The sequence below is a fragment of the Aethalodelphis obliquidens genome, unplaced genomic scaffold, assembly GCF_003676395.1.
Source record: "Aethalodelphis obliquidens isolate GAN/ISIS:26980383/991018 unplaced genomic scaffold, ASM367639v1 scaffold42, whole genome shotgun sequence".
Classification (NCBI taxonomy): domain Eukaryota; kingdom Metazoa; phylum Chordata; class Mammalia; order Artiodactyla; family Delphinidae; genus Aethalodelphis; species Aethalodelphis obliquidens.
In genome coordinates this window covers 11,887,843-12,146,498 of record NW_020837986.1, presented here as the reverse complement: position 1 = coordinate 12,146,498, position 258,656 = coordinate 11,887,843, and the positions used below count along the sequence as shown (strand labels likewise).

The 258,656-nt window shown below is 43.6% G+C and overlaps 6 protein-coding genes and 2 pseudogenes across 10 annotated transcripts in view; 5 read left to right on the top strand and 3 right to left on the bottom strand.

Moving 5' to 3' along the window:
* Positions 1-30,303: 30,303 nt before the first annotated feature.
* On the top strand, positions 30,304-201,120 carry CBFA2T2 (CBFA2/RUNX1 partner transcriptional co-repressor 2). 2 transcript variants are annotated; one of them, XM_027078590.1, is made up of 11 exons: positions 30,304-30,465; positions 152,602-152,745; positions 156,217-156,458; positions 176,468-176,557; positions 180,477-180,658; positions 181,560-181,813; positions 184,713-184,798; positions 185,719-185,914; positions 188,775-188,843; positions 191,730-191,917; positions 196,438-201,120. In XM_027078590.1, the coding sequence occupies exons 1-11, from the start codon at positions 30,432-30,434 to the stop codon at positions 196,735-196,737; spliced, it is 1,785 nt and encodes a 594-aa protein (XP_026934391.1). In that variant the 5' UTR covers positions 30,304-30,431; the 3' UTR covers positions 196,738-201,120. The 2 variants fall into 2 exon arrangements, with proteins under 2 accessions (XP_026934391.1, XP_026934390.1); XM_027078589.1 differs by having other exon boundaries at positions 30,305-30,465; positions 191,727-191,917.
* On the top strand, positions 172,975-173,415 carry LOC113605318 (beta-2-microglobulin pseudogene; annotated as a pseudogene).
* A 2,005-nt stretch (positions 201,121-203,125) lies between the features above and the next one.
* On the top strand, positions 203,126-204,065 carry LOC113605319 (ATP synthase subunit O, mitochondrial-like; annotated as a pseudogene).
* Positions 204,066-208,768: 4,703 nt separating this feature from the next.
* NECAB3 (N-terminal EF-hand calcium binding protein 3) lies at positions 208,769-225,262 on the bottom strand. 2 transcript variants are annotated; one of them, XM_027078587.1, is made up of 13 exons: positions 225,083-225,262; positions 223,016-223,040; positions 221,357-221,465; positions 220,353-220,378; positions 220,060-220,157; positions 211,955-212,091; positions 211,553-211,671; positions 211,347-211,426; positions 211,189-211,242; positions 210,547-210,659; positions 210,301-210,378; positions 209,694-209,785; positions 208,769-209,597 (listed from the first exon to the last, which is right to left on the bottom strand). In XM_027078587.1, exons 1-13 carry the CDS (start codon positions 225,197-225,199, stop codon positions 209,569-209,571), a joined length of 1,077 nt encoding a protein of 358 aa, XP_026934388.1. In that variant the 5' UTR covers positions 225,200-225,262; the 3' UTR covers positions 208,769-209,568. The 2 variants fall into 2 exon arrangements, with proteins under 2 accessions (XP_026934388.1, XP_026934389.1); XM_027078588.1 differs by lacking the exon at positions 210,301-210,378 and having other exon boundaries at positions 209,116-209,597.
* CUNH20orf144 (chromosome unknown C20orf144 homolog) lies at positions 213,353-215,022 on the top strand. The gene is given in 2 exon segments (XM_027078032.1): positions 213,353-213,888; positions 214,591-215,022. Coding segments are annotated over 2 exon segments (681 nt in total). The 5' UTR covers positions 213,353-213,639.
* ACTL10 (actin like 10) lies at positions 216,288-220,149 on the top strand. Its single transcript, XM_027078031.1, has 2 exons — positions 216,288-216,302; positions 217,666-220,149. Exons 1-2 carry the CDS (start codon positions 216,288-216,290, stop codon positions 218,863-218,865), a joined length of 1,215 nt encoding a protein of 404 aa, XP_026933832.1. The 3' UTR covers positions 218,866-220,149.
* A 1,441-nt stretch (positions 225,263-226,703) lies between the features above and the next one.
* E2F1 (E2F transcription factor 1) lies at positions 226,704-236,074 on the bottom strand. 2 transcript variants are annotated; one of them, XM_027078585.1, is made up of 7 exons: positions 235,667-236,074; positions 230,867-230,957; positions 230,288-230,507; positions 229,292-229,444; positions 228,463-228,577; positions 228,143-228,368; positions 226,704-228,014 (listed from the first exon to the last, which is right to left on the bottom strand). In XM_027078585.1, exons 1-7 carry the CDS (start codon positions 235,925-235,927, stop codon positions 227,767-227,769), a joined length of 1,314 nt encoding a protein of 437 aa, XP_026934386.1. In that variant the 5' UTR covers positions 235,928-236,074; the 3' UTR covers positions 226,704-227,766. The 2 variants fall into 2 exon arrangements, with proteins under 2 accessions (XP_026934386.1, XP_026934387.1); XM_027078586.1 differs by lacking the exon at positions 228,143-228,368 and having other exon boundaries at positions 226,705-228,014; positions 235,667-236,067.
* Positions 236,075-248,517: 12,443 nt separating this feature from the next.
* The window catches only part of PXMP4 (peroxisomal membrane protein 4), a 13,260-nt gene continuing 3,121 nt past the window's right edge, over positions 248,518-258,656 (bottom strand). Inside the window, exons 2-4 of one of the 2 annotated variants that reach the window (XM_027078583.1) lie at positions 257,630-257,692; positions 253,387-253,585; positions 248,518-249,840 (exon numbers count right to left, since the gene is read on the bottom strand). In XM_027078583.1, the coding sequence (XP_026934384.1) occupies positions 249,577-249,840; positions 253,387-253,585; positions 257,630-257,692 (526 nt within the window). In that variant the 3' untranslated portion in view covers positions 248,518-249,576. The remainder of the gene's footprint in view (positions 249,841-253,386; positions 253,586-257,629; positions 257,693-258,656) is intronic. The other variant, XM_027078584.1, reaches the window with a different exon arrangement.

Genomic DNA, 258,656 nt, shown 5'->3' with positions numbered 1-258,656 from the left:
TCTACTATTTGGAAGTTGTATTCTCTAATCATACTAACTCCAATCTATGATCTTCAGTTACTCTCTCCCAAATTATTTGCTGTGTTCGTCTAGTATTTTCGTGCTCATTTTTCCTTAATCTCACAAATTAGATATCATGGTTGCTTTATAATGTCAATGTCGATTCAGAGGTACCTACGTGTTCACTGTCTTCTTTGCTCTTCACTCTCTTGCATCTTAGAATGTTCTTCTGGGATTATTTTCCTATTCTCTGAATTACATCCTTGAGAATTTCCCTTAGCGAGAGAGGGTATGCTAATGGTAAACTATTTGTTTTGCTTTATCTGAAAATGTTTTTATTTTATGCTTTTTTTGAAAAAGAGTCTCATTGAGTAGAAATTCTAGGTTGGCAGGTTTTTTCCTCAGCAGTTTGCAGATATTCTATCTCTGTCTCCTGGCCTCCACTGAAGCTATTGAGAAGTCTGCTGTCAGTCAAATACTTCCCTTTGTAGATAATCTGTCTTTTGGGCTTCCTTCCGAAAACCAGGAACCCAAGTCTAATCGTGAGAAAAACATCAGACAAATCTCTATAGAGAGACATTCTACAAAATAGCTGACCAGTTCTCAAAGCTGTCAAGGTCACCAAAAATACGGAAAGTCTGAGAAACTTTCACAGCTAAGAGGAGCCTAAGGAGACATGACAACTAAAGGAAATGTGGCATCCTGGATGGGATACTGGAACAGAAAAAGAACATTAGGAAAAACTAAGGAAATCTGATTAAAGTATGAATTTTAGGTAATAATAATATATCTACATGGGTTCATTAATTGTGACACATGTACCATAATAATATAAGACATTAATAATAAGGGAAACTTGGTGTGGGATGTATAGGAACTCTCTGTACTATCTTCACAATTTTTTGGTAAATCTAAAACTTTTAAAATTAAAAGTTTATTTCATCAAAATTGATAGTAATCTTTTTTTTTTTTTTTTTTTTTTTTTGCGGTACGCGGGCCTCTCACTCTTGTGGCCTCTCCTGTTGCGGAGCACAGGCCATGGCTCACGGGCCCAACCGCTCCACGGCATGTGGGATCTTCCCGGACCGTGGCACGAACCCATGTCCTCTGCATCGGCAGGCAGACTCTCAACCACTGCGCCACCAGGGAAGCCCGATAGTAATCTTTTGATACATCATCTTCATATATATCAGTTCAATCAACATACCACTACAGCACTCATTTAAAGAAAAATTGAAGAATATTTTACAAGACATGGTTGAAGTAAAACTCTAAAAAGAGGCTTTGTGTGTCTTCAATAATAAAAGAAAAGGAGAGATAAAAATAACCTCTAGCCTATGTCAACATCAAACAAAACAGTCAATTTATCCAATAAATATGTGTTAAGGTCTACTCTTATGGTCTAAGGAACTGCACCCTCAGATCACCAGAGAGAAAAATGCAAAACTTATATTTAAAAAAATTAAAAGTTTGTTTGAAAAAATAAACAATTCCAGTTTTATAGTTAGGCAATTCCTCAAGTGTTATAAAATATAGAGTTATCATAAGATCCAGCAGGTCTACTCTTAGGTATATGCCTGAGAGAAATGAAAACATTTGCCCATGCAAAAACTCGTACATAATGTTCATAGTATTTTATTATTATTATTGTTACCAAAAGATGGAAATAACCCAAATGTCCATCAACTGATGAAATGGATACTCAAAATGTGATATATTCATACAATAGATTGTTATTAAGCAATAAAAAAGAAGAATGAGGTACTGATACAGGCTACAACATGAAAGAACCTCAGAAACATTGTGCTAAGTGAAAGAAGCCAGTCACAAAAGACCACATATTGAATGATTCCATTTATATGAAAGGAATAAGCAAAGCTATATCAATAGACAAATTTTTAGAGACTGAAAATAGATGGGTGGTTGTCCAGAGTGGGAGGCAGGGTGGGAAGATGAAGAGTGTCTATCAAAGGGTAAAGGGTTTCTTTTGGGGGTGATAAATGTAATGAAAATGTAAAATGAAAATCCAATTAGATTATGGTGATGGTCACACAACTCTGTAAATATACTAAAAACCATTGAATTGTATACAAGTGAACTTTGTGATATATAACTTGTATTTCAGTAAAACTGAGTATTTATATAATTCCAGTTTTATTACAATTAAAGATTTACAATTTTCAGAACCAAAGATTCCACTGTCATACGTGACTCATGTCCTCCAATATGATAGAAAAGGTCTAAAGTGGATGATACAATTACTCTTGTCCAATCATGTTTGAGATTTACATGTAGGAAGACTTCATGAATTGATAATCTCCTTTATTTTCATAAGCTGTATGACTCAGATGTTGCAGAAATACTCGTGTATCAAAATAGGTTTTGCTATGGACTTCCCTGGTGGCGCAGTGGTTGAGAATCTGCCTGCCAGTGCAGGGGACACGGGTTCGAGTCCTGGCCCGGGAAGATCCCACATGCTGCAGAGCAACTAAGCCCGTGTGCCACAACTACTGAGCCTGCACTCTAGAGCCCACAAGCCACAACTACTGAAGCCCGTATGCCTAGAGCCCGTGATCCACAACAAGAGAAGCCACCACAGTGAGAAGCCTGCACACCGCAAGTATGAGTATTCCCCGCTGGCCGCAATTAGACAAAGCTGTGCACAGCAATGAAGACCCAACGCAGCCAAAAAGAAAAGAAATAGGTTTTGCTATATCCCTTTCATTCTTAGCAGCTCAGTAGTGTATTTTTATATTTTACCTAGCACTTTTAGATTTTTTTGAGCAAAAGAGGTGTTCAGAAAAAAAAAAGTTGTTCAGAGTTATCTAATCCACTAAACTGTTGACTAATATGTTTTTAAAGGAACCTTCTGGCCACCAGATAGGATATGGACAATGTGCAGTGGGGGGTGAATTGGAAGCAAGGAGAGTATTTCACGAGGGAGGCCCTAGAGAGCCTCACTAGCCCTGTCTCCCCAACCCAGTATTGGTCACTCACAAAGAACCTGTCAGTGAGCTGATGCTGGGGCCATATGGATTTCACATCCTCGTGCCACATCTGACAGATGCCAGCAGAGGGCAGCAGAAAGCCAGGGCTGTAGTGTCCTGGGCAGGTTGGCCATCCAGCTCTGGTAGAAGAAAGATTGGAACCCACTGGGCTGCCTAAAAGGTTCATTCGTTTTTCCCATAAGATGGCTCTAGTAGCACTTAGCTGTCTTTAACTTCATTGGAAACAATTGTGTTAGATTGTATTGTGACAGCTGTCATATCAGCGTACATTAAAAAGAAAAAACATAAAAATTTGGTGAATTTTTGTGTAGCCATTTTAATACTGGAGATGGAAGAAGAAAAGCAACATTTTCGACATATTATGCTTTATTATTTCAAGAAAGGTAAAAACACAAGTGAAACGCAAGAAAAGATTTGTGCAGTGTATGGAGAAGGTGCTGTGACTGATCAAAGTGTCAAAAGCGGTTTGCGAAGTTTCGTGCTAGAGATTCCTCGCTGGATGATGCTCCACGGTCGGATACACCTGTTGAAGTTGATAGCAATCAAATTGAGACATGGGGCTTCCCTGGTGGCGCAGTGGTTGAGAGTCCGCAGGCCGATGCAGGGGACACGGGTTTGTGCCCCGGTCCGGGAGGATCCCACATGCCGCAGAGCGGCTGGGCCCGTGAGCCATGGCCGCTGAGCCTGCGCGTCCGGAGCCTGTGCTCCGCAACGGGAGAGGCCACAAGAGTGAGAGACCCGCGTACCGCAAAAAAAAAAAAAAAAATCGAGACATGAATTGAGAACAATCAACGAACGTTTTACCATGAGGGAAATAGCAGACATACTCAAAATATTCAAATCAAGCGTTGAAAATCATTTACACCAGCTTAGTTATGTTAATCACTTTGATGTTTGGGTTCCACATAAATTAAGCAGAAAAAAACCTTCTTGACCATATTTCTGCATGAGATTCTTTACTGAAACGTAATGAAAACTTTCCGGTTTTAAAACAAATTGTGACAGGCAAAGAAAAGTGGATACTGTTCAATAATGTGGAACGAAAGAGATCATGGGGCAAGCGAAATGAACCGCCACCAACCACACCAAAGGCCGGTCTTCATCCAAAGAAGGTGACGGTGTGTATATGGTGGGATTGGAAGGGGAGGACTCTATTATGAACTCCCTCTCGAAAACCAAATGATTAATTCCAACAAGTACTCCTCCCAATTAGACCAACTGAAAGCATAACTCGACGAAAAGCATCCGGAATTAGTCAGCAAAAAATGCATAACCTTCCATCAGGATAACACAAGACCCACATGTTTATTTGATGACCAGGCAAAAACTGTTACAGCTTGGCTGGGAAGTTCTGATTCATCCGCCGTATTCACCGGACATTGCACTTTCGGATTTCCATTTATCTCAGTCTTTACAAAATTCTCTTAATGGAAAAATTTTCAATTCCTTGGAAGACTGTAAAAGACATCTGGAACAGTTCTTTGCTCAAAAAGATAAAAAGTTTTGTGAATATGGAATTATGAAGTTGCCTGAAAAATGGCAGAAGGTAGTGGAACAAAAGGGTGAATACGTTGTTCAATAAAGTTCTTGATGAAACTGAAAAACGTGTCTTTTATTTTTACTTAAAAACCGAAGGAATCTTTTGGCCAACCAAATAGAATGGGGTGAGAATAGGGCATCCTTGAGATTGCCACTTCTGAAGCACTTCCTTCCCTTCCTCATGTCAGGATTACACATCCACTTTACAGATGATGATAATAATAATAATTATTGTTACCATATTATACCAGTCGCCATTTATTGAACCCACCCTACCTGCACACTCCTAACCTCCAGTCACAGATCCCACCAGTGGAAAGAGAACCAGTTTGGAGGTCAGGCAGACTGGGCTTCAACCCTGGCTCTTCCATTAATATCATGCTTCCTCTTTGAGTCTACTTTCCTCATCTATAAAACACAGATAATAAAACAAAAGGAAGGACCCTCTGAGAGAATTAAATGTGCCCTGTATAAGGTGCCCGGCACGTGGGAGAGACTCCATAAATTTTAATTCCTTCTTCTGGTTTCTGTAGATTGTTTTATTTAGACAAATGTTATTAATGTCACTTAATGGACATTCACTCTGTGCATACTCTGTGCCTGAATCTATCCTAGGTGCTTGAGGACACAAAGGTGGACATCCCAGATTGGCAGAAGCCAGGAAGGCACCCCTGTGTTAGAGTGGGTCCCTACCAAGTCCATCTGGATTAAGAGCAAGAGTTCCAAATTCCTGCTGCCTTGCATTAAATTTGTGTTGCACCACTCAGTTTATGACCTTGGGCAGGTGACCCTGTCTCTTTGAGCCTCGATTGCATCATCTGTAAAATGGGGGATAGTTACAGTACCTAGAGGATCAAAGTGACATTTAAATGTGACAATGTACAGCAAATGTACACAGTAAGTGCTCAGTATATTTAAAAACAGAATAGTGTCTAGAATTCCCTGGCAGTCCAGTGGTTAGGACTCGGCATTTTCACTGCTGGGGGCCCAGGTTCGATCCCTGCTCCGGGAACTAAGATCCTGCCCAGAAGAAAAAACAAAAACAAAACACAGTGTTAGACTGCCTTAAAATTACTCCTCCCCTGAGCAATCCTTACTGCTCACTTTGGTCACCAACCACCTCCTCAGATTTACCAAAGCAGGCCGGTATCAGAGAGGAAGCAAAAACCCAGCACCTGAAGACTGGTTCCACCACCTACCCACCATGTGACCTTGGGCATTCATACGGCCTCTCTGTTCTTCAGTTTCCTTTCCAAAGAGTTGGGATTATAATAGTACCTACCTATTAGGGGTTTTGTGAGGGTTAAATGAAGATGATACTTAGAAACACAGTGTCAGACAGAGTATGTGCACAATACATGTTCAGTTACTGTTGCTGCTGCTGCTGCTGTTATTATTACTATGACTCCTACTACCATGCTGTCTTCCACATCCACTCTGGCATCGATTCCTATGGATTCAACCTCCTCAAAGCCTCTCACAGCAGTCTCCACCCTCCATTCCTAGGTCTGGCTCTGCCTATCATTTCAGGCCTCTAATAGGGGTTTGTTAAAACACAGATTGCTGGGACTTCCCTGGTAGTCCAGTGGTTAAGAATCTGCCTTCCAATTCAGGGGACGCGGGTTCGATCTCTGGCCGGGGAACTAAGATCTCACGTGCAGTGGGGCAACTAAGCTCGTGCGCCACAACTACTGAGCCTGCTCGCCACAGTTAGAGAGAAGCCCGAGCACCGCAACAGAGATCCCACGTGCCACAACTAAGACCCAACGCAGCCAAATAAATAAACAAATATTTTTTAAAAACACATTGATTGCTGGGCCCCATTCAGCCATTAATAAATCCAGGGTTGATGAGGTGGGTCAGCAATAGCCTAATTTGCATTATTAGCAAGTTCCCAGGTGATGATGATGCTGTGGTCCAAGAATTACCCTTTGACAACCTTTGCTCCTGAGCTCTTCTCAGTCTCTCTGGTTCAGGAGTCCCCCACCTAACCCTTCTCCCAGCAGGTGGCCTCAGAAATGGGGTGACTTGGGGTAGAGATCATTCAATGAGGGTCAGAGGCTACAGGTTGGGGTATGAAAAGGGGATTGACCTCTGGTTCCAGGGTTTGTTCTTCACCCAGGAATCTGCTAGGGTAATATGAGGGCCTGAAAATCCCACCCCCCAGTTCCTCTCCCACCCCCCTCCCCAACACAGACACACACAGAGCTTTCCCCTTGCTCCTCTGAATTATTCACTCCAGGAAGAGTCCCAGGCTGTGGAGGGGGGCCACCTGGGCTCAGAGCTCACCCACCCTCATGCTGTATCCAGAATAACCCTTCCTTCCTTTCCTCACAGATGTTTCATTCACCCTCCTCTCTGGTCTGAAATTCCCTCAAAAGCGTTCACTAGTAATTTTTCCAAATCACAGTAATTACCTCATTACTTTGATATTAATAGACTTCATTGGCATCAAGGAGCCAGTTGAAACATGCCCAGACCCTGTGTGGGGAGATGGATTCCAGAAGGCAGCCCCGCAGGAGGGCTGGCCTGGCTGCAGCCCTGTGGCTCAGCTCTGCTCACCTCCCTCCCCGCCACCTTCCCCCCATCCTGCTCTTACCCACATCAGAGAGTATCCTGGAACCACAGATTCATGAGAAACAGCAGAGGCCAAAACATCCATTCCCCAGAGGCCTAGAGTCACCCAGCAAAATAGAGGCAGCACCCAGGAGGAAACCCAGGGCTCTTGACCACCCAGAGCACACTTACTCCTTTCCTCCCCTCAGCTATGCTCCAAGACAGATCTGACTTGGGGACCCTCTGAAGCCCAGCCTGGATGAGGAGTCAGGGGTGACTCCTTACCTCCCCCAAATAATTAATACTTATTGAGTATAGCTCATAAACTCTCCAGGCAATAGCTTACTTAATCCTCACAGCCTTCTAGGAGGTAGCTGCTGTCATCTAACCCATTTTACAGATAAGAAAACTGAGTCGTGGCCCAGAAAAAGGATACACAGTTGGGCTTCCCTGGTGGCGCAGTGGTTGAGAGTCCGCCTGCCGATGCAGGGGACACGGGTTTGTGCCCCGGTCCAGGGAGATCCCACATGCCACGGAGCGTCTGGGCCCGTGAGCCATGGCCGCTGAGCCTGCGCGTCTGGAGCCTGTGCTCTGCAATGAGAGAGGCCACAACAGTGAGAGGCCCGCGTATCACAAAAAAAAAAAAAAAAAAAAAAAGGATACAGAGTTGTAATTGGGGGAGTCTTTGGGGAGGACTCTGGGCATGAATCAATCACCTTCAGATGCCCTAGGGTCCTCCTGCCCCCACCCTGAGGCTTTCTTGTCTCTAGCAGCACCTGCAACCTCTTTCTAGATTCCAGGACAATAATGAGGTTTAGCTCAAATGTATTGAGGGCTAACTCTGTACCAGATGCTTTGCTTGTACTATCTTCCCTCTCCCTCAGGGCTGTTCTCTATGATAAAGATTTAATTAGCCCCATTTCAGATGAGGAATGAGAGCTTAGGTGATCTGCCCAAGGACCCACTCTCAGTAACAGATCTGGGATTAATTCAGGTAGACTCCCAAGCCTATTCTCCTAACCAGGAGACTCTTCAGCAAGCACCCTCCCCTATAGGCTTCGGTTTCCCCATCTGTAGTAATCAGAGGGACCATCGGTTGAGGGTTCCCTGAGTGCCAGGCACTAGTTTGCCACAATGCCTACAGGGTCCATTGCACTTGATCTTATTAGTGCATTTGAATCTGTGACCTGTTATAACCACAGAGCAATACCTGCCTCGGTCATATCTGCCCACCCTCAGGTGGATGCTAAGTGGGTTTCCAAGTTCAAGGCTCTCCAGGAACATTGCTTGGGAAATTTCCTCAACAAATAGCATGGGGGAAGGGACAGTTTCGGCAGAAAGGCTACCCCGGGCAAGGCAGGCCAAGGCTGAGAGTGACTGGGCAGCCAGAGACTAGACTCGCCAAGCTGGTCAGGGCGGGGGTGTAGTATAGAGGATCCTTTGTCAGGCCAGAAGCTGCAAGGCTGCCCCATCCCCACCATCTGGCTCCAGCTCCAACCCAGTGATGCATGATGGGGAAAATGGGGGTGGGGTGCTGAGGGCTACCCACCTGCTCTGCCTCCTGGGATAAACCAACCCAAGACACCCCAGGCCCATCTGGCCAACATATCCCTGAGCCCTGACTGCCCCTGGGGACTCCTTTTCGACAGGCTGAAATTGGCCGGGAGTGCGGCCAGTCTGTCAGGGTCACAGGTCACTGTTAATCTGCCAGAACAAGGGAGGGCGGGCAGGTGGGCAGGCAGCCAGTGTGGGCAAAGCCCTGGCAGTTCCTGTCTTCTGCTCTGGTGGCCTTGGAGGGAGATTTTCCTCTTTTGGAGTCAGGGAGATGGGCTAGAAAGAATACAGACTCTAGGAAAATTGCAAACGCTCATATCTCGCTACCTAGCAATTCCTCCTCTAGGTGCGCACTCCAGAGAAACTCTCACCCGTATGCTTAAGATGTCATTGCAGCACTGTGTGTAATAGCTGAACATTGTCAATAACCTAAATGCCCATCAGTAGGGGACTGGATAAATATAAGAACCTAGACCATCTTCCTCACTGTTACTCAACTACTGAGTCTGAGAACTGAGACTCCCGTATGTCAATATGACTTGTTCCAGGAAATTCTTGCCTGGAAAGATAAGAATGTAAACTGGTAAATAACTGCTATTTGCCTCAGGAAATTCTTGCAAACCAATTTGTTTGGGCAAACAGTTTGCTCATCTTGGCAAATACCTCTCTTATCAGACGACAGCTCTCTTCTCAAAGTTTCCAGAGCCTCTTAGGTGTCCACCAACTCTAAACTGTTGTGCCACAAACTTTGCCCAATTTCAATTTGGTTTCCACCTTAAAAGATTCACACTTGAGGGGACTTCCCTGGCGGTCTAGTCGTTAAGACTCCGTGCTTCCACTGCAGGGGGCGCAGGTTTGATCCCTGGTTGGAGAAATGAGATCCCGCATGCCTCCGGGCCAAAAAACAAGATTCATACTTGAGCCCAGACAACCCCCCAACCCTATAAATATTCTTCCCTGATCACCCCCCTAAGATTTCCTGAAGATAATATTCCCCCTTGCTAGAGCAGATTTCATAAACTCAGCTTTGCTTAATCAACAGTTTTTCCTGGTGGCCTTTCTGGATGAGTTGACAATAGACAAATAAAATGTGGTCTCCATAGGACAGAAAACTGTACAGCAGGTAAAGGGAATGAACTAGAAATGGATGGATCTTGAAAACATAAGGCTAAGTGAAAATTCAAATTGCAGGAAGAAGCGGGGGAAAAATATAATGGATTATGTACATTTTAAAACCCCACAAATAGGGAATTCCCTGGCGGTTCCCTGGTTAGAATTCTGAGCTTTCACTGCTGAGGGCCTGCGTTCCATTCCTGATCAGGGAACTAAGATCCTACAAGCCCGTGGCATGGCCAAAAAAACCAAAAACCCCCACAAATAATATTGTGTATGATTTTAGGACAGACTCATATAAAAACAAGTACAAGTATAAAAACATGCCCGGTGTTTATGGAAAACCAAAATTCAAGGCGTTTATGAAAACCAAACTTCCCTTTGAGGAGGCAAGAAGGGTAGTGAGATAGAGGAGTAAACAGAGGGTTTAAATGTAAACTATAATATTTTATCACTTCTGTCAAAAAGGAAAACAAAGATTTAAAGAAACATGATTAAAATGGTAGTATTTGATTAGTTGGGGAAATAGGTAATCCGGTGATTTTTCCTAAAATTGCTTAAAAAATTTTTTTTGTCTATTGGCCAGAAGCTTATTCTTTTTTTTTTTTTTTTTTTTTTGGCTGCACGGCACAGCATACGCGATCTTAGTTCCCTGACCAGGGATTGAGCCCGTGTCCCCTGCAGTGGAAGCACAGAGTCTTAACCACTGGACTGTCAGGAAAGTCCCTTTTTTTTTTCCACAAGCTTATTCTTTTTAACAAAATTCTAGTATAATATACATAATATGAAATTTACCAATTTAACCATTTTCAAGTGTGCAGATCTGTGGCTTTAAGTTCATCCACATTGTTATGCAACATTGCCACCATCTATCTCCAGAACTTTTTCATCTTTCCAAACTGAAACCCCACCTATTAAATAATAACTCTCCACTGATTGTCCCCTCCCCCCAGTCCCTGGCAACCACCATTCTACTTTCTGCCTCTGTGAATTTGACTATTTTGTGTACCTTATATAAGTGATATACCATATTTGTCTTTTTGTGACTGGTTTTATTTCATTCAGCATAATGTCTTCAAGATTCATCCATGTTGTAGCATGTGCCAGAATTTCCTTCCTTTTTAAGGCTGAATAATATTCTGTTGTATGTATAGATCACATTTTGTTTATCCATTCATCCATCAGTGGACACTTAGCTTGCTTCCACCTTTTCACTATACTGAACAATGCTGCTATGAATGTGGGTGTACAAATATCTGTTTGAGATCATGCTTTTAGTTCCTTTGAGTATATACCCAGAAGTGAAATTGCTGTATCGTTGGTAATTTTATGTTTAACTTTTCAAGAAATTATCATGCCATTTTCCATAACAGCTGCATCATTTTCCATTCCCACCAGCAGTGAGTGCACAAAGGTTTCAATTCCATGTCCTCACCAGCCCTTGTTATTCTCTGTTTTTTGATAACAGCCATCCTAATGGTGTGTGAAGTGGGATTTTCTTTTTTTTTTGGCCGCCCCGCATGACGTGCAGAATCCTAGTTCCCTGACCAGGGATGGAACCTGCAACCCCTGCAGTGGAAGCACAGATTCTTAACCATTGGACGCCAAGGAAGTCCCTGGGCTTTTTTTTTTTTTTTTTTCAATGCAAATAATCTTGTATGCTATTCTGTATGAAAAGAAAGAAAGAAAGAAAGAGAAAGAGAGAGAGAAAGGAAGGGAGAAAGGAAGAAAGAAAGGGAGAGAGGGAAAGAAAGGGAGGGAGGAAGGACGGGAGGGAGGGAGGGAAGGAGAGAGGAAGGAAGAGAGAAAGAAAACATTTCCAGGAATTCCCTGGCGGTCCAGTGGTTAGGACTCTGTGCTCTCACTGCCAGGGACCAGGTTCAATCCCTGGTCAGGGAACTAAGATCCTGCAAGCCCCACAGAGCAGCTAAAAAAAAAAAAAAATTCCAAATTTAAAGGAAGGAGGGCAGGTCAGTGCGGCATTGAACAAATCACTTCACCTCTCTGAGACCCAATTCTGTCATCCAGGAAAATGGTGGAGTAGTAACCCCATTTCCAGAATTAAGGAAGTAACAGTTGTGCAGATGCTCGTGCAAAGAAAGGAATTTGGCCAGAAAGTCAGTATGTCACCCTGAAAAAGTCAGGGAACAGAATCTGTGTGAAGGAAATGGAGACTCAGTAGCCCTCTACTGAGGGCCAGGCACTTTCAAACTTTAAAGTCCTCCCCATTGTACAGAAAAGGAAGTGGAGGCGCAGAGGGTCCAGGGACTTGCTGATAGTCACACATGGCAGAGCTGGGATCTGACCCCAGAGCTGAAACTCTCAGCCCCTGCAGTTCACTGCCTTGCATGTGACTTTATCCTAATCCCAAGAGTTCAGTGAAATAGGGCCCTGTAGATCAGAAAGTCTGAGTACCTCCATGATAACAGTAACTAATATATATATATATATATATATATATTTTGCGGTATGCAGGCCTCTCACTGTTGTGGCCTCTTCCGTTGTGGAGCACAGGCTCCAGACGCGCAGGCTCAGCAACCATGGCTCACGGGCCCAGCCGCTCCGCGGCACGTGGGATCTTCCCGGACCGGGGCACGAACCCGTGTCCCCTGCATCGGCAGGCGGACTCCCAACCACTGAGCCACCAGGGAAGCCCCAGTAACTAATATTTAATGAGCACTAGCCATGTGCCAGGCACCACACTAAACTCTGAATCCTCACAACCCCCATGAGTTGGTATACTTCCTGCTCACTGATTCGGAAAAGGAGTCTCAGGTAAGTCAGGGGATTTGCCTGAAGTCACATAGCTAATAATAGTGTCTGGTCTATATGGCTGTAAAGTCTCAACTGCCCCATCTAAGTGGAAGACTCAGGATTCAAACCCAGAACATCAAGGACTCTAGCCATCAGGCTAGAACCCAGAACCCAGAACCCAGAACATCAGGACTCTAAGCCAGTGCACATTCTTGGCACCCTCTGTCTCCCAGGGAATGAAGGGCTCCTCAGACCATCTTTCCTGCTGTCCCCTCTTGTGGCCCTTCCTTCCTCCCAGCCCTGGGAGAATGCAGGGAGGGGCTTCGACTTGGAGGCTGGACCTGCCGAAGGTGCTCGGGCATGTGGGGGACCCACAGGGCCATGATTTCTAGGCCATCTCTGAGCCTCGGTGGCACGTTTCCAGGTTACAGATGCTTCTGCAGCTGTGTGACCTTCATCTTGGTCTTCTTGACCCCCAAAGCCTCCTCCCAGGCCCAGCCAGCCCCAAGCCAGGTAGGCTCTTGCTCAGGACCAGGAGCCCAAAGGTGGCCCAGAAAGAGCCAAGTCTGCCCCCACCCCCCACCATGCACACACACCAAGAGGTGGCCCTGGGACATCCCCACCTCCAGGCTCCCAGCTTCTGCTCCTGTCCCCTGCCTCTTTATCACCTCCTCCTTCTGTAATCAGCTCACACTCCAGAGAGGAATGAAGGCCAGTTTATGTCTTAGAACCAGGCTTTAGGCCACGAACTATTCTTTAAAAGCAGGGGAAAGAGCCCTGGGCTGGAATAATTATGAATAATTATTATTATAGTTTAAATAATTAAAATAAGGAGAGAACAACAATAATAGCTGACCTTGAGAAGTTATCAGTGTGCTAAGCACACATTGTCTTATTTAATCATTTAATTCTCTCAAGAATGCTGTGAGGTAAGACTGATCTGTTTCTGCTTTGAAAAAGTGAAAACCAAGCTCAGAGAGGTAGGGAACTTGCCGAAGGTCACATAGCTGCCAGGTGGTGAAGTCTAGAGGAAAGAGAACTGGTGACCTAAACCTTACCCTGCCTGATCCTTCCTTGGGAAAGTTAAACCCTCTCAGAGCCTCATTTTGCCCAAATGCAGAAGGGAAGAAAAGACAGAGAGGAGAACAGGACCAAAGAAGCATGGAGCCACACAGTTTGGGAGTTTGCTGTAGAGGGAAGCAGTATGCTAAGGACTGTAAGTGGAATCTAATTAAGCCTAGAGGTAGCAACTCTTCTTCGTCCCATTTCACAGATGAGGACTTAGAGGCATAGAGAGGTTAAATAAATGCCCAATGCCACATAACCACATAGCTAATGGACATAGACTTCCATCGGGATCTGTCAGACTCCAAAGCCCTCACTCTGTGACTGTTACACCAGAGGTCAGTCAGCAAGTTCCTGACCCCACACTGAAGGCCTTGAACTCTGTGTGAGGTTTGGATTTCTTCTCTCTAGATCTGCACTCTCCAACACAGTAACAATTAGCTACATGTAGTTATGCATAATGAAATAAAATTAACAATTCAGTTCCTCTGTCGCATTAGCCACATTTCAAGTGCTCCATAGCCACATGTGGCTACTGTGCATATCTAGACCATCCCATCATCCCAGAGACTTCTATTTTCTAGCGCTGATCTAATTGTTGGGGAGGGAAGCCAGCGAAGGGTAGAGCAGCGGGAATGTCACCAGGGCAGGTCTTTGTGCTGCCATCACTCAGGATTCAGGGAGGGAAAGAGGTGGGTACCCAGCAGGTTGAAGTGAACAGGTTATGGTGAAGATGTTGAACCCAGACAGCAGTGGGGGCAGAGAGGTGGAGCCAGTGAGGGAGCAGGGAGGTATTCCCAAGAGTTTGGCTTTCCTGGAATCCCCTCCCCACCACTTGCTGTGTGGCTTTAGGCAGTGTGTGCATGCCACTTCTCTGAGCCACAGTTCTTCAACTATAAAATGGAAATAATAAAAGTACCAGCTGGGAATTCCTTGGTAGCCCAGTGGTTAGGGCTCCGAGCTTCCACTGCAGGGGGCACGGGTTCGACCCCTGGTCGGGGAGCTAAGATCCCCGCAAGCTGTATGGCACAGCCAAGAAAAAAAAAAAAATGTACCAGGTGCACAAGTGTGAGTTTTAAAGGGATAATGTGGGCACAGCAGAGCTTCTCCTGTCTGTGATAAGGGACCAGTTTACTGTTTCCAATCCATCCATCAACTGACATTAGGTAAAATACAATGAAAATGAATTATTCGAAAAATAAACACGTTTGGATGTCATAGCAATGTCGAATTGCCGTGTAATTTTCTAGACATTCTGGGACTTCCCTGGTAGCACAGTGGTTAAGAACCGGCCTCCCGGTGTTCCCTGGTGGCGCAGTGGTTGGAAGTCCGCCTGCCAATGCAGGGGACATGGGTTCGTGCCCCAGTCCAGGAAGATCCCACATGCCACGGAGCGGCTGGGCCCGTGAGCCATGGCCGCTGAGCCTGCGCGTCCGGAGCCTGTGCTCTGCAATGGGAGAGGCCACAACAGTGAGAGAGGCCCGCGTACCGCAAGAAAAAAAAAGTTTCTAGACATTCTTCATTTCTTACTTATTTTGCTGTAACTAACAGTTTAGAGACTAACACTACCCACACTTTGAGTAACAGTGATTATAGGTCACTTGGTTTCATGCCTGGCCCGGTCAGTGGCTACTGCTATTATTAATAATAATATTGGATGGAGCAATGAATAATAAATGTGGGGGGTGCAGAGAAGAAGGAGTCTTGATACCGTATTGTGGCTAATACTCACAAGGGGAAGAGGCAGGACCAAAGCCAGATACAGTCACTCCAGAGTCCTCTCATTCAATGCAGTAGGGAGAAGGCTACAGGCTACAGGATTGACTGGAGGTAGACCTGGAATTGGGGCCTGGCTCAGCCCAGGTGTACTTCTGGGCTTGTAATTTTTAACCAGCCTCTCTGCTGATGAAACTGGTGTTATGACTCAAAGGTGGAGAAATGGATCCTTTTGCAATAGATTGGCTTACCAATTGAATGGCTGGGTGAGGGGCAGATTCCAGATCCCAACCTCTCCACTTTCCTGCCACAGGACACTTGTACATGCTACGTGTCCCGCTCTCCTGGGCATTCTTCCTCCCTTCACCTGGTTAACTCCCATTAATCACTAAGATTTTTGCCACTCCCCCTCCCCAGCTGCTTTTGCAGGAAAGTTTCCCAACTGATTAGAATTTCACGGCTTCAGAGTTCTATTAGTTAGAATTTCACGACCAGAGAATTCTATTGATTAGAATTTTATGGCACCAGAGAAGTACTGATTAGCATTCCATGGCCCCAGACTTCTATTACTTAGAATTTCATGACTTGAGAATGCCACTGATTCAAATTTCATGCTTAGTGTTCCAGTAATGAATATTTCCCCCAGATACCAATACAGACTGCTCAGCCCTTTGCTCAAACTGTCACCTGCTCAGGGGGAGCCTTCCTTCACCTCCTTATTTCAAATTGTCTGTCCGCCACCTGCTCCTGTTTTGTTTTTCTCCATGGCGGTGATCACGACTTAACAAATCAAATACATTACTTACTGCCCCCTGTAATAGAATGTAAGAAGATCCACGAAGGTGGGGATTTTTATCTGTCTGGTTCACTGTAGCATCCCCAGGGCCTAGAACAGTGCCTGACACACAGTAGATGCTCAATAAATATTTGTTGAATATTTATACATGAATCAACTGCAGAATTAATAAATTGTTTCAATTATTACACCAAGTTATCATATAATAATTTTTAAAAGAGTGACTGCCCATTTATCCATCTACCTCTTCCAGCATGTTGCCTCTCACTCAATGCTTCAACTCACAAAAAGAAGAGTGCTTCTCCTTTCTCTAACTGTGTCTTTCTCCCTATGACAGGGGTCTCAACTGAGTCAAGATCCAGGGTCCTAGGAGAGGGAAAGGAATTGAAATGAAGGGGAGACAGGGATGAGCTTAAAAGGGGATATCCTAACATCTGGAATCTATCAATACTAATTTTCAGCCTCAGGTGTTACTGTCACCTCCTCCAGGAAGCTCCCCCTGAAGGCCAGATTAACTTGGCTCACCTGTCAAATGCTCTTCAACTTTCATGCACCCTGTCCACAGCACTCCGTACTATTTGTATTTAGAGACGAGCTGGGTGATTGACGTCTGCAGATAAGGACCACATCTGCTTTGTACCTCATGCCAGGACAAGTGCCTGGCACACAGTAGGTGCTCCAGACTTACTTGTGAAATGAATGTATGAACACCATATCACACTCCTGCTGGCAGAAGTGTGGGTCAAGGGGGTGCCAGAGGGATAAAGACCCTCAGGAGACTGGAGTTCAGGTACCCAGCCTCCCTCTGGAGTCATCTCCAGGGTTAAGAGTAGGATGGGGTGGGCAAATTTCTTGTATAAGTGGATAGATAGTAAAACATAGCTTGCCTGCTGTTGTAGCAGCTGTAAACAATATGTTAACAATAAGCACGGATGTGTTTCCAAAAACCTTAGGGATGCTAGAATTTATAAACTTAATATGTCTCAGGTGTCACAGCAACAGTCTTTGGCCTTTTCAACAGTTAAAAGATGTAAACACTTCATAAACAGTACAAAACAGCAAGCGGTTAAGGGCTATAATATGCAGAACTCCAAAATAAAGTTTTAAGTAGAAAGTAAGGGTGAGAGATGGAAGTGAAGAATGGACGTCTTTTGGTTAAATCTGTGAGGTTGGGCAAGTCACTTAACCACTCTGAGCCTCCCTCTCCTCCTTTGGAAAAGGGCAATAATGAAAGTCCTTGGTTCCCAAGGCAGACTTGAGGATTAACTGAGATAATGCCTTCAACTCCAGCCAGGAGGGCTCAGCGTGAGCCAGTGGGTTGCTATTGTTAATAATAATCATTAGTATTACTACCAAGGGGACTTTGGGAGGAGCAAATGGAAGGACGTATGCTAATCCCACAGCATAAAGTCTGGCACCCAGGAGACCCCCATAGAAGCTCCTAACCTTCCCTGTCCTCCACCCCGCCTCCACCCACCCTAGGTCACTGGAGATAGACCTCCCCAGCATCCTCCACCGGCCTCCCAGGCTCTCCTGCTCCCCACAGGCCTCTTCTGAGACAGAAAATGTGCCCACTGGCAGCTGGTGGGGAGCGGGGAGGACGGTTCTGACCAGGCCCCCTGCCCATTGTCTGAGCATGCCGGCCCGCCAGCCAGCTGATGTCCTGTGTCCCGACACCAGCTGGCCCACCCCACCCCCACCCAACACTCCCTCCTCCCAGGTCCCTCCTTGTCACTCATCCTCCCCACACCCCCACCCGCAGCCTAGAAAGAATCAGGATGTGACCAGAGAGTCTGAGCTTTTGTGCCCCAAATCGTAGGCTGATTTGCATTCCTTTAGCAATTTGCACACCCCATTCATTTGCAGAGGCTAGACGGCTGCAAGGCCAGCAGGGTTCTCGGGTTTATTTCGTTTGCGAGGGGTTTTGAAAGGTGACTTTGGGTGTTCCCTTTTAGCCTTCAGCACTTCCTCATTCTGGGACTTTGGCCACTCAGATCCTTAGTTTCCACATCTGTAAAATGGGTACAATAACCTCTTTCCTACTGAGTGGTTTCGGGGAGTGAATAAGGGCACGCATGCTGTGTACCTGGCACACAGTATGTGCTCAACAGATGACAGCTTCTTATTACTTAAACAGAGTAGCATCCTCATGTCCTCCAGAGCCAACTGTTAAACCTGTGCTGTCCCATAAGGTAGCCACTAGTCGTGCGTGGCTATTTAAAATTAATTATAATTAAATTAAATTGGAACTTTAGTTCCTCAGTCTCACTAGCCACATGTCCTGGTGGCTGTTGTCCTGAGCAGCACAGATATCAAACATCCCCGTTAGTGATGGAAGTTGTATTAGACTGTGCTGATTCAAATCCTCTAATTCGCCTGAGCTTTTCTCCCTTTCCCGGGTAGGGCTCTCCCTTCTGCAGCCCTTCTCCCCTCCCCATCAAGGTAATGACCTTGGTGAATGGGTGTTCTTTTGTTCTCTGCACCTGGGCTAGAGGGTGGAGAACAGGTGTGGTGCTGTGCCCTGGAGCACCGAGAGGGTGGGCACAAATTGTCTGTGTGGTAAAGCAAACAGCTGCACCCAGCTCTGTCCCAGCCACCAGCAGGAGCGTTCATGGGCCCGGATGTGAATGAGGGAGGGGAGGCACAGGGAGTTTCTGTCCTCACCATCTCCCAGAGGCAGTTTAAGGTCACACAATACATCTGAGCCTCGGATGTGCAGTTTCCAGCACAGCTGACACCTGGGGAAGGTGCGACAGATGGGAGGCCCGGAGTGCGGGGGGAGGGGAAGATTAGCAACTTCTCAATGCCAAGGCTCAGCTGTATCAGAGACTGAATGGCATAAATAGGTCACTTTCAGACTATTTCAAACTAGGTATATCCGCTGTGGTCCCATGTCACCCCTGGAGTTTAACTAACAACCATAGTAAGAAATGTATATCTCCATGTAACTGTCTATTGGCATCCCCAAATTAACATCCCTAAACCAGAACTCACTTTTGTCTCCAGGATGTGTCTGTTCATCCCACAGCTGTCTCCATCTTAGGGGATGGCTGCCCCATTCTTCCAGCTCTCCAACCCCCAAAGCTTCAAATCAACCTTGACCCTTTTCTTTCCTGTGCCCTACAAAGGAGCTGTCAGCAAATCCTGTTGGCTCTACCTTCAAAATATACCTTGAATCCAACCCCTTCTCACCATCCCCACCGCTTGGCAGCACCCTGGTCTGAGCCACCGCTGTCTCCCTGTGGCGGCTTCTACCTTTGCTTTCCCCAGTATACCCATCACCCCAGAGGCATGAAGATCAAATCATTTGTCTGTACAAAACCGTCTAGTGGCTCTGAAATTCACTCAAAACAAAGTCTAATTCCTTACTGTGGCCTACTGGGGGCCCATTTGTCTGGCCCTAGTCCGCTTGCCCAGCCGTATACTAATGTCTCTTCTGTGCCATGCACACTCCTCCCTCAGGGCCTTTGCTCCTGCTACCCTCCACCAGGAGCTTCTGGCAGCTCTCTTACCTTCTCAGGTCTCAGGAATATAAATGAATATAAATACCCTATTTGAAGAACACTTTCTTTGTTACCTTCTATATAACAGCACTCACACTACCACACACCTCCCCCCCCACTCTGCCTTTGACTTCTTTTCTTCTTCTTAGAGTACCTATCATGGTAATTATTTATTTACTTGCTCACTGTCCAGCCATTGTCAGCATCCCCTCATAAGAATGGCAGCTTCATGGGGCAGGAATTTTGTCTGTCTTCTTCACTGCTGTATCCCCAGTGCTCAGGACAGTGCTTGGCACATAGTAGGTGTTCAGTGAAGGAAAGAAGGGAGCAAAGGCTCTGTGCTAGGAACCATGCTAAGCACCTATAATATGGTTACCTCATCTAAGAGCCATAGCCCTTAAGGTAGATACTGTTAGCTCTGACTTTGCAGATGGGAAAATGAGGCTCAGAGGGAATGACTTGCCCCAAATCAGTAACAGTCTAAAAGTGTGTCTCTTGCACCACTCCCCAACCTACAATCAGAATTGACAGGGAGCTGTAAGAGATCAAGTTTGTTTGTTTTTTTTTCCTGAACAATAGTTGAGGGAGGGACTTCCCTTGTGGTGCAATGGTTAAGAATCCGCCTGCCAATGCAGGGGACACAGGTTAGAGCCCTGGTCTGGAAAAATCCCACATGCCTCGGAGCAGCTAAGCCCAAGCGTCACAACTACTGAGCCTGCGCTCTAAAGCCCGCGAGCCACAATTACTGAAGCCCACGCGCCTAGAGCCCATGCTCCGCAACAAGAGAGGCCACCACAATGAGAAGCCCGCACACCACAACGAAGAGTAGCCCCTGCTCGCCGCAATGAGAGAAAGCCCGTGTGCAGCAGCGAAGATCCAACACAACCAAAAAAAAAGTTGAGGGGGTTTGCCTGGTGGTCTAGTGTTTAGGATTCCAGGCTTTCACTGCCATGGCCCAGGTTCAATCCCTGGTCGGGGAACTGAGATCCTGCAAGCCATGCAGAGAGGCCAAAAAAATAAGAATAGTTGATTTACAATATTGTGTTAGTTTCAGGTATACAGCAAAGTGATTTGGTTATACATATATATGTATATATCTATATCCTTTTTTCCAATTCTTTTCCATTGCATTTTATTACAAGGTATTGAATATAGTTCCCAGTGCTATACAGTAAATCCTTTTTGTTTATCTATTTTATATGTGGTAGTGTGTATCTGTTAATCCCAAACTCCCAATTTATCTCTCCCTACCTCCTCGGACAGGATACTAAATTCTGAGTGCCCCAGGGGATTCCGTTGCCTAGGCAGGATGTCTGAGATCCTCTGCTCTGTGAGTGGGCAGCTTTCAATAGACAAATCTTTTACACATTCTCAGAGGAGGCTCTAAATCTCTAGATTTCTCTTCACTTTTAGTATGGCTAGTAGCCAATTGTTTAAAGGGGAAAAAAAAGCAAATCAGAGCCCTCTAGGGCATACTTGAAACATTTTATTTGAGTTCCCTTGCCTCAGGCTGGACATCCCTTCCCAGGGTCTCCAAGCAGCAGGCCAGCCCTCCCAACTCAGGTCACTCACCCCACCCCCAACCAGCTGAAAGAGAAGAGAAGCAGTGAGAGGGAGGGGGCCACATGATATAGGACTTTACAGGTCTGGTTGGAAGTTTGAATTTTATTTTAAGCACATCGATGAGTCTTGGAGATGTTTGTTTTAATTTTTTTTTTTTTTTTTTTTGGCCACACTGCATGCGGCATGTGGGATCTTAGTTCCCTGACTAGACCAAGGATTGAACTCATGCCCCCTGCAGTGGAAGCGCAGTCTTAACCACTGGACCACCAGAGAAGTGTTTGTTTTTAATTTTTGTTTTTAATTTTTAATTGAGGAAGAACATATAGAGAACAAATAAATCATAAAGGTGAATTTTCTCAAGCTGAGCACACCCACGTGACTGTGAGCACCCAGATTGAGAATCAGAATATCACCACCCCCAGAAGCCCACCTGGAGTGCCAGCCCAGTCACTGCCCTTCCCCCACCCCACAGGTCACCACTCTCCTGACTTCTAACAGCATAGGTAAGTTTTACTTATTCTTGGGATTTTATGTATAAATGGAATCACACAGTATATACTCTTTTGTGTCTGGCTTCTTTCACTCCACATTTTTTTTTTTTTTTTTTTTTGGCTGAGTTGGGTCTTCGTTGTGCTCGGGCTTCCTCTAGTTGCTGCGAGTGGGGACTACTCTTCATTGCGGTGCACGGGCTCCTCATTGCAGAGCACGGGCTCTAGGCATGTGGGTTTCAGTAGTTGTGGCACGCAGGCTCAGTAGTTGTGGCTTGCGGGCTCTAGAGCACAGGCTCAGTAGTTGTGGCACTCAGGCTTAGTCGCTCTGTGGCATGTAGGATCTTCGCGGACCAGGGCTCGAACCCGTGTCTCCTGCATTGTCAGGTGGATTCTTAACCACTGCGCCACCAGGGAAGTCCCTTTCACTTAACATTAAGTGAGATTCATCTGTGTTGTCTTTATAGCAATATTTTATTCATTGTCCTTGCTATGTAGTATTCCATTGTGTGAACATATCACAACTTATCCTTCTGTTGACAGACACTTGAGAACTTACTGGTTTGGGCTTTTGTAATAATGCTCCTATAAACAACTGTGTACATGGCTTTTCATGCATGCACGTAAGCATTCCTCTCCAGCATCTACCTAGGTGTGGAAATGCTGGGTCATTGAACAGGCATACGCTTAGCTTTAGCAGGTACTATTTTCCTGAGTGGTTGTACCACTTAGACTTCCACCACTAGAATTCATGAGGGTTTTAGGTAGGCAGTGGCACAATCTGTATCCTAGTCCACCATCTATGCTATCAAATGTTTGTCACACTACTAAGTGAGCAAGTAGACCAGCACATGCCGAAAAGAAGGATGGCTCTGTCTGGGCCTGGCTGAACTCTCCTGAGAGGCATTTTCTTATCACACACTCTCCTGGGACCAAAGACCAGCCATAAACAAGAAAAGATCCCTGTCCCTAAAGAACTCACAGCCTGTATGGAGGTTTTAAAACTGTGCTCCAGGGGATCTTATGGGGTCTGTATTCAGTACACAGACCTGTATTGTCTGGAGGGACCAGGGTACCTGGAGAAATGGAAGTAGAGAAACATGACAACAGTTAGACAGGACTTTGAGGCTTATTCATCTCTAGGCCTAAAGAAGTCCCAGGGATCAATCTGGCCAAAAGCCTGGAGGACAGAGTGTTGTCTGGAGAAGACCAAGTGTGGCGACCTGAGATAAAAACAGGGGTTCTGGAATCAGTGACTCCCAGGCTGTGTACAGGAACAAATCACTCAACCCTGTTGAACCTCAGTGTTCTCATCTGTTAAAAGGGATAATGTGATAGCATTCAACCTATCAGGACTGTTAGCTATGCTTTTTAAAATAATATTTATTTATTTATTTGGTTGTACTGGGTCTTAGTTGTGGCAGGCAGGCTCCTTAGTTGCAGCATGTGGGCTCCTTAGTTGGGGCATGAGAACTCTTAGTTGCGGCACGCATGTGGGATCTAGTTCCCCGAACTGGGATGGAACCAGGGCCCCCTGCATTGGGAGCATGGAGTCTTATTCACTGCACCACCAGGGAAGTCCCTGGTAGTTATGCTTTGAGCTTTGCACTAGTACCTGGTACATAGGAAGCACTCAAGGCAGATCTTATAAAGTATTTCTGTGTGGCTGGAGGGGAAGGCATGGCAGGCAAGTTTAGAATGCGCACAGTGTTGAATACCATGATGAGTTTGAATAGTTTCTGTAAGGCAGTGAGGAACCAGTGAGGATATGAAGGATGCTGGAGAGTGGGCAGGGAAACTAAATAAGAGGTAACCTGTGGTCAGATCTTCTGACTCAAAGGACAGCTAGTGAAGGGAGAACTTAGAGGCAGGGAAGCTAATTAGGAGAACGTAGCAATATGCACTGTGCATTTTTGCACTTATGACATATTTCATAATAAAATGTCTAAGAAGAAACCAAAATAAATAAAGAGGTGATGAGAACCTCACCTTGGACAGGGAAGTGAGTATGAGGAGGAAGGCGTGGACTCAGGGGTATTTACTAGTGAAGTCAATGGGACAGTGGTTGGTTGCGGGAGTTGAGAGCAGCAAGCCTCCGTCTCATTGCCTGCAGGGCATGAAGTGCACTGCTTTGGGGTGGCATTCACTTCTCCTGTTGGGCACTTCTGAGTCTCGTAAATTTACTTACCCATCAGGGAGGGATATTGGCCATTAGCAATCTACCGTGTTTTCATCTACAAATTTGGAAATATAAAATAATTGTAATACCCATCGTTAGGAGATGAGCATGCTCAACCACTACTGGTGGAAAAAATGATTTGGTAAAACTGAAAATGTTGCTATTATTTGATCCAATAAATCCACTCTGAAAAACCTTCTTTAAGAATCAGAGGGGCTTCCCTGGTGGCGCAGTGGTTGAGAGTCTGCCTGCCGATGCAGGGGACACGGGTTCGTGCCCCGGTCTGGGAAGATCCCACGTGCCGTGGAGTGGCTGGGCCTGTGAGCCATGGCCGTTGAGCCTGCGCGTCCAGAGCCTGTGCTCCGCAACGGGAGAAGCCACAACAGTGAGAGGCTCGCGTACTGCAAACAAACAAACAAACAAAAAAGAATCAGAAAAGAGGAAAGACTAATGCACAGTGGTGTTCAGTAAGGCATAATTTGTAATAGAAAAAGTAAAAAGAAAGAAGCAGCCCTAATGACAATTCACATTAGATTCTACCAAAAGTATAATGACACCATTAAAGTGATGTTTATGAATAATTTTTAGTGACATGAAAAAATACTGATAGAAAAAATAATAGTGAAAAAAGGCTGGATACAGAAATGTATTAACAGTATGGTCTCAATTATGTAAATATACCCATGAATAGAAAAAAGTTGAGAAGGATATGCAGTGAAATGGTGAGAACAATTTATTTCTCAGTGTTAAGAACTGAGTGGTGGGACCTCCCTGGTGGCACAGTGGTTAAGAATCCGCCTGCCAATGCAGGGGACACAGGTTCGAGCCCCGGTCTGGAAAGATCCCACATGCCGCAGAGCAACTAAGCCTGTGCGCGACAACTACTGAGCCTGCGCTCTAGAGCCCGTGAGCCACAACTACTGGGCCTGTGTGCCACAACTACTGAAGCCCGTGTGCCTAGAGCCCGCGTTCCACAACAAGAGAAGACACCGCAATGAGAAGCCCGTGCACCGAAACGAAGAGTAACCCCCGCTCACTATAACTAGAGAAAGCCCGTGCGCAGCCAAAAATATAAATTAATAAATAATTTTTTTTACATCTTTATTGGGGTATAATTGCTTTACAATGGTGTGTTAGTTTCTGCTTTATAACAAAGTGAATCAGTTATACATATACATATGTTCCCATATCTCTTCCCTCTTGCGTCTCCCTCCCTCCCACCCTCCCTATCCCACCTCTCCAGGCGGTCACAAAGCACCAAGCTGATCTCCCTGTGCTATGCGGCTGCTTCCCACTAGCTATCTACCTCACGTTTGGTAGTGTATATATGTCCATGCCTCTCTCGCGCTTTGTCACAGCTCACCCTTCCCCTTCCCCATATCCTTAAGTCCATTCTCTAGTAGGTCTGTGTCTTTATTCCTGTCTTACCCCTAGGTCTTTATGACATTTTTTTTTTCTTAAATTCCATATATATGTGTTAGCATACGGTATTTGTCTCTCTCTTTCTGACTTACTTCACTCTGTGTGACAGACTCTAGGTCTATCAGTAAATAAATTTAAAGAAAAAAAAAAAAGGAACTGAGTGGTTTTCCTTTTCTTCCTGATCTTGTTATGTAGTATACAAATTCCTCACCATGAGTTTCCTCACAATCCTCTCAATCATAAACAGTAATGAATTTTAAATAATATAACTCGACTTGTTCATCTCTCCTTCTGGGAGCTCTTGGGCTCTTCAGCCTCCTATGGAGAAAAAGCCTTGCTTATTAGAAAAGTCCCAGCCGTGCCAAATATTTCTCTGGTGCACAGACAGGCTTTCTAAAGTGCCATGACCATTTCAGGCTCCTGTTTACCCAACAAGGATCATATACCTTTAAACTGCTTCCCCTCACTGACTGTCATCTGGCCAGGCCTTGTGTTTATCCTACATTAGAGGAAGGGCATGGCCAGGGCAGATGGCAGGCATCGAGCACTTCTCCCTGCCACCCATCTTCATCCTCCTTGTCACTAGTTAAAGAAAAACAATCCGCTTGGTTTGGACAAGAAACAGCCAGGGCCCCCAGCAATTGCCTTAGGTCTACTGCGTCTATGAATCCTTTAGAAAGTTGTGATAAGAACATCAGAATTCAATTCAGTCACTTGAAACTAAGTTTCTGACTCAGGCAAACATTATGGTAAGTCTCTTAACCTCTCTGAGCCTCAGTTCTCTTGGCTGGAAAATGGAGCTGCTGCAAACTGAGCTCAAATTCAGTGTCTAAGTCACCTGGCCCTGTCTCTGCCTCTTAAATGTTAGTGTCCTTGACCCTGTAGGCCTTAGGTAACTGAAGGATGCTGATGCTTGGTGGCTCTGATCTTTTCCGAGAGGGCCTCTCTTCCCCACCTCAACACACATACACACTCCACCATGAACTAAGCAAGAATGATAAAGAAATAGAAAACGTGGTGAACTTTTGGAGACTGATTTACTATCTTTATATCTGAAAACCCAACAAACTTAAGAAATCTATATGTTTGAAGCCAGACCTGCCCAGGTCTTCAGTAAGAAAGTTTTGTTTTCGAAAACAGTAGAATGTAGTATATCTCAAACAATGGAATGCCTGGCAATAAAAAGGAAGGCAAACTACTAATAGATGCAACATAGATGAATCTTGAAATCATAATGCTGAGTGAAAGAAGCCAGGCAGGAGAGTACATACTGCATGAGTCCATTGACATGCAATTCTAGAAAATGTAAACTAATGCATGATGACAGAAAGCAGACCAACAGTTCCCTGGACCCAGGTGCAGATGGAAAGATGGATTGCAAAGGAACAGGAGGAATCATAGAGGGGTGATAAAAGAAATTGATGTGGTTCATTGTACATATAGTACGACTCAGAAAGTTGATTTTTTTTTTTTTTTTTTTTTTTTTTTGGCTGTGCTGTGTGGCATGCGGGATCTTAGTTTCCCGACCAGGGATTAAACCTGTGCCCCCTGCAATGGAAGCACAGAGTCCTAACCACTGGATTGCCAGGGAATTCCCAGAAAGTTGATTTTTAAAAGAGTAATCATGAGCGCTGGAGAGTGCAGGATGGAGAGTGACTGCTATTAAGTATGGGGGGTTTTCTTTGGGATTATGAAAATGTTCTAAAGTCAGGTTCTGGTGATGGTTGCACAACTCTGTGAATATACTAAAACTACTGAACTGTACACTTTATTTTGAATATTTGAATTTTATTTAATTTATTATTTTATACAGCAGGTTCTTATTAGTTATCTATTTTATACATATTAGTGTATATATGTCAATCCCAATCGCCCAATTCATCCCATCCCCCACCCCCCGCCACTTTCCCTCCTTGGCGTCCATACGTTTTGAACTGTACACTTTAAAGGGGTGAATGTATGGTATATGAATCATACCTCAATAAAGTTGTTAAACAAAAAACAATTATATAGCTATAGTGATAGAAGTCAGAATAGTGGTGACCTCTGGGTGGAGTATTAATTGAAAAGGGACACTACAGAGCCTTCTAGGGTGGTAGAAAATTGGCTTTATCTTGATACGAGTGGTAGTTACAGGGTGTTAAGCCTGAAACAAGTCATCAAGCTATATGCTTGAGATTTGTGCATTTTGCTATATATGTACCTTACGCTTCAATTTTTTCACTTAAATTCACTTTTAAAAATTACATAAAATAACTTTCATTTTTTTAAATGTACAGTTCTGTGAGTTTTGACAAATGCATACAATCATGTAACTATCATGACAATGAAGATGTAAAAGTTTCATCAACTCTAGAATTTCCCCTTGCTCTTTTAAATTCATCCTTTACCCCACCATAAGATCTGGCAACCACTGATCTGTTTTCTGTTCCTGTAATTTGCATTAAAAAAATATTCTATAAAGAAGATAATAGAATATGTAGCCTTTTGGGTCTGGCTTCTTTGAAAATCATTTGCTTTGTTATGCCTGTCAGAAATGTGTCCCCTTTTATTGCTGAATAATGTTTGTATGATGAATGTACCACAGTTTGTTTATCCATTCACTAGATGAGGGACATTTAGATTATTTCCAGTTTTTGGTAATTTTTTTTTTTTTTTTTTTTGCGGTACGCGGGCCTCTCACCGCTGGGGACCCTCCTGCCGCGGAGCACAGGCTCCGGAAGCGCAGGCTCAGCGGCCATGGCCCACGGGCCCAGCGGCATTGCGATATGTGGGATCCTCCTGGACCGGGGCACGAAGCCGTGTCCCCTGCATATCGGCAGGCGGACTCTCAACCACTGAGCCACCAGGGAAGCCCCAGTTTTTGGTAATTTTGAATAAAGTTGCTATAAACAGCCATGTACAGGTTTTTGTGTGAATATAAGTTTTTTTTTTTAATTAATAAAATTAGTTAATTTAGATGTTCATATATTAGGCTTTAAAAGAAATCCCCCCCACCACCCCCAAAGAAAAGGGGACTTCCCTGTCAGTCCAGTGGATAAGACTCCATCCTTCCCCTGCAGGGGGCACGGGTTTGATCCCTGGTCAGGGAACTAAGATCCTGTAGGCCATGGCCTAATTAAGGAAGTACTTAAACATAAGGGTTTTTTTTGGCTGCGTTGGGTCTTCGTTGCTTCGCCCAGGCTTTCTCTAGTTGCAGTGAGCCGGGGTTACTCTTCGTTGCGGTGCGCGGGCTTCTCATTGCGGTGGCTTCTCTTGTTGTGGAGCACAGGCTCTAGACGCGAGGGCTTCAGTAGTTGCGGCACGCAGGCTCAGTAGTTGTGGCGCACGGGCTTAGTTGCGGCATGTGGGATCTTCCCGGACCAGTGATCGAACCCGTGTCCCCTGAATTGGCAGGTGGATTCTCAACCACTGCGCCAGCAGGGAAGCCCCTGAGCATCTTTTAAAAATGTTTATTAGCTATTCAGATTTTCTGTGTATTGTCTATTCATTCTCTTTGTCTGTTTTTCTATTAAATTATCTTATTTTTCTTACTGGTTTTACAGAGTTCTTCATTTATTTTGAATACTGATTTTTTGTTAAATATGTTGCAACTATTTTATCCCAGTCTTTTGCTTAGAAAAGACAAATAAAGTTGAAAAAAAAACTTTGCGGGCTTCCCTGATGGCGCAGTGGTTGAGAGTCCGCCTGCCGATGCAGGGGACACGGGTTCGTGCCCAGGTCCGGGAAGATCCCACATGCCGCGGAGCGGCTAGGCCCGTGAGCCATGGCCGCTGAGCCTGCGCGTCCGGAGCCTGTGCTCCGCAACGGGAGAAGCCACAACAGTGAGAGGCCCGCGTACCGCAAAAACAAAAACAAAAACAAAAACAAAAACAAAAAAAAACTTTGGGACTTCACTGGTGGCGCAGTGGTTAAGAATCTGCCTGCCAATGCAGGGGACATGGGTTCAAGCCCTGGTTCCTGGTCCGGGAAGATCCCACATGCCGCGGAGCAACTAAGCCCCTGAGCCACAACTACTGAGTCTGTGCTCTAGAGCCCACAAGCTACAACTACTGAGCTCGCATGCCACAACTATTGAAGCCCACGCACCTAGAGCCCATGCTCCGCAACAAGAGAAGCCACCACAACTGGAAGCCCGCGCACCGCAATGAAGAGTAGACCCCGCTCAATACAACTAGAGAAAGCCCCCGTGCAGCAACGAAAACCCAACGCAGCCAAAATTAATTAATTAATATATTTAAAAAACCCTACAGCTAGTGTCAATCTTATTAAAAAAACTTTATGGTATCTTTGTATATAGAAGAGTTTAGAAATTTTAAGTTCTTGTTTTAATTTTCATGCCTGTTTTTGAGACTTTGGGAGGCAGGATAGTTCAGAGTAGCTCAAAGTACTGGGTCTGAAGTCAGAAGTTCCTAGCTTCCAATCCCATCTCTGCTATTTGCTAACAGTAACCAGTGGGCAATGTGGTTGGTGGGAAAGCCCTTTCCGCATGTGTAGAAAAGGGAGAATATTTCTCACCCTCATTGTGAGGATTAACTGGATGGAGTGTATAAAATTAGCTCAATAATATTAATAGCTAACAGCTATTAATATTATGAGCATGACATTTTAGACATTTGGAAAACTGTAGGCCAGAAAGGGGAAGTGACTTGCCCAAAGACACGCGCAAAGGCGACCAGATCTTAACCTGGACGACTCCGGTAGAGCATTGTGCCCTGCCCGCTAGGCCCCGCCCCCTAGGACCTCTGGGCCCAGGCAGCTGCCCTGGCCACAGTTGGAATCCCTGTGTATGAAGAGTGGGCCGTGCACGTGATGGGTGCGCGTGACGCAGAGGAGCAGGACTGAGAAGCAGGATGCGCCGGGATAGGGTAGTAGGTTCGCGCGGAAGGGGCGGGGCAGGTCAGGGGGCGGGGTTTAGTAGGAACCGATCTTGGGGCCGAGCTTCCGCGTGCGTTTGTCTGGAGGGCGAGAGCGCGCGGCGGGGGCGTGCCCAGCGGGGGGGGCGGGGCCAACGGGGGGCGGGGCGGCGCGCGGCCTAACGGCGGCGGTGGTGACGGCGGCAGCAGCGGCGGCGTTGGGGTCGGCGAGCTTGGCTGCTACAGGTTCCCGCAGCGGCGCCCGCGAGGGACCCGGGCCGCGGGTGGAGGAGGAGGTGCGGGGCGGCGGCGCTTGGCGATGGTGGGCGTCCCCGGAGCGGCCGCCTTCCAGCGTAAGCGGGGCGGGAAGGCGGGCGGCTGAGGGGGGCGTGTAAAGGCCTGCGGCTCCACAGGCGCGAGCTCCCGAGAGGCACCCGGCACGAGGCCAGGGTGGTAAACTGAGGCCCCAAGAAGGGCGGCGGATCCAAGGTCACGCGGCGGGCCGGGCCTTCCCGGGCTCCTGCGGCCGCCAGAGCTCTTCCTGCAGCGCTCGAGGGCTCGGAGCTCATGGCGTGCGCGAGTCTGTCGGGACCGCGGCCTCGGAGCCCCGGCCGGGCCGGTGTCCATCTAACTTGCCCGCGGACAAGAATTGTTTTGTTCTCCCTGTGCCGGGGCCACTAAGTCCGGCCCTGGAGAAATATTCCACACGCCCAATTTCGACGGATGTGTGGCGGATGGTGGAGGAGGCGAGGATGGCCCCTTTGAGGGGCCTTTTGAGTGCAGGCTCAGGGGTCTGACTGCCTTGGTTCACAGTCCGGCTCTTCTACTTACAGGCTGTGACCTTGGGTCTCTCCGAGCCTCAGTTACCTCTTCTGCAAAATGAGGGTGTGAAGAGCATCTCCAACCCCTCCCCACCCTGGTTCTGGGTTTTGTGAGGCCCGTTAGGAGGCTTGACACGGACTCTGGCACATACACAAGCGTGAAAACTGTCATTATTGTAGTCGCTGATAAACCTTAACCAGGGTGAACCTCACTCGAAAAAACTCGAAATTGGGCTCTGGTTGTGTGTGTGTTCGAGATTTTAATTTTGTCTTAGATTAGTCCTGCTTTATGATCCAATTGTTTTTCTTACCCACATTTCTCCTTTTCAGCATTTATCTACTGTTCCGCCTAGAATTGTGAGATCCTTGGAAGAGGGGTGGGTCTCTTAATAATAACAATAAAATTTTAATTGTTTTTTGTTACAATAGTCATAATAGCCAATATTTTTTGAGCAGCAGGCATTTTGCATTCTATTCATTTAATATTTATTAAATCATCTATTAAGTAAAAAGTACCATTTTGGCCCTGGGAATATAGCATCAAACTAGATAGACCAAACTCAAGCTTTGAGTTTAGTTGGGGGGAGGGGAGAGAGACCTTAAATGAGGAAACAGATAAAACCATTTTGCATGTTTTCTCTCATTTAACTCTGGTAATGTAATTAAGAGTTAAGTATTTGCGTATGCCCATTTTGCAGAGGATGAAACTGAGGAACAGGAGCTTCCACACATAAAGGGGAGGCTTTACACAGCCTCTCTTCTTTGTTTGATGGCCCTTAAATATTGGATTGAAGAAATGCAAAGTAGGTGCACCCAGCTAATGCTTCTTCATGGTCAAGTTTGCAGTTGCTGTTTTTAATGGTTTGATCCATTCCTCTTGGAGCTTATAACTAAAGAGAGGCAGACAGAGGTGACCCTTAGGTCTGACAAAGGTACACTATCTCTGTATACTGAAAGGACCTTTTATCTGAAGTTAAATTTTTTATGCCCAAATCTCTTTTATGCAGTTTTCAGTTTAAAATAAACCCTAAAGTCCAATTTTTTGGTTCTGTTATGTAACTAAGGTTTGTTTATTCGTTTATTTATAGTGTTCCTAAGAGAATTCTTTATTATATTCCTAAGCAATGTACTCAGTATGCTTTTTCTTTTAATTTGGAAGTAATAGTAAGTTGCATTAAAATGTTGAGAGCATTTTTAAAAATGACGTTCTCATGATACAGTTAGATTCAGCATTGACCATCTGCTAAGCACCAGGCCCTGTGCTGATGTAGGGATTCCATAGATGAGTAAGAGCAGACTCTTGCCTCTGGAAGCTTACCTATAGTCTTGATTGGCTGATGTTTTTAACTGAAACTAGGTAGAGAGAATGCAGGAGCTCAGAGTCCCTTGGGGAAATAGTCTAGAGTAGGGCCTCAGATGTTTTTAGTGTTCTTTATATCAGTAAATATGGTTGAGTATGCACACATTTATGTGAATGTTTGTTTTAAATTACAGTGTAGGCTGTATTATGTATATTTTATAATGTGCAAAAATAGACATTTTACAAAAGGATGAGCTAAAACATATATAAGTAGAAGTTACAGTATTGTCTTTCTACACCCAAGTGTGTGAATGGTAACAATGCCCCCTATGGTGGAGACCGTTGATCTTGTAGTCGGACCTTCCCCTCAACCCATGATGTCTGTTGAAATTCAGTTCTGGAGTTGTGCCTAGGTTGAAATCTTGGGGTCCAATCCTTACTAGCTTTGAGACCTTCAGCACTGCCTATCCTTTCTGTGCACTTTATTTTCCTCATCTGTAAAATCGAAATGATGAGAGTTCCTATCATCTCATTTGCAGTTTTATTGTGAAGATTGATAATATGTACATATTGGTATAATGTATATCTTAATATATGTAAAGTACTTACACTGGGCTTGACACACTAGTTTGGGTGCTGTTAGTGGCTGAGGATACAAAGACGACTTGGAATCTCACAATTTAGTAGGGGTCCTGCACAAGTACATGGGTAATGATAAAGTGCTTTAAGTTTTCAAAGGCTTTTGGGAATGTAGAGTAGGCACAACTAAGTGTTCTTCAAGGGTCCAAGTAAGGTTCAGGTAAGGAGGTGACATTTGAACCAGGCCTAAGAAGGAGAAGGGATTTTTCCAGAAGGATGAGGCTTGAACCTTATTGGCTGAGGGTATAGAGTGGAAACTGGGAGGCTCTTGAGGGCTTGGTGAGTAGTTCTCCAGATCTGGACCTGCAGGGAACCTGACTGAAGCTTGTATACCTTGTTAATAGATAAGTGATTTCGGGCTGGAGTTGTTCCTAGCGGTTGTGACGGCAAGGAAGCCTGTTCTAGAACTTTTCATTTTCAAAGCACAACAGCTCTTTCGTCTCTGGTGGCACTCATTCTGCCTTCTTAAGTTATCTAAGAATGTAAACCCCTAAATATAAGCTCCTTGAGGGTTATAATAGTATCTACATTTTTGTGGTTTTATTTTGCCTAGCAAGGTAAGTGCGAAGTCCATAAATGTGGAGAAAGGTATGTAAATCCTTGAACCTACAAAGAATTCTGAACAGTTACAAGTGGAATGATAAGTGACCATACTCATTAATGAAAAGCTCACAAATATTTTACGGTAGATAAGCATCACTATTCAAAAGGGGTGAGAACTGTCATGTTCAGTAACTCTCTCTTTATCTGGCACTTACCCATTAGAATGAAAGAAGAGATGAGAAAGTGCACCAGAAAGACTTCTCTGAGGTTGAATTAGATGCCTTCTATTTGTTCCTCTAGGTCTACTCTCCGTCCTTTCCCACCCTGGGAAGCTGACTTACTTAGACTACATCAACTAGTTTCCTTCCCACCTGAGGTTATGGAATTGAATTACCCTGCTCCCTTCCTATGGATGTTGTCTCTGACTAGCTGTGTCCCTTGATTGAAGATTGCTGTTCTAAAGGTGGTTCTCTCTACGTGCATGATTGCTCCTTCTAGGTTTGGAAAGTGTGTCTTTACTTTGTTCCTCAGGCTTAGAGGTACTGTCACTAGTCTCAGGGTACTTAACCGAGCCCAACTCATAGCAGATTTAAAGCAACAAATGCACTTGGAGAGGAGAGAGGCTACCCCAGGTAAGGATACTACCCCCAATGAGAGGGTCTCATCCTTTCCTGTGGTCATTACCTGCTATGCCACATTGATGTATTCAGTCATTTTCCTCCCAAACTATTGGATATGAAAAAAAATGGAATAAGATTAAAAACACCCATAATCTGTGACCACACAATCAAGACTAGTTAAATTGGAGTTAGTAGCCTGTTTAAAAAGGCAGGGATGTACATGAGGTAGGTTGTTTGGCATAATGGAAAAAGCAGAATTTGGAGGCAGACTTTGAGTTTGAGGCCCCGTTCTACTGGGAAGTTATTCAACCTCTGAGACTCAGTTGTTTGTTTGTTTAATCTGTAAATGAGGATAACTCCTGCCTAATAATAATAGTAATAATAACTAATATTGAATGTTTATTTTGGGACAGATACCATGCCAAGCTTATACTCACCTTTTGCCTTTTAATCCTTTGCTCTTTTAGTTAGATTATATATCCTTATTTTACAAATTATATAGATTAGGAAATTGACTCAGATGTCATAGAGCTAATAAATGACCAAGCCCAGATTAAAATCTAGATCTTTTGTGACTGCAGAGCCAGAGTTATTAACATTAAGGTAGCTGCTGAAAGCTTTTAGACAGGAAGAGTGGTTTATTTATTTGTTTTTAATTATTAGGGTTTTCCTTTAAGGGACATTTATTAGTTTTTAGGATGGATTTTTATTTATTTATTTGGCTGCGTCAGGTCTTAGTTGCAGCGCACAGGATCTTTCGTTGCTGCGTGCGGGCTTCTCTCTAGTTGTGGTGCGCAGGCTCTATAGTGCATGGGCTCAGTAGTTGCGGCGCGTGGGCTTAGTTGCCCCGCTGCATGTGGGATATTAGTTCCCTAACCAGGGATTGAACCCATGTCCCCTGCATTGGATGGCAGATTCTTAACCACTGGACCACCAAGGAAGTCCCAGGAAGGGTGGTTTATATGATAGTATACTGAATGTAGCACTAGGATAAAGATGAATTAATTCACTAAGTTCATACTTCCTCCGGGGTAAGGAAAGCAGGAAGAAAGAGGTGGGGAAGTAAGATTTCTCACCTGCCAGTTTTAGCTTCAATCCTTAGGTTTTTTTAAATTATTTTATTAATTAAAAATTTTTTTTTTTTTTGGCTGCGTTGGGTCTTCGTTGCTGTGCACTCAGGCTTTCTCTGGTTGTGGCGAGTGGAGGCTACTCTTCGTTGTGGAGCACGGGCTCTAGGTGTGTGGGCTTCAGTAGTTGTGGCACGCAGGCTCAGTAGTTGTGGCTCACAGGCTCTAGAGCGCAGGCTCAGTAGTTGCGCCACAGGGGCTTAGTTGCTCCGCGGCATGTGGGATCTTCCCAGACCAGGGCTCAAACCTGTGTCCCCTGCATTGGCAGGCGGATTCTTAACCACTGCGCTACCAGGGAAGCCCAATCCTTAGTTTTAGAGTATTGTTTTGAACCTCATTATAGAAAATGATCACTCAATTGTAAAGATTTACTTAAAATCGCTGTAAGTTTGAAGGCTGAGAGAGAATCTCTGCCCTAGTTATAGTTTCTGCTTGAGTAGGATTAGGGCCTACTAGCACTGTATTGACTGGCCCCATGTGCAATATGAGCTAGTACAGCCTGTCTCTGGGTTTTATTATGGCTGGTTAAGTAGCTTTTGCTTCTGTCTCTGGTTTCTCTCTCTGGCCCCTCAAAGGCCTTGAGGCTATCTGAAATTATAGGAGCTGGGGTATCATAAATTAAACTTGTAAAATGAGTCTGTAGCAGATATGTCAACTGAATCTGACTTTAAGTCCAGTTTAATTCTTTAAAAAAAAGTTTTTGCTAGATTTTCTGCTGGGCACTTTTCATGTATGTTATCTCATGTAATTCTTAGAACATCCTTGAGAGGGAGTTAGTATCTCTGTTTTACAAACGAAGAAATAAGGCTCAGAGAAGTTAAATAAATTCCCCTAGGTCACACAGTTAATCAGCAGCAGATAACACTATTCCCACTTAGTTCAGTCCTGATATTGAATTCATTGAGATCTGAGTCCAAAACCCACTATTTTTTACTTTCTGTCACGTGGCTCCTTGTTTTTACCAGGTAAGCTAGAGGTTTTTAGACATGTGTTCCCGAGGATATCAGTGCTCCCTGAATATACTTGATTTCCCATCAGTTTTCTTCAACAACTTTCTTTCCCTAACATCTAAAATATTCTGTGGATGGATATGATTTAAAGATTGCTGTATTAGATCTTGGTGTTGTTTAGAGGTATCCTGAATTGGCCTTAGTGATGAATTAAAAACAAAAAACAAAAAGGCAGCAGAAACTCTCAGCATATTTTACCAATTCATTCCATATGTTTCCTGATTTTAGCAGTGAAGCAGATGATGGCAATGAACATCAAAAGCCCAAGAAATGTCCATGCTAATTTTACGTGGCCCTGTGAGGAGCTGTCAAATATGGATCATCAAATATAGTATATGGACTATGCAGTGAACCTTTACTTTGGAATGTGGCTCTTTAAAATATGATTCTACCCCTCTATTTTGTATTGCTGTAATTAAATGCAGAAATCAAAGTAAAATTCAGAGTAACTCAGAGCTAGGTAACCTTCTGTCTGAATTGATAGCTTTGGAGTTGGCTAGACCTTTCAATTAAATTAGCTGATGGCAACAAATATGTAATCTGACCTCTCGACCAACTCAAGTGAAATGTTAATACCAGGCATAGCACAGCTCCCTTGACACACTACTTTGACCTTTTCCTCTCCTACAGATGTTTCCCTTATTCCTTTGTTAACTTAGCCATCTTCATGCAGAGGTCCTGCCTGCTTTTAATTTTTCAAAGCCACATGAGAACAGACATTGAAATAGCACAGATTTATTCATTTTTACCTTATATCCCTAGAGCTACACTAATCAAAATCACCAATTCCTCTAATTCACATATAGTTTTTAGCTAGTTTACTGTCTGCTTACCACTATCCAACCTCTCCCCCTCCCCAACCCCCCATAAAAGCTAAAATACTAGTGATTTTTTTTTCTTTTTTGGCTGCCTTGGGTCTTTGTTGCTGCGCGCAGGCTTTCTCTAGTTGCGGCGAGCGGGGGCTACTCTTGGTTGCAGTGTGTGGGCTTCTCACTGCAGTGGCTTCTCCTGTTGCAGAGCATGGGCTCTAGGCATGTGAGCTTCAGTAGTTGCAGCACGTGGGCTCAGTAGTTGTGGCTCACAGGCTCCAGAGTACAAGGTCAGTTGTGGCGCATGGGCTTAGTTGCTCCGCGGCATGTGGGATCTTCCTGGACCAGGGATCGAACCCGTGTCCCCTGCATTGGCAGGCGGATTCTTAACCACTGTGCCACCAGGGAAGTCCACTAGTGGACTTTTATCCACCAAAAATATGGCAGGATTTTTTTGTCCTTAATATTGAGAAAGTGTGATTCATTTTGTTTCCCTCTTGAGACGTGGAGTCAGCTTCACAGGGAGGAGGCAGGCAGAAGCAAGTTCTCTTTATGGCCGAGATTAAAGGTAGAGGTGGCTTAGGAGAGGCAAGTTCTGAGTGGTGAAGGAGAGGTAGGGGACGAGGTGATGATGGTCTTAGCTCCCCTGGCATTCATCCAATAGCTGCCTGGAGCTGCTGGGAACTCAGGAGCTATAGTTTTCATAAGCTCCTCCTTAATTTTCCCTTGATGGGTTGGTCTGCCTCAGTGGTTTAAACTATACTGTCATCTCTTCTTAAATATATTACACCATACTGTGTTAGAAAAACACAAACATATTCAAGGGTGGTGATCACATTATTTCAAAAACCACTTTTTTTTTTTTTACTCCTTTTTCTTTTTTTTTCCAAACTTTGTATTTTGACATAATTTCAAACTTAGGAAAAAGTTGCAAGAATGTTATTAAAATTCCTGTATGCCATTCACCTTGATTCCCCAAATGTCAGCATTTTACTATATTTTCTATATTCTTTTTATACATGCATATTATTTTTTGGAACTGTATTTTAGAGTAAGTTACAAATGTGATACTTCTTTTTTTTTTTTTTGTGATACTTCTTTACCATAAATAAGGTAATGTATATTTCCAATAAACTAGGACATTCTCTTACGTAACCACAGCAATATACTTACCAAAATCAGGAAATACAGATTTGATACAATATTATTATCTAATATACGGACTTTATTCAAATTTTGCCATTTGTTCCAATAATGTTCTTTTTAAAAAATTTTATTTATGTATTTATATTTTATTTTTGGCTGTGTTGGGTCTTCGTTGTGGCGAGCGGGGTCTACTCTTTGTTGCAGTGTCTGGGCTTCTCACTGCAGTGGCTTCTCTTGTTGTGGAGAACGGGCTCTAGGCGCACAGGCTTCAGTAGTTGTGGCATGCAGGCTCAGGAGTTATGGCTCACGAGCTTAGTTGCTCCGCGGCATGTGGGATCTTCCCGGACCAAGGCTTGAACCTGTGTCCGCTGCATTGGCAGGAGAATTCTTAACCTCTTAACCACTGCGCCGCCAGGGAAGTCCCTTCATCAAACTTTTATCCATTGGTGGTAGCATTTATTGATGATGTTTGCCTGAGTCAGTTATTACTCTGATAGTTGTGCTGTGATTTTCTATGAGTTATTCTTTGCTTTTTAGTTAATATTCTACTGCAGAGCATTTTCTAACCCTTATTTGTATGTATTGGGTTGGCCAAAAATTGCCTTCGGTTTTTAAGTAAAAATAAAAGATACATTTTGCATTTTCACTAAGAACTTTATTTATTTATTTATTTTGTGGCACGCGGGCCTCTCACTGTTGTGGCCTCTCCCCTTGCGGAGCACAGGCTCCGGACACGCAGGCTTAGCGGCCGTGGCTCACGGGCCCAGACGCTCTGCGGCATGTGGGATCTTCCCGGACCGGGGCACGAACCCGTGTCCCCTGCATCGGCAGGCGGACTCTCAACCACTGCGCCACCAGGGAAGCCCCCATTAAGAGAATTTTGTAAAGATCAAAAGAAATGGAAATCTGATGGTGCAATGTCTGGTGAATACAGCGGATGAATCAGAACTTCCCAGCCAAGCTGTAACAGTTTTTGCCTGGCCATCAAAGAAACATGCAGTCTTGCATTATCTCGATGGAAGATTATGTGTTTTCTGTTGACTCATTCTGGACGCTTGTTGTTGAGTTACGCTTTCAGTTTTTCTAATTGGGAGCAGTACTTGTTGGAATTAATCATTTGGTTTTTGAGAAGGAGCTCGTAACGGAGAACTCCCTTCCAATCCCACTATATACACAACATCACCTTCTTTGGATGAAGACTGGCCTTTGGTGTAGTTGGTGGTGGTTCATTTTGCTTGCCCCACGGTCTCTTCCGTTCCACATTATTGTACTCTATCCACTTTTCATTGCCTGTCACAATTTTGTTTTAAAAACGGAACGTTTTCATTACGTTTCAGTAGAGAATCGCATGCAGAAATAAGGTCAAGGTTTTTTTCATTTAACTTATCTGGAACCCACACATCAAAGTGATGAACATAACCAAGCTGGTGGAAATGATTTTCAATGCTTGATATGGATATTTGGGTATGTCAGCTGTCTCCCGCGTCATATAACATTGATTGTTTTCAATTAATGTCTCAATTTGATCGCTATCAACTTCATCTGGCCTACCCGACCGTGGAGCATCCTCCAGCAAGAAATCTCCAGTACAAAACTTTGCAAACCACTTTTGACGCATTCGATCAGTCGCAGCACCTTCGCCATACATTGCACAAATCATTTTTTGCATTTCGGTTGCATTTTTACCTTTCTTGAAATAATACAGCATAATATGCCAAAAATGTTGCTTTTTTCTTCCACCTTCAATATTAAAATGGCTACACAAAAATTCACCAACTTTGATAAGTTTTTTTTAAATACATACTGATATGACAGCTGTCACATACAGTCTAACAAATTGTTTGGAATGAAGTTAAAGACAGCTAAGTGCTACTAGACCCATCTTACGGAAAAAACTGAATGAACCTTTTTGCCAACTCAATGTGGATTCTTATTTTATGTAGCAGGTTATAATCTGTTACCATCATTATTTATTGTGTTTTTCACATTGTCCCAGATTTGGCAGTGGGAACCCCTTCAAGCTAGCTTTTGACAAGTTCCCAACATTCTTGGACTACTTCCTTACTTTTTGGCGCAAAAGAGATATTCCAGGCTTATCTTCCTACCTGAGCATTGGAATCAGCCATTTCTCCAAGATATTTCTCTCCTAATTCCTGTTAGTGGAGAAAATTATTTAGAAATCAAGATGTGGTTGTTGTATGTGCTCATTGCTATGGGATGTTATTGCTTCCAGATCCTTTTAATGGACAGAGCTAAAAAATCTATGTATATGTGTACACATACATATATACACATGCATATATCTAAATTTCTATTTTTATCTACATGTAATAAAAACTGAAACTGAGCAAAGGGCTCCTGTGTCCATGGTGCAGAAAGCCAAACTCTGACAGTGGTAGTTTGCAGCAAAGTAAGGATTTATTACAGGGCGCCAAGCAAGGGAGTCGGATCCAAACCCACCTGGTCTTTGAGTTAGGGTTTTTTCTTTTAAAGGGGAAGAACAAAGAGGCTGGGACTAATGTTCGTTTTGTGACATTTCTGTGACATTTCTTTTTTATTTTTATTTTTTTGCGGTACGCGGGCTTCTCACTGTTGTGGCCTCTCCCGTTGCGGAGCACAGGCTCCGGACGCGCAGGCTCAGTGGCCATGGCTTACGGGCCCAGCTTCTCCATGGCATGTGGGATCTTCCCGGACCGGGGCACGAACCCGCGTCCCCTGCATTGGCAGGTGGACTCTAACCACTGCGCCACCAGGGAAGCCCTGTGACATTTCTTAATTGTAGTTTTGGGAGTCAGAACGTCTCTGGTTTACGATTCTCCAGGCAAAGTGATCCATGGCTCGGGGGTCTGTTAGCTCAACTTGTGCTGGAGGAACAACCTGAGTTTGTATGTTAATGATAATGTTTATAACAGCAGTTTTAGTTTGTTAATGCTTTTATCAACAATAGCAGTTTTACTCATCTGACTATGGTTGATTAGTGTTCAGTTAGCACAGGATTGAGGTCAGAGGGGACAAGAAAGGGAATAAAGTTTTGGATAGATTAATCATAATCTTGATAAGGGTACTTGGTTTCAGAACTGTGTGTTCAGACTAATACCTCCAATACCACAAACTTCGTTTAGCCTTTATCCTTTCCATATTTTTAAGTCCTTTCTCTTACCTAGGGATTGTAAGCCTGACTCACATAATCCACAATATATTTTACTTATTTGCCCAAACCTAGAATATAAATATAAATATATAGCTCCAAGATTGCTAACCCATGTTACCGTGAAGTTCAGTTTGTAAACCTCTTTGATTACAGGTTTTTTTGTTTGTTTTTAGTCTGAGGGTATATGGTCAATGTATTGTGTATAGAAGTTACTTTGGGGTATCTCCTCAATGATTTAAGATGTAATTCAGCCTACAGAAATTTGATGTATACTTTTTTTTTTAGGCCATTCGGTGCCTTGCGGTACTTTAGTTCTTTGACAAGGGATTGAACCTGGGCCACGGCAGTGAAAGCGCTGAGTCCTAACCACTGGACTGCCAGGGAATTCCCAATAAATCTCAGTATTTCTGTTCACCTTTTGGAAGCGCATTTGATTGACTCTCAGCCATGGAGTGTCTTCCTTACCCTGGGTGAATAGTTTTTAAATTTTACATGGTTGTAGTAATTTGCAGCTGTTGGTTTGCTGGTTTTGGCACATAGTGAAAATTTTCCTTTTTTTTTTTTTCTTGTGAAAAAGGCAGAGTGATTTGCTACTGAGTGGTTTGCCTTTCAAACTCCAGAGAAGGAATTTGAGTGTTGCTTATTTCTCATTTATTTGTAGGTGAGAACTATAGGTTTCCCTTTTGGGGGTTTTGGAACAGGGAGAACAGGAGGAATGAAGTAGGGGATGATGAATGAAAGTCAAATAATGGTGACTACCAGAGTGAGCACTGTCAAAATAATACTGATTCCTTAGAAAAGAGAAGTACCCCGTCTTTTGATGTTACCAATGAGCTTCTCCCAATACTGACTGAAAAAAAAGAATGGTTTCTTTGAAAACATGGCATCCCTGTAAGACCTCCACAGAGAGGTTTAACCTAGCAGTTGTTAGGTGGTTTAGATAAAATTTCTTAAGCGAATACTGAACCAAATTGAGCATAAATATTGTGATAATTAAGTATTCCTTTTTTTCCCCAGATGTGTAAATGGAGTAGTTTCTTTTTTCTTTCTCTTTCCCAAAAGATCCCTCGTGCTCCTTTCCCCTCATTTAGCAGCCCCTGGTGACTAGTATACTGGTTTTTGTCCCTCTGGTGGTTTCTCTCTCTCTCTCTCTCTCTCTCTCTGTTCCATGTCATGTAAATGACACCATACAATATATAGCCTTTGTATCTGATATCTTTCACTTACTCTAATTGTTTTGAGAATTGTTCATGTTGTATCTGTAGTAACCTTTTATTGCTGAGTAGCATTTCACTTTGTGGATGTACCATGATATTTTAAAAAAATTAATTAATTAAATTTATTTTATTTTGGCTGCGTTGGGTCTTCGTTGCGGTGCACGGGCTTCTTATTGTAGTAGCTTCTCTTGTTGCGGAGCACGGGCTGTAGGCACGCGGGCTTCAGTAGTTGTGGCACATGGGCTCTAGAGCGCAGGCTCGGTAGTTGTGACTCATGGGCTTAGTTGCTCCACGGCATACGGGATCTTCCTGGACCAGGGCTCGCACCCATGTCCCCTGCATTGGCAGGTGGATTCCTAACCACTGCACCACCAGGGAAGCTCTTTACCATGATTTTTTAAAAATCTGTCTACCAGTTAGTGGACATTTGGGTTGTTTCCTTTCCTGTTTTGATGATTTTGAATGAAACTCTATTTATGCACAGGTCTTTTGTGGACATATGTCTTTATTTCTCTTGGGTAAAGAGGAGTGGGATTGCTGGGTTCTATGGTAATTTCATGTTTAAGTTTTTAAGAAACCCTCAGAGTGTTTTTCAGAATGGCTGCACCCTACCATTTTGCATTTCTAAACAGTAATGTATGAGAGTTCCATTTGCTTGTTGGATGTTTCATTTTGTTTTGTTTTAGAATTAGGTGTTAAGGAAACAGTATATCTGGGTGAAATCAATTTTGGTTGTCTAGTTGCTACTTATGAAACACATATTCTCTGTTTTATAATGTAGAGTCTCACACAGTTTGTCTTCTATTAGAGTCAGCATGTTCATTTTTTTTTAAATTAATTTATTTTTGGCTGCATTTGGTCTTCGTTGCTGCGGGTGGGCTTTCTCTAGTTGGCGTGAGCAGGGGCTACTCTTTGTTGTGGTGCGCAGACATCTCATTGCAGTAGCTTCTCTTGTTGTGGAGCATGGGCTCTAGGTGCACGGGATCAGTAGTTGTGGCTCGTGGGCTCTAGAGCGCAGGCTCAGTAGTTGTGGCGCTTAGTTGTGGGCTTAGTTGCTCCGCAGCATGTGGGATCTTCCTGGACCAGGGCTCGAACCTGTGTCCCCTGCATTGGCAGGCAGATTCTTAACCACTGCACCACCAGGGAAGTCCTGGTCATTTCTTATTTATATATCATTAACAGAAATAATATCAACCAACCATATTTCAGAACAATTTTCACACATTATCTAATTTTTACAGCAATCAAGTGAGGTAGGTAGTAGTATTCTCATCCTCTTATTTCATATAAGGTTCAGAAGTCAGGTGGTTTGCTCACTGTCACACAGCTAGAATGCAGGGGTGTGGGTTTTTGAGAGTTGGATCTGTGAGGGGACATTCTGTTTCTCTTTAGTTAGAAGTGTAGCAAGTGAAGACATGGGTGCTTCCCAGTGTTTCCTTCTACCTTCAGCTCAGAAGCAGTGCAGCTTTGGACAATTCATATTTGGATTTTGAGTGTCTTATCATCTGTGAAATGGGGATAGCCATACCGTCTCTGTCTACCTGACAGGTAATCACCTGACAAGATGAGAATCAATTGAGGGACTGTAAAAGCATGTACTGGACACTATTTGTTATTACATGAGTGATTTTGTAATGCATGAATATATTTTAGAAACTTAAACAATACAGATAAAGTAAAAATCCCCTTCCTAGTCTCAGTGAAGCTGTTCATTTAACAACTGTATTGTGATGCTGTTAGGTACAGGGATGGTGCTAACTGCTGTGGGGCTGCCAAGGTGGTTTAGATTCAGTCCCAGTCCTCAGATATCTTCCAGCTTGTCTTTCCTTCTTTGTCCTAAAACTTTGTTGATTGCTCTTGTAATGAAAGCTTTGACAACTGGATTTTAATTAAGTTTGGACAATGATTGTCCATCTTTTCCCCTTGTAATTGATGCTGTTGGGGAGAGTTGTACTGGGAAATAGTGAAGCAAAGATTCTGGTTCAATCGATGGAGGCAGTGAATTTCTTGGGAAGGAGATGGTATGCCAAACATGCCTCACAGCCACTGAGCACATAGCTGTAGCTGTGGACATCAACACTTGGCTTGCTGTGAGCTTTCTATAGGTCTCTAAATAGTACATGCTGATTTTGTGGCTGTTGGATTCTGAGGAGTGATTTGGTAAATAAGGAGAGTTTCCATTAAAACCATAGTTTTTAAATAGTAATTTGAAATCCTAAAATCAGTTCCTGATTATTTTTACATGAATGTTCCTTTTTTTGGTGTATTGTTTTAGTTTACTTGCCATTTCCACTTGGGTCTCTTTGTTCTCTTTACTTTGGTAATTGAGTTCAATGAATCATTTTTTTGAGGGACCTAATATTTGTGTTCTACTGGAAAGAAGACAAACAGCTAATTATACTAGAAGGTGGACTATTAATGAATTATCATTACAGTGACTAAAAGTCATTGATTTTCTAAAATACTTTTGATTTCAAATACTCATTTACTTTTACAAATATTTATTGAGCCCTTAGTACTGGATTCTGGGGAATATAAAGAGAATTCTAAGGCACTGGAGAAATTTAAAAGTCGTTCAGTGGTGGAGGGAGGAGCAGATTGATGTTTGAGTACCGAATGGTAAGCAGTAATAATAGCATGATAAGAACCATCAAGAAAAAAAAAAAAAAAAAGAACCATCAAGGATAGGCATCTGACCTAATGCATGTGCATGTATGTATGTATGTATTTCAAAAAAGGCTTCATAAAGAAGATGATGCCTGTCTTGAACCAAGTCTGTTTTTTCTTTCCAACAACTTTTATTTATTTATTTATTTATGGCTGTGTTGGGTCTTCGTTTCTGTGCCAGGGCTTTCTCTCTAGTTGCGGCGAGCGGGGGCCCCTTTTCATCGCGGTGTGCGGGCCTCTCACTGTCGCGGCCTCTCTTGTCGCGGAGCACAGGCTCCAGACGCACAGGCTCAGTAGTTGTGGCTCACGAGCCCAGTTGCCCAGTTGAACAAAAGCTTGTTTCCAGTTTTTGGCTGTTAGGAATAATGCTTCAAAGAACATTCTTCTGTGTCTTTGGGTATACATACTTTTTGTTGGGTATATACCTAGGAGTGTAATTAGAAGGTCATTGAGTGTGTATACTGCCAAAAGATTTTCCAGAGATGTTGTACTATTTATACTTGTATCAGCAATCTGTGTGAATTTCATTTATTTTTACATCCTCACCAGTCTTAACATTTTGCTGAGTCCCTCTACTTTGTATAGGTATCAGGGATACAGTAGTGAACAAAAGGAAGTCTCCTCTCATAGAGTTTGAAATTTAATGTGATGAAAAATATATTTTATACACACATGTTTAATATATTCAGGTGGTGATAAAGTGTTAAGCAGGTATGTTGGACAGAGAGAGGAGGGTGGTAGGGAGTGCTGTTAGACGTAGTAGTTAAGAAAGACTTCTCTGATCAAGTGATATTTGAGCAAAGACCTGAAGAAGATAAGCTAGCCATGTGGATATCTGGGAGAGGAACAGTCCAGGCAAAGGGAATAGCAAGCGTCAGAGCCCTGAGGTGGGAACATGCTTGATATATTCATAAAACAGCAAGGAGGCTAGTAAAACTGAAGACATTGTGAGTAAGGGCAATAATGGTAGAATCTCAGAAGGTAAACAGGGCCAGAGCATGTGGGATTTTAAGAGTCAAGGAAAGGATTTTGGATTTTCTAAATGATGTGGGAGACCATTGGAGGGTTTTGAGCAGAGGGAGTGACGTTATCTCCTTTACCTTTCGTTTTGTTTTTTTATTTGGCTGCGCCAGGTCTTAGTTGTGGCACCTGGGATCTTTATTGTGGCATGCATGTGGGATCTAGTTCCCTGACCAGGGATCGAACCCGGGCCCCCTGCATTGGGGGGAAGTCCCTATCTCCTTTACTTTTTAAAGAGGTTACTCTGCTCTTGGAGAAAACACTGGTGGGGCAAGGGTGGAAGCAGGAATGTGAATTCAGAAACTATTATAAATAAAAGTAAGAAAAAAAAAGAAATTATTGGTGTGGGCCAAAGAGGGAGGTTGGTGGTTTGGATCAAATATTAATGGTGGAGGTAAGGAGGAATAGTTGGATTCAGGATGTTTTGAAGGTGCAGCAGATAGGATTTGCCCCAGTGGATTGGCTTTTGGCAGGGGGAAGTTTGTGTGTCAAGGAAGACTCCAAGATTATTGACTTAAATTGCTAATTTACTGATTTGAGAAAGACTGGGGAGAAGGTAGAAGTCACCAGGTAGGTTTGGGTTGGGATGGAGAACCAAGAATTTGATATGGGACATTTTGTATATGAGATATCTATTAAATATCCAACTAGAGTTGTTGAGTAGACAGTAGGATATATAAATAACATGGTGGGTGGGACATCCCTGGTGGTCTAATGGTTAAGAATCCGCCTTCCAATGCAGGGCATGCAGGTTCGATCCCTGGTTGGGGAACTAAGATCCCACATGCTGTGGGACTACTGAGCCTGCACGCCGCAACTACTGAGCCCACATGCAGCAACTACTGAGCCTGCGCGCTGTGGAGCCTGAACGCCACAACTAGAGAGAAGGCCGCATGCTGCAACTAAGACCCTATGCAGCCAAATAAATTTAAATAAATAAATAAATCAATAAATAAAATAGTGGGTGAATTCCCTGGCAGTCCAGTTGTTAGGACTCTGCGCTTTCACTGCCAGGGCCCAGGTTCAATCCCTGGTTGGTAAACTAAGATCCTGCAAGTCGCATGGCATGGCCAAAAAAGTAAAAAATAAATAACTTGGTGAATGAAAATAGAGGTTGGACCTAACATGGCCTTTGGAGTGATGTAGAGGGAACATATAAATTCTCTTTATCATATGAATACTTATAAAGCTCATTATTTGGAATTCAGATTATGCAGCCTTCTGTTTTTGTGAGAGCTATTTGATAAGGAAGTAAAATATTAGGAATTTAAAAAAGTTTTTTTTTTAAATTCATGTATTTATGTTTTGGCTATGCTGGGTCTTCGCTACTGCTCGCGGGCTTTCTCTAGTTGCGGTGAGTGGGGGCTACTCTTCATTGCTGTGCGCGGGCTTCTCATTGCGGTGGCTTCTCTTGTTGCGGAGCACCGGCTCTAGACAGGTGGACTTCAGTAGTTGTGGTTCACGGGCTCTAGCACGCAGGCTCAGTAGTTGTGGCTTGCGAGCTCTAGAGTGCAGGCTCAGTAGTTGTGGCGCACGGGCTTAGTTGCTCTGCGGCATGTGGGATCTTCCCGGACCAGGGCTCGAATCCGTGTCCCCTGCATTGGCAGGCGGATTCTTAACCACTGCGCCACCAGGGATGTCCCCAAATATTAGGAATTTATTGAGAAGTTTCTTGGGTACTTCTTTGAAAGATCTGTGACTGAAATTTAGTAGACTTTGTATAGACTTAATCTAGTCTACCATAGTTTCTATTGTCTGTTATTCTTGTGTAAAATGATCATTGCCATAGTGACCTTAGAAGCTCTATATGACTATTAAGTACATTGTGAATTATCTGAAGAAAGAAAGCTTTAACCACAGTGTTTCACATTATATTTTATAGCATATTTGTAATATGTACCTAATTTGAAAAATAATGGTTTACATGGGGATTTCACATAGATTATTTTATTCAGTGCTCACAATAGGCTATGAATTGTACTATTGCTATCTCCCATTTTACAGCTGAGGAAGCAGAGGCTGCATGGATAATGAATTGACACTCAGGGCATGTCTCTCTGGTTAGATAGTAGAAACAAGACCTGAACCCAAGTCCTAACTCCACAGAACCATACAGGCTAACTCTGTTAGCTACCATATTCCATTTCTCTGCTATGCTGAATCTATGATAGTTTATTGTATAGTATTCTGCTTCAACACTATAATTTTTGAAAGATATTTTACAAAAGTAATATAAGACATTCTCATAAAAAATTTATAGCAAACTACAGTAAAAAGTAAAAATTCCATTTCACCTCATCACTGAAAGTTTGTGTGTATTTCCAGACTTTTTGGAATACCTTTACAGACATCTGTAATACGCAAATGTATAATGTTTTTTATAAATGGAATCATAATATTTTGCAGAGGCTTTGTAATTTCCAGTCAGATGAGAAGTCCTCAAAACCATTCTGTCAGATCTTTGCTTTAAATAAGAGCAAAGACATTTATCTCTTCTGTTATTTTAAGTACCTTGGAACAGGTTTAATGAACGACTGCAACATTCAATATTGATTTGTTCAGTGTTAGTAGTGAGATGCCTTTAAAGGGATCACACATTTCATTTCAGAGAACTTTCCAAATGCTCTTTACAAAAGGCAGATATATGATCAACTGCTTCATGAGGTTGCCAGGAATCATTCAAATCCTTTACCTGTTCTCAGAAAGTGCAAGGTCGTCCATTTTGGAGCAATTGGCTTTTGCAGACGCACCTGTTACCTATAGTTGTAGGAGATGATGTCTCTCCATGTGTCTGATGGTAGAAAAAGGAATTAATGGACAAAAAAGAAAAAAAAAGAAAAAGGAATTGATGAACCTGTAACTAGACAGAACTGTGCTGGAAGTGAAAATAGGTCCTTTCCGCTATTGATGACATAGAGAAGAAAAGCTTCAGGTGGATCAAACTCCAGGCCTAGGTCATAGAAGTCTTGCCAGTTTTCAGCTCATTAATGCCATAAGGTATTTTGGTGATAATTTCCACCAGTGTAAACTATTACATAAGACAGATTATGCATTTTGCTTTTATTTATTTATTTATTGGTTTTTAAAAAAATTGAAGCATAGGTGATTTACAGTGTTAGTTTCTTGTGTACAGTAAAGCGATTCGGTTATATATATATTCTTTTTCATATTCTCTTCCATTATAGTTTATTACAAGATATTGAATATAGTTCCCTGTGCTAACAGTAGGACCTTGTTTTTTTATCTATTTTATGTATAGTAGTTTGTATCTGCCTATCCCAAACTCCTAATTTATCCTACTCCCACCCCCTTTCCCCTTTGGTAACCGTAAGTTTGTCTTCTATGTCTGTGAGTCTGTTTCTGTTTTGTAAATAAGCTCATTTGTATCATATTTTAGATTCCGCATATAAGTGGTATCATATATTTGTCTTTCTCTGTCTGACTTACTTCACTTAGTGTGATAATCTCTAGGTCCATCCATGTTGCTGCAGCATTTTGCTTTTAATATCTAACTTTTAATGATGTACTCACTAAATTCCCATTTTGTTAATATTTGCATAAGACCTCCTCTGGGCCAGTCAGTAGACTAGGTGGACATATTGGGGAGATAATGAAGTAGGCTCTTCCTGGAAACAGGACAAACCAAACAGGAAATGAATTTGTATGTATCTCAGAATTCCAGAGTAATGAAGGTGAATTAATACCAAATAACTGGTAAACATAGGCTTATTAAGATAATGATTAAGAAGGGAAAAATGACTATATGCCGTGTACACTTCGGTGTGCATCCAGAACATCTGGGAGGCTTGTTAAATGCAGCTTCTGGGACTTCACCTCCCAGAAACTTAAATTCTGGAGTTTGGGGTCGGGTCAGGCGTCTGCGTTTTCACCAAGCCTCCTAAGTAATTCTCTTTTAGGTGGTCTAAAGACTACTTTCAGAAACACTGCTTCCGAGTGTCTGAACCTGACAAAGATCGTCTAAATCTAAATGGAGAAAGCGTTACAGGGAGGAAAAATTATTTTGATATAGGACACTTTGTGGTAAAAGTGATAAATGATAATGTCTGAGAAAGTACTTAGGAGAGAGATTAGTTATTAATTGACTAAGGTAGGGAGGAGGAGGGACTGATGTTTGACTTTACTTTTTGCTCAAGGAATACATCTTTACTTTGATTGCCTTTTATTTTATATACCAGGTAATGCTATGTTGTCTTTGCGTAACCAAGCTCTCATATCTGTAGTTCGCTCTATTCCTGGGACATCCCCAATTTTCACTATTTCATACCATTTTGTCCATAAGTTATCAAAATATTCTAAAAAGTATAACTTGGAACATTCAAAGAAACTCAGGACTGTGACATAAAATCATTTATCACCTCATGAGTGTTTTTATTTATTTGTTCAGGAAATAATCACTGTTTTTAGTTTACCAATATCAGTGAATCTTCCTTAATGGGGAGAAAATTCCTTTGAGGATTTAAGTAGAGGTTAAGTTAATTTAAGGTCCTGTGGGAAAAATAAAAAAAAAATCTCTAAATTGTAAAGTTTCTTAAGCATAAAACTAGGAAGAAATTCTCATTTTTCACATGCTGTTTATTTGGCATTATCCATCATTCAGTACATTTACTATTATTGACACTACCATTCTTAATATAAAGCACTGATGACTGCTGGGAGATGATGAACTCATTTTACTAGGATTATCTTCCTATAAATGTTCTTTCTTAAAAATTATAAATAAATAAATAAATAAATAAAATTTTGGCTTTGTTGGGTCTTTGTTGCTGCACGCAGGCTTTCCCTAGTTGTGGTGACCAGGGGCTGCTCTTTGTTGCAGTGTGTGGGCTTGTCATTGCCGTGGCTTCTCTTGTTGCGGAGCACGGGCTCTAGGCGTGCAGGCTTCAGTAGTTGTGGCTCACGGGCTCAGTAGTGGTAGCGCAGTAGTGGTAGCGCATGGGCTCTAGAGCTCAAGCTCAGTAGTTGTGGAGCATGGGCTTAATTGCTCTGCGGCAAGTGGGATCTTCCCGGACCAGGGCTTGAACCCATGTCCCCTGCATTGGCAGGCAGATTCTTCACCACTGCGCCACCAGGGAAGTCCCTAAATGTTCTAAATTAAGTAGTTTGGGAAGTGGTTATTGATAACCAAATTTGTAATCTAGCTTTGTCACACTTTTTTTTTTTTTAGAAGATGTTGGGGTAGGAGTTTATTAATTAATTTTTGCTGTGTTGGGTCTTAGTTTTGGTGTGAGGGCTTTCTCTCGTTGTGGCAAGCGGGGACCACTCTTCATCGCGGTGCTCGGGCCTCTCACTGTCGCAGCCTCTCCTGTTGCGGAGCACAGGCTCCAGATGTGCAGGCTCAGTAGTTGTGGCTCACGGGCCTAGTTGCTCCACGGCACGTGGGATCCTCCCAGACCAGGGCTCGAACCTGTGTCCCCTGCATTAGCAGGCAGATTATCAACCACTGCGCCACCAGGGAAGCCCCTGTCACACTTTTTAACAGTTCTTTGGCATTATTATTGTAACTTCTTTAACATTGCTGTATTTGTGTTTTGGAGATGAAAGGCATATTTTAACATCCTATAGTTGAATGACAGTCTTAATTTGGGCAATTAGATGAAAATGCTGATCTGGGCTTGCCTGATCTGCAGCTAGGATTGTTCTAACCAGCTGCATGGAATAGATGTATAGAACCAGGTGTTTTACTTTAACTGCGGCTGTGCCATCTGTGGGAGCAGGTGGACAGATTCTGTGTCATCAGGGAAACACAGCTGGTGAGACTTTGGAGAAGAGCTAATTGATTGCTTTTCCTCAGCTACGGCTCTCTCCAGTCACGTACATTTAAGCACAGGTTTTACCTGTGCACAGGTGTTGCCTTTGGTCAGTACAACAGCATCAGCAAAAGTAAACAAAAGTGTACATTTGACTGCTTATATATTTTTTGGGTTGGCACTGAGAAAGATAATTTAAGGTTTTTTAAAATAAATTTATTTACTTATTTATTTATTTGGCTGCATTGGGTCTTCACTACTGTGCATGGGCCTTCTCCAGTTGCAGCGAGCGGGGGCTACTCTTCGTTGCGGTGTGTGGGCTTCTCACTGCGGTGGCTTCTCTTATTGCGGAAACACAGGCTCTAGGCACATGGGCCTCAGTAGTTGTGGCTCGCGGGCTCTAGAGTGCAGGCTCAGCAGTTGTGGTGCTTGGGCTTAGTTGCTCCATGGCATGTGGGATCTTCTCAGACCAGGGCTGAAACCCGTGTCCCCTGCATTGGCAGGCGGATTCTTAACCACTGCATCACCAGGGAAGCCCAACTTTATTTATTTATTTATTTATTTATTTATTTGTCTGTGTTGAGTCTGTTGCTGCGTGTGGGCTTTCTCTAGTTGTGGCGAGCTGGGGCTACTCTTCGTTGCAGTGCATGGACTTCTCATTGCAGTGGCTTCTCTTATTGCAGAGCAGGGGCTCTAGGTGCGTGGTCTTCAGTAGTTGTGGCACACGGGCTCTAGAGCTCAGGCTCAGTGTTTGTGGCACACGGGCTTAGTTGCTCCGCGGTATGTGGGATCTTCCCGGACCAGGACTTGAACACGAGTCTCCTGCATTGGCAGGCAGATTCTCAACCACTGCGACACTAGGGAAGCCCCTGTACAGGTATTTTTAACTTTTTTGATTCAGAGAATTATGTGTAATTCTGTGCCTGGCACATGGTTGGCATTTAATGAAAATTGGAATGTTTCCTAATAAACCTCAAGTAAGATCTTTTATTAAGAAAATCAAAACTGTCCTGCCATGAGTTATGTGGGCTGAATTCTTGGTTGGGTAGGAAAGAAGGATGTGGAACCTAGGTAGGCTAGGTAACCTTTAGATGACTTTTTAAAAGTTCCTTCTTTTGTTCCCTTTTTCATAATACTGTGACTTTTGGATCCTTGAAAGCTTGCTGGAATTCAGAATCAGGATTTGAACAGAGAGGTGGGTTCCTCACTCTGTTGATTACATAACCATCTACATGGGTTCGGCTTTGGAATCTAAAGGGTTTTCAGACTGGGTTTTTGAGTGATTGATAATATTTCTCTCCCTTTGTTGTTGTTGTTGTTTCTTCTGGAACTTGTTTAGATGGTTATGCTACAAACTTGCAAATGTTCTCATTTTCAAATTAAAAAATTTTGTTGCAAATTCATTTTAAGTGTTTTTTTTTCTTTTTCTTATCTAAGTGTTCCATTACACACTTAAAAAAATAAGGCTCTGTCTTAATAGGAGAGAATTGTGCACTTAGAGGAGGGCTGACTTTATGCTTGCTTTGCTAGAAGTGAACTGGTTAAGTTACACCCAGGTGATAGTATAAGGCACAATTTTTTTTGTATTAATTTGAAAAGAAAGTCAGAAGTATGATTGCTGTAAGTCAGAAACTAATGTAGAAAATAATGGGTTTTTTTTGTAAACAGCTTTATAATAGGTATAATTCAGAGATATAATTCACATACTATACTCTTTTAAAGTGTACAATTTAATGAATTTTAGTATACATACAGGGTTGTGCAACCAGTGCCACTGTATACCAGGACATTTTCATCATCCTCAGAAGAAACCCCATACCCATTAACAATCACTCTGCATTTTCCCCTTTCCCATCCCCTAATCTATTTTCTGTCACTGGATTTGCCTGTCTGGACATTTCATATAAAGTATTAGAAATATTCTTTATTTGGCTTTCATTATAACTCTTTTCTGAATTACTTGTCAGTATTTAAAATTGGGAAAAATACAATATTTTGTGACTTTGTAATAAGCCTTTTGCGACTTCTTTCACTTAGCACGATGTTTTTGAGGTTTATCCATGTTGTAGTATATATCAGCGCTTCATTCCTTTTTATGACTGAATAATATTCACTGTATGATACAGAGTCAGTCCTCATTATTCACAGATTTCTGTATGTGTGAAACTGCCTACTTGCTAAAATTTATGTATCCCCAAAACAATACGAGGTGATCTTTTGTGGACATGAGCAGAGTAGTGAAAATTTTGCGTTGCCCAGCACTCACATTCCCATCTGAAGTTGTACAAGGTAACTCTCTGCCTTCTTGCTTCAGCTGTCATACTGCAGACAGGTTCTTTTCGTGGTCTGTATAGTGCCACATTTTCATATTTTTCTGCTTTCTGCTTTTTGTTGGTGATTTTACTGTTTAAAATGGCCCCCAAGTATAGCACTGAAGCGCTGTCTAGTGTTCCTAAGATAAGAAGACTGTGATGTGCCTTAAGGAGAATATATGTATGTTAAATAAGCTTTGTTCAGGCATGAATTAATATTGCTCTTGGCAATGAGTTCAGTGTTAATGAGTCAGCAGTATATATTGAATAAGATGTCTTTAAACTGAAACACGTAAAGCAAGGCTATATATTGATCCATTGATGGAAATATGACCAGAGGCTTGAAGGAACCTAACCCTGTATTTATTTCCCCTAGTAGCAATGGTTTAATATTTGCTCATTCAGTGATTGCAGCAGCTTTATGGAACACAACTACCGAGAATAACAAGTATCTGGTATGCCACATTTTTACTTAAATATTTATCAGTTGGTGGATATTTGGCTTGTTTCAACTTTCTGGCTGTTAATAATGCTGCTATAAACATTGTGTATAAGTTTTTATATGGACATACATTTTCTGTTCTCTTGGGTATATACCTAGGAGTGAAATTGCTGCGTTATATGGTAATTATGTTTAACTTTTTGAGGAACTGCCAGATCACTTTGGAACAGTGGCTAACTATCTTACATTCCCATTAGCAGTAGATTTGGATTCCAGTTTCTCCACATCCTCCCCAATACTTGTTATTATCTTTTTTTTTTTATTATAGCCATCTAGTGGGTTGGAAGTGGTGTCACATTGTGGTTTGATTTGTATTTCCCTAATGACTAATGATGTTGAACATCCTTTCACGTGTTTATTTATTTACTTATTTTTTAAACTATTTATTTGGTTGCACTGGGTCTTAGTTGCGGCAGGCGGTCTCCTTAGTTGCATCACGCAGGCTAGTTGCAGCTCGAGGGCTTCTTAGTTGCGTCTTGCAACCTCTTAGTTGTGGCATGCGACCTCTTAGTTGCGGCATGCATGTGCGATCTAGTTCCCTGACCAGGGATCGAACCTGGGCTCCCTGCATTGTTGGGAGCACGGAGTCTTAACCACTGCATCACCAGGGAAGTCCCTCGTGTTTATTGTCCATTCGTATATATTCTTTGGAGAATTTCTAGTCATTGCCCCAAGGATAACTTTATATATATATATGTATACATATATTTTGGCTGTGCCACACAGCTTGCAGGATCTCAGTTCCCTGACCAGGGATTGAACCCAGGACATGGCAGTGACAGCGCCGAATCCTAACCACTAGGCCACCATGGAACTCCCAAAGATAGCTTTTAATGAAACCAAAACATCTATTTGATGAATAAATTTACTTTATGGCAAAGCTAAAAGTTTTAAATTGTCAACAAACCAAATTCAGAGTTATAAATTAGCTTCTTACAGGATATTGATAGATTATTGTGGATACTCCTGCCTTTTTTCTATAAGGTCAAATAAAAATTTCAAATTTAGTGTACTAAAGGAAGTATACATCTTAAAGCTATATTTCCATGTGAAGGAGGACTGTTCTCTAAATACAGTTTTGAGAAGAATTTAGCTCAGTCTGCTTCTTTGTGGTTGGAGGGCTTAGAAAGTTCTCCCATCTTACTCATCTAGCTTGCATTGCAATATTTAGGGTAAGAGTTGGGCCACAAAGCTACATACTCAGGTGAGTGCAGGTGTGCTTTTGAATGATGCACATCTCCACAATTGAATAAAGCAGATCTCCACACTTGTCATTATCTGAGTGTGTGATCATTCCAGTGTTTCCTAATTTTATAGGATCAGTTGACAGTAAGCTGCTTTTTTGTTCAAGTCCTCAGCTATATTACAAGACTTGTGGGATCATGTTGAGCTAGCTTGTATGTATATTTGGTAAAGTTTGCTAAATCCAGGAGCCTTACTAAAATTGTTCTCTTTTATCTTCTAGATACAATTATTATATATACCTCATGTAATTTGTACATGTTTTATTAGTGTGTGTTTTCTGGTCATTTCAATTTTATTCTTCTAAGTTTGGGATATTGTGATTTATCCAGATTTTAAAAACCAAACAAAATATATTTATATTTTTCATGAAAGGCAGAGAGCTAGGAGTTCTTCGGAAGACAAGTTTTTCATATCTTAAGAAGCTTGATACCTTTTGAGAGGTGTACGGCCTGTGCACTTAAGTAACTGAGACAGGTTAAGATGAAGACATATGAATGGAATAAAAGAGATGATCAGTAGAGGTTGAATGTGGAAAATGTCATCTGAATCAGGCCTTGAAGGATAGCTTTCAAAGAGCAGATTATGAGTGGAATCCAGACTTTTTTGATTGGCTTGATTTGTTCGGCTGGCTGCTTTTCCCTCTGCTTTGAATCAAAGGCTCCCAGATGAGGACTTTATTGTCAACCTTTGACTGAAGTGTAAGTTATATTTGTGCTCCCAATTCTTGTGTGTAGAATTAGGACCTTATGACTTATAAGTAGCTTCTTAAGCAACTCTTACACCTTTTTGCCAGGTTTGTGTATATAACTATGTTCAGTCTTCCTTAACATGTCCACTCTTGGGGAATTTGCCCAAGAACTAACTTAAGTCTGTTCCATCCAATACCAGGGTATATCCATACTTGGGCTCATGGTGCCACCAGTTGGCTGGTGGGCGGAAGTGTTTTAATCTTTTCTTTTTCCCACTGGAGTTTGCACTGCCTTCGGCCTAGTTATTTTCACATTATGACGTTTCTCTCACATTCATGTACTTTTTAGTAACCTTCCATTCCTCTTTCAACTCTAGTTTTATTACTGTAGGGCATCTTCCCATTTCTCCTGTTTACTTTGTTCTCTTTGTGAGTTAAGAAAAAGTAAAAGAAGAAAACTAGGCATAAGATTACTCCCAGTATCTTTGTATCAAGAAAGAAGAAAGCAATCATATTAAAAAAATTTTTTTTAATGAAAATAGAGAGTCACGTATGACCTAGGCCATAGTTCCTAGTATAGGGGAGAATGTTAGCAAAAGCTCAGAGGTGGGAAAGCGCAAGATATGCGTACAAAATGACAAATGCTCTAATTTAGGCCAAAATGTATCTCACATACTGCACATACTTTTATTGTATAACCTCCTGATCTTGTGTCTGGGGATTTTGAAAAATGCATTTTTGTTGGATTATTGCCCCACTAGGAAAAATTTCAGTCTGTTGCAGTTCCACATTGGAACTGTTTCATTCTGGATTCCTCATCTTTGGACCTTTCTAATAATTTCTGTGGTCACACTGGGTCTGTTCTGTTCCTGTGCTAAGTGAAAGCACACAATCACAAAACTGTGTAGGCATAAATGAGAGGCATATGCGAGTGGTGTACAAGGAACTCTAGGAGTCTTCATATGCCTGGGTGGGCAAGCTAAACTAATAGCTCCCAGCAGTTCTTCTGAATCAGACATCGTGGAGCCAAGAGTCTAGCATTTGGAATTCCACTGCCTGTGCAAAGTGTCTGTCTTTTATCCTCCAAACCACCATTTGTTAAATGGCTAATGACCCAGTGGACCTGTTGACAACAGAGGGGGGAAGCTGGCAAAGATCAAGTTTAAAGGGAAAAGGAAAGAAAAGTTCAAAGGTAGAAAAGTAAGAGCAAAAAGGGGGTTTGATCATATCTTCACCTACCCTTTATTATTATTTTTAACAATTTATTGTGCAGAATTTTGAACATACACAAAGTAGACAGAATAATATAGTAAACTTCCATTTATCTATCCCCTCAGCCCCAGTAAGCTGCAATTACCACACTTAATTAAGGGAAACCAGAAAGAACTCTGGTGAGCCTTGGGTTTGGTCTCCAGGCCTCTTTAGGTCTTGTCACCTTTGGCCTTATGCCATCAGACTTCTCTTTCCCCTGTTTTAGCACCTGCTGTGTATAGAACGCTGCTGAGTAGGACAGTACTTAACCTCTAATAGCTTAAGAAACTAAGTGCTGTTGTTCAAGTATAGTTGAGGGCAGAAAAGTATAATTAATTCTATCAAGGGAGTGCAGTGGAGAGGACTTAGGAGGGTTTTATTGAGAAGGTGGCATTTGAATTTACTACAGAAGGGTGGAGCATGGAGGTGTGGACTGGAGCCCTGATCCAGATAGCAATGTAAGCAGTCTATTAGTTCTTTTCACTGGGCTATTTAGATCATGACATTTTTGTTACATTTCTAACACGAGATATATTTTAGGTGAGCTTTTCCTCCTTGCTTTAAGCAGTTTAGAAATATAAGTCAATTTCAGATATTTTTTGCTAAACTCTGTGTCTCCTTGAATGCTTATTAAGATGAATTATACAAGGTGTGTTAGATTCTTTTCAGAAATACCATTCAAAGCAAGCTGAGCCAAGTTTGATTATCTGGACAGGACCTATGAGAGGATGTGGGCTTTGTCTGGGTCTCTTGTTTCAGTTGTATTTATCAGTGAAATAAGCCAGGAGAGCAGTCTGACTTTTGCATTTTGAAAAGCTGACAGGCCAAGGGGAATGCACCATAAATAGTGTGTTATAGATTAATGAGGTATTGAGGTAACCCAGCACCTTATTGTGCCTTGTGCTTTGTCTTCTGTTGTTTCTCAAGGAATGATTCCTCTTTGTGTTTCAGATCCATGTTTCTCACTGCCTACAGATGATGTTTGGCTTGTTTCACTGTCTTCTCATATCCAGCTTTTTCTAACTGCTTGGAATCATCTACTCACTCACTCCTGAACAAACAGTGCTTCTGCCTGACTCTTTCTTCTTAAACTTTTATCACTTTTTTCCTTACATATACCTTGTTTTGTTCTTTTACTTTTTAAGAAATTAAGGTATAATGGACACACAGTCAACTATACATATTTATTTTTATTTTTTATTATTTTTTTAAAGTTTTATTGCAATTTTTTTACTCCTTTTTTTATTCAAACAGAAAGTCACAAAAATTATAATCATCCTCATCAGTTCACTCAGTCCCATGTAATTAATTTTTTTTCATCTTGATCTTTTGTTAGCACTTTTATGAATTCATCAGTTTTCCATTAGAGTTCTGAAAATGCTTATTCATTCAGTTCAGCAGTATAGTCAGTTACCAGAAACCTGTGCTTGTCAGAGTCTTTTCCATGAATTCCTTGAAGATGAAACCCTTCTATAGGAACATTTTTGCAAAAGCATCAGAGTACACCCAGAACTGTCTGTAAATGACAAAAGACTTAAAAATGACCACGGTAAAGATTTGATGAAAGTTCATAATAATGCAATTGACAAGAAAATTTAGTTATTTCTAAGATATACCTTTTAAAGTAATAAATAGAATTATGACTTATAACATTATACCAGAACATATAAGATTTTTAGGAATTTCATGTAATGTCTGAAACATTTATATTAACATATTTCCATACAAATAACCCAAAGAAAGCTTAGTATTATTTAATTTTTAAATTTTATTTTATGTATTTTTTAATACAGCACGTTCTTAATTAGTCATCAATTTTACACACATCAGTGTATACATGTCAATCCCAATCACCCAATTCATCCCCCCCCCTGCAGCTTTCCCTCCTTGGTGTCCATATGTTTATTCTCTACATCTGTGTCTCAACTTCTGCCCTGCAAACCAGTTCATCTGTACCATTTTTCTAGGTTCCACATACATGCGTTAATATACGAAATTTGTTTTCCTCTTTCTGACTTACTTCACTCTGTATGACAGTCTCCAGATCCATCCACGTCTCAACAAATGGCCCAATTTCGTTCCTTTTTATGGCTGAGTAAATATTCATTTATATATGTACCACAACTTCTTTATCCATTCATCTGTCGATGGGCATTTAGGTTGCTTCCATGACCTGGCTATTGTAAATAGTGCTGCAATGAACATTGGGGTGCATGTGTCTTTTTGAATTATGGTTTTCTCGGGGTATATGCCCAGTAGTGGGATTACTGGGTCGAATGATAGTTCTATTTTTAGTTTTTTAAGGAACCTCCATACTGTTCTCCATAGTGGCTGTATCAATTTACATTCCCAGCAACAGTGCAAGAGGGTTCCCTTTTCTCCACACCCTCTCCAGCATTTGTTGTTTGTAGTTTGATTTGTTGTTTGATTTTCTGATGATGCCCATTCTAACTGGTGTGAGGTGATACCTCACTGTAGTTTTGATTTGCATTTCTCTACTAATTAGTGATGTTGAGCAGCTTTTCATGTGCTTCTTGGCCATCTGTATGTCTTCCTTGGAGAAATGTCTATTTAGGTCTTCTGCCCATTTTTGGATCGGGTTTTTTGTTTTTTTAATATTGACCTGCATGAGCTGTTTATATATTTTGGAGATTAATCCTTTGTCTGTTGATTCATTTGCAAATATTTCCTCCGATTCTGAGGGTTGTCTTTTCGTCTTGTTTATGGTTTCCTTTGCTTTGCAAAAGCTGTGAAGTTTCATTAGGTCCCATTTGTTTAATTTTGTTTTCATTTCCATTACTCTAGGAGGTGGATCAAAAAAGATCTTGCTGTGGTTTATGTCAAAGAGTGTTCTTCCTATGTTTTCCTCTAAGACTTTTATAGTGTCTGGTCTTACATTTAGGTCTCTAATCCATTTTGAGTTTATTTTTGTGTATGGTGTTAGGGAGTGTTCTAATTTCATTCTTTTACATGTAGTTGTCCAGTTTTCCCAGCACCACTTATTGAAGAGACTGTCTTTTCTCCATTGTATAGCCTTGCCTCCTTTGTCATAGATTGGTTGACCATAGGTGTGGGGGTTTATCTCTGGGCTTTCTATCTTGTTCCGTTGATCTATGTTTCTGCTTTTGTGCCAGTACCACATTGTCTTGATTACTGTAGCTTTATAGTATAGTCTGGAGTCAGGGAGTCTGATTCCTCCCTCTCCGTTTTTTTCCCTCAAGACTGCTTTGCCTATTTGGGGTCTTCTGTGTCTCCATACAAATTTTAAGATTTTTTGTTAGGTTCCCTAAAAAATGCCATTGGTAATTTGATAGGGATTGCATTAAATCTGTAGATTGCATTGGGTAGTATAGTCATTTTCACAATATTGATTCTTCGAATCCAAGAACATGGTATATCTCTCCATCTGTTGGTATCATCTTTAATTTCTTTCATAAGTGTCTTATAGTTTTCTGCATACAGGTCTTTTATCTCCCTAGGTAGGTTTATTCCTAGGTATTTTATTCTTTTTGTTGCAATGGTAAATGGGAGTGTTTCCTTAATTTCTGTTTCAGATTTTTCATCATTAGTGTATAGGAATGCAAGAGATTTCTGTGCATTAATTTTGTATCCTGCAACTTTACCAAATTCATTGATTAGCTGTAGTTGTTTTCTGGTGGCATTTTTAGGATTCTCTATGTATACTATCATGTCATCTGCAAACAGTGACAGTTTTACTTCTTCTTTTCCAATTTGTATTCCTTTTGTTTCTTTTTCTTCTCTGATTGCCGATGCTAGGACTTCCAAAACTATGTTGAATAATAGCGGTGAGAGTGACATCCTTGTCTTGTTCCTGATCTTAGAGGAAATGCTTTCAGTTTTTTACCATTGAGAATGATGTTTGCTGTGGGTTTGTCATACATGGCCTTTATTATGTTGAGGTAGATTCCCTCTTTACCCACTTTCTGGAGAGTTTTTTTTTTTTTTTTTTTTTGTGGTACACAGCCCTCTCACTGCTGTGACCTCTCCCGTTGTGGAGCACAGGCTCCGGACGCGCAGGCTTAGCGGCCACGGCTCACGGGCCCAGCCGCTCCGCGGCCTGTGGGATCTTCCCGGACCGGACACGAACACGCATCCCCTGCATTGGTAGGCGTACTCTCAACTACTGCGCCACCAGGGAAGCCAATGGAGAGTTTTTATCATAAATCGGTGTTGAATTTTGTCAAAAGCTTTTTCTGCATCTATTGAGATGATCATATGGTTTTTGTTCTTCAATTTGTTAATATGGTGTATCACATTGATTGATTTGCGTATATTGAAGAATCCTTGCATCCTTGGGATAATCCCACTTGATCATGGTATATGATCCTTTTAATGTGTTGTTGGATTCTGTTTGCTAGTATTTTGTTGAGGACTTTTGCATTTATATTCATCAGTGCTATTGGTCTGTAATTTTCTTTTTTCGTAGTATTATCTTTGTCTGGTTTTGGTATCAGGGTGATGGTGGCCTCATAGAATGAGTTTGGGAGTGTTCCTTCCATTGCAGTTTTTTGGAAGAGTTTGAGAAGGATGGGTGTTAGCTCTTCTCTAAATGTTTGATACAATGCACATGTGAAGCCATCTGGTGCTGGACTTTTGTTTGTTGGAAGATTTTTAATCACAGTTTCAATTTCATTACTTGTGATTAGTCTGTTCGTATTTTCTGTTTCTTCCTGGTTCAGTCTTGGAAGGTTATATCTTTCTAAGAATTTGTCCATTTCTTCCAGGTTGTCCATTTTATTGGCATAGAGTTGCTTGTAGTAGTCTCTTAGGATGCTTTGTATTTCTGCAGTATCTGCTGTAACTGCTCCTTTTTCATTTCTAATTTTATTGATTTCAGTCCTCTCCCTCTTTTTCTTGATGAGTCAGGCTAATGGTTTATCAATTTTTTCTTCTCAAAGAACCAGCTTTTAGTTTTATTGATCTTTGCTATTGTTTTCTTTGTTTCTATTTCATTTATTTCTGCTCTGATCTTTATGATTTCTTTACTTCTGCTAACTTTGGGTTTTGTTTGTTCTTCTTCCTCTAGTTCCTTTAGGTGTAAGGTTAGATTGTTTATTTGAGATTTTTCTTGTTTCTTGAGGTAGGCTTGTATAGTTATAAACTTCTCTCTTAGAACTGCTTTTGCTGCATCCCATAGGTTTTGGATCGTCGTGTTTTCATTGTCATTTGTCTCTAGGTATTTTTTGATTTCCTCTTTGATTTCTTCAGTGATCTCTTGGGTATTTAGTATCGTTTTGTTTAGACTCCGTGTGTTTGTGTTTTTTATGTTTTTTTCCCTGTAATTCATTTCTAATCTCAGAGTGTTGTGGTGAGAAAAGGTGCTGGATATGATTTCAATTTTCTTAAATTTACTGGGGCTATATTTGTGACCCAAGATGTGATCTATCCTGGAGAATGTTCCGTGCACACTTGAGAAGAAAGTGTAATCTTCTGTTTTTGGATGGAATGTCCTATAAATGTCAATTAAATCTGTCTGGTCTGTTGTATCATTTACAGCTTCTGTTCTTTATTTATTTTCATTTTGGATGATCTGTCCATTGGTGTAAGTGAGGTGTTAAAGTCCCCCACTATTACTGTGTTACTGTCGATTTCCTCTTTTATAGCTGTTGGCAGTTGCCTTATGTATTGAGGTGCTCCTATGTTGGGTGCATATATATTTATAATTGCTATATCTTCTTCTTCGATTGATCCCTTGATAAATATGTAGTGTCCTTCCTTGTCTCTTGTAACATTCTTTATTTTAAAGTCTATTTTATCTGATATGAGTATTGCTACTCCAGCTTTCTTTTGATTTCCATTTGCATGGAATATCTTTTTCCATCCCCTCACTTTCAGTGTGTTTGTGTCCCTAGGTCTGAAGTGGGTCTCTTATAGACAGCATATATATGGGTCTTGTTTTTGTATCCATTCAGGGAGCCTGTGTCTTTTGTTTGGAGCATTTAATCTATTCACGTTTAAGGTAATTATCGATATGTATGTTCCTATTACAGTTTTCTTAATTGTTTTGCGTTTGTTTTTGTAGGTCCTTTTCTTCTCTTGTGTTTCCCACTTAGGGAAGTTCCTTTAGCATTTGTTGTAGAGCTGGTTTGGTGGTGCTGAATCCTCTTAGCTTTTGCTTGTCTGTAGAGCTTTTGATTTCTCCATTGAATCTGAATGAGATCCTTGCTAGGTAGAGTACTCTTGGTTGTAGGTTCTTCCCTTTCATCACTTTTAAGTATATCATGGCACTCCCTTCTGGCTTGTAGAGTTTCTGCTGAGAAATCAACTGTTACCCTTATGGGAGTTTCCTTGTATGTTATTTGTTTTTTTTCCCTTGCTGCTTTCAGTAATTTCTCTTTGTCTTTAATTTTTGTCAATTTGATTACTTTGTGTCTCGGTGTGTTTCTCCTTGGGTTTATCCTGCGTGGTACTTACTCTCTGTGCTTCCTGGACTTGGGTGGCTATTTCCTTTCCCATGTTAAGGAAGTTTTCGACTATAATCTTTTCAAATATTTTCCCTGGTCCTTTCTCTCTCTCTTCTCCTTCTGGGACCCCTATAATGTGAATGTTGTTGCGTTTAATGTTGTCCCAGAGGTCTCTTAGGCTGTCTTCATTTCTTTTCATTCTGTTTTCTTTAGTCTGTTCCAGAGCAGTGAATTCTACCATTCTGTCATCCAGGTCACTTATCTGTTCTTCTGCCTCAGTTATTCTGCTATTGATTCCTTCTAGTGTAGTTTTCATTTCAGTTATTGTATTGTTCATCCCTGTTTGTTTGTTCTTTAATTCTTCTAGGTCTTTGTTAAACGTTTCTTGCATCCTCTTGATCTTTGCCTCCATTCTTTTTCGAGGTCCTGGATCATCTTCACTATCATTATTCTGAATTCTTTTTCTTGAAGGTTGCCTATCTCCGCTTCATTTAGTTGTTTTTCTGGGGTTTTATCTTGTTCCTTCATCTGGTACATAGCCCTCTACCTTTTCATCTTGTCTCTTTCTGTGAATGTGATTTTTGTTCCACAGGCTGCAGGATTGTAGTTCTTCTTGCTTCTGCTGTCTGCCCTCCTTATTGCAATTTTTTGACATTAAAAAATTTTATTTATTTTGTTGCTCTGGGTCTTTTTTTGTTTTTAATAAATTTATTTTATTTATTTATTTTTGGCTGTGTTGGGTCTTCCTTGCTGCACGTGGGCCTTCTCTTGTTGCAGCAAGCGGGGCTACTCTTTGTTGCGGTGCACGTGCTTCTCATCGTGGTGGCTTCTCTTGTTGCAGAGCATGGTCTCTAGGCGCGCGGGCTCCAGTAGTTGTGGCTCATGGGCTTTAAAGTGCAGGCTCAGTAGTTGTGGTGCCCGGGCTTAGTTGCTCTATGGTGTGTGGGATCTTCCTGGACCAGGGCTGAAACCCTTGTCCCCTGCATTGGCAGGTGGATTCTTAACCACTGTGCCACCAGGGAAGACCCTGCACCAGGTCTTAGTTGCAGCAGGTGGGCTCTTTTGTTGTGGCATGCGAACTCTTAGTTGTGGCATGCATGTGGGATCTAGTTCCCTGACCAGGGATTAAACCCTGGCGCCCTGCATTGGGAACACAGTCTTAACTATTGCGCCACCAGGGAAGTCCCCCAACTATACATATTTAAAGTGTACAGTTTGGTGAGTTTTGACATGGATATACCTGTGAAACCATCACCACAGTCAAGATAGTGAACATGTCAGTCACTCCCGAAAGTTTTCTTGTGCCCCTTTAGTACCTCCGTCCAAGCAAGTCTGCTTGTAGCAAATTTGCTTTTAGCAAATCTGCTTGTAGATTAGTTTGCATTTTCTAGGATTTTAAATATATATTTATATTTTATATAAATGAAATCATACTGAGTATATACCCTCCCTCCCTCCCTCCCTTTCTTTCTTCGTTTGTCAGGCTTCTTTCATTCAGCATAACGATTTTAAGATATTGTTGTATGTATCAGTAGTTTATTCCTTTTTATTGTTGTAGTATTCCCTTGCATGGCTATATCACATTTGTTTATTTATTCACCTCTTAATAGATGTTTGAGTTGTTTCCAGTTTTTTGCTATTATAAATAAGGCTACCTTTGTAAATATATAGGAGTGGCATGGCTGGATCAGATGATAGATGTATAACTATAAGAAATTGCCAAACTATTTTTCCAAAATATTTTCAAGAGTATTTGCCATCCACATTTCTTCTGTGGGGAAATGTCTGTTTAAATCTTTTACCCAATTAAGCAAATTGAGTTGTTTATTTTCTTATTATTGAGTTTTCAGAGTTCTTTATATTTCTGGGTGTAAGTCCTTTATCGGATATATGGTTTGCAGATATTTTCTCCCAGTATGTGGCTTGTCTTTTTATTCTGTTAGTGGTGTTTTTTGAAGAGTAGAAGCTTAAGAATTTTTTTGAAGTACAATTTATTAATTTATTTCTTTTATGGGCTGTGCTGTGCTTTTATTGTCATATCTAAGAAATATTGGCCTAACCCAAGGTTGCAAAGATTTCCTTTTATGCTTTCTCCTAGCAGTTGTGTAGTTTTTGTTTTTACATTTAGGTCTATTATCCATTTTTAGGTCATTTGTCATGTGGTGTGAGGTGTACATTCAAAGTTCAGTTTTTTTGCAATGAATATGTAGTTGTTCCTGCAGCAGTTTGTTAAAAGACTATTCTTTCTCCACTGGATTGCCCATATATTTTTGTCAAAAATCAGTTGTCCATATTTGTGTGGGTCTATTTCTGGACTCAGTATTCTATTGATATGCTTCTCTTTATGCCTCTTCCACATGATTTGATTTACCATAACTTAAAATCCGGTAGTGTTAGTCTTCCAACTGTACTTTTCTTTTTCAAAGTTGTTATGGCTATTCTAGGTCCTTTGCATTTCCAGATAAATTTTAGGTTTTTTGTTTTTGGCTGCACTGTGCAGTATGTGGGATCCTGGTTCCCCAACCAGGGATTGAACCCATGTCCCCTGCATTGGAAGGTGGAGTCTTAACCACTGGACCACCAGGGAGGTCCCCTCCAAATAAATTTTAGAACCAGTGTGTCAGTTTCTACAAAAAAAAGCAAGCTGGGATTTTGCTTGGGACTACATTGAATTGTTTTTGGGTGTGGGGGGAGAATTGACATCTTAACTATATTGAATCTTCCCATATGTGAACACAGTATATCTCTCTTAATTTAGGTCTTCGTTAGTTTTTCTTAGCAATATTTTGAAGTTTTGAAGTATAGGTCTTGTCAAATTTATCTCTTTTTTCACAATTTTTGAGAACATTGTAATTTTTTTTTAATTTCAACTTTGGATTGCTTATTGCTACTATGCAGAAATAATTGATTTTTGTATATTGATCTTGCATCCTACAACTTTGCTAAATAAATTCTTATCTTAATTGTAGATTTCATTGGATTGTCTACACCATCTGCAACTAAAGACAGTTTTACATCTTTCCAAGTATCACTTATTTTACTTCTTTACTTATTACCAACATTTTCTATGTTGTCACTATCTCAGAGTCTGTCCTGTTCTCTCTTGTTATCTTTTTCATTCTAGCCATTATCATATATCTTTTACTCTTTTTAAATCACTTGGACTTCCCTGGTGGCGCAGTGGTTAAGAATCTGCCTGCCAATGCAGGGGACACGGGTTCGAGCTTTGGTCCGGGAAGATCCCACATGCCGTGAAGCAACTCAGCTCATGCGCCACAAATACTGAGCCTGCGCTCTAGAGCCCACGGGCCACAACTACTGAGGCTGTGTGCCACAACTACTGAAGCCTGTGCGCCTAGAGCCCGTGCTCCACAGCAAGAGAAGCCACTGCGCACCACAATGAAGAGTAGCCCTCGCTCGCCACAACTAGAGGAACCCCGCGCGCAGCAACAAACACCTAACGCAGCAAAAATAAAATATAAAATAAATAAATAATCTTAAAAAGAAATCACTTAGTGGCAAGTTGCCCTAATACCAGACATTCTTCTCTCAACACCTATCTTGCTTGTGGCTGTGAAAACTTATCCTCAGAAAACACTGGTTTCATTCTGTTCAAGGCCATAGGTATCACTTACATGAAGTCCTAACTTACTTTATCCCTCCACACTGGGATCTTTCCCATACTGCTAATAATTGACATCTGTGTTCACCAGTCTGACTTATTCCAGTCCATTTCCCACCTAAAATGATAGATTGGGGGAGTGAGCATCAGAGCTGAGACTGAGAGATTTGGTTTGAATCCCTGCATTGCCACTTAATATCCGTGTAATCTTGTGCAGGGTCCTTATGTACTATGTGATTGTCTGTAGGAAGAGAATTAACACAAGGTCCTCATGGTATGTTCGAGGATTAAAAGAGCATAGTAATCCTAGCTGTGTGCCTGGAACACAATGTGGGTAGTCAGTAAATATTTAGCCTGGCACTAATGTGAGCACTGAGTGAATGACTTCTTGCTTGCTTGTTCTCTTTCTGTACTGTTGTTGATGTTGTTTTCCCATCTTGGGGTACCCTCATTGCTTTTCAGGTCCTCTGAATCCTTCCTCATGTTTCAGGGTCAGGGTCAGTTAAGTCTGATTTAGTTATTCATTTCCCTCTGTTCTTTTTTTTTTTTTTTTTTGCGGTACGCGGGCTTCTCACTGTTGTGGCCTCTCCCATTGTGGAGCACAGGCTCCGGACACGCAGGCTCAGCGGCCATGGCTCACGGGCCCAGCCGCTCCGCGGCATGTGGGATCTTCCCAGATCGGGGAACGAACCCGTGTCCCCTGCATCAGCAGGCGGACTCTCAACCACTGCGCCACCAGGGAAGCCCATGTTCTTTTTTTTTTTTTTTTCTTATTTATTTATTTGGCTGCACCAGGTCTTAGTTGCAGCACATGGGATCTTCGTTGTCACATGCAGGATCTTCATTGCGGCATGCGGGATCTAGTTCCCTGACCAGGGATTGAACCCAGGCCCCCTGCATTGGGAGCGTGGAGTCTTTTTTACATCCCTGTTGAGTTGACTTCTTACTAAACTTAAGGACTGGCACTCTTTTGAGCAGCTTTGTATTCCTCAAAATGCCTTGCACAGATGTATCATAGGTGCTAAAATAATTAGTTGATTATATGGTTAATTTAAGAGCAATGCAACAAAAATACTTTGTAAAGTTTATTGATTTTTTGGGGGGGCGGTATGTGGTTAAAGTTTCAGGGGGAAATAAATTGAATTTTATATGGTATAATGGAAATAGTAGAAATATTTTTATCTGATTAAAGGTAGCTTTAAAAGAAATAACTTTTTTCTTTTTAATTTTGATCATCAAACAGGGTCATTCATGCATCAGAATGGAAGTTTGGATAACTAAACCATTTTTCTCTTTGTGCCACTTCGTAAACATTTAAAAAAATCACATTGTTTCAGCTGAAGTAGACTGTTCCGTACTTCTTCAAGGATAACATATATGTGTATATAGATACAGGTTAAAAATGATAACTGATTAGTGTGCATGGAGAAACAGCCCCTATAACACATGCTATTTGAAAAACAGCTTAAGACTTTGCAGGTTCCATTAAGAAGTTCTGTGGTAAGATTATGCTTATCAGAAAAAGATTTCTTGGGCTATTGAACATTTTAATTTTAAAATAAGGGACTTCAAAACCAGAAGATGATACAGGTTACTTTTGTCATGTTAAATATCCACAGTAGTTATTCTAAGCCGTTAGACCTTTCCGTAGTGTTTCCTGTGTTAATAAACAAAATCTTGATATGCAGAATACCTGTTGAAACACCTAACTGGTATAAGGCTGACCAGTAACTCCTGATCACCATTCACATTGTATCCTAGAGTTGTGCTCTAGGGGGTGCTATTCACATAGAATATAATGTAAAAAGAAACCCCTAGAGTTGTGCAAGTAGGAGGTATTAGCTTAATGCCTTTGGCTCTAATAAGTGAATAAAGCAATTTGAACACTGCTGTGAGCTAGAGCTTAAGATGCACTGTGGGACACTGGAAAGAGTAATTTGTTGGCAGCCAGGAGATCTGGGTTCTGGAACTGGTCACCGGTTGACACCTAGCCTTCCCCATGGTACCACAAAGAACTTTGATTAGGTAGCTCTTTAGTGGCAAATATTTTGGATTTAGGTGATGGGTTGAAGTCAGGAATGAGGTCCAGCACTGAGGATACTAAAGGTGGCAGAGACGTGGTTGTTGAGAGGTCAAGGGATTAGAAACCGTTTAGGGCAAAGTTAGGCTCATGATTTTGGTGTGGAATGTGAATGGAAATCCAAACACCTGCTCCATCTCCGTTGGCTGGAGACTGACTGGTCGTCATCATTCTTATATTATACTGCAGGTACATGAAAAGGACTTCACTGATAGCTGAGCAAGGAAAGAAGAGAAGCAGGGCTCAGTTACCTTAGGTCTAGGCCTTCCTAAGGCTGAAGATGAGTTCCTGCTCCTGCCCATTGCTCAAGCAGTGGCTTGACCGTGGTAGACAGTATGGCCTATACGTTCCAGTCTAGGTTTATGCCCAACCACTTCGATATATTCACTGCATGAAACCCCTTTTTTTCAGCTTGTCTTATTAGTTCTTTCCATTTCCCTCAGTTATAGGTGCATTTCTCCCTACTCATCTGAACTTAGAACCCATCTATATTCTCCATGAAGCATTTCTTGTTCTTTGTTTAGTGGGAAGAGACTTTTCCTGTCATTTTTGATAATTTTTACATTATATCTCAGATTATTATATCTGGTGCTGTGTATATGTTTATTCCCTACTATATTGTCATATTGAAGGCAGGGACTTGGACTTAATTATCTTTGCATCTCTCAGTGCCATGATTTTCTCAAATTTAGTGTACAGAAGAATCATCTTGAGAACTTGTTAAAGTTTGGATTCCTGACCTCTTCCTTCCCATTCTGATTCATTGGATTTGGTATGGGCCTGGGAACATGCATATTAACAAGCTCCTTGGGAGAGTTTAGGCAGGTGGGCTAGGGGCCCATATGATTTACAGCATCTAGCCCAGTACGTTGTCTTGCTCTTCACAGAGCATAGTATGATCGGTTAATTAACTAAATCAGTGGTCAGTCAGAACCAGTACTCATTGGTATGTCTGCTAGAAGTGATCTTAAAACCTGTCAAGAACTAGATTTATTTTTTCCTGGCTACCTAATATTCTGTAGATTTTTGTGAGTTATATGAACTCTTTGTACCCTCAGTTTAAGCTGCCCTTTGACTTTATTTTTTAAACTTATGATTAGTCTCTCAATTATCCTATGTAAAAAACTAATTGTAGACATATATGCGTTTGAGTTTTGTCTTTAATCCTATATTTTTTTTTGTTTTTTTTTTTTGCGGTACGTGGGCCTCTCACTGTTGTGGCCTCTCCCGTTGCGGAGCGCAGGCTCGGTGGCCATGACTCACGGGCCTAGCCGCTCCGCGGCATGTGGGATCTTCCCGGACCGGGGCACGAACCCGTGTCCCCTGCATCGGCAGGCGGACTCTCAACCACTGCACCACCAGGGAAGCCCTCCTATATGTCTTTAAAAAATAAACTATCTATGGGACTTCCCTGGTGGTCCAGTGGTTAAGACTCCACGCCTCCACTGCAGGGGGTGTGGGTTTGATCCCTGGTTGGGGAGCTAAGATCCCACATGCCGTGAGGTGTGGCCAACACTAAATAAATAAATAAACTAACAATCTATAGCATGACTATCTTACAGAAAGCAATTCTTTCAGTCTTTGTAGGAACTAACAGAAGAAGTTTTTCTTACTAATTCTTAATTTGCCCCATTAAATCATTAATTTCTATGGATACATTGTTGTATTAGATATTGTATGGGAAAACAAGTATATTCTTAAGATTTTTTGGTGCAGTGTGGGTGCTTAAGGTAAACACATAAAATAGGTAAGAGAACACTTAAGGCAGTATGTGATGTAGGACCAAATGAATACTCTGTGTATAATAAAAGTAAGTGATAAAAAAAAAAAAAAAGTAAGTGATTACTGGAGTTCAGAGAAGAGGGAGAACCTGGGAAAGGACTAGAGAACCTAGGACGTCTCTAAGTAGAAGGTAACAGGGGCTGAACCTGAAGGTGTTTTGGAATTTGATCAGAGGAGTAGGGCACTCTTAGAGGGAAGAACATATGAAGGTTCATTTTATAGATGAAAAAAATGGAGGCTCAGAAAGGGAAGTGAGTTTCAGATGAGGTACTGGTTCCTTGGACCATGGTCTTTTTCTTTGTTCAGCACTGGGAGGTTTCCACTGTTACCAAGTAAAAGACAGCTGGTATTAAGGTAACCAAATGTCAAAGCACTGATAATTCCCAGTTTTAATTGTGAGAATCTGAAAGTTTAGAACCAAATTTTTTTTGTAGAAGAATTATGAATTTGACAGAGTTCGTCTTCCATTAGTACATATCTAGTTTGATGCATTTTCAACAGTATATTTTCAGAAGTAAAAGAGAATTTGAAATAATGATTAAATATAATATTTTGCATTGTATATTCCTTGAAAACATATTTATTGTGATGAGTACATGTCTGACTTTCCTAGGAGGTGAGGATATCCAGTAGTCAATTCTTAGTTCTCATCTTACTAGAGGAATTAACCCAATTGATCACTCTTCTTGAAACACTGTTCATTTGGTTTCTGGAGTACCACCGCACTCTGTTGTTTTCCTCCTATCTCACCGGGAGGCTGTTTCTTCTCAGTTTCCTTTGGTGGTTCTTTCTTTTTTTCCTGATCTCTTTGTGGGCTACCCAGTGCCCAGTGTTCAGACCTTGAATCTCTTGTCTTTATCTATACTTATTCCCTTCATGAACTCATGGCTTTAAATACTATGCTGACAACTCCCAGATTTATATCTCCAGCCCAGATCCCTTCCCAGAACTCTTGATTGGTTTGTCCACTTACCTACATGACATCTTCACTTGGATACCTAACAGATATCTCAAACTAAAAAATGTCTAAATCTGAACTTCTGATCTTCCTTCTCAAACCATGTCTTCCTTCAATCTTCCCTGGCCTTTAACCAAAAACTTTGGAGTTATTCCTGGCTTTTTGTGTGTGTGTATTAAAATACATTTAACATAAAATTTACCATCTTAACCAATTTTAAGTTCAGTGGTATTACATACATTCATATTGTTGTGCTGCGTTCACCACCATCCATCCACATAACTCTTTTCATCTTGTAAACCGAAACTCTATACCTTTTAAACAATAACCCCCAATTCTGTCTGCTCCCTAGCTCCTGGCAACCACAATTATACTTTCTGTCTCTATGATTTTAACTACTCTAAGTTCCTCATATAAATGGAAGCATATAGTATTTGTCCTTTTGTGAGTGGCTTATTTCGTTTAGCATAATGTCCTTAAGATTCTTCCATATAGCATATTGCATAATTTTCTTCCTTTTTAAGGCTGAATAGTATTCCATTGCATGTGTATACCACATTTTGTTTATCCATTCATCTGTCAGTGGACACTTGGGTTGCTTCCATGTTTTTTAGCTATTGTGAATAATGCTGCTATGAACATGGGATACACATATCTCTTCAAGACTCTGCTTTTAATTCTCTTGGGTATATAACCCCAAAGTAGAATTAATTGCTGGATCATATGGTAATTCTCTTTAATTTTTTAAGGAACCTTTACAGTTCTCCACAGTACCATTTTACATTCCTACCAATAGTGCACGAAAATTTTGTATATCCTCTTTGGAGAAACGTCAGTTCAAGTCCTTTGCCCTTTTTTGGATTGGGTGGTTTGTTTTGTTGTTGAGTGTTAGGAGTTCTATATATATATTCTGGATATTAATCCCGTATCACATATTTGCATTCTCCCATGCTGTGAGTTGCCTTTTTACTCTGTGGATAGTGTCTTATGATGTACAGAATCTTAAATTTTTATGAAGTCCAACTTGTCTATTTTTTCATATTGTTCCCTAGCCTTTCCTTTACTCAAAAACCTTGGAATTTTCCTTGACTTTTTTTTTTTTTAACATTGAATCAGTTAGGAGATAATGTTTACTTTACCTTGAGAATATATACAGAATCTAAATAACATCTTAACTTCACTCCTCCCATTCTGGTCCAAACCACCAGTACCTCTGACCTGGCTTATTGGAGTTACATGCTAGTTGTTTTCCCTGCTTCCATTCTTGCCCCTCCATCTGTTTTGAACATAGCAGCCAGAGTGATCCAATTTAGTCAGGTCTTGTAAATTCTCTGCTTAGAACCCTGTTAATGACTCCCATTTTACTCAAAATAAAACCAGAGATTTTAAAAAGACTTTCAAGCTTTCTGTGATCTACACCCCTACCTTACTACTCCCCCTTGACCTCTGAACTCATATCCTACTACTTTCCCAGCTCCAGCCACACAGATCTTCTTGCAGTTCCTTTTGTTTTTTAAAAACTGGGTGTGAGGCCCAGCAGTCTTTTTTTATTTTTAAATTTATTTAAATCTATTTTTATTTTTAAAAAAATATTTATTTAGGGCTTCCCTGGTGGCGCAGTGGTTGAGGGTTCGCTTGCCGATGCAGGGGACACGGGTTCATACCCTGGTCCGGGAAGATCCCACATGCCGCGGAGCAGCTGGGCCTGTGAGCCATGGCCGCTGAGCCTGCGCGCCCGGAGCCTGTGCTCCGCAACGGGAGAGGCCACAGCAGTGAGAGGCCCGCGTACCGCAAAAAAAAAAAAAAAAAAAAAAAAAAAATTAATTTATTTATTTGGCTGCGCTGGGTCTTAGTTGAAGCACGTGGGATCTTTGTTGCAGCCTGCTAGATCTTTAGTTGTGGCATGCAGAATCTTTAGTTGCAGCATGTGGGCTCTTAGTTGTGGCATGGGGGATCTAGTTCTCTGACCAGGGGTCGAACCTGGGCCCCCTGCATTGGGAGCACGGAGTCTAAACCACTGGACCACAGGGGAAGTCCCTTGCAGTTCCTTTTGAATACTCTAATCCCCATCTTATGTCAGGACCTTTACCTAGACTGCTTTTTGTTCACCTATGGTTCATTTCTTCCCTTCTCAATGAGGCTAATCAGGCAACCCTATTTAAAACTGCATCCCCTTCCCCATTTCCCATTGCCAGCTTATCACCTTCTAACATACTGTATGTTTTACTTATTTTATTTATTGTCTGTTTTCTCTTCCTAGAATGTAAGTTCCAGAGGGAACAGGGATTTTTGTCTCTTTTGTTTATCGATGTGTTTCCATTGCCTAGAACATTGTCAGGCACATGGTAGATGTTCAGTGAATATTTGTTGAATGAATGAATGAGTGAATGAATGAGTAAATGAATAGAATAGGAAGCAAAGTAGACATGTGGTCTCTGCTCTCATGCAGATTTCAGTTTATGGTTTGCTTTCTCCCAATGAAGTTATCCACAATTTCTATATTTTTTTTGTTCGGCTTAAATATTTGTAATTCAAAATCTTTGTGAAATTATAGACATTTAAGCTTTGAGAAGCAGTGTTTGTTACAAAGACTGATATCTTGAGTTATGTTTTGAATGAAATGAAAACTATAAAGCAAAAAGCCACGTGCCAGAAAAGGTGATGACATGATTAATTTTCGAAAAATACTGTTAAGTCACTTTGGATCTTAATTCATTGCTGTGGAACACTTAATTACATAATGTTCCATTTCCTTGCAGTAAAAACAAATTCTTTGGCTTATAAAGGGGACTCACAAACCAAATGATTTTTAGCTCTCATTAGGGTTATTTCTTTATCTTTTTGTAATCTACCATTAAAAATCCTAAATTTCATTTAAACCCAAAATCCTATGGTAGAAATTAAATATGCAAGACTTTTGAACAAATATCTAGTGTTGAAGCAAACGTAAATAGTAGATATCAAATTGATGCCAACTGAGGAAATATGATTAGACTTAGTCAATAAATAAATCTGTTAACATAGTCTGCCATGTGCCAATTTAAATAATGAAAGCGTTACTGTAGGAGGATGTTTTGTTAAACGTCCTACAAAGGTCTGTGTCTTCTGTGTAAGCCTACCATGTGGTAGACACTTAATAATAATTGGGAAATAATAAGACCAAATTTTCTGTCTCTTAAATTGTTTATCTGAGGGAAGAGGTATTTACTCGTACATAAAACTTTAATGGGGCGGCTAACATATTTTGTCTGTTAGTGACTTACACACTTTTTCTTTCCTTTGTGCTGAATATTTGCTGTGGTTTCATAATACAACAAGCATTTCTATTTTGACGGTTTTTATACTTAAAAAATTACAAGAAATAGTAAAGGTTATAAAACCTGGCCTTAGCAGCCATACCCTAAAAACTAAAGGAAAAGGAATTTTCGGTTGATATGAATTTTGAATTTCTGTTTGTTTACTCTGAAAAACTACTTTAGCTCACCACTACCTGTTTCAGTGTATTTTCTTTGCAATTAAAAGTTTACCACTTGTGGGCTTCTCTGGTGGCACAGTGGTTAAGAATCCGCCTGCCAATGCAGGGGACATGGGTTCGAGCCCTGGTCCTGGAAGATTCCACATGCCGTGGAGCAACAAAACCCGTGCGCCACAACTACTGGGCCTGCGCTCTAGAGCCCGCGAGCCACAACTACTGAGCCCGAGTGCCACAACTACTAAAGCCCAGGCACCTAGAGCCTGTGCTCTGCAACGAGAAGCCACACGATGAGAAGCCCGTGCACCGCAAGGAAGAGTAGCCCCTGCTCGCCACCCCTAGAGAAAAGCCCACATGCAGCCACAAACACCCAACACAGCCCAAAATAAATAAATTAATTAATGAAAAAAAAAATTTTACCACTTGTAATAGTAAAGGAAAATAAGGCTTACATTGTCTCTCTGTTTAGTTTCGTTTCAGAGCCAGAATTTGTTAAAAGTGTGAAATCCCAGACCTTATTAAGTGAGTTTTCAGGGAGTGTGATAAAAGTCAAATTTTATATGAAAATGTGGAAGAATAAATGGCATGAACTGAAGAATGTGTAGGGTTTTCCAGCAGGATGTATGAATTATATATTTATCTCTATATTCTATAGTTACTTTATAAAAGTAGAAACTATTATTAACCGTAATATTTTGTGTCTCCAACTGAGGTGTTGATTGTGTGCTTGAAATACTGAATGATTCAATTTTTCTTATGTGTCATGTTCCCTCAGCTGTCAAAAGACAGGAAATATAAAAGACTACTTGGCAGAAATTTAATTTAGGTGTATGTAAAAAGCTGTATGGTCACTCCCACATTTGAGTGAAGGAATTCCAACAAAACTAGTTGTAAAAAATTTCTTTGAAGTGAATATTTTCCCACTAACTTTTTTAAAATTAATTTATTTATTTTTGGCTGTGTTTGATCTTCGTTGCTGCAGATGGGCTTTCTCTAGTCACGGCGAGTGGGGGCTACTCTTCATTGCGGTGCGCAAGCTTCTCATTGCGGTGGCTTCTCTTGTTGCGGAGCACAGGCTCTAGGTGCGTGTGCTTCAGTAGTTGTGGCGCACGGGCTTAGTTGCTCCACGGCATGTGGGATCTTCCTGGACCAGGGCTTGAACCCGTGTTCCCTGCATTGGCAGGCAGATTCTTAACCACTGTGCCACCAGGGGAGTCCCCAGGGGAGTCCCCTCTCACTAACTTCTGATATAAAACCAGAAACACTTTCCTGAAGGGTAAAAAGAAGAAATAATCCCAATATATAAAGTGGGAAATTTATAAGGAATGTAACATCTCTGGATTATTCTGCTTGTTGTATAAGTGCTAGACTTATTGTGAGTTTTTTTTTTTTTTTTGCGGTACGCGGGCCTCTGTCTGTCGTGGCCTCTCCCGTTGCGGAGCACAGGCTCCGGACGCGCAGGCTCAGCGGCCATGGCTCACGGGCCCAGCCACTCCGTGGCATGTGGGATCTTCCCGGACCGGGGCACGAACCCATGTCCCCTGCATCGGCAGGCGGAGTCTCAACCACTGCGCCGCCAGGGAAGCCCCATGAGGTTTTTTTTTTTGGCCCCGCTGCACTGCACGTGGGATCTCAGTTCCCCAACCAGGGATCGAACCCGTGCCGCACCCTGCAGTGGACGTGCAGAGCCCTAACCACTGCACCGCCAGGGAATCCCAACCCCACTCTCACCCCTGTCGTGAGGTGTGTTTTTTTTGTTTCTTTTTTTTTCTTACCATTGTGAGTTTTAATCTTTACCTGTATGCTCGCTTTTACCTTGAGAACTGGGAGTTTAGATCTCTTTAAATACTTGTATGGTCTTTGGACTTTAATTTCCTGTAGGTAATAATAGACAGGCTTCAGCAATAGGTATACTTATCTTAATAAAACTCATATTTTAGGCTTTTCAACCTTAAATTTGAATACATGAAGAATATATGGATGTATTTTTTTTAAGTCTTTCTAAACATGACATCAAAATCAGGCAAACTTCTTTAAGAGCATAATCTTCTCAAAATAATCAAGAGAAATTACCATTAAAAAAAAAGAAACTTGTTTAGGGTAGAACTTCTGAATGATGGAGTAAGGAGCTTGGCAAATCCCTTCCCTCCAAATTTTTGCAGTTAAAACTGGGCAGAGGGACTTCCCTGGTGGCGCAGTGGTTAAGAATCCACCTGCCAATGCAGGTGGCATGGGTTCAAGCCCTGGTCTGGGAAGATCCCACATGCCATGGAGCAACTAAGCCCGTGTGCCACAACCACTGCGCCTGTGCTCTGGAGCCCACGTGCCACAACTACTGAGCCCGTGTGCCACAACTACTGAATCCCGAGCACCTAGAGCCTGTGCTCTGCAACAAAGAGAAGCCACTGCAATGAGAAGCCCGTGCACCGCAATGAAGAGTAGCCCCTACTCGCCGCAACTAGAGAAGGTCCGCGTGCAGCAATGTAGACCCAACACAGCCAAATAAGTAAATAAATAATTAAAAAAAAAACTGGGCAGAATTGTTTAAAACAACTGTTTTAAACTTGTACTTGTTCCCAGCAGCATTACTCAACCAAAAATTGGAAACAATCCAAATGTCCATCAGCTGGTAAATAAACAGAATGTGGTACATCCATCAATAGCAGTAAAAAGGAATGAATATTGATACATGGATAAACCTCAGAAGCATTGTACTTGAGTTACAACAGTCAGATACAAAAGACCATATTATGATTTCCATTTATGTGAAATGTCCAGGAATGGTTAATTTATAGGGACAGGAGGAGCAGATTAGTGGTTGCCTGGTACTGTGGGTGTTAAATGGGATTTCCTGTAAAGGGACAGAAGGGATCTTTGGGGAACAATTGAAATGTTCTAAAATGGGATTGTGGTGATGGTTGTACAACTGTATAAATTTACTACAAATCATTGAATTGTATGTTTAAAACAGGTGAATTTTATGGTATGTATACTATACCTCAATAAAACTCTTACTTTTAAATGTTGGCTTTTTCCCCCCATTCCAAAGAAGTGGCCCAAGTATAGCACATCTCTGCAGATGACATTTACTTAGATGGTTGCTTTCAGCTTATTTAATTCAGGTGTTCTGAGAGCTTGGGGCCAGCAGGAGATAGAGCACTGGCTTTGTTAGTTAGGGTTCATATTACGATCTTAGGCACATCAAAGCCACCACCTTTGTTTTTAAATTTGTAAAATGGAATTCAATAAATACCTGACTTAAAACCTGACAAGAATTTGGACATTCAGTTTTGTTATTCATGTAAGCCTGCTGCAAGATAGAGGTGCGGACCTAATAATTTGACAAGTGTAATGTTCCACCTTCTTGCAAATAGGTATATACCCCTAGGATGAATGATACCTTATTTAGGACAGGGCAAGGATAGCAAAAATGGTCAAAATGTTTGGGAAAACCAGGTCTAAGCTAGTAATTTTTAATAGTTATTAGCAAAGTAGTCTTGAAATTATAAAAAGTTCTTACCATTTCAAAACACAGTAGCTTTCCCATAAAAATTCTTGAAGAGAACATAATTTGATTTGACTACATTATATTTAATAGGAATTTAATCCAACTTTTCAGACTTTATCCTCCCTTTGTCCTATTTTAGTTAAATGAAGGGATTGGATTTTTTTTTTTTTTTTTTTTTTGGCCGCACCACACGGCTAACAGCATCTTAGTTGCCGGGATTGAACCGGGGCCCAAGGTGGTGAAAGCACCCAGTCCTAATTGCTGGACCGCCAGGGAACTCCCAAAAGGGTTGGATTACATTCTTTTTTTTTTTTTTTTTTGCGGTACGCCGGCCTCTCACTTTTGTGGCCTCTCCCGTTGCGGAGCAGAGGCTCCGGACGCACAGGTTCAGTGGCCATGGCTCACGGGCCTAGCCGCTCCGCGGCATGTGGGATCTTCCCAGACCAGGGCACAAACCCGTGTCCCCTGCATCGGCAGGTGGACTCTCAACCACTGCGCCACCAGGGAAGCCCGGATTACCTTCTTTTTAAAGTTAATACTCTGTGCTTCAATCCTGTTAAATTATTTTTGAAGCAAATAGCATATTTCAGTTCATCTAACAAATAAACATTATGTTGATCAAGACATACCCCTTGCCCTCAGAGAATGGTAATAGAGACTCGAGTCAACAAATCAGTGAAAATCTTAAGTACTAGTGTGGTATTAGGTACTGTCAAGCTACATAGACAGCACTATGAGGCATCCATTTTCAACTCTGCTTGCTGTGAGAATCATTTTTCCTAAAGGGAAAGCCCTTGAGATAAGTCTTCAAGGACGGATCCTTTTCTAGGTATGTAGTGAAGAGTTTATTTGAAGTGTTCTTAGTGAAGGAAATCGGTTGGTAGTCTGATTTGAGTAGAATACCTGGGTATCATCCCTCATGCCTTAAAATATAGGGTTATATGTTGGTTTATTCTAGCAAATGAAAATTCCTGCATCATTTATTTTCTGTTCCTCTGATCCATGAACTTTAAAAAATCTGCTATCACAATTAAATTGAATTCTTGATTTTAAATGATGATACACAGCTGCTGCAGTCTGACTTGTGTAGCATGAGGGCTGATGACTCAAACATCAAGAGAATTGTTTGTTTTGTTTTCAAGATCACTTGTGAATTTGAATGCTTCCCTGTTTTTTTTTAAGTTGACACAGAATTCTTCCAAGCTTTGTAATGGTAACTATGTAAAGCAAATAATCAGCAAATTATGGTCTATAATAACTAGTAAAACAGGAATCTATCTATACGTAGTCACTGTAAACTGGAAAGTTAGACTATCTTGTTTCTGGAGAGCTTCCAAACCTCTCATTTTCAGGTGATTTAACTTAATGATGTTACTAGACTACATGGAAGATCAGTTTAAATAAGAAATAGAGGGCTTCCCTGGTGGCGCAGTGGTTGAGAGTCCGCCTGCCAATGCAGGGGACACGGGTTCGTGCCCCGGTCTGGGAAGATCCCACATGCCGCGGAGCAGCTGGGCCCGTGAGCCATAGCGGCTGGGCCCGTGAGCCATGGCCACTGAGCCTGCGCGTCTGGAGCCTGATGGGAGAGGCCACAACAGTGAGAGGCCCGCATACCGCAAAAAAAAAAAAAAAAAAGAAATAGAAACAAAAAGAAGTTTAAATAAGAAACAAAGATATAAGGGACCTCATACACCTAGTCCCATCCTCTGATTTGACAGATGGAGAGGGTTAATGATTTAGATAATATACTTAGTAGCTGAATTGGAACAGTTACTCCAGGCTTTTTCTATAGTATTGTAAGAGAAAATTAGTATCTTTTAAAATGTTTGCTGTAAATGACCTAAAAAGGAGGACACTTCATAATCTGATCAGCTGTATATTTCAAACCTTAAACATTTGTTGTCGGAACTTCCCTGGTGGTCCAGTGGTAAAGAATCTGCCTTCCAATGCAGGTTTTTTTTTTTTTTAGATGATTTCATTTTTGTATGGTAGATGTTAAAGAGGTGATTTTTAAAAAGACTGGTGTTAAAATATTTTTTCATTCAAAATATAATCTTTAAGATTGTTATATTTTCTTATTATTTAATAGTATATGTTTTTACTTTCCCCAATTTAACAAGTACACTTGTACTTTTTTTGTTTTATAAATTTATTTTTTATTTTTGGCTGCATTGGGTCTTTGTTGCTGTGCGTGGGCTTTCTCTAGTTGCAGCTAGCGGGGGCTACTCTTCGTTGCGGTGAGCAGGCTTCTCATTGTGGTTGCTTCTTTTGTTGCAGAGCATGGGCTCTAGGGCACTGGGCTTCAGTAGTTGTGGCACACGGGCTCAGTAGTTGTGGCTTGCGGGCTCTTGAGTGCAGGCTCAGTAGTTGTGGCGCACGGGCTTAGTTGCTCCACGGCATGTGGTATCTTCCCGGACCAGGGCATGAACCCGTGTCACCTGCATTGGCAGGCAGATTCTTAACCACTGCGCCACCAGGGAAACCCTGTACTTTTAATTTTACATTTCTGTTTAAGTAAAACATTATTCTTTATGTTAATTTAAAAATAAAAATATTTGGGGACTTTCCTGGCAGTCCCGTGGTTAAGAGTCCACCCTTCCACTGCAGGGGGCATGGGTCCGATCCCTGGTCGGGGAACTAAGATCCCACATGCCACGCAGCCAAAAAATAAAATAAAATGAAATGAAATAAAATAGTTTCGGTTTTTGGGTAAATTGTAGACCGATATTTTATAATGTGTTAAATTTAAAAAGTGTAACCTGATGCTTGAAATGAAATATAATATTGTTTTTTTTTATTTTTAAAATTAATTTATTTTTATTTTTGGCTGCATTGGGTCTTCGTTTCTGTGCACGGGCTTTCTCTAGTTGTGGTGAGCGGGGGCTACTCTTCATTGCGGTGCCCAAGCTTCTCATTGCGGTGGCTTCTCTTGTTGTGGAGCACGGGCTGTAGGTGCGTGGGCTCAGTAGTTGTGGCTTGCAGGCTCTAGAGTGCAGGCTCAGTAGTTGTGGCGCATGGGCTTAGTTGCTCTGCAGCCTGTAGGGTCTTCCCAGACCAGGGCTTGAACCTGTGTCCCCTGAGTTGGCAGGTGGATTCTTAACCACTGTGCTACCAGGGAAGTCCCTGTTTTTGTTTTTAAATGAGAAGTTCAAGAAGATTTCAAATATGCAAGTAAAGACTATCCACGATGGGGAATTCCTTGGCTGTCCAGTGGTTAGGACACTGCGCTTTCACTGCTGATCCCTGGGCAGGGAACTAAAAATCCCCAAAACCTCACGGTGTGGTAAAAAAAAAAAGACTGTCCATGATGAAAAGCAAGTTGACTGTAAGCATCAATACTTATTAATTTTGTTATTTTTTTGACATCATCATTTGAAGGTCTAGAGTCATCTTTATGTGCTGGGTGAGAGATTTGATCTGATGAATCCAGCTCAGAGGTCTGGATCTCAAGTATATTTGTAGAATCATTTATATGCTTCTCAACTTTATATTATATATTTACTTTGTAGTTAGGTTTCTTATGCTTTGTCTTTTAGCAGTGGCCCATTGTAGGTATGAAATAAACATTATTACATGACTAAAAATAACAATTTAAAATAACTTAATGTCGGGACTTCCCTGGCGGTCCAATGGTAAAGAATCCTCCTTACAATGCGGAGGATATGAGTTTGAACCCTGGTCAGGGAACTGAGATCCCACATACCAAGGGGAACTAAGCTTGAGCACCTCAACTAGAAAGCCCGCGTGCCGCAAACTACAGAGACCACACGCGCTCTGGAACCCGAGCACCACAACTGCAGAGCCCACGTGCCCTGGAGCCTGCACGCCACAACTAGAGAAGAGAGAAAAACCCACATGCCACAAGTAGAGAGAAGCCCGTGCACCGCAATGAAAGATCCCGCGTGCCGCAACTAAGACTCAATGCAGCCAAAAATAGAAATTAAAAAAAATAAATAATCTTTTAAAAAAATAAGTAAAATAACTTAATGTTCAGCACCACCATGGCAGTAGTTGTGATCATCAGAGTAAGAAACCAAAAGAGAAACTGTCATGAGCATCTTCATTATAAGTCCACGGACTGCTATACATGTTCACCTAATACCCACAACAGAGTTTTCAAACTTTTTTGTTGTGAATAGGCACTTTTTTTCTTTTTGATAAGTGCTTATTTGATATAATAGAAAACTTAAAGTAAGTTGCAAGAATCATAAAAGGAACACTTGTTCACCAATTGTTTACATTTTGCCCCATTGTTTTATCATTGTGTGTGTATTATGTGCATATAATTTTTTTAAACCACTCTGAGAGTAAGTGGAAGAATGCCCCTTTTGCCCTTGAATACTTAAATGTATATTTCTGAAAAACATTCATTTTCTTACATAGCCACATTATCAAAATCAGGAAATTTAATATTGATGCAGTTCACAGACTATATTCAAATGTTACCAATTATCTCAGTAATGCCCTTTAAGCTCCTGTACCCCAATCCAATCCAGTCCAATCCAGGATCACACACTATAGTTGTCATGTCTTGTTAATCTTTTCTTATTCTGAAACAGTTCCTCAAGGCTGCTGCCTCCCCCTCCCCACTTTTTTTTAAACTTTCTCCCTTTTCTCACCTTCCCTCCCTCCCCCTCCCCACTTTTTTTTTTAAACTTTCTCCCTTTTCTCACCTTCCCTCCCTCCCCCTCTCTTTCTTTCTCTCTTTCCATCTTTTCAGTCTTTCTTGACCTTGGCAGTTTTTTTTTTTTTTTTTTTTTTTTTTTGCAGTACACGGGCCTCTCACTGTTGTGGCCTCTCCCATTGCGGAGCGCAGGCTCAGCGGCCACGGCTCATGGGCCCAGCCGCTCCGAGGCATGTGGGATCTTCCCGGACTGGGGCACGAACCCGCATCTCCTACATCGGCAGGCGGACTCGCAACCACTGCGCCACCAGGGAAGCCCGACCTTGGCAGTTTTGAAGAGTACAGAATGTCCCTTAGTGGTCTGATGTTTCCTTATGATTAGATTTGGATTATGAATTTGGAGCTGGGGAATGCTCTAGGAGTAAATAAATACTTCATTTAGGGAGGTGTATGTTGTCTGTCCTAATATTGGTGATTGATGTTAAATATTAACCTTGTTCATTTTGTTAGAGAGTGTCTGCCAGGTAGCTGCATTGTAAATTACTATTTCCTCTTTGTGATCAATAAGTAACTTGTAGGATATAACTTGAGACAATGTGTATATATCCTGTTTTTCATCAACTTTCTGTTCACTAGTCTACCATGGAGATTTTCTACTTCCATCATTCTTTCTGTATTTATAAGTTGGCATCTACTAGAAGGAATAGCTTTCTTCTTGATTGATTGATCTTTTAAATTCAATTTTTATTTCACATATTATGCTTTTTTTTAAAAAAAATATTTATTTATTTATTTTTGGCTGCATTGGGTCTTCGTTGCTGTGCACAGGCTTTCTCTAGTTGCAGTGAGCGGGCTTCTCATCGTGTGGCTTCTCATTGCAGAGCACAGGCTCTAGGTGCCTGGGCTTCAGTAGTTGTGGCACTCGGGCTCAATAGTTGTGGCTCGCGGGCTCTAGAGCGCAGGCTCAGTAGTTGTGGCGCACGGGCTTAGTTGCTCCGCGGCATGTGGGATCTTCCCGGACCAGGAATCGAACCCGTGTCGCCTGCATTGGCAGGCGGATTCTTAACCATTGTGCCACTAGGGAAGTCCCCACATACTATGCTTTAATCCATTATTCCCATTTATTTTGATGCTCAAATTGTCTCACAGTTGACCATGGTAGCTCCTTCTAACTGCCATCAATATCTTTTCGACATGTCCCCATCATTTCTTTTTTTTTTTTCTTTTGCGGTACGTGGGCCTCTCACTGTTGTGGCCTCTCCCGTTGCGGAGCACAGGCTCCGGACGCGCAGGCTCAGTGGCCATGGCTTACGAGCCCAGCTGCTCCGCGGCATGTGGGATCCTCCCGGACCGGGGCATGAACCCGTGTCCCCTGCATCGGCAGGCGGACTCTCAACCACTGCGCCACCAGGGAAGACCCGTCCCCATCATTTCTGAGTAGTCTTTTATTTTCTTGTACAAGGTGTTGCCTGCATATCTTGTATTTTCCCTGCCCTATCCATTTCTCCAAGGAGCCCTGGTTTTAGTAGAAAATGTGGTTTAGAAATCAGGATCTGGATATAAGATGTGGTCATTGCTTCTAGACCCTCTCAGCAAACAGCCAGGAAGAATACGTATGAATTTGTTTGTGTGTGTATTTCTATGTCTATATGTTTTTACTATAAAAATATATAATATAGTATAATAAAAGAAATATAATAACTATGGGTTCATATTGATACCTCCAATTCTAATCTAACACCCAGGGGCATATTCTAATTTTCCTATATAGGAGGACATTAAAATAAAATAAAATTTAAAAATCAACCCCTTTATAAATTTTGTTGTAAAGCAACCAGCTGAGCATCTGTGTTCACTATTCCTGATAGATTGCACTGTCATCCTTTATTTTTAAAAATTGATGGTGTATCAACTCATGATGTAGTCAGTGAGATAAATGAATATGTTGGTACCACATTAAACCTCGTGTCAGACTTTAATTTGTTTTGTCTGAGATACTTTAAAAAACTGTCCCAATCAGTCTGCCAACTTCACCCATAATTTGGCACAGTGTTTAAAGAAATCGCTCTTTTTTTTTTTCACTTTGTATCATGGAAAACGTAAAACAGACCTAAAAAATGGACCCTCATGTACGTAAACACCATGCTGCAATAATCACCAACTCAACTTCTCTTGAAGGAAATCCTAGACAGCATATAAACTTATCAATAACAATTTCTATGTATCTCTTAACAGATAAGGACTTTTCTTAAAAATATAAATATTACACTTTAAAAAGTTTAAAATAATTTCTTAATATAATTAAATATCTAGTGAGTCTTAAAGATTTCCCAGTTATTTCATAGGTTTTAAAAAATAAATTTATTTATTTATTTATTTATTTATGGCTGTGTTGGGTCTTTGGTGCTGTGCGCAGGCTTTCTCTAGTTGCAGCGAGTGGTGGCTACTCTTCATTGTGGTGTGCAGGCTTCTCATTGTTGTGGCTTCTCTTGTTGCGGAGCACGGGCTCTAGGCACGCAGGCTTCAGTAGTTGTGGCACGTGGGCTCAGTAGTTGTGGCATGCAGGCTCAGTAGTTGTGGCGCATGGGCTTAGTTGCTCTGCGGCATGTGGGATCTTCCCGGGCCAGGGCTCGAACCCATGTCCCTTGCATTGGCAGGCAGATTCTTAACCACTGTACCACCAGTGAAGCCCTCATAGGTTATTTTTTACAGTTGGTTTGTTCAAATCAAAATCCAAATAAAGTCCACATATGCATTTAAGTCTTTTATTTCTCTTTTATAGGTTCTCCTCCAACTCCCTTCCTCTGTCTCACCTTTTTTCCTATAAATCTGGGTTGTTTGCACTATAGATTTCTTCTCATTCTGGACTTTGCTAATTGCACTCTCATGCTGTCATTAACATGTTCCTGTGTCCCCTCAACGTCCGATAAATCGGTTGTTAGATCTAGAGGCTTAATCGCATTCAGATTTACTTTTTTTGTCATGAATACTTTGCAGGTGGTGGTATACTTCCATTGGGAGGCACATTAATATCCATATATATCTCATCTCATACTGGTGGCAATTGATTCATTACCTAGATTAATTTTTTTCATTAGGGATTTGCAAAATGAAGTACAAGCATACCTCATAGACAATTGCAGGTTCAGTTCCAGACCACTGCAATAAAGTGAATATCGCAATAGAGCGAGTCACACAAATTTTTTGGTTTCTCACTGCAGATAAATGTTAAATTTACACTATGCAGTAGTCTATTAAGTGTGCAGTAGCATTATGCCTAAAAAATAGTTTATTGCTAAATTTAAAATTTAAAAATAGTTTATTTAAAAATAGTTTATTGCTAAAAAATTTAAAAATAGTTTATTGCTAAAAAATTCTAATCATCGCCTGACAGTGCAGGATTGCCACAATCATTTAATTTGTAAAAAAAAAAAAAAAAGTATCTGCAAAGTGCAATAAAATGAGGTATGCTTGTATATATAAGTTTTTCATTTCAGTTGGATTATTTCAATAGGGATCAGTTTTCACCGAGTATTTGTTTACCTAGAGGTACAGCTCATAAGAAAGCAGGTAAAATGCTTAATACACTAATTTCAGAAAAATGAATTGGTTCCCTAGTGTCCTTTAAAAGGTGAACAGTTAGTTTTTTATAAGTACCATTATGAAGTCATGAATTTAAACATTATGCTGTGTTTCAGTCCATTGCAGTTATTATTTTTTACTGATGCTTAAATTATCCCATTGTAGTTAGTGCAGTCCTCTTCAAGTTGGCCCCTAAGTCCTTTGGATGCAACTCCAAAAGACTTAGATAGCTTAATTGATTTCTGATATGACAAGTTTTGTACATTTCCTGCCCTATACCTGGAGTCAGCTGTTTTTCTAAAGAGCCCTGCTTCCTTTTAGTGGGAAAAAGTATTTAGGACCCATAGTCTGGGTACTAGAAGTGAAAGAACCATCTGTTTTTCCTTTTTAAAATAATAATAAAATTTTATTCTCTCCTGTAGTTTGTATAGGTCAGAATTCCGAGGTAGTTTAGCTGGATGTTATGTGAACAAGTTGATGCTGGCATTGCCAAGAGATTTCAGTCCTTCACCATATGGACATCTTGGGGCTGCTTAAGTCTTTATGGCATGGTGACTGGCTTCTCCCAGAGCCAGTGATCCAGGACAGCCAGTAGCATCTTTTGATTCATTTTTCTACTAGACAATAGAATATAGTGCTCTGGCTGTGAACCCAGAGTATCTGGTGCTGGCACTCACTAGCTATGTCCATTAAGTAACCAAGTTATATAACTCTTTGTGCCTTACTTTCCTTAGCTATAACACTGAGATAATGATGATACTTAAAGGCTCTATAATATAGGGTCTTTGTGAAGATTCAGACAATTAGAACAGTCTCTGACACTTAGCACGCATGGTAAGCACTAAGCCTGCTGCTCTTGCTACTCATTAGCACTACCACTAGGATGAACTAAAGAACCGAAACCTAGTCAGTAAGTTGCCCTTGGCAGAAATAGTCTTTCTTCTTATTTGCCAAAAATTGCCATGACAGAAAAATTGTTTACAGATTCCAGATATCCCAAGTATGATAGAAGATTAAGGCTTAGAGAATTATAGCCACACCTATTTGATTATGTGCATGGAGGATCTTTCATTCCTAATTTGTGTTCATAGAGATTTTAATGCAGATATGTATCAATACAATGTGACCAGGAAGCAGCCAAACACTCCCCCTGCCCTTTAACTTTTTATGTTAAAATGTAGATTTTCAGGGAGTTGCCAAAAAAAAAAAAAAATGTAAAGGCGGTCCAGTGGAATTTTCACCTAACTTACCTCAGTGGTAATATCTTGTATAACTATACTACAGTGTATAACTATACTACAGTGTCAGTTTTCAATGATCAGTTTTCATTTAGCAGAAATTGACTGAGCAGCTATTATCTGCTAAGTATTTGGAGGGATAAGTGATTAAACTCTGACCTTGAACAGTTTAGTCCTTCTCTCTGGGTTCTCATTGTTATAGTTCTAAATATATATTTTGGCTCTTCATTGTTGAAACTTGAATTAGCAGCTCCTTTAATATTAAACATTATGTTATTTTTCACATTCATATTTGCCTTGTTTTAAAACAATTTTTTGGATTGTGTCTCCATCTTTCATTTATAATCTTTACAGCATCAGAACCATGTTGCCTGCATTGTCTTAAATTTTAATCACGTGCCAGTTTTGCAGTGCTACCAAGTCTGGATCTGAGAGGCAGCTTGTGTGAATCATTTACATATATTTCTGTTAATACTCCCCAAATTAATTTGCAACTTTATATTTTTCATCCAGTTACATGTTCATTTTTAATAATTCATTTTAAGAAGGAATTTTTCATATGCAGGATTTTAAAACTGGCTCAAAGAGCAGAAGCTATTAAACAATAGCAGAGAATATGTAGGACTTTAAATAGTAATTGTTAAACATTTGAATGTTCCCAAAAATATGAGTCCGTGTGTCAGTGTGTGTCTGTACATGTTATTCCACTAGGGACTTGCACAGATAGGTTTTGCACAATATTCTTGCTGTTATTGTCAGCCATAAACAAATTACACGTATTTAACAAGTTAATGTCAGATTGGCCAGGAGCCACTAGGAGGTGTGTACTTAGTGACATCAGCTGGCAAAGAGCCCTGGTAACAGAGAGGGTTGGAAGGGTAGTGGAGGGAGAGGAAGCAGGAGGGAGGGAGAAAAGGAGAGAGACAGAGAGACTGACTGTATCTGGGGATTCTGGCAAGGTGAAGAGCTGGTCTGTTTGGCAGGACCTTCCCATCTGGGATCCATCTGTGTTTCCCTGGAATGGGACAGGCAGCTCTAGTCAGTGAGAAATCGCAGATGTGAGAGAGCTGACACATGTCCAGCTAATGAAAGAAGGAAGAAGGCTGGTCTCAGATTGGGCTTTGAAGATTAGGAGGAGAAAAAGAGGAGCTCTTATATATCTGTTTCAAATAAATTTGGTATATTTTAAGAATCTGGATTGTTATAATCTGGGCATTTGGGGTAAGTACATTTTAATTTCGTTTTGGGGGCTAAAGTGGGCAAGCCTCTGGCTTTCAAAGCTTTTTATTTCAGATTATGATGATAAGAATGTTTTTTTGATATTTGATGAGAGTTCAGTCTTTAGCTACTCATTGTTATTTTGATGCTTCATTTTGTTCATATTTCTGTATCATTTTTCATTTGCCACCTTTATATTTGAATGCCATGCTTTTTTGAATGGAAAATTTAATCAGATGTAACATATGAATTCTATGGCTAGGAAAGTAGTCCCCCAAATATTTCTTTAAGATCTTCTACAGTAAGTCTTTCTGTGATGTTTTGAGGGAAATATTTTCTCCTTTAGTATGCATAATACAAGTAGTGTTTAAAAAGATGGCTCATAAAATACTCTTTCTTTTTGTCACATTTAATTTCAATGTATTCGGGCAAATTACAGCTAAAAGATATTACACCTAAAAGATAATTTTAATGTATTTAGCTCTTTTTTTTCTTTATTACATTTTACTGCTATCCTCTTCTCTTCTGTTTACTTCCTACATGCAAAATAAATAACATCAACAAACCTGACTTGTGAGTTTGGAGTAGTTGTGTGATGCAGTAGATTCATGTGCACATAGCTACTGTGTTCTATAGTCCTTGTTAGTTTGTGATGCATAATTTAGACTTCTGCTATTTCTGTATGTTGCATTCATGTTTTCCAGAATTCCAAATCCAGACAGCTATGGGAAGAGCACGGGTTTGGGAATTATACATACTATACAGCCATTATTTGCTAGTTCTCTAATCTCAAGCAAGCTTATGTTATTATTGGCGAAGTTCGTCTGTCACATAGAAGGCATACAAGTTAGTTTCAGAACTTTCTAGATGTTCATTATTTTGCTGTGATTGGCTCCTAAACCTGCATTTTTAACCTCAAACTCTTAGGCTAAGAATGGGTCTTATCTATATAGTTTTCAGGATACTTTCCTCTCACTGTACGTACCTCCTAGATCATTTATATCTGTTATAAATGTTATATGCTCTCTTTATTAAGTCTCACTATGATTATAAATGATTTAGAAACAGTTCTAAGTATTGTAATGCAAATGAGCCTGTCTTATTATAACAGAACAGAACTTTGTTTAAATTGTATTTTTTTCCTTTACAATTCAAATAGGAACTTTAAAAAGTACTTTTACTCCTTAAAATTCTTCAGTCTTCACTTAATGTCAGTTGGGTAATTATTTTAAGAGGACAGTACAATACTATTAATTTTCTTCCTTCAGTTTTGCAGTCAGGTTTCTTGAGATGGGGGGAGACTTTTTTTTGTGTGTGTGTGTGTGTGGTACGTGGGCCTCTCACTGTTGTGGCCTCTGCTGTTGCGGAGCACAGGCTCCAGACAGGCAGGCCCAGCGGCCATGGCTCACGGGCCTAGCCGCTCCGCAGCATGTGGGTTCTTCCCAGACCGGGGCATGAACCCATGTCCCCTGCATCGGCAGGTGGACTCTCAACCACTGCGCCACCAGGGAAGCCTGGGGGGAGACTTTTTAAATGAGTATTTTCTTATACCCAATTGACTAAATGATTTAGTAACAATTTCGAGTTTCTTTTTTGATAGGTGCAGTGTTCAGAATCTTTGGAGACTTGTCTGAATATTTGAGAGGATATAGGATTTATATTGAATTTACATGATACTCTTTCAATGAGCAAGCACTTTTCATTGTACTCTAGGAGACATGCTCCTGGGTTGAGTGGGGAGAAGAAGACTTAATGCTGAAGTGTCAGGTATACTGTGAAGGGATTTGCATACTGCTGCATGTCCTTACTAGGAATACTTTGCTAGAGTTTCAAGAAGCATAAGGAATGATAAATAATATGCATTTTAATATGTGGAGTTACCCTGACTGCAAATAAAGGTGGTTTATTAGAAGTCCTACTAGGACCACACAGTTCAGGAGAATAGTTGCTTATTACTAAGGCAATAATCAATATTTTTGACTTGAATACTGGAGATAATCGTAGTACTTTCTGAAGACCATTAAAGCCTTCAAGAAGCTTTCCTACTGTGGGGACTTCCCTGGCGGTGCAGTGGTTAAGACTCTGTGCTTTCAGTGCAGGGGGCATGGGTTTGATCCCTGGTTTGGGAACTAAGATCCCAAATGCCAAGTGGCATAGCCAAAAATAAAAAAGCTTTCCTACTATGAAAAGAGGAAACCTCCTAAATTGGCTTCCAGGCGTGACCCAACCATGGGTTTTTCATAGCAAGGGGCCATGTTGGATTGAAGGTATATAATACAGTAATGTCAGTAGGCTAGAGATGAAGATAATGACATTTAAATTGCATCTTTGAAACATAAAGAAAGAGTGCTTGTAAGCCCCCAGTGATAACCTATTGAAAATGTTAGGATTGAAAAGGATCTTAAGGATAATCCAGTCAATTGCATTGTTTTATAGATAAGCAAAGTTGAGGGAAGGGTAGTAGAGTGGTAAAAAGTCTGCCTGGCCCAGAGTTTATTAACCTTAGTTGGTAGCTGAGCTTGGACTGAAATTGTATCCTGAGTTTCCAGGACGTTGATTTTACAATTTTTCATTGCCCGTTATGTGTGATAAGATGGTAAGGGATAAAAAGTCTTCTACAGGAGGTAAAATGTACACGAATGCATGAATTGGATAAGTCCTGGGAATTACTGCCACTCAAGAGAACCTTCAAGAAGAGAAGACTTTAGGACAGGAAGGATTTAGACACCTTGTTTTTTGGAAGAAGCACAGTGGGTAGATGGAAAAGTTCACTTTCCATTAGATCCCAGTCCCTTAAATCAGACTTTGTCAGATGCATAGCTACACGGTGTTAATTTCTACTATGTTTTCAATTATGCCTAGCTGTTGTTGCTGCCTTTTCAAATCCAAGAGTAATTGTTTGCTTCTGAGAGAATTATTTAGATACATAATACTCCCCTACTCCTTTTTTAAACTTATGATTTATACCAGGAACTCTAATTTAAAAGGTTTCTACTAAGATGGCCTGTGTGGGGTTTAATTTTCCCTCCAAGTTCAAGTCAATAAATACAGGAATTAGTGGTGGCTGTGTCTTGCAGAAAAACAACCCACTATAACTGGTTTTTATATTCTCACTGGTTGATGGGGTTTCCGAACAGTGTTTAACTTTTAAGACCTATGTGGCGTCATATTTATGCTGGGAAACGTAAAATGCATATGGATTTACTTTTCTAAAGCATGCCAAAACCTGCAAAAGCAACTCTTTGTGCTTTGTTTAAAGCAAAAGCTAGTAGAAATCCTGTTGTCATTCAATACTGAGCAGCTTGTTAGGGATGCCTGGCAAGGTGGACTGCAGTTCTGCATAGAATATATATATATGTGTGTGTGTGTGTATATATATATATATATCTGCAGTTGCTTCTCATGGCTGGAGTTCTGAAGTAAATAGAATATGTATTTTCATGTGGTTATGGTAGTTAGGACAGGTGGAGGAAAGGCAGTGAAAAGATTATGTGTAGGCTTTGGCATTAGGCTGTGTAATCATGAGCTAATTTAACCTTCACTACTAATCCCCAGTTTTCTCACCTGTAAAATGGGAGTAAAAATAGCAGTTATTGTGGGTTCTAAGAATTAAGTTAGAAAGTAACAAGCATGATACTCGCTGCATAAATACTCAGTAAGATTTATCGTTCCATGTGATTTTTTCAGTCCCCCTAACATCAAAGTCACAGTAACTAAAGATTTAGTTAAAATGTGACTCTTGCATTTTCAATAAGCCCCTCTTCAAACTGACAGGGAACCAACCCTGCTTCCTTAACTAATTCTTAGTCATGGGAGAAGGGTGCGTGTAGAGAATGCAGCAGCCTTAAAAACTCAAACCTGTTGCTGTGTGGCAAGCTGTTAATGTTTAGGGACCTTGTGTTACTTACCCTGCTGGAAGAGCTGGGGGATGGGCCGCTTTGAAGGGTGACAGATGTGCCCTCTGCTGCCGGCCGGCGCGTGCCGGCTCTGTCCCTCTGCTCCCAGCACCAGGTGCAGCCATTGTTCTGGCTGGTCTCTCTTCATCTGGCCTCGTCTGTTACTCTGCTCTTTCTAGCTCATTGTTTCTGTAGGAAATTAGCATTAAAAACCCATCTGAAACCTCCGTGTCCCTCAACTGCAGGTGACTGTTACTGGCCCCAGCTGCCACCCTTGCGCTTGATTACTTCCATATGGGTCTGTGCAAAGAAGTAGTAGCCATTTATTGATTTCCACCACAGCCCCCACCTCTGTTACTCAAAGTGTGATACCCTGAAATCTATTAGACCCCCAGTTGGTACTGCAACTGTGATGAACGTTTTACAAGCAAAACTAATTATACCCTCTTTCTCCGCCTTTACCACCTCCTACCTAAATATTAAGTGTAAAAAACCAGAGTGTCATAAATGGAATAGTACATTTTTTAAATGTCTAGAGATAAATCTCTTTTTGAGTAGTAAAGCTTTTAGACTTTGGATGGGCTTTTATGGAAAATTTTAGTCATTGCTTTAAATATTTCCTACCACACCCATAACATTCAAGCAAACCATGGCCCAGTAGGCCCCTAGGGTGGGGGTGGGGGTGGGGACACAAACGTTCTGGTCATCTGCTGTTTGGTTTATTAAATTTAATCAGGGCAGGCATTATGTTAGTAAAGGGGCCTAGTTTTAAGTGATTATATGTTTTGTGGGAAAACTGCATGCATTTAGAATTAGTTAAGTCCTCTGGTTTTGCATTATTTTGTTGTTTGCCCCTCTGTGTTTGCACAAATGGTTGTTCCAGTTTATGTACTCCAGTAAATACCACAGTGGGGGAGGTTGGTGTCCTAGACTTTTCTTCCTTCATCAGTAAACAAATTAAGTGTTCTATTTTGGTTATTGGACTAAATCAAGATTAAATCTCAAACAGGTTACCAGATATAAAACACTAAATCAAAACTGTTACCTTGACAAAGTCACTACCCCTATCAGTAAACAGAATCTGGTTCTGGTAGCCTTTACAAGTAAATAGCTCAGAAAAATCAAGGGGGAGGTAATTGACTAAGATATTGACTGTTGAGTATCTAGCTGTGCCAACCCAGTCTTAAAGTAAAATCTTGAATTTACAATATTTCAAATTAAGTTATTTAATAATTCTGATATATAAAGTAACAATTTCAGTACTTCAAATTTAGCTTTGTGGTGCTTATGTCATAAATAATTCCAGAACGTAAGGCCATTTCTGTTGGAGAAATGTCCTTTTGCCTTTCTTCCTTTTCCTTTCTCTTTTGGAATTTGGAGTTTTAAAAGTTCCTAGAGCCCCTGGCAGCCAACATTTTACCTGACAGCTCCTTTGGAGGCAAGCCTCCAGGTAAAGCTGTGTGATTACATTTAGAACGGTTTAGGATTTGTCATTTTTGAAGAGTCTTTGGAGAGCTTTTAAGTTTGTCCCTCATTTAAGCAGTGGAGAAATGGAAGATTAGAGACCTCAGGAAAGGAGAGTTGAGATTTGAAACTAAGTCTTCTGACTGCAAATTGTGGTGCTAGTAAAAGTTAGGACTGATTGTAAGCATGATATTGCTGCAGATATTATTGTCTTGAAGTGCGTGCATGTATTCTTAGTTTTTCTTCTTGGCATTCATGAAGAACAGGGTTTTCCTTCAGTGGCCTGTCTGAAGAGAAATATGATTCTTCTTTTACTCTATCATAGGAAAAGGAATTTGCAATCTAGTGTGAGACAAATTTTCTCTTCATCCCTTTTAATGATATAAGTTGTGCTATGCCATTCCCAACACCAGTACCATGATAAAGCTGACAGTAGCTTTGTTTTTGAATGAGAGCTGTGATTTCAAAAGCAGTGTTCTTTGGTTGCCCCAAGTAGAGAAGCATCATGGCAAATGGCCATGTGTGCTTTTATTGCCCAAATCACATTTATGGTAGAGATTCTTTACAGGGCTCGGACTGGGGCGAGGCAGCTGAGATACCTAGGTGAAAAATTTGAGGCACTCACTCCTAGGGTTGGCCCTGCACTTAAATTTTGGGAACTGGCACCTCACTTTCTTTACTCCTGTCCTGGCCCTGCTCTTCAGTAATGTCTAAAGTAGGAAGAGGATGGCAGACTTGGTGCAATTGATCTGTTTATTTTGCAAACTGAATAGAATTAAAGTGTTTCCCTGTCTTTCCAGCCAAGGGAACAATCTCTAAAACTTAATTTTTTGAAAGTATGTCTAGGGGCTTCCGTGGTGGCACAGTGGTTGAGAATCCTCCTGCCAATGCTGGGGACATGGCTTCGATCCCTGGTCCGGGAAGATCCCACATGCTGCGGAGCAACCAAGCCCATGCGCCACAACTACTGAGCCTGCACTCCAGAGCCCGTGAGCCACAACTCCTGAAGCCCCCGCACCTAGAGCCCGTGCTCTGCAATAAGGGAAGCCACTGAAATGAGAAGCCCGCACATCACAACAGTAGCCCCACTCACCACAACTAGAGAAAGCCCTCGCACAGCAACGAAGACCCAACGCAGTCAAAAATTTTAAAAAAGTATGTCTGGAAGAGGGGCAGGAGAAGCTGTGATTTGTCTTGGGAATTTTGGTTTGGGAAGTCAGTTTTAATTACTTAAGTACACATTTCTGAAGGTCCTTTTAATGTACCATTTTGTTTCTTTTTAATGTACCATTTTATTCTGTTTTCTTACATTTTGCAAAGACAATATATATACTTAATTGGATAAATGAAAATAGTGGGCGAGTGTGAGGATAGACGTTAGAGGATATTCCACACTCCATATTTTCTGCTCTTTTGAGGGTGATTGCTTAATATCCTTTAACTGCATTCTGCAATCTCATCTTCCGGTGGCTTTACTCATATCTATCTATATGCTGTTGACTCCCAAATTTATATCTTTAAATCATATTTGTCTTTTGAACTCCAGAATCATCTCATCTCACTGCCTAATGAACATTTCCACATATGTTAAACTTGTTGATTGTGTTGCTCAAGTATGCTCTAGCTATAGTAATTTTCCAATTTTATTACTTTTTAGGAAAGATGTGTTAAAACTTTCCACTATGATTGTGTGTTTTCCATTTCTCTTTGTAATTCTGTCAGATTTTGTCTCTGAACCTGTGTTGTTGGGTACATACTTTGTCCAGGATTATTATATTTTCCTAATGAACCATCCTTTATCATTTAGATAAGGACTTTTTGGTCCTCAATAGTGCTTTTTGAATTAAAGCCTATTTTCTCTATTATGAATATTGCTAACTCATTTGCCCTTTTCATCGTTTTTTCTTAACCATTCAGTATTTTTATGGTTTTTAAAATTCTTTTTTCAATATTTAAATATTTATTTATTTGGCTGCGCTGGGTCTTGGTTGCAGCACGCAGGATCTTCGTTGTGGCGTGTGGGATCTTAAGTTGCAGCCTTGTGGGATCATTTTAGTTGCGGCATGCAGGATCTAGGTCCCTGACCAGGGGTCGAACCTGGGCCCCCTGCATTGTTAGCATGGAGTCTTAACCACTGGACCACCAGCGAAGTCCCAGTATTGTTATGGTTTTAACGTGAGTCTAGTGAATATCAAATACGCAGAGTTTTGTTCGAACTCAATCTAAAAATATTCTTTTACTTGGTAACTTTGATCTGTTTATATTCAATGGGTTACTATCATATTTGGACTTATTAGTATAATTTTAGGGTTTTTTATTTTCCTTTTAGTTCTGTTCTTTCCTCTTTTCCTTGGAGACTGAAAAATGTGTTCTGTACTTTTGTTTGGATGTTACATTTCCATTATTTTGATGGTTATTCTTAAAATTTTAATATGTATACTTAAAGTCTAAAACATAATTCACAAACCCTTTTCTTCTTTTTAAACAGAGATCTTAGAACACTTCAAATTCAATAACTTCTCTTCTTAGTATACTACAACTGTCTAGGATTTTATTTCCACTTTGTGTTTTATACTCACCCCTAATCAAAAGAAAATTACTGTTATTATTCTTATAGCTAATATTAATTTAGGTTTGCCAACATATTTATCAAATTATTTGCTCATATTTCATCATTATTATAATTTTTCCTTCTAGGTTAATTTTCCTTCCTGCCAAAGTACCTCTGTTAATAGTTCTTAGAGAAACAGTCTATTAGTGGTAAACTCTTTCGTTGGTCTGAAAATATTTTTCTTTCACCTTTACTTGAATGATGGTTAACTGAGTTTTAAATGGTAAAGGCTAATAGTTATTTTCCATCAGCACTTGGGAATGGTGATTTCTGTTTTTCTGGAGATGTGAAGTCTGCTTCCAGTCAAGTTGGTTTCTGTTCCTTTGTTGGTTCTATTTTTTTTCTCTCTGTTTGCTTTTAAGATTTTCTTCTTGGGCTTTGGTATTCTGCAGTTATACTATGGTGAGGTAAGTTGTGGATTTATTTGGTGCTCAGGACTTAGCGTACTCCTTTAATCTGAGGATACAGGTCTTCAGTTCTGGAAAATTCTTGTCTATGATCTCTTTGAATAGTGTCTCCTTTCACCAGTCTCATTTGCTCTTTTATCTCTTTCTAGATTTGTCCTAGATATGTGTAGGACCCTCTTACACTATTCTGCATGTTTGCTATCCTTTCTTTTCTGTTTGTGTTTTTTTAATTTTTGGCTGCGTTGGGTCTTTGTTGCTGTGCCTGGGCTTTCTCTGGTTGTGGTGAGCGGGGGCTACTCTTTGTTGTGGTGTGTGGGCTTCTCATTGCAGTGGCTTGCGGAGCACGGGCTCTAGGCGCGTGGGCTTCAGTAGTTGTGGCATGCGAGCTGTAGAGTGCAGGCTCAGTAGCTGTGGCACACGGGCTTAGTTGCTCCTTGGCATGTGGGATCTTCCCGGGCCAGGGATCGAGCCTGTGTCCCCTGCATTGGCAGGCGGATTCTTAACCACTGCGTCACCAAGGAAGCCCCTCTTTTCTGTTTTTTACTTTATGTCTTTGTACTGCATTCTAGGTGATTTCCTTAGCTCTATCTCCTAGTACTCCTTTTTTTTTTTTTTTTGAGCCACACCACGTGGCATGCAGAACTTCCCTGACCGGGGATTGAACCCGTGCCCCTGCAGTGGAAGCGTGGAGTCTTAACTACTGGGAAGTCCATCCTTCATTTTAAAATTCTGTCTGATATGCTCTTCAAAATATGCACTGGGCATTTCCCTTCTAGAAATTTTATTTAATTCTTTTACAGATATGCTTTTAAAAAGAACCTGGGTACTATTCTCTCATCATTTTCTTTTACCTCCTTAACCACCTTTTAAATATTAGATTAATTGAGGTATAATTTATGTACAGTAAAATTCACCCTTTTCGTTGTACAGTTTTATGAATTCTGACAAACAGTCATGTAGCCACCACCACAGTCAAGGTATAGAACATTTTCATTACCCCTCTAAAGTTACCTTGTGCTCCTTTATAGTCAATCCACCTTACCCTACCCCCCTCATCCCAGCCCCTGGTAAACAGTTATCTGTTTTCTCTCCCTATAGTTTTGCCTTTTCCATAGTGTCATATAAATGGAATCATACAGTATGTAGCCTTTCTGTCTGACTTCTTTCACTTAGCATAATACATTTGAGATTCATCCATGTTGTTGCATGTGTCAGTAGTTTGTTTTTATGGCTGGGTAGTATTCCATTATGTAATAAAGTGACTAACCTCTCCAGTTCGTCTTGGTCCTAGAAGACCCCTCAGTTTTGCTATTCTGTATAAGTTTTAGAATAAGGTCTATAGTTTATATAGTGGTATTGTGTTAATGTTAATTATTTTGGCAATTGTACTGTGGTTATAGAAGTGAATATCCTAGCTCTTAGCAATTACACACTGAAATATTTAAGGGAAAGGGGATATGGTGTCTTTAGCTTACTCTCAAATGGTTTAGACAAAAAAGTAGGTGGGTAGGTAGGTTGAGTGAGTGGTTGGGTAGGTAGATAGATAATGATAAAAATTAGTGAATCTGGGTGGTGGGTATCAAGGGAGTTCTTGCAAGTTGTGATTATATTTTAAGAAATGTTGTTAAGTTGGGATAAAAGAAATGGAGTACTGGGAAATTGATAACAAACCAAAAAAAAGAGGGTATGGTAATGAATGGTCAGTTTAGGGCTGTCTGAAGAAGTAAACTGAGCCATTGTCTGAATTACAGTAAACAAGTAGCCTACTAGATATCAGATGGAAGAATATTTCAGACAGAGAAGAGCCTTGCAAAGAAGGTCTTATGGTGGGAATACTCTTGATATGTTCAAAGAATAGAAAAATGGCAGGCATAGTTATTGACGTCATAGATGATGAGAAGAGGATAAAGAGGAAGTTAAAGAGTAGGAGACAGCTCCTGTAGAGCTTTGTAAGCCAGGGTGAGGAATTTGGATTTCATTCTTAAGAGTGAAAGCGTTATCGATGGGGTCATAATGTGATCTGATTTATATTTTATTTATTTATTTGTTTGTTTGTTTGTTTATGGCTGCGTTGGGTCTTCGTTGCTGTGCACAGGCTTTCTCTAGTTGCGGTGAGTGGGGGCTACTCTTCGTTGCGGTGTGCAGGCTCCTACTTGTGGTGTCTTCTCTTGTTGCGGAGCACAGGCTCTAAGCACGTGGGCTTCAGTAATTATGGCACGTGGGCTCAGAAGTTGTGGCTCTAGAGCACAGGCTCAGTAGTTGTGGCACAAGGGCTTAGTTGCTCCGCGGCATGTGAGATCTTCCCAGACCAGGGCTTGAACCCGTGTCCCCTGCATTGGCAGGTGGATTCTTAACCGCTGATCCACCAGGGAAGCCCTGATTTATATTTTATAATGATCACTATTCCTATAGTCGAGAGAAGGAGTTATATGGCGGGTGACTGAAAGCAACAAAACAAGAAGTAAAAAATAAGTTTGGATTATGTTCATGGCATCAGAGATAGAGAGGAGATGATTTTGTTATGATTTGGAGGTAGGTTGAGTTTTCCAAATTTGTTGATGGATTGTATGTTGCAGGAGGAAAAGGAGTACTTTCAAATAGTCACATTTGTCCTCATTGTTATTCATCCATTCACTTAAATATTTATTAAGTGCCCATTGGGTGCCCAAGCTCTCTTCTAGGCACTGAAGTTACATCTTTGAATAAAACAAAGACCCTTCCCTCAGGGAGATTAAATTCTACTGGGAGAAACAGATAGTAAAGATGTTTAATAAGTAATATATATGTAGTCTAAAATAAATGTGTTTAATATATTTAAAATGTTTCATATATATGTTACAAAAATGAGAAGTGCTGAGGAAAAAGGGAAAGACTTTAAGAAGATCCAGGTTAAGTTGAGGCAGGTATATAAAAGGATAGTTAAGGAGGGTCCTTACTGAAAAGGTGATGATTTTGAGAATGCAAGAATGTAATGAATATAGAAGGTTCAGCACTTTTATGTCGCACATTGTGCCTCTCACCTTTTGAGTACTTATTATGAAGACTGAGGTTGATAGTTCTTTACAGGGTATAGTCTTGACTCTACCTGTGATATTGTGTTCATTATTTGAGCATAACCAAGAAATCACCAAATGAGAGGCTAAAGTATTTGGAGTAAGGCTTTCAGAACTATGGGTCTTGGTGCATGTGGAACATTCATAAATAGTAGGAGAGTAATTTAATAACAAAAATACACTCTTCCTCTAAAAACAATTTGCAAGGTCCTTTTGCTTTGACATTCATCTGTATCCAAATGGGACTTGAGGTGGCATACAATGAAAGACATTAAAAAGAAGGAGGATCAAGAGCCAAGGAATTTGGAGAAGGATCCTAAGTGGAACCAAGTTAGTTGTTGCCACTTAGCCCTGCACTAAACTTTTAGCTAAAAAAAAAAGGAAAACCCCTGGGTTTTTACCTTGTTCTCATCATCTGATTAGAGAACCCATACATAGGAGGAGAGCCTTTTATCCTGGCATAGTGAATCAGGAAAGGTGTGCCACGAAGAGATGATACTCAGATCAGTTCTTCATGCATGAATAAAAGTTAGCCTGGAAAAAGTGAAGAGAAGAGTCCCAGTAAACTATGAGGTCAAAAGTGGAGTATAATAAGACTGGAGAGGTAGTCAATGTCTAGATTATACAACATACCCTATGCTGTAGAAAATAGGATTAAGGTTCTTAAAAAAAATTTTTTTTTTTAAAGCAGGAAAGTGTGACTTGTTTGGCATTTTTGATGATGGAGGCTTCTGGGCAAAAGGTGAATTTCAAGAGGGCAGTCTTAGAGTCAAGAAGACCATTTTGATATTTACTGTAGTCTAGGCAAGAGATGGTGAAGGTCTGAATATTGCTTGTTGTAGGTGGAGTAGAGAGGGCCAGAGAATTTGAACTTGGCAGGGAGTGGGAGGATGATGCAAAGTAATGATTGGTTTTCATGCTAACATTTTTAAAAAAAATAAATTTATTTATTTATGGCTGAGTTGGGTCTTCATTGCTGCGCACGGGCTTTCTCTAGTTGCGGTGAGCAGGGGCTACTCTTCGTTGCGGTGTGTGGGCTTCTCATTGTGGTGGCTACTCTTGTTGTGGAGCATGGGCTCTAGGTGCGTGAGCTTCAGTAGTTGTGGCTCGTGGGCTCTAGAGCACAGGCTCAGTAGTGTGGCACACGGGCTTAGTTGCTCCGTGGCATGTGGGATCTTCCCAGACCAGGGATCCAACTCGTGTCCCCTGCATTGACAGGCAGATTCTTAACCACTGCGCCACCAGGGAAGTCCCCTAATGATTGGTTTTAAAATACAAATGAAAAGACTGAGCTGATCAGTTGTTTTTAATGTTGCCTATAAAGGGTTTTGTGCTTTCAAAGGGAGGTTTAAAAGGGTGAATAAGCTTGGGTACTGTATGTATTTTGTTAGATATTTAGGGGTGGTAAAATAATTTCTAAAATATTTCTAGCAACTTTATTTTCATTTTTATCTGCAGGATGAAAAAGTAAATTCTAGGGTTCTTTTTGATTAAATTAGCACACCATATGGTGTTTACACAGACTGACTGCTATCCGAGGTGGCTGTGTTATTTTTCTCTTTCAGGATATAATCCTTTACCTGATGCCAATGTGCTGAAACATTTATTTTCTAGTGAACAGTATGTGAAGCAATTATTCTAGTCATTGTATTTTTTCTTGATGCCTCAATTGATGTTACCGTTTGTGAAGTGTTTAACCCTACTGGTCTATTAGTTTAATATTTTTAAAAGTGAAATCTTTTATACAGGTTTATATAGTGCTTTCTAACCTTTTCACATCATAGCACACAGAGAAATTGATAAATTCTGATTGGCCATCCCAGGCTGAGTAAATCAATATCTCATTACACTCATAATCATTCATACCTCTCCAGTGTTTCTTGTCACCACACAGCTTGGGAAGTTCTGCCTTAGTAGAAAAGGTATAGGAACCTTTCTGTACTGCCTTTTTGTTTTGCTGCTGTGTGTGGCTTATGAGATCTCAGTTCCCCAACCAGGGTTTGAACCCGGGCCACGGCAGTAAAAGCCCAGAATCCTAACCACTAGGCCACCAGGGAACTCCCCTATATTGCATTTTAGTAAACGGAAATTAGCAAAGAGTTACAGTCTATAGTGTGTATCAGATGTGCTAGGTAGGTGCTGTGGTTATGACAATGAAGAGCTCAAGGGATGGGCTAGTGGAGAGAGACAGGCACAGAAAAAAATTACGGGTGGTACGGTATGACAAATGACATCTTATAAGGGACGGTATTTATAAGGGGCCATGAGAGTGCAGATACGAGAGAGTTTAATTCTGTCAAGGTGCAGTTGAGGAGTGTCTGTGAGGGCTAATGAAGAGGTGAGGTTTGAGTTGGACCTTAAAGTAGGAGTTTCCAAAGTACCTGAGACAGGGAAGGCAGAGCAGTTTAGGGAGAGGGGGCAGCCTGTTTTATAGGTTTTATGCCTGTTTAATTTCTATCAGAGATATCTCTCCTCTTAATGTATAAGAAGTAGATATTGGAACTTAGAAGTTTGCTCTAATGGCAGGCATGGCTATCTGCCCTGCCAAAATGCCCATCTATTTTCCATTTATGTTGGTTGGATTCAGCCCCACTATAATACAGACTTATATTTGCATTGTCCTTTTAATTTTCAAAGCTTTTTATCCCTATAACAGCCCCCCAGGTGTAGGAAATAAAAAATAAGTGGTAGTATTTTTATTTTTATGGAGGAGAAAACTGAGACATCATCATCATATCAGCGTTTTTGTTTTCCAGGCGCGTGGTCATTAAGAAGCAAGAATGTAGACTCTTTTTTTTTTTTTTTTTTTGCGGTATGCGGGCCTCTCACTGTTGTGGCCTCTCCCGTTGCGGAGCACAGGCTCTGGACGCGCAGGCTCAGCAGCCATGGCTCATGGGCCCAGCCGCTCCGCGGCATGTGGGATCTTCCCAGACCGGGGCACGAACCCGTGTCCCCTGCATCGGCAGGCGGACTCTTAACCACTGCGTCATCAGGGAAGCCCAAGAATGTAGACTCTTGAAGAGAAATTCCTCTATGATGCCTGTCAGTTCCCAGATATGGTCTTTTTTCTTTGCTTAATTACAGAGGGTACTGTCTAAGAGGAAGAACCTCTCTCAGGCCTCTGGGCACAGCTATAGTGCTGACTGCTAAGGCACTGGCCAGGAGGGAGCCAGCAAGGCAGACAGCATGGTTGCTGATCGCAGAGCTAACAGCCCGACATCTGCAAGCTGCAGTTGTAGCCTTCTGCCACAGCATATTCATATACCTGTTTACACTTGGTGAAGAATCACCGAGTTTGGAGGAAAAATGTGACTTAAACCATTCCAAACTTATAGTTTGGCAATGAATTGCATATGAAATGCATATGATAGACACAATGTAAATATCTTTATTATACAAAGAACTGCTACAAATTAATAATTGGGGGAGGAAAGCAATAGAATGATGGACAAATATATGACAAAACGATTCAGAAAAATGAAAATCCCAAAGAGATGTATGTATAAAGATGATTTTTGCAGTGACTAAAAGCTGGAAGCAACTTGAATCATTGGGGAATGGTCTGCTATTAAACATATAACTACTTAAAAAAAAATGAAACAGTGAGTTAAAGCTAGGTGTTTTGAACTGGAAGAATGTTCACATTATACTATTAAATGACAAAAGCAATTAGAATAATGTGCTTTGGGTGATTTCAATTTTGTTTATAAAATCTCAACTCTATAAACTCAAAGATTTATGTATTATATATATGTGTATGTGTGTGTTTGTTTATATTAGTGCAGAAGATTGCAAACTAGGCTGCTATCAGGAATTACTTGTCACTGTGGTAGGAGAAGAAGGAGGTCAGTGATTAGAAGGAGAAAGCAACATGAGAATAATTTTACTGCATGCATATTTTGTTTCACTTACTACAATGATCTTTTATTTATTTCTAAATATACATATATTAAAGAAAAATGAAGTGAATGCCCTTATTTTAGAAGAGTTTGATTAGTGAATTGCAGATAAACTGAGTACACAATTAAGATAAATTGGAGGACTTTTTTCAGGAAAATACGCAGCTATAAAAAATGAATTATCTACACAGATGAACTAGTGAAAGCAAAGTGGAAAACCAGGGGCTTCCCTGGTGGCGCAGTGGTTGAGAGTCCGCCTGCCGATGCAGGGGACACGGGTGCGTGCCTCGGTCCGGGAAGATCCCACATGCCGCGGAGCGGCTGGGCCCGTGAGCCATGGCCACTGAGCCTGCACGTCCGGAGCCTGTGCTCCGCAGCAGGAGAGGCCACAACAGTGAGAGGCCCGTGTACCACAAAATTAAAAAAAAAAGTGGAAAACCAAATTTACAGTTTGGATATATAAGAATATATAAAACTTATAAGAATATTGCTCTAGGACTTATATTCTGTATTGGGTGGAAGCTGTCCATGAGATTCCATAGTTGGTAGTTGTCCCAGTTCATTTATTGCCATGTTTATTCCATCTTCCCTGTACCAAATTTAGTTTAATGCCAAAATAAGATTGAGCTGTCTTAACAGATGAATTGAGTAGGTGCTGATTGCGTCACTGAAATGTTTGCCAAAGAGATTTTATTTTCTAGTTGGTTTTCATCTGTTCTGTCCTTCATCCTCTCTTGGAAAACACAGTAGAATACCTGGTTATGTTTTTAGGGTATCATTGTGAAAACAGTCATTTCAATGAGCAGTGATGGCTGTTGACCCTTTATATTTGTGCCTATACAATGTAGTTGTCCATTTTTCTAGAGGTACCTGAATTTTTGGAAAATAGTGAAGGAAAGAACTTATTGGATTGTTAACTTTGAGGAGCTGTATTGGGAGGAAAAAGATGATCTTGCTGTGGAGCCAACAGTTTCAAAATCATGAAAAGTCCATTCTTTTGACAGAGTGAGCCTGCTTCATCAGAAGTCTCTTGATTGTCAGTTGAGAACATAAGTGGGTTCCTACATAGTAGCTTTTACTTTTCAGTCTTCTAACTTCCCCAGGATCCACTTCTGCTGTAGATTCTCTACAATTACCTTCATATATTTGTGAAGAAAGCAAGAACTGTAGAAGAAAATGAAGTCTTTGTGCTATCATCAATGTTCATTTCTTTTATCTTATTAAATTCTTTGTCGCAGTGTGCAAACCTCATTGAGTCTTTTAATAATTCATTCTTTCAGCATCATTCAATTTAGATTTCTTTTTGCTATAGTTATGGGCTCTGGAGTCCAGCAGAGCTGTCACTTATTCTTTTTTGTGATGGGCGGGGGGCGGGGGACCTCGCCACGTGGCTTACAGGACCTTAGTTCCCTGCCCAAGGATTGAACCCAGGTCATGGCAGTGAAAGCCCGGAATCCTAACCACTAGGCTACCAGGGAACTCCTGAGTGGTTACTTCTTAACTATATGGCATTGGGCATAATGTAACTTCCTTACAGCCTTAGTTTCTGGTTGAGAAAAGTGGTAATCATGATGGTATTTCCTATCGTTTTGGTGTTGTGTAAATAAAATATTTATAGAGGTGTTTAGCACCATTCTTTGCACATGTTATCATTTACAAATGAATAAATGAAAAGAGAGGGTAATGGGAGATATTGTTATTGTAGTTGCTTCCTGACTTGTATTATCCTTCCTGGCAAGAAAGTCTTGCTGAACTCAAATATTGGGGAAATTGTAAACCTGATTCCTTACCAGTATGGATTTAGAAAAGTGTTTAGTGTTCATGGGCATCTGAAGAAAGGCTTTTAAGTTGGTTTTCCTTTGTTATCAATTGGTCACTTTTTAGTCATTGCTAAAGTAGATGGCTGCATGATACAAATAACATGAAAATTTCACAAGTTAATATAAGAATAATACAAGCAGTTGCAGAAACAGCAACATAAGACCAAAAGTAAATGGCCTCTCCCCCGCCCCACTTTTTTACTTTATAGCTGACTATTTAGGTGTTTGTACATCTAATTCAAAATTTTCCACATCTCTAAAATTTTGTTATGTTTTCAAGGCAATTTATGTGATTGAATTTACTTAGAGTATTAGTTTCCTTGGAAGTATTAGTTCTTTAAAAATAGATCCCAGGGGCTTCCCTGGTGACGCAGTGGTTGGGAGTCTGCCTGCCGATGCAGGGGACATTGGTTCGTGCCCCGGTCTGGAAGGATCCCATATGCCTGGGAGGATCCCATATGCCGCGGAGCGGCTGGGCCCATGAGCCATGGCCGCTGGGCCTGCGTGTCCAGAGCCTGTGCTCTGCGATGGGAGAGGCCACAGCGGTGAGGGGCCTGCATACTGCAAAAAAAAAAAGAAAAAAGAAAATAGATCACAGGGACTTCCCTGGTGGTCCAGTGGTAAAGAATCCCCCTTCCAATGCAGGGGATGTGGGTTTGACCCCTGATTGGGGAACTAAGATCCCACATGCCGTGGGGCAGCTAAGCCCACACTCCACAACTACTGAGCTCACATGCGTCAGCTAGAGAGCCTGCGTGCCACAAACTACAGAGCCCACATGCCCTGGAGCACATGTGCAGCAACGAAGAGCCCGAGCGCCACAGCGGAAGATCCTGCATGCCCCAACAAAGATCCCACGTGCTGCAACTGAGACCAAACGTAGCCAAAGAAATAAAGAGAAATAAATAAAATTTTAAATAAATAAATAAATAAGAATAGGTCCCAGAAAAGTGGTAAAGAATTGAGAAGTCAGGTCTAAGAATAGAGAACTGGGGCCTAAGTTGAATATGGAAACAAGATAAACAACTCTTACTTTTATTTATTTGTTTGTTTGTTTTTGGCTGCATTGGGTCTTCGTTGCTGTGTACGTGCTTTTCTCTAGTTGCAGCGAGTGGGGGCTGCTCCTCATTGCGTTGCACGTGCTTCTCATTGCAGTGGCTTCTCTTGTTGCGGAGCATGGGCTGTAAGCGCACGAGTTTCAGTAGTTGTGGCATGCAGTCTCTGTAGTTGTGGCTCACGGGCTCTAGAGCGCAGACTCAGTAGTTGTGGCGCTCAGGCTTAGTTGCTCTGCGGCATGTGAGATCTTCCCGGACCAGGGCTCGAACCCGTGTCCCCTGCCTTGGCAGGCGCATTCTTAACCACTGCACCACCAGGGAAGCCCAAACAACTCTTATTTATTTGTAAAAAGAACCATAATCAGTGGGATTTTATTAAATGGACTTCTGTGCACCCATTTGCACTTCCTTCCCTTCGAGCTTTCAGCATTCTCTCCATATTGCAAGGTTGTCGAGTTGCTGTTCTCTGTAGCATCCCAAAAGGCTGGCACAGCAACTCTCTGCTTGTATTGCCTACAGCTGTCATCCAGAGGGGCCAAACACATGGCACTGTAGTGTATTTACAGATGTCATTCGCTCTGTTTGGATGACTTGAAGCTTAAAGAAGGGTATTTGCTCTTGAATAGGAGAAAAATTGTTACTTTGGCATAAGGCCCACCTTGGCACCATTCCCACATCTGTTATTGATTAGAAGTGAATGTTGGTCAGTCAGAATGCAAGAGTGCTGGTCTGATTATCAAGCTCACTCTTCAGGGTGAAATACTGCAGGAAATCTCAAGGATGGCATAAACTGACTGAGCAGAAGATCTGAAAGACGACCCTTTTATAGCTGTTGTACAGAGACTTGATGTACAGAGATACCGTGGGTGATTTCCACATGCCAAGAGGATATCATAACATCTGCATGCAGAAACTGTCCTTAGAGGGGGCAGTGGAATAGGGAGTGGAATCCTTTCTTGCTGATTCTTTTAAAAAATATAATTAATGTAAAATAAAACGTGCAGATACCGTGTTCAGTCCATTGAGATTTTTAAAAAATTAATTATTTTTGGCTGCGTTGGGTCTTCTTTGCTGCATGTGGGCTTTCTCTAGTTGCAGCGAGCAGGGACTACTCTTCTTTGCGGTGCACGGGTTTCTCACTGCGGTGGTTTCACTTGTTGTGGAGCATGGCTTGCATGCTCCACATGCAAGCATGGCTTGCATGCTCAGTAGCTGTGGTTCATGGGCTCTAGAGCGCAGGCTCAGTAGTTGTGCCGCACGGGCTTAGTTGCTCCGTGGCATGTGAGATCTTCCTGGACCAGGGATCAAACCCATGTCCCCTGCATTGGCAGGTGGATCCTTAACCACTGGGCGACCAGGGAAGTCCCTTTTTAAAAGAAATTTTATTTATTTTATTTATTATTTTTGGCTGCGTTGGGTCTTCATTGCTGCATGCGCACTTTCTCTAGTTGTGGTGAGCGGAGGCTGCTCTTCATCGCGGTGCGCGGGCTTCTCATTGCAGTGGCTTCTCTTGTTGCAGAGCACGAGCTCTAGATGCGTGGGCTTCAGTAGTTGCAGCACTCAGGCTCAGTAGTTTTGGCTCACGGGCTTAGTTGCTCCGCGGCATGTGGGATCTTCCCAGACCGGGGCACGAACCCGTGTCCCCTGCATCGGCAGGCGGACTCTCAACCACTGCGCCACCAGGGAAGCCCAGGGGGCTACTCTTAATTGCGGTGCGTGGGCTTCTCATTGCTGTGGCTTGTCTTGTTGCAGAACGCGGGCTCAAAGCGTGTGGGCTTCAGTAGTTGTGGCACATGGGCTCTAGAGCGCAGGCTCAGTAGTTGTGGCCCACGGGCTTTGTTGCTCCGCGGCATGTGGGATCTTCCCTGACCAGGGCTTGAACCCGTGTCCCCTGCATCAGCAGGCGGATTCTTAACGACTGTGCCACCAGGGAAGCCCCTCCATTGAGTTTTTAATAGCTGTCTACTCTTGTGTAAATGTAGTCTTAAAGTTTACAACATTTTAATTTACTGGAAAATTACTACTTATCTCCTGTAACCAATATCTCATTTCTCCTTCTGTATTACCATTTCATGTAAATGGAGTCATACAGTGTGTATTCTTCTGTGTTTGGTTTTTCTGGTTTTGAGTTTCATACATGTATCAATAATTGCATGAGTCAATGGATCATTCGTTTTTAATGTTGCAGTGTTCCATTGTTTGGATGTACCTCAGTTTATACAGTCACCTGTTGATGGACATTTGGGTTGTTTCCAGTCTTTGGCTGCTATAAGCATTCATGTAATTTTTGTGAATATATGTTTTAATTCCTCTTGGGAGGAATTAAAAATTCCACCCTCTTGGGGTGGAATTTTTCAGTCATTGAGTAGATGTATGTTTAACTTCATAGGAAACTGCTAAATAGTTCCCCAGTGGTCCAAAGTAGTTGTACCATTTACACTCCTACCAGCAATTTATGAGTTTCGTGTGCTCCATATCCTTAACATTTAACCTTTTTTATTTTAACGATTTTAGTGAGTTTGTGTTGGTACCTCACTGTGATTTTTAAAAAAATTATTTATTTATTTTTGGCTGTGTTTGGTCTTCGTTGCTGTCCGCGGGCTTTCTCTAGTTGCGGCAAGTAGGGGCTGTTTCATTGCAGTGTCCAGGCTTCTCATTGCGGTGGCTTCTCTTGTTGCAGAGCACTGGCTCTAGGCACGCAGGTTTCAGTAGTTGTGGTACATGGGCTCAGTAGTTGTGGCTCATGGGCTCCAGAGCACAGGCTTAGTAGTTGTGGCTCATGGTCTTAGTTGCTCTGCGGCATGTGGGATCTTCCTGGACCAGGGCTCGGACCTGTGTCCCCTGCATTGGCAGGCCGATTCTTAACCACTGCGCCCCCAGGGAAGGCCGCTCATTGTGATTTTAATGTGCCTTTCCTTGATGATTAATGATGTTGGGCACATGTTTGTATTGGACATTGCAGTGTCTCCCTTTGTGAAGGTATGTTAATCTATTCCTTTTGCACAATATGTGTTCAAATCTCATTGTCAAAAGGTAGGTTATTTGTGTTTTTATTGTTGATTTGTCAGTATTCTACGTTCATTCTAGATGTGAGTCCCTTGTTAGATACATGAGCATTGAATAATTTTTCTTATGTGTGGCCCGTCTATTATCTTAATGGTGTCTTTTGATGAACAGAAAACCTTGATTTCATAAAGTCTAATTTATCAATTTAAAATTTTTTTCTACTTTTTTTGTGACCTGCCCAAGGATTCTTTGCTTACCATAAAGATATGAAGTTATTCTCCCGTTCATTTTCTAGGAACTTTGTGATCCTGGGTGTTAGTCCATGATCCGTTTTGAGCTCATGGTTTTTGATGGACTGACATAGGATTGAGATTGGTTTTTTTCTACTCAGGTATCAAGTTCCAGTGATATTTCTTAAAACGGTTTTTCTTTCCCCACTGAATTGATTTGGCACCTTTACTAACAACCACTTGCCTTTGAGTAGTTTGTCCTTTAACCTCGTTCTTTTTTGAGGTGGTTTTGACTATTCTGTATCCTTAACATATCATGTAAATAACTTCTTAGTGACGGTCCCTTTTGTCTTTTTGTTTTTTTTAATGCAGAGATATTCTTGAATTTCTAAAACTTTTACAAAATTGAGAATATACTTTTTATGTAGTTGCAACAAAAAGTTGCAGAGTAATGAATGCTATTGCACAGTGTAATCTCTTCTGTGTTTAAAATATAAAGACATGGAACAAATTATTTTAAAATAGAAGAGTGCTTTGGGTTATCTCCCATTAACAAGCAAAGCTAACATTTACTTTGTTTTTATTTGGATTTATTTATTGTTTTTAGTTTTTTTAACATCTTTATTGGAGTATAATTGCTTTACAATGGTGTGTTAGTTTCTGCTTTATAACAAAGTGAATCAGCTATACATATACATATGTTCCCATATCTCTTCCTTCTCCTTATCCCACCCCTCTAGGTGGTCACAAAGCACTGAGCTGATCTCCCTGTGCTATGCGGCGGCTTCCCACTAGCTATCTATCTTACATTTGGTAGTTTTATTTGGATTTAAATCAGAGTTGAAAAGTTCTGGTTCTAATTTCCCATCCAGATTGTTTTTTAACTTAATAGTCGCATTATTAGGAAAATTCGATCATTCTGTATAACCCACTAAGAAATGCCTAAGAGTTGACTTAAACAAATTTTAAAAAATTAAATAAGAAGCAAGTGTGTACTGGACTTGGCACTGAGAATATAGCAGTTATTGAGACAGTCACGGGCCCCAACTTTCAAGGGGCTTACTGTACAAGAGGCAGAGGCTGGCCTCTTCTGAAAAAATAAACAAATTATGCATTTGGGGCCTTGTGATGTGAACACAACAAAAGTTTTGTTGATGTTCTTTATTATGCAGCAGCTGATAGAAGCATCAAAAATATCACCCAAGGAAGTGATATTTTTTGCCATTTGGGTAGAACTTATCTCCAGCGTACACATAACATTGCAGTTTTGGGGGTTTATTTATTCATTAATAAAGTTATTTATTTTATTTTATTTTCTTATTTTTGGCTGCGTTGGGTCTTCATTGCTGCACGCGGGCTTTTCTCTGGTTGCGGTGAGCGGGGGCTACTCTTTGTTGTGGTGCGCAGGCTTCTCGTTGCAGCGGCCCCTCTTGTTGGGAGCATGGGCTCTAGGTGCGTGGGCTTCAGTAGTTGTGGCACACGGGCTCAGTAGTTGTGGCACACGGGCTCAGTAGTTGTGGTTCGTGGGCTCTAGAGCACAGGCTCAGTAGTTGTGGCGCAGGGCTTAGTTGCTCCGCAGCATGTGGGATCTTCCCGGACCAGGAACCGGGGCTTGAACCCATGTCCCTTGCATTGACAGGTGGATTCTTAACCACTGCGCCACCAGGGAAGCCCTGCTTTTATTTTTTAATGAAAATATGTCCTGAAGCAAGGTATACAGCATGAACATTGGAATGAGTGGGTATCTGTCTATGGTTTTCTTTGTCCATTATGTAGTTTCTTAGTATTATTCACCTTCAAAATTCTTTTTTACAAAGACTTGTTTTATACTATGATTGGTATTGTATCTTAGGTTCTTTGTTTTTTTAATTTTGGTTTTTGTTTTGTTTTAATCCAGAGGAACCAGAGGTGTTAGCCTATGTTTTAAAACTCACATTTGGTAGTGGTACAAACAGCTGTCACACTGAGTAATTGTCAAGTCACTATGAGGGTTTCTTTTGCTTACTAATCTGTAGGTATAAATCTGGGTTTTAACCACATGTGATTGGTAAAAATTAGTTCTTGGGAGAGTTTATGCTGTGTGAGCCATCTGTTCCCTGTTCTCAAACACAGAAGGAAAAGTTAGCCTTTAAATTTTCAAGCCATTGAACTACGATGTATGTTAGGCAGGTAGGCTGAATGAAGTCTCTAGAGGAGACACTTATAATTTGTGATCTGTGTGGACATCCCTGGATTTGGTTGCAGAAGCATTAGTGTATGTGGATATACTCTTCATTTGGTGGACAGGAGTCTTCATTTTTAGCTGATTGTCAGTGGTAACTGTGAGCCAAAACAGGATCTTAAGCTGATAGTACAATATGATTTGATTGTTTTTATAAGATTCAGCTAAATCTTCAGTTTTGTGTGTGTCCCCATGGCGTCTCTACTTGAGGTTCCCTCCTTTAACTCTCATCACCCAGCTACACCATGGACTCCTTGAGGGTTAGAATTGCAGCTTTATTTATTTTTTTTAATATCTTTATTGGAGTGTAATTGCTTTACAATGTGTTATTTCTGCTGTATAACAAAGTGAATCAGCTATATGTGTACATATATCCCCATAACCCCTCCCTCTTGAACCTCCCTCCCATCCTCCCTATCGCACCCCTCTAGGTTGTCACAAAGCACCGAGCTGATCTCCCTATGCTATGCAGCACCTTCCCACTAGCTATCCATTTTACATTTGGTAGTGTATATATGTCAGTGCTGCTCTCTCACTTCGTCCCAGCTTACCCTTCCCCCTCCCCATGTCCTCAAGTCCATTCTCCACGTCTGTGTCTTTATTCCTGCCCCGCCACTAGACAGCTTTATTTTTGTATTCCAAGCACTTAGTCCAGTGCTTGGGTCATGCTAGCCTTTTAGCGATGATTGGTAAGATGAATCATCACGGTAACTTCTTGCTTTACGAATGGCAGCACTACCTTTTACTAAAAACAACTTCGGTTTTTTCCACATTTTCTTCCAGTTTTTGCCTACAATTGTGTATACTTTTTAAAAACTTTAATTTATTTATTTTTGGCTGTGTTGGGGCTGTGTTGGGTCTTCGTTGCTGGGCGTGAGCTTTCTCTAGTTGCGGCGAGCAGGGGCTACTCTTCATTGAGGTGCTCAGGCTTCTCATTGCAGTGGCTTCTGTTGTTGAGGAGAACGGGCTCTAGACGCACGGGCTTCAGTAGTTGTGGCACGTGGGCTTCAGTAGTTGTGGCTCACGGGCTTAGTTGCTCTGTGGCATGTGGGATCTTCCCGGACCAGGGCTCGAACCCATGTCCCCTGCATTCACAGGCGGATTCTTAACCACTTCGCCACCAGGGAAGCCCCTGTGTATACTTTTTGTTTGTTTGTTTGTTTGTTTGTTTGTTTGCGGTACGCGGGCCTCTCACTGTTGGGGCCTCTCCCGTTGCGGAGCACAGGCTCCGGATGCGCAGGCTCAGCGGCCACGGCTCACGGGCCTAGCCGCTCCGCAGTATGTGGGATATTCCTGGACCGGGGCACGAACCCGTGTCCCCTGCATTGGCAGGCGGACTCTCAACCACTGCGCTACCAGGGAAGCCCTGGGTATACTTTTTTTTTTTTTTTTTAACATCTTTATTGGGGTATAATTGCTTTACAATGGTGTGTTAGTTTCTGCTTTACAACAAAGTGAATCAGTCATACATAAACATATGTTCCCATATGTCTTCCCTGTTGCGTCTCCCTCCCTCCCACCCTCCCCTGGGTATACTTTTTATATATTACTTCCATGAATGTATATCCTGCTCTTTTCCTTTACATTATATCAAGGCCTTTTCTGTGTTGTCATTATTTCAATAGAGAAGTATACTCAGAATGTGTATTGTTTTCATCACATATCAATATTTCCATTAAATTGTGTTGCCATTTACCAGTCCTTTATACAAGAACACTATTGTACTAATTTGAGAAATCAGTTGTTTCAGTTTAGTTACTACGGTAAAGCTGTTGTAGCCACATGGTATTGGGCTTTTCCCAGGGCTGGAGCCCAAGTCCCACAGTCTTGTCTGGGTCTCATTTTCTTTGGACAGACTGCCTATATGGCTTTTCTAGTTTAAGTTCTTTAGCTAATTTTGTAAACCTTATTTGGGGAGAGGTAACTATTTTTATGAACCAATATTTTGAATGTAATATTTGGTTTTAGGAGGTTTTAGGGTGTTTCTTCTTTCTTTTTGAGTTGAGTATGATGCCTTCGTATTTTATATTTAGTAAATCATAGTAAATTTTAAAAAATCACCTTGTTTCTTTTTTTTATTTTCGGCTGTGCTGGGTCTTCATTGCGGCGCACAGGTTCTTCTTTGTTGCGGCGTGCAGGCTTCTCTAGTTGTGGCATGCTTCTCCAGAGCTTGCGGGCTCAGATCCCTGCGGCATGTGGGATCTTATTTCCCTGACCAGGGATTGAACCCACATCCCCTTCATTGGACCCTGGACCACCGTGGAAGTCCCACCTTGTTTCTAAAAAGGATAAAATTATATACAGTTGAGAATGAATTATTTGTTGAATTTAAATAATAAGTCATAGAGTGATGTTGGTTGGATATATTTAAGCCCTAAGTTACCTTGTTGGGATTTAGGTGGTGACCAAGTCTCTATCAGCAATGCATTTTGAAACCATTTCATCAGATGTATTCTTTCTGCAGGGAGTTCTAGTGTAGCATGCATTCATTTCCACCCCCAGAGGACAACTGTCTCAAAATGCTGTAAACACTTTCCTGTACCCCCTCTTATCCCAACTGTACCATGCATTTAGTTATGGACTCGCTCTCTATTTTCTCTTCTTGATTGTATACTCTAGTCTTTGTCATTGTTTTTTTTTGGTGGGGGAGGTCGGCATCACTGGGGTTTAAGTGTTGTTTTTGCATTAGAAGATTTCTCCCCAGCCCATTAGGTAAACTGTAGCCAGCTTCTTCAGCTGGCTTCTTGGTAGGAGTAGTAGCGTTAGTAACAATAGTGGATGATATTGATGATGATGATGTTGGTATGTTTTGTAAAATGGTTTGTAGTTTAGCACAGGATTATTAACTTCATTTCCTGATGACAGAACAGGTTGGAAAGAGGGGCAGACTTAATTGCCTATTTTACATAGACAGTGAACCACTGTTTTATGTGTGTTTATTTGTTTAAGCATTTACTGTATACCAAAAAATGATATCCTGTAAACTCACAATGCGGTTTTGACAGGTTAACTGACATGCTTTTGGTCATACAACCAAATTACTGGAATTATAACCTAGGGCAGTCAGTCTAAATTAAGAACTTTTTTTTTTTTTTCTGTAGCCGCAACCCTCGGCATGCAGAATCTTAGTTCCCCGACCAGGGATCGAATCCCCGCCCCCTGCAGTGGAAACATGGAGTCTTAACCACTGGATCGCCAGGGAAGTCCCTAAGAACATATTTTTACCCATCTATGCTGCTCAGGTGTAGAAGGACTGGGATCTAGGGCTTCTGACTTTCCAGTCTTGGTTTTTCTGTCATGCTATTTCAAATAATCTGTCCCATTGTTCCCTGACCCTATTTGTCAAAATTTTGGTTTCAAAAATGAGGTCACTGTAACTAGATCATACTGCTTGTGTGTAAAGGAAGACTTAACATGTTAGGAATGCTTGGCAGCCCAGTGGGTGTCTTATAATTCTTCTGTAGAAAAGAAGATCTAGTGAGAGAGCAAATGAAAATATTTTATAAGCAATGTTCCAAAAGAATTCAAGGAAATTGGCATTTACCTGCTAGCTCCACCATATCTTCTGTTTCATTTTTATGTTCCTTTACATACTGTGACCATGTGTATCAATTTTTTTAATAAATAATTGTAATCATACTGCATATATAATTTTTGTAGGAGGCTCTCCCCTCCCAACAGTTTTGTATTGTATGCGTTTCCCAAGTGTTGAATGATCTTCATAATTATAGTTTTTAATGCCTTCACAGTTCACATTGACATGCAGTTCCACCATTTAATTAACCATTCCTCTGTGGCATAAATTTCTTTTTCCCTTGAGTTGTTTTCTTAAGAACAAATTCCCAGGAGTGAGGTCACACAGTCAAACGGTATAACGTTTTTCTGGCAGAGAAATCATTTTTTAACCCCACTAACTGAATGTTGGTACTTTGAAATATGTTTATTTCTGTACTTTTTCTTCCCAGTACATTAATAATCAGATACTGGAACTAATGGAAGGTAACAAGCATACAGATAGTCCAGATAGCCTTACAGTTTGAACTGGAAATGCATCAGTATTTTCTCCCAAAATTCACTATCCCATTTTATTATGCTTTTGTCAGAGTGATGGGGGACTGGCTGAGGAAATGTGGAGAAATTGATATTAAAACCTTGGCTGTGGCAAATTGAAAGTTAACTTTAGAAGAAAAGCTTAACAGTAGAAGAAAAGCCTGATTACTCTTCATGGTTAATTATTGAAATATAGATTTAATTCTTTTGTCCTTCTTTGCATATCAGTCTCTATTGGATTATTTGCCCCACTTCCCTAAAAAGGTAGCTACTGATTAATGGGATGGCACTTTACATTGTACAACAGGGCTGCCAGTATATGCTCATGTAATCCTATCAATATTGCAATTAATTATTATTATTTTTATCCCTTATTTTAAAGATGAGTAAACTAAGGTTCCTAATGATGTTGGTTCTTTGCCAAGTAATGAAACCTACTCATTATATCTTTCTCTGAAGGTTTTAAGAAGAGACTGGATTCATGAAAGTCATTCATATCTTATAGCAGATTCTTACATTGGGCATGAATTCAAAATAGATAAAATCTTAAGATCCTTCATGGTCAAGAGTTTCTAAAATCAAAAGTACTTTGACATAGGGACTCACATAGAGAGGGAAAAATAGAAAAGCAGCTCTGAATCAGGAAAGAGTCCTGTCCCCACAGGTATGTATTTTGACTCTTAATTTTTCTTTTCCTTAGAAGGTTCATAATTAGGACACAGAAATTCAGGATTATCTTAGTTTGGAAGCTATGTACTTGATTGCTAGCTTCCTAAAAGTATATAGTAGACTCTCCTAGAATTGTCTGTACCTAAATCTAAACTTCACTAGTAAACTGTAATTAATACTCCTTGCCTTTGTTGATTGAAATTAGTTTTAATTACATTCTCTTAAGTGGACCTGTATAGAAAACATCTTACATGTTTCCAAGACCAAAAGTTGAATTATTTTACATGTATTTCATTTTAACTTGTCATGTCTTGGCTGTTTTGGCATTTAAAGCCATTAATCTTAAGTCAACATTTCTGTCCCAAGGCAAATGAGAGGCAGATGCTCACATCTGGACTATTTGTTCCAAACATTGTTTCATTCACATAGTTTAAATTACATTAGAAATTTTGATAGTGATGAAGTTAGGAATTTAGAGTGAATGATTCAGTCTTCCCATTGAAAGGGAAGATTGAAACTTATAATTCAGTGTAGACATATAGACACAACTCTTGTTGGTATTTTAATGTAAAATATGCATTTTTGGTCTGTGTTTTAGCTTTGCCTATGTTAATTAAAATGATGAAGTTATAGAAGAGAAAATGAACATTTTGAAGTATTGTCAGTAATTTCAATGGAAATTTAGTTGTGAATAAACAAATATACATATATTTTTAAAAATTACCATTGCCATTCAGTTCGTATTTCTTTCTTGCTCCTTTATTTCTGGCCTCTTTGAAGGACTTATAGTGCATTATCTTTTTCTTTATTCCTTGGTTTATTATAAAGAATAAAACTGTATTTAAGAGTAATACAGTACACCCTAATCAAGCAAGTGATTCCATAATGCAGGTATGGTTCAACATTAAGGCACTTAAAGGAGGAAAAAAAACCCCATTTCTATAAATAGGTCCCTTCCCCTCATAAAAAAGTGTTTGATTAAACTGAAGGCCTATTTCTAATAAAAACAAATAAGAGGGCTTCCCTGGTGATGCAATGGTGGAGAGTCCACCTGCCGATGCAGGGGACACGGGTTCGTGCCCCGGTCTGGGAAGATCCCATATGCCGCGGAGCGGCTGGGCCCGTGAGCCATGGCCACTGAGCCTGCGCGTCTGGAGCCTGTGCTCCGCAACGGGAGAGGCCACAACAGTGAGAGGCCCGCATACCGCGGAAAAAAAAAACACACAAAAAAACAAATAAGAAGCAAGTTTGTGGTTGATAAAAACTTCAAGAGTGTAAATACTAAATGTATGGCTTTAATTAGAGCTGAAAACTTAAAGATAGCGAAGAAGAACAGAGGACAGTTTGGGGCTGTGAGAGATGCACAAATGAATGAATCTAATATAGAGCCAGGGTTAGAATCGAATGCCCAGGCACAAAGAGCACAAGGAGGCTGAAGAAACACCTCATTTAGTCTTTATCTGTTGTGAGGCTATTAGTCTGATACCATTTCTGCTAAATGCATCATAATGAAGCATCTTGTTTACATATGCATCTTATTACAGTTTTCAAAGATGTAAGCCCGGAAAATGATCACTTACATGAATTCTCTTTATTTTGAACTTACCTTCTGAAAGGGAACAATAAACCAAAACCATCCTACCATTGTTTTTTTTGTGTGTGGCTGCACCACTGCATGGCATGTGAGATCCTAGTCCCCACACCAGGGATCAAACCAGGGAATTCCCAACACTGTCCTACCCTTAATTGGTCAGCCGAAACACTGTGAGGTCATTGTTGTCCAGATTTCTCTTGAAATAAATTTGTCTCTGTGGCATGGGGTTTATGCTAGATTTTTCTTTTTTTTTCTTTTTGTTTTTAGTTACTTCTGAGATATACATTTTAAAGTGATAACTAGAATTATGACTTATAACATTATACCAGAACATATAAGATTTTTAGAAATTTCATGTAATGTCTGAAACATTTATATTAACATATTTCAATACAAATAACCCAAAGAAAGTTTATCAATAGTTCTTTTTGTTTGTTTGTTTTTTTATACTGCAGGTTATTAGTCATCAGTTTTATACACATCAGTGTATACATGTCAATCCTAGTCGCCCAATTCAGCACACCACCATCCCCACCCCACGATGGTTATCCCCGCTTGGTGCCCATATGTTTGTTCTCTACATCTGTGTCTCAACTTCTGCCCTGCAAACCAGTTCATCTGTACCATTTTTCTAGGTTCCACATACATGCGTTAATATACGATATTTGTTTTTCTCTTTCTGACTTACTCTGTATGACAGTCTCTAGATCCATCCACATCTCAACAAATGACTCAATTTCGTTCCTTGTTATGGCTGAGGAATATACCATTGTATACATGTACCACAACTTCTTTATCCATTCATCTGTCGATGGGCATTTAGGTTGCTTCCATGACCTGGCTATTATAAATAGTGCTGCAGTGAACATTGGGGTGCATGTGTCTTTTTGAATTATGGTTTTCTCGGGGTATATGCCCAGTAGTGGGATTGCTAGGTCATATGGTAATTCTATTTTTACTTTTTTTAGGAACCTCCATACTGTTCTCCATAGTGGCTGTATCAATTTACATTCCCACCAACAGTGCAAGAGGGTTCCCTTTTCTCCACACCCTCTCCAGCATTTGTTGTTTGTAGATTTTCTGATGATGCCCATTCTAACTGGTGTGAGGTGATACCTCACTGTAGTTTTGATTTGCATTTCTCTACTAATTAGTGATGTTGAGCAGCTTTTCATGTGCCTCTTGGCCATCTGTATGTTTTCTTTGGAGAAATGTCTATTTAGGTCTTCTGCCCATTATTGGATCGGGTTGTTTGTTTCTTTAATATTGAGCTGCATGAGCTGTTTATATATTTTGGAGATTAATCCTTTGGCCGTTGATTCGTTTGCAAATTTTTTCTCCCATTCTGAGGGTTGTCTTTTCGTCTTGTTTATGGTTTCCTTTGCTGTGCAAAAGCTTTGAAGTTTCATTAGGTCCCATTTGTTTATTTTTGTTTTCATTTCCATTACTCTAGGAGGTGGATCAAAAGGATCTTGCTGTGATTTATGTCAAAGAGTGTTCTTCCTGTGTTTTCCTCTAAGAGTTTTATAGTGTCCGGGTCTTACATTTAGGTCTCTAATCCATTTTGAGTTTATTTTTGTGTATGGTGTTAGGGAGTGTTCTAATTCCATTCTTTTACATGTAGCTGTCCAGTTTTCCCAGCACCACTTATTGAAGAGACTGTCTTTTCTCCATTGTATATCCTTACCTCCTTTGTCATAGATTAGTTGACCATAGATGCCTGGATTTATCTCTGGGCTTTTATCTTGTTCCATTGATCTGTTTCTGTTTTTGTGCCAGTACCATATTGTCCTGATTACTGTAGCTTTGTAGTATAGTCTGAAGTCAGGGAGTCTGACTCCTCCAGCTCCGTTTTTTTCCCTCAAGACTGCTTTGGCTATTTGGGGTCTTTCATATCTCCATAGAAATTTTAAGATGATTTGTTCTAGTTCCATAAAAAATTTTCATTGGTAATTTGATAGGGATTGCATTGAATCTGTAGATTGCTTTGAGTAGTATAGTCATTTTCACAATATTGATTCTTCCAATCCAAGAGCATGATATATCTCTCCATGTGTTGATATCATCTTTAATTTCTTTCATAAGTGTCTTATAGTTTTCTGCATACAGGTCTTTTGTCTCCCTAGGTAGGTTTATTCCTAGGTATTTTATTCTTTTTGTTGCAATGGTAAATGGGAGTGTTTCCATAATTTCTCTTTCAGATTTTTCATCATTAGTGTATAGGAATGCAAGAGATTTCTGTGCATTAATTTTGTATCCTGCAACTTCACCAAATTCACTGATTAGCTCTAGTAGTTTTCTGGTGGCATTTTTAGGATTCTCTATGTAGTATCATGTCTTCTGCAAACAGTGACAGTTTTACTTCTTCTTTTCCAATTTGTATTCCTTTTATTTCTTTTCCTTCTCTGATTGCTGTGGCTACAACTTGCAAAACTATTTTGAATAATAGTGGTGAGAGTGGACATTGTTGTCTTGTTCCTGATCTTAGAGGAAATGCTTTCAGTTTTTTACCATTGAGAATGATGTTTGCTGTGGGTTTGTCATATATGGCCTTTATTATATTGAGGTAGGTTCCCTCCATGCCCACTTTCTGGAGAGTTTTTATCTTAAATGGTGTTGAATTTTGTCAAAAGCTTCTTCTGCATCTATTGAGATGATCATTTGGTTTTTTTTTTTTTTTTGATCATTTGGTTTTTATTCTTCAATTTGTTAATATGGTGTATCACATTGATTGATTTGTGTATATTGAAGAATCCTTGCATCCCTGGAATAAATCCCACTTGATCGTGGTGTATGATCCTTTTAATGTGTTGTTGGATTCTGTTTGCTAGTATTTTGTTGAGGATATTTGCGTCTATATTCATCAGTGATATTGGTCTGTAATTTTCATTTTTTTGTAGTATCTTTGTCTGGTTTTAGTATCAGGGTGATGGTGGCCTCATAGAATGAGTTTGGGAGTGTTCCTTCCTCTGCAATTTGTAGGAAGAGTTTGAGAAGGATGAGTGTTAGCTCTTCTCTAAATGTTTGATACAATTCACCTGTGAAGCCATCTGGTCCTGGACTTTTGTTTGTTGGAAGATTTTTAATCACAGTTTCAATTTCATTACTTGTGATTGGTCTGTTCATATTTTCTGTTTCTTCCTGGTTCAGTCTTTTTTTAAATTTTTATTTATTTATTTTTATTTATTTATGGCTGTGTTGGGTCTTCGTTTCTGTGCGAGGGCGTTCTCTAGTTGTGGCAAGCAGGGGCCACTCCTCATCGTGGTGTGCAGGCTTCCCACTATGGCGGCCTCTCGTTGCGGAGCACAGGCTCCAGACGCGCAGGCTCCGTAATTGTGGCTCACAGGCCTAGTTGCTCTGCGGCACGTGGGATCCTCCCAGACCAGGGCTCGAACCCGTGTCCCCTGCATTCGCAGCCTGACTCTCAACCACTGTGCCACCAGGGAAGCCCCCCTGGTTCAGTCTTGAAAGGTTATACCTTTCTAAGAATTCGTCCGTTTCTTCCAGGTTGTCCATTTTATTGGCATAGAGTTGCTTGTAGTAGTCTCTTAGGATGCTTTGTATTTCTGCAGTGTCTGTTGTAACTGCTCCTTTTTCATTTCTAATTTTATTGATTTCAGTCCTCTCCCTTTTTTTCTTGATGAGTCAGGCTAATGGTTTATCAATTTTGTTTTTCTTCTCAAAGAACCAGCTTTTAGTTTTATGGATCTTTGCTATTGTTTTCTTTGTTTCTATTTCATTTATTTCTGCTCTGATCTTTATGATTTCTTTACTTCTGCTAACTTTGGGTTTTGTTTGTTCTTCTTCCTCTAGTTCCTTTAGGTGTAAGGTTAGATTGTTTATTTGAGATTTTTCTTGTTTCTTGAGGTAGGCTTGTGTAGCTATAAACTTCCCTCTTCGAACTACTTTTGCTGCATCCCATAGGTTTTGGATCGTCGTGTTTTCATTGTCATTTGTCTCTAGGTATTTTTTGATTTCCTCTTTGATTTATTCAGTGATCTCTTGGGTATTTAGTAACGTATCGTTTAGCCTCTGTGTGTTTGTGTTTTTTACATTTTTTTACCTGTAATTCATTTCTAATCTCATAGCATTGTGGTCAGAAAAGATGCTGGATATGATTTCAATTTTCTTAAATTTACTGAGGCTATATTTGTGACCCAAGATGTGATCTGTCCTGGAGAATGTTCTGTGCACACTTGAGAAGAAAGTGTAATCTGCTGTTTTTGGATGGAATGTCCTATAAATATCAATTAAATCTGTCTCTTCTATTGTGTTATTTAAAGCTTCTGTTTCCTTACTTATTTTCATTTTGGATGATATGTCCATTGGTGTAAGTGAGGTTGTTAAAGTCCCCCACTATTATTGTGTTACTGTCAATTTCCTCTTTTATAGCTGTTAGCAGTTGCCTTATGTATTGAGGTGCTCCTGTGTGGGTGCATATATATTTATAATTGTTATATCTTCTTCTTGGATTGATCCCTTGATCATTATGTAGTGTCCTTCCTTGTCTCTTGTAACATTCTTTATTTTAAAGTGTGCTTTATTAATATGAGTATTGCTACTCCAGCTTTCTTTTGATTTCCATTTGCATGGAATACCTTTTTCCATCCCTTCACTCTCAGTCTGTATGTGTCCCTAGGTCTCAGGTGGGTCTCTTGTAGAGAGAATATGTATGGGTCTTGTTTTTGTATCCATTCAGCAAGGCTGTGTCTTTTGAGCATTTAATCTATTCACGTTTTAGGTAATTGTCAATATGTATGTTCCTGTGACCATTTTCTTAATTGTTTTGGGTTTTTTTTTGTAGGTCCTTTTCTTTTCTTGTTTTTCCCACTTAGAGAAGTTCCTTTAGCATTTGTTGTAGAGCTGGTTTGGTGGTGCTGAGTTCTCTTAGCTTATGCTTGTCTGTAAAGCTTTTGATTTCTCCATCGAATCTGAATGAGATCCTTGCCAGGTACAGTACTCTTGGTTGTAGGTTCTTCCCTTTCATCACTTTAAGTATATCTTGCCACTCTCTTCTGGCTTGTAGAGTTTCTGCTGAGAAATCAGCTGTTACCCTTATGGGAGTTTCCTTGTACATTATTTGTTGTTTTTCCCTTGCTGCTTTCAGTAATTTTTCTTTGTCTTTAATTTTTGTCAATTTGATTACTATGTTTCTTGGTGTGTTTCTCCTTGGGTTTATCCTTTATGGTACTCTCTGCGCTTCCTGGACTTGGGTGGTTATTTCCTTTCCCATGTTAGGGAAGTTTTCGACTATAATCTTTCAAATATTTTCTCTGGTCCTTTCTCTCTCTCTTCTCCTTCTGGGACCCCTATAATGCGAATGTTGTTGTGTTTAATGTTGTCCCAGAGGTCTCTTAGGCTGTCTTCATTTCTTTTCATTCTGTTTTCTTTATTCTGTTCCACAGCAGTGAATTCCACCATTCTGTCTTCCAGGTCACTTATCTGTTCTTCTGCCTCAGTTATTCTGCTATTGATTCCTTCTAGTTTAGTTTTCATTTCAATTATTGTATTGTTCATCTCTGTTTGTTTGTTCTTTATTTCTTCTAGGACTTTGTTAAACATTTCTTGCATCTTCTCGATCTTTGCCTCCATTCTTTTTCCGAGGTCCTGGATCATCTTCACTATCATTCTTCTGAATTCTTTTTCTGGAATATTGCCTATCTCCACTTCATTTAGTTGTTTTTCTGGGGTGTAATCTTGTTCCTTCATCTGGTATATAGCCCTCTGCCTTTTCATCTTGTTTATCTTTCTGTGAATGTGGTTTTTGTTCCACAGGCTGCAGGATTGTAGTTCTTCTTGCTTCTGCTGTCTGCCCTCTGATGGATGAGGCTATCTAAGAGGCTTGTGCAAGTTTCCTGATGGGAGAGAATGGTGGTGGGTAGAGCTGGGTGTTGCTCTGGTGGGCAGAGCTCAGTAAAACTTTAATCCACTTGGCTGTTGATGGGTGCGGCTGGGTTCCCTCCATGTTGGTTGTTTGGCCCGAGGCAACCCAACACTGGAGCCTACCTGGGCTCTTTGGTGGGGCAAATGACAGACTCGGGGAGGGGGGGGCTCATGCCAAGGAGTACTTCCCAGGACTTTTGCTGCCATTGTCCTTGTCTCCAGGGTGAAACAGAGCCACACCCTGCCTCTGCAGGAGACCCTCCAACACTAGCAGGTAGGTCTGGTTCAGTCTCCCCCAGGGTCAGTGCTCCTTCCTCTGGGTCCCGATGTGCACACTACTTTGTGTGTGCCCTCCAAGAGTGGAGTCTCTGTTTCCCCCAGTCCTTTCAAAGTCCTGCAATCAAATCCCACTAGCCTGCAAAGTCTGATTCTCTAGGAATTCCTCCTCCCGTTGCCGGACCCCCAGGTTGGGAAGCCTGACGTGGGGCTCAGAACCTTCACTCCAGTGGGTGGACCTCTGTGGTATAAGTGTTCTCCAGTCTGTGAGTCACCCACCCAGCAGTTGTGGGATTTGATTTTACTGTGATTGCACCCCTTCTACCGTCTCACTGTGGCTTCTCCTTTGTCTTTGGATGTGGGGTATCTTTTTTGGTGAGTTCTAGTGTCTTCCTGTCGATGATTGTCCAGCAGCTAGTTGTGATTCTGGTGTTCTTGCAAGAGGGAGTGAGCACATGTCCTTCTACTCCGCCATCTTGGTTCCTCCTCGATTTTTCTGTTTTTATTTCATTTGCTTGTCAACAGCAACCCTAGCTGTTGGACAGTATTGACTGCAGTTTATAAACAAGGAAACAAACTTTTCAGGAGGAACTATTACTATTATTAAAGAGTTAGAAAAGTAGCAGAGCCTCAGTTTGAATACAGATCTGTCTGAAGCCAGACACCGTGTTTTTTCTATTACTGTGTCATATTTCTACATCAGAGCTGTCCAAATGAAATATAATGCAAGCCACCTAGGCCTATAATAGGGGGCATGTATGTAAAATTTTCTTGTGGCTTTATTAAAAAAAAAGAAACATGAAATTACTTTTAATGATATATTTAAGTTAATATATTATGTCTAAAAGATCATTTTAACATACAGTCATTATAAAAACTCTTGAGTTATTTTACATTTACTTTTAATTTATTTATTTTTGCCACACCACATGGCTTGTGGGATCTTCGTCCCCCAACCAGGGATTGAACAGAGGCCCTCGGCGGTGAAAGCATGGAGTCTAACCACTGGACCGCCAGGGAATTCCCTACAATCGCTTTTTTAGTACTAAATCTTGCAAAGCATTGTTTTACTTACAGCCCATCTTAGTCTAGATCAGCCACATTTCTAGCGCTCATTAGCTACATGTGGCTAATGGCCACCACATTGGGCAGTACAGCTGTATATTATGAAATCCTATGCAAAAATCTACACTTAGAAAACATGTGAATTTGTGCTAAGTTGTATAATGTTTAGAAGGAATCGTTGCCTTACACATGGATTCACCAGAGGCTTTCTCTAATAATTAAAATTTAGTGCATATTTTGACATGACTCAGGAGCACATCTGCTCATAAACTCAAAAAATGTCTGTAATCCCATTGTCTTGCCCACAGACAGCTTCCAGAAAGTAGTTAAAAGAAATCATCAAACTCTCAGCTAGTTTTTTTTTTGTTATTGTTTTAAAGTCCTTGTTTCCTCAGAAAGAGGGTTTAATGAGTGAACTGTTAGAAACCAGATTGAATCAAACACATAGAGCTCCATTCTTTCTTGGCTTCTCTGTGTGCAGCAGGAATATAAGGTTTAGTGGGTTTGCACGAGCACTAGTTTTGATTAGTCACGATGAGATAGTTTTCTTCAAATATTTAACAGTGGGTAAGACTCCAGAAGACAGAACTATTACCAGTTAGTGACCATTGCCAAGAACTACTTCTTAGTTATCCAGCAATGGCAGGTGCTATATTTGCTGATGTAGGAATATGATAGTGATAGAAAAAACAAGGTCTCTGGATTCATACAGATCAGGATTCAAACTGAGGCTCTGCTACTTTTCTAGCTCTTTGATAGAATAGTTCCTCCTGAAAAGTCTGTTTCCTTGTTTATAAAGCGCTCAAAGTTCCCTCACACAAGCTTGGTGTCAGCCAGTCAGGGAGGTTGTCCAGGGGCTTCTCATCTTGGAAGAGAGCTTGATCTTTGATCCCTGGTACTCCTAGGTCTGCAGTTTTTGTGGTTGTCTACCCCAAGGCAGAAACTGATGTCTTTAGACAGGGGGAACATGAATCAATTTTTCAAAAATTAAGAGACATGGAACCAAGTGGAGCCCTAGCATTGGAAAGTGCTTTTTAAAGTTTGTAGAATAAATATGTACAGAAAAGAAAAATATTTGTACATCCAAGTTAACTGAGCATGGTAATGTGATTTAGAAAAAAACTTTTAAAGTTACAGTTAACTTGGTGGTTACCTTACTATTTGAAAGATGGGACTGGGCACATATGTCTTTGCATTGGACAAGTATTATTACTTAATAAAATATAATTAAAGTAGCAAAAGGTGACAGCTTTTAAAATTTAATATTTTTCATTCTGAAAGAGTAACAGCTGTGTATATTTTGGGGAGGATGAATCTGGAGAAACATAGCATCTTTGGGATGGAAAGGCCTATGGAGAAGAGAGTTATATGAATGAAAGATTTGTTGTCTGCATTAGTCTGTGATATTTCCCAGCAAATTAAAAACATAGACATTCAGCTTCTTTATAGTTAACACAATTAATGTTTTCATGACTTAATATAACATTACACTGTCTTCACTATATGTGATGTTACATTAATAGTACTTGTATTTTTGAGGAGTGATTTTTTTTAAAGTGATACTGATGGGTTATATAGCTCTATCTTCATACTTGCTTTATCTCCCTCGTGTCAAGTAAACTGGTATGAATTTTCAAGATTAATAGGACAGTCTCTGGCCTAGAATTAGAGTAAGCATAACTTGCTTATACTTGTGCTAGTAATACAACAAAACTAAATAGCATAATTACCTTTTATGTCCCCCACCCTTCATCAACTAACAGTTATTATGAAACCACTCCTCTTGCTTGGTAGTGTCCGAGGCATGGTGACAGATGATGAAAACAGGACCAACAAATGGGAACAAAAGCATTGGGGAAGTTTTTTTTTTTTTTTTTTTTTGGCGGTACGCGGGCCTCTCACTGTTGTGGCCTCTCCAGTTGTGGAGCACAGGCTCTGGACGTGCAGGCTCAGCGGCCATGGCTCACGGGCCCAGCCGCTCCGCAGCATGTGGGATCTTCCCGGACCGGGGCACGAACCCATGTCCCCTGCTTCAGCAGGCGGACTCTTAACCACTGCGCCACCAGGGAAGCCCATTGGGGAAGATTTTAATGTATCTAGAGAAGGAGGAAGGAGTTTGAGGAAATGGAGACAGAATGACCATGACTTATAGGAGAACCTCCTAATTGGGATAGGGATATAGAACTGTTCATGAGAATGAATGCTGGTGAGTATCAGAGTTTAGTGACTGAGAACCACGAAGGCCAATCTGAGGAACAAAATACAACAGAGAATGGGGATTCTTAATGAAATGGGTACCTGGTAGGAAAGTGGAGAATAGGTTGAATCCCAGAGAGAGTCCAGTTAGAGAAATGAGAGACTAATCTAAGGCAGTGGCTCTTGATGGTAGAGAGAGGGTTGAAGATGGGTGTGAAGAGGTAGAAGTCACAAGGTTGTGGCTGACTCGCTGGAAATGGGGAGGTGTGAGAGGACAAGATAATTCAAGTCCAGCCAAGCTTGGGGGCTGTGTCAATTTTGATTATTGTGATTTGGTGTTGCCTACTCTAGGCGCTGGAGATATGGTAAAGAAATAGAAAAGGCCTTTATTTCCCCAAAGATGGAATCAATCAAGCAGACTAAATACTTGCTTGATTGGTGCAATGGTAATAAGTGCAATGAAGAAAATAATGGTCATGGGATGATCTGGTAGGGAGAGTAAATAGTAACTTAGGGAAGCTCCCTCTTAGGACATCTGTGCTGACATCTGAATGATAAGGAGTAAGCCATTCAACAACTTGGGGGAAACCATTCTAGGCCAAAGGAATAGCCTGAGTTAAGGCACTGAAGTGGAAGTTCTCAGGACACTTGAGAAGTAGAAAGAAGGTCACCTTAACTAATGCATAGCAAGGGCAGGACAGGACATGAAATTGGACAAACAGGCATGGGGTAGCTCAGCAGTTCTCGAATTCTTTGGTTTCAGGATCTCTTTCCACTCTAAAAATTGTTAAGGATCCCCAAAGAACATTTTTTTTTTTTTTTATGGAAGATACACACTCCCATCAGAAATTAGAATAGATTTTTAAAATATTCCCTTAAAATAATCCCATTACATGTTAATATAAACAAGATTTTTATAAAAATATCTTTCAAAGCAATAGAAGAGTGGCTCTGTTCAATAGTTTTGCAAGCCTCTTTAATGACCGGCTTAATGGAAGATAACTGGATTCTCATGTCTGCTTCTGCATCAAGTCTCTTATAGTATCGTTCATCAAGTAGTTACTGGAAAAAGCCACTGTGTACTCATAAAGGAGTAAGAATAAAAAAGGCAAAAAAAAAAAAAAAAGGTAGATAACCTGTGATGATGATGATAATGATGATGATGATGATGATGATGATGATGATAATGATAATGATAATGGCTTTGACCCTCTAGAACCTCCAAGGGTTTCCAGAACATGCTTTGAGAACTTCTGGGTAGATCATTGCGTTTAAGCCAAGGTAGAGTTTGTATTTTATTGTAAGAACAGTGGGAAGCCATTAGAAGAGTTTAAATAGATCTGTGACAAGATCTAAAAAAATCAGCACTTTGCTGTTACATGGAGAATGGATTGGAAGGGACAAAAGCAGAAGGAAAAAGGTTAGGAGGCAGTTGCAGTAGTAGAGGTGAGAGATGACGTGGCTTGAGCTAAAGTAGAACAGTGGAGATGGGATAAGTAATATATTGTGATATATTTTAGAGTTGACCTGTCAGGATTTACTGGTATATTGTTCTAGAATATTCTGTGTCCCAGAGAAATTGTAGCACAGATGCATCAGCAGGTGGAACCAGAGACACCTGGGTTTGAATCTTGGAAAAGCCATTAATTAGCTGCGTGAGAAATTCATTATTTCTTCCTGTCTCCAGAAAAAAACACGTAAGAAGGATTTTATGTGACTGAGAAGACTGGAGTTGGCTTGTTCTCTGACAGTCTCAGTTCTCCGAGTTACCTGACTTTGGCTGCATGTGTTTGGGCAGGGCAGTAATTGACACACAATGTTAAGAGGTTGAGATTTAGATTGTAGTAGGGGTAACATTCACCTCAAGGCAAGATGCTAATCAAATGTAATTTTTTTTTTTTTGCGGTATGCGGGCCTCTCACTGTTGTGGCCTCTCCCGTTGCAGAGCACAGGCTCCGGACAGGCAGGCTCAGTGGCCATAGCTCATGGGCCCAGCCGCTCCGCGGCATGTGGGATCTTCCCGAACCAGGGCACAACCCGTGTCCCCTGCATTGACAGGCAGACTCTCAACCACTGCGCCACCAGGGAAGGCCTAATCAAATGTAATTTTAAGTCATTCTGTTCATGTGAGAAATATTAACTTGGTGGAGACTTGAAACAGATGGTGTGCAGTTAGAATAGATAACTATATTATTCCAAATAAACATTTGTTGGAGCTGGGGAGCAACAATCCATTTTTCACTTTTCCCTATTTACATTATCAAGTCAGCTGTGTTGCTGCTGCTTTTAACTTGCATTAAGGTTATCAACACAGTTTTGAAGTTGGCAGGCAATTACAACATATCTTTAAATATTAAAATCATTAGCATTGGAAGAGACCCTTTACTTACTTTCAACATATAGTGGTATAATGATTGTTAATACATTCCTGATAGATTTCTAATAATATCTGATACTTGAATAGTGTAACAGAGCACTTTCTTAGCTGTTACTTTATTGGCCTTTCAACACCTCCCTTCCTCCCATGTTACAGATGAGGAAAGCAGGACTCTGAGGTGACTTGTGCAAGGTCCCAAAGCTGATAAATTGGCAGAACAATCAAGATTCAAAGTCAAATCATGTAGTTTCATGCCCACTTCTTTCTTCTACAATAGTCTGCCTTCGACTCTTCAAGGACTTAAATCTCCAGCTGGTTTGGAATTTGGTCCATTTGTCAGACTGCCCTTTTCTTCTTATCTTTTGCTGCAAACTAGCCTTTTCATCTTTACTATATATTCTGTTTCAACTAAGAGATAGTCTTAAATTGGGAGAGGAAGCAAGATTATATATTAACTGTTTTATCTGTCCTAAAGCCGTTAGCCATTGTGCTTGACTTGTCCCAATTAAGTTCTGGAGCGAGAGTTGTGTGCAGTCTCTAAAATGCTTTTGTATCCTTTGCCACAAATAATATATTTGTTCTAACCTTCTTTGTAATTATATTCTTGCTTGTTGATGCTTTGACAAAGCCAAAGTTTTAAAATATTTGGTTTTGCAATGTATTTTCCTTTTTTTAAATTTATTTTGTTATTGAAGTATAGTTGAATTACACTGTTGTGGTAATTACTGCTGTACAGCAAAGTGACTCAGTTATACATATATATATATACATTCTTTTTCTTATTCTTTTCCATTATGGTTTATCACAGGATATTGACTGTAGTTTCCTGTGCTATACAGTAGGACCTTATTGTTTATCCATTCTATACAAGTTTGCATCTGCTAATCTCAAATTCCCAATCCAACCCTCTCCCAACCCTTTCCCCCTTGGCACCACCAGTCTTATTCTCTATGTCCCTGATTCTGTTTCTGTTTCATAGATAGGTTCATTTGTGTCATATTTCAGATTCCACATGTAAGTGGTATCATATGGTATTTGTCTTTCTCTTTCTGACTTTCTTCACTTAGTATGATAATCTGTAGTTGCATCCATGTTGCAGCAAATGGCATTATTTGGTTCTTTTTTATGGCTGAGTAGTATTCCATTGTATATATGTACCACATCTTCTTTATCCATTCATTTGTCAGTGGACATTTAGGTTGTTTCCATGTCTTGGCTATTGTGAATAGTGCTGCTATGGGCATAGGGGTGCATGTATTTTTGAATTATAGTTTTGTCTGGATATATGCCCAGGAGTGGGATTGCTGGGTTATTTGGTAATTCTATTTTTAGTTTTCTGAGGAACCTCCATACTGTTCTCCACAGTGACTGCACCAACTTACATTCCCACCAACAGTGTGCGAGGGTTCCCTTTTCTCCACACCCTCTCCAGCATTTGTTATTTGTAGACTTCTTAATGATGGCCATTCTGACTGGTGTGAGGTGATACCTCATCGTAGTTTTGATTTGCATTTCTCTAATAATTAGCAATGTTGAGCATCTTTTCATGTGCCTATTGGCCATCTGTATTTCTTCTTTGGAGAATGTCTCTTTAGGTCTTCTGCCCATTTTTCTGTTGGGTTGTTTGTTTTTTTGTTGTCCAGTTGTATGAGCTGTTTGTATATTTTGGAAATTAATCCCTTGTCAGTCACATTGTTTGCAAATATTTTTCCCATTCTGTAGGTTGTCTTTTTGTTTTGTTTATGGTTTCTTTTGCTGTGGAAAAGCTTGTAAGTTTGATAAGGTTCCACTTGTTTATTGAGAGGTATTTTCTTAATCATAGGTCTAATCTCTATAACAACCTAAACAGCTAGAATGTATTCCTATATGAATAATTGTATTTAATTTTGAAATTCACAGTGCCTACAGTTTGGAAGATTATACTCTTTACTTGGATTCTGGTTGTTTCCAATTTCCCTAGCTGCTCATTTTCTTTCTTTTTTTCTCTTTTAAAAAATTATTTATTTATTTATTTTTAGCTGTGTTGGGTCTTCGTTGCTGCACGCGGCTTTGTCTAGTTGCGGTGAGTGGGACTATTCTTCATTGCGGTGCGCGGGCTTCTCATTGCAGTGGCTTCTCTTGTTGCGGAGCATGGGCTCTAGGTGCGTGGGCTTCAGTAGTTGTGGCTCTCAGACTCAGTAGTTGTGGCTCCTGGGCTCTAGAGTGCACGCTCAGTAGTTGTGGGGCACGGGCTTAGTTGCTCCGTGGCATGTGGGATCTTCCCGGTCCAGGGCTTGAACCTGTGTCCCCTGCATTGGCAGGCAGATTCTTAACCACTGCACCACCAGGGAAGTCATTCCTTTCATTTTTATTGAAATATAGTCAACATACAGCTCTGTATAAGTTTAAGGTATAACGCATAATGTAATGACTTGACATAGTGCTGCTGGTTTTCAGTCTCCTTTTTTAGTTTCTTTTTATCTTGTGTGATCCCCCAAATTAGAGTACTTAAAGATCACTCCTTGGGCTTCCCTGGTGGCACAGTGGTTGAGAGTCCGCCTGCCGATGCAGGGGACACGGGTTTGTGCCCCGGTCCGGGAAGATCCCACATGCCGTGGAGCGGCTGGGCCCGTGCGCCATGGCCGCTGAGCCTGCGCGTCCGGAGCCTGTGCTCCACAACGGGAGAGGCCACAACAGTGAGAGGCACTCCTTGAACCTCTACTCTATACTCATTTCCTCTAATATATCCAATTTCAGGCTTTAAATAGCATCTATGTATCATCAGTTGACAACTTTCCTACCACAGGCCTCATTTCAGACTTTTATATCCAGCTGCCTATGCAGCATCCCCATTTGAATATCTACTATGCATTTCAAACTTAGTTCTGATCTCAAACTATACCCCCCACCCCCCATCTTTCTTTCACATTTTCCCTCATCTTAGTAAATAGCAACGCCATCCTTCCAGTTGCTCAGGCTAAAAACCTCAAAATTATTCCTTGAGCTCTATCCTCAGCAGTAGAATACCTTGTAGATATTCAACTATTTTCAAATGAATGAATGAGAGAATACTAAAATTCGGTTCAGGAAAAGCTGCTCAACCTCCTTAACCTAAGTATTTTTTTTCATCCCTTCCCACCTTCACTATTATAGGGCTGAATTATGTCCCCTAAAAATGTATATGTTGAAGTCCTACCCCTCAGTACTTCAGAATGTGAATGAATTTGGAGGTAGGGTCTTTAAGGAGGTAATCAAGTTCAAATGAGGTCATTAGGGTTGGCCCTAATCCAATATGACTGATGTTCTTATACAAAGAGAATTCGGACACAGATATCTTCAGAGGGGAAGACCATGTGAAGACACAGGGAGAAGAAAGCTACTTACAATTCAACAAGAAAGGCTCCAGAAGAAACCAACCCTGACAACACCTCAGACTTCTAGCTTCCAAAATTGTGAGAAAATAAATCTCTGTTATTTAAGCCACCTAGTCTATGATACTTCGTTAGGACAGCCAAACTAGTATACCAAAAAGAACAGTTCCATAAAAATCAGCTATACTCTTTTTCATATTCCAGTGTAGGAAAATAACACCTTTTATTGCCATGTTCTTTTTTCTTTCCTCCTTTGTTGTCTTACTCATATTTTCCCTGTGAATGGTATTGTCCTAAAAAGGCTTTGATAGATAGAAGGTGGACATGGGTAACTGAGCCTGGCTCTCCAGAACTGGGAGCTGAAAACATCAGCAGAGAAATGCAAAGCAGAATATTCTGTGAAAACAGTATGGACAAATTGCAGAATGTGGGAAATAGTGAGAGTGAGGAGCTTGTAAACATGTTATAAATCTTTGACTTTATAACTAATCCAAAGAAACTGATTAGTAGCTTGAAGAAGAGGATCTGAATAAACTATCAAAGTATGAACAAATATTTAGTGTATAAATAGTCACTATCCTTTTTTTTTAAAAGAAATATGTATTGAGTTCAGTTCAGAAATATGTATTGAGTTCAGTTGTTCTTTCTTCATTTAAATATTTATTTATTTATTTGGCTGCCTCAGGTCTTAGTAGTGACATGCTGGCTCTTCATTGTGGCGCGCAGGCTTCTCTCTAGTTGTGGCACGCAGGGTTCTCTCTAGTTGTGGCATGTGGGCGCGGGCTCAGTAGTTGCGGCATGTGGGCTAAGTTGCCCCGCGGAGTGTGGGATAATAGTTCCCCGACCAGGGATTGAACCCGTGTCCCCTGCATTGGAAGGCAGATTCTTAACCAGTGGACTACCAGGGAAGTCCTGTCACTATCCTTTTTTAAATTTATTTTTTATTGAAGTATAGTTGAGATACAGTGTGTTAGTTTCTGGTGTACAGAAAAGTGATTCAGTTATACATATATATTTTTTCATATTCTTTTCCATTATGGTTTATTACAGGATACTGAATATAGTTCCCTGTGTTGTACAGTAGGACCTTGTTGTTTATCCGTTCTCTATATAATAGTTTGCACCTGCTAATCCCAAACTCCCAATCCATCCCTCCCCTTCATCCCTTCCCCCTTGGCAACCACAAGTCTGTTCTCTATGTCTGTGAGTCTGTTTCTGTTTTGTAAATAAGTTCATTTGTGTCATATTTTAGATTCCACATATAAGTGCTATCATATGATATTTGTCTAATCAATCAACAAGTCCTATTTATTGTAACTCTAATTATTTTTGAAATTTATCCCTATTTTTCCATTCCTATTGCTACTCTTATCCCAGGCCACAATCATCTCCCACTATAATAACCTTGTAAGTAGTCTCTTCCTGCATTATGATCTCACCATTTTCCCCATCGCAGCTAGTGATCTTTCTTTTCTTAGGAAATATTTCAAGTTTACAAAGTAAGAAAAAAGCACAATATAACAAACACTCATGTACCCACCCTTAGCTTTGTCAAATTTTAGTGTTTTGTCTTATAATTTGCTTCAGATCTCTCAATGAAGTGAAATGTTAGAACTACAATTTGTGACTCTGCCTGATTCCATTCCTTTTCTTCCCTTTGCATTAGTCAGTATCCTGAATTTGATGTTTATTATTCCCTTGCTTTTGAAAAATATTTTACTACATATATGTATGTAAATGTATCGTATGTAAATCAATCCCTTATCATATATAAATTTTAAAATGGTTTTTATGGAAATGTCATACTATCCATATTTTTCCGGCAACATACTCTTTTTACCAAATATTTTTACATTGTTTTGAGATTTATCTTTTCGATACATAGAGCTCTGGTTCTCTTATTTTAACAGTATTGACTGTTTCATTTCTGAATTAGCCACAGTTGTCTATTCTCTATTGCTGGACATTTAACATGTTTCTCTTATATGTAAATTTTAGTAATTGCTCATCAGGTGACACCAAAAGTCTTGCTGGCATGTAATAAGAATTGCATTGAATTTATACATTAAAATGAAGAGAAAATATTAGTAATAGTAAGTCTTCCCATCCATAAGCACAATAGATCTTTCCAACTATTTGTCTCCTTTTATGTCTTTCTGTCTACTTATGTTCTTTATAAAGGTTTTATATATCTTGTGTTAGGTTTATTCCTAGGTGGTTTATACTTTTTGTTGTATATTCGTATCTTTTTGAAATTACTGTTTATTTGCTGGTATATAGGAATGTAATTAATTTTTAAAATATTGGACTTTTATCTAGCAACCCTGCTGAACCTGCATGTTAATTCTAATATTGGGTGGTAGAGTCTCTTGGTTCTATATAGAAAGTCATCTTGTGTGTACAAAAGGATAATTTTATTTCTTTCTTTCCAATCCTTATACCCATTATGGTTGGTTAACTGTCCTGCTGCTATGGCTTGACCCTTGAGTAAATATTGAATAGAAGCATAGATACTAGACATCTTTATCTTTTGGAGTTGAAAGGCATTGCTTACAATATTTCACCAATATAATAAGTATATGGGTTTTTAGAGGAGACCCTGTATCAAGTTAAGGAATTGATCTTCTATTTCTAGTTTTATTCATGCTCATGAGTGGAATTGGGTTTTAGTGAATGCTTTTCTGTAATTATAGAGGTGATTTTAAGGTGGGTTTTGGGGGGGAGGATTTTTAAAAATTAATTTTTATTGGAGTATAGTTGATTTACAATATTATGTTAGTTTCTGCTGTACAGCAAAGTAAATCTGTTACACATATATATCCACTCTTTTTTAGCTTCTTTTCCCATACAGGTAATTACAGAGTATTAAGTAGAGTTCCCTGTGCTATACAGTAGGTTCTTATTAGTTATCTGTTTTATATATAGTAGTGTGTATACATCAATCCCAGTCTCCCAATTTATCCCTCCCCCGACCCCATAACCTTACGTTTGTTTTCTACATCTGTGACTGCATTTCTGTTTTCTAAATAAGATCATTTGTACCATTTTTTTAGATTCCACATATAAACAATATCATATGATATTTGTCTTTCTTTGTCTGGCTTACTTCACTTAGTATGACAATCTCCAGATCCATCCATGTTGCTGTAAATGGCATTATTTCATTCTTTTCAAGGTGTTTTTAAAAAATCTGTTAATGTGGTGAATAATTGGATTTTCTAATAGTATATTATCCTTACATTCTTAAATAAACTCAGCTTGATTGTGATTTCTTTAAAAAAAATACATTGATGGATTTGGTTTGCTAATTTTTTCAGCTTTATTGTGATATAATTTATATATAATAAAATTCACGCATGTAATATATACAGTTTAAGTTTCAGCTAATGTATGTAGTTGTGTTAGCACCATTATCATCAAGATATAGAATATTTCCATCACCATAAAAAGATTTATCATGCCCCCTAATGTGCCCCTTTGTAGTCAGTTTCTTCCCATCAGTACCAGGGACTGATCTGCTTTTTGTCACTAATTTTGTCTTATCTAAAGTTTCTTGTAAATAGGATAATACAGTATGTAGTTTTGTTGTGTGCCTGGCATCTTTCACTTAGCCTAATGCTTCTGGTATTCACCCATGTTGTTGGATGGTAGTGTGTTCTTTTTTTTTTTTTTAAAGATTTATTTATTTTGGCGGTCCTGGGTCTTAGTTGCAGCTTGTGGGATCTTTTAGGTGCAGCATGCAGGCTTCTTAGTTGTGGCATGGGAACTCTTAATTGCGGCATGCATGTGGGATCTAGTTCTGATCCGGGATAGATCCCGGGCCCCCTGCATTGGGAGCGCAGATTCTTACCCACTGGACCACCAGGGAAGTCCTGGTATTGTGTTCCTTTTTGTTGATGTGTTACAATTTGTGTTTCTTTGATGACTAGCATGTTGAGCATCTTTTTATGTCCTTATCAGTCATTTGTATATCTTTTGGGAATTGTCCCTTTAAATCTTTCTGTGCATTCTTAAAATTGGGTTGTTTGTTATTATCAAGTTGTTAGAGTTACTTATATATTCTGGGTTATCTCTGTGTATGGTGTCAGATGGCACCCGTAGAAGATACAGAAAAGAGATGAATAAGGAGGAGATAAGCATAATCACGAAGCCAGTGATCCTTCACAGGTATGCTGGTCATCTTTGAGGTTCTCCTTTTAGGTCTGTCTGATTTTTGGAAGAACATCAGGTAACTAGCCTCCTATTTGCAGCTCCTTAACTCTGACTTCATGTTGTTAGTGTTCTGTCTTTAAATAATTTTTTTCTGTTTTAAAGTAATTTCCATATGTTATTTTCTTTCAAGGTCAATAAGTAGAAGTCTCTTTATAACCAGTCTTAAGAAAACAAAAACATTATTCAGATGAACCACTTCAGTGGATGTGGGTTAAAAAAAAGAAGTTTTATAGGCATAGAAAAAAAAGTAAACTAAGAATTAGATGGTTGAATTTTTGCAGTTTTTTAATCAACCATAGCAGAGGTTGGTTAACTATGGCCCACTGCCAATTTTTGCATATAAAGTTTTATTGGAACACAGCCCAGTTCTTTGTGTATTGTCTACTCTACCACCACAGCAGAGTGAAATAGTTGTGACAGAGACCATATGGCCCAAAATGCCAAAAATATTTACTATCTTGCCCTTTGCAGAAAAAGTTTGCTGATCCCTGAGCTGTAGGAATGTATTAAATTAATTTTCCAGTGTAGCGGCCTGAACCAAGATGGTGGAGTAGAAGCATGTGCTCTCACTCCCTCTCGCGAGAACACCAGAATCACAACTAGCTGCTGGACAATCATCGACAGGAAGACACTGGAACTCACCAAGAAAGATACCCCACATCCAAAGACAAAGGAGAAGCCACAGTGAGATGGTAGAAGGGGCACAATCACAGTAAAATCAAATCCCACAACTGCTGGGTGGGTGACTCACAGACTGGAAAACACTTATACCACAGAAGTCCACCCACTGGAGTGAAGGTTCTGAGCCCCACGTCAGGCTTCCCAACCTGGGGGTCTGGCAACGGGAGGAGGAATTCCTAGAGAATCAGACTTTGCAGGCTAGTGGGATTTGATTGCAGGACTTTGACAGGACTGGGGGAAACAGAGACTCCACTCTTGGAGGGCACACACAAAGTAATGTGCACATCGGGACCCAGGGGAAGGAGCTGTGACCCCGGGGGAGACTGAACCAGACCTACCTGCTAGTGTTAGAGGGTCTCCTGCAGAGGCAGGGGGTGGCTGTGGCTCACCATGGGGACAAGGACACTGGCAGCAGAAGTTCTGGGAAGTACTCCTTGGTGTGAGCCCTCCCAGAGTCTGCCATTAACCTCACCAAAGAGCCCAGGTAGGGCTTCCATGGTGGCGCAGTGGTTGAGGGTCTGCCTGCCAATGCAGGGGACACGGGTTCGAGCCCTGGTCTGGGAAGATCCCACATGCCATGGAGCGGGTGGGCCTGTGGGCCACAACTACTGAGCCTATGCGTCTGCAGCCTGTGCTCCGCAACAAGAGAGGCCGCGATAGTGAGAGACCTGTGCACCGCGATGAAGAGTGGGCCCCGCTTGCCTCAAGTAGAGAAAGCCCTCGCACAGAAACGAAGACACAACACAGCCAAAAATTAAATAAATAAATAAACAATAAAATTTAAAAAAAAAAAAAAAGACCCCAGGTAGGCTCCAGTGTTGAGTTGCCTCAGGCCAAACAACCAACAGGAAGGTAACCCAACCCCACCCATCAGCAGTCAAGAGGATTAAAGTTTTACTGAGCTCTGCGCACCAGAGCAACAGTCAGCTCTACCCACCACCATTCCCTCCCATCAGGAAACTTGCACAAGCCTCTTAGATAGCCTCATCCACGAGAGGGCAGACAGCAGAAGCAAGAAGAACTGCAATCCTACAACCTGTGGAACAAAAACCACTTTCACAGAAAGATAGACAAGATGAAAAGGCAGAGGGCTATGTACCAGATGAAGGAACAAGATAACACCCCAGAAAAACAACTAAATGAAGTGGAGATAGGCAACGTTCCAGGAAAAGAATTCAGAAGAATGATAGTGAAGATGATCCAGGACCTCGGAAAAAGAATGGAGGCAAAGATCGAGAAGATGCAAGAAATGTTTAACAAAGTCCTAGAAGAAATAAAGAACAAACAAACAGAGATGAACAATACAATAACTAAAATGAAAACTACACTAGAAGGAATCAATAGCAGAATAACTGAGGCAGAAGAACAGATAAGTGACCTGGATGACAGAATGGTGGAATTCACTGCTGTGGAACAGAATAAAGAAAACAGAATGAAAAGAAATGAAGACAACCTAAGAGACCTCTGGGACAACATTAAACGCAACAACATTCGCATTATAGGGGTCCCAGAAGGAGAAGAGAGAGAGAAAGGACCAGAGAAAATATTTGAAGAGATTATAGTCGAAAACTTCCCTAACATGGGAAAGGAAATAGCCACCCAAGTCCAGGAAGCGCAGAGAGTACCATACAGGATAAACCCAAGGAGAAACACGCCGAGACACATAGTAATCAAATTGGCAAAAATTAAAGACAAAGAAAAATTACTGAAAAATGACAAATAAGGGAAAAACGACAAATAACAAATACAAGGGAACTCCCATAAGGGTAACAGCTGATTTCTCAGCAGAAACTCTACAAGCCAGAAGGGAGTGGCATGATATCTTAAAGTGATGAAAGGGAAGAACCTACAACCAAGAGTACTGTACCTGGCAAGGATCTCATTCAGATTCGATGGAGAAATCAAAAGCTTTACAGACAAGCATAAGCTAAGAGAATTCAGCACCACCAAACCAGCTCTACAACAAATGCTAAAGGAACTTCTCTAAGTGGGAAACACAAGAGAAGAAAAGGACCTACAAAAACAAACGCAAAACAATTAAGAAAATGTTCATAGGTACATACATATCGATAATTACCTTAAACATGAATGGATTAAATGCTCCAAATAAAAAACACAGGCTTGCTGAATGGACACAAAAACAAGACCCATATATATGCTGTCTACAAGAGACCCACTTTCAGACCTAGGGACACAAACACACTGAAAGTGAGGGGATGGAAAAAGATATTCCATGCAAATGGAAATCAAAAGAAAGCTGGAGTAGCAATACTCATATCAGATAAAATAGACTTTAAAATAAAGAATGTTACAAGAGACAAGGAAGGACACTACATAATGATCAAGGGACCAATCCAAGAAGAAGATATAACAATTATAAATATATATGCACCCACATAGGAGCACCTCAATACATAAGGCAACTGCTAACAGCTATAAAAGAGGAAATCGACAGTAACACAGTAATGGGGATTTTAACACTTCACTTACACCAATGGACAGATCATCCAAAATGAAAATAAATAAGAAAACAAAAGTTTTAAATGACACAATAGACCAGATAGATTTAATTGATATTTATAGGACATTCCATCCAAAAACAGCAGATTACACTTTCTTCTCAAGTGCACACGGAACGTTCTCCAGGTTACATCACATATTGGGTCACAAATCAAGCCTCAGTAAATTTAAGAAAATTGAAATCATATCCAGCATCTTTTCTGACCACAATGCTATGAGAGTAGAAATGAATTACAGGTAAAAAAACGTAAAAAACACAAACACACAGAGGCTAAACAATCTGTTCTAAATACCCAAGAGATCACTGAAGAAATCAAAGAGGAAATCAAAAAATACCTAGAGACAAATGACAATGAAAACACGATGATCCAAAACCTATGGGATGCAGCAAAAGCAGTTCTAAGAGGGAAGTTTATAACTATACAAGCCTACCTCAAGAAACAAGAAAAATCTCAAATAAACAATCTAACCTTGCACCTAAAGGAACTAGAGGAAGAAGAACAAACAAAACCCAAAGTTAGCAGAAGTAAAGAAATCATAAAGATCAGAGCAGAAATAAATGAAATAGAAACAAAGAAAACAATAGCAAAGAGCAATAAAACTAAAAGCTGGTTCTTTCAGAAGATACATTGACCAACCATTAGCCTGACTCATCAAGAAAAAGGGGGAGAGGACTCTAATCAATAAAATTAGAAATGAAAAAGGAGCAGTTACAACAGACACCGCAGGAATACAAAGCATCCTAAGAGACTACTACAAGCAACTCTATGCCAATAAAATGGACAACCTGGAAGAAATGGACAAATTCTTAGAAAGGTATAACCTTCCAAGACTGAACCAGGAAGAAACAGAAAATATGAACAGACCAATCACAAGTAGTGAAATTGAAACTGTGATTAAAAATCTTCCAAGAAACAAAAGTCCAGGACCAGATGGCTTCACATGTGAATTGTATCAAACATTTAGAGAAGAGCTAACACTCATCCTTCTCAAACTCCTCCAAAAAATTGCAGAGGAAGGAACACTCCCAAACTCATTGAGGCCACCATCACCCTGATACCAAAATCAGACAAAGATACTACAAAAAAAGAAAATTACAGACCAATATCACTGATAAATATAGATGCAAAAATTCTCAACAAAATACTAGCAAACAGAATCCAACAACACATTAAAAGGATCATACACCATGATCAAGTGGGATTTATCCCAGGTATACCAGGATTCTTCAATATATGCAAATCAATCAATGTGATACACCATATTAACAAATTGAAGAATAAAAACCATATGATCATCTCAATAGATGCAGAAAATGCTTTTGACAAAATTCAACACCCATTTATGATAAAAACTCTCTAGAAAGTGGGCATAGAGGGAACCTACCTCAACATAATAAAGGCCATATACAGGAAACCCACAGCAAACATCATTCTCAATTGTGAAAAACTGAAAGCATTTCCTCTAAGATCAGGAACAAGACAAAAATGTCCACTCTCACCACTATTATTCAACATAGTATTGGAAGTACTAGCCACGGCAATCAGAGAAGGAAAAAAAATAAAAGGAATACAAATTGGAAAAGAAGAAGTAAAACTGTCACTGTTTGCAGATGACATGATACTATACATAGAGAATCCTAAAGATGCCACCAGAAAACTACTAGAGCTAATCAATGAGTTTGGTGAAGTTGCAGGATAGAAAATTAATTCACAGAAATCTGTTGCATTCCTATATACTAATGATGAAAAATCTGAAAGAGAAATTAAGGAAACACTTCCATTTACTACTGCAACAAAAAGAATAAAATACCTAGGAATAAACCTACCTAGGGAGACAGAAGACCTGTATGCAGAAAACTATAAGACACTGATGAAAGAAATTAAAGATGATACGAACAGATGGAGAGATAGACCATGTTCTTGGATTAGAAGTATCAATACTGTGAAAATGACTATACTACATAAAGCAATCTACAGATTCAGTGTAATCCCTATCAAACTACCAATGGCTTTTTTTATGGGACTAGAACAAAAAATCTTAAAATTTGTATGGAGACACAAAAGTCCCTGAATAGCCAAAGCAGTCTTGAGGGAAAAAAACGCAGGTGGTGGAATCAGACTCCCTGGTTTCAGACTATACTACAATGATACAGTAGTCAAGACAATATGGTACTGGCACAGAAACATAGATCAATGGAACAAGATAGAAAGCCCAGAGATAAACCCACACACCTGTGGTCAACTAATCTATAATAAAGGAGGTAAGGATATACAATGGAGAAAAGACAGTCTCTTCAATAAGTGGTGCTGGGATAACTGGACAGCTACCTGTAAAAGAGTGAAATTAGAACACTCCCTAACACCATACCCAAAAATAAACTCAAAATGGATTAGAGACCTAAATGTAAGACCGGACACTATAAAAGTCTTAGAGGAAAACATAGGAAGAACACTCTTTGACATAAACCACAGCAAGATCTTTTTTGATCCACCTCCTAGAGTAATGGAAATAAAAACAAAATTAAACAAACGGGACCTAATGAAACTTCAAAGCTTTTGCACAGCAAAGGAAACCATAAACAAGGTGAAACGACAACCCGCAGAATGGGAGAAAATATTTGCAAACGAATGAATGGACAAAGGATTAATCTCCAAACTATATAAATAGCTCCTGCAGCTCAGTATTAAAAAAACAAACAACCCAATCCAAAAAGGGCAGAAGACCTCAGCCTCAATAGGCATTTCTCCAAAGAAGACATACAGATGGCCAAGAAGCACATGAAAAGCTGCTCAGCATCACTAATTAGTAGAGAAATGTAAATCAAAACTACAGTGAGGTATTACCTCACACCAGTTAGAATGGGCATCATCAGAAAATCTACAAACAGCAAATGCTGGAGAGGGTGTGGAGAAAAGGGAACCCTCTTGTACTGTTGGTGGGAATGTAAATTGATACAGCCACTATGGAGAACAGTATGGAGGTTCCTGAAAAAACTAAAAATAGAATTACCATATGATCCAGCAATCCCAGCACTGGGCATATACCCAGAGAAAACCATAATTCAAAAAGACGCATGCACCCGAATGTTCATTGCAGCACTATTTACAATAGCCAGGTCATGGAAGCAACCTAAATGCCCATCGACAGATGAATGGATAAATAAGTTGTGGTACATGTATACAGTGGAATATTACTCAGGAACGAAATTGGGTCATTTGTTGAAACCTGGATGGATCTGGAGACTGTCATACAGAGTGAAGTAAGTCAGAAAGAGAAAAACAAATATTGTATATAATCGCATATATGTGGAACCTAGAAAAATGGTACAGATGAACTGGTTTGCAGGACAGAAATTGAGACACAGATGTAGAGAATAAACGTATGGACACCAAAGGGAGAATGCCACGGGGGGGTTATGGTGGTGGTGTGATCAACTGGGCGATTGGGATTGACATGTACACACTGGTGTGTATAAAATTGCTGACTAATAAGAACCTGCTGTATATTAAAAAAATTCCAATGTATTTATCAATGTGGAATGGGAAAATTTGTTTTTTCAATCCCTATTGTAGTATATGGTAAAGCATTATTTTTGTTTTAGTTGGGCTATGTCTTCAAGGTCCCTTGTGAAATATTTTCTGTTAATATCTTTTCTTGAGTCCTTATGCCTCAGTTTTTGTTGAATAATAAATTATGTGCCATTGTAAACAATTATTCCTGGCCATCTCCGCATATGAAGGCTGGATGTTGTTAGAAAGTTGGATGCATTGTCAGGTTTGTGGCAGAGCTACAAGGATGGGAAATGCTCATCCTTAAGCATGTCCTATGTCCATAATCAGTTTAACCAGACTTATAAGCCTGTAAGTGCAACAGTAGTTTTGCTCTGCTTTCCACTATCTTTAACAGATTAAAATAGTCATTTTTGGAAATGCTTCTTTTTTTTTTTTTGGAAATGCTTCTTATATGACAGTTACACATTTAGAACATTTACCTATTCTTGGCAGTGGTTAAAGAGAAATTGTGGTCAAGAAAATCTTTTTCCTGATTTTTCCCTTGGTTCTGATCCCAACTTTAGGGGCACCATTCAAACTATACCCTTCATGCTTTTTGTCATGTGCTGCCTGGAAAGCCCATGTAGCCTTCCCAGTAAACCACTTAATGGTCTGTAGAGACATCCCTGGCCTTCATGAGTAAGTCATGCTTCTACTTCTTTAATTTCTTAGTATTTTGTACACATTTAAATGTATCTGTCTTTGCTGTAACTCAGGGCCCTGTCTTCTTTATCTCTTTGCCAAAGTCTGGCACAGGTCAGTCAGTAGCATGGCATCTAGAGCACCTCAAAATTCAGCTACAAATGATTGGAAATAATCCAATTCATCAGTAGAGAATTGTTCAAATAAACTGTGGTACATCCCCACAATGGACTATCATGCATTTTTTTTATTAGTTTTTATTGGAGTATAGTTGATTTACAATGTTGTGTTAGTTTCTGCTGTACGGCAAAGTGAATCAGTTATACATATATCCACTCTTTCTTAGATTCTGTTCCCATATAGGTCATTACAGAGTACTGAGTAGAGTTCCCTGTGCTATACAGTAAGTTCTTATTAGTTCTCTATTTTATATATCGTACTGTGTATATGTCAATCCCAGTTTCCCAATTTATCCCTTACCTCCATCATGCATTTGTTAAAAAGAAAAAAAGGTTGTGGAATTAAGAATTTCAGGACATACTGTAAAATTATAAAACAAAAGAAACAAAAAACCAAGGAGTAGTATAGTTTGTGTGTGGTATGGATCAGTTGTCTGTTGCTATAAGAAACCATGCTAAAACTTAGTGGCCTAAAACAATAATTTTGGGGGTTTTTTGGGTTATGAATCTATGAGTCGGGAAGTTCTCCTGCTCTTGCTTTTGCTCATTGATTCATATGTCTGCAAGCAGTTAACTACAGATCAGACTCATTAGGTTAGGATCTTACATGTTTGGGATCAGCTGGCCTTAGCTGGTATAACTCATCTCTGCTCCATGTGGTCTCATCCTCCAGCAGACTAGTCTGGATTTGCTTTCATGGCAGGGTTAGCATTCTGAGACAGGTGTAGAACCAGCACTGTTACACTTCCATCACATTATATGGGCCAGAGCAAGTCAGGGAGCCTGGCCAGATTCAGGGGAATAAGATCCCATTTCCTGAGGCATTGCAAAAGGCATGGTGCCATTCTTAGGGATGCTTAGTTTAATGTAATTATGCTGTCTTTGTATAAATGGGGGTGGGATAAGAATTTATTTTTGCGTTTGCTCATTTGTACAGAGAAAGGATGGATGGATACACAAGAAACAGATTAAAATGGTTACATATGAGGTGGGGTATGTAGGTATAGAAGCAGGGAGTATTTCTTTTTATCTCATATATTGATTTTTGAACCATATAAATGTATACTTATAATACATACAAAAAAGAGAGTTATCTACTTAGTTAGCCTCTGCCCCCCAAAATAGTTCTCTTTAAACCATCACGATTATTTCTTAGTTAGGAATATGATTTGTTTTAAAGAAATGGTAATGGCTTTCTTGGACACCCTGTTTGGAATGATCAGCATTTCTGTACTGTGCATCTGAAAGGTCTATACTCAGCTTATTTTCCTCATAGATGATAATCAGGAGCACTTGACCATATCTTCTTCTACCCAGAGTTTAGCATAGATAAACATCTCAATGGCCAAATAAAATGATTCCTTCTAGTAGATTGTTCATCTGATTCAAGTAAACATGTAAGAGTGTCTACTGCGTTGTACCAGCCATTATTACGTATATTACATACATTTCCCTTCCCAATAACCCTGTGTTGTAAGTATTACCCTCAGAGACAGATGAAGAAAACCATAGTCACACAAGTAAGTGACAGAGCATCCTTCACATCAAGCTCACCTTCTTTCACCTAAACATCCTTCGCACTTGCAGCCCTGGGAGTTCCCCTTCTTTACAGTTGTTTGTGGGTAGCCCTTCCCCTCACATAATTGCATTTTTCTTCTCTCATTTTTATACTTCTTCTATTTATTGTTCCTTTGTCAACCTCAAAGTAATTTTTAAAGAACTGTAGTGGAAAAGCAGTTCATAATGATTTGTAAATGCCCTCATTTGTGGGCAGTTTATCATACAAGATTCTTCTCAAGTAGCACTTACCTAGGATGTTTGTTTGTGTTTAGTATTACTTTCTCTTAAAGCTACAGAATAATTCTTCTCTTTTGCTTCATGTTTGATTCTTCAAATTCCTGTGTGGAAAGAAAAATCACACTGCCGTTACACAGAAAACTTTATTATTTTGTTCTCTCTTTCATCAGTTTTCTATTTTTATGACATCCATAGCATCTTGCACAATGAAGGGGTAAAATAATTATCCAGACATATTTTTCCCTGTTTGTCCCTCTTCTTTAGCTCAGGTTGTTTGGCTTTACATTGTTAGGTGTTGAATCATGTGGTCGGTCATATTTCCGTATATATCCAAATATTTAAAATAACCAGAGCACAGTTACAGAGTGACTAAATTATCAGTTACTTTGAACCTTAGAATCTATGTTTAGGATCAAGTTGAACCTTTCTGATAAAACTAAGGGTTAATTTTCTAGGACTGAATACTTTGTCTCTTTGATTCAAGCAGTGGTGTTTATGGGCTGAAGTCACACTTAAGAAAAAAAAATTTCTTCTCTTTGAACTTTAAGCTTCTCTGGAATTGAAAAGAGCTCAAAATTTCATTGGTTCTTTCAAGGGATCCAGGTAGATGTTTTATAAAACCTAAGTTTTATAAAAATTCAGAAATGAAGTCACTTTAAACGTGATGGCATAAAGGAATGTATTGGCCACCAAGCAGAGGGTTAAAATGCCTGCTTTGGAGTGTACTCCTTATTTACCATCTGAGCAACTGCTGGATTTGTCAGTTTATAAACCAGGATAGAGCTCTCACATCATGAAGTACATTCTTGCCACCCAGCTTCCAACAAAAATATCATCTTACATTGTACTTGGTACTTTTGCAACTGTTGATTCTTGGATCATTCCATACAATATCTCTGAGGTCACATGGATTGTTGATAGTATACACATTTTCTTTGGGGAACAAATGTTAATGTTAACTTGCACATAGTCATAAGGCTAGTTAAGTGATAAAATCAGGACTTGACACTAGTCGTCATGTTTTCTAATCATCATTATTCTTTATTGAATACCTTCTTTATAACTATCACTAGCCTAGGCATTATCTCTAATACATCAAAATGAGGCCTGGAAAGGTGAAGTGATTAGATAAAATTCATACAGATTTTATCATTCAGTGATAAAATCGTCATTAGAATGGCGATTCACACCAAACCTCTCAGTCTCTGTACCCATACTTTTCCTACTAGACAAGGGTTGTTGCTTGAAACGTGAGGAATGATACTAGTGTTGAAGGTTTGTGAGTAGTGACGTGAATAAGAGATAGGTAGTTTTAACCTAATATAAACCGTACTCTGGAGTCTGGGTTTTCCCCAGTTTCTAAGCTTTCAGTTGGTATATAATTCAGTGTTCTGCAGTTGGGCTGCTCTTGACTTTTTCATTCTGCCAAGTGCTGACTGCTAAAACACATCTCACTGATAAGCCCTCCTCCGGCCTTTGGCACCCTTGCTGTAAAGGCAGGTGGTCTGAAGAAAGGCTCCCCCTAGGTTGTTGCACACTATACACAACACATAACAGGGCGAGACAACTGTTAGTTCCTTCCTTCTTTTCTCCCCCCGCCCTCCAGAAAGCTGGGCCCCAGATGGAAGAGCTGGAAACGTGTCAACTGTTCTCTGAAGGGCATTGAGAAAACACTGTCAAGAAGAAAAAGGCAAACGCAATACCTAATTAGTTCACTAATCAGACAGGATGACCATCCATTTTACAAAGAAAATGTCCTGGACAGAGATGAGAAGGGTTGGCAGAGTGTGCTCACATGGCTCTCAAAGACCTACACATTTTTGTCAGGGGATTTGTAACTTGGGGGCATTGCTACCCTGATTGACTTTATATATTCATTATATCTCTTCCCAAAATGTGACCACTGCAAACTAAGGCATAAAAGTAATATTTGGGGATGTTTTCCTCTTGAGAAAGTGCCCTTGAATGTGCCAAGATGTGCCTTGTTGCCAGTGTCATGAATCCTTTTATATGTATTGTGTTTATAACTATGATCTCAGTGAAGGAAAACTTTGATTTAACATTCTCATTTGAACCTTTGGTCTCCATTTCTTGTACTTTACATTGAATTCAGCAGTTATTGGAGAATAAACACAGGGTACTTAAAGGAAAAGTTTGGAATTACTGAGAGGAACATAGCTCAATTTAAAGGTGATTATGGTAGCCATGGCCCTATTATTAACGAAGTAGGTAACAAGTTCCCTTTAATGGGAAAAAATAAGTTTTTGAAGATATTAGAACATTACTCTTCATTATCAAGTCTTCTTCATATTAGCTCAGACCTAATTCTAACATCAAGTTTAATCTACCTAATCTGACTTTCTGGGATTTGTTGCCATCAAGTGTTATCAAACAGCTGCTTATTATGAATTGTCCTCGTAGATGAAGTAGCCTGTACTTAGCTTAGGGTCAGCTCTACTTTTCTTTTTTTTTGGACAATATACATCGTAAATCACATGCTTGGTATCAGAGATGTTGACTCCACTTCATTTTTCTTACTTAGAATAGTTGATATGTATAAATATGTATTTCACCATTCATAGTAATTTATATACAACTGACTGATTCTATTTCCATGGCATGCAGTTGATGCTTACTTGTCTGGACAGTCCCACATTAGCTTTTTTTTGCCACTACTACTTCAGTTAATTTGTAAGAAGTCAAGAAAGAATGCCGTTGAGATAAGCTGAATTTATAACCTGGTTTCTTCCTTTCTCAGCCACTATCCTCACTGTTAACTCTAATGTCACATCATCCCTTGACCTTGCTGCCTTGTCTTAGATTCCTAGGATTGCTGTAAAAGTACTATACACTGGGTGGCTTAAAACAACACTATTCTCTCACAGTTCAAGAGGTCAGAAATCCAAAATCAAGGTATCAGCAGGGTTGATTCCTTCTTGGCCTCAGAGGAAGAATCTATTCTATACCTGTCTCCTAGCTTCAGGTGTTTGCTGATAATCCTTGGCATTCCTTGGCTTGTAGATGGCAACATTCCAATCTCTGCCTCCATTGTCACATGCGTTCTCTCTGTGGGACTATGTCTGTCTTCACGTAGTAAACTTCCCTCTGTGTGTGTGTCTGTCTTTTCTCCTCTTCTTATAAGGACGTCATTCATACTGGATTTAGGAACTACCCAGATAATCCAGGGTGATCTCCTCCCCTCAAAATCCTTAACTTAATTATATCTGCAAGGACATTTTTTCCAAATAAGGAAACATTCACAGTTCAAGGAATTAAGAGGTAGACATATTTTGGGGGGGCACCATTCAGCCTATTATACTAAGAAAGCATCTTCTTCACTTCTCAGTCCTCTAGGTAAATATGTTGGTATTTCAGATTGTTGTGACTACTTTTCTTTTATAGAAAATTCTGATTTCCATTCCTTTTATTCTCTACAGTTGGTGCTGACAAAAGGGTGCCAGCAATGCCTGGATCGCCTGTGGAAGTGAAGATACAGTCAAGATCCTCACCTCCCACCATGCCACCCCTCCCACCAATAAATCCCGGAGGACCTAGGCCAGTGTCATTCACTCCTACAGCATGTGAGACCTCTTAATTACTTGGGTTTGTGGTTCACCGTGACATTTGGATCTAAATGAATGTCATTAAGCCTTCTATATATACTACTTAACATTTTTAAAATGGCTGTTAACACACACACATGTGTCTTGGTTGTTTCTTTTCTAAGTTGCTTTTTCCCTCTGAGAATAGTACATAGCTGATTTAGGTATTTGGAAATTTAGTAGTCTAAATATTTTGTTTTCATACTTTTTGGCTTGTAAGTATCTATTTTAATTTCTTTGGCTCTAAAATAATGAATTTAAATTATTATATTGATTAATAGGATTCAAAGTAAGTTTCATAAAATGAATGAACTATACTCCAGGACTGTCATGGTAAGGCTTTTTACAAAAAAAATTGATTATTTTATTAGTTTACTAGGGCTGCTGTAACAAAATACCAAAGACTAGGTGGCTTAAACAACAGGAATTAATTTTTTCACAGTTCTGGAGGTTAGAAGTCCAAGATCAAGATGTCAGCAGGTTTGGTTTCTTTGGAAGCCTCTTTCCTTGTCTTGCAGATAGCTAGCTGCCTTCTTGCTCTGTCCTCTCATAGCCTTTCCTTGTGCATGTGCATCCTTGGTGCTCCCTCCTCTTCTTATAAGTACAACAGTCATATTGGATTAGGACTTAGGCAGATGACCTCATTTAACCTTTAAGGGCCCTATCTCCAAATATAGTCACATTCTGAGGTACTGGGGGTCACAACTTCAACATAGGAGTTTGGGAGGGGGATACAATTTAGTCCATAACAAATATATTAGACAATAAATAAAAGTTGTTCAGCCTTGCTAGTCACCAAGGAAATGCAAACTAAAACCCAATGTAGTACTACATACACCCACAAGAATGTTCAGAATAAAAAAGAATATCAAGTTTTGGTGAGTATGTGTGGAGCAACTTGAACAATCGTACATTGTTTATGAGAAAAATTTTTGGTAGTATCTACTAAAGCTGAATTTCCCTAAACCTTGTAACTCCGCAAATTTAGTCCTAAAACCTCAATTTAAAAAAGAAGGTTTAATTATTTATTGCCCCAAAACATTTGAAATTGAGTAACTGGCAGCTGTAACAATTTGAGCCAAAGTTTATGAAATGAAGTTTGATACCCTTTTTTCTTAAATTGTATTTTTTATCTCAAAGTTAAACAGCCTTAGATAAAGATACTATCTTGAAGTGAAACAGATTTAAACCCAGGCTGTCATTCAGATTTCAAGATATAGACAGTTGGGGTGTGTGCGTGTGTGTGTGCGTGTGTGTGTTTGACCCCCGTATTTGACTATTTAGGGATGAATATGTTTTATTTCAGAAAATGTGATCATACACTTTCACTGAAATTGTAAAACAGCCCGTGTAAGTGTCAGGGTGGCGAAAAGCATAGCAATGTATTATTTTTACAGGTTGCTTCAAAAGAGGGCAGCTCTCCAATGGCAATGGACCTTTCTGTGAACACAAAGAAATGGTACACCATTGCAGCTGACTTTCTGTATTGCTGAGGTTGAGTGTTGAGCCTTCCTTTCCAGTAGCTCTAGCATCCTTCACTGGGAGACACAGTAGAGACACCCTCTTTTTCTCAGCCTGTTAACCTTTTATGCATTGAGCCATACACATACAGCATACACAGTTCATAACAGCTTAGCTAATTATGATATACACAGATGTGTGTTTAATCAAGAAGTAGACAGTCTTTCAAGGCAGTATAATACAGAAAGAAATAAGTATAATTTGGTAAGTAAAATAATGGAAGCATGTACATGGGCAGCACAGAACAAAGTTATTAAATCTAGTAGGAGCAGTGGAGTCTGTCAAATAATGCTTCTTAATACAGGTGATATGTTTTTAGACAAATAATGCTTCTTAATACAGGTGATATGTTTTTAGACTTAGTTTTACTTTCTTAAATTTTCAAGCCTGGATATGATTAAATGAAAAATCTATTGACACTTAGGCACTAGGTAATTTTATTTCATTCATCAGGGAAGAAGGAGCTTTGCCTCCAAGAACATAGCTCTAGAGTTGTGTTCCAAATTAAAACTACAAGAAATGACTGTTAAGAACAATGAGCAGGGACTTCCCTGGTGCTGTAGTGGTTAACAATCCACCTGCCAATGCAGGGGACACAGGTTCGATCCCTGGTCCTGGAAGATCCCACATGCCACAGAGCAACTAAGCCCGTGCGCCACAACTACTGAGCCCGTGCGCTTAGAGGCCGTGCCCTGCAACAAGAGAAGCCACCTCAGTGAGAAGCCTGCACACCACAACAAAGAGTAGCCCCAGCTTGCCGCAGCTAGAGAAAGCCCCACATGCAGCAACAAAGACCCAAGGCAGACAAAAATAAAAATAAATACATAAATTTATTAAAAAAAGGAAAAAGAACAGGCAAATAGGAAAACCGTAATTTATCACATGTATTATAATTTGAGCAGAAATATAGAATGGAAGTGTCCCATGTGGTATCTAGAAAATGCTATATTGAATGACCAAGAATTTGGCACTGTCAAGGCAGAGAAAAACTGATTTTAATGGACATGAATATTCTGAGTGGTCAAAGAGATATATATCTCATTGCAGGAACAGGTCATTAAACCTATAGCCTAGAAAAAAACATTTCTCACATTAACACAACTCTCTACTTTCTGATTATCTTGTTTAAATGCTATATATATATTTTTTAATATAAATTTATTTATTTAATTTATTTTTGGCCGCACTGGGTTTTTGTTGCTGCGTGTGGGCTTTCTCTAGTTGTGGCGGGCACGGGCTACTCTTAATTGCAGTGCGTGGGCTTCTCATTGCAGTGGCTTCTCTTATTGTGAAGCATGGGCTCTAGGTGCACGGGCTTCAGTAGCTGTGGCATGCAGGCTTAGTAGTTGTGGCTCGTGGGCTCTAGAGCACAGGCTCAGTAGTTGTGGCGCACAGGCTTAGTTGCTCTGTGGCATGTGGGATCTTCCCAGACCAGGGCTTAAACCCATGTCCCCCGCATTGGCAGGCGGATTCTTAACCACTGTGCCACCAAGGAAGCCTCCAGATGCTATATTTAAATTGACTGCTTAAATTCTTTGGGAACCTGAGGTTGGGAAGGAGGTGTCACATAAAAGATGGGCATGAGTGTCCAGTCATTGGAAATACATATTCTACCAGACTTCTCTCATGCAGCCTATTGCAAGAAGTCTTAAAAACTACCCATCCCTCCCCTTGGCACCTGTAGAATCTAGATGTCCCTTCTCTTTGCTCTTGTAGCACTCATACTCTTCTAACACTTTATGTTATTCTGTTACCATTTTTTACCTGGCAACCTGTCTCACTATAAAGCAACATTGCTGAGGGCTGAAAACATGTCTTGTGTACTCTTTTAACACGTGATTTACAAAATTTAAATGAAGGCAAATGCAAAAAAAGAAGAAATTAGCAGAGATCCTTATGTTTTGCACTTAAACCAAGTCTTTCTTTTAGTGAGCAACGGCATCAACCATTCTCCTCCCACCCTGAATGGTGCCCCATCACCACCACAGAGATTCAGCAATGGTCCTGCCTCTTCCACATCATCTGCACTAACAAATCAACAGTTGCCAGCCACTTGTGGTGCCCGGCAGCTCAGCAAGTTGAAACGTTTCCTCACCACTCTGCAACAGTTTGGCAATGACATCTCACCTGAGATTGGGGAGAAGGTGCGGACTCTTGTTCTAGCACTGGTGGTAAGTACATCACTGTCGACAGCTGCTTGAGTATATGGCTCAGAACTGAAGCCAGCAGAGAGGTTGTACATACTTCTCCTCATTCCCTAACTTGTAGCAGTGTGGCAGATTCTACAGTCTAGATTAGTTTAACTTGTATAATAATGTTGAATCACGGATTTCAGTTGTGGATAATGTTTATCAAAGAAACAAAAGCAAAATCTATAACGTTTTACCGTATTGTTTCTTTTCTTTTTTTTTTCTTTTTTTTTTTTTTTTTGCGGTACACGGGCCTCTCACTGTTGTGGCCTCTCCCGTTGTGGAGCACAGGTTCCGGACGTGCAGGCTCAGCGGCCATGGCTCACGGGGCCCAGCCGCTCTGCGGCATGTGGGATCCTCCCGGACCAGGGCACGAACCCGTGTCCCCTGCATCGGCAGGTGGACTCTCAACCACTGCGCCACCAGGGAAGCTCTACCGTATTGTTTCTTACGGTATCAATTTAATTCCGATAAACAACTTTAAATTTCTCTTAAAAGAGAGTTTCAAGAGGCCCACTGAGGTTCAACTAAGTTGTGTTCCTTAATATATTCAGTGCCTGGTGCATTGTTTCCAAACCAGAGAAAAAAGACAAATGGTTTAATTTTCAAGATAATAATTTGTGAAATTACAAGTTTTGTGGTCTAAATAAATAGTATCAAATGGATTACATTCTTCAGCTCCTCGTGCAAATACAATTTCTTTAGGATTTTCAAGGAACAAATTTTTTTTCCATACTGAGTGGCAAATCCATGATATAAGGTAGTGATCTTCTTACATTGACAGCTGGGAGAGGTTTGACTCTTAGTGTATATAAGGGATGAGCTTCCAGTTCTTAATGTTTGTAAATTGAATTCCTCAAGATTTACCTCAACTAAAAGCACACTGTGCTCCTGCATATTAACCTCTGTATGTGATAAAGATGAATCACAGTACTAAACTTTTACCAGGCAGTTCTCAAAGTGTAATTAGGGACCCCTAGGATTTCTCGAGACCCTTTTTGGAAGTCCAGGAGGTCAAAAACATTTTCATAATAATACTAAAACGTTACTTGCCTTTTGACTGTTATTCTCTCATGACTGTATTGTGGAATTTTCTAGAGGCTGCATGACATAGGATGTTGAAACAGGTTAAATGCAGAAGCAAATTAGGAGAATCCAGCTCTCTTTTATTAAGCTAGATAGCAGAGAGATTTGCAAAACTGTACAAACAGTGCCATTCTCCTTACTACATTTTTTTTTTTTTTTTTGTGATACGCGGGCCTCTCACTGTTGTGGCCTCTCCCGTTGCGGAGCACAGGCTCCGGACGCGCAGGCTCAGTGGCCATGGCTCACGGGCCCAGCCACTCTGCGGCATGTGGGATCCTCCCGGACCGGGGCATGAACCCATGTCCCCTGCATCGGCAGGCGGACTCTCAACCACTGCGCCACCAGGGAAGCCCTCCTTACTACATTTTTTAACCATTTTTAAAAATTGAAGGATAGTTAATTTACAACGTTGTGTTAGTTTCAGGTGTACAGCAAAGTGATTCAGTTATATTCTTTTTCAGATTCTTTTCCATTATAGGTTATTACAAGGTATTGAATATGGTTCCCTGTGCTATACAGCAGGTCCTTGTTATGTATCTATTTTATACATAGTAGTGTGTATCTGTTAATCTCAAATTCCTAATTTATTCCTTCCCCACTTTCCCTTTTGGTAAACATAGTTTGTTTTCTATGCCCGTGAGTCTATTTCTGTTTTGTAAACAAATTCATTTATATCATTTTTTTAGAGTCAACATTTAAGTGATAATTGGAATTCCCTGGCAGTCCAGTGGTTAGGACTCTGTGCTTTCACTGCTGTGGGCCATGGTTCAATCCCTGGTTGGGGAACTAAGATTCTGCAAGCTGCGCCACACAGCTAAAACAGAAAAAAATTTCAGTGATATTGTATGCTATTTGTCTTTCTCTGCCTGACTTACTTCACTTAGTATGATAATCTCTTTCTAGATCCATCCATGTTGTTGCAAATGGCATTATTTCATTCTTTTTTATGACTTAGTAATATTCCATTGTGTGTATATGCTGCATCTTCTTTATCTATTTATCTGTTGATAGACGTTTAGGTTGTTTCCATGTCTTGGCTATTGTAAATACTGCTGCTGTGAACATAGGGGTGCACGTATCTTTTCAAAATATAGCTTTGTCCAGATATATGCTCAGGAGCATATGACAACTCTATTCCCACCAACAGTGGGAATGTAAAAGAAAAAGGTTTCCTTTTTCTCCATACCCTCTCCAGCATTTATTATTTGGAGACTTCTTAATGATGGCCATTCTGACCAGCATGAGATGGCACCTCATTGTAATTTTGATTTGCATTTCTCTAGTAATTAGCAGTGTTGAGCATTTTTCCATGTGCCTGTTGGCCATCTGTATATCTTCTTTGGAGAAATGTCTATTTTGGTCTTCTGCCTATTTTTTTTTAATTGGGTTGTTTGTTTTTTTGATATTAAGCTATATGAGCTGTTTGTATATTTTGGAGATTAATCTCTTGTCAGTTGCATTGTTTGCAAGTATTTTCTCCCAGCCTGTAGATTGTCTTTTCATTTTGTATATGGATTCCTTTGCTGAGCAAAAGCTTTTAAGATTAAGTAGATCCCATTTGTTTATTTATTTTTTTATTTCCTTACTCTAGGAGATGGATCCAAAAATATATTGCTGTGATTTATGTCAAAGAGTGTTCTGCCTATGTTTTCCTCTAGGAGTTTTACAGTATCCAGTCTTATATTTAGGTCTTTAATCCATTTTGGGTTTATTTTTCTATATGGTGTTAGAGAATGTTCTAATTTCATTCTTTTACGTGTAGTTGTCCAGTTTTCCCAGCACCACTTATTGAAGAGACTGTTTTTTCTGCGTTGTATATTCTTGCCTCCTTTGTTGTAGATTAATTGACCATAAGTGCATGGGTTTATTTCTGGGCTTTCTGTCCTTTTCCATTGATCTGTGTGTCTGTTTTTGTGCCAGTACCATACTTTTTTGATTACTGTAGCTTTGTAGTATAGTCAAGTTAGGGAGTGTGATTCCTCCAGCAGTGTCTTTTCTCAAGATTATTTTGGCTATTTGGGATCTTTAGTGTTTCCACACAAATTAAAAATTTTTTTGTTCCAGTTCTGTGAAAAATGCCATTGGTGATTTGATAGGGATTGCATTGAATCTGTAGATTTCCTTGGGTAGTATGGTCATTTTAACAATATTCATTCTTCTAATCCAAAAACAAGGTATATCTTTGCATCAGTTTGTCATCTTCAGTTTCTATCATAGGTGTCTTGTAGTTTTGGGGTACAGGTATTTTCCCTCCTTAGGTACATTTATTCCTAGGTATTTTATTCTTTTTGATGTAGTGTTAAATGGGATTGTTTGCTTAATTTCTCTTTCTGATATTTTGTTGTTAGTGTATAGAAATGCAACAGATTTCTGTATATTAATTTTGTATCCTGCAACTTTATTGAATTCATTGATGAGCTCTAGTATTTTTCTGGTAGCATCCTTAGGATTTTCTGTATGTAGCATCATGTCGTCTGCAAACAGTGACAGTTTTACTTTTACTTTTCCAGATTGGATTCCTTTTATTTTTTTTTCTTCTCTGATTGCTGTGGCTGGGACTTCCAAAACTATGTTGAATAAAAATGGCAAGAGTGGAAATCCTTTTCTTGTTCCTGATCTTAGAGGAAATGCTTTCAGCTTTTCACCCTTGAGTATGCTGTTAGGTGTCGGTTTGTCATATGTGGCCTTTATTATGCTAAGTATGTTCTCTCTGTGCCCACTTTCTGAAGAGTTTTTATCATAAATGGGTGTTGAATTTTATCAGAAGCTTTTTCTGCATCTGTTGAGATGATCATATGGTTTTTATTCTTCAGTTTGTTAATGGGTGTATAACATTGATTAATTTGTGGTGACCATGGTGTATAATCCTTTTAATGTATTGTTGGATTCTGTTTGCTGGTATTTTGTTGAGGATTTTTGCATCTGTGTTCATCAGTGGTATTGGCCTGTAATTTTCTTTTTGTTTGTAATATCTTTATCAGGGTGATTGTGACCTCATAGAATGAGTTTGGAAGTGTTCCTCCCTCTGCCATTTTTTGGAATAGTTTCAGAAGGATAGGTATTAATGCTTCTTTAAATGTTTGGTATAATTCACCTGTGAAGCCATCTGGTCTTGGACTTTTGTTTGTTGGGAGTTTTTAAGTTGCTTATTTAATTTCTTTTTTTTTTAATTTTATTTATTTTTGGTTGTGTTGGGTCTTTGTTGCTGCGTGCGGGCTTTCTCTAGTTGTGGCAAGTGGGGGCTACTCTTTGTTGCAGTGCACAGACTTTTCATTGCGGTGGCTTCCCTTGTTGCGGAGCACGATCCCTAGAGCATGAGGGCTTCAGTAGTTGTGGCTCACAGGCTCTAGAGCACACACTCTGTGGTTGTGGCTCACTGGCTTGGTTGCTCTGCGGCATGTGGGATCTTACCGGACCAGGGATCGAGCTCATGTCCCCTGCATTGGCAGGCAGATTTTTAACCACTGCGCCACCGGGGAAACCCCAGGTTGCATATTTAATTTCATTACTGGCAATTGGCTGGTTCATATTTTCTGTTTCTTCCTGGTTCAGTCTTGGCAGGTTGTACATTTCTAAGAATTTGTCCATTTCTTCTAGGTTGTCCATTTTATTGGTATATAGCTGCTCCTAGTAGTCTCTTAAGATCCTTTGTGTTTCAGTGGTGTCAGTTGTAACTTCTCCTTTTCTGATTTTATTGATTTGGGCCCTCTCCCTTTTTTTTCTTGATGAGGCTGGCTAAAGGTTTATCAATTTTGTTTATCTTTTCGGAGAACCAGTTTTTAGTTTCATTGATGTTTTCTGTTTTGTTTTTCTTTTAGTCTCTACTTCATTTATTTCTGCTGTGATCTTTATGATTTCTTTCCTTCTACTAACTTTGGGTTTTGTTTGTTCTTCTCTAGTTGCTTTAGGTGTAAGTTTAGGTTGTTCATTTGAGATTTTTCATGTTTCCTGAGGTAAGCTAGTATCACTATAAACTTCCCTCTTAGAACTGCTTTTGCTGCGTCCCATGGGTTTTGGATTGTTGTGTTTTCATTTTCATTTGTCTCTAGGTATTTTTTTATTTCCTCTTTGATTTCTTCAGTGATCCATTGGTTGTTCAGTAGCATGTTGTTTAGCCTCCATGTGTTTGTGTTTTAAAAGAGGCTTGATATGATTTCAGGTTTCTTAAATTTACCAAGTCTTGCTTTCTTGCCCATCATGTGATCTGCCCTGGAGAATGTTCCATTTACACGTGCAAAAAATTTGTATCCTGCTGCTTTCAGATGGAATGCCCTGTAAATATCAATTAAGTCCATCTGGTCTAATGTGTCATTTAAGACCTGTGTTTCCTTACTGAGTTTCTGTCTGGATGATCTGTCCATTGATGTAAGTGGGGTATTAAAGTTCCCCACTATTATTGTGTTACCATCAGTTTCTCCTTTTATGTCTGTTAACATTTGCCATATAATTGAGGTGCTCCTATGTTGTGTGCATACGTATTTACAATTAATTGTTCTATCTTCTTCTTGGATTGATCCTTTGATCATTATGTTTGTTTGGTTGGTTTTTTTTGGCCACACTCCTTAGCTTGTGAGATCTTAGTTCCTTGACCAAGGATTGAACCCAGGCCCTCGGCAGTGAGAGCACGGAGTCCTAATTACTGGACCACTAGGGAATTTCCAGTCATAGCCTTTTTCTTTCTTTCTTTTTCTAAAAAATATTTATTTGTTTATTTTATTTATTTGGTTGCACTGGGTCTTAGTTGCAGCAGGCATGTTCCTTAGTTGTGGCTTGGTGGCTTCTTAGTTATGGCATGCAAACTCTTCATTGTGGCATGCATGTGGGATCTAGTTCCCTGACCAGGGATCGAACCCAGGCCTCCTGCATTGTGAGCGCGGAGTCTTCCACTGCAACACCAAGGAAGTCCCCACATTCTTTATTTTAAAGTCTCTTTTGTCTGATATGAGTATTGCTACTCCAACTTTCTTTTGATTTCCATTTGCATGGAATACCTCTTCCCATCTCCTCACTTTCAGTCTGTATTTGTCTCGAAATCTGAAGTGAGTCTCTTGTAGGCAGCATATATAGGTCCTGTTTTTGTATCCATTCAGCAGTCTGTCTTGTGGTTGGAGCATTTAGTCCATTTATATTTAGAGTAATTATTGATATGCGTGTACCTATTGTCATTTTGTTAATTGTTTTGGATTTGTTTTTGTAGGTCTTTTTTTCACCTTCTTTTGTCCTCTTCTGTGATTTGATGACTATCTTTAGTGTTGTGTTTGCATTCCTGTTTCTTTTTTGTATGTATATTTATTATAGATTTTGTATAGCAGCCTGTATATATGTTTTTGTATAGCAGGTTTTTGTATAGCAGGTTTTTGTATAGCAGCCTATATATATATATATATACATGCTTGTTTTAAGTTGCTGATCTCTTACTTTCAAATGGGTTTTAGATACCCTGCATTTGTACTCTGCTCCCCTCATGATTATTGTTTTTGATATTATATTTTACATCTAATTGTTCTGTGTGTTTCTTTTGTTTTTAAAAATTTATTTATTTTATTTATTTATTTTTGACTGCATTGGGTCTTTGTTACTGCGCGTGGACTTTCTCTAGTTGTGGTAAGCAGGGCTTACTCTTAGTTACAGTGCGCGGTCTCCTCATTGTGGTGGCTTCTCTTGTTGCGGAGCACAGGCTCTAGGCATGCGGCTTCATTAGTTGTGGCACACAGGCTCAGTAGTTGTTGCTTGCAGGCTCTAGAGCACAGGCTCAGTAGTTGTGGCGCGTGGGTTTAGTTGCTCTGCGGCATGTGGGATCTTCCGGACCAGGGCTTGAACCCATGTTCCGTGCATTGGCAGGCAGATTCTTAACTAATGTGCCACCAGGGAAGTCAGTTTTGTGTGTTTCTTTTTTTTTTTTTTTGGTACACGTGCCTCTCACTATTGTGGCCTCTCCCGCTGCAAAGCACAGGCTCCGGACACACAGGCCCAGCGGCCATGGCTCACGGGCCCAGCCGCTCCGCGGCATGTGGGATCTTCCCAGACCGGGGCATGAACCTGTGTCCCCTGCATCGGCAGGTGGACTCTCAACCACTGCGCCGCCAGGGAAGCCCCTTCTTTTGTCTTTTAACTACCTCCCCAGTAGCTTTGTATATGGATGATTCCCTACCTTTTTTGTATTTTTGCCTTTACCAGTAAGCTTTTCCATTTCATAATTTTCTTGTTTCTAATTGTGGCCTTTTCTTTTCTGCCTAGGGAAGTTCCCTTAGCATTTGTCATAAAGCTGGTTTAGGGTGCTGAATTCTTTTAGCTTTTGCTTGTCTGTTAAGCTTTTGATTTCTCCACCAAATCTGAATGAGAGCCTTGCTGGGTAGAGTATTCTTGGTTGTAGGTTTTTCTCTTTCATCACTTTAAGTGTATTGTGCCACTCCCTTCTGGTCTGCAGAGTTTCTGCTGAAAAAAATCAGCTGATAGCCTTATTAGGAGTTCCTTTGTGTGTTGTTGCTTTTCCCTTATTGCTTTTAATATTCTCTCTTTATCTTTAATTTTTGTCATTTCGATTACAGTGTGTTTTGGTGTGTTTCTCTGCAGGTTAGTCTTGTATGGCAGGGGTCCCCAACCCCTGGGCCATGGACCAGTAGCAGTCCGTGGCCTGTTAGGAGCTGGACCGCACAGCAGGATGTGAGTGGCAAGAGAGTGAGCTAAGCTTCATCTGCCACTCCCCATCGCTCGCATTAATGCCTGAACCATCCCATCCCCCACCCCGCCCCCTGTGGAAAAATTGTCTTCCATGAAACCAGTCCATGGTGCCAAAAAGGTTGGAGACTGCTGCTGTATGGGACTCTGTACCTCCTGGACTTGGGTGACTATTTCCTTTCCCAGGTTAGGGAAGTTTTCAGCTATTATCTCTTCACACATTTTCTCAGGCCCTTTCTCTCTTTTTCTACTCCTTCTGGGTCCCCTATAATGCAAACATTAGTGCGCTTGATGTTGTTCCAGAGGTCTCTTACACTGTCTTCATTTCTTTTCATTCTTTTTTCTTTTTGACGGCAGTGATTTCCACTACTCTGTGTTTCAGCTCACTGATCCATAATTCTGCCTCGTTTAGTCTACTGTTGATTCCTTCTAGTGTGTTTTTCATTTCTGTCATTATATTCTTCTGTTTGGTTGCTCTTTATATTTTCTAATTCTTTGTTAAAAACTGCTAGTTTATTGCTCTCTGCATATATTTTCCTCCCAAGTCCTGTGATCATCTTTATGATGATTACTCAACTCTTTCTTGGGTAGATTGCCTATCTCCACATCACTGGTTCTTCTTCTGGGGTTTTATCTTGTTCCTTTGTCTGAAACATTCTTCTGTCACCTCATTTTTTTAATGTTTATTTATTTGTCTGCACCAGGTCTTAGTTGCAGCACATGGGATCTTCAGTGCCATGTGCAGGATCTTTTACTTGCAGCAAGCATGCAGGATCTTTTTTTTTAGTTGCAGCATGCAGGGTCTTTAGTTGTGGCATGCAAACTCTCAGTTGCAGCATGTGGGATCTAGTTCCGTGACCAGGGATCGAACCCTGGCCCCCTGCATCCAGAGCGCAGAGTCTTAGCCACTGGACCACCAGGGAAGTCCCCGCCTCATTTTGTCTAAATTGCTATTTGTATTTTTATGTATGTGATAGGTTAGTTATGTTTCTCAGCCTTAGAGGAGTGGTCCTCTGTAGGAGATGTCCTATGTGTCCCAGCAATGCACTCCCCTCTCATCACCCAAGGGCCACAGGCCAGCTGGTCCCAGGGTAGTGTCTCGCCTGCGTTTGCAGAGTTGCAGCAAAAATCTGTATCCACCACAAGTGCTTGAAGTTATTGCCTTTTTGAAGAAAAACATACTTCTGGCAACAAATTGCATCACTTGTGGAATCTTGCTTAACTTCAATACCACAGCCAACGCCATGCTGCACCAAATCTGTATACTACATTTTTGAGATAACAGTTATTTTGAAATGAGTTAATAATAAATATTGTTTAAATTCTCAGTTTTAATTTCGGATATAATGATTATCAATAGATGTAACCCATATTAATTAGAGGGATTATGAGACTAAAATGTTTCTGAACTGCTGCTTTAAAAGATGATTCAGTATTGTACAGAGGAAACCACTTTCATACAAGGCAAAATGCAATAAATGACTTTTTCCTCATTTGAGATTCTATCCCTGTTGTTTTGTATAACTGTAGGTGGTTCATTGTCATTGCTGTATAATGTTTCATTGTAGGAATATACCACAGTTTATACTTTTTGATGGACATTTGAGTTGTTTATATTTTGAGGCAGCATCAGGGGTCCCCCAGTACCACCCCCATGTCTTGAGATTTGCTAGAATTGTCCAGACTTGGCATATAGTTGTGCTCAGAGCTAAGTTTTTTTTTGGGGGGGGGCTGCATCAGGTCTTAGTTGCAGCCCACAGGATCTTTGTTGAGGCATGCAGGATCTTTCGTTACAGCATGCAGGCTCTTCATTGTGGTGCACAGGCTTCTCTTTAGTTGTGGCATGCAGGTTTTCTCTTCTCTAGTTGTGGCGCGCAGCTTCCAGAGCACGTGAGCTCTGTAGTTCGTGGCACACGGGCTCTAGATGAGGCGCACGAGCTCAGTAGTTGTGGCACGCGGGCTTAGTTATCCTGCAGCATGTGGGATCTTAGTTCCCTGATGAGAGATCAAACCTGCGTCCCCTGTATTGCAAGGCAGATTCTTTACCACTGGACCACCAGGGAAGTCCCTAAGATTTAATACAGAGGCATAATAAAGGTACACAGCTGGGGCTTCCCTGGTGGCGCAGTGGTTGGGAGTCCGCCTGCCGATGCAGGGGACACGGGTTCGTGCCCCGATCCGGGAAGATCCCACATGCTGCGGAGCGGCTGGGCCCGTGAGCCATGGCCACTGAGCCTGCGCGTCCAGAGCCTGTGCTCCACAGTGGGAGAGGCCACAACAGTGAGAGGCCCGCGTACCGCAGGGGAAAAAAAAAAAAAGATACACCACTGGATCAAAACGGTGAGAAACACAGTTGGGATCCGGAGGAATCCATATATAGGCTTCCTTTTTCTCCTCTATGAACAGTCACACAGAGTTCACTCTTCCCCCAGCAGTGAAAATACAGCAACTTATGTGTGATGTTTCTGCCCAAGGAACCCCATTAAACCCTCAATGCCCAAGGTTTTTCCTGGGGTCTGGGCACATAGGCACTCTTGGCATAGCACCTATGAAACTCCAGACTCATAGAAGGAAAAGTGGTGTTTAGCATCAATCAGAGTTTGTTAAAACAGTACCCACATCCATTAGGGAAACTTTTTGTTTGTTTGGGGTGGGAGTGGGGTCCCTTTATTGGTCAAATTTTAGAGTATTATGGAAAAGTATTTCTGGCTCTAGACTAATAAAATTGGCCTTAAATGTCAAAATGAGTTTGAGCATAATTGGAAGCAAAGTAGCCATCAGAATGTTAATGCCAATTCCAGCAGCAAATTAAGTAGAGTCTGCTTAATTTCAAGAGTAGAAGAAAAAAATGACAGCTCATTTGCATGCGTGCATGCGCACACGCACGCGTGCGCACACACACACACACACAGAGAAAGTGAATTTTTTTCTAACTATGAAGGAATATGTAGATGTAGCCAATCATCTCTTTTAAATGGCTGTGCTTGGGTTAATGTTTCTTTTTTTTTTTCCAAATTTTTGAAATTGTGTCATCATGAGGAGGTGGTAAAATACATATAGCACAGAATTTACCATCGTAACCATTTTTAAGTGTACAATTCAGTGGTATTAAGTATATTCATTGTTGTGCAACTATCACCACCGTCTACCTTCAGAACACTTTTCATCTTTCAAAACTGTAACTCTGTGCCATTAAACAATAATTCCCCATTTCCTTCTTTCCCCAGCTTCTGTCAGCCACCATTCTACTTGACTACTCCAGTTACCTCCTATTAGTGAAATCACATAGTATTTGTCTTTTTGTAGCTGGCTCATTTCACTTAGTGTAATGTTGTCAAGGTTTATCCGTGTTGTAGCATGTGTTACAGTTTTTTACCTTGCAAGCAGGCTTTCCTAAGGTTAGCAGTTGTAGACCAGCTATATTAACTCTTTTCTGTACAGGGGCCATTACAAATAATGAACATTTTTATTTATGGTACATGTGTGTAAGCACTGCACTGAACAATGGAATTGTGATTTCATAGGGTATACATGTATATAAATTTAGTATATAAGGTCAAATGGTTTTCCCAAGTTTTATACCAATTTATAATCTCACATACTGAGATTTTCATTCAGATCAGCGTCTTAGTCCTTTTAGGCTCTTAGAATAGAATACCATAGACTAGGTAGTTTATAAACAACCAATATTCATCTCTCATAGTTTTGAAGGTTGCTAAGTCCAAGATCAAGGTGTCAGCAGATTCGGTGTCTCATGAGAGCCCACTTCCTGGTTCATAGATGGCCATCTTCTCACTGTTTCCTCACAGGGCAGAATGGGCAAGAGAGCTCCCTGGTGTCTTTTTTATAAGGGCACTAATGCCATTCACTAGGGCTCTGTCCTCATGACCTAGCCACCTCCAAAAGGCCTCACTTCCAAATATCAACACATTGGAAATGAGATTTCAAGATAGGAATTTTGAGGGCTTAGAAAAACATATAGTCTATAGCAATTGATATTGAAACTATAAATATATTTGGAGACAATACAAGGTGAGAAATGTTTGTTAAATTTGATATCCATTCATTGTTAAAAAACAAACAGCAAACCAATTATAGCAGGAACTTCCTTAATCTGATGACAGTTGTATGTATAAAACACACTTTAGCAAGCCTGTGCTAAGTGATGAAATTTCAAAAGCTTTCCCTCTGATATTAGGAACCAGATAGGATCTCTTTTCTCTTCACTGTAATCCTGAACATCATAGCCTAGCAAATAAGATATAAGGATTGGGGCTTCCCTGGTGGCGCAGTGGTTGAGAGTCTGCCTGCCGCTGCAGGGGACACGGGTCCGTGCCCCGGTCCAGGAAGAACCCACATGCCGCGGAGCGGCTAGGCCCGTGAGCCGTGGCCGCTGGGCCTGCGTGTCCGGAGCCTGTGCTCCGCAACGGGAGAGGCCACAACAGTGAGAGGCCCGCGTACTGCCAAAAAAAAAAAAAAAAAAAAAAAAAGATATAAGGATTGGAGGGACTTCCCTGGTGGTCCAGTGGATAAGACTCCATGCTTCCAATGCAGGGGGCCCAGGTTCAATCCCTCGTCAGGGAGCTAGATTCTGCGTGCATGCAGCAACTAAGAATTCACATTCTGCAACTAAGAGTCCACATGCTGCAACTAAGAACTCGCATGCCCAACTAAGAAGCCTGCGTGCTGCAACGAAGATCCCACGTGCCCCAGCTAAGACCCAGCACAGCCAAAATAAATAAATAATACATAAATAAATAAAATATTTTTTAAAATATATAAGGATTGGAGAAACATAAATAAAACTGCCATGGGCTTCCCTGGTGGCGCAGTGGTTGAGGGTCCGCCTGCTGATGCAGGGGACGCGGGTTCGTGCCCCGGTCCGGGAAGATCCCACATGCTGTGGAGTGGCTGGGCCCGTGAGCCATGGCCGCTGGGCCTGCGTGTCCGGAGCCTGTGCTCCGCAACGAGAGAGACCACAAAGGTGAGAGGCCCGCATACCGCAAAAAAAACTGCCATTATTCATAGATACAATGATTGCCTTATTTGTATTGCATTTGAGCTTACCGATCCATTATTTTTTCCTTTTCTTTCCTTTCCTTTCTTTTTCTTTTCTTTTCTTTTTCCTTTTTCTTTTTCTTTTTTTCTACCATCATGTTGAAAACATTGTCTAATTTGGAGGAGAATTAACACCTTTAGATTATTATATTTCTGTATCCGTGAAAGCCTTATTTGGTCTTTTTTGTTTTATAGATTTATTTTTATTTATTTATTTTGGCTGCTTTGGGTCTTCGTTGCTGTGCACGGGCTTTCTCTAGTTGTGGCTAGTGGGGGCTACTCTTCGTTTTGGTGCAAGGGCTTCTCATTGTGATGGCTTCTCTTGTTCGGAGCACTGGCAATAGGTGCTCAGGCTTCAGTATTTGTGGCATATGGGCTTTAGTAGTTGTGGCTCGCGGGCTCTAGAGTGCAGGCTCAGTAGTCATGGTGCATGGGCTTAGTTGCTCCGCAGCGTGTGGGATCTTCCTGGACCAGGGCTCGAACCCGTGTCCCCTGTGTTGGCAGGCGGATTCTTAACCACTGTGCCACCAGGGAAGCCCTTATTTGGTCTTGTATTTATGAAAGGAATCATTAAGATTTTGGTAGGCATATGTAAATGGAACAGTAATTCCATGTGGAGGAGACTTCGTTTGCAAAGTCAGAAAAGGCCACACAGGTAGCAAGAGTTTAGTTCACCTGTGTGCATTTGGTATTTCTGGTGTGTAAGAGAAGAGGTAAGGTGCTGGTGGTCTGTAACTGTACCAGGAAGCAAGCGTGGCAGTTTCCACTGCAAGGTAAAGGTAAATGTTTTGTACTCTGGCTACTTATTTGGAGAATACACATTCTGGAAGGTAGTTTTATACCTTAAACTAGACAGTTCCTTTGACCTACCAGTATCTCTCCTTGACATTCATCTTAAGATAAAATAATAAACAATGTGCACTAACATTATTTATAATGTCAAAAAAAATTGAACCACCTAAATGTTCTATAAAAGCCTGAGTAAATGACAGTACCTCAGTTTAATGGAATATGATGTAGTCATATCAAGTCTGGTTCAGAGGTATAACAGAAAGGTATACTTCTTATTCCTCCTGACAAATACAACAAAAAAACAATGGACGTTATGTATAAAACAAAAGTAAGAAGACTCTGAAAGATGGAGAGAAGGCGGCAGATTGGCTAGTGACCTTGAGACTCAAGTACACAGCAGTGAGTTCCCTTGGCTTTGTGCTGTCATCATATATCCTGGACTGTGGTCTGGAGAAGCCAGTATTATGGAAATACTAATGAGCACAGACCAAAAGCAAACAAACCAAAACCCACAAAAAAAAACCCACCTCCTTCTAGCCAAAGGACTAGGAAAGGAGCAACCAAACAAGATACAAAACTTTTGGACAAAAATCACTCTGTGGCAGTCAAACACCTCAGGAAAAAACCCACAATAATATACACCCTTCCCCCTCCCCTACAAGGCCTACTGGGGAGCCTGAGCTCCCACCTCTGCCCAGCAGTAGGGAACCCCTCTTTCCTTCTACAAATCAACAGAGGGTGAGTGGGGAGCCTGGGATTATACCCCACCTGAGAGCATCAAAGATTCTTCTCTTCCCAATGGCACACTATCAGAGGATGCCTCGAAAATAGAAGACGTAGATAAGATCTGGAGTCTTACAACATAGAACCCAAAACATCCAGGATACAGCAGAAAATCGCTTGTCATGCCAAGAACTGACCATCTCAAGTGGAATGAGAAAAGGTAACCAACAAACATCAGTTAAGATGACCCAGATGTTTGAAATATGTGACGAGTTTTGAAGCAGCCATCATAAAAATGCTTCAGTGAGCAGTTACCAACACAAATGAAGAAATACAAAGCCTCAGCAAGGAAATAGAAGATATAAAGAAGAACTAAATGGAAAGTTGAGAACTGACAATTATAATAATGAAATTAAAAACTCAGTGATGGGGACTTCCCTGGTGGCACAGTGGATAAGAATCTGCCTGCGAATGCAGGGGACACAGGCTCGAGCCCTGGTCCTGGAAGATCCCACATGCCACGGAGCAGCGAAGCCTGTGAGCCACACCTACTGAGCCTGTGCTCTAGAACCGGTGTGCCACAACCACTGAGCCCGCATGCCACAACTGCTGAGCCTGCGTGCCTGAAGCCTATGCTCTACAACAAGAGAAGCCACCGCAAGGAGAAGCCCGCGTGCCACAACAAAGAGTGACCCCCACTCACAATGACTAGAGAAAGCCCGCGCAGCAACAAAGACCCAATGCAGCCAAATAAATAAATAAAAAATTTTAAAAACCCAGAAAAACAACTCAGTGATGGACTCAACAATAGACTGTAGAGAACAGAGGAAAGAATCAGTGAACTTGAAGCTGGAACAATAGAAAACTACCCAGTCTATTTATTGGGAAGTCCACTACCCAATCTAAACAACATACAGAAAATAAGTAAAAAAACATGAACAGAACCTCAGGGATTTAAAAGAGTATAACAAAAGATCTGAGTCACAGTAGGAGGAGAGAAAGAATGTGGGGCTGAAATAATGCCTGAGAAGTTCCCAAATTTAACAAAAGATCCAAGCCTACAGATTCAAAAAGGCTGAGCAGACCTCAAAGAAGACATCCCATCCCAGGAATTCCCTTGTTGTCTAGTGGTTAGGACTCCGAGTTCTCACTGCTGAGGGCCCAGGTTCAATTCCTGGTCAGGGAACTGGAATCCCACAAGCCCTGTGGTGTGGCCAAAAAAAAAACAACAACAAAAAGACATCCCATCCCATCCCCAAAAAATCTTGAAAGCAACAGAGAAAGCATCAGTAACCATGGATGCCAGAAGGAAGTGGCATATTTGTCAAGTGCTGGGAGAAAAGATTGTCAACCCAGAATCTTGTATCTATCAAAACATATCCTTCTTGAATGAAGGGTAGAAGGATCAAAATATTTTCACATGAAGTAAAGCTAAGAGAATTTTTCTTCAGCAGTCCTACACTAAAATAATGGCTAGGGAATTCCCTGGCGGTCCAGTGCCACGCTGTCACTGCCAAGGGCCCAGGTTCAATCCCCGGTTGGGAAACTAAGATCCCACAAGCCACAGGGTGTGGCCAGAAAAAAAAAAAAAAAAAAGCTAAAAGAGCTTCTTGAAACAGAAAGGAACGATAAAAGAAGGAATCTTAAAATATCAGGATAGGTGAAGGAAAAATGGAAAGAGTAAAAATATAGGTAAATACAATAGACTTTACTTCTCTTGGGTTGTCTAAATTATGTTTGATGATTGAAGCAAAAATATAGGTAAATACAATGGACTTTACTTCTCTTGGGTTGTCTAAATTATGTTTGATGGTTGAAGCAAAAATTATAACCTTGTCTGTTATGGTTGTCAGTATATATGAAGGAAATATTTAAGACAATTATTATTATAAACCGGGGAGGATAAAGGTAGATAGGGTTTCTATACTTCTTGGTCTTGATTTCAGTGGTGATAACGTTAATGTACACATGCCATAAAATGGCATAGAACTATACACACGTATTACCGTGGTAGTTTCCTAGTTTTGATATTGCACTATAATTACATAAAATATAAACATTGGGGGAACCTTGGTGCAGGAAACAGAGGAACCTATCTGCTGTTTTTTGCAACTTCCTGTGATTATCGTTATTTCAAAATCTTAAAAGAGCCGCCACCTGGGCTGCTCCTGTAGCGATGGCTCCCTTTGTGACCTTGGTCCTGCTCGGGCTGCTCTCGCTGTCTGGCCTGAACACTGTCCATCGTCCTCCGAAGGCTCAGGTTTACTCACGACACCCCGCAGAGAATGGAAAACCAAATTACCTGAACTGCTATGTGTCTGGGTTCCATCCACCCCAGATTGATTTGCTGAAGAATGGGGAGAAGATGGAAATGGAGCAATCAGACCTGTCTTTCAGCAAGGACTGGTCTTTCTACCTTCTGGTCCACACTGCGTTCACTCCCAACGGAGTGGGTCAGTATAGCTGCCACATGAAACACGTTACTCTCAGAGAGCCCAAGATAGTTAAGTGGGATCGAGACCACTAACCAGCATCATGGAGGTTTGAAGATGCCTCATTTGGATTGGACTAATTCCAAATTCTGTTGTCTTGTTTTTTATTTTTTAATTTTCTTTTTTTTAAATTTATTTTGTTGAAGTGTAGTTGATTTATAATGTTGTGTTAACTTCTGCTGTGTAGCAAAGTGATTCAATTATTCTTGTCTTGCTTTTTAATGCTTATGTTTTTATGCTTTATGCATATAAATCAGAAGTTGTATTGATGTTACCGCAAATATCATCTTCTTTATAATTCTACCTAGGGCGCTACGTCTCCACGTTTGACCTGTCTTGGCAGGTAGCTGTAGTGGGGGTTCTGGCAACCTAGAGGTGGGGAAGACAGAATTTCAGGTTTAACATCAGCATCTCGGTCAAATCTGAATTTTTCAGTCTCTTCTGCATACAAAACTGGATAATAAGATAGTATGCATGTTTAGAGTAAACTTCCAATTTGTAATTTTTCTTAGAATTTTGGAAAATTTTTGAAAGATAATTTTCAGAATTATGGAAATTTATTACAGTGGATAAAACATTTTGCCATATAAAATTCATATTTACCTCTTACATCTGTTAGAGAGAGACTTGGTTGTGCCTATTTTGTTTGTTTCACTAATTAAAACAATGGTAAAACATTGTGTTCAGCTTCTCAAAGGAACAACAGCTGACTTCTCAATGTCAGTGGGATCCAGAACATAGCAGAAAGTAATCATGAATGTAGTAAAACAACTGCCTACCTAGAATTCCATACACAACAAAAATATCTTTTAAAAAATTACAGCAAAGTAAACATCATTAGATAAAAAGTCAGATTTCAGTTCCTTTTAGATCCTTACTAAAGGAGATTCTAAATGATGCACTTCAGGCAGAGAGAAGGCCTAAAATGTGAGAAGAAAGGAAGAGCAAAGGAAATGTATCAGTTCTGTGTAAAAAGAAATCAACCTAAATAAGCACATAAACTGAATATTTAATATCTAACTAGTAGAGGGCACAGGAGCTTATGGAGTGCTAGTGATGTTTTATTTCTTGACATGGATGGTGGTTACAAGAGATTTTGCTTTGTAATTTTTTGTTAAATGTACATATATTCTGCACATTTCAAAGGAATGTTATATTTCACATTAAAAATCATAAAATTAAAAAAAATCTTAAAAGATAAAAAAAATTTTAGTCTGGTGGCTTATCTATACCTATTGTCTTGTAAGATCTCTATAAGTGTTGCCCTTAGGATCCAGTGGACTAGATTCCCCTCATACTTTGCATTCTTACATTCTGTCTTCCTCAGAAGCATCTTTCTCAAGGCTGCACTTTCACTTCTTCAGTTGGCCCTTCTGTAAAGCCTTCCTTGTCCCCCTAAGTCTGCATGCCAGTAGTGTCCTGCACACATGTACTGTGATCATACTGTAATGAATGCCTTACTTTTCAGTTTTCCCACTAGACTATGAGGAAACAACTGTGCTCTTATTTATTAAGTAACTGAATGAGAGGGAAGGATAACAGAACAATGGCCTATCTTCCCTCTCGGATAGAGGATTGCCTGGCATCTATAGTATATATAGCCTTGAGTCCGTTTCTCTAACTTAAGTTAATCTTTTCCCTCCTTTGTCCATCCATAAGAAAACTTAGTCATTTCCTTCAGTCTTTCCACAGATTTAATCTGCTTGTGTTTACTGTTTGAGGCCTGATTGCATTATTTGTAGTAGGGAGTGAATAGCATTCTCTTACACTTAATTTTTATTCCCGATTGCCAGTAGAGTTGGTTGCATTGTATACCTGTCATTTACTTAAAACAAGCACTCAGCTAAGGTTTAAAAGAACATTTTTGGCATGAAATGTGGTAAACTGTACAAACATTTTCATTTAACATGGTTCAATTTGATACACTCTTCTTTCCCAAAGGGAAATATTTTAGTTTTTTCTCAATATTGTATGATACATTTGGAAAATCCAACATAATTTCACATCCAGAAATAACTACTGTTGTAATTGTCCTTCCAGATACTTAAAATACTGTATAAATGTATGTGTGTTATTTTCAAAAATAGATTGTTGGAATATACTGCCATGTTTCCTGGTTTTTCACTTAGTATATTATAGACACCTTTCTTCAATGCATACAAATCTGCCTCCTACCTTAAGCATTCTGATGTATGATGGTATTACAATTTTTAATGCAGTTTTGTGTTGAGGACCTATATGTTTTCCATTTCTTCTTGTTAAGAAACAATATTTTGCTGATGAATAATTTGTGTGGTACATGTTACATCTTTGAACACTTGATGATTTTATAAAAATAAATCCTAGAAGTCATCATTGTCCTTTCAGGCAAGCAAGAATTCAGATTGATGTTTTATTTTGTTTTGTTTTGAACTTACTATTTTGCTGTGTTTTAGGGAATTGAAGTAAAAATAAAAATATTTTGTGAACTTTGAAGAAAATATTTGTATTGGTACATTCCTCTTAGCAAAAGAGCTGAGAATCTTAGTTTAAAGAAAGACCTGAAAAAATACAGGGGAAGTGCTAATAACTTTCATGGGAATACTAAAATCTAACCAGTGGAAGTCTGCGCATTTGGAGGTGCTCTGATTTGCAAACAGACCACTGGAAGGTAGAAGGCATCTTTTTTTGTTGTTAACTTCCGATTTAGAAGATTTAGGGAACTGATGGTTAGGAGGTAGGCAGAACCAATGAAGAAATGAACTTCTGAAGACGTGAGGCTCTGAGTCATTAAGTTGATATCCTGGACTGATTTGGGAACTGTTCAGCTGGAAACACTGCAAGCTTGGTTACCTGTACCTGAGGTGACTTGTGATGAACCCCGCAATACAAGGAACCTGAGTGCCTCTCTTCACGAGAGGAAGGCAATGCCCTATTCTGCCCAGGCTGCTGAACATAGAAGGGAATTTGTTAGATTTGGGGTAGTAGAGAAGAAAATCAAGGAGGCTGAATTTCTTTCATAAAGGAAACAGAATTTGGTTAACCTTTGAGAGGGATTTGAGTTCATAATAGTGCTCTTGGAGTTATTCTTTTCCTTATTATTTCAAAGGGTTCAGCACTATCAGATTTATGTTAGATCACTGTCCAGTTTTAGAAGTTGAACAGTGCTATTTATCTTTTCAGAACTCAACAGTAACAATTGAAGAATTCCATTGCAAGCTCCAAGAGGCTACAAACTTTCCTCTTCGTCCTTTTGTTATTCCATTCCTCAAGGTAATTTTTATGAGATAACTACTGGAATGTAATTTATCTTCAACATTTCCTCAAGATCTGTTACTGATCCCTGTTCTATGATCTACATCAGGGCAGCTTGCCACATTTTATATCTGTATTATATTTGGGGCTGCTACAGAAGTGTGAGTGGTTTGCGAATAAGCTTTATGCTTGATGAGATGAGAGTTGCAAAAGCCTTGAGTCGTGGTCTGTATGCAAACACTGTTGGTGACACACAGAAGGAGCAGGTGGGGAGGCAGGGAACAGGAGTAGAGTGGGATGGAGGTACGCATGGCATGGAGGTTGGGCTCTTAGCAAAGGAAGTAACTGGACACAGTCTTTTGGTTGTGGCGGGGAGGGGGGGAAGAGTGTGTGTTACAGGAGGAGGCTCTCAAAACAGAGGCCTTTGTAAGTTAGGACTAACCCTTAGGACAGGAGCATGTGGGAAGGCAGTGTTTACTTCTCTCCTCCCCCCAGTTCATCTAGTTCTAATTACATCCTCTGGAATTAATGTCCCCTGGAACATAACTTTTGGGGACACTGTTTAAAATTATTATGCGTACCTGATAGGTGAGCCAGTGTTAAATTTATATATAATATGCTCCTTTAAAAAAAAACTTTTTATTTTGAAATAATTTCATGCTCACAAAAAAGTTTCAAGATGGTACAATAGAATTCAGATTCTCCAAATGTTGATATTTTATCGCATCTGCATTATTATTCTCTTTTCTTTCCATTTATTTTTTCCTCAGAAATGTTTCAGGGTAAGCTGCAGACATGATACATCTAAATACTGATACTTTAGTATAATTATCAAATCAAGAAATTAACATTGATATTTATAACACTATTATCTATAGACCTTATTCATATTTCACCAGATGTCCCACAAATGTCCTTTTTAACAAAATGTCTTTTTTTTTGGTCCTGTATCTAATTCAGGATCACATGTTGGATTACGTTGTCATATCTCTTCAGTCCATTTTAATCTGGAACAGCTTCTCAGTCTTTTATGATTTGGACAGTTTTGAAGAGTACAGAATAGTTATTTTATATCATATGTTTCAATTTGGATTTTTCTGATACTTCTTCATGATGAGAATGAGGTTATGCATTTTAGGCAGAAATAGCAGGTAGGTGGTATTACTGCATGCTATCAGGAGACATAGATGTTAATTTATCTCATAAATTGGTGATGTGGACTTTGATCAGTTGGTAAAGGTGGTGTCCACCATGCTTTCCCACTGTAAAGTTACTATTTTTCCCATTAAACAATTTTTAAAAACATGTAACATTATGACTCATACAGATTTTAAAAAGTGAACCTGTGTCATAGATTTTATTTAATTCATTATTAATGAGGGAATCTGTAAGGTGTTATAACCTGTTCAGGGGAGAAGCCAAAGAACAGACATTATAGGTCAGGATTATTGATAAGAATATGCAAACAAAAGTAAAATTAGCTTCTTCCGCAGTGGGCAAGGGAAGTCTCTAGAACCTCTATGCATGTAATTTTATGCATGTTCATAGACAACAAGTTTTTTGCTTTGCAACCGGTTATGTGTAACTTGCAGTCCTATAAAATAGGTCAAAGGCAATGAATGACTAGAGTCAGATAACAGTGTATTCTAGACCAGGCATAGTCTGGAAACTTGGGACCGGTATCCAGCCCACCACATTGTTTTGCAAAGCCCTGGAGATGAACATTTGTAATCGAATTGGTAATATGGAGCACTAACTTTGAACCCCAAATAAGCTAAAAATGTTATCCTCAATCCCTCCCTATCAAATGAATTCTATTCTTTTTATTAGTAGTAGACTATACAAAAAAAACTGAGCTCAACTTTTTTGTATTTTGACTTTTTAAAAAAATTTATTAATTTATTTATTTTTGGCTGCGTTGGGTCTTTGTTGCCACTCGTGGGCTTTCTCTGGTTTCAGCGAGCGGGGGCTACTCTTCGTTGTGGTGCGGGGGCTTCTCATTGCTGTGGCTTCTCTTGTTGCGGGGCACGGGCTCTAGGTGCGCGGGCTTCAGTAGTTGTGGCATGCGGGCTCAGTAGTTGTAGTTTGTGGGCTCTAGAGCACAGGCTCAGTAGTTGTGGCACACGGACTTAGTTGTTCCGCGGCATGTGGGATCTTCCCAGCCCAGGGCTTGAACCCGTGTCCCCTGTGTTGGCAGGCGGATTCTTAACCACTGTGCCACCAGGGAAGTCCCTGTATTTTGACTTTTGTCAGTATAGTATTTGTAGAAATTTGTTTTCTCTCTTTTATATGAGTACTCACATAATATCTTCAGTTTTGTCTTGACAAAATAAATATGCCCCTTTTACCTTCTTTTACTTTACCTTTATTTCCTAAGAAAATGTAAGGCATCAAAAAGGTGGGTCATCTTAGCTGAAGTACTGATTCTGGTTTTTTAAAACTTTTAAAATTAGAGCGTTATAGACACGCAGGAAAACGCATAGGTCTCAGTGCACAGCCTGTGTTGGGCTCTGTTCTGATGGCATTGACACCTTGGCCTCTCAGAGCAGTCTGTGGTGCCTTTTTCAGCCTTGAAACAGCTGTGTGTTCTATCTTGGTCTCTTTTCTGTGTATCAGAGCCAGTAGATAATTATTTCCCCCAAGACTCCAGAATCAGAGAGATTTGGGAAATTTGTGTTAATAGGAAATGATTAGCATATTTAAAAATTCATCAGAGGGCACATGTCACAAATGTAAAGACCTGACATGATTTTTTTTTCAATTAAGTTTTTACAGTTGCTACAAGATTGAGGTTATAGAACAGACTTAAAAGTGTTTTATATCATCAAATTCTCTATTCTTAACTTTTGTTATTTTGGAAAACAGCATGAGGTAGGTTGTTCTGGCAGCCTTTTGGCTAGCATTTGGGTTTTTGTCAATTTATTTCTGCTTTAAAACAGTCACTAATTATGGTGCCTGCTAAATTAACTGTTGGTAAAGGGATAACTACTTGCATGTATTAAACTCTCCTTTTACTTTTTCATCTCTTTCCCTTGGGATAAAGACTTACTATGGGTTCAGTCTGAGTTGTTTTTAAATTTGGGGGGAAATATAATAATTTTTTTAATAAAATAAATATGGGGAAAGTATATTTTAAATATGAAGGACTTAACAGTTAAGTTTAAAGATGCACAGGGTTTTTTGTATGATTTGTCCTGTTAGAGGTTTAAGTTTGAGGAGAAAGAAAAATAATCAGTACATAAATAATTATCCTTTTACAAAATAAGGAAACATGCTCAATGGAGCACCACAATAAGAAATATTAGATTCTGCCCATGGGTTACCTGTGTATACTCAGATCCTAGACTAGTCTAAGGTTTGTTGCCTTCATTTCCATCACTCCTGTTACTTTTTTCAAAACCCCATGTTCCAACTAAGCCAGAATAGTCACTGTTTCCGGAATTCCGTGGCAGCTGTAATAGAGAACAGGAAGGCAAGTTTGAGTAGTGCTATCAGAAATGGCTTAGATTCACAAGAGAGAAACCTGGACTTAAAATGATAAAGGAAAGACTGAATTCCTCCTACTCCCATGTAGGCATTACTAATTCGCTAACTAACTGAAGTCTTCAAAAATGTTTAAGTTTTTAAATAATTATGTTCAACAAAGCTTTATTGAGCTTTGACTCTGTGCTAGGCCTCAAAGGTAATGAAGCACAGTTTCTTCCTTAAGGGGATTTACATCTTGTGGGGACAAGAGACAAGTTAACAGTAATTCAAGTTCAGTGTAATGGATGTCACTTTATTCAGAGGGGGGCATATGAAAATTAGAATGACAAAGAGTGAAGGGCTTTTGTTTTGTGTCATCTTGTTTGTGAAAGCCTTTTGAGGTGCTGAGCCCTGTGTATAGGGCCCAACACTGGGAAAAACTGCCTTCCAGCCCCTGCCTCTTCTTTTCAAGGCGAACCTGCCTCTGCTGCAGCGAGAACTGCTGCACTGTGCTCGGGCCGCCAAGCAGACACCATCCCAGTACCTGGCTCAGCATGAACACCTTCTGCTCAACACAAGTATTGCATCCCCTGCTGACTCTTCTGAGCTGCTCATGGAGGTGCATGGAAATGGAAAGAGGCCCAGTCCAGAGAGGTGAGCAGAGAAGAGCTTTGTCGTCCTTGCTTTTCTGGAACCACTCTGAGCTTTCCCTTTACTTGTGAAAGAGAAAGAACTTGCTTACCGTGGTGATATGTAGGGATGGACTCTTAGTTTTGCTTTGTCCCAACATCAGGCAGCAATATGCTTCTCAACTCTTTAGGTGACTCTGTATACCCCCGCTGATAAATTCTACTTTTGAGCATTCTGTGGGTCCACTGCTCCAGAACCATGAGAAATATAATCTGTTCAAGACATTTTTTTCTGATACGTGAAGTCTTGTAAAAGTATAACAGTTAGTGAATCAGCTTTACTTTGAAGATTGAAATTATATCAATATAATTTATCCTCGAAATTTATGTATGAGTATACTGCTATTTTCTATGGTTTGTGAAGGAAGCAACATTTTAATAACAGTGGAAAATTTGTTACAATTGAAGCAAATGACTAAAAACCCTACCAATTCACAAGCATATTAATTATGTGAGCCTTTTTTCTCCCGTGTAGAGAATTGTTTCTTTCCAATACTGACTTCCACAGTAGCAAATTTGACCTTGAAACATTTCTAAATATAGTTGAACCCATAATCCTCCATAGTCCTATCACATAAGAAAATGCTGTCATCTTACTTTCTCCTTTGCTTCATGAGGTTGAGATGTTTCTGCTTGGTTATGGATAGATTTGACCTCTCTTTTCATGCTGGGATAAATCAGTAATTTCCATTATCTGCCTGCCCCCTGAAGACATTTCAGTTCATGCCTCATCTCAAACCTTTTCTTATCATCTTCCTGTTTGTGAAATTGCATAGCACAATACATAGCACAAAGTAGGTGCTCGGGCAATGTTTGCATGAACACTTGTGGACAGGCTCAGACATGTACTTCCCATTCTTCTACAGGCGGGAAGAGAGCAGTTTTGAAAGAGAGACAGTTCCTCCTGAGCCTCCTGCCAAGAGAGTGTGTACCATTAGCCCTGCTCCCCGGCACAGTCCTGCCCTTACTGTGCCCCTCATGAATCCTGGGGGCCAGTTCCATCCTACTCCTCCACCTCTTCAGCACTATACCTTAGAAGATATTGCAACTTCCCACCTATATCGTGAACCCAACAAGATGCTAGAACATCGAGAAGTTCGTGATAGACACCACAATCTTAGTAAGTGGCATAAGCAGCATGGTAATGATTTAAATTCAGATTGAATCCATGGGTTTCTTTCCTACTCAGTGATAAAGCAAAATACTATCATCATTGCTTTTTTCCACTGATAAGCTAAAACAGTATTATACATAAAAAAGAATGTTAGAGTTATAGTATTCTCATTTGAAATTGATCTCAACTCATACCTTGTTGCTATTATCATTATATGATAGAAGTAGGCTAAACATATTTTTGGAAATAAACAATGAAGCATTTAAGAATAAAGGGATATTACTTATTCTGATATGGTTCAGAAGAAAAATAGAGAATGACAAAGCGAAAGAGGTAAAAATATTCACGTTTAGGAAACCTGTGTGAAGGTTGTGTGAGAATTCTTTATTCTTGCAACATTTCTCTAAGTCTGAGTTTATTTCAGAATAAAATGTTTTTAAAATTAAGTAAGAAAGATGTAAAACATGTGGTCTTAAGAGGTGAAAGTGCAGAGACATTTAGGTTAGAGGTAAGGCATACCTAAATTTAAATCTTGGCTCTGCATTCTAACTAGCTGTGTGATCTTATGCAAGTTGCTTAGGCTCTCTGTGCCTCAGATTACACATATCTAAAATGGAGAAGGACTTCCCTGGTGGCACAGTGGTTGAGAATCCACCTGCCAATGCAGGGGACACGGGTTCGATCCCTGGGCTGGGAAGATCCCACATGCCGCAGAGCAACTAAGCCATGTGCCACAACTACTGAGCCTGCGCTTTAGAGCCCGCGAGCCACAACTACTGAGCCTGCATGCCACAGCTATTGAGCCCATGCACCGCAAGTACTGAAGCCTGTGCACCTAGAGCCCATGCTCCACAACAAGAGAAGCCACTGCGATGAGAAGTGTGTGCGCCACAACAAAGAGTAGTCTCTGCTCACCACAACTAGAGAAAGCCAGCACACAGAAATGAAGACCCAATGCAGCCAAAAAAAACCCCAAAAAATTTATAAAAAAAAATAAAATGGAGAGAACACCACCTGCTGTGCTGGGTAATTGTCACATTTGGACTGCCTGGCATATGCATCCTCAGCAACCATTAAATTTAAGGAAAAACAAAAAGGCCCCTAGCAGACCTCACCCGAGATCAGTTTTGAACAAAGCTCCTTGTCAAAAAACTCAAATAAGTTTACTGTAGAAGGTTCTTTGTAGTTTAACTGCTGAGATATGTCCGAGCAGAGAACCAAAGGGCTGCTAGTTTCCAGTATTGGCCCTGCATTTCCATTTGTGCGTTGCCCTGTGGAGTTGAAAGTTGCAAAACATTTGCCTGTCTCCTCTTCTGACTTAGACTCACTAGCATCTTTCAGAGGCTCGGACCACAGTAGGGCCCTGGCTTCATGCAGTAGTAGCTGAATGGTGTGGGCCACGACAGCAGTGGTGTTCTCAGCTGCCAACATTTACTGAGTCTTAAGTACTTAGATTGTGGTATATGTACATTATCTCTTTTAATCCTCACACATAGGATTCCATGGAGTTTATGCCTTTTTATACATGATGACAGAACTATGGCCAGAATCACATAGCTAGAAAGTGGCAGAGACAAGATTCTGACCCCAGTTCTCTGATGCTGAGAGCTTGGGTACATTCCCAGTATGCTATGATGGCTCCCTTAGCAGCTGTTCTGTATGGTTCTTATGTTAAAAATTCACCTTCCTGTTGATTTCTTCTATATTCATACACATTTTTTGCCAGTTGAATTCGTTACCTTCTAAGAGAGAAGTATGCTAAAAACTAGCTAGAACTGCATTTTGGTCAGATTTTCCTTGTATTTCTAACAATTTTAGAAAAAGGTTTTTTCATCTTGAAGTGTTCTACTTGAAAGACGTTTAATCCTCTACCTTGAAGGTTTATTTTACAGTCAATCATTTGTTTTCCAGGCTGGTTATAGATTCCTTAATTCTCCCCAGTCCTGTTTTGAAAATGTATGTCCTAGTACAGTAGTTCTTACCAAATCATTTCCCACCCCCAACTTTTAAACAAATAAACTGTAACACTCCCCCAATTTACTCTCCTAAAATGAAATTTATGGATACTATAGCCTACCTTAGTCCCATAATTTTAGGATCAATATTCTAAAGTATAATACATAAGAAAGTATTTTACAATGTATTAGTGCTCAGGCATGACTACACAGGAAGATATGATGAAATAAGCAGATGGTTGCACAAATACAGAATCACTATGAATACAACAGCTATAAATTCAGACTGATAACAGGTGTGTTACATTGACAGTTCAGATACTATGAGCAGTGTTGCCATGTGTGACAAGATTTTCAAAGTAGTGGATAATTCAGTATATCCTTGATTCACACAGTCATTGCATTCATGCAAATTTCAGTAATGTATATCAAAAAACATGCAAAAAATTATACTTTGGTTAATACTAAGTTGTTTCCAAGTGCTTGTACAGCACCAGCTCTGTTTGTGGTGGTTACGCACTTGCATTGTGCCACAACCTTGCCAACATTTAGTATGATTGACAATTTAATATTTTCCAATATATAGATGTGGAACCACGTTAGTGAAGATTTTATTTACCCTGTGTGACTACGTATACGTTTGAATGTCTTTTTATATGTTTATGGATCATCTGTACTTTTTTGTCAGGGGCATACCTATTTATTTATTTCTCTTACCTGTTTTTCTTTTGGGCTATTTGTCTTTCGTAATTGGTTTGTAGGAGTTCTTTAATACATTATGAGTAGTGATTTCTTGTTGGTTTTATGTCATTTTGTGGTTTTAGATCATTGTGAGTCATTGGCCTTAATAGTGTGCTCATAGTTGGTATGAATGTATGTGTATTTACTTGGTAGAATTCTGTTTACTGTATTCTTCCCTCTATCTTCAAATTTAATCTAATTTCTAATAGGTCTAAATGGAGGCTATCAAGATGAGTTGGTAGACCACCGTTTGACAGAAAGGGAATGGGCGGATGAATGGAAACATCTTGATCATGTAAGAATCTTACAGTGTATAGTTTTCCTAACTACTTGTTACTTTTAATTCTTAATGTTACTGAGAGTAAGAGTGTATATGCTTGAAGTGAACTAACCAGAGCTACAGTGTCTTTGCAATAAAAGCTGATTTATCTACTACTGCCCCAGCTAGAGAGCTAAGAGTAACTCCCACTTGAGGTCATAACCAAGTGAAGCCATGTAGTATAATGGTTAGAAACATAGGCTTATGAGTTTTAGGTCCCAGCTTTGCCACTTCTACCTCTGTGATGGGCAGGTTCTTTCACCATTTTTAGCCTTAAATTTTATATCTTAAAAAAAAAATAATGCTATATTATTTGAATTCATGGGGGGTTGTAATGATATGCAAGGTGCTTATCACAGGGCCTGGTATAATAAATGGAGTGTTAAATAAATGGAGCTTCTCCAAATACAAATGAGAATTAGTATACTGGCACAGAATGCAAACTCTGCCCCATTGGAAAAGAGAGTTTTCCCTCTCACTAAAAAAGGAAGAGAAGATGTAATACCTGCTTGAAATATACATAGAGTAGCTTTTCCTTCCTGAGTGATGTTGTCTCTGAATGTAATTCTCTGATTGCATTCTTATATAAATCTTCTGCTTTAGGCAGAGATATAATGTGTTTTCACCACACTCTTTATAAAGAACCATATTGTGATGAAACTGGCTGCTTCAACCATGAAGAATCCAAAAAGTATTATTTTGAAATCTTAAAAATTGTGTGTATATATTTAAAGAGAAATAATAAGAAAGGTTTTAAATATAAATTTGATATTGCTAAATCTGTAAGCTTCTTAAACCTTTATTCTTTATATTTTGTTTACCTGTCCTTGATTTTCAATGTTGATTGTATGAATGTCCTCATCCCATGACTCTGCCTGACTTCTTGCCTGGCTCAGGCCCTGAACTGCATTATGGAAATGGTAGAGAAAACAAGGCGCTCCATGGCAGTCCTGAGGCGCTGTCAGGAATCAGATCGTGAAGAACTCAACTACTGGAAAAGACGATACAATGAAAACACAGAGATGAGGAAAACAGGGAGTGAGTTGGTCTCCAGGCAGCACAGTCCTGGGAGCGCAGATTCTCTCAGCAATGGTAAGGGGAGAATCACTTCAGTTGACAAGGGAGGCTTTTTTTTTTTTTTTTTGCGGTACGCAGGCCTCTCACGTTGCGGAGCGCTCCGGACGCGCAGGCTCAGCGGCCCTGGCTCACGGGCCCAGCTGCTCCGCAGCATGTGGGATCTTCCCGGACTGGGGCACGAACCTGTGTCCCCTGCATCGGCAGGCAGACTCAACCACTGCGCCACCAGGGAAGCCCAAGGGAGGCTTTTTATATATCTTTTTTGTTGTTGTTATTTTTTATTTTTGAGACTTTTAATATTTTACTTTAAAAGGAAGATGGTACTATATTGTGGAAATTGAAAGACCTTGGTAATTATAAAAAATATGTCAAGGACTCAGTATTTGGCATGTTCAAGAAATACTGTCTTCCCCACATAGAATGAGAATGTCATTTTATTCCGTTTTCAACTCTGTACTGTATATAAGTGCTGAGTGATTATCAAAGAATGTTTGGATGTTAAATTCAGCCTGGCTGAATGTGCTTGGGGCTCTCATGTACATCACATTCATTCCTCACAGTAGCCCTAAAAAGCTTCACCTCAGCTTCCATCCCCTTTCCCCCATTCCCTATCTAGAAAATTACCATTTATTAACCTCTGCCTGGACCAAAAAATGAAAAGTTTTACTGTACCAAGCTGGATTGTGCCTTCCTGCCTTTTCCCACCCTGAAGCAGCAGAGATATGAACAATTGTTGAGCTCTCAATCCAGGATACATCCAGGACACCACAGCTATTCCCCCAAAAATGTTCCCTCACATTGACCTAGTAACTGAAAAGGCACCCTATCCAAAGGCATGGCTAAATGAGGGGCCATCTGTGATCAGATTCTTTCCCCACCCACCCACTTCAAGCTCCCAGTTTTCCCCAGGGAGAATGACTCCTCTTATGGCAAGCCTAGCATGTTCCACAGAAGACAGCCATTAGTCTCAAAAAGACTACCAAAAAAATTGAGGCAGAGACATTGGTAACTAAGGGATTCCTCTCCCCCACCCTACCCACAGAGGTGCCTCTTGAGCCAACCATAGATTAGCAACATTGTGTGGAATATCCAGCACAGCAGGACGTAAAATACTTGTAGTACAATTCTTTTAAAAGGAATCTCAAGCTAATTCTCAGGTATCTCTCACCATCTGAACCTTCACAAATACTCCCTGTCACAGCTCACAGAAACTTACCCGAAGTTCACCACCCAAATCACGAACCTTGCATCGAAGCTCTGCAAGTGAGAGGGTGTAGAGTGCAGCGTGAGCGTGGTCCTGAATCGACTCTTCTCCAACCAGGACTACAGGTCTTGCTGGTGTTGTTTAGAAACATTGCTTTGCATTGAGGGTTTAGCTAGGGTGACTATGGCTATCGTCCTGTCATAACTATTACCAGCACCTCTCTTACTCTCGAAAATGAGGACAATTGGGATGATAAATTATATTGTTACTACAGGTTTACCTCTTCATGGATTCTAGGGTTTCCTCCTCTCAGGTTTCTCAGGGCACTGTCAATGTGTCTGACTTAGTATCTTTCAGTGTCTTTATTTATGCATATTATACATATTTAGTATTTTTATTTCGTTGTTTATTTCTCTTTTAGTACATTTGTTGCATGCATTGTAGAAGGAAATCATAATATCCTAAACAAGTGAGCTACTCAGTGTGGACCAAAACCACTCCAAAAACTACTTGTGTTTTTGTTTGTTTTTCCTTGCATTACGCGGGCCTCTCACTGTTGTGGCCTCTCCCGTTGCGGAGCACAGGCTCCGGACACGCAGGCTCAGCGGCCATGGCTCACGGGCCTAGCCGCTCCGCGGCATGTGGGATCTTCCCGGACCGGGGCATGAATCCGTGTCCCCTGCATCAGCAGGCGGACTCTTAACCACTGCACCACCAGGGAAGCCCTCCATTTATAGTTATTATAAAATATTGGCTGTATTCCCTGTGTTGGATAATACATCCTTGTAGTTTATTTACTTTATACATAATAGTTTGTACTTTTTAATCCCCTACTCCTATTTTGCCCCTCCCCGCCTTCCCTATCCCTACTGGTAACCATTAGTTTGTTCTTTATATCTGTGAGTCTGTTTCTTTTTGGTTATATTGACTAGTTTGTTTTATTTTTTAGATTCCACATATAAGTGATAACATACAGCATTTGTCTTTCTTTGTCTGACTTATTTCACTAAGCACAGTACCATCCAGGTCCGTCCACATTGTTGCAAATGGCAAAATTTCATCCTTTTTTATGGTTGAGTAGTATTCCTGTGTGTGTATGTACCACATCTTTATCCATTTGTATGTTGATGGACACTTAGTTTACTTCCATATCTTGGCTATTGTAAATACTGCTGCTATGAACATTGGGGTGCATGTATCTTTTCAATTTAGAGTATTTGTTTTCTTCAGATATATACCCAGGTGTAGAATAGCTGGATCATATGGTAGCTCTGTTTTTAGTTTATCGAGGAACTGCCATACTGTTTCCTACAATGTCTGCACCAATTTACATTCCCTTCAACAGTGTACGAGGGCTTCCTTTTCTCCACACCCTCACCAATGTTTGTTATTTACAGTCTTTTTGATGACAGCCATTCTGACAGGTTTGAGGTGATATTCTGGTTTTGGTTTGCATTTCTCTGATGATTAGCAATGTTGAGCATCTAAAAATTAAGTGTACTGTTTATAATCTGATTTTATTCCTTGTCAGAACATTTTTTCCAGTAAATGAATGTATATGTTTGAATCTTTCTACATGGTGAATGAGAGATCTGATAAGTTTTTCACAACAGTAAAACATGTCAATTATAGACAGCTTCTGACCCTATGTTGTTTCTCTCTCTTCTGTAGATTCTCAGCGGGAATTCAACAGTAGGCCAGGAACAGGATATGTACCTGTGGAGTTTTGGAAAAAAACTGGTATGTCTGTCTGCTTATAGGTCACATGTACTCACTAATTTATATGAGTGTAGAGCACATATTTGGGGGAAAGGTGGTTTTCTCACAACTTCCTCTTCAAAAGCTCTAGGCTCCTGCCTCTCCCCCTTCAGCTTGTCCCACCTTCTGGACTGCCTGTCATGTTACTTGCTGATTAAGAATTTGGAATGACTCCCTACAATCCATCCAAGTCCTTATCACCCCCTTCTACTGGGAGGTGTTAAGTAACCGACTCTTCCTTCCCTATTTATATGCCCTGTTTCTGGGTGTATAGCTTAATTCGTTTCTGCCTGTTCCCGTCACTGTGTTCTCACGCTCCCACATTTGATTTATTCTGCTCTTCCTTTCATCTTCACTGTCTTTAGCTGCATCACGACTGTTCTTGGTAGGTGTCATTTTCTACAAGAATAAGGGAGGGTAGGAACTGCTTGTTAAGACAGGGGATTACACTAATCTCATATCCCTAATATTACCTTATCCAATACTAGCCTTCTTTTCCTTCTTGCCTCCCTTTCTCAGTGAAATTTTTGTAGTCCAATATACAGTTTTTGGTTTTCTTCCTAAGATAAAATTTATTTCTACAAAAAAGTTAATACCAGTTGATATCAAGACCATAATATAAACAGATGGACAAAAGATAGGAACACACACCTCATGAGAAAAACAAATTAACCATATTGCAAAATGTTTATTCTCACTGACAATCAGGAAAGTACAAGGTAATGCAACCCTGACCAATTATCCCCCAAAGTCTTTAACACCTAATTACTGACAAAATTTTAGAGGACCCTGTTAATGACACTAAATAATTCATCAGAGATTTATATATGAAATTATTAAGTGTTACCAACCATGAACACATGGAAATTTTGAAATCATTTTTCACTGGCATGCTTTTGAATCTTAAAAGGGAATGATCCAGGGACTTCCTTCGTGGTCCAGTGGTTAAGTTAAGCTTCTGCTGCAGCGGGGGCACGGGTTTGATCCTGGGTTGGGGAACTAAGATCCTGCATGCCACACGGCACGGCCAAAAAAATAAAAATAAATTTAAAAAATAATAATAAAAGGGAATGATCCAGATTTAGGCATGCAAATTGTTAAAAAAGCAGCAGTATGTAAAAAGACACTGTTTTTAGTGTATTCTTGGAGCAAGGGAGAGGCAGCCCAGGAAATGCCCACATATCCATGAATGGTTATATGAATTTTATAGTGTGGCACCACAACAGAATATTATCTTACCATTAAAAATAATTTGGAAAACTACATAGCGCCTCGGAAAAATCTCTGCAGTTGGAAATGGGGATGTGTATATTATACTACCAAGAAGTAGAATTGTGGGAAACGAAGTTAGTAATTGTAAAGGTAGAGTGAAAAATTACCATGCGCAAGATCTCTTTGATAACTAGTGATTTTCTACTTGAGAGGTAACCTTTGGTTAACTATGGTTAAGAGCCTACCTTTGGCGTGGGCCAGCTAAATTTGAGTGCCTGTTCTGTGACAGTGCCATCTGTGACCTTAGATGACCTTCAGCAAGGTAGATTTCCAAACTGTGATTCTTACTGATTCATCTTTAAACTGAGAAGGTAAAATACACTTAGGAGCATTTCTATGTTGGCTCAATAAGAGACACTCAACAGCTACCTGGGAAATTAAAAGAGGTCTATGAAAGGTAGCTGTGGTGGGCCACAGTGGACCTGCGTGGACACCAAGAGTAAAGTAGTGGAGTCAGTGTCTGATCAGCTCAGCATCATCCTTGACCTTTAGGGTGAAAACTTGCTTTTCTTGGCTGGAGCGATATGATGGAAAGTTCTAGGATGGCAACACTGTGTCTAGACCTCTTTTGAGCCTAGGCCATGTGCAAGAGCCAAGCAGTAAGGGAGTTTCCTGAGGCTTCTGAGTTGTCCAGTTTTGTGGACTCAGAAGGGAGGTCATTCACACTGGGACTTAGGACTGAAGCTCAAATGCATAGCATATGTCATTTGGAGTGTACATCCTATGAAACCAAGCAGGGCAGTGGTGCTGGGAGGAACTGATCAGGAATCAAGTGGGGTGATGGCAACTGGACAGGGCTTTGGAGGCCCAGGGCACCTAGCAGCCCAGAACTGTATCTTCAGGCAACATTTCTCTACTGAGTTCAGTCTCACATACCTAACTGCCTCCTGGTCATTTGTACCTGGATGCACCTCAACATTCTCACTTGCCTTCACATCAGCATTTTGCTTACTGTCTGTTTCATTGCGTAGCAGTTCCATTCTTCGCCTTTACCTCCACCTCCAGACCCTTAGATGTACCAGCTCATTCTATCTCATCACCTTTTCTGTGCCACTTGCTTCTGCCTAAATTCAGAGTCTCTTTTTATCAGCCAGATTATTGCCCCAACCTCTCAGTTGGTATCTCTGTCTTCAGTCTTTTCTCCGTGCATAGAACCCTTTAGGGTTTCACATTTGCTTTAGAAGAAAGGGCAAATTCCTTAGCGGGGAATGCAAGACTTTCTAAAAATTCATTTCCACCTACCATCTCAACCAAGACACATATTCCTGATCCTCCTCTGCCACTTATAGAGCTGACCACTTTTCCCCTTGAAACTGTTGTCTCTTATACTGACATGTATCTTGGCACCTCAGCCACCTTTATACTTGATCACAGTTGTGAGAATATAGATACATCTTAGTCACCGAGGTCTCCCCAGCCCCTAGCATGAATGGACAAGTGAGGATAAGAATAAAAGTGAATGCTGTCATAAGTTCAACCCTGTGTATTTTTAGAAAAGTCGTCAGATTTCACCTCTGTCCCTTCTTAGAAATGATGTGGAGTGGGAGGGGAAAGATTTCTCGGCCAGTTGATTTTACTGTCACTTTCTTCTAGAAGAAGCTGTGAATAAGGTGAAAATTCAGGCCATGTCAGAAGTACAGAAAGCCGTTGCTGAGGCAGAGCAAAAAGCCTTTGAAGTGATTGCTACCGAGAGAGCTCGGATGGAGCAGACAATAGCGGATGTCAAACGGCAGGCCGCAGAGGACGCCTTTCTCGTCATAAATGAGCAAGAAGAGTCGACGGAGGTCAGAGCACTATTGGGCTGCGGGCTGGGGCTGGGGCGGCTGGAGTGACCAAGCCCACTGCTTCCCTCTCAAGTGCTGGGTAGTAAGGGCCAACAGTCCGCTCTTGAGCTAGATGATTATGATTTTTATTCAGTACCAGAGAGGTTTGTTTCTCAATTATTATATTCTTGTATATTGGCTCATTATATTGGTTTAAGTTTTGAAAACTCACCCTAAAGACAGTTTGCGGACTTGCGTGACCACGAGGACCACCACTGCCTGAGTGGGCCTGCTGTGTGCCAGGTACAGAGCGAAGTGTGTATGTGATCTTTGTGGTCCTCACAGTGACCCTGTGAGGTGTGGGTGTTGTTGGAGTCCAGTTTTACAAATGAGGAGACTGGGGCTCAGGGAATTTGACGTAATCCCACATCGCTGAAGCCAGAGTAGAAAGGAGATGCAGGGTCCTGTAGCATCAGATCTGTTTACAGAAAGGATAGTCCTTTCATGGATTGAAGTGACAGATCGGGCAGGCCTGCCTGACTGCCTACGGCCCCAGGATGTGGTGATGCTTCTATACAGGACACTCTTGTACCATAATGAGGACAGCAAACTGAAAAGAAAAGGCATGTGACAAAAACATAACAGTCCTTTCGAATGTAATGAGCTTTTTCTGTAACTTTCATTTTAGTCACTTTTCAGCTTTAAGACAAACTTTAAGTCCTGAAACAAGCCTGTTTCTGTAAGTAGATAGAGCCCATCTAGTCTTTGGGATATTCTCTTGAAGTTATAAAGAACTGAGATTTTTTTGTTGGTTTGTTTTTTTTGTTTTGTTTTGTTTTTTTTGCGGTACGTGGGCCTCTCACTGTTGTGGCCTCTCCCGTTGTGGAGCACAGGCTCCTGACGCGCAGGCTCAGCGGCCGTGGCTCACGGGTGCAGCTGCTCCGCGGCATATGGGATCTTCCCGGACCGGGGCACGAACCCATGTCCCCTGCATCGGCAGGCGGACTCTCAACCACTGCGCCACCAGGGAAGCCCGGTTTGTTTTTTAAATGACAGAAATTTTATTTTCTCATCCTCTTTAAATGATCTTTTTCAGTGTTACAGTGTTAAGCATGGCAATGTGAAGATGAAAATGCCTAAATATCATGTTGCCATTCACAGAGGATGTGGAAAAAGTCCTTATTGTAGCACTCGCAACTGAATTGTGAGAAAATATTTCCTTTAACTCTCCCCTTTTCCTTCTCCCCTCCTACTTTTTTCTGTTGTGTATTTAATTCCTTATCTATAGCCATCCGTATCAATACCTATATTTGTCCATATTTATCTACTTTTATATCTATGTTTATCTTTAACTATGTGTTTCTCCGAAGAAAGAATGTAACATTTTGGCTAAGAGTGTGAGTTCTGGATCTGGATTGCATGGTTTGAATCCCAGCTCTCCATTTATAGCATTGTGCTTTAAAGGAGCTAGAATTTTAAGCAATGCACAAAGAGGCTTACAGGTGAGGCACACACCAGCATCCATCCCAGCAAACTTCCTTCCAAAACAGGGGCAGGATAGCAGGGCCTAAGCTCTGAGTAATTTTGTGTTGGACCAGAAGAGCTGATTTCCTTCCATTTCATTCAGAAAGTTCTACTTGACATCTAGAGGTATCCCTGGAGTTTTTCATCCATCCTGTGAGAGGTGGTTTGGTATAGCGGAAGGAGCCCAGGAGCCCTAAGTGCTAGTCCCACCCAGTTCCCCTCACACTGGCAGCATACCCTTCAGGAGTCAGTCTCCTTCTCTGTATAGTGGGTGTGTAGCAGCCCCTGTCCTGCTGGTCTTACACTTTTTAGGAAGATATAATTAGATCATGGTTGTGGAAGTGGTTTTGTTTTTTTTTTTAATCAATTTATTTATTTTATTTATTTATTTTTGGCTGTGTTGGGTCTTCGTTGCTGCGTGCGCTTTCTCTAGTTGCGGCGAGCGGGGGCTACTCTTTGTTGCAGTGCATGGGCTTCTCATTGCGGTGGCTTCTCTCGTTGCGGAGCACAGGCTGTAGGCACGCAGGCTATAGTAGTTGCGGCACGCGGGCTCAGTAGTTGTGGCTCGTGGGCTCCAGAGCACAGGCTCAGTAGTTGTGGTGCACGGGCCCAGTTGCTCTGCGACATGTGGGATCTTCCTGGTCCAGGGATCGAACCTGTGTCCCCTGCACTGGCAGGCGGATTCTCAACCACTGCGCCACCAGGGAAGCCCCTGTGGAAGTGTTTTTAAACTGCAATGCACTGTTTAGACAGAAGGGATTTTGTTATGTTGTTTACGACATAGGTGTGTAAGCTGTGGCAGCTCTTGCTCTTGCAGAACAGCTGCCTCCTTTGAGGCCAGACTGAAGCATCTCCCCTGGAATGCCTCAGGTAGAGGGATGAAGTGAGAGGTCCCCTTCTGTCCCCAGCCTGGATTTCCTGGCGAACATAATGGACTAGCAGTTGACCATAAGATAGGAATCATTTCTCCTTTAGGCCAGGTTTGAAATAAGGTCAGGGAGCTCTGGGATGGGTCCCAAGGATTTTGACAAGTCCCGGGTCATTCTGATACAGGTGTTCCCTGGGCCACTTTGAGTAATAACTGGCATAGACTGATGGCCCATGCTTGACAAAGGAAATTCTGGAATCCCATCTCTGACTTCCTTGGCCAGTAACTCAGAAGGTTCATAACCTTACCCATTAATTACAAAGCCCTTTTTGGCCACATGCATTGCTCCAGCTTTGACAAATGCTGATTTGAAGGGTGACTACCACAATAAACCTTTTGTCATGTTTCTTGGCAAAAAGGCTTTTGGTGAAATCAGGGAAAAGCCACAGAGACAGGGAATGTAAAGTGTCCTTTTCACCCTGGCTTCTCTGACCCTAACCACATTGTTCCTGCATTTCTATGATCCCACCTCTGTGGGAGGCTGTTAATCTTGTTTTATTGTATCCCATCAATCATGTAATAAATATTTTAAATGTAACGGTGGCCAAGGTGAAAGCACCATTGGTTTAATACTGTGCCCCAGTTTGAGATGTTCTTGCAGACTTGGACAGAGGGAGTAGAGGCCAATGTTTCCACAGCAGCCCCATGAAGGCAACTGAGTTCTTCCCCACAAGCAATAATGTTCTACCAAAGCATTGTTTGGAGTCAGCCTATCAGGCTCCAAAGTATGAAATTCTCTGGAATGCAGTTTGCTTGGGGATCTTTAATGATCCTCAGAATTACTTCTGTCCCATCTTGGTCCTCCAGTGTTGGTGTTGGCAAGGTTGGGGCAGTCCTTAGAGTGTATTTCCTGAGAAGCCTGTTGTGTTAGAAGGGAATCTGCAGTCCCTTTCTAAGGCTTTTTGAAACTAAACTTGTACCTTGGGTATAGTGGAGCCAGGCGGTCTGGGTTCCAGGCTTTGCATAACCACGTGATCATTTTATAACCTCAGACAAGTCCCTGCCTGCTGGCCCTCAGTGTCCCACCTGTACAATGCAAGAGGTGGGCAAGGTGGCCTCAGGTCCTTCTTGGCCCTTATCAGTTGTTTTGCACTTGCGCAAGTGTTCTGATTTCATTGGGAACAGTATCTGTCTTCTCTGAGTGTCAGGCCAGGCCTCGTGATTGGCTTCTGCCATTCTGGAGAACTTGCAGGGGAGAGGGCAGCTGGCTGACTGATCAAGTCCTTCCTGACACCTAAGAAGAAAGCCTTGTTTTCCTGATAGCTTCACCTGACCAATGCCATAAGGCTTTTCTCTTATAAGTGGGTCATGGAGACCTCAAGTGCAGAACACTCATGTGTCACTAGTGAAGTCCTCACAGGAGCCTACAGGGAGGAAAGTACCAAGGGGCAGGTGCTGGGAGCTTTCCTCTAGGAAAGTGCAAAGAATAGTAGGAAAACTCCCTGGAGTAGACCTCAGGGCCTTAGGTTCTAAGGTATTGCAGGGGGCTCCTACAGACAAGCCAGAAAGATTCCCATGATCCTCAGCCCACCTCTGATGGAGATGCATCACTGAAAGGAGAATGAGCACAGAGAGAGAAGCACAGCTTCCCACCCTCCTGGTCACTCACCCAGGTCCTCTGGCAGGTGACTTTTTTAAAGATCAGGTGTTGTCAGTGAACACAACAAAGGTCATTTCTTCATTGGGAAGGGCAAGGAAGAAAACTGTCTAAGCACCTGTGTGGTCTTGGAATAGATAGCTATAATGGGGGAACCCTGGGACAGAATTTGGTTTGGCCGTTGAGGATTAAAATGTGAGTCAAAACCATGAATTGATGCCTTTAGCAGGACTTCCAGCTGCCCTACAATGTCTTCACATACCCCTCATCTCACTGTCCCATCAGCCCAGGATAGGTAGTTTTCCTGTTGTACAGATGAAGGAAACTCAGAACACAGATAACAGTAGAGGCAGGGCAAGCACAGGTGCGCGTGGCTCCAAAGTCCACTCTCTCCCCACACGGCCCCACCTGCTGTTTTACAGTGCAGGTGACAAGTTATGACAAGCCTGCCCCCCAGGACCCTAGCAGCTAACGGATGCCTGTGTCTTGCAGAACTGCTGGAACTGTGGCCGCAAAGCCAGTGAGACCTGCAGTGGCTGCAATATCGCACGATACTGCGGCTCTTTCTGCCAGCATAAGGATTGGGAGCGCCACCACCGCCTCTGTGGCCAGAACCTGCACGGCCAGAGTCCTCACAGCCAGAGCCGGCCACTGCTTCCTGGAGGGAGGGGCTCCTCAGCCCGGTCCGCCGACTGCAGTGTGCCAAGTCCAGCCCTGGACAAGACCTCGGCAACCACCTCGCGCTCCTCAACACCTGCCTCTGTGACAGCCATCGACACCAGCGGACTCTGAGCCCCAGACTCGCTTCCCCCTGATGACCTCACAGCACGACAGACTCTGCACAGGAGGTTGGCTGCTTGAACCAGTGCAAGTAGCTGTCGGGTCATCATCAAGAGAAGTGGAGGCAGGAAGACTTCAAGCCCCGGCAAACACTGCTCCCCAGCCTCTCCACACACTTGCCCCAGTTCCCCGTCTGTGTCCTTGGGGGAAGTCATGTGCACACAGGCAGCTGGCTGGAGCTGCCTCCTCCACGGCTTCCTGGTTTGTTCCTCTCCCAGCTGAAGCTGGGGTGGCCGGCCACTTTTCTGTGTAGCCCGCCAGCTCCCCTCCCTGCCTCGTGAGGCAGCAGACTGTCGAATGAACCCTGCCAGGCTGGAGGCAGCTCACCCCATGTGCTGTCCCCTACTCCATCGTCCTCCCATGGCAGAGGCCTGGAGACTGATAGCAAGCCGGGAGGAGGCCTCTCTCCCAAAGGGAGTTCCCCTTGCCCCTAACAGCTCCTTGAGCCCACCCTCAGCAGGTGCCACTGATTGGTCCCGTGGGGACTTGGGCAGGCCAAAAGCAGCACTCAGGACTCCCTCCTCGACCCTGCTGTTCAGACTTAAGATTCCCAGAAACCACAGGAAAGAAGTCACCATTTCAGTAAAAAGAACCCATAATAAAAAATAAAACTTCACCAAGCATCACAGATCATTTTGGACAAGATTTTCTAACCTGGCTGGCTATTTTAGTTTGGGACCCATTTTTTTTTTTCTCTTATTTGATTTTGCTTATGCAGAAAATAGTTTTCAGCGCATGGATTGGTCTGAGGGAGAATGAGACTCAATTGTGGATAGTCTGTTCCCTCTGAGCATGTTTGCCAAACTAATATCACATTATTGAATGGATCATCTATTGGAAATGCAGAACGTTTTGTCACCACTTGGCTCTTTGCACAGTTGTCTTGTTCTGTGTCCTTTTATCTCAGACCACGCATGTCCAGGTCCCTGCGTGGATCTTCTTCCCGTGGTCTCTATTTGGCACCTCTGAAGCCGTAGTTGACCCACAGGATGCGATGTGGTGTGGCTACGACTTGCCTCACCAATCAAGGCCTGGTCACTTCTGAGCAACCCTTTTGGACCTGAAGGAATTCTTCAAACCTTGTCATTATGTCCTATATCAATTTATTATTGGGCATACAATCTGTTTCCCTTCTCTTGTTTTGTTGGTACCTGCCCTCTTTGAGCTAAGAAAAGTTCTGTGAATTGTGACCACCATTTGAGAGAGCCTGACCAATTTTTCTTCCTGTCTTCAGGGAGTTTTCCAGCTGCTTACCTAGCTCTCCGAACATGACATCACCTATAGTCCCTTTAAAACGTTAGGAACTGCCACACACGTTCTTCCCTGTCATTCAAGTTTTATTGGGAGCCCAAGGACTTTGACCCTCCCCCACTCCACCTCCAAGCCTTCAGCGCCCTCTTGCGGCAAGGTCCCGCTGGCCCTGGAAAGCTCAGCTTTAGATGGCCAATTTCTGTGCATTGGCCAGAGTGAATTGAAAGCTCTCAGTAAGGTATCAGCATAGGTAACGTTGTCCTTACATATAGGTGTATCTTACTTTAAGAACTTTAAGTCCCTAATTTACCTTACCCAAGGATTTTCTGTCTTAAAAGAAACTCAGAATAAGGCACCTTTAGAATACCTGGATTTCTGCTACATAAAGTAAGACATCCCCAGAGAAAGAATAACAGAATAGTTACTTTATTGTGGAACTCCTTAAGCTGTAGCAGTCGGGGTGTCCTGACTAACAGAGATGAAATCAGAACCCCAGACAGGAGTTGCCTACATTTCCCTGAGATATAGGATGTCCCCTGAGAGGAGGTTGCTGAGCCTGTAAACCTGTTGCAGCAAGAGGGTGTCTCGTGGTGTCCGCTGGGTCTGTCCTCAGCTCCCTTTTTCATTGGCAAGTTGGATGAACGCCTAGGCATGTTCTTTAAGCCTTCAGTGGCCACAGGACTAGCCAGGGTAGCTCAGGTTTTTTCGGGTTGGAATAAAGAGCCAAAACCAACCGAATACTGTTCGTCAGGGCTCGATGTCAAGCTCTACAGGTAAGGTTTAGGATTAGTGTGCAGGTAGGTCCTAGCTGACTTTTGTGGAGTGTGGTTCCAATGACAGCTTAAATTTCAGAAGTTTTGTAATGCTATTCTAAACGGCTTTGCTCATGTGCTACCCAGAGGCCAAGCTGAAAGGCAGTGTTCCATACTACAGTTCAGATCTCAGGCCTTTTGCTGTATTAATTTTGGTCAGTTTCACACATAGGTTGCTAGGGCATCTGTCCAAGACTTCCTATTTAAATGTAAACAGTCCCTTTCTCCACCTCCCGGTCTTCTGAAATTCTCCAGCTCTCTGGTTAGGAGGAGAAGGGACACTATTTTGGGATGGGGTGAGGGGACTGGAGGGCAGGGGTGAGTCCAGGTTCCCCACTTGGTTTCCCGTGTCTGCTGATAACCACTCCAGCTGCCAGGTTGAGGGTGCAGATTCAGGCTTCCCCCTTTCATTTAATTAGATTTAAAATAATAGACTGCTTAGAGGATCAACCTTTATAGTTTGAGGGGACAAAAAAAGACATAGTGGTGGTACTGAAGGTATTGTCAGGGTAGTCATAGGCTCTTCAATATTATCCTGGAAACCAAAAGCAGATGTGACACGTGATGGGACATCATTGTCCTCTCCCCGGTGAGGAGAGGTTGCAGGAGCCAGAGAAGACCAGAAGTGGCCAACATGGGAGCTGTCTTTAAATGTTCTGAGGGAAGCTTGAGGGCTGGATCCCCAGAATTTCAATCATCCTTTGGGGCCACACTGCCTGCACCAGGCCTGACTCCATCCAGTGGTGAGAACAGACTCAGGTTAGTTCTACCTGCTCAGGAATAGGCAGCCCTCCTCCTGAGCTGTGAGCACCCCACTTGGGAGCATCCTTAGCAGATCTGCTCAGGCACAGTCATGCGACCCTGAGGTCACAGCAAGTGCATCTTCTCTTAGACAGTGCCGAGTCAGGTATGTCTCTCAGTGGATCTAAGACTGGAAACAAGACCCATCTCCCCAGCATGGGTCAATGCCTGGCATCGGCTGCAGTGGGCCCTCTGCAGTGTGGATGACCTTTGTACATCTGGGCCAGTTGGTCCACCAGGAGCTCCTCACTTCTTGGTGTCAACATGAGCATCTTCAGCTTCTAGACAGCAAATCTACACTTTACTTTGTACAGCCTTGTCCCAAAGTCAGATTGATCCCCAGTGCTGTCACCTGCTTGCAAAGGGTAGGCCTTGTTATGGGTAGTTCCAGAAGATATCTCAGCAAGTGGGCTTGAAGTTTCAACAACACAATTGGAATTGTGTGGTCGTGAGTTCTTCGGGATGAAAGCATAAATGATGACCAGGTGGCTGTTTGTCTTGGAAATTGTAGATGGGATTATGGATTGAGTAAATCATTTAAAATAGAACTCATCTTGGAGGCTTTCTTCAGCACTGGTTTCCAGGCTCCCAGGTCAATAGACCAAGCCAAGTTTCTTAGTTTTTTTTTTTTTTTTTTAAGCTATTTACAAAGAACTAGGTGGTGGCAGGTTTGAACCAAATGTAAGAAAAGCTAGAGAGACCTGGACTGTTCCAGCATTGGCCAGCCGGCCAGCTGTCAGGAAGGAGTCCTGCCTGGGGTGGAGTGGGGTGTGGTACTGGGTGAGCTGTTGAATTGGGCCCTTCCAACTCTGTAGTTATTGTGAAACCAAAATGTTGACTACCTGCCTCTTTGCCCACGTGCATTGACATGCTCAATTCCAAAGATGATGGTGCAGGCGACCTTTTCCATCGTGAGCCAGGAGAAGGTTGAGGCCTGAGGGCGGACCTTGCATCCACCCTTTGCCTCCACAGCCCCAGAGGTGGAGCTTCCCCTGCTACCCCATCTGGTTAGACCCACAGCTGCCCAGTGTACACTCATTGATCCTTATACCAAATAGGACATGCGCAGCTGGAAGCTGGCAGGGACAGCGCCGTCCCGGCACTGGAGTTGGCAAGAGAGAAGCAGCAATAAGCATTAGGCGAATGGCTGAAAGTGCCGTTTGGCTAAGAGGCTTTCGAAGTTCCTGATGAGGCTACAAAAGCTCCGTCCATAAAAGAAAGCCAATAATGTAAATAAATCAAACACTAAGCTTCCGAGCGTGGCTTTCTAAGGGGGATGATGAATGTGAAACCACCCACGGGATGCGGTAGATTCGGTTTTTCTGTGCTTTGTCATTCTACTCTGATAGGAACTTTTGTTACTTAACTCTGTGCATAACTTATTTAATGTACTGTATAAATGAACCAAAACTGTTAAATATGTATTTAGTTTGTTCTACTTAAAGTAGTCAATAAAAAGGCTATATTCCTTTTCTGACTCAAGCTGGAATGGGACTAGGAGGGAAGGTGGTGCGTGTAGTTCTGTAAGACGTCCTGCCGGCAGGCTTCTGCGTCCCCTCTGCCTTGTTCCTCGATCTTCAGAGATGGGGTGGGGCTCCACTGGTTCTTGCTATGGCTTGAGAGCACCCAGCGGAATGAACGCAGGAGGTACTGCTAAGAAGGCGGTTCCAGCTTCTGGACCTCTGGGAAGCCAAGTGCCAACAACAGCTACAGATAACTCCCAAATCCTTGTTAACTCTTCACCATTAAGTGATCTTTTAATGAGGAAAATACAACCACAGAAAGTTTGAAAAATAGAGTAGTGGATCTGTAGGTACTTTTTTCTAATAACTCTTATGTTATTTCCTTAAACGTTTTTAACATACCTGGACTTGGGAATATTCATTCATTTCCTTTTTATACTGAGGCTAAATCATAAGCTCACTGTTGCCTTCTCATTTATTTGCTTAATGATTGTGTGATTTAATCAAGGCCATAATTTTCTGTTGTTTGTTTTGCTGTGCCATGCAGCTTGTGGGATCTTAGTTCCCCAACCAGGGATTGAACCCGGGCCCTCAGCAGTGAAATCCCGGAGTCCTAACCACTGGACGGCAAGGGAATTCTCTCAAGGCCATAATTTAACTGTTCACCTCCTGTTGGGCAGTTGGATTGCTTTCAAATTTTCCCTAACATACTGAAGTGAACATCTTCCTTAGCATGATTTATTTCTTTGGGATAATTTTCCAAAGTGGGATTTCTAGAACTGAACATTTCTTGGATCCTTGAAACCTGTGTTCAAACTGCTTTCCCTGAAAGCCCCCCAGCTTGCTGTTCCTCCGACAGGACCTAAGTAGTACTTGCATGGCTCTGAGGTGGTCTGACCGGCTGTGATGTAACACAGGTTGCTGCAGGCACACCTGTGTGTACCTGTACATATGAAGTCTTGGGTTATCAGTCCAGTTTCCTAACCAGTGACCTGAGGCCTCACTTCCCAAGGACCTGGCCCCAGCCTCACTCCTGTCACCCGAATGCCCATCTCTGGCCCTAGAACTACTTCTGAGCAGCCTTGCGCCAGAGGCTTGTTGGCACCATCTGCTTCACAGGCCCCCAAAATGCAAAGGGAAGGGTTGGTTACTAGATCTTAGGGTAGGGAGGAGGATGACCTTGGCCTTGGCCCTAGAAGGCAAGGTGTGGGTTTAGCTGTTTCGTGCAGATGGTGCCGACTGCCAGTTTTTCTCAACAGCTGCCCGGTGCTGCAGTCCACCACTCAGCAATTACAGGATCTCAAGCCTCGTGACTGTCAGTCTAGCACAAAAGCACATTTGGTAGACAAGTCAACAATCCACAGTCTGCCTTAGCCCTGGAAAAATGATCCCAGGGACTTGGGATAATATAGTAAAATACCATGTTAAATTTGCTATATAAATAGGCTGAAAATTTTGCCATTATCATAAAACACCTGGATGCCAGATAAATTCTAATTAATTGACTTTTTTTGCTGAGGTCACAGATGAGAAAGTTTAGGAAATCCCCAAGGGACAAAAAAAAGAGTAAGCCGAAACCACAAAGGTAGTTGGGTACAGTAGAGGAAAACTGCTGTTTGGGGGCAAAAGAAATTCCAAGAAGTCAAGAGCTGGAGGGATTAACTGCCTCTAGGGGGACCTGTGGCACTAAGCTTTGAGCCTGTACAAAATAGAGAAACAAAACGGGGACCTCTCCATAAAGCCAGGACACTGGCTTTGGCCTCAGTGAAAAGGCAAGCAGGGAAAATTGACCTGTCTGCAAAGGGAACTGAGCAGAGAACATCTCTCTGGCCCTGCTGGAAGAAAGAGAAAACCTGACCAGAGACTACTTTATGTCTGCTGTCTCCTGGAGCTGAGGTTCAGATTCTCATTACTCCAGAGGTCAAAGAATCCCTGGACTGAGAAATTAAGATGATTCCAGGCTCGTATCTCCTGGTATCGGGCAGAAGCAAAAATGCAAATCCTCCAGAGAAAAATATTATAATCATATTATTACATATCAACCAAGTATAAATTGTCCAAGATAGTTACTAAAGTTCATGTCCAAGCAAATGAGCCACTATGAGCAACAGTCAGCAGGAACAAAAAATTAACTCAGCTCTCATCAACTCAGGTTTGACCCACAGCCGCCCAGGAGAAGAGGCTGCCCCAGCAGTGCCCAGGCTCTCCCGGCAGGTGCGATGCTTCAGCAGATCTGTGCTCAGGCCATTCATCAAGCCTGTGAGGCCACCATCAAACCTGTGTTCAGATATATGGTATCAAAGGTCGCTATGCCACAGCTCTTTATTCTGCTGCATCTAAACAGAATAAACTGGAGCAAGTAGCAAAAGAATTGTTGAGAGTAGCGCAAATCTTGAAGGAACCTGAAATGGCTGCTTCCATTATGAATCCCTATGTAAAGTGTTACATTGAGGTGAAAAGCCTAAATGACATGACAGCAAAAGAGAGGTTTTCTCAGGACTTCCCTGGCGGTTCAGTGGTTAGAACGCCACGCTTTCACTGCCAAGGAACTGGGTTCGATCCCTGGTCGGGGAACTCAGATCTCCAAAGCCGTACACGGCACAGCCAAAAAAAAAAAAAAGGTTTTCTCCCCTCACATCCGGTTGGATCAATTTGCTTGCTGAAAATGGTCGCTTGAACAATACCCCTGGAGCCATAGTTCTGACTTTTCTACTATGATGAGTGTCCAGAGTGGAGAAGTACCTTGCAGTCACCACTGTACTTCCTTTAGATGAAGCTACTCTTGCTGAATTAAAAACGGCCCTGAAGAGCTTTCTAAGTAAAGGCCAAGTGTTGAAACTGGAAGTTAAGATTGAGCCATTAATCATGGGTGGAATGATTGTCCGTACTAGAGAGAAGTATGTCTTCAAAAACCAAGATTCAGAAGCTGAGCAAAGCAATGCAGATTTTCTAAGTGTTGCTTTTCTGTCAGTGAAAATTCTTAAACTTGGAGCAATAATAAAATGCTTCCCGAACAGGAAAAAAAATTTGATTTAGACCCCTGGGACTTCAATACTGTTATTATCAGACACAGAATATAAAATAACTATGAAACCTCTAAAAGTGCTGGAAAAAAATTAGCAAAAAGTAAGAGACTAAGGCAGATTTGAAGATAGAATTCTGGAAATTACAATCATTGAAATAGTGCACTATTGAATGGCAGATTAGATGAATCAAAATGAGTGAAGCATTACTGTATGAGAAGGAGATGGAAAAAAAAAAGAGTTGTTCCTTTTGGAAGGCAGTTTTCGAGGGAAGAGCCCTTTCAAATTTTACCAAGAAGGCAGTCAAAAAACTTACTGACTCAGTATAAAGGGAAATAATTGGCCTGAGATGATACAGTCTCAGAATGATACATGCATCGATCTGAACTCATCCTGCCCGTCTGTGCTTGTTTCTGCTGCTGGAATTTCAAGGTAGTGAGTTGGATGTATCCCGTCCTCCACATCCGCTCTCCCAAGACCATCGGGGAACCAGCAACAAACCACCCCCCATTCTCCAGGGCGGCTTCATTGCCTGGTGCCAGCCGCCCTCTTGTGGACAGAATCAGACCTGCTACCTCTGCTGCCTCCATCCACAAGCCAGATTCCCATCCAGAGTGCACACCCCAGCACCTTTTGCCTTCCCCTTTGCACCAGCCTTTTCTGAGGCTGCCTATCTGCCCCATGAATTCAACTGACTTTCTCTGGGTGCCTCCTAGGGAGTTGCAGAAATGATGAGTACTCAGCACCCGCACCACCTACCTTCCAAGGGCTGAGCTCTGAAAAGCCCACATCAGATCCACCCTCCACCTCGTGCTGTGCTTCCATGGCTCTTCTTGCTGCCCTGTCTGCCATCCTGCAGCCCCAGGGCTTGGCCTCACTCCCTCCTTTGTTAAAGCTGCCACCGTCCTCCAGCGTTTCCATTACCAGAGTATGCCTGAAATTTTACTCAGCGATGTTCACGTTTGACGGCAAGTAGCTCTTGGTACCAGACATAGTAGATCCAGTTGTGTGATTCAGAGCAAGCACTTGCTTGCTGAGCTTCTGGTTCTTCATGTGTAAATTGGGGATGCTAATGGTGCCTACACCACTGGGCTGTTCTGAGGTGAAATGTGATCATATGGGAGTCACCCTTAGCATAGGGCTTAGCACCCAGGAAGCCCCTGTAAACAGAGGCTGCTATCACAACCTGCTTTTCTTTCTCTCTGCCAATATGTGATGTCCTTGAGGACTCACCTTTGTCCCAGCATCCCGCTGGGAACCTGATGCCTTCCTCAAGTAGTATTTGTTTTGAGAATAACTTTTTTTTTTTTTTTGGCCACACGGCGTGGTATGAGGGACCTTAGCTCCCCGACCAGGGACCGAACCCATGCCCCCTGCAGTGGGAGCGCAGAGTCCTAACCACCAGACCGCCAGGGAATTCCTGAGAATAACTTCTTGAAGGCCTTTTGTTTTGACCCATCAGGGTCTGTGTTAAGGGGATTTGGTGTGCATATTTCTCTCTGAGAGCTGGAGGGCAGTGGCAGCCACCTAGACTGTTGCTGACTCTCCAGCACCTGGCTTGGCACTGACCCAGTCCCTAGGACAGGTTTTGATGTATGCAGGTGAGTCACCAGCACAGGTGGGAGGAAGGTGAGGAGGCAGGTGCAGGGAATGGGTGAAGGGGTAGAGGTGGCAGCTGGCAGAAGGAGTCAGGATCTCCCAGCTTCAGTACTCTGCCTGTCCTTGACCTGGGTGCTGTCACCAGCCCTGGACGTTTTGCCATCCCCAGCACCTGGCACAAAGCAGGTGCCCAGTGGTTGTTTTCTTGTTTCTGTTTTGTTTTTTTTTTTTGGATTTATTTATTTTTGGCTGCGTCGGATCTTCATTGCTGCATGCGGGCTTCCTCTAGTTGTGGCGAGCAGGGGCTACTCTTAGTTGCAGTGCGCAGGCTTCTCATTGCGGTGGCTTCTCTTGTTGAGGAGCACGGGCTCTAGGCACATGGTCAGTAGTTGTGGCTCGCAGGTTCTAGAGTGCAGGCTCAGTAGTTATGGCACACGGGCTTAGTTGCCCCGCAGCACGTGGGATCTTCCCTGACCAGGGCTCGAACCCATGTCCCCAGCATTGGCAGGCAGATTCTTAACCACTGTGCCACCAGGGAAGTCCTAAGGAGGCAATTCTAGAGTGGATGGGGTAGAGGATGCGAGGGAACAAAGTTCTAAAGGGGAGTTGCAAACCTAGGGACTGAGATTGCAAATAGCCCAGCTCAGCTGGATTGTTTTAGGGGGATGAGGCTGCACATAATGCGAGTGGGTATTGATTGCTAAGGGCCTTGAATGCCAAGTCAAGAAATCAAACTTGACCTTGGTGCTAAAGGTAGGGGGGTGCCATTGAAGGGTCTTAGCCAGAGGAGTATGGTCACCACGTGATGTTTTGAAAACCCCTTCTTTCTGTTCCTTTATGGGGAATGGACTGTTGCGGGGTGGAGTACAGAAGGGAAGCCCAGTGAAGAGGCTGCCATAGTCTTTCAGGCCAGAGATGATGGTGGCCAAGACCTGGGAGCCTGGGGGGATGGCAGCATGGAAATGAATGTGGGCTTGCGAGAGATAGGTAGACACACCAAAAACCTGGGGCCCTCAGTACCCCCATAGCCCCAGCTCAGAACTTTGTTCTCCCTGTAGCTGTAACTCCAGGCTCCTGTCTGCAGTCCAGCTCCACACCTGCCCACAGCACTCCCCTGTCTGGCAACCCCCCGCCTCCCCGTTACCTGCAAGACATCATTCGAACTCCCTCTGGCCTGGCCTCCCCACTCACCTCCAATCCCTTACACTCTGCAGTTCCTCCTTCTGCTCCCTTTGTCTGCAACATTCTCCCTGCTTGTCTGCCCCTCACATCTGTCTGGAGACTGCTACACTATTCTTTCACAGCTCAAACCCAACATCACCATCTCCAAGAGGCCTTCCCCAACCCTGTAGGACTGACACTCTCCCCTCCACGTGCAGGGCCCTCCCTGGCACCTCCAAGCCTTCAGCAAGGAAGGGAAGATGCAGCCCATCTTAAAAAAAAAACAAAAAACAAAAAACTGTTAACTTTCAGAACACCCTTGCAGGGTGAGATGAGACAGGCAAAGGGTGGCACCCACTTAAGAGGTGTCAGCTTGGGCTTCCCTGGTGGCGGCAGTGGTTGAGAGTCCGCCTGCCGATGCAGGGGACACGGGTTCGTGCCTCGGACCGGGAGGATCCCACATGCTGCGGAGCGGGTGGGCCCGTGAGCCATAGCCGCTGAGCCTGCGCGTCCGGAGCCTGTGCTCCGCAGCGGGAGAGGCCACAACAGTGAGAGGCCCGCGTACCGCAAAAAAACAAAGATGTGTCAGCTTGAGCTTAAGAATTTCAGCATCTTTGTTCAAAGAAGGCAATGGGAAGTTTTTTAGTTTTGAGGGTTTGCTGTTGGTACTGTTTTCATAAAGGAAACAGAACGGAAGGAATTAGAACACAGGACAGAAAGCAGGATTATTTCCTCCTGGATGGCCTTCTTCTCTAGCAAAGACATACTGACACCTCCTCCAGCTGCCCAGACCTGAGAGACTCAGGTGCCGGCAGCACTTTCTAGGAACTGCCGGGACTCTAGGAAGTGGGGTGCAGCCTGGTGCAGTGCTGGCCGAGGAGCCCCCAGGGACCCCCGTGCTGGTTCTCTGGCCTGGGTGGCTAGGCCAGTGGGAGCAGCCCTGTCTGTCCCTGCCAAGTCTGAACTCCTACAGGGGTCACTGGGGAGAAACCTCCCAAACTAGGACATCTACCCTGAGCTGCCTTCCTGGCCAAGCCTCAGGGCCCAGCCACGACCTGGCGCCACCAGGGCAGTCAAGCACATTGGGGAAATGTCACTCAGCCCACGGGCCAGTCACCCCTTAAAACCTACCACAGCTTCCTCAAGACCAAGTGCCTTTGAGGCCCTGCTGCCTCCCCGCCTTGGCCTCAGCCCGCCTCTGGGCTTCCTTCAGTTCTGAGGCAAGCTCTCCTCCCGCTCAGAGCCTGAACCTGTGCATTTCTTCTGCCTAAAAACTCCTGACCCCAACACCCTCCAGACGAGGTCAGAGGCCAGCCTCTGCTCTTGTGCCACGTGCCTCCCCTTTAGAGCCCGCATCCTGTGTAGCCACCTCTCGCCTCCCTCCGTGTTGGTCACCTCCCTCCATGCCCCAAGTCCCTTCCGCCAGGATGGCTCACAGGAGGCTCCACCAGTAGCTGGCAGCACCGACTCAGCCATTGTTCTCCTGGAACTGCCCTATGGCTCTGTCAGGTGGTAGGGGTGGTGACAAATCCAGCCTGGAAGGGCGGGGGAGGTTCTGTCTGGGGACAGGTCTTCTCACAGGGATCGGCCATGCTGTTTGGGACCCTGAGAGGGCTCTGTGGCCCGTCCCCAGCTCCATGCCACACCCTGTTGGCAAACGAAGGGCGGGTGAAGCTAGAACCCCCAGGATTTGGGGTGGATTAAGGCAGAGCCCATGTCCATTCTCCTTTCCCAGGAACGACCCTAGAACCAGGGTTTGTGGGGTGAGAGGGTCCTGAATTGAGGAAACCTGGATTGGCCGTGATTAAGTTCCCACTATCAGCAGGAATGGGGGCCTGGCCTTCTTGCCAAGGGAGAGAGAGGACACGATGCCAGAGGTGACTACTGCCTTTATTGCCTCTGGGCTGGGGTCCTGGGCTGGGGTTCAGAGGTATCTGGGGGCAGCAGGTGACTCTGGAGCCAAATTATTGCTACTTAGCAAGGTCACCTTGGGGCTTCCCATAGTGCCCTTAGTATGGGTGGGCATGAGCATGCAAATGATATGCAAATGACATGCAAACCAACCCAGGATCCTGCAGAGGGCTCTGGTGCAGCCGCAGGTGCTGAAAGAGTCAGGAGCCTGCCAGCCCAGGAGGGTGATGGGGACACCCAGGTCCTTGCAGACTGCAGACTGATCCAGCCCAGCCTCGGGGGTCGAGGTTCGGGGGTATGGACAGTCCCTGAGCATCAGCCCTGGTTCTGCTGCTGGTTGGGGAAGAGCAGAAGCCTGGCCCCGAGATAGCAAGAAGAAAGCAGGCACCCACTAGGTAGCCAGACAGCCCAAGGCCCACTCAGAGAGGGAAGGGACCTGCCCTGGGTCACACAGCAAGGCAGGGGCAGAGGGGACCAGAATCCAGGCTCCTGAGCTAGACAGATGCCAGAGTGCCTCAGAGGCCAAAGCTATGAGCAATAAAATACACTGTTAAAGAAAGAAATACACAGCAAGCAGCCCAGTCTCTGATCCCCGGGCTGAGAGATTCTCCGCCAGCTGGCTCTGGGAGGGGAGGCCTCTGAGAGCCAGGCCCCAGGTATAGGAGGTGGCAGCGTCCTTGGTCTTGAGCTGAGCTGACCAGTCCAGAAGCTCCAGAAGGAGGCAGGCAGGGCTCCAGGGTCCTTGGCTTATGCAGGTCAGGCTCAGTTATTATTCATAATCCACCAGGATGCTGAGGGTCAGAGGTGGGGAGTCAGAGGCCATCAGGTGCCCACTGCCCTTCCCCCCAGTTCCCAAGGCTGTGGAGAGGGTTGGAGCTGAAGCCCACCTGGGAAGAACACAGTGGTGAGGGTGTCTGGAGCCTGTAGGTGGTCAATGAGGATGCGCTGGAAGGCCTTACTGCAGGCGGACTGCTGGTGCCTGGGGAGGGCCGCAGGTGGACCAAGGCTGGAGCTGGTCCCCAAGGATCAGGACCACATGGTTAAAAGCTCCCCACTCCCACCCAGTCCTGCTGCCTGGTTTCAGATCTGAGTCCTTCCTCGTAGTGGCTCTGAGCCTCAGTTTTCTCCTCTGTGAAATGGGGACAATAGTGTCCACTTCACTGGGATACTGGGAGGATTACATGAAATAACACACAAGGCGTGTGGCATAGGCCCTATGCCATAGGGTGTGGCACAGTGGTAAAGGTGTGTATTCATTGTGCACCTACCTTGTACCTGGCACTGTGTTCAGTTCTTTACATGTCATCTCATTTAGGTGATAAGAGGATGGAACTATGATCACTCCCATTTTGAAAAGGAGGCCACTGGGGCTCAGAGGGGTAACTCTCCTGAGGTCACACAGCCAGTGAATAGGAGAGGATGATTTGAACCCAGGCTTGACTCACTCCAGGGCACATACTCAATAAACATTAGCTGTTAGACCACCACTCATACCTTCTCCAGGAGGCCTCATCCTGCCAGAACTCGTACAGGGTGAAGGAGGCACTGTCCAGCATCTTCTGGGCAGACACACTGCAGGGCCAAAGAGACGGCCAGGCCAGGCCTGGGCTGCCACCACCTCTGCCCACCTAGCCAGGGGTGTCTAACGAGAGCCCTGGCCCGGGACGCTCAGTCCCAGCATTCCTCGTGCTCACCCCCCACCCCGGCCTTGGCCGGCCCACCACCCGGCTGAGGACTCACTGCAGGCAATGGCTCTGGGCCCCTGTGAAGTCCACGTAGCAGCACAGGGCATGGTGGAAGTCCTGCAGGGCTTCCTCTGCCACCTGCACCTGCCTTTGGGCCACGAGGATGTGCTGGCAAGAGAGGCAGCCTGGTCAGCTGGGGTGCGGTAGGGCAGGGCATGGGGTGAGGGACTGCTGTGGCCTCCAGGACGACCCCACCCTTCTTGTCCTGCACCAGACCCAGCCAGCCCTGAGGTCGGGCTCCTGCCCCAGCCTGGCCCCCAGCTTCCCCGACTCCATCCCCTCTTCCCATCACCAAGGTTGCTGCCTCGATCCAGCCACTGCCCCACTCTCCTGCTGTGTGGCACCCCTTCCTCCTGCCCGCGTTAGCCTCTGCCCACACTGCTCCAGACCCAGCTTTCAGAACTGTAGACAAGGGACACTGACGCCCATGGAAGGACAGAGTTCTGCAGGGTCACAGAGCAAAGGGCCAGAACCCAGCACCTGCCTGCCAGGCCCAGGGGACAAGGGCTGGGTCAAGCCTGGCGAAGGGGGCATATGTACAAGACAGAGGCTGGGGGCAGCTGGCCGTGAACCTCCTCACTTCATGATCTCCTCCCGAACTCCCACACCCAGCTGCCTGCCCCTCTCACACACTCACCGAGTTGGGCCCCTTGGTAAACTCCTCTTCGTGCAGGGGTTCCAGCCGGGGGGCCTGTGAGGGACGCAGAGCGTGGGCCAGGTCCCTGGCGTGTGCCTGGCTTGGGTGGATTCCCAAAAGGTCCACAGGCACGGGGCACTGGCCACACGGCCACTCACCTTGCATTCCAGCTGGTCGATGAGCTCCTGGAGACGGTTGATCTGGAGCCGCCAGTGCATCTCAGCCTCTGAGCTCTGCCCTAGGGGTCAGGCACGGGCCCCCTCAGGCTGGGGGCTTCTTGGGATGAATTGAGGGAAAGTGGAGGAGCAAACACTGGGGCCCCGGGGGATGCCGTGCCCTCCCATCCCACCGCAGGCACACCCACCTGTGTCAGAGGAGCCAGGAGACCAGGTGGGTGACCGACTGACACTCCGCAGGGCCCTGCGCCCTGCCCGCCGGCTGCCTCGGGGCCTGCTCTGCACCTCCACCCTCTCTTCATCTGACCTGAGGGGAGTGGAGGGTCAGCCCACTGCTCCCAGACTCTCGGGGCCACGCTCTGGGGCCCCAGCACGGGCCTGGGTGGGTAAGACAGGCTTCCCGGGACACTGAGGCCCAGCCTCAAAGCCAGCCACCCCTGCTCACCCCTCTTGGCCTCCCTGCCTGGGAACAAGAATTTGGGCTCCAGGATGCTAGAACATGGAACATGATAAAAGCTGAGGGCCTTGACACATGGAGATAAGGGGCATTCATGAACCGGACCCGCAGGTGGGCGGAGCTCCTCACACACCGTGGGCCGTGGGCCTGGGCCTCCAGGGTATCTGACGCCCCCTCCAGCGAGCTCTGCAGGGCTTGGAGCTGGCTCACCGTCTCCCGCAATAGGAAGCGTGTCACAAACTGGTCCACCTTGGAGGCCCGCTCATACTCCTGGGGGCAGAGGGGGCGTGGTCAGCATCTCCTGGCTCCAAGCATGTACTTCTGAATGGGGAGCTGCCCCCTGCGCCCCACCCCCTGCTCACCAGAGCAACAGTGGCAGCCTAAAGAGCAGAGGACATGCAGACCTGGCATAAGCAGAAAGGCACTGGGACTCGGTGGGGAGCAGACCCTGGACCCCCTCCTTGTCTGGGTCTGGCCTGTCTTACTGGGAGGTATGAGGCCAGCTCACAGAGAAGCATCTGCCATTGTCTGGCCCTCAAGGCCCTTTCCCTGGTGGGGCTCCCACCTTCAGCCAGTGAGGCCGCAGGCACAGCTAGACTGGGCTGGGTCGGGTGGGGCGGGGCAATTTTGACCCACGAGGCAAAATGACAGTGTGATATGGTGCCATACTCACCAGCTGGCCCCAAACTCACAGGCTTAGTATTCATTCATTCATCCATTCATTCATTCACTCATCCATGCAACAAACATTTACTGAGCACCTCTTACTAGGAGCTGCAGATACAAGACAGCAGGTCGCTGGCCTCACACACACACACCAGCACTGATCCCCGTCTACACTGCCATTTCCCCCCAGCCCTTGCCAAGGCAGGCAGAGACAGGGAGGACCACCATGTGCCAGGCCCTGTGCTGCCCACCTGGAACGCTCAGAGACTCCCCAGCTACCTTCATCTCCTTGTGCCTCAGTTTCCTCACCTATAAAACAGGGATGGTAATAGCCATCTCGCTGAGCTGTTGAGAGGCTCCAGTGAGTTATCGCCTACCTAGGGCTCAGCCTAGTACCTGGCACATAAGTTCTCAATAAAGAACTGCCATTGTTTTCATTGTCAAACATAATTCTAACAAGAAACGTGCCCACTCCACCTACACACACAGTACAGGGTGGGAGTCCTGGGGAGCGGTGGTGGCCCCTCCACAAGGGGCTCCAGAGGCACCCTACGTCGAGGGCTTCGTCTTCTGCCCATAACCTGCCTCAATTCAGCCGTCAGATGGGCAGGGACAGAGGTGGGGCTGGGACCTCTCATTCTCAGACAGGCCAGTGGTTTCTCCAAGTCTGATCTCTAGACTTCCTGGCCGTTCTTTGAGCTTCCCGAAATCCTTCCAATAAATTCCCTTGCTGGTGCTTAAGATGACTGATCAGTTTCTGTTGTTTACAACCAAAGAACCTGGCTGACACAAGCACCCATTCTGCGTCAGGCCCTGTTTCTAAGCAGAGTTTCATTTAATCCTCGTAATAATTTACAGGAAACATAATTGACCCCATTTTGCATATGAAAAGACTGAAGCCTACAGAAGTTGATTACCTTGGCCAAGGTCACACAACTAGTTAGCGGCAGAGTCAGAATTCAAACCCAGGTCACAAAAATTCCTCTCCTCACCACTAAGCACCTTACAAGCATCGCCTCACTTATGGTCATTAGCCCAGTTTTACAGCTGAGAAACCAAGGCCAGAAGTCACAGACAGAGTAAATGGAGCCGAGCTTGGCCCGTGTGTTCTGGGAGGAGCAGCTCGGAGCCCGGAACTGGTAAGGTTGACCCATGAGGTCACAATGTGGCCTCTCTGGGACAGAGCCTGGGCAGGGACCCCCAGCCAGAGAGAGGGCAGGGCAGGGCAGAGGCAGCATGGGCCGGGCCCCCCCAGTGGTGACCAGCCCTGCCATGGGAAACAACAGTTCCCACAAGAGGACCAAAGTGCCCAAGCAGGCCCGCAAGGAGAGGCCACCTGACATGGACAAGGCCTGGCGGAAACAGCAGTTCTTCAACCACCTCAAGTGGAAGAAGCCGAGTGTGAGTCCCGGGGGGCAAGGGGCAGATGGAGTTCAGGGGACCTGGACAGGTGGACAGGAGGGGATGCTGAGACTCTAGGCCTTGTGGGGCATGGAAGGGGTTAGAGAACCCCTTCTGAGGATGAGGATCCCAGGAACCCTCGTGGGTGTGGATGGGGTCCTAATAACCCGGAAGGGAGAGCAGGTATTCCAGAAACCAGGTGGATGAGACTTGAGAGCCTAGGAGGGGGAGCAGGAGGGTATTCTCCCAACGGTGGACAGATGGGTGGAGGTCCTGGCATGGCGAATCAGCCCTAGCTGGTGCCACTGGGGCTATGGGCACAGGGAGTTCCCTTATGCCCCCTTTCCATTCCCCCTCCTCAAGTGGGCAGAGGCCCTGGACCGGGGCCGGGGTGGGTGAGGGTCTCAGCATCGAGGCTGGGAGGGCAGGCAGCGTATTTCATAAACGTGACCGGAGTGAGGTCTCAGGAGGTCAGCCTGGCGGGGGCGGGGGTGAGGGTTTCCAGGGGCGAGGCAGGATCCCGGGCGAGGGGGGCAGGGTGCCTGCCTCCCCCACCTCCCCCTGCCCGGGCTGGGAGGATGGCAGGAGTCCCGGAAACGTAGAGGGGGCAGGGTCCTGGGAGATAGAACCCGGGTGGGTGAGGGTCCCCGATAGGAAGGTGGGGGGGTGCTCTTTCCCCTCACGCCCCTGCCCCACCCTCAGACCAAGATCGTGCTGCTTTTCCGCCTGGACAAGCGGCAGCAGCTAGCCGAGGCGACGGCGGGCCCCGGCGCGCGGCCCGGGCGACCGGGTGAGGACGCGGCGGGCGCCCCCTTGGGCTCCCAGGCGGCGGCGCCCACGTTGCAAGGTGCGGGCGACGGCGCTGAGCGGCGCGAGAGCGCGCGTGGGCGCGAAACGAAGACGATCCTAGTCAAGCTGCTGCTGCGGCTGCTGGACGCACGGCTGCAGCAGGAGGAGCGCCGCGTGGCGGGTGGGCCCGCGGGCGGGCCCGGCGTGGAGGGCGGGGCCAAGGCCGCGCATGGCTGGCGGCGGCTTGTCGCCCGTCTGCTGACGGAGAGCAAGGCTGGCCGCTACGCCTACCCGGCCTAGGAGCAGCCGAGCAAGCGGCGCCGCTGCCCTCGCCCGCGGCACTGAGTGCCTGGCCCGGACCTCCGGACCCCAGTCCATACCAATAAAGAGCGCATAGCAACCCTGGCGCCTGTAGCCCTCCCTGTCTGAGGCATCGGGGCGTAGAGTTGGGGTGGGGGAAACTGAGGCCCTGAGCGAGACAGGGGAGAACAGGCGTATTGAAGGCAGAGCCACAGCCATGGCCTGGAGCCAAGGCGGTTTTTGCTTCCTCCTTTCTTGTGACCCAAGAGTCAGAACCCCTATTCCGGGCTGGCGGGGCGGGGGGGGGGGTGTGTCACCGTGCCACAGTGGAGGGAGGCTGCTCCTCTCCCCTCCAGCTCCAGGCCCGGGTCAGATCCTGACGGCTCTGCAGGCCCAATGGAAGAGAGCTTGGGCAAACCCAGGCTTGGCCACGCTAGGAGGAGGGGCCTGCTTCCAGCAGAGGCCAGGCAGCTCCAAGAGTCTCCAGCACTCACAGGTCCTTCTTAAGCTGAGGGAAGGTCCCAGGCAAAAAGCCACCACCTTGGGGAAGAACTGTGACGGTCTCATGGTCAGCATAGTTTGAGGCTTAGACTCAACGTTCTGCCTGAGAGCACCCAGGAGGAGAGGCTGGGGTCCCTGGTCCTCTGACCCCTCACTCCTAACCCACTCTGCTTGGTAACCCTCAAGGCACCTCAGTGACTTGTCTCCCAAATTACCCTGTCCCATCCTCTTCCCCACGTTGCAACCAAAGGCTTCTTCCAAACCACTGGTCTGTAGGGCAGTTCACGCTCCCGCTCATAAGCTCACACTGGTTCTCCGCTGTGCACAGGGAAACGCCCAAACTTATTACTGGGATGTACAGGTCCAGACCCCCAGCCTTGGTCTTCGCCTCTAGGGCTTCTTAGTGACTTCCACCCTCACCCCTGCTCTGGCCATATTGCCACTTGTGGTCTTCAATTCGAGGTTCACCTCCCTAATTCACCCACAAGAGGCCCTGCATGCTTTCTGTGGGCAGGACCCAGCTGCTTCTCTCGCTCCTGGGTCCCAAACCCAGCTCCGGACCCTATCCCCTCCAGCCCTGCCAAACCTGCAGCCTGCATTCCACTGGAGACCAACATCAGAATGCCCCCTTTGGGGGCAGATGCATCAGGGGTGAAGGTCCCAGTTCACTAAAACCACAGGCACAGCTTCTGCTGAAGATACACTTTTGTCAGTGTCAACACCACATCACCTGCATCGGGCTGGAGGCTGTACTACCCATAGCATCTCCCCTGCTGCTTTGTGAGAACTGACCCTTTCCTACCATCCACATGGTTACAATCAGGGTAACCACGTTCCTCAATGTGGCCACACCTCCTGGCATAAGCAATTGGCCCAAGCTGGTCCTCTCAGCCCCTTCCCTAGGTCTGTAATTTAGGAGCTGTAGGAGACTATGTTTTCTACAGGAACGTGCACAGGCTGAAGCCAGTCTTGAGAAGAATATAACCAGAACGTAGAGCCAGTGCACATCTTGGGTCCCCCACAGGCCGACAGGCCCTGATTCCAGTCTTTTCCTAAAACCTGATTTCACCCTTGCCTTGGTATCCATAAGACATACAAGACCCTTGTGATAAAAGTCCATATTTTAGCTTAAGCTCACCGGAATGGGTCTTCAACTTGCATCCAGAATGGTCCTAAAGAGAATAAAGAGACTCTGCAGAGACAAGACGTGGACTATTTCCTGTGTGTGAGGACGACCGCCTTTCGGAGGAAGTAACTGAGCCCAGAGAGAGATTAGGACTTGCTCAGTGCACAGTGAGTCAGCCTCAGAACTGAGTCTCAAACTCAAGTCCATGTTTGTAAGCCCCTGAAGGTAGGATCCCTTTGTGGGCTACCTGGGCCCTTGAAGGCTAAGCACACAGATCTTCAGGGTGGCTGGAGATCCATGATTAAGAGCTTTCTCTTCAGCGTTGAGAGGGAAGGGGCCACACATTTGGCCAGAGCACATCAGATAATCCGAAGTGGTTTGGGGAAGGAATCAAATTGGTTGGGCTGAGCGGCTGAGGCCAGACCCCTGGATGTCAAAATCACTGCCCTTGACCCTGTCCCAGGAGAGAGGATGGGTCTGAGATGTTTTCATCAGGGTAGAGGCTGCGAAAGCGCGGCGGGTGCTGAGAACTGAGGTCACAATGAGTCCAAGTTCTTTTCCTTCCTTCTCTGACCACCCCCTCCAAACTCCACGACCAGGAGCTACAATACTTGGGTCAAGCCCAGTTGAGAAGTGGACTCCTGGGTCCCCAAGGGGGATATATGTCAGGAAAACATTGCCGCAAGACCCCTTCATTCTCAGAGCTGCTCCTGGACGCTTCTCAATCTCTTAAAGCGACCCTCTCATCGTCCACCTCAGCAAGCGCTTACTTAGGGGGCGGAGCCGCACCACCCAGGCGAGTCCTCAGAGACGGGGTGGGGCCTTGAGCCAGAGGAGGACCAAGAGGGACTGAGCCAGAGCCCAGTTAGGGCGGAGACTGACGAACCAAAGGTCGGGCCTCAGGCCCAGGGGCGGAGCCAAGAGCTGAAAAGAGACCTCCACTCCGGCCAGAAGAGTGGGACTTCAGGACCAGAGGGCGGAGCCCAAGGAATGAGAGCGATAGTTCTCTAGCGCACAAAGGCGGGGCCGTAGGCCCACGAAGCAGAGCCAAGAGCTGAAAGGCGGGGTTCTCACGCCGGGGGCGGAGCTTTGGGCTGAAGGGCGTGGCCGGCCCGAAGGTGGCGTCGCTGTCCGGGAGCCGCCGGGTCCGCCGGCTGCCCTCGCTGGGCCGCGTCGCGGTGGTGGTGGACCAGGGCTCGGGCTTCACCAAGGCGGGCTTCGCGGGCGAGGAGCAGCCGCGCCTGGTACTGAAGAGCTCCAGCCTGGTGCCCAGCTGGGACTGGCCCGTGCTGCCCGGCTGTGAGCTGGCGGGCGGCGTGGCGCGGGCGCACCCCATCAAGCACGGCGTGGTGGTGGACTGGGAGGCGCTGGAGGGGCTGTGGGAGCGCCTGCTGGTGGGCGGCCTGCGGGTGTGCCCAGAGCAGTGGCCGGTGCTGGTGAGCGACTCGCCGTCGGCTCCGCCCGCGGGCCGCGAGAGGGTGGCCGAGCTGCTGTTCGAGGCCCTGGCAGTGCCCGCGTGCCACATAGCCAGCACCGCGTTGCTGGCGCTCTGCTCTGTCGGCGCGTTCAGCGGGCTGGCCTTGGAGGCGGGCGCTGGCGTGTGCCACGCCACACCCATCTATGCGGGTCACTCGTGGCACGAGGCCACCTTCCGGCTGGACGTGGCAGGCAGTACTCTGTCGCGTTACCTGCGGGACCTGCTGGTGGCAGCCTGCCCCGATCAACGACTGCATGCCCTGCCCCGCAAGGTCATCACACAGCTCAAGAAGCGCTGCTGCTATGTGTCGCTGGACTTCGAGGGTGACCTCCGTAACCCTGCCCGCCACCGTCCTGTCAGTTTCTACTTAGGCAATGGGTGCTCTGTCTGCCTCAGCAGTGAGCGCTTCCGCTGCCCGGAACCTATCTTCCAGCCGGGTCTGCTAGGCCAGGCTGAGCCGGGACTGCCCACCCTGGCCTTCCGGGCACTGCAGAGGATGCCCACAACACTACGGACACGGCTGGCCAACACCGTGGTGGTGGCCGGTGGCTCCACGCTTTTCCCTGGCTTCACTGAGCGCCTGGAGATGGAGCTGGAAGCCCAGTGCCGGCGGCATGGTTATGGGGCACTGCAGCCTCGCCTGGTGGCCAAACCCGGGCGTGGCACAGCAGTGTGGACAGGCGGCTCCATGGTGGCCTCATTGCGTTCCTTCCAATGCCACTGGATGACCCGGGCCATGTACCAGGAATGTGGCTCCAGGCTGGTGCATGAAGTGTTCAACTGACTCATGTTGGACTGGGGGGTGGGGTGCAGAGGCAGACACCTGGCAGGCTGAGCTGCAGCTCTATCAGAGGCATTGAGTGCCAGATAAAAGGCTCAGTGATTGGAGCTGGCAGAGTCGTGTGGTGATGGGTCACCCTCTACCCCTTTCTGGGCCAGGAGGAGGTGGTCAGGACCCCTGGGGCCCTTACTTTGACCTGCAGTTTGAATCCCCACTAACCAGTGCCAGTTCAGAGAATGCCAGTCTAGGGGCCCACCCCCAGGGCCCTGTTTCCATGGCAACAAGGAAGGCGATGCCCCCACCTGTGTCCAGGCCACAGATATGGAAGTCATCATAACATACCAACCCCTCATCATATACCATTTGGATTCCCATCCCATGCCAGGCCCCAAGGGATGACTGTTTGAAAAACTACTAAATCCCATGTGAAAGCAACCAGAAGGGGAAGCCCTGTCCTCAGATGATCATCAACTTGCTGAGAGCCTCAAAGTGAGGTCAGGCACAATCCCAGGCCTGCTCACTGTTCCTTCCTCACCCCCTTAGGTGGAGACATTTCTTAAAAAGAACACAGACGGAGGGGTGCCTTTCGGTGTTTTTAAAATACCATCCAAGGGCCTGGAGCCCGGGCCATGAGCACTGTTTATGCTTGTGCGCACGTGTCCATACACAGACACCAACACGTGGGTGCACACACGCCTGCCTACTCACGCATGTCCTTAGGCTGCCCCCCAACCAAGCTCCACACACCAGTACGAGCGTCTGGATGTGTGTGAGCGTGCCCTCCCCCACAGCCCATCCCTGCTGGGAGCTGGCCTTCATACCCCACAACAGTTAGGTCTGGTCAATAATAAAAGCAGTAGCAGCAGCAGCTCCAGGTGTGACGTGGCTACTGCGTGCCAGGCAGAGGTCTCGGTGCTGGGAATAGAGTAGAGAACAAGACAGACAAAAATCCCTGCCTTCATTCTCGTTTAATTGTCACAACAAATGTCTGGAGGTAGGTTCTATTATCATGCCCAGTTTACAGATGAGGAAACTGAGGCCCAGAGAGGTAAAGATGCACAGCCAGAAAGTGGGAGCCGGGATTAGAACCCAGGCCTCTAGCTCCACAGCCCTGAGCCCAGTGGTGGAGGCTGCCACAGCACAGCAGACACCCCATGCCCTCATTTTGGGCCACTCACCATCGGCCCCTCTACTCACCAGCTTGGTGGTGTCCATGGCAGTGAGCACTGCACAGTTCAGCGACTCCAGTGCAGCCAGCACAGGCCGATAGACGCCCAGGTGTTCAGAGAAGTAGTCTGAGGGCAGAGGAGGTGCTCAAAGGTTCCCGGACCCCCACGCCCCCATTTACAAGCTGGAATTCCCCAGCAGCCAACCAGGCCTCATACCCTGAGCCCAGCCGATCCTGTTCCATGGGACACCAGCAACAGCCTCTCATCACACCCACCTGCCCAGGGGTCCCGGGAGACAAGAGCTCCCATGGGCCTACTCACCACACAGTTTCTCCGTTTCCAAATTGCTACAGGGAAAAGAGAAGGCGCCCTTCAGACCCGCTGACTTGGGCCTGGTAAACTGGGACTTTGAAGCCAATGTTCCTCTCCTCTTCCTGCCCAGCTCAGGCCGACAAGGAGGCAACTTCTGACTCCACCCCAGGTTAAGTTGCTCAGTGGACAGAGAGGGGGAGCACGGGTACTATCAGCCCGCCAAACACTCCCTGAGGGCAAAATTTCAGTCCCACTCTCTGCCTCCAAAGGGGTTTCAGGCCGGGGAGGCAGATATGAACACAGGCCAGAGAGGAGTGGTTAGAGCTGGGAAGGGGGAGCCAGGTCCCAGGTCTGCGGAAATGCAGAGAAGGCATGGAGTATTACTTGGTAGGTCAGGGAGGGCTTCCTGGAGGAGGGGCTGCCTAAGTTAGGCCTTGAAGGAGAAGAAATCTGACTGGAGTATCTGGTGGTGGTTAGGTGGTAGCACTGCAGACAAAGGGTCCAGCCCAAGCCTGAGGACATGGGAGGACATGGGAGCCTAGGATTTATTCTAAGGAGATGGGGGGAAGGGGAGTAAGAGGGAGGGATAGCTGTGCATGTGTGTGCACCCGTGTGAGGAAGCAGGAGAGAAGGCAAGCAAACTCGCACTAAGGCCTATAGATGTGGAAGCACCTGCATCCATGGGTGGAAGCAGGCGGGGGCCAGCTGTCCCCAGGCATCCTCTGGTCCCTGCAGGAAGCAGGAGTTGGAAGAGGGGACACCTGTGGGCTGAACCATAGGTGGTGACTCAGGCCTGGCTATTTTGGGGTCCCAGCTGGAAGCAGTGTGATGAGCAAGGCTGGAGCCAGGGAGGGGGTAGGTGGGTGGGTAAAGTTGGCACTGAGCCCTGGCACCCCTCTCCCTCTGCCCCCCTCATCCTCCATAAGGAACCAAAGCAGCAGGAGACACAGTGGGGTTGGGACAGCCTGGCCTCACATCTACATGCGGTGCACACATCCCCCTTGAGTACTCACTCAGCGGGATGCCCATCAATACTGCTGAACAGCTCTCGCAGCTCCCCGGGGCTGAGAACCCCATCGGCAAAGTAATTCTGGAATTCTTCAAATGAGAGCTTACCATCATCTGGGCAGGGTGGGTGGACAGAGAGCCAAGTCAGTATCCCTGACCCTGGCTGAACCCCTGCCACAAGATCCAGGCCCACTGAAGGCTTTGCAGCATCTCACAAACACCCAGCCAAGTGGAATGGGATTCTGAGCTGATGGGAGGCCTGGCCATTGGGGACAAAAGGGCTGGGGCCCCCAGAGGTGCCCATTTAAAGCAACAGGGCCCACTTTGCAGGCACCCAAGGGACAGGGCAGTACACATGTGGCACTGGGTACGGACTCAATGTTTGCCAAATGAAGAAACAAATGAACAACAGCCTGGGTCACAGTCAGATCATGTCACTTGGAGGACTCGGGGCTGGGTCTCTGCCCCACATGCTGGCCAGTGTGGCTCCAGGGTGGAGGGGACCTCTGTGCTCTGGACCCAGGCCCTTCACAGAGAAGCCACAGGGAGTCAGATAAGAGCTTCCTAAGAGTAGAGCCCCTGTAAGTAGCAGCAGGCTGGCTCAGGAGGGAAAGCCCTCCCCATCCGCAGGGCACATGTAGCAGAGGCTGAGAGCGCTACCTGCGAGGTCTCTAAGCAGATGGGGTGGGGAGAGTGGAGCTGGGGGAGGGTCTGAACTTCCCCAGACAAGATGCCAGGATCCAAATGAGACCATGTGCCCTGACGAACCGGTTGGAACAAATGGTCTCCACCAATTTGAAGAGACCCAGGGAGAAGGGGCAAGGGGTGGGGACACAATCCTCTCTCAAGGAGGCTGAAACATAAACAGGTCTGAAGCCCCCAGATGAAAGTGAGGTCAAGGCTGACGGGCTGGCTCAGCTCAGACCCTCCACTGGCCAATCAAGGTACCGTGGGCTGCTCTGAGTCATCTATGCGCAGCAACCTGCCTGCAGGGTCCCCTAATGGCTCCTGATTTAGCTTTCAAGGTTTTGCCAGACCAGAGTCTGAGACTGCCCAGGACCCAGGGCAGGAGGAGCTGATTCCCTGGGCCTAGCTTTATCCTGCCCAAGCCCTCCCTGTGTCCAGATGGTTGGTAATGTGGAAAGTTACTGAGCACTCTAAAAATCTAAGATAAAAGCCCCCACAGGGCCTCATCTCCATGACCACACCCTTCCAAGCCCCTCACACAGGGAGCCTGGGGCCAAGCATCACATTAGACCTGGGCTCAAGGCCCACCACCTCAGGCAGCCTGCTTTACCTCCCTGGGCCCCTGCTCCTTTGTCTGTGAAATGGGGTGAAGAATTCTCACCTAGCTTGCAGTTGTGAGGACAACATAAGGTCATATACGAGAAGTACCCCCCAGTGTGCCAGGGCACTGCATGAAAATAAGCCCCCACCTCCAGCCTCTGGCTAAGTTACATTTCCTCCACTCTCCATCCTGCCAAACTTGATTCAAAACAACACTTCCTCCGAGAAGGACACCTGGGTTCATTCTGCTGATTTGGGTCCTCTCAAGATTTTTCTCCATTCTAGACTGTGCCCCCAAACCCCCAACCCTCCCCTGAGCCTCCCTGATGTCCGTCACCCATGCCCCCACTGTGGGACCCAGGGGAAACCACACTCACCATTCTTGTCTGCTCTGCGGAAAACCTAAAGGACAAAAGGGCATGGATGGGAGCTGTGAGCTGGGAGGCAAGTGGCTCCCACCCAACTCAACAGAGCCCCAGGTGGCTGGCCTGCCCCCTGCGTCTCCCTTCCTCCTGCCCAGCATGGTCCCAGCTCCCTGCCCAGCTCGGCCCTGCAGGAGCTTTTCCAGCAAGGTGAGCACAGGAAGAGCACACAATGGGCCCCACTGCTTGCTCACTTCTGCGGGCCTGGCCTCGTGGGGGGTGCTCCAAGCCAGCTCTCTGCACCTTCACCTCCCACACCCAGAGTCAGTCCCAAGTTCTGTCTGATGCATCAGCCCTCGAACGGTCCCAGCTTGAGGAAGGTGGGGAGATGGGCCAAGATGCGGCCTGAGTATCCTGGGCACCCATCCCAGACCTGAACCCCAACTCTGCTGTGTGGCTATGGTCTGTCCCAGACTCTGCCCACTCCGGGCTGTGTCTCTGTGAGCTTGTTGAAGACCCTGACATGCAGGTAGTGGCTAGTCCTTTCTTTGTGGGTGACTGTTTTCCCACTAGCACACAGGGGAGCAGCCCAGGGTTAACCCTTCCAGGGCTGGGGCTTCCTATGAGGCCAACTCAGTATGAGGGTCTTGGGCAGGCCTGTGTGCGTGCGTGCATGCGTGTGTGTGTGTGTGTACGTGCAAGGGTGGACAGACTGTATTCATGGAGAAGCAGACAGGAAGGGCAACAGAGGCAACAAGAGCGGAGCAGAGTCAAGACTTGGTCCCTGTCTCCCCTAGGGACCAGAGACTCCCAGGTCACCCAAAGCAGCCCAGCAAATAGGACATCAGCAGGCCTGGCAAGGAGGGGCAGGCCAAAGCCTGGACATAGAGCCCCTATCAGCTCCAGGTCCTGAATACCTCTTCCCTCTGACTGTTTTCTTGGGTCAGTGAGGCTCAGGGATGAATGTAATCCCTAGCCAGAAGCCTGACTCAGAGAAGGTCTGCCACTGGCTCGGGGTCCACACAGCAGCCCAGCAGCCTGGAGACACACGGGGGTGAGAGTGGGGGAGGGGTGCTAAGCTGAGAATGAGGACACCTAGGGCCACACCCTAGTGTGCCCCTGCCTCCATGTGTGATCTCAGACATATCCCTAACCCTCCAGGCCTTGGTTTTTCCATCTGGGAAGTGGGAGGGTCAGGTCCCTTCCAGCTGGGAGGACTGTGGCCAAGTGCTGAGTCACTAGGGACAGTGGGGAGGGGGCAGGAGTACAGCCTTTCCCACTGGCAGGGACCTCTGGGAGTGGGGGCATGAGAGGCACAGGACGGACTGAGGGCTGGGGTGAAAGGTGGGGAAGGGGCTCAGGGCAGTGACCGAGGTCGGGCCAGGCTGCTCCACGCTGGTGTCCATAGGGGCTGCAGGGCCACCTGCCAGTCAGGAGAGGGTGTACAGACCACAGAGAGTGACTGTGGGCAGCCCCGACCAACTGTGGGATCCTTGGGTTGGATCTAAGGGACTCTGGGTCAGCACCAGGTCAGGAGTCAGGGGACTGCTTCCTCTTCCAGGCCCCCCTGCCTGGGTCAACCTGGACCCGGGCTGCCATAAAGGGGCACTGTGACTGCTCCTGTGATCAAGGGTTGACAGCCCCCCCCCCGCAGCCAGACACATACATGGGGTTGTTCCGGGTTGGGGGGCAGGAGGGACAGTGACACTGAACCAGAGACAAGGAGAGATAAAGAGAGAAAGAATGAGAGACAGAATGGGACACAAAGGCTGAGAGATAAAGATAAGGGAGACACACGGAAACAGAGACAGCAGGGTCAGAGAGAGATAGTGAGAGAGGCAGAGACCCAGAGGCGGAGGCAGAGACCCAGAGGCAGCGGCAGGGTCCCCAACAGACCTGGAGGAAGAGAGACGGGCATAGAGACAGGGAAAAGCAGAGTGAGAGAGCCGCAGAGACGGGGGCAGTGAGAGACAGAGTCCAGGGAGACACAGGGAGAGCTACGACAGAGACCTGGAGAGACACCGCGAGAGACACCACCCCCAGGGCCACAGCGCCGGCGCCCCCGGCCCGCTCCCCACTCACGTCTTGGAAGAGCGCGTGTCCTGCGGATCCGGCTGCCGGCGCGGGCGCGGGGGGTCGCGGGGGCTCCGGCGCAGGCGGCCGGATCAGGCACACAGTGAGCAGCCCCGCGCACGCCATGGCGCCGCCACCCGTTCGGCTCCGGCTCTATGCGGCTGCGGGCTCTGGACGCCACCGCCGCGGACTTCGGGGCACAGGAAGGGGGAGCGCCCGACGATCGGCGCCGGCGCGGAGGCTGAGGGCCCCGCCCCCCAAGGCTCCGCCCCCGCCCCCGCCCGGAGGGCCGCCGAGGCCCCCTCCCAGCCCGGCCCCTGCACTGGCCAGTCTGAGAGCTCGGCCCTACGCCAGCCCCTCTCCAGGCCCTCAGCTTCCCCGTCTGGAAAAGGGGAGCAAACTCCAGCCTTTAGGGCGGCAAGAGCCGCGCAATGAATTCCAACAACACCGTTCACCTCTGCGACTCCCCACCTCCCGGGGAGAAGCGGCCACTACGGAGTAAGGAGCCACCCAAGGGGTCATTTGCACCGGGTAAGGGCTGAGCGAATGACGGCCAGCGTGGAGTACTACACAGCCAGGAACAGAACGGGAGGGGCTGCGCTTGCCCACCGAGGGCAGGTCCCGCACCGTTATAGGGTCAACACAGCAAACGGAAGGAGCACAAGCGCGCCACCTGGTGGACAAAACCCGCAAGTGGCTTCGCCTGTGCGCGTCTGTATCTTCTGCAAAATGGGAGTAAGGGTAGACACATCGTACGGCTGTTTTGGGGGCTGACTGACAGTGAAGGGCTTAAAATAGGGACTGGCTCAGGGAAAGCCCACCTAAGGGTTTCCTAAATAGGTCCGTGTGGACCGTCTCCCAGTCACCCTCCCTTCCACTCTGAAGCTCTACTTGGGCTTCTCTTCCCCCTGGCTCTTCTGTTCTGGCCACCTCTTCAACCCATCCTCCACACAGCTGCCAGAGGGAGCTTTTAAAATATAAAACAGGGTGTGTCACTCCTCTCTCAGACTCACCAGGGTCCTTGTCCCCCGAATAAAGCCCAAGACTGAACGTCTCTACACCTTGGCCCTCACCTCAGGATTCCAGCCACACTGGTTTCTCTCAGGTCCTAAGGGCCCTTTGCCCACGTGGCCCTCTCCTGCTTGGTGTGTTCTTCCTCTTCCTCCTCAGTTAATTTCTTCTATCCTACAGCTTTAGGTCAAGCACCACCTTTTCCAGGAAGCCCTCCCTGATCCTCTCATTTGTTTGAGTCTCCTCCAGCAGGTCCTGAGAGCTCCATGAGGGGAGGGAACGTGTGTCCCCAGAACCTGACACGGAATCAGCCTGTTGTAATTATCTGTTGCATGTTTACAAATGTCCAGAAACATCTGGAAGGAGCATAGCAAACTGATCAGAGTGGCTCCTCTGGGGCTGGAAAAAGGAAGGGAGTTCATTTATTACTTTATCGGACCAGTTTTTAAATTAGGGTAAAAGTGATGAAGCCTACCTTTCTTGGGGTGGTGAGGCTCAAATAAAATGAAGCCAGGCAGGGACAGGGAGAGGGAAGTAGAGAATGGGCATTTTCCCAGCAACCTTGACCTCTCCCACCCTCACATTTGCTCCCAGTACATAGTCCCCAAACCGGGCCCAGACATCGTCAAAATATTTATTAAAACCAAAGCAGAGGGAACAGAGCTGTTAGGAAGGCAAATCAAAGTGCAGATTGGAGGGTGGGGCAGAGCAAGAAGTGGGGTGGAAGGGGCACTTCAAATGCCACAGGAGGGGCCCCTGTGGTCTGGGCTGGGGGGGAGGCCCTTCACCCCACCCCTCCCGCCCACCCTGTCAGTGAAGGTCCCCCACTCACCTCTCCCATCTCACATCCATCCTGGGGGCAGCTGGGGCCCTGCAGTGACCCCGTGGGAAGAGACCACCCCCTCGATCCACCCATGGCTGTCAGTCAGTCAGTCTGTCTCCCTCCCTCACTTTCCCAATAAATAAACCATTCAGGCCTCAGCTCCTTCAGAGTGGGGCAAAGAACAGCTCAGGGACCCCTGCCCTCGCTCAGGGGTAAGGGAGTTGCGGCATCAGCCCCGCATCCCTCCTACCCTTTGCTGATGCCCCAAGCTTGCCAAAAAGGCCTTGATAAATAAATAACGCTCCATTAAAGCTTCGATCAGAAAAACCTTTAAGACGACAGAAGTGCTCTCGCGGTCCTGCAAACAGCAGGCCAAGGCCTCGCCACCCGGCCTGGTCAGCACGCAGGATTCTGGGGGCAGGTGGCCACCCTGGGCCTCGCGGGGCCCCTGGAGCAAGGAGACCAAAAGTGCAGTTAGAGCCCCCGCCATGCGCACACATGGGCTCATGCACACACACGTGGACACACTGGGGCGTGTTTTCAGTGCACACACAGATGTGTTCACCTTCATTCCCCGGTACATGCACACACACATGCTCACACACCACTCACCCCGTGTACACACGTGTCGGGTGTTGGGTGCATGCACATACACACCACAAACAGAATCCTTCCCTTCCTGGCTTGCTCAGCCTCCTGGCAGTAGCCAGACTCCAGAGCTAGAAGCTTCTGGAGGTAGGGGAGAGGGGTATAAATTAAACATTTCCAATTGGACTAGGAGGACGGCCAGGGTCAGGGGGCTCCAGGGCTACAGAGACAGGGTGGGCATCCCAGGAGACCCTGGTCCCCCTAAGCCCCGTCAGAAATCCAGGGGAGTGAGGTCCCCAAAGTCACAGTCGAAGAGGTCTCTGATGCCCTCGCCCTCCTCAAGGCCGAAGTGGTAGTCGAGGGCCTCGTGCGGGGGGGACAGGCTGATGAACTCCTCGGGGAGGAGGCCGGCGAAGTCCTCCCGCACGTGCTCCAGGAGCGAGTCAGCCGCCACCAGTGGGGACAGGCGGTCCTCTTCCATGGGGGCCCGCAGGCTGCCCATCCGGGAAAGCAGAGGTTCTGGGGAGACGGGGGAGCATCACAGGCCGGGGACACCCCGGCAGGGAGGGCAGAGGGGCTGTCACACCTGCCCACCCACCCGGGAGAGGGGGGCCCCACCCCGCCCTGCCCACCCACCCTTCACCCACCTTGCTCCAGGCTTAGCAGGGACTGACTGGGATCCGTGGCAGGGGATGAGGGGGGAGATGATGGTGGTGGTGGCACTGTGGTGGCAGGGTCAGCTGCCCTGTCCTCCTCCCCAGAAGCTGCACCCTGGGACGGGGTCTTCCCGGGGCTGATCCCGCCCGCACTCTCCTCAGGGCACAGGAAAACATCGATGGGGCCTTGTTTGCTCTTAAGGGAGATCTGAAAGGTCTGGGTAAAGGTAGCAGGCAGAGTAAACTGAGGCTCAGCTAACTACCAGCCCAGCCCAGCCTGTCCTGTTCCAGTCTAGACTCCCAGGTCTCACCTCTGAGGAGTCCACGGCTTGAAGCTGGGTCTCGGGGGGGGCCTTGATCACCATAACCATCTGTTCTGCAGGGTCCGCAATGCTACGAAGGTCCTGGCAGGTCACGTAGGCCAGGGTTGGTGGAGTCAAGGACCACATGACCTTTGGCCTTTGGGGGCCACCCACCCAGACAGCTCATAAGGCAGAGCCCATACCCGCTGAGTCACTCCTGTCCTCTGCATCTCCCACTCCAGGGCCTGGCACATAGCTGGCACTCAATCCTATCTCATGCCCCTGAGCCTCAGTTCCCACATCTGTACGAGACCACTCTCTACCCAACAGATCTTAAGGTAATAATGGCTGCCTGCAATAATTTCCTATAAATTACACAAATACAGGCTTGGTACTGAGAATTTACTCTGACCCATGACCTTGGTGTCAATTAGTAGTTATCTCCAAAATGTATAAACGTAATCTGGGTATTCACTTAAAAAAAAAAAAGCTTATTTTAAAATAAAGTTTCTATTTTTGTAAATAAAAGACAAAAACTTATATCTCTAACCTTGAAGCTACAACCAGGTACCGAATCATTGTATTAAATAAATGTTTGTTATTGGTATCCTAGCTTTTCTTGTTTCATTCTGTGCAACTTTGGAATAGGATTATTTTCCCCTTTTACAGATGAAGCTGAGACTCAGAGAGTAACTTGTCCAGTGTCACACAGTGACTAAAGGCTGGGCCAGGACTGGTATCCAAAGCCAGAACCCTCTCCTGAATCCAGGGCCCAGGGTAGCCTCTCTATTCCCACTTGGATGGGGCCACGGTCACCCTCCAGGCAGTTCAAGGATATCGCTGGCTGTCAGCATCCTCGGAAAGCAGACGCAGCTGCGTGGTGCACATGTGGATCAGGTGGTCCAGCTGCCGCTCGCTTTCCTGCAGTTGCTGGAGGTCCTGGGTCAATCCTTCAAGCCGCCCACCGATCCCCACTGCTGCATGGCTGCCTCTGCCGGGAGGCAAAGGGAGGGTTAGTAGCTCCCGGCCCCTCTTCCCAGGAGGCGTGACCCTCAGCAGAACAGTCTGCTGCTGCCTCTGTTTTGTAAGACCTAGGCGAGCCCTTGCTCCTCTTGGCCTGGCTCCTCAGCTGGGAAACAGCAGAGGGCTGAAGCTGGGCTCCAAGGCAGACTGGCCGGGTTCAACGTCGGGCCTGAATGTCTGTGAACACCCATGTGTCCCTCATAGGGGGCTGGATAAGTGAATGAGGGTAGACATGCCGTGGAATACTATGCAGTTGTGTTAAAGGACAAGAATGCATTAGATGCAGACATGGAAGCATTTCTAAGACATATTGAAAAGAAAAAAATGATGTAGAGTGGAATATCTACCAAAAACTGAGAACACAAATGTGTCAGAGAGGGGAGTAGGATGACCGGGGAAAGAGGTGAAAAGGGAAAAATAAAATAAGAATTAACAAGAATAAAACAGCTGTGTTAAACAATCTCATCAATGGCAACAGAAGCCAGAACAGTGGTCACCTGCTGGTATGAGGAGTAGACTGTCTGGGAGGGGCACAAGGGAACTTTCTGGGGTGCTGGAAATGTTCCTTATTCTTATCGAGATGGTGGTCACCCAGGTGAAGGAATATGTAAAGTTACACTGAGCTACACAGGTAAGATTTGTGTTCTTGCCTGCATCTATCACCTCAGGGAAGCCAACTTTCCTCTCTAAACCTCGGTTTGCCCAGCAGTAAGATGGTAATCCGGGCAGCCACAGTGGGTATCGCTATCAGCTCCTCCGGGCTGGCCTGGCCCCGGGCCTCCACCCACCCTCCTGTTTGGCTGGTACCTACAGCCACTGGATGTGGTTCTTGGACTTCTTGGCGATGAGCTGGATGCCCTCAAGGACGTTGGTGATGTCATAGATGCGCCGCTTCTGCACCTTCAGCACCTCAGCTGCCCAGTTCAGGTCGACGACACCATCGGCCGAGCGGCTCAGCAACTCCAGGAAGCGCTTGGTAGTCAGATTCAGCGATGTTTCATAGCGTGACTTCTCCCCTGGGGATTTCACACCTGGGGGCCAGGCAGGGTAGGGTCCCTCAGCACCACCCCCACCCCCCAGCCCCAGCCAGGCTCTGGGGAATGGGGCTGGGGGGCAGATGGCTCCTTCCCCTTGGTGAGGCCAAGCAGGGAGGCCCTGTGGCAGCCTGCCAACCACAGTATTCCTCTTCCGGCTGGGGAACTCCCCACACCCCAGGGCTTGGGGGAGCCATGCCAGGTGGCCACTCCAGCTGCCCCTTGGGGCTCCCAGAGGTCTGGCTCAGGCCCAGGCCTAACAGACCAGAGCTTAGTCTGCAAGCATGTTTGTCTGCCCACACCCCCCAATCTGGGTCCAACCAGGAGGTCTGCCCTAGCCCAAGCTCGGGGGGTACCTTTTCCTGGGTGGCGGCCTCTGCCCCGAGCTGGCCCACTGCTCTCGGCCAGGTACTGATGGTCAGTTTCCAAGTCCAGCCTCCGCTTCACCTACGGCAAAAACAACGGGAGGATGCCCAGTAACCAGGAGAGTGGGGCCACAAGAGACCTGGCTGAGGGCCTGGTGCTCCCAAGCGGCCCCCTGCCTCAGTCTCTCTCCCAGGATGCCCAAGTGTGTGAGTGAGGGGGAGGTCCCAGGGGACACAATCCTACCCCATAGGACAGAACACTCAACTGGAAGGCAGAAGTCCAAGCCCCAGTTCCACCACCACCTTCTTGGGGGCATGCGGTAGTTTGCAAATGTTTTGATACTCCTCCTTTCAAAAGATGGAGCCTAATTCACCTCCCCTTAAATATGGGCCAGATCTGGTAACTTGTTTCGAATGAACAGAATATGGTGGATGTGTGTCACTTCTGAGACTGGATCGTACAGGCACTGGAGCTTCCTCCTTGCTCTCTTTATTGGATCATTCACTCTCGGTGGGAGCCAGCTGCCATGTCATGCAGGCACTCAAGCAGCCCTAAGGACAGGCCCAAGTGGCAAGGAACTGAAGTCTCCCCCCAAACAGCAACACAGGTAAGCTCAGAAGCAAATCCTCCAACCCTAGTCATGCCTTCCAACGACTGCAGCCGGGCCAACATTTTGGCAGCAAGCTCAGAAGAGGCCCTGAGCCAGAAGCACCCAGCTGAGTAACCCCTGAATTCCTCACCCCCAGAAACTGTGTGATAATGTTTGTCATTTCAAGCCACTAGGAAACAGGTCCTCTGAGTAAGTCACTGCCTCTCTCTGGTTTCTGACTGTCTGTGAATATGGCAGCACAGTAATGGCCCCATTTTACAGATGAAACAACTGAAACCCAGAGAAGCTCACGGTCATACAGGCAGGAAGTGGCAGAGCCAGGAGTCCTGCCCAGATGCCCTCTGATTTAGTTATACCACTCGAGGATGGAGATTGCCCTGGAGGTCTCACAGGCATCTCCACTGCATCCTGATGTACCTTCCCCTCCCCTCCCCACAGGGTTTCCTGAGCTAGAATCTGGTTCAGCCCCACCTGCTGCCCTCATCACAACCGGCTGCCAAGAAATCCTGTCCCCACAGCCACCAGCACCTCCCACCTGGACCAGCTGTCTTCCCATTGGCCTCCCTGCCTCCATCTGTCCCCCTCCACCTTAGTATCCTCAACTGCCACCAATTCTCCACAAGAACTTCTGCTGAGACATCTCTCTTCACAAACCTGTGTCTCCAAGCCTTAGCTCATGCTGGTTCCCTCCCTGGTTTGCCCTTGCCTCCCTCCCTCCTAATTCACACCAACGCTTCCCGCTCTGTGGGCAGGCACCTTACCCATAACCTAAGCCTTTCCGATCCCACAAGAGAAACTGAGGCTCTTCTCCCTCAGAACTGCCTCAAACCCAACCTTTCCCCACATGGTCTCTCGCTACAAATTTCTGCAGATGCGTTTGTCTCACCCAGAAGCCAGGGAGCCCCTCAGAGGCGGGCACTGGGTCTGAATAGTCTCTGTACACAGGGTCTGGGCATCAACAAACGTTTGCTGAATGAACCACCCCACATGCTGACACTCCCTCTCACGCACACACTCATGGATTCCCTCAGGGATCCGCGGCTAGAAGAGCTCACACGCGCTGAGTGCTTCCTGTGTACCGAGCACCACTAGGTAACTGCTTTACCTGCGTGCGATCATCAAACCCTCCAACCATCTTGCAGCAGGTGCTCTGAGGACTTCCACTTCCTGAGGAGCCTGCACCTCGGAGAGGTCACATAGTGAGAGGTGGAATCAGGATCTAAACCTTAGTGGGCTGGGCAGAGGCTAGTCCGGAGGCCAGGCCCCCTAAAGCTGAACCAGAATGTACCCCCTCTCCAGCCTTGCCCCTAGGGCCTGAACCCTAGTATGCTCCAGCCAACCGCACCCCTTGCCTCCTTCCTGCTCCCCATAGGGGTGCCCACCCTGAAGGCAGATCAATGCCACACTCTAAAACAAGGGCTCAAGCAGATGGATGCCCATTTCTGCTGCTGCTCTCTAGAGATGCAGGCACAGGGACCCAAAAGGCAGGGGTGAAGACAAACAAAACATTGGTGAAAAAATCTGGATGACTCAAACACCTATCCATGGGAGGAGACACAAAAACTGGTTCATCCAGCCTCTGGAATACCACGCTGCTGTCAAGACAGACTGAGGCAGGCTGATATAGAAGCCTCCCAAAGACATACTGACAGCTCATGAAACCATTTTCTCTGGTTCAGTTTCTATTACTACAGAATCCATTTCAGGGGTGACCTCTGTATGGGAGGGAGGAACATACGGGCCATGTTGCCTTATCTCTAAAGTGCGGATGATGTGCTGCTGGAACACAGACATAAAGGAAAAACGTCAATTTCTAAAACTTTAGAAAAAGAAAGTTGTCATAACCGCCTTAAAAACAAAAGCAGGCTCAGGAGGAGAAAAAAGGAAAAATGGATGGGGCTGGGATCTTGTCCCCCTCAACTTTCTAGCCTTTTAACTCTTTTTCTATAGTAAATGAGTATTATATTTAGTTTGTTTTTTAGCAGCCATGACAACAGGGTAGAGGTGGACAGGAAGGGCCAGGAGGAATGGCTGAATTGCACAGAGACTTGTATGCAGGAGGTACTCAATGAATGCTCACTCGTGCAGAAGCTGAGCCTGTCACTTGTTTCAAGGACTGCCCCAAACAAATGCTAGAGCAGGGGGTCAGTGGAGGCCACAGCTCAGATGGCCAGTGGCTACCCACAGGTACAATATTAGGGGGTGCTGGATGGCAAAAGCTGGGCCTATGTTTCTGAACTTCAGCTCCAAGACCGCACCAGCCCTCACCCCTGCCCACGGCAGAAAACACCTACTGGCCCTTAAGTACTGTGAGGGCAGAGGCTCCTTACTTGCCTGTGCCTAGAACCTCATAGGTGCTCACTAACAACTGTTGAATGAATGGAATGCTCAGGCCCAATGAGGCTGCCCCTGACACCACTGGGGGTGGAGGAGAGGGCATTATGTCCTCAGCCCAGTCCCTGGCTGTCCCTCTGAGCCTGAAGCTCAGTTCCCCAAGGGCAGGACCCACAGCCCTGGGCCTGCTAGGTACCTGTCAATCAGCTAAACTGGAGGCTACTTGTCCAGGTTCCAAGCCGGTACCCACAGGGACAGGTTGCTGGGGTACAGGAGACGAGCCAGGTGGCCCACCCCTGGTACAACTTCCATCCGTCTCACTCATTAGGAGGAAGGGACCCTGGGCTTCCGTCAACCTCTATTAGCATCTCCAGTATGCAAGGCATAACCACAGCAGTTAACCACTCAGGAAATCTGGATTGGTCCCAGCACTCACTAGCTGACTTACTAGGGAATGTTCTAACATCTCTACGCCTCAGCTTCCCTACCTGTAAAAGGGGAAGGTTGTTGAAAGGGTTAAATGAGTTAATTGGGTAAAGTGCTTGGCACAGCGCCTAATACACAATACAGTCTCAAAACAATGGTGCCTGCTATTGTTATTATTAGCATCTCGGTGATTCCGGAAGGAAGGCCACACTGGGCAAGGGGCCAAGGGGGTTGGGGGAACCTTGCCGGGATGCCTCAGGGACCAGCTGCCACCCAGGCCATAAGCAGTTGGGCGGCTTCCACCACCTTGCCCTGGGCCCTGCCTCCTCCCACAACTTGCTCCAAGCCCTATGCGGAGACCCCATCCTGCCCATCCATGCCTCACCTTCACCCACAGGTTGTGCCAGTCAAACTGGTCTCCACACCCTCCTGGAGCCCACAGGGCCAAGCTCCAGGGCTCCACTCCCTTCTCCCCCTGTAATTCAGCCGCTTCTTTTGGGCCCCCTAGTCTGAACTGTCTTGAGCCTCTTGCCACTCAGGGAGCACTTTATCAAGGCATCTCCCTGGGGCATTTACTCTCTCCTGGCACCGGGGGCCTCCTCTCCAGCTCCCAGAGGCCCAACCCACCCAGTACTTCCACTGGGGCCCAGGGGTCTGCCTGCCTGATTAATGAGGTTCCATGGCAACCAGGGTCTGGGAGGGTGGAGGATGGCAGATGGAAGGACAGGCAAAGGGAGGGGATCAGCAGCTGGCCCAGCCACCCCGCCCCTGCAGAGAAGGCCTCCCAGCCAGGCGGCCTGTCCCCAGAGGCCCGGAGGGCCAGGCCTGCACCTGGCAGTCCCAGCATCGAGGCAGGAAGGAGGGTCTCCTCAGCGGCTTTTCCACGGTCTGGACCCAGGACGCCCCCCTTGACCTCCCTAAGCAGCCATGCCCACCACCCAGCCACACATTCTGGTCTGAAGCCAGCAGGCCTCAGTTCAAATCTCACTTGCAGCCTTGTGACCAGGGGGCAAGTCACTTCCCCTCTCTGGACACAGTTCAGATGGGCACAGTGACAACACCGAGCTCACAGCATGGATGTGAGTTTTAGCTGCCTTGAAGTCTGCCAGAGACCTGGCATGCAGTCAGCGATAGCTGAATACACGTGGGGCAATTATTATCACTGAGTCTGACCCTTGAGCGTCTCTGGCGAGGAAGCTGAGGCCCAGAGCACAGAGCAGCAAACAAGGACTGGCCCGAGGTCACCCTGCACCCCGGGGCGGGGCCCGGAGGACCAACCCAGGCTCGGCACCGCCCAGCCCGGGCGCGTCAGCCCACCCTCCCCCGTCCCAGCTGCCGCCGGGCCAAACACCGCGCCCCCGCCAGGGTCTGCGCGGGGGTCCAGGTAGCGCAGTCGGCCCAGTGTCCCTGGTGTCCGTACCGGCGGGCGGCCGAGCGCGGGGCGCGGCGCGCTGGGTGTGGGCCGGGGCGCCTGCGGCGTGGCGAAGAGCAGCAGGTCGGGGTCGCGGGGCCCGGCGGCGGGCGCGGCGGGGCCGGCGGGGGCCGGCGGGGCGCTGGCGTCCTGCGCCGTGGAGATGATGACGATCTGCGAGGAGTCGAGCAGCCGCAGCGCGCCGGCCCCGAGGAGGGCCTCCAGCGCCGGCGCGCAAGGGCCGCCCGTGGGGGCCCCGGCCACGGCCATGGCGCTCACGGCCCGCGCGGCCCGGGTGGCAGTCGGCGGCGGCGGCGCGGGCCCATGGCGGCAGGCCGAGGCGAGGACTCGATCCCGCTCCGGATCCCGCTCCGCCCCCGGCAGCCGCTGCCTGCAAAGTCCCGGCCACTTTTACGCGCCAAATCCTTTTTGCCGCGAAAGAGCCACGAGCCGCCGAGCGCTGCCACCATTGGCTGTCCGGACTGTGACGCAGGCGACGGCGACGGCGCCTATTGGCTGCAGCGCGCCGGACCTGCGGTGGAGGGCGGGACGGGGCGGCGGCGCGAGGCGGTCCGGCCAATCGCAGGACGGGGCGCGCGCAGGCTTTGTCGGGGCGGTGCCAGGCGCGTTTGCACTCCCCGTCCCCAGAAGGGATGACCCCTGTCCGAGGAAGGGGGCAGGCAACCGCTCCCCGACGTACCCCATCCTGCTGATGCCTCTAAGTGGAGATAGAATGTCCGTTCTGCATATGTCACCGTCAGCTGACCCCACGTGACTCCCAGAACCCCCCCCACCTGTGGCCCCAACACACTCAGGTCAGATCTCTAGAAACTGCAGCTTGGGGCTTTTCTACAAGCCCTCCTGTAGCTGGAATCTCTTCAACACCCTATGCACAGCTTCTGCTTAAACGGATTCACTCACTCATTCATTCAACAAACGTTTTGAGAGCCTGCTCTGTGCCCCATTCTTGACTCCTGGCCCTAAGGAACTCACAGTTTAGTGAAAAGGGGAGGAGGGAAATAGAGAGGTAACAAATGTTTACAATATGATGTGGAATTTCCACTATTAAAGTAATTCCAGGGGGCTTCCCTGGTGGCGCAGTGTTAAGAATCCGCCTGCCAATGCAGGGCACACGGGTTCGAGCCCTGGTCCAGGAAGATACCACATGCCGTGGAGCAGCTAAGCCCGTGGGCCACAACGACTGAGTCTGTGCTCTAGAGCCCACGAGCCACAACAACTGAGCCCTCCAGCCACAACTACTGAGGCTGCGCACCTAGAGCCCGTGCTCCACAACAGGAGAAGCCACCGCCATGAGAAGCCCGCGCACCGCAATGAAGAGTAGCCCCTGATCGGGCAACTAGAGAAAGCATGCGCACAGCAATGAAGACCCAATGCAGCCAAAAATTAAAAAAATAAATTAATTAAAAAATAATAATAATAAACAAATAAAGTAATTCCATGTTAGATCTAACAAAGGGAGAAGGTGAGTGTGCTGAGCATGAAAATACATTTAATCCAGAGGCCCTGGGACCTCTCCATCAGCCGTTTCTCATCGCTCAGGTCAGCTGATTTGACCAATATTGTCCTCTCCTCTGTGCCAGGCTTTGTGCCAGCACTGAGGGCAGAGATGTGAAAGGTTTGATGATTTCCATGAACTTGCCTGCCATCTGGTGGGGATGACCCATCAAAAGAAAAACAAAAGTAGCTAAGACGCAATCAAGAATGAGATCCCTAGGCCCGGCATAAAGACCCCTTCTTCCAGGGAGCCCTCCGCAGTTGGAGCTAGCTCACTTCCTCCATTGCCCAGCCTAGCCTCTGTTCTAGCACTGAGTGCACAATGCATTTCTCTCTCTGCCTCCCCTCTCAGACTGGGAGCTGCATTAGGGCCTCTTCCCAGCACTGGCCTGGTCCACAGCAGGTGCTGAGAAGGGTTATTAAAGAAATAGAGACTGATGCTAGAGGCTACCTGGAATGCAATGAGAAGGCCCTGGTTCTCCAAGAGTAGCCCTTAGGCCCCCGGTTTCAGAATCACCTGGGTGCTTGTTAACTATGGACCCACCCCAGCCCTGCCAACTTAGAATCTAAGTGCCTAGGAATCCTCATTTTCACATGCAACCCCCCCACCCTCATTCCAGGTAATTTTATGCATGTTCATATTTGACAACAAATTGGTATTCCTGTATAACCAAAATGTATGGGGCAGCCTCGAATTACAGCCCCTGTGGACGCTTCTTAGCCTCAGTTTCCTCATCTGTAAAATGGGCTTATTGGGCTTCCCTGGTGGCGCAGTGGTTAAGAATCTGCCTGCCAATGCAGGGGACACGGGTTCGAGCCCTGGTCTGGGAAGATCCCACATGCTGCGGAGCAATGAAGCCTGTGTGCCACAACTACTGATCCTGTGCTCTAGAGCCCGCGAGCCACAACTACTGAACCCACGTGCCACAACTACTGAAGCCCGCGCACCTAGAGCCTGTGCTCCGCAACAAGGGAAGCCACCACAATGAGAAGCCCGCGCACGGCAACAAAGAGTAGCCCCCACTGGCCGCAACTAGAGAAAGCCTGTGCACAGCAACGAAGACCCAACACAGCCAAAAATAAATAAATAAATTTATTTAAAAAAAAAAAAGTGGGGGGGTGCTTATTGCCCTGGCGCCTTCCAGGGTTGCCATGTGGATGAAAAGTATAGGTGTTTCATAAACTATGAGGTGGCTTAGGAACGCATCAGGAGTTTCCTAAGCAGTTTGTGATATTACTCATCGCAAATCCCAGACTATGTCAGCACTAGAGGGGACCAGAGAGACTAAATAAGCCTCTCACTTATGGTACAGAAGGGAAAACTGAGGCCCATTCAGAAGTGAAGCCAGCCAGTGATAGAATCTGGCCAACATGGATTCCCAGCCCTGGGCCTGGCCTGTCCCCCTCCTTTCTCCCTAGTTAGAGAAGCTCCCATAAGAATGGTAGGTCTCATTCTAAATAGCCAAGCCAGATCCTGACGAGAGGGTGAGAGAAGCCAGCAACATTCCCACTCCAAAGGGAATTTCCTTCCTTCACACATTCCCAAAGGGTCTCAACAACAGTAACATTCACTCTGTAAAGCCCTCTCATGCCCAATAGTCATTCAGCAAACATTTCTCGGGCACCTGTTATGTACCAAGCACTGTACTGGTTGCTGGAGAAGGAAGACAGATACTACTGCCCCATTTTATACTGAGGAAACTTGAGACCTAAAAGGCATGAGCTTACCTAGCGGATGAGAGAGCTATTATTCAGGCTCCGTGAGGCAAAAGCCAGGGGTTTTTCAAAGCCCTGCCCTGCCCAAAGTATTCAAGTACACAACCTCCCAGGTAGAAGCAGGTGCCCTCCTTCCCACAATCCCTCCTGTCCTGCTGCAGCAGAAAGGAGTGAAGAGCAGAATTCCCAGTGTGAAATCCAGGAAGAGATACGGGCCTTCTGTATCTATTAATACCCACTTGAAAACACCAAAGGCCTGATAGATAGAGCCTCTTGGCCCCAAGCCCGACAGATCCTGATAAGGCTGTTCTCAACAGTTCTCAGGCTGGTAAGCTTCCAAAAAATCCATAATTACTGGGCAGCCACTTCCACTGATGATCTCCTTTCAACCTGATACTCTCATAAGTGAAGCTTGTTTATCCACATGGTGCAGGATGGAGGCTCAGAGAGGGGCACTTGCAACTCAAGGTCACACAGCAGAATTGAACAGTCTCCCACTGTAAAACCCAGGGCCTGCCCTTCATACTCACCACCCTCTGTAAATACCCCAGAACCAGGCTCAGGGCTGTCAAGATTATAATGTGTGGTTTCCAAAACGTATTATGGTGGATAGTGGCTTAATTAATAGGTGCTCACCTCCATCACCAGCTCCTTACTCCAGAGGAGTCCAAAGGAGTGGAAGCTCCTGGGCCCACAATCCTCCACCTGAACACATCTTTCCAAGAGGCAGGATGGTAGAGGAGTGATAGCATGGGCTTCTAAATCAGGTGGATGTAAACTGGAATCCGAGTCTGTGTGACCTTGGGCAAGTCAATTCCCTTCCTTTGAGCCTCACTCATTCAATCCACAGATATTTACTGAGCACTTACTATGTGTCAGATATTGTGCCAGGTGCTAGGGAGACAGTTGGAAGCAAAACACTCATCTCTGACACCTGGAGCTCACAGCCCAGTGGGAGAGTCAGAATTATTTCTATGTATCTGCACAATATGCTCATTAAGAAGTTTGACAAGCGACACGAATAGTTCAAAGCTATTTATTCCACATACACCACCTCCCCTAAACGTACATTCATAGCTTAAAAAAAAATCTCCAAACATGAACATCCCATTATGATAAGGAGAAATGATTCTGTTGTGACTTAATTTTATTAAGGGGCACAGAGGCATCCATTGTTGAGTTCTGGCAGAAGGAGGTGGGGAGTTTTATGTCTGCAACGTTACATTCATCTTGAATGATCCCTTGTCACTACACTGAATTGTTTGACTGACGGTTTACTGTCCCTGGAGTAAACTGTCACTGTGCCAGTTCTGGCTGTGTCTGTCACTGTGCCAGTTCTGGCTGTGTCTGAACACAGGCCTCTTACCCATTCGGGAGGCCGTCTAACATGGGAGCAAGCCTTGGGAGTCAGGCAGACCCCAACCATGTGGCTTGGCCAGATGGGTAAGTGATTTACCTCACTGAAGACCTTTGCTTGCCTCATCCATAGAACAAGGGGCAAAGGCTCCTTGACAGAATGGGTGTCAGGGTTAAATGAGAAAACAAGACAAGCAGAGTTTGCAAACTGGCCCACAGATATGATTTAATTTACCCAGATTATGTTTTTCCTGAATTATGAATTAGTTTAAAAATTTTTTAATTGGGAAATGCTATATAAAAATTCAAATATCTGGCTTTAACAAAAACCCAGTAATATCTAGCAATACGAGGCAGGCCATCAGGGTGCTGAGCAGTTGCTGTCCCCCATTTAGCCAGAGCCTTGACCCTCCAGGCCACGAGCGTCCCTGCCTGGCTTGCCTCACTCGGTGACCTTACTTGCCCTGCCATTGTGGGTACCTGGGTTTGCAATCCCTGATGCCTGTGCCTGGAACAGAGTAAGCGGCCAATAAATGTTAACTACTATTAGTGACATCATTACAGCAGGAGCACAGCTCCTCTGCTTTGTGGGTAGCTAAAGAGAAGATATGGACGTGGCAGAGTAGGGAAACTGGGTGTTCACAGGGCTTAGTGCCAGCCAGCAGCTGTGTGGCTGTGTGGCCTTGGCCAAGTCCTCAGCCATTAGCTGGTCCATATGTTCAGTGGGGGTGGGCCAGAAGGTCCAAGGTCAATGGAAGTGGGTAGGCCTCCGGTTAATAGGCGAGCCTCCTTTCCCTCGAGCCCCCATTATTCCATGAGCTCACACTCTGGGGACCCCTCTCCTCTCCAAGGCTCGCCCGGTGCCTCTTCCCTTCTCTCCATCACTCCAGCCTCTGCGGAGAGACTGTGCTTTTCCAAGGAGAGGGGAGAAAACCAGACACAGTGGCTATGCCTGCCCTGACCAGCATGGAAGTGAGGGGGTGGGGAGCCCTTAGAGCACAGGGGCTCTGTTTTTTCATCTGTAAAATGGGGATGGTAATAATAATGGTAACAGTGTTTACCTGATAGGGTTGTTGGGACATTAACTGAGTTATTACAGTGCTTAGGGCAGTAGCTGGCACATAGAGAGCCCTCAGTAAACGTCAGCTGTTACTAAGAATGAAAGATGAATCACTGGGGCAGCTTGCCTACATCTCCTCCTGATATTTCCAAAAGAGAAAAGAAAAAAATTCTTGTTAGGCTGCAGGAGAGTTTTCAAGCAGCAATCCCTGCACTGCCTCCCAAACTCTATTAGGTTCAAAGACAAGAAGAAAAATACATTTGGAGGGCAATGAAGTGGGTAGATGAGACAATCTCATATTCCACTGATCCTCAGACTTTTTTTTTTTAGTTAGTTAATTTTTTTGGCTGCACCATGCAGCATTCAGGAATCTTAGTTCCCCGACCAGGGATCGAACCCGTGCCCCCTGCAATGGAAGCACAGAGTCTTAACCACTGGACCGCCAGGGAAGTCCTCTCTCAGACTTTTTTCTTCATATTTAACATCTCTGAAATTGGAGGGCATCACACAATCAGTGGCATGTCCATTTTTAGTCAGCAGCTCTTTTCTTTCTTAGGGGCTCAAGATAACGCTGTGCCTCATCTTGGATGGCGTCTTAGAAGTCAGGAGATAAGGTGAATGAAGAGCGCAGGGCCGGGGCCTCCCCGTCAGAGGCCCTCATTGTTCTCATCACCTCCAGCCTCACCAGCACGTTTGAGGTTGGCCATGGTGGAGCGAGCCGCTTTTCTTTCTTTTTCTTGTTTTCTCTCTGACACCTGCTGACCTGCATTTGGCCTCCGGGTTGACAGGCACATGGCAAATGCGGTCAGGGAGGGGAGTACAGAGAGCTCAGGATGAGAAGAGAAAGGCTCTTTATCATATATTAAGATATTCAGAGAGCAGGAGCCAGAGATATTCTCTCTCCCCCCCCGCCCTTTTTTTTTTTAAACAACAACAAAAAAAAAATCCCTGCTGGAAGCCGGAGTTATGTATGTGCCAAACAGGCCAGGGAACCCAGCAGGCCTCCTGGAGCTGGCAATGAACCGAAACAGGGGCATTGTGTCCAGGCCACTGGCTGGCTGAGGGACATTGTTAGGGCCTGGCCCTGTCTGGGAAGGGGGGGGCGGAGGAGGCAGGGGGAGTGTGTTCCCATGACTCCCTGGGGAGTAACAACAATCGGGACCAGCTGGGAAGCTCGCATGCCAGGGGCCCGGTGGGCGGGTGGCCGCCCCCAGAGGGGCAGTGGAGGGCCGCAGGGGGTTGCGGAGGCGAGGGGGGGCAAGGTCGGGGCCTGTTTCTCAGCTGGGGGAGGTCATTTGCTACACTCCTCTCTCTCACCACCCCCCTCCCAAAAGCCCTGGGCCACTGAGGTGCTCTCCAAATGACACCCCAGATCTGCCCACTTCTCTCCACCCCGCGGCCCCCACCCCTGGTCCAGGCTGCCATGGTCTCTCACCAGGACCACTGCCTGGCTTCCTCACTGGATCCTTGCTGGCAGCCTGGGCCCCTACATTCTGTTCTCCACACACAGCTCGAAGGATCTTTCCAAAATGTAAATCATATCACATCACTCTCCTGCTTAAACCTGCCGAAGGCTGCCTGTCACACTTAGAAGAAAACCAAAGCCCTCACTCTGACCCATGAAGCCTGCCTGATGGGCCCAACCAGCCTCCAGGACTCCATCTCCAACACTCCAGTGAGCCCCCGCCTGGCACTCCGTCCCAGCCACGCAAACCTCCCGCCAGGCCCTGGGATGCTGTCAGCTGTTCCCCCCTCAGGGCCTGTGCACTTGGCAGATCCTCTGCGGGGTACACCTTTCCTCTATGTCTTTGCATGGCTCGCTCATCATTTGGGTCTCAGAGCAAACAGCACCTCCTTAGAGAGAAGGAGGGAAAAACAGACCCTGCCGTTCTCCCTGGAAAACAGACCCTGCCGTTCTCCTCCCAAGTCACTCTATTACAGTGCCTGTACTACTGACTCCCTGGCATCTACCACTCTGAAATGACCACATCTGTATATTCATTTGTCAGTTTTCCCTCCCTGGACGGTAAGCCCCAGGTAAGCAGGAACTGGCTTCTTTCATTGCTAAATCCTAGCCTCCCTGGACTTCCCTGGTGGCGCAGTGGTTAAGAATCCACCTGCCAATACAGGGGACACGGGCTTGATCCCTGGTCCAGGAAAATCCCACGTGCCGCGGAGTAACTAAGCCTGTGCACCTCAACTACTGAGCCCGCGTGCTACAACTACTAAAGTTTGTGTGCCTAGAGCCCGTGCTCCGCAACAGGAGAAGCCACTGTAATGAGAAGCTTGTGCACCATAACAAAGAGTAGCCCCCACTTGCCACAACTAGGGAAAGCCCGCGTACAGCCAAAAATCAATCAATCCATCCTAGCCTCCAATATCACCAGGTAGCTAGTACCTAGCAAGAACTCAGTCAACATTAGCCATTATTTTTACTATTCCTGTGCTCAGGGCTTGGTATACAATGTCAGCTGCCACAGGGGCAGGCTGGGAGGGTCACTCTCAAGCAGGAGTTCTGAATCTGTGATCCATGAACCCAAGTTCCATGAACTTGGACAGGAAAAAAAATTACACCTATATTTTCACTAGTCTCTAACTGAAATGTAACATTTCCTTCAATTTTAAATGTAGGCAACAAACCAGAGGCCAATTAGCAGCAACCTGGGACTTTATCTCCAGGAGAAATCACAGCTATTTCCATATCACAGCTGCCGCAGCAATCTTGAGATACTATTTATGCTTATTGCACCTGTGAAATCGTGGTAGTTTTGGACCTGCCACTAGATCTTGTTATCTAATGTGTTAAAAAAGAACACACATTACAAGGGACTTCCCTGGTGGTCCAGTAGGTAAGACTCCATGCTCCCAATTCTGGGGGCCCAGGTTCGATCCCTGGTCTGGGAACTAGATCCCACATGCCACAACTAGGAGTCCACATGGTGCAACTAAAGACCCTGCATGCTGCAACTGAGACCTGGTGCAGCCAAAATAAGTAATAAATGAATATGTAAAACTTTTTAGAAAAAGAACATACATTATTAAATCACAAATTTAAAAAATATTTTGATAATTATTTCAATATTCAATATAATTGTTGTCTTTTGTAATCCTATTTTATTTTATGGGTTTAAAAAACCCCACTCTTGAGAAGGGTCCATAGGCTTCACCAGATGCCAAAAGGGTTCATGACCCACATAAAAAAGACACCCTAAAAAGGAGTGTCTTAAAAGAGCTGATGTGGGGAATTTCCTGGTGGTCCAGTGGTTAGGACTCCTCGCTTCCACTGCCAGGGGCCCAGGTTCAATCCCTGGTCAGGGAACTAAGATCCTGCAAGCCGCGCAGCGTGGCCAAAAAAAAAGAGCTGACGTGGTCTGACCTTGATCCCTCTCTTAGCTGATGTCCAGCCCACGAGGAGAGGCTGAAGGGGGAGCCCAGAAAAGCAGGGGGAGCAAGGTTTCTGACGGAGACCCCACGACCTGCATTTCAGTGCTGCCTGGTCCCGTCTTATTTATGAAATCATGAGCACACAGGCCTGTAACAGAAAGCAGGGAGCCCTCCAAAAGCAGGAAGAAGACAGCCCAGCTTTCCCTCTGTCCTCTAGCTGGACCCCTGCGGCCTCCAGCTCCCAAGAGTGAGTCCTGTAGGAGGCCTCTGGTTAAAATTAACACCCTCTCACCCAAAATGCTTTTCAAGGCTGAAAGAAGACACCCCCCCCATCCCTATGAATCTGGAACAAGGGGAGGAAAAAACGTAACATTTCTTTTTATAAATGCCCTCTAACTTGTCACAGAAAGCAACCCATCTGCAGTCACAGACTGTTGGCTCCAGGAGGTGGGGCACTGGTTTAGGAGGGTGTCAGGTTTAAAGACTGATTCTCATAAACACAAAACACACTCACGGGAGTGGGAGAAGCAAACAACGTGGACAGAAACGCCATCTCCAGGATCCTTTCTGGAGCCTGCGAAGTGGAAGGCAGGAGTCGCGAGCATCACAGGAGGCGGCTTCTTGGCGCCTCGGCCTGTGAATCATCACTCTCACTTGGGTTCCCTGAATGACCTCCGATTTGGGAGTGGAGCAGCAGAAGGGCCCCAAATGCACTTCGATTTTGTGCTTCCCCTTTCACTTGGAGTTCTGTGGACCTGAGTGTTGGGCGTCACCTACGACAAGGCTCGGGACACCTAGGGTGGTTCATGATCTGCCCAAGATATTGGGGGACTGGAGGGTGGAGCTGTGGGGGGGTGGGAATTGGCTCAAAGAAAAGACTCACTTTTTTTTTTTTTAATGATACTAACATTGAGGTTTTTTTTTTTTTGGCCGCGCGGCTTGCAGGATCTTAGTTCCCTGACCAGGGATTGAACCCATGCCCTTGGCAGTGAAAGCACAGAGTCCTAACCACTGGACCACCAGGGAAGTCCAGGACTCACTTTCATGTCAGATTATTGATCAAAAAGAAACCAAACATGCAGAGGACAAGGAGGAAATGTCAGAGTTCTTGAGATGACAGGGCAATATACAAGTTTCTTAGAAGACAGAGATGGGTGGTCGTGCAGAGAATGTCTCAGGAAGGCTGTACTAGAAAGTGCTGATAGGTGGCACCCCTGGCTGGGGTGGAGGCAGGTAGGTGGAGCTGGGGTGCAGGGGGAACTTGATTCTTCCCTGTTACACACTTTTTGTACCACTTAAGTTTTACATTATTGTGTATGCATTATTGAATAAAAAATTTTGTTTATAGCTTTGCATTGTCAAGAGACCTCATAGGAATGTAGCAGGTGCTTAATAAATACACGTTAAAACACTGTGCTGTTTCAGGAACTAGCATTTATGGAGCACCTACTGTGTGCCAAAAGCTCTCCAGCCATCCCCATTTTCCAGGTCTTGCAGAAACGGAGGCTTGGCTAGGAGGGAGCTGAGTGGGGACTCCTCCTAGGAGCCAGGGCTCTGCGCCTGCACAAGGACCACACCGCCTTCCCCCTGGAGTGAGCAGTTGGAGGCACCAGATGCTTTGGCAGGATCCAGAGAGATGCCATCTGTGAGGGGAACCTATTCTTACAGAGCAGAGACAGTGGGTAGTGGAGCTGGCCAACCCCCAGCGGCAGTGGGGGGACGCCAGGAGGGCAGGCAGCCAAGGCTTTTACCTTCAGCTGAGGGTGGGGTAGGACAGGCTAAAAAAGCAGGGTGTCTGCAGTCCTCAGGGCCATGCTTTCTTTTACATTTGGTTGCTATGTTGGAAATAAAAGCAAACCTTTATCGAGTGCTTACTTCATATGCTATCACATCATTGAATCCTCCAGACCACCCTATGAGGTGTGCGCTATTAGAATGCCTATTTTACAGATGACAAAACGGAGGCCCAGAATGGTTAAGTCACTTGCAAGGGACCAGCGAGGCTGGAACTGAGCCCAGACACTCTGGCTCCAAAGCTTATGTCCTTAGCCACCACTTGTGCTGCCTCTCAACTCGCTGCACCAGAGGCCAGTTTTAGTTTGGGTTCCCCTAATCGCAGACCCCAAGACAAGGATTTGAGTGCAAGTGGTTTCTGTGGCAAGTGGTTCCAAGCGCTGGTAGGGGCATAAGGAAGGGAGACAAGGAGGAGGTGTCATCACACAAGTGACCACTGTGGACAGCCAGAGCTCAGTCTTGCTGGGGTATTCTGCAGGCACCTCAGAGTTATCCCACCCAGTGACAACTGGGTGAGGGGTGCAGGAGTGGGGGTAGTCATCAGTCACTGGTTGAGGGCTGCTCCCAGGATGTGTTAATCCTCTAGCACTGCAGGTCTGCTGCAGGCTGGCAAAGCTGGTGCCAAGAGCAAGTGAGGGGCCCTCAGGCAGAAAGACTCAGGGTGGCAGTTGGGTGGCTGGTGTGCACTGAAGTGGTAAGTTAGACAGGATATGGGTGGGGCACCGCAGCATCTGCAACAAAGCCCACTTGCTGACAGCCATCCTTTCCCCTCCCCATAACCTTGGGATCTCATTCAGCCTCCACAGAGTGAACTAGGGAATCTTCAAGATCCCCTCCTCCAGGCCTGCAGTACAACACTGTGCCTAAGAACACGCAGTTAGAATCAGACCAAATCCCACCTCGATGACCTAACAGCTCTGTGACTTAGTTTCTTCCTTTGTCACATGGGCTACTTGTTGGCCCCATATCATTCCCTACTACCTTGTTACTCAAGGTGTAGCTCAGAACAGCAGCAGCAGCAATCATCCAGGAGCCTGTGAGAAATACAGAAATCTCAGGCCCCACCCCGACCCCACTGAATCAGAATCTGCATTTTAGTAAGGTCAGTGACTCATGTGGATATTTCTACTAGTAATTTCCTTTTTTTAAAATTAATTAACTAATTAATTTTTGGCTGCGTTGGGTCTTCATTGCTGCACGAGGGCTTTCTCTAGTTGCGGTGCGCGGGCTTCTCATGGCGGTGGCTTCTCTTGTTGTGGAGCACGAGCTCTAGGCATGTGGGTTTCAGTAGTTGTGGCACCCGGTCTCGGTAGCTGTGGCTCACGGGCTCTAGAGCACAGGCTCAGTAGTTGTGGCACACGGGCTTAGCTGCTCTGCTGCATGTGGGATCTTCCCGGACCAGGGCTCGAACCCGTGTCTCCTGCGTGGCAGGCGGATTCTTAACCACTGTGCCACCAGGGAAGTCCGTAATTTTCAAAATATAAAAAGAGACTGAAGTATGCCTATTCAAATTGGTGGTCCATGGACCAAGTCCCCTGGAGACCTGTTTGATCTGTCCAGCTTGGTGGTTTTCAAAACTCAGTCTGGCACACGAGTCTCCAGTTCCCCACATCCCTGTCACTCCCAACTGCATAGCACCCAGAACATTATCATTTATACCACTTGCCAGGCCCCTATAGGCATTTGAGTTTGCACCCCAATAACTAGCTAACATTTGCACAGCATAGTTTAGGTTTCTAAATTTAAAGTAAGGCACTGAAAAAAACATGTGCTTTGAAATCTCATAGATCTGGGTTCAAACCCTGGTTTGGCTGTCATACTATTAGTTGTATTACCTTGGGCAAGTTACTTCTCTTCTCTGATCCTCAGTTTCCACATCTGTGAAATGGAGATCCAAATACATACCTGCAAGGTCTTTGAATGGGTTAAAAGTAATTAGTGCAAAGCACCCAAGAGGAAGTAGGAGCTCACTACATGGATGTAATTAGTAGAAGCAGCCGCTGTAGTCACACAAGTCCAATGTGGACACCAGGTATTACTATGATTATCCTCACTTTACTAGAAATTGAGCCTCTGAGAAGTTAAGAACCTTCCCCAAGGTTACACAGTGGTGGAGTGGGGACTCAAACCCATGTCTTCTAGCTCTATATCTGCACTGTCCACTAGAATTTTCTGCAAGGGTAGAGCATCCTATATCTGTGCTATCCAACACAGTAGCCACTAGCCACATGTGGCTACTAATAAGCACTTGAAATGCGGTTGGTTGAAATTGAGAAATGCTGTAAGTGTAAAACACACACCTGATTTTGATGACTTACTACAAGAAAAAAGAATGTAAAATATCTCATAACTTTTACATTTATTACATGTTAAAATGATAATATTTTAGAAATACTGGGTTAAAAGATATGATTAAGGTTAATCTCACCTGCTTCTTGCCCCCCCACTTTTTTTTTTGGCCACACCCCACGACTTGTGGGATCTTAGTTCCCCAACCAGGGATTGAACCCGTGCCCTCGGCAGTGAAAGCTCGGAGTCCTAACCACTGGTATGTGGCTACTAAAAAAATTTCAATCACGTATATGACTCACATCGTGTTTCTATTGGACAGTGGAAACGCTAGAGCTTCTCCAGTAGAACACCTAAGATGAGGAACTGCATATTTTCTAAAAACGCGTTTGCAACCCACTGCCCACCAGCCAGGAGCCCTCTGTTCCAGAAGAAGGGTCGGAAAACATACCCACCAGAAAGAGACTTCAGTGCCCTCCTCTGAGTGCGATGACCCCTGAGGCCCAGGGCGGGGTGTGACCTTCCCTGGTCTCACAGAGTCAGCAGCACAGCTGTCACCGCGCCCAAGGCTCCTCAGCCTGATCTGGCGGCTCGTTCCACCATTCAGGAGTACCTAATGGGGTCTGAAAACCAGTGCTTTCGCTTAGGCAGATGGAACCCCGGGCTAATAAAAGTTAGAGTCTGAGACCCCGGGTCTTGAAAAGGCCAGATCCCCTGGGATGATTCGCTGACGGAGCCAACCTCGAGCTGAGCCCGCTGATGGTGACTTGGGTGCGGGAGCCTCCACGAGCACCTTGGGGCCAAGTTACTCGGAGGGGCGCCTCTTGCTGTAGATGAGGAAGTCCGAGAGGTCGTGCCACACGTTGCTGTCCTCGTACAGGTAGGTCATGGAGGACTGCAGAGAGGGCTGCAGCGTGGGCCGGTGGTACTCGAAGAGCCACAGCATCAGCCCCCACATTATCCCGGTGAACAACGGGAACGGGTCCCACCTGGGCTCAGGGATGTAGCCCTTCCCCACGCCCAGGCGGCACAGGGCAAACAGGAGGCGTGACATCAGGTACATGTTGATCTGAGAGAGCGAATGACAGGGAGGTGGGGGTTACAGGTGGGCCCAGCCACCGGGAACCTTCTGCCACCCTGGGGCGCCGCCTGCGCGCCGGGTGACTTGAAACGGTTACGTAGCGGGCATTTAAATGTGACTGTTTATGGCTTTATTATTCTTTTTCATTAAAAAATCTGAAAAATGAATATATTTACATGGCTCGAAACTAAAAGGTAGCTCAACAACAAAAAACGCAATCCATAAAAGAAAAAAATTAATAAACTGGATTTCATCAAAACTCAGAATTTTTCCACTGTGAAAGCCCATGTGAAGAGGTAGAAAAGAAAAGCTAGACTGAGAGAAAATATTTACAAACACATATCTGACAAAAACTAGTACCTGGAATATATTTTTAGAAACTCTCAAAACTCAACAGTGAAAAAAGAAACAATCCAGTTAGAAAATGGGCAAAAGACACAAGCAGTTATTTCACTGAAGAGGTTACACAGAAGGAAAACAGGCACATGTAAAAAGGTTCAATTTCACTAGGCATCAGGGACATGCAAATTAAAACCACAGTGAGATAGCACTATATACCTATCAAAATGTCTAAAATTTAAAATGTAATAAACCACATGCCAGCTAGGATGTGAAGAAACTGGATCACGCATATATTCCTGATAGGAATGTAAAACAGTACAATCACTCTGGAAATGCTTCAGCAGTTTCTTATGAAACTAAGTATGTGTGGACCATATGACCCAGCAATTGCACTCCTGGGTATTTACCCCAGAAGTGAAAACTTACGTTCACCAAAAACACGTACAAGAATGTTCTGAGTAGCTGCATGCTTAATAGCCAAAGACTGGAAACAACCCAGATGTCCTTCAACAGGTATATCCATAACGTGGATGACATAACCACTCAGCAACGAAAAGGAATGAACAGCTAATACGTACAATAACTTGGATGAATTGCCAGGAAATGATGCTGAGTGAAAAAAGCCAATCCTCAAAGGTTACCTACTACAATGACTCCATTTATATAACATCTTTGTAAACTGAAGTATGGTTGATTTACAATGTTGTGTTTGTCTCAGGTGTACAGCAAAGTGATTCGGCTATACACACACACATACATATATATGTATATATATTCTTTTTCAGATTCTTTTCCATTAAAGGTCATTACAAGATATTGAATAGAGTTCCCTGTGCTATACAGTAGGTCCTTGTTGTTTATCTATTTTATACACAGTGTATCTGTTAATCCCAAACTCCTAATTTATGCCTCCCCCATCCCTTCCCCTTTGGCAACCATAAGTTTGTTTTCTATGTCTCTGAGTCTGTTTCTCTTTTGTAAATAAGTTCATTTGTATCATTTTTTTAGATTCCACATATAAGCGACATCATATGGTATTTGCCTTTCTCTGTCTGACTTATTTCACTTAGTATGATACCCTCTGGGTCCATCCATTTTGCTGCAAATGGCATTATTTCATTCTTTTTTATGGCTAAGTAATATTCCATTGTATATATAGATACCACATCTTCTTTATCCATTCATCTGTTGACAGACATTTAGGTTGCTTCCATGTCTTACAAATAGTGCTGCTATGAACACTGGGGTGAATGTATCTTTTCTAATTAGAGTTTTCGTCTTTTCCAGATATATACCCGGGAGTGGGATTGCTGGATCATATGGTAACTCTATTTTTAGTTTTTTAAGGAAACTCCATACTGACCTCCATAGTGGCTGCACCAATTTACATTCCCACCAACAGTGTAGGAAGGTTCCCTTTTCTCCACACCCTCTCCAGCATCTGTTATTTGTATCCTTTTTGATGATGGCCATTCTGACTGGTGTGAAGTGATACCTCACTATAGTTTTTACTTGCATTTCTTTAATAATTAATTAGCAGCTTTTCATGTGCCTGTTGGCCATCTGTATGTCTTCTTTGGAGAAATGTCTATCATATAACATTTTTGAAATGACAACATTTTTGAAATGACAATATTTTTGAAATGGAGGTCAAAGCAGCTGTTGCCAGGGGTCAGGGAAAGGAGGGGAGAGGGAAGGAGATGGGTGTCCAGGATTCCTAGACTTTGGAAGTTCATAGACAAGTGAAATTTCTATCAAAAAAACAAAATGGGGGAAACTTTCCCAAAATACAAAATGCTCATATCTTTAGATTCCACAATTCCATGTCTAGGAACTTATGGACAGACTAACATAAGTACAGGAAGATGTCTGAACAAAGATGTAGACTGCAGTGTGTGTGTGTGATGGCCAAAGGCTAAAGAGCCCCTAAATGTCCATCCAGAGGAGACTGAAATCAAGGCTGGTCCATCCCATCAGCAGAGGGCTCTACTGATGTTATAAAGGATAAGGGACTGACAAGGGAGGCCTCCAAGATACAATGTCACATGAAAAAAAACGTAGTATGATCTCATTGGTGGAAAACTCCTACTATGTACACTGACACAAGCACAGACACGTTCTGAAAGGCTATACAATACACAGTTAAAGTGACTGTCTATATGTATATCTATAACTGACTCACTTTGCTGTGCAGCAGAAACTAACACAACATTGTAAATCAACTATACTCCAATAAAAATTAATTTTAAAAAAGTGACTACCTCTGGACAGTGGCTGGACAGTTGGTGGGGGACAGGAACTTTCTTTCCAGTTTATTTTCTAATTTTATCATGATGTATCCTAAGCACCCAGAAGTGTGCCAGGCACATAGGGGGTGCTTAGTTTGCATTATTTAAAATGTGAAAATAAAATATTATTTTTATAATTTAAGAATATTTAAGGGCTTCCCTGGTGGCTCAGTAGTTGAGAGTCCACCTGCCGATGCAGGGGACACGGGTTCATGCCCCGGTCCGGGAAGATCCCACATGCCGCGGAGCGGCTGGGCCTGTGAGCCACGGCCGCTGAGCCTGCGCGTCCGGAGCCTGTGCTCCACAACGGGAGAGGCCACAGCAGTGAGAGGCCCGCGTACCGCAAAAAAAAAAAAAAAAAGAATATTTAAGAAATTTGAGGAAGGCAAATTGGAAAGACTGCCAACTTTCATATTGCCCAAGAAGGATGCTGAAACAGGAGCAGCAGCAACGATTAGCATTTAGTTTCATCACCTCATTAAAAAACAGAACTTTAACCCAGAAAAAAGGTCAAGTTACAGAATAAGAGACAATTCTTTGAATGTAGTAAGTTTTGTTTTATGAAAATCTTACTCCAGGGTCATGTTTTTTTCTCATGTCACTGCAGAGTGGTGTTTTGTGGTTTTGTTTTGTTTTTTTAAATCTTTGCCCCAGAGAGCTGCACACACACTGATTTTGGGAATCATGGAATTCCAACAAGGCACCTGGTTAACAGAGTGGGAAACTGAGGGGGAAGTGACCTTCCCAAGGTCACACAGGGACTGGTGAACCACAGACCCTCGTACATGGAAGGGAACCAAGAGCTTGTCTTCCTTGACTCCCATCCCCAACTCTATACCTGAATCCTGTCCCACGCTTCACCTCCACCCCTCTCCCCAACCCACATCCAGGAGAGGGCCTTTACCTGGCTGTTGATGTTATTGTTGTTTCCAAACACCAGGATGCCCCCAAGGAAGGCAGCCACGAATGAGTGCACCTGGTAGGTGTCGCCCTGGAGGTGGGACTGCAGGGCGCAGAGTCCCTTGTAAGTGAACACAAAGCTGGCCAGGTTCCAGGAGTGAGTGTACGTGGCCTGCAGGATAGCCCACAGCTTCTCCCGGAGGCTGCACAAACACAGGGAGCCACGGTGAGTGCAAGCCCAGCCGCCCCCAGGGCATTCACCCACCTGGCACGCAAAACTGACCCAGGCAAGGAGCTCATGGGCCGATGCTCATTCAACCCCGGGCCTCTACGCTCCATGTGCTTGGGGCTGCTCCCTCACTGGATTCCAGCCTTGACTCCACGCCACCTTCTCCGAAAGGTCTTCCCTGACCACTCTACATAAAAGAATGCCCATCGTATTTTGTTCCCTTACCCAACTTTTCTTTTCTTTCATAGCTCTTATCACCACCTGACATTTATATACTTGCTTATTATCTCCCCCCACTCCCACCCCATCCCAGTGGAAGCTACCAGAGAGTGATGTCTACATCTGGCTTGTTCATCCTCAGCCCCCAGTACAAGGCCTGGCACATAGTAGGTGCTCAATAAATATATTTTTTTGGAGTGAAGATGTGAAGAAATGAATGAGCGAGTGAGTATGTACTATGTGCTGGATCTGGGGATACAAGTCTGAGAAAAAAGAGATCTGCTTGCTGCCCTCATGAGGTTTATGATCTAAGGGGAGAGGGAATTATGAAATGAATAATCACAACACAAAGGTCAAACTTTGACCTTGACAAGACATGATCCTGGGGTGTGAAGAATGAGGAGTCAGTGAGGTCAGGAAGGGAGAGGAGTTGCATCCCAGGCGGTGGATCAGCACGTGCAAAGGTCCTGAGGAGGGACAGAGAATGGGGAGTACAGGAACAGAGAGAAACCATTAAGGCCTGAGCAGAAAATGTGTGGGGCAAAGGCTGTGGGGGAGGGGCGGGGCCATGCTAAGTTTTGTCTTTATCCTGAGAGAAGCCAACATTTAAGTAGGACAGATGATTTGATTTATCTTTAAAAAATCACTAGGGGGCAGTGAGGAGAACCAGGGAGAGGAGCAGAGTGTATTCTGGGAGATCAGTTCAGGGCCGGCAAATGCAAGGACTCTCAAGGCTGGAGAAGGACCTTGAAGTATGTCTTCTGGGACCTGTGGAAGTCTGCCAGGTGAGTGGGGAGAGCCAGGAGTCAGGTGGTTCTCACCCCATAGGAACATGGGCCCAGCGCTGACAGTTCTAAGGCAAGCTGGATTTCCTACTTGTCAAGTGTTGGCACTAATCCTCCCTTCAAAATGTTTCTAGAATCTGAACACCCCTCACCTCCACTGCCACCATCAAGGTCTGGGCCACCAGTTACTCAGCTGGATTATTGCCACAGCCTCCTACTTTACACCTACTTCTGCCCTTGACCCCAGCAGCAAACTCTTCACTCTCTCACTATTAAAAGATAAGTCAAAGAGTGGCATTTCCCTATACAAATTCTTACAACAATTTCCTGTTTCACTTAAAGGAAAAGCCAAACTCCTCTCTATGACCTAAAGCTGGACAGGATGGGCCTAGGTTACCCCTGTGACCTTCCTTTCTTTGTTTTCTCCCCTGCAATCCCTCTGCTGCAGCCTCCTCAAACTCACCAGGAATGATCCCACCTCAGGACCCTTGCACTGGCTGTTCCCTTGGCCTGAAACACTCTTTCCCTTGATACCCACTTGGCCAACTCTTCCATCTCCTTCAAGTCTTTACTCGAATGTCATTTTCTCACTGAGGCCTTCCCTATTTAGTTCTGCAGCCTGCCCCTCCTCCAGCACTCTGGATCCCCTTTCCCTCTTTCCCTGCTCTAATATTTCTTTCCCACAGCCCATACAATCTTCTAACATACCATATACTTTCCTTATTATGTTTATTTTCTGCTATTCCTTGCTAGAATGCAAGCTTTACAAGGGAAGTGATCATTCTCTGTTTTTTTTCACCGCTGTATCCCCAGCACCTAAAAACAGTGTCTGGGGGCTTCCCTGGTGGCACAGTGGTTGAGAATCTGCCTGCCAATGCAGGGGACATGGGTTCCAGCTCTGGTCCAGGAAGATCCCACATGCTGTGGAGCAACTAAGCCCGTGTGCCACAACTACCAAATCTGTGCTCTAGAGACCGCGAGCCACAACTACTGAGCCAGCATGCCAAAACTACTGAAGCCTGGGCACCCTAGAGCCTGCGCTCCACCACAAAAGAAGCCACCGCAATGAGAAGCCTGTGCACCGCAACGAAGAGTAGCCCCTGCTTGCCGCAGCTAGAGAAAGCCCACACGCAGTGGGGCCAAAAATAAATAAATAAAAATAAATAAATTCATTAAAAGAATAATAATAATCTTTGAGTGTCTGGCACATGGTCAATAAATATTTACTGAATGAATGAGTTCAATTAAAAAAATGATTCAAAAAAAATGATTCAGAGGACAAAAACTAAAACAAAAATAAATTTAAAAAAGGAAAAATACAGGGCTTCCCTGGTGGTGCAGTGGTTGAGAGTCCACCTGCCGATGCAGAGGACACGGGTTCGTGCCCCGGTCCGGGAAGATCCCACATGCCGCAGAGCGGCTGGGCCCGTGAGCCATGGCCGCTGAGCCTGCACGTCCGGAGCCTGTGCTCTGTGGTGGGAGAGGCCACAACGGTGAGAGGCCCGCGTACCGCAAAAAAAAAAAAAAAAAAAAAGGAAAAATACAGGGCTTCCCTGGTGACGCAGTGGTTAAGAATCCGCCTGTCAATGCAGGGGACACAGGTTCGAGCCCTGGTCGGGGAAGATCCCACATGCCGTGGAGCAACTAAGCCTGTGCGCCACAACTACTAAGCCTGTGCTCTAGAGCCCATGAGCCACAGCTACTGAGCCCACGTGCTGTATCCACTGAAGCCTGCCCGCTCTAGAGCCTGTACCCTGCAACAAGAAAAGCCACTGGATGAGAAGCGCGCACACTGCAACGAAGAGTAGCTCCCACTCACCGCAACTAGAGAAAGCCTGTGTGCAGCAACAAAGACCCAACACAGCCAAAAATTATAAATAAATATAAATAAATAAATAAATAGGAAAAATACATAAAGAAAGTCCCTTACAGGGACTTCCCTGGTGGTCCAGTGGTTAAGACTCCATGCTTCCACTGCAGGGGACGCAGGTTTGATCCCTGGTCGGGGAACTAAAATCCTGCATGCTGTGCAGCACGGCCAAAAAAAAAAAAAAAGTAGAAAAAAATCTTGCAAGCTGGAATTGAGTAGTAGGGTGTCCATGTGTGATTCTTTTTTTTTTTGTTCTGGTTGTGCCAGGTCTTAGCTGTGGCAGGCGGGCTCCTTAGTTGCAGCATGTGTGCTCCTCAGTTGTGGTTCATGGGCTCCTTAGTTGTGGCCCGCAGGCTCCTTAGTTGCAGCTCACTGGCTCCTTAGTTGTGGCACGTGTGCTCCTTAGTTGCAGCCTGCAGCCTCCTTAGTTGTGGCATGCAAACTCTTAGTTGCGGCATGCACGTGGGATCTAGTTCCCTGACCAGAGACTGAACCTGCATCCTCTACATTGGAAGGCGGATTCTTAACCACAGAGCCACTAGGGAAGTCCCCCATGTGTGATTCTTATAAGCTCCAGATGAGGCTACATACAGTAAAAACTAGACCACAAAGTGATTTCTGAGAAGTTTCTTGAGGGAAGTTATAGGAGATCAGAGGAAGGCCAGGAAGTCTGAACAAGGGCAGAAGGTAGGTCATGAACAGTTTTCCTGAAAAAGTCATCCTCAGAGAACTGGTATGGGTTACTAGGAAGGAAATAAAGGTTGGGTGGAAGAGGAAAGGGCATTCCTGGCGGGGGGTACTGCGTGAGAAACGTAAGGAGGTAGAACCACATGCGGCACATGAATGAATGGCAGTGAGTCTTGGTGCCAAGAGCACCCCAGGGTGGACGTGGGGGAGTAGGGGGGATGTCCCTGAGGTCAGGCTGCAGAGGTCCTTGAAGGCCACACCTGGAAGCTGGGCTTCTCTGGAGGACAGCGAGGAGCCAGGGGAATTTTCGAGATGGGTTAATAGAATCAGACTTGTGCTTTAGGAGGTGGTGGTGCAGACAGGTTAGACCCAGCTAGGAAGCTACTGCAACAGTCCTGGCACTGAGGGGTGACCACATTCTCTCCCAGTTTGAAGGGTGTGCAGAGGTGATGGGTACCTGCCACTCCGGAAGAGAAAGGTCATGACCAGTGCGTGAGGGGCCCGGACTTTGGCTCCATAGCTGTAGAAACAAAAGAAAACAGTTACTACAGCACCACTGAATCATAGTTTCTTTCTGACTCCCTGTGCCCCCTCCCCATCCCTAATCCTGACATCATTTGGAGAGGGAAAAAATAATGCTGGCTTTCAAGTTAGATCTGGGTTCAAAGTGGATAGTACAGGGACTTCCCTGGCAGTCCAGTGGTTAAGACTCCACACTTCCAATGCAGGCAGTGCGGGTTTGATCCCTGGTGGGGGGACTAAGATCCCGCATGCCACGCGGTGTGGCCAAAAAAAAAAAAACAAACCAAAGTGGGTAGTACAAAGGAAATAATATTTGGTGCCAAAGCCCTGCCCTGTTGTGCTGTATACACTTGGATAAATCATTTAACATCTCTGAGCCTCCCTTCTCCCATCAGTTAAAGTATTCTCCATTTCAGAGTTGCTTCTGGCAGTTAAGGACATAGCACATGTAAAAGTTCCTAATTCAACCAATATTAGTGTCTCTGCCTTTCTTTTTCTTCTTTATTGGACTTCCCCTCACCCCACCAAGTTCTCCTGCTGTCTGGCCCCAATCTTACCAGACTACAAGGTCTAAAAATCTTTGGCAGCCTCCTTGAGACAACTGTCATGAGTCCCATATTGTTTTCATATGAGTATCTGTGAGGCTTGCTTGAAACAGCAGAAGACTGGGAGCAAACATGTGTCCATCCACAGGGGGCTACTGGGTAAACAAATAATGGACCCAGCAGTCAGTGGCATGAATACCACACAGCTGTACAAGAACGAGGTGGCTCTATACGTGCTCTATGCTTGGTTAGAGCAAGGTGTGTAAACTTCTAAAAAGTTCTAACTTTTTATGCCTTCTGTGAATATGCTACCTAATTTTCGAAAAATAAGTCAAATAAAAAATGTGATCAAGTGACAACAGTGTTACTGTAGTGGTGGCCACACTGAATGGCTTATTTTCACAATGCCTAGCTGTG

Excerpts from the sequence above, each read along its gene's own strand:
- CBFA2T2 (XM_027078589.1), top strand. The coding sequence starts at position 30,432 with ATGGTGGGCGTCCCCGGAGCGGCCGCCTTCCAGC. Across the intron at positions 30,466-152,601 it reads CGGAGCGGCCGCCTTCCAGC|TTGGTGCTGACAAAAGGGTG; the intron begins GTAAGCGGGGCG and ends TATTCTCTACAG. Across the intron at positions 156,459-176,467 it reads CTCTTGTTCTAGCACTGGTG|AACTCAACAGTAACAATTGA; the intron begins GTAAGTACATCA and ends TTATCTTTTCAG.
- E2F1 (XM_027078585.1), bottom strand. The coding sequence starts at position 235,927 with ATGGCCGTGGCCGGGGCCCCCACGGGCGGCCCTTGCGCGCCGGCGCTG. Across the intron at positions 230,958-235,666 it reads CCGCGCTCGGCCGCCCGCCG|GTGAAGCGGAGGCTGGACTT; the intron begins GTACGGACACCA and ends TTTTTGCCGTAG. Across the intron at positions 228,369-228,462 it reads AAGCCGTGGACTCCTCAGAG|ACCTTTCAGATCTCCCTTAA; the intron begins GTGAGACCTGGG and ends ACCTTTACCCAG.
- NECAB3 (XM_027078587.1), bottom strand. The coding sequence starts at position 225,199 with ATGGCGTGCGCGGGGCTGCTCACTGTGTGCCTGATCCGGCCGCCTGCG. Across the intron at positions 211,672-211,954 it reads GCCCAGGCCCACGGCCCACG|GTCAGATGAAGAGAGGGTGG; the intron begins GTGTGTGAGGAG and ends CACTCCCCTCAG. Across the intron at positions 210,660-211,188 it reads TTACCAAGGGGCCCAACTCG|CACATCCTCGTGGCCCAAAG; the intron begins GTGAGTGTGTGA and ends CTCTCTTGCCAG.